At 37.3% G+C, this 288358-nt stretch overlaps 2 protein-coding genes across 2 annotated transcripts; both read right to left on the reverse strand.

Annotated features, from left to right (window-relative positions):
* Window positions 1-14316: 14316 nt before the first annotated feature.
* On the reverse strand, window positions 14317-223109 carry LOC132142365 (receptor tyrosine-protein kinase erbB-4-like). Its single transcript, XM_059552175.1, has 27 exons — window positions 222777-223109; window positions 107422-107573; window positions 80654-80840; window positions 64065-64199; window positions 63491-63556; window positions 61809-61927; window positions 61491-61632; window positions 61168-61281; window positions 56095-56221; window positions 54117-54190; window positions 53378-53468; window positions 45964-46163; window positions 43418-43550; window positions 42817-42910; window positions 41351-41505; window positions 40595-40639; window positions 40186-40318; window positions 38061-38183; window positions 37866-37964; window positions 37172-37357; window positions 28671-28826; window positions 28297-28372; window positions 26888-27034; window positions 25272-25369; window positions 24984-25154; window positions 18163-18463; window positions 14317-15446 (listed from the first exon to the last, which is right to left on the reverse strand). Exons 1-27 carry the CDS (start codon window positions 222874-222876, stop codon window positions 14620-14622), a joined length of 4251 nt encoding a protein of 1416 aa, XP_059408158.1. The 5' UTR covers window positions 222877-223109; the 3' UTR covers window positions 14317-14619.
* Window positions 223110-227738: 4629 nt separating this feature from the next.
* On the reverse strand, window positions 227739-242105 carry LOC132142369 (NEDD8-conjugating enzyme UBE2F-like). Its single transcript, XM_059552178.1, has 10 exons — window positions 241889-242105; window positions 238621-238770; window positions 237183-237212; window positions 230779-230844; window positions 229891-229958; window positions 229318-229388; window positions 229022-229079; window positions 228453-228485; window positions 228283-228345; window positions 227739-228043 (listed from the first exon to the last, which is right to left on the reverse strand). Exons 2-10 carry the CDS (start codon window positions 238736-238738, stop codon window positions 227993-227995), a joined length of 558 nt encoding a protein of 185 aa, XP_059408161.1. The 5' UTR covers window positions 238739-238770; window positions 241889-242105; the 3' UTR covers window positions 227739-227992.
* Between the last annotated feature and the right edge of the window lie 46253 nt (window positions 242106-288358).

Consider the following 288358-nt stretch of genomic DNA (forward strand, 5'->3'; position numbering starts at 1 on the left):
GCTTCTAATTAAAACATGACCGTCAAAGAGGTGCCAGCAATTGTTTACCGTTATTGAAATTAGCTGCCCCAGCCTTCCATGGGACTTCCTGTAAGAAGCATAATTATCCAACACAAGTACATTTTGAAGACACGATTCCAAAGCTATCAAGTTACACTGGCACAGTGAACACCCCAATCAAGTCGTCCCAAACAAACTTGCTGCTTTGCATTCCGATCAGCCTGTTCCTCAAAAGTCCCGTCAAAGTGAAAAGCCCCTCGTCCTCACATTTCAAGGCAACTTAGAAAGATGCGATATAATCAACCTTTCTTTCTTCTGTTCAGTATTCATCATGCCATTCTGAGTTTATAACCACTTCAACATTTTCAAAACCAACACAATTTAGTTATTTTTAAATCAGCTATATTTCTGTAAATCTATTAAAAATGATGAATAAACTCTTATAAATCAGAAGCAATTAACACATTTTGTTTTTGAAAGATCCCTGGATATTTTGCTCAGCCAACATGTAATAATAATAATAATAATAATAATAATAATAATAATAATAATAATAATAATAATAATGATAATAATGATAATAATAAAAACAAAATAAAAAACCCTGTTTAAAAGTTTGGGGTTGGTAAGATTTTTTTAATGTTTTTAAAATAATGATCTTATGCTCACCAGGGCTGTACTCATTTGATCAAGGTAATATCATGAAATAATATTACAAATTACAATAACTATTTTCTAGTTTAATATATTTTACAATTTAATTTACTCATATGCAAATTTTCTGCTTAAGAAACTTTTTTATTATTGTAAGTGCTGAAAACAGTTATGCTGTTTAATATTTTTTGTAGAGCCTTTTTTCAGGATTATTTGATTAATACAAAGGTCAAATGAACATAATTTCTTTCAATTTAAAATATTTTGTAACATTTACTCATTCTTTCTTTTGATCAATTTAATGCATCCTTAATAAAAGTATTAATTTCTATAAATAGACATATTTTGTAACATTATAAATGTTTTTACTGCCTCTTTTGATCAATTTAATATGTTCTTTCTTAATTTCCATAAAAAAAATTCTGACCACAAACTTTTTAATACTAAGTATATTTACAAGAATAGCAGTGAACAATTAAATGTAAGCCTGAATCTTTGAACTCTCCAAGTACCTCAAGATTTTGTTTCATAACTGATTGAAAAGCCAATTGTGCAATGCTTTTAATGTAGAAAACAGATAAGAAACTATATTTTTACAATGCTAACTTTTTAATGTTAAATTCAATTTGTCTATACATATAATAAATACATTATACAGTAGATATTCAACTATGGTTGCAGATGTACAGTCAGTTTGCCTATAGTAACAGCTGCTAATGAGGCATCTATGTTTATCAATCTATAGTTCTGGGTGGCCAATACCATGCATCTGCCATCTTGGAACGGCCAAGGTGTTGTCACTCATTGTAAAAATCAATGAGTTTTATAATATGTTACCACACTGTGCAGTCTCTGGTTGTAAAAACAAATTAATTCCTGAAGAAATAGGATAACCTTTCACGTGTGAGAATGTGTTGGTTTGAGTTTTATATGTATAAAATATTACAGTTTTAAAACTATATGGTAAAGTTTTAATGCTGAAGTCTATCACTGATTTAGATATTCATATTGTGTATAACTACTTTTTTAGACATAGCCAACTAGCTTTTGAGTGTTCACGAACTGGCTTTGACCATTCCAATATGGCCGATGACTTATGCATAGTGGCCCATAGAAACGCCACTATTGTGGATCTATATACTGCTTATCGTCTTATGGGACTTTTGCATCTGCCAAGTCCAAACATTTAGAAAGAAATCATGCACACTTGTATTACTGATTAGAGTTTTGAATCAAATCCCTAACCCTAAGTATAAGCAACATTTCGCCTTATAGCAAATACAGCTAATTAGCATTCGATTAACTGGATTGGCAGCAACAGATGCACTGAACATCAAATCAAGTACCGGAGGGTCAGCTGCCAGATTTCACTTCAGACTGAGACTCTAGTGAGATCACAGGAGACAGATCAGATGCCACATGTGGCATAAACCAGCATGTGAGGCAGCAGCCTGCCTTTCAAAACCATTAATCGCTTTAATATTTATTGTTCAACTGGATTTTTGTTAATTGACTGGGGCTTTGGAATCCGTGGAATCTGGGCAAATCAGAGCTGCCACAGCAGTGGTTGTGGCACAAAAGAGAATCTCATTATGTTCTTAATTAAGCTGAAATTCAAAAGCTGTGTGAGATAATGTTTTGGAAGTACAGAAAGAAAGAGCAATGTCTGTGTGAGAAAGAACATAAAAAAATGATAGCAAGGCCTCTATGAATGGCTGGATTTGAGAACAAATTCAGTTTGTTAATTTGTGCTAACCTTTTATGTATGAATATACATATTCATTTTGAAATATATCAAGTTGTTAAGGTCTATGTTCACATAAAGTCATGATGTTCTATATTTTAATAACATAATTATATAATTAAATCAAATATGTTGTAGTTGTTGAATTTAAAGACTAGCCATTGCAACTTTTTTCACCTGTCATTTCTATTCTTACAGTGTATATACATATCCCTGATTTTTCACACCAACAAAATATTTTATGCATCCTACTCCATGACAAACAGTTACATGGTAAGCTGTTTTATTATTTGCACTTGCCGTATTTTACCTGCTGATGGCGTTTCAATTTTGAGTTAAGAGCCACATTAGCCACATTTAAAATTATTACAATTTAAAAAACTGTTTTTATTTTCTTCTAAATTGTTTATGTGATGTCATAACAGTAAAGGCGGTCACAAAGGGTAACTATTGTCATTGACAGGTGACTGCACTGCCCCATGTGACTGTTTAGAATGGGAATTTTCTCATGATTTACAAGTAGTTGAAAGCATTAGAGATATTGTTAGTAATCAGCTGGACAAAATATATAACACTAGCCTAGTGGATTTTTGGATATTTTACTGCAAATATCTTACAAATTGTACCTTTAATACTTTTGTTGATACTTTTTATTTTTATTTTCAGGATTGATGAACAGAAAGTTTCAAAGAACAACATTTATTTGAAATAGAGATCTTTTGTAACATTGTTAATGTTGTAAAATGTATTAGGCAGTTTGATGTGTTTGGACGTTATTGTAAAAGAAATGGATTCTTAAGAAAGCAGCTGAATGCTGGTAACATTGTTAAGATTCTATTTCTCTGCAGATGGTGATGATCTGTCGTGTCAGCTCAGGTCACCAGAGGCTCTGAATAAAATGAACTGTTCTGTGGAGCTCAGGGTTTCTTTGCTGTGCACCTGATGGTGTCTATACATTGTCTATACATGCCAGTTCATCTTATCGCCAGAAATAATTGGTGACAAGAGCCATGGAGAAGTCTCTCTGTTCTTCTCTAGCCCTTCACCAGTCCCTGTTCCTCATGATTTATCAAGACTAGTTAATACAAGTAGCATTGATTGCATTGTGTTATATATCCCCATCATATAAATTTCTTTTATAAATTGAAATTGAAGTATTATAATGTCAAATTAACAAATAAAATGTTTAGGTTAACTGGCATTACATACTATTCACCTATCAGCATAGTGTTGAAGTGAGTGTCATTACTTATTTTATTTTCCATCTTCAAATCAGTTACTGCACCTGTAGATGTTGATCTATACATTAATCAGAAGACACAAATACTTGATTAGTGAAGACAGAATGAGAAGTACATTAAGTACTCTTGGAAACCACTTAGAACTGTGTCAAGTTTTAATGATCTGCCAGAGTGGATACATATATTTTTTTAATATTATAAAATAAAATTATATAATTATTAAACATATTATTAATGGTTAAATTATATTTATTATTATTATTATTATTATTATTATTATTATTATTATTATTATATTTGGAACTACAAAGATGAAGAATATATATTTAGATACACTTTTGGGTCTGAGTTTAATTCTTAGAAAGAACTGAGATCTTTACTGAGTGGTTCTGGTGTTGTTGTCAGGCACAAGACCTAGAATGTGTCTTTATATATTTTCTGATAAGAGTCACAGAGGAAGAGAGGAGTACTAGTATCTTGCTAGTACCCCCCCCCCCCACCACACACACACACAAACAAGCCCCTTTCACACTGCACGTCAAACCCGGCAAATTGCCGGAATATTGCCGGGTCGCCGTCTGTGTGAAAGTAAACACGTCCCGGGATTGATTCCGGGACTGATCCCTGGTCGGGGACCTAGTAACATTGCCGGGTTCAAGGGATGGGTGAATCGATCCTGAAGTATCGATATATCGATACTGATGCAAGTATCGAAAGTATTGATATTCAAATAAAAGTATAGATATTAAGGTGTTTTTTTTTATTTACCAGTGATTTTGTTTATTAAACAAAAAAATTATGAACTCAGTCGCACAAATTTAACAGGTTAGCAAATAATTGTGTGGAAGGGATTTTCCTGTTCATCTGAACAGACGCAAATGTTGCAAGGCAGAATCAATTACTGAGATCGTTCACTCACTTCTGACAGTGCATTTAAATAGAGCAGCGTTTCCCAAGAGTAGCCTATAATAAGAAAGTATATGTTTTTGGAAAAGGCAGCCCAGAACAATGCAGAAAAAAAGCTATATGTTTGAGTTATTTCACAATAAACTTATTGAAATTGTACTCTAGTTTGTGAAGTACATTTATTAAAATTTCAGTGTTAAAAGTTCATATTGCTCATGTTCTATTCTGTATTGTTAATAAAGATCATACACTCTCTGAATAAAAAGGTTGCATTTTATGCATGGAACAGCCTATTACTGGCAGTCCCTAATGACTGCCAATGAACATAGTTTAACTATAGTATTTGTTGATTTCCTTGGTTATCACTACAGTAAACATATTTTAACCATGTATAAACAAAAATATAACCTACTAATTTGCAGTTAAGGTGTATTGAATGTTAAAATGCATTTCAAATATAAAGTAGGTATTATTATCCATTGTACTCATAATAATTAAATAAATTTCATAATATAAATTTCATAAAGTTCAGTTTAGAAGTATTGTATCGATATCGACGATACTGGCCATTAAAATAATCGGTATCGTATCGAAAACAAAATATGTGGTATCGCCCTTCACTACTGGGTTCAGTACCGGAACAAGCGCTGTGTGAACAAAAGCCAGATCTAATGCCATGTCGTAGTGATGACGCACGTTATCGCGTGACTCTTTTACCAGGTGTTTTGAAGGAAGATCAACGTTCGTGATGAAAAAATATGTGCAAACTGTAATGAAGCAGAGTTAATTCCTCACTTTCTGCGCTGATGCTGAGATCGTTCGCCAGCTTAAGTGAAAGTATAACGTGCCTAGCGTTTTCGACTCGTATACTACACGTCACGTACTGAGGTCACATGTCGTTACGGGACCTTTACGGGTTGTGTGTGAAAGCACGCACATATTCCGGGTAATCACTGGCAGTGTGAAAGTGCAAAATCTAGTGACCCGGGAACAATTGCCGGGACACATTACCTGTGTATTTGCCGGAATCGCAGTGTGAAAAGGGCTACACACACACACAGAGAGAGAGAGAGAGAGAGAGAGAGAGAGATCTGATAAATTGGTATGGCTGGGTTTGGTAATGCCGTTGTGGCCATGTCACACCAGGGAGAAGCAGATTCACAGATTCACACACACACACACACACACACACACACACACACACACACACACACACACACACACACACACACACACACACACACACAAGAAAACAGCTTACTTCAAACAATTCATAGCCTGTTCTGCTAGAGTCTCTGTCTCTCATTAATAATACAGCTTCAGCACAGTTTCACCTTGCCAGGAGGAAAGTGTTTCATCATGGTGGGGGGTGCTAACGGAAGACACAGGGGAGCAGAACTGTGTTTGCATTTGAGCGTGTGTGAGGACACAGACAAGTTATCCAAAGCACTGGTCGACAGCTTGAATGTGACTTCATTATATCAGGTTTAGGTCTCTTATAGTATTTATGTAGTTACTGTAATTTAATTTGGCACTATCATATATTTTACATGGATCTTTTAGACAGCACCAGGGGCGTCGGACTGGGGGTTAAACCAGTACTGATTACCAGGGCCCCAAAGGAAGAGAGGGCCATTGAAAATCTGCAATATATATTTTCAGGGGGGGGGGCCCTATGCATACTGCCTATGCATAGGGCCCGGGATTTTGTGCAGCGCCCCTGGACAGCACTCACATTCTCTGATAAGCAGGCAATAATGGACAATTGTTCACCAAAAAACTAATATTCTGTAAACAATCTCTCATGTCATTCTTCTACCAAACGTTCCGTTTTTTTCTATGGAACACAAAAGAGAATTTTTTTTTTTTAAATGTTATGCTATTTTTCCAAGTCGTAACATTGAAGCTAAACAAAGACATTTGGGGAATATATATATATATATATATATATATATATATATATACATACAGTACATAACAAAAGTTTGGACACACCTTCTCATTCAAAGAGTTTTCTTTATTTTCATGACTATGAAAATTGTAGATTTACACTGAAGGCATCAAAACTATGAATTAACACATGTGGAATTATATATGGAATTATATACATAACAAAAAAGTGTGAAACAACTGAAAATATGTCATATTCTAGGTTCTTAAAAGTAGCCACCTTTTGCTTTGATTACTGCTTTGCACACTCTTGGCCTTTTTTTTGATGAGCTTCAAGAGGTAGTCACCTGAAATGGTCTTCCAACAGTCTTGAAGGAGTTCCCCGAGAGATGCTTAGCACTTGTTGGCCCTTTTGCCTTCTGTCTGCGGTCCAGCTCACCCCTAAACCATCTCGATTGGGTTCAGGTCCGGTGACTGTGGAGGCCAGGTCATCTGGCGCAGCACCCCATCACTCTCCTTCTTGGTGAAATAGTCCTTGATGCCTTCAGTGTGACTCTACAATTGTCATAGTCATGAAAATAAAGAAAACTCTTTGAATGAGAAGGTGTGTCCAAACTTTTGGTCTGTACTATATATATATATATATATATATATATTAGGGGTGTAACGGTTCACAAAATTCACGGTTCAGTTCGATACAATACACTGGTGTCACGGTTCGGTTCGGTACGGTTCGGTACGTTTTAGATACAGCAAAAAGAAAAAAATTGGCGGATAAATTTCCATGATTTTTAAAAAATGTTTTATTTATTAAAACTAACAAAGTATGTTTCTTTTTTTTTACATTGAACAATGATGGAGCTATTCTTTACCCATCTTCTATGGTGTTTTCTTAGCAGCATACTGTATAAAACAAAAACAGCTCCTTATAAAAAAAATGAAAATGTTATATTAGTTATGTACAAATACAAAGATTAAACTTTTTATATGGAACTCTATAACTCTTTATATTGAGTGTGTTTTTACTGAATTGGTTCTCTATAGGGCTTATGTTTTTTGGAACAAAGCAGGAATTACGGTCTGTCTGAAATGGGCTCGTGAAGGAATATTGTAACGGGGCTCAATTACATTAAGCATGTTCTTAAAACCTACGTTTTCCGCTACAGAGTAAGGCGCTCGCTCACTCAGTACGCGCTGAAGGCTCGTTGCAAAATGGCTAATGCGTTTAACAGACCAGAAATAGAAGATCCTCCAATAACCAACAGGTCTGGTGTTTGGGTGCACTTTGGATTCATTGTAAGCTATAATGGTGATGATAGAATGAATGGTAAATAGTAAGGTCTCATATCCGCGGCTATAACGTAAATGTAGCTTACCAATCACCGTGGTGATGTCTTTTGCCCTGTTTTTGTTATGTTTCTCCTTTTTTCCGTCTTTTCCCAGATACTGACACACTAAGGTGATGTCGGCGTAAATGAGTTGACATGTTTCAAGTATTCCCGCTGGTGTACCCTAGATGGGACATATCGTTGTTTTTTTTATCCACCACTCTCTTGCCATCACCATTATAGCTTACAGGGAATCCAAAGTGCACCCAAACACCAGACCTGTTGGTTATTGGAGGATCTTCTATTTCTGGTCTGTTAAACGCATTGGCCATTTGGCAATGAGCCTTCAGCGCGTACTGAGTGAGCGAGCGCCTGACTGAGTAGCCTAACATAAACATATAAGTTGGTGTTTTTTTCTTCTTCGGGGGTGTCAGGGGCGTTGCCTGTTACGTCGTTTGGGTTATTGGGCTACCTTGTTGAACGCATATCATTATATTTCACATTTTTTTTATTTTCCAAATATAATTAATTAGTCTAACGAACCGTTCGGTCCATAATGCGTACCGGGTACCGAACCGAAAGCCTCGTACCGAACGGTTCAATACGAATACGCGTATCGTTACACCCCTATATATATATATATATAGTCATGAAAATAAAGAAAACTCTTTGAATGAGAAGGTGTGTCCAAACTTTTGGTCTGTACTATATATATATATATGCACAATACAATCGCGGGGTCCAATGCAGCAGAGTATGGCGCGGGACAAACCTAGATAGGTGGGTAGAGACTCGTGTGTGTGGGATGCGGGAGAATAGTTAGGGTGCGCTCACACTGGGCAATCTTAACCGTGCCGGAGCACGTTTGACCCCCAAAGCCTAGTTCGTTTGATTAGTGTGATCGTTCCATTTAGCAGTCCCTGGCTCGGTTGGAAGAGGTGGGGAAGAGTGTGGTTCACTTATATATACATGTCAGTGAATGTGGGCACTAACCCGCCAGAGTGCAGATCTTCTTATACGTGCTGCATGATTGCGTGAATATTTATGAGCATCAAAAGTGATAGAGGTAAAGAAATATACTGTGAGAAGGATGCCTGTTACTGAGTCCCATACGACTCAAAATAATAAACCACATTAACCAAGTTAACAAAACGATTTACTCCACTGTGTTGAGCAAGCGCTTCTCTGCTGTCTTCACGCTGTCTTGATCGGTAGCACCCCCTCCTGTGACCCAAAAATTTTTGTATGTAAATTCAGAGCCAGTGAGCAACATACTTTCATAATAATAATGGTTGCACTTTATTTTACAGTACGAGTACTAACCATAATAATAATAATAATAATAATAAAAACTGTGTTAATGCGCAATAAAATAATTATCGGCGTTAATCAATTAATGCGTTAACGGTTATGTTGTCATAGGCGTTAACTTGCCTAGCCCTAACATATTATTTAATGCTGCATGTATCTAATGCACCTTAATTCCAGGTGTAAACAGGTCCTAAAACTTTACAGATCCAATGGATCCAGTTTAGTATTGTTCACACTGGTGCCCTGAGTTGTATTTAAACTGAAGCATCACATTTGGTGGGAATGGATTTTGAAGCGAAATAAAGCATTTAACTAGAGCAAAAATGTATTTTATTTTTGTGTTTATGCGTGTGTGTGTGTGTGTGTGTGTGTGTGTGTGTGTGCGTGTGTGTACGGCGCCCATGTCTAACTCTTTACACTCCTCCTTCACTAAAACACATTTCCGTCTGCTCTCCTCTCTAATCCAATTACTTACTATTGTGAGTGAACAGCACATCAAACTCCCTACTGAGGGCATAACACACAGTCATGATGGTTTCTCAAACCTCCTTTTGAAGAGCCAGTAAACCAAGGTCACACATCATCACCCCCATCTCCTCACACAGAGCTTTATGTGCCTTTAAACTCGGGGAAACTGCAGCAATATTTCTGCTGCCAAGTGAATGCTGTGTGCTCACTGCCATCTATATGAAGCACACTTTTACAGACACGCATACACACGTTCTGCTCCGAAGCCTAATGAAAGTGTGGGAATTTAACCTATTTATCATCTGAAATATACATAAAAATAAATAAATAAATAATTAAAATAAAAAATAAACATGACAATGCTTTTAACATAAGACACCTGATTTTGGTAGTAGAGCTCAAAAATGTCAATAAAATCTAAATATACATGCATATATATATATATATATATATAAACAATAAAAATAAAAAAAGTTCCAAGTTGCCTTGGAAGAGTTTAAGTAAAAATACTAAAATTGAAGCTTTAATAAAAATAAAGTTCAACAGAAATATTAAAAGAAAAAAAAAATAGAAATGACAAACGCACTAGAAACCTTGCACTACAAAATATGACTAAAACAAAAATAAATATAAAAATGAAAACTAAAATAATAACTCTTAAAAAATAAAATAATTATTATACTAATACTAACATTGCAAAATAAATAAATAAAAATTAAACAAACTATTGCCATGGTGCATGTACTGTAAATGAAACCATGATAATAGTGTAACTTTTTTTGTGTGTTTTAAGGACCAAATAAAATGTTTCTTGACTTGATCTGCCATCTTGGATGAAAATGTTCATAACGTTGCTGCAGTGCTCAATAAGTTACCATTGAAATTATCATTCAGAATTAGCGATCATAATTTTGATGCATCAGGAGCATGCATGTGATGCCTAATCATGCTGTCTAGGTAGGCCACACTCTAGGGTCTGGAAAAGCTATACAGTTCTGTGTTACTGTGTTTCTCATTCCACGGGAATTCCCTTTCTCCCTAATCACTTCACACAGCTGCCACTTTTAAACACATGCTCATTTATTACAGGTCACCAACATAAAATGAGACATTTAAAAGGACAAAGAAGCTCAGCCGGCATGGCGCATGAAGATCATCACAATGTTATGAGCGAGATAGGAAAGTCTCAATCCTGTCAAAAAAATGTACATTACTGGAACACAAGATGAGTTATGGAGTGCTCAGACCTTGAACCCTGCATATGCGCAATAATAATAACAGCGTTTCTCTTAGCAAGGAAATCATTGGAGCTATGATACTTTGATTGAAACTATGGATAGTATGGTGCATTTCTATGATGCTGGGATACATAGGACAAAGAGAAACATCCACAGGCATTTATACTCTGAGATAAATGGCCTGGGTTGTGGTAAACCTCCATGTGCTGATGGTTTGATTCATTTACTGCCTCTGCCTAGCTGGAATAAAGCTTCCGTGCACAGAGATCAGTGAGCTAAAATACTCTACCTCCTTCAAACTAGTTCTTTGTCTTTTGCAGAGTAGCTGAAGCAGCAAAAATACAAATCTTACTTGCTGGCAAAGAAAGGGAGGTTGGCGAGATCCAATAGCACCACATCACTTGTTTGTAAGAGCAAGTTCAGATGTGATGGATTATACCTGAAAAGTGTAGTGAACAAGCTTGTACCATACAACAACAAAAGACCCTTATCATCTCAGTCATCTCAGACTCTAGAAACGTAAGAACAAGTTCAAAATCTCCAACAAGACCTTTATTGTGTCATTCCATCAAATAGAGTTACAACAGGGATGAGATGCATCTTTTGGAATAGCCCCAAAACGAACAAAAGTACAAAGAAAGAATACAACAGAAAAGAAGAATAAAACAGAAAACCCCAACAAATGTAGATACATCTCCCATAGCTGTTCAGTCAGGAGCAAACCAGTCTCATAATTTTAGCATGGTACATATAGGACCAAACTTCTTATCTGCTATGACACTGACATGAGTAATGACAAATGTCCATTACAGTTTCTAAAACATATGCAGAGTTTCTCCCTGGCCACAATATGGTCACACTCTCACTGAGAGCAGGATACATTTCAGAAAAAAGTATTTTCTGTCACAATACACTGAAAAATTCTCCATTGGAGACTAGTAGTTTATTTGAGTTTGTATTGTGTCCTCCATCACCTGTAATATTGCCTTTCAACATATCAATATTGACATTAACCCTTGTGGATTGTTCAAATTCACTACCCTTTCGGTATGTTAAGGATGTAAACATCCACTCAATTAAACTGCTGTAAAAATGTATCAGATTCATTTTTTTTTTCAATTTTTTGCATAAATCTGTTAATCAACTTCAGTCCTGATCAAACCTACCAAATGTTTTTAAAAAATTCAAGATTTTAACTCTTTAATTGCCAAGTTCATAAATGAAAGCCTTTTTTTGCACAGGCCTATCTAAAGGTTTAATGGTCCCACCTAGTGATTAACTGTAAAAAATAACAAATGTTACCTCTTCCCAACAGGGAAAACCACAAACAATCAAGAATGCATGATTATATGGTGTCATGGCTTTGCAATCAAAAAATGTCATTATAATGGAAGTCAATGGGGCAAAAACAGCCACCAACAACAAATTAGGGAGAAAAAATTTAAATCTAATGCTGCACAAAAACTAACAATGCATCAAAGCCAATCTTGTTACTAAACTTTGACATGCCCAAGACTGTGATAAAAGGTAAAAAAATATCCAGTCCACAATCACTTATTATATTGAAAATATGTAATTTTGTGTGTTTTTTTCCCAAATCAGTGGATTTTTTTTAAACATTTGGTAGTTTTGATCAGGACTGAGGTTGATTAATAGATTTATGCAAAACAAATTAAAAAAAAAAAAAATTATCTGATACATTTTTACAGCAGTTTAATTTAGTGGATGTTTTCATCCACTAACATACCGAAAGGGTAGTGAATTTTAGTAGTGTACCATTGAGTTTTTGAAAAATTTCAAAGCATTTTCCCAAAATATGGGTCAAAATAAGATTTGTTACCAAAAATCATTCATTAGCTCAAACACAGAGAAAGTTGTGGCCAAAATAAGACTCAACTTTAGTGGACGAAAAAGTCCCCAACAACGCATAAGGGTTAAATTCATTACTAGATGAATTAAATACAACAATGTTCAATACATGGTTCCCGGCTCTGGGTGAGTCTATTTGAACATGGGTGGCTCAGTAGTTAATATTCAAATTGGTTTCACTTATATTTACAGCAGTTAAAGATTCCAGGTCACATCACACCACTGGCACATCCACCAATTCTTTTGTGCCACTGAGGAAGGCACTTATTTCCCGTTTGCTCAAGAAGTTGTATGGCTGCCCCGTGTGCTCTTTCTCTGCCTGTATCAGATTTTATAATTTCTATATACGAGTACAAAACTGGGGGAAACTGGTAAGTTTAAACAACGTGAAGAAGAACATGACTGAAAATAAATAGTAACCAACCAGAGTAGTCCATTAATAATTCCACTATTGTACAAGATGATATACCAATTTACAAACCACGTCATTGTCTCTTTCACATACAAGAGTTAATGTACCCCAATTTCCTTGGGGGCAGTCCTAGATTAATAATGCATGTCCATCAGCCAAATAAATGGAAGAGATTATAGTTTACAGCATCAACAGCAACAATACAGAATGGACATTAAATGGTCAAAAAGACAGTTGGTCTAAACTTACGACACCAGAAATAAACCATAATAAACTCAATTGCCTTTTACCAAAATAAATAAATAAATAAATAAAAGGTACAAGAGCAAGTGTTTTCCCCATTGCTTTCCCTCTCCTTTTAGTCAAGTTGGATACCAATTCCCACAATCTCACGATAAATGTCCTAACTGTAGGAGAAACAGGTGAGAAGTAAAGATTCCTTTTGCACAAAAATAAACATTCTTTCATCATTTACTTACCCTCATGCCCTTCCAAACCTTTTTAAATTACATATTAACATATTTTAAATGAAACCTGAGAGATTTTTGTCCCTCCGTTGAAAGTTATTTCCCTCAAAACTTAGAGATCGTAAAAAGAAATCCAAATGAATTGAGTGGTTTAAGCCAATTCTTCTGAAAAGACTTCATGACATGGTTTCATTTAGACTTTTATTCACATATAAACAGAGGTCAGTGCACATAAATACAACACATCAAAGGTGACAAATAGAAGCTCAACGAACCTCATTAGTCAAGCAAGCACATTTTATGATGTCTAAATGAACATTTTTAAATACAAGAGTTTTGGTGTACACTGGAAAAGTGAAATTAGTGTGTTTGTATTTTTATATTGGACTAATCGATCGTTTCCAGTTCTGGTATGGCTAAAAGCAAATAACACTCCCCAAAGATACAAAATAAACTATTTAGCCTAAATAGTACATCAAAGTGTCGATGTGCAGAATACATATTAGCTAGCTTTACTGACTGCAGAAATGTTTGTGGGTTTTATTATTTTTTTTCTGTGTTTCTGTGCATATTTTAAAGAGACATAACAATAAATGTCTTCTGAAGATATCTTTATTTATAGTAAGTAAACTAAATTAAAAAGACTAATAAAATTTATATGGTGTTTATAATAATCATTTTACTTGTTAGGAATGTAAATTGTTGTCTTTAGGAAAGTAAGAAAAAGTAATACATTTGGCTGTAACAAATGTAGTTTTTTTTTTTCGTCTGTGTAATGGAATTTCAGTGGAAGGAAAAAATCACTCAGGGTTCATTAAAATATCTTAATTTGAGTTTGAACATAAGTATGTTTGGAGCGATATGACAGAGAATAAATGATGACAGGATGTTCATTTTTGGTTAAATTATCATTTTAACTGGTGTTTATCTGGTTACATTCTGATTTATTGGAATAGAAAAGATGGAATAGATTTTGGAATAGTTAAGAGGCACTTTGGTTGATCAGTTTTCTTTAACATCCAATAAATTTCCATCCTTAATTCCTGATTTACTGTGCTGGTAGGAGAATCTGGCTCTCTAGAACTGCGTTGTTACACTACCGTATTCCTGTGCCGGTATGGTGGAGGCGGCAGAACTGTTCCTGGTCTCTTGTTAAACTCAGAAAGATACTCAGGGCTGTCAGCCACGGCGATGCGACTTCGAATGCTGTGCCTGTAGAGAGGTTTGCTTTTACACACTTGCGTTGGGTCTTGAGGGTTTGGCTGAGTCACATTGGGTGGTAGACTATGCTGCCAGTAGTCAGGATAATCAAAGTTCTTCTGTGACTTCCTGTCGACCATTACAGTCCCAGTATGACCTGCTTGAAGCATGTTTCCTGGATAGACAAGGTGGCCGGGAAGGCCGGATATACTTTTACTAGTGACTGTAGATTTTACTGCTTGAGCCAAATGGGTTGAAGAGCCAGACTGACTTGCAAGACAAGGTTGAATCTGTTGGCTGACAAGGGAGATCTGGGTTAACAAGGAGGGATTGCCAGACATGCTAGAGGAATTGGATTCGGCACCATGTGGCGACTGGGAATGCTGGCCATTTTGGCTCATCGATCTGGTTTGGGGGGGTTGAACAGGTGGAATAGCGAAATGAACATGTGTTCCCTGGCCATGGTGGTGGGCTTTCCCAGTTTGTGTTGAGAGGATAACATGGCTACTTGCGGTGTTGGCTGCTGTTGTCATCCGTAGTGGGTTTGTACCACTACTGTTATTGTATGTGTTTAGGTAAAGGGGTTCGTTGATATACTCATCTTCTCCCTTGGGTTTCCTATCAGGGGTGCTGTGGTAACCCGGGTTGTCCAGTGCATTAATATTTTCATTTTTCTGTTGGTTTACAAAAGGATTCTCCTCAACAGGACTAAGATGGTCTATAGACACAAAAGAAAATGAAAATAGAATGACAAAAGCTCTATACTGTATACAGAATAATTGTCACTAACCACAAAAAATGGTTACCAAAGTAGTAAGGGAGACTGGGGGGGGGGCTTTTTTTACATGTCATTACATTTACCTTCATAACTCACAGACTCCTTAAAATGCACTAGTCATCTTGTGATCCAAGAAAAAAATATGTTACCCTGGATCACAAAACCAGTCTTAAGTTGCTGGGGTATATTTTTAGCAATGGCAAAAAAAAAACAGAACAAAATCAAACAAACATTGTATGGGTCAAAATTATCAATTTTTCTTTTGTGCCAAAAATCATAAGGATATTAAGTAAAGATCATGTTCCATGAATATATTTTGTAAATGTCCTACCGTAAATAATTTTTGATTAGTAATATGCATTGTTAATTATTCATTTGGACAACTTCAAAGACCATTTTCTCAGTATTTATATTTTTTGGGGGGGTTTTTTGCACCCTCAGATTCCAGATTTTCAAATAGTTGTATCTCGGCCAAATATTGTCCTATCCTAACAAACCATACATCAATGGAAAGCTTATTTCAGAATTTCGAAAAATTTACAGTTAGGACTGGTGGTCCAGGGTCACATATAGGTGCACTAACTAATAACACAATTGATATATTTTCACTAATAAGGACAAGACTATAATATTAAATTAAATGCAAGAAGTCAGAGTGTTACAATTGTAACACTGAAAAATAAGACATATTAGCCCACTACATACTGCTGTAGTATCTATCTATAATTTCTAAGTTAAAGTTTACGTTTTTCCATCTAATGTTTATATTTTATGTCAGCGTTATTTAAATTAATCACATTTTTAAATAGTTTGTAAAAAATAACAATTTTAGGGATAACACATTACAAGTAACATTACAAGTAACTAGTAAAGTAATGCATTACTTTTTAATTTAAAGAACATATCAGAGTTACTTTTTCAAATGGTAGTTACTTTGTTTTCCCATTTATTGACTGACAGCTCCACTGTGCTCATGTCTTTGCTGCTGAACTTATATGGTCCAATTTATCCAATACTAACAATCAAAAATAATTTAGAAATGTCTGAAATGTTAAGCTTATCTTAAGTCAGTTTTGATTGTTACTATTGGTTGAATTGCATAACCAGTACTAACAATAAAAAATTACTTTATTAATTATTTATTTTTATTTTTTTATTGCTGAAGAGTATTGAACTTTCTTCTTCTGTGTCTTATTCTTTCCCCAACATTGCTAGCGATAGTGTTGACATGCACAAACACCTAAGATACAATATTTGATTGTATTTATCCAAATTGTGGGTCATAACTTATTCAACATAAATCATCTTCAACTGAGCACTCATGGATCAGTGCATTTACAAACATGATAATTCTTAGTTATATTAGACATATACAGAACTATCCAAGACATGCATTTTTGGAGAGAAGAAAGGAACATTATGGCCTACATTTGTAAACATCTCATGACCTACATTTTACATCACTAAAATTAATTAATAAACATTACTGTTCGCATATTAAATGAGAATACACATCTCTAGTATTTCAAGATGAGAACTTCAGTCTTAGTTTATTCTGAATAGTCTGATTACATGTGCACAGGATTATTCATGTGAACATCTTCAGAATAAAGGCCCAAAAAGAACATGAAACTTGATTGAAAATGATGTAAATATGGTCACCAAAAGTAGCAACACTACTCAGTTACAATTTTCAATAAGGTAGTAGCTGTTTTTAATACATTGTAGCATTACGAGTAAGATGTTTTTTTACTCAAATAGCAGTGCAGCATGATAGCAAGTTTTTGTCACATTATATTGAATAATAAGTGTTTCAAATCTGCAGTCTAAGGCATTAATAAAACTGTTAATAGAGTAACATTAATAAGTTTGTTAATAAATGTACTTCTTCAGACAGAGCATTTCAATTAAACTACATATTAAGCTAATAATAAATGTATACTTTTATTTAGCAAGGATGTATTAAATTGATCAAAATACTTATAGATTGTTGCAAAGATTTCTCTTAAGTAAATGCTGTTCTTTTCTACTTTCTATTCATCAAAGATCCTGAAGATATCATAGTTTTCACAAACATTAAGCAGCACAGTTTGATGTTTTCAAAATTGATAGAAATAATCTTGAGATTTCTGAACAATCATGTGAAAATGAAAACTGGAGTAAAGGCTGCTAAAAATTCAGCTTTACCACTACAGGATTAAATTACATTTAAAAACGTTTTTTTTTTCAATATTACTGTATTTTTAAATCAAATGAATGCAACTGGTGACGAAATTTTTTTTTTTTTTTTAAAACATTAAACACATTTTACTGACCTCAAACTTTTGAATAGTTATACACTGTAATTAAATAGCTTCAGCTATAGTTTTGCTACCACTGTTTGTGCTAGTAACATAAAGCCTCCTGGCAGTAGTTTAACTACTGATACTAGCATAAAAATCATAAAAAATTGTGAGTAGCCCACTTGTCGTTAACCACCCACAATTCATTGGCACTCTTTAGTTTAAGGCCTCTGAGGTGAAGGATGAGACCATTAACTGCTGACAAAATTTGTAATGGAGGAACTCAGAATCTCTAGATTTTTCAACCTACTCAACCCACCACACTGGGTTAATATTTTACTCCAGACACCCTCTTTTTTTTTCTTTTTTATTACCTGAGGATGACTTGTTCATAGGGCTCATGTACCCATCTCCATCAGTGGTCTTTGAATTCCTATCTCCGAGAAAGACAGTTGGGTCAGCGCTATAGCGTTGGCCATCACAGTCGTCTCCTGAGCCGGACACGGGCTGTTTCTTCAAACTCCCATTACACTGTTGTTCCTCAAGGGTGTCGAGACCCGTACCTTCTGTGCTTCCAGGGAGGAATACGCCACTCACTGATCCAGAAGTTTCACGGGAACAAGCCCCCATCCCGTCTTCTGGGCTAAAAACTCTCTCATGACACCTCAATTGTGTCTATATAGGGAAACAAAAAAGTTTGGATGGATCATCCATCTTAGGTGTCTAAATCCAAATCTTATAATGATACTGTTCAATTGCAAATAAAAAGGCAGTTGAAAATTGTAGGGAGTGTCACTGCTAGAAAACTAGATTTTGTACTAAAACCAGAATAGATAGGACAGGCTGTCTAAGTGCATGTGGAAATAAGTGTTTCAGGGGAAAACAATTGCAAAATTAGTTATCAGAATCAGAATCAGAATCAGAATGAGCTTTATTGCCAGGTATGTTACAACAAAAATACAAATAGGTGGGTAAGGATTGACAATATACAAATTGACAATGTATGGCAGGTATATTAAAATGAGCATTTATGTATGTACATGTATATTATGTGGAAAAATTTTAACTGTACGCTAAGTATGTGTGTTGGATAAATAAGTGTATGTGTATATAAATATAAATAAGTAGTGTAGTGTGTTCCATGTATGTACATGTATATTATGTGCAAAAGATTTACGTGTACGCTAAGTATGTGTGTTGGATAAAAAGTGTAGTGTATATAAATATAAATAGTGTAGTGTGTCCCACAGTTATTATCAGCTGTTCATAAGATGGATTGCCTGAGGGAAGAAACTGTTCCTGTGTCTGGTCGTTCTGGTGCTCAGTGCTCTGTAGCGTCGACCAGATGGCAACAGTTCAAAGAGGGAGTGTGCTGGATGTGAGGGGTCCAGAGTGATTTTAACAGCCCTTTTGCTCACTCTGGATAAGTACAGTTCTTGAATAGATGAGAGGGTTGTACCGATAATTCGCTCAGCAGTCCGGACTACCCTCTGTAGTCTTCTGAGGTCAGATTTAGAAGCTGAGCTGAACCAGACAGTTACTGAAGTGCAGAGGATTGATTCGATGATGGTGGAGTAGAACTGTTTCAGCAGATCCTGTGGCAGGTTAAACTTCCTCAGCTGGCGAAGGAAGTACAACCTCTGCTGGGCCTTTTTCACAATGGAGTCAATGTGAATGTCCCACTTCAGGTCCTGAGAGATAGTGGTGCCCAGGAACCTGAATGACTCCACTGCAGTCACAGTGCTGTTCATGATGGTGAGTGGGGGGAGTGCAGGGGGGTTTCTCCTGAAGTCCACGATCATCTCCACTGTTTTGAGCGTGTTAAGCTCCAGGTTGTTGAGACTGCACCAGACAGCCAGCTCTTTAACCTCCTGTCTGTAAGCAGACTCGTCACCGTCCTGAATGAGGCCGATGAGTGTGGTGTCATCTGCAAACTTCAAGAGCTTGACAGAGGGGTCCTTAGATGTGCAATCGTTAGTGTACAGGGAGAAGAGCAGTGGGGAGAGAACACAGCCCTGGGGAGCTCCGGTGCTGATTGTACGGGTGCTGGATGTGTATTTTCCTAGTCTCACTAGCTGCTGCCTGTCTGTCAGGAAGCTGTTGATCCACTGACAGACGGAGGTGGGCACGGAGAGCTGAGTTAGTTTGGGCAAGAGGAGGTTTGGGATGATCGTGTTGAAGGCAGAGCTGAAGTCCACAAACAGGATCCTCACATAGGTCCCCGGTCTGTCTAGGTGTTGCAGAACATAATGCCGTCCGATGTTTACTGCATCGTCCACAGACCTGTTTGCTCTGTAGGCTCTGTATTACTTCCAAAATAAGGGGTCATGGTTTGGCTGGTTAGTATGAGAGTAATGGAAGCCAAAATTATTTTCCCTGAATGATTAAGTAAACATTTTCTTCAAGGAATAGTTCAATTAAGATTTGCTGAAAATTTACTCACCCTCAGAGTTTGTTTCGTCAGATTTAGAGAAATTTAGCATAACATAATTTGCTCACTAATGGATCCTCTGCAGTCAATGGGTGCCATCAGAATAAGATTCCAAAATACTGACAAAAGCTTCACAATAATCTTGGACCAGCATGAACTTCAATTACAGTGAATTTCATGCTGGTCCAGGCTGGTTTGTGCTGGTCTAGCTGATGAACCACCATAGTCCTGCTGTTCTCAAGTCAAATCGAGCTGGTGAAGCAGCATAGTCTTGCAGGGCTGAGTGTGAGTCGGCCAGTTGTCTGTATATAAGCAGTGTCTTTAGGGACAAGCTTGCATAGTTCTATATTTAATGCATTGTTGATGTAAAAAAATGCAAACAAACACAAACATTTAGAGATATTAAAACAAAGAAAAATGGCAATTAACAGCATAATTACAAGTAGTTTGTTAAATAACAGGGGTCCCCTATCTATATCTGTCACGATCATTAGATGGAGTGCCCCATGAACTTCAGTAGAGGGCACTCCACTCAGGACCATTACTCCCATCAACCACCAGATGTCACTTGGACACTAGCACCTCTCATACTGTTGCACCACACCCGAACTACATTCCCCATGAGTCACTGCATCACAATCACCTTGCCACACCTGCACCTCATTCATCAGCCAATTTCCTTGCCACACCTGCACCTCATTAACACACACATAAAAGCAGCACAATCACTCTCACTGACTTCAAAGTCTTGTTTAGCCTGTCTAACATTTCCGTACGTTTCTCCCTGTGTTTGTTCTCCCTGTGTATGATCTTGGATTGTTTAAACTGACTCTGCTGCCTGCCCTGATGTCTGCTCGTTACCGTTTGTAATTCTGGATATCCCTAACATACCTGATGCCGTTCCTGATTTTTGCCTGTATGACCATTCTCTTAATAAAGTTTCTGCACATGGATCCGAACGCCTCTGACTCCCTGTTACAGAAGACTTCGCCATACCAGGATCCAGCAGCCCGGTACCCCCTTGTCACTGAGGTATCGGTTCCGGTTTCAATGTCAGCCTATCACCAATCCAGCCTAACCACAGATCCAGTAGACCAGCTGTTAAATCTAAGACAAGGAGATCGATCTATTGAGGACTATGTTCAACAGTTCTGTGAGTTGGTATATCGAGTTCCTCTAGACGATGAAGTCTTGTTTAAGGATTTATTCCATTTTGGACCCAATGAACCAGTAAAATCTTGGTTACCTAGAGGAGAGTCTAATGGCAGCTTAAGGGATATAATGGACTTTGCACTCTTGTTATGTGTTTCTCCTTTCACTGTGGGAGAGGCAGAGGACTTTAAAGCCCCAAAATCACTGCACAAGATGGCCACCAGCCCAGCGCCGCTGCACAAGATGGCCGCCAGCCCAGCGCCTGTGCACAAGATGGCCGCCAGCCCAGCGCCGCTGCACAAGATGGCCGCCAGCCCAGCCCTGCTGCACAAGATGGCCGCCAGCCCAGCCCTGCTGCACAAGATGGCCGCCAGCCCAGCCCTGCTGCACAAGATGGCAGGCTCAGTTGAATTTCCAGAGTCAAGTCTGGTCCCCGTCGACTTTCCAGAGTCAAGTGAAACAACAGTTAAACTTCATGATTCTAGCCAGGTCACCTTTGATCAGGTCCCTGTTGATTTCCCGTAGTCTAGTCAGGTCACCGGTGACTGTCCAGAGTCAGGTCAAGTCTCCACTGACCGTCCAGAACAAGGTCAAGTCACCACTAACACCCAAGAGTCAAGTAAAACAATAGTTAAACTTCATGAGTCTAGTCAGGTAACCGTTGATCAGGTCCCTGTTGATATCCTGGAGTCTAGTCAGGTCACCGCTGACTGTCCAGAGTCAGGTCAAATCACCATTAACACCCATGAGTCAAGTCAAGTCACTGTCGATCTTCAGGAACCAAGTCAAGTCACTGTCGATCTTCAGGAAACAAGTCAAGTCACTGTCGATCTTCAGGAACCAAGTCAAGTCACAGTCGATCTTCAGGAACCAAGTCAAGTCACTGTCGATCTTCAGGAACCAAGTCAAGTCACTTTCGATCTTCAGGAACCAAGTCAAGTCAGTGTCGATCTTCAGGAACCAAGTCAAGTCACTGTCGATCTTCAGGAACCAAGTCAAGTCACTGTCGATCTTCAGGAACCAAGTCAAGTCACTGTCGATCTTCAGGAACCAAGTCAAGTCACTGTCGATCTTCAGGAACCAAGTCAAGTCACTGTCGATCTTCAGGAACCAAGTCAAGTCACTGTCGATCTTCAGGAACCAAGTCAAGTCACTGTCGATCTTCAGGAACCAAGTCAAGTCACTGTCGATCTTCAGGAACCAAGTCAAGTCACTGTCCATCTTCAGGAACCAAGTCAAGTCACTGTCGATCTTCAGGAACCAAGTCAAGTCACTGTCCATCTTCAGGAACCAAGTCAAGTCACTGTCGATCTTCAGGAACCAAGTCAAGTCACAGTCGATCTTCAGGAACCAAGTCAAGTCACAGTCGATCTTCAGGAACCAAGTCAAGTCACAGTCGATCTTCAGGAACCAAGTCAAGTCACAGTCGATCTTCAGGAACCAAGTCAAGTCACAGTCGATCTTCAGGAACCAAGTCAAGTCACAGTCGATCTTCAGGAACCAAGTCAAGTCACAGTCGATCTTCAGGAACCAAGTCAAGTCACAGTCGATCTTCAGGAACCAAGTCAAGTCACAGTCGATCTTCAGGAACCAAGTCAAGTCACAGTCGATCTTCAGGAACCAAGTCAAGTCACAGTCGATCTTCAGGAACCAAGTCAAGTCACAGTCGATCTTCATGAGCACAGTCAAGTCACAGTCGATCTTCATGAGCACAGTCAAGTCACAGTCGATCTTCATGAGCACAGTCAAGTCACTGTCGATCTTCAGGAACCAAGTCAAGTCACAGTCGATCTTCAGGAACCAAGTCAAGTCACAGTCGATCTTCAGGAACCAAGTCAAGTCACAGTCGATCTTCAGGAACCAAGTCAAGTCACAGTCGATCTTCAGGAACCAAGTCAAGTCACAGTCGATCTTCAGGAACCAAGTCAAGTCACAGTCGATCTTCAGGAACCAAGTCAAGTCACAGTCGATCTTCAGGAACCAAGTCAAGTCACAGTCGATCTTCAGGAACCAAGTCAAGTCACAGTCGATCTTCAGGAACCAAGTCAAGTCACAGTCGATCTTCAGGAACCAAGTCAAGTCACAGTCGATCTTCAGGAACCAAGTCAAGTCACAGTCGATCTTCATGAGCACAGTCAAGTCACAGTCGATCTTCATGAGCACAGTCAAGTCACAGTCGATCTTCATGAGCACAGTCAAGTCACAGTCGATCTTCATGAGCACAGTCAAGTCACAGTCGATCTTCATGAACCCAGTCAAATCACCACGGATCTACCAGAGCCTCGTCACGTCTCAGCCGCTCTTCCAGTGCCCTGTCAAATCTCAGCCGAACTTCCAGAGCTCTCGTCCTATCCTGTCACGGCCATGGAGGCCGTCTATGAGTTCTCATTCGTTCCGGTCATGGCTACGGAGGCCACCCACCAACTCTCTGTCTGTCCTGTCGCAGCCACGGAGGTCCTCCATGAACTCAACGCATGCCCTGTCAGGACCACGGAGGCCAGCTACCATCTCATCACGGCCAGGGAGGCCGCTATTAACCTGTTTATGTTCTCTGTTTCAGTCCCACCTGACCAGACTTGCTCTCCTATGCCATCAACTCCACTGTGGTGGTCCTCTTCTCCGCCCTGGTGGGCTTCTGTCCCATCTTCTCGGCTGTGGTGGTCCTCTGCTCCACCCTGTTGGGCTTCTGTCCCGTCTGCTCGGCTGTGATGGTCCTCTGCTCCGCCCTGGTGGGCTTCTGTCTCATCTGCTCAGCTATGGTGGTCATCCGCTCCGCCCTGGTGGGCTTCTGTCCCGTCTTCTCAGCTGTGGTGGTCGTCTGCTCCACCCTGGTGGGTTTCTGTCCCCTCTTCTCAGCTGTGGTGGTCCTCCGCTCCGCCCTGGTGGGCTCCAGCTCCAGGAAGGGCCCCTGTTTCCCATGTTAGGCACAGGAAGGGCTCCAGTTCCGCCTGCTCTGCCCCGGTCCCTGACCACTGCACTTCCTCATGGACCTGGCCCTCCACCCCCCCCCCCCCCTCCCTGTTCCGCCTCCTCTCCTTTGGGGGGGTGGGGGGGCGGGGCTATGTAACAATCATTAGATGGAGTGCCCCATGAACTTTTGGGGAAAACGTTTTGGGGAAAACTCCTTTTTCTCCAAATACTGAAGCTTTTCAATAACGAAATGTAACTGTATGGCCATTGGTTTGTGCAGTGAATTAAAATACGAACCAATGGTTCAGCAGCAGAGCATAAAGAGCTTATTACTAAGAGGTAAGTTCTAAAATAGCAAAATTTCTAGCGACATCGTTGCAAATGTCATGTGGCCTATTTATATATATATATATTAGCATTATTATATTTTTTATTAAATAAATGCTGCCTTTGTGGACATAAAAAAAAGAAAAAAATAACATTTGTAATCATGATTTATTCCAAATTATTCAAAACTTTTGACTGGTTGTGTACGTCTAACAGAAGAAAGTAAAAACAAAAATATTAAAAGGCTTTACCTTTAAACATTTTTATTTATTTATTCACCTATTTATCTTTTACTTGCACTTCAATAAAGGTATACATTTTATCAGGTCATGAAAAAAAAAATTAATTGTAGACAAAGCAAAGAGCTATTCTTACCTTACTGGTATCCATTGGTGGTCTTGATGTGTATGAAGAGGTAGTGATATTAAAGGTCTGAGGAACCAAGTACTCCTCAGTGTCCATCAGGTCATCCAGCTCCTCCTCGTCCAGAATATTCTGGAAGAACTTACTGTGGCTGGGGCTGGACAGCTTCATGCGGTCATCCCCCTGAAAGCAGAAACGACACCATCACTCTCTGCAATCACCTTGAGTTTCATGGGTGGTGTAGGAAAAAAGTATTGATTTTCTAGGTGAGACACAATACAAAAATAGTTGTATTCTCACCTGTATGACGAGGTATCTCTGAGGGTCTCGTGCCATGCGGCTGAACTCTGCAGCAAGTTCTTTAAAACGAGGCCGACTATCAGCATCAATCATCCAGCCTAGAGGTGAAGACAGTAAGAAATGCCAGTAGTAACTACATTTATCAATTACACAGTTTTTACAGACACTGCAATGTAGTTACTCAAATTAAGTTTTATTTTGACTAACTGACAGATAGATTCCTTCATACGGAATCTCTCCAGGCTCTTCAGATTCCCAGCTCCATGTTAGTGCTTCTTCTCTTCAGTTCACCTCACTCATTTTTATAGGGTTGAGGTCAAGGAACTGGGATGGCCATGGCAGAAGCTTCATTTTATGCTCAGAGACACGTTTGTGTTGATTTTGATGTTTGTTTTGGATCATTTTCCCGATGGAAGATCCAACCATTGGCCCATTATAAGATATTTTAAAAGAGACAGTCAGGTTTAGATTTTTTTATCTGTTGGTATTTGATAAAATTCATGATACCATGTATCTGAACAAGATGTCCAGGATCTCCGGCAGAAAAATATGCCAATAAAAATACAGCCATATATTTCACCATGGGTATGGGGTACTTTTTAACCCTATTTGAAATTATCTGGTGGGTTTGCTGCCAAAAACCTCTTTATTTATTTTCGTCATCATACCATAGAAGCCAGTCCCATGTGAAAGGGAATATACTTCAGAAATATTTTACTCATTAGAATTTCTAGGTTTGCCAATGACTGTTGGTCTACATGCATAGGAGAAAAACATTAACGTTATAATTTGAGTTCCACTTTCAATTGTTTTACTTTCTGAATGAAAGATCAAAAGATAAATGATGCAGATTTACTTTCACAGCCACCTTTTCTCATATTTTCACAGCCACCTTTTCTCATATTTTCACAGCCAGCTTTATCAAGGGTGCTTATATTAGTGGAGGGCACTGTAGATAGATAGACAGACTCATTTGCATCTTATTGAGCTGTTTTCTTTCCACATTAACCCAAATTACTGAACTTCTTACAGTTCCATTATATCTCTGACAGGAAGTAACATGCCCTCACCTTGCAGCAGCCTGCTCCTTATTTCCTCCCAATTAATTTCCTTTCAGTTCTCACACTCAAACACATTATCCAAATGAGCAGCAATTACTCACACAATCACACCACATTTCATCTCCATCAATATTTCGCATTTCATTGTCCGTGGAGCTACAGATGTCACAGCGAGTAGAATCACAAACAACAGCTTACAGTCAAAATGTAATTAGAATTAATGGGTTCAGTCTGTGTCTCATTTTATCTCTTTGTGTTTATTTGATTGAACTGGCTGAGAAACCCCACCGCTCACCCAGCTGCTTTTTTCCACAGTCCACAAGACTGTCTGGCTAAATAATGGCGAGTGGATGGGCTAAAAACCATGTGACTGCATGTATCTTGCTAAATAAAATATCACGTTTTTAGTATAAAAATGATAAGTTATTGTAACTTACAGAGTATCTCAAATACTACACATCCATGATGTACCATCACTGAACTGTATGTGCGCTAGTACCTTTCTGTAGAATTTGAGCTACTGATAATATTCAGGATTCTACATATCTCATTTACATTTCACCATCACCATATAGACATCTATGGTGCAGATGGGTGGCTGGGGCAAACGTTCGCCCTTCTCCAAGATGTCTGGAATCTCACGTGTGGGAATCCCATCATAGGGCTTTCCTCCAAATGTCATCAGCTCCCAGATAGCCACCCCTGAATGACAATAGTCAACACACCACATTCGGTATACAGACAGATTTGAGTAAAATAAATAAATAAATAAATGAAAATAAAAATAAAAGGATATATATATATATATATATATATATTTTTTTTTTTTATTATTAAATTCAATTCAAGTTTATTTGTATAGCGCTTTTTACGATACAAATCATTACAAAGCAACTTTACAGAAAATTATGTTTCTACAATATTTAGTAGTAGCTTATAGGTGGTGGCTGTCAGTTTGTGTGCATATGACAGGATTTTTCAGAAAACACAGAAAATACAAGACATAGTCAGCCAGATGATGAACATTATTAACAGCAATTAATATATGATGCAATCACACTATATATATATATATATATATATATATATATATATATATATATATATAGTGTGATTGTATGTATTGTATATATATATATATATATATATATATATATATATATATATATATATATATATATATATATATATATATATATAAATGATAATAATATATAACAATTAATTAAATGATATTGCATTGTCAAATATGAAACAATGTAGAGAATATATTACAAATAAAATCTGTCATTTTAAAATTGTAACTGCATCAGAATACACAACTTAAATACACCATTAAATTAATATATTATATCATATACAGACACCAATACCAGTAGAATTTTAAAGTTTGTGGTCATTATATTTTTTTAATAGATGTTTTTTTTTTTTTATAGCATCAAGGCTGCATTTATTGATCAACAAATATTTTACAATTTAAAATAACTGTTATATGTTCAAAAGTAATTTATTCCTGTATTTCAAAGCTGAATTTTGAGCATCACCAGTCTTCAGTGTCATATGATTCTCCAGTAATCACTCTAATGTGCTGAATTCCTGCTCAAGAAACATTTCTACTTAATATCAGTGCTGGAAACAGTTGTGTTGTTTACTATTTAAGATCACTGTCATTTTTTATCAAATAATGCATTTCTGCTGATTAAAAGTATTAATTTCTTAAAAAAAAGAAGAAGAAAGAAAAGAAAAGAAAAACTTACTGAGCCCAAATATATTCTGTATTTAAAAATATTTATTCCCAGTTCAATTTAAAGCCTAAATATATATAAGTTGACTCTCCTATGCTAAGAGTAGCTTTGACTTACAAATAAGTCCTTATCATTGACTAGTAAAGGATTGCTTGAAAGTATACTATACTACTAACTGATTTAAGTAAAACTAGGACACTGTAAAAGTGTTTTACTCACCATAACTCCATACATCACTCTGATGTGTGAACTTCCTGTAATGAATGCACTCCAGGGCCATCCACTTGATGGGCATCTGCATAAGAGAGAATTCTCATCAGGATGTAATAATAAATGGAGTAATGCAATCATGTATAATTAAAACATACATTTGTGAAATTCAAATCAGAACAGTCCAATTTGAAATATGATAATAAATTAGAAATAAAATGAAGAAACTACCATTCTTTCTACCATTTTATTGATTTATTTATTTATTGCGTCCAACCCACATTAATTACAAAATCGCTTAAAATTAATTCAGTGAATCCATAACACATATTAAGTTTTATGAGTTTTTCACAACTAGTGTGTCTCAGCTTGTCACTACTGACCTTGCCTCCATCTGAATTATACTCCTTTTCATCAACATCCAGCAGTCGAGCAAGTCCAAAATCAGTGATCTTGATATGGTTTGGAGATTTTACCAGGACATTACGGGCCGCGAGGTCCCTGTGCACCAGCCGCCTCTCCTCCAGGTACATCATACCCTGCCAAATAGTAGATCTGAGTGCTTCAATCCAAAACCATTATGATTATCATAAATACAGATATGAATCACTGCATTCAGAACATGGGAAGTCTGTTAAAAATAAAAATAAAATGTAAAACTTAAGTTAATTTCATAAAATTATACATTTAGTGTACTGCCTTACACAAGTTGGAAACTGAGCTGGACAGATTGTGAAAAAAAAAACATATTATATATATATATATATATATATATATATATATATATATATATATATATATATATATATATATATATATATATATATATATAGCACTTCTATAGTCACTGCTCTGTTTCTCTAGGGTTCAGTCAATGTCTGGACTTGTGTAATAACCCATATCAAAAATATTGTTCACATCTTAACAAATATCTTTCCTTGTCTGTACCCAAATTGTGATGGTAATGTCTAAAAAACATCTCAAGAAACACTGATACCAACAAAACTGTGCCGTTATGAGAAGAAATGGACATGTTTGAAAACTCTGAAGAAAGTAATTTTCCCTGCAAGTTGTTTCTTTACTGTGAAAAAGATTAAAAAACATAGTGATATAAAATTGCCTTCATTTCAGTCTGATATTTTAAAACAAAGAAAAGGGCAAAAAGGCACCGCAAGGAACAACAAAAACAATTCAAGGGTGTACTTGAAGTCAAAGAAAAAAAAAGACTGGTTTGAATATTTCCAATGTTTTTATTAATAATTCAACATTCAACAGAATTCAACAGTGACCAAAACAGTAATAGTCTGAAAAATTAGAAACATATGCATAGCAATATGCAATTTTTTTTCCTAAGTGCTGCTCAAAATTAGTTAGACAGCAGCAACAACAACAAAAATAAATAAATAAGACTCAAGCACATTCTGTTAAAGTGCATTTTGTCCTGAAACTATTCAGCATTACAGAAAAATATGAGAATAAAACACAGAAGCAGTCGCCTGGCACTGAGAGACTGAATCATGGAGTGATCTATCACCAGCCACACACACATACACACCAATGCCACAATCTGCAATATACTGCAAACTTTTTCCAAGTTACACTTTTTATTACTGTATTTTATAATAAATGCATGTACTGTATTAGAGACTTTTTATTAATATCTGTATACAACCTAATAAGTCAACATAAAACATCAGGATATCTTCATACATGTCTGGATACATTTTCAAACTTGTTGCATGGTTTAATGTATCTAAACAACTTTGAAACTGAAAGCTGTAGGGCATTTATTTAGTAGATTAATCTGTTTTATTATAAAATATCTCTTTTTTTCAGGATATGTCCCTTTTTGTCACTCTTTTACAGATAGAACCATTTAAATTGGAGAACTTGGCTTTAGATGTCCCTATAACCATTTCTTACTGTTTATTCTCTAATTTGGCATGAATAATATGCACATTTTCAAGTCACTTAATGGTAATAATACATACCCATTCCACATCATAACTGTGTATTTCAGTAGCAGTGAAAGCCTCATAGGATAAATTACACAGCACTGTTCTAAATGAGTAGAATCTTTCCACAGTCTTTCAAACCATCCATTTATTTTTTCATTAACCATTAAACAGAAATGCATTCCCTCAGGCTTGTTCTGCTCATCTCCTACACCATGACCATTGCTGTAGTTCTGAAGGATCAAGCGTTTAAAGTCTTACACGGTCCATGGATTTCTAATTCTTTTAAACAGACACAGGACAGTATGAATACTACTTGGCTCAGGTATGCTAAGATTTGTAGCAATCAGCATTTCCCTTGATTGACTGTCCAATCCCAGAAGTAATCTGTTTTAAATATACTTTCATTTTACTGCACTGTAATTGAATTGGCGTAGCTCCAGGTTGGCTCTCTTAAAGTAACCAAATAAATACATACAATAAAAATGCTGTTTACTTGTTCTGTTTTGGCCGATTGGTCTGCTACCTGAAACACTTATTATCTATTATTGACATTTATTAATTTTCAGTAATGTTGCCTATTCATGAATTAATATGTAAACCTAATGAAATATGTCTGAGAAATAATTGTGTACATATTCAATAATAATTATGAATACAAATAATGAATACATGTAAATATAAAGTCAGATTGATTATACATATACTTACACATAATATTTGAATGTGTAATGCTTTTGAATAACAATCCAAAATGTTTCTAATAATAAAGTTATCCACACCAGTCAATTAATATCTTGAATCAAAAAGCAACGTGTTTGTCAGAAACAAATCCATCTAAAAGAGTTTAATTTTAACTGTAGCTTTTAGATAAAATATAAAGGCCAAAATAATAATGCTTCTAATAATGCTTCCTCCAGTGAAAGTCCTTATGTTGTTGTCCTCCCACATAAAAATCCACCAACACAATTGTTAAGAACTGTTTTGGACTATTGTTGCTTGTTGATTAATCTCTGCCTATTTCACTCCTGATTCAGAAAAGATGACTTTTTCAAGAGACCGCAGTATTGTGGATAGAGGACTGATATTTTAGCTGGAAGCAGATAATTGAAGTAAAAAATGTTTCAATGATGGTTTTGCTTCTTACAAACACACAGTTTTTCTCTTCACAGGTTGGACTGGTGGACTGGAGTCATGTGGATTACTGTGGATTACACCTGTCAAAACAGAGATCATTTGCATAAGTGCAGTAGAATTCTCAAGGTCTGAAAGGTAGAATTTGTCATGACATTCTGATGAAAGATTACACAGACCTTTTCTTCTGATGATGATCATGCACAGTAAAAGCTGAAATATATTAATACAGTAAACAGAGTCATGCTGAATCTACAGGGAGTGGTTTAACAATGTACAGTAGATTTCAATTTTAAATAAATACACTCAGATAACAGCATAGATACAATAAGTAATTTGCAGTTTTATTATTATTATTATTATTATTATTATTACTATTTGATATTATATTAATAACTGCTGTGGTTGCTGCCAAGCTTAAGGTCAAAGTTAGCGAGATCCAGCTAGTCTAACTACAACATTTGCCAACAAATCTACTTCCACTGAGATAAATAGGAATGCTAATGGATAGCTTTATCCAGTTAATATAGGCTTCCTTGAATGTTGCAGTGCATTTCTAGAAGCATCCAATGCTTTTAACAGCCTTGAGCTTTCTGTATATTCAGACCTTTAACTTCACTTTAAGAAAAAGACACACACACACAGAGAGAGAGACTGCAGAGATAGAACAGGCAGCAAAGAGCAGTCCTTTGTGTCCACTGTTTGAGAGCACCCAGATGAAAGTAGGAGTAACCTAATCAAAACACCGCCTGCATTTAGCATAACAAGCCATCTGCATGCCGATCCAGGGAGCGAGACTTAAAGCCGGCGTGAGGTGCATTCGGGGGCATTCATAGAGCATCTCCTCATCTCACTCTTTTATGCACCAGCCTTTATGTGTGCATTAATAAAGGTTAAAGTTTCAGTGGAATGGAAGGGTCCCTCAGTGCCCTATTACAACACATGCTCGCCTCTGGATAGGCAAATAACAACAATTACTCCTCACTTGATTATTTGGAACTAATTAAAGAGAGAGAGAGAGAGAGAGAGAGAGAGAAAACAAAGCACTATGGCAAAGGCATGCTTAATTCTGCAGACCATAATTCTGACAAGGGGGGTAAGAGGAAGTGGGCTGGAATGAGAGAGAAGCCCTCAACATCAACATGGGAATAGAAAGTTACAGAGGTGACTTGTACAAATCATACTGCAAGAACATACAGAAACCTATGATATATACTCAAATATGTCCAAATGTTACAATCAAATGCATGCATGCTATCATGATAATCAGTGTTGGGAAGGTTACTTTGGATATATAATAGGTTACAGATTACAAAGTACCCTATTTAAAATGTAATATGATTACATTAGCTTAAATGATTACATTTGATTACTTTTTGATCACTTTTCTAAATTTCTAATGAATGTTTTCAACTGCTAATCATTTTGAAACATTTAAAGCATGCAGGGTTAAACTTACAGTAGTGATACTGGCAGCTGAATTTTGTACATCGTGCATATTGCAAGTGTAGATTTAGAAGCTCTGGCTAAAAGAGTGTTACAATAGTCCAACTGTGAGATGACAAAGGAATTTATAAGCATTTCAGTGACTGTAAAACGTAATCTTTGCTTAGCTTTGACAGGAACCATTGGCATTTAATAATGTCATAAAAATGAAATTAACTAATTAATGAAAATAGTTCATATTAAAAAATAAAGCTTATGCATTAACCCAAATAGGAAATAAAACATTTATCAAATTAATGTTTTATTCTGTGTCCTAAACTCCTGCAACATTGGTTTATCATATTTTAGAGCAGTCAGTGTAATTTGGGAAAGAAATTAAATCAAATCTGTATGTGTGTGGAAATATTGAGATGTAACCCCCTTTGTAATTGTTAACATTTATTTTGTAATTAAATTATGTAATTCTGTTACATGTAACTAGTTACTCCCCAACACTGATTATAATGCAGCTTAAGATAGCGATGTGTAATATGGTTATTGTGCAAGCCTGTCACTGCATAAACTGGTTAAACAAGTTTTATTTTCTAAATTACTATTCTTCAAGAACAGGAAAAAGATGTGTACAAAATGAACTGATCAAAGGGGAAAAAAATCGATCATTTTTATTTTTTTAAATGACAAACCTCAAATTTAAAAAAGGTCTTAATTTAAAAAGAGCTTTTCAGTTGTTATGACGACATTTTTTTGCATTCATGTTCGCACATCTCAAAAATGCAATCACTTTGACATGACTTGAAAGCAACATCTCTCTATTTTGGGAAAATAATGAAACTCCAAAATGGAAATGCATTGCTTATTGACATTATAACACATTGCTACACTACTGACTGAATATAAATTATACAACAAAAAGAATAATGTTCCTGGTTACTTCCAATATATTAACACAAGAATAGAAATATAGAAACAATATAGAAACACAAAGTAAAGTGATATGTTGCCATTTGGTGGACACAGTGGTCAACCTCACAGGAAACGGAAAAGTCGGTGGTGGAACTGAGGTAACTTAAATGGGAATGCTGTGAAATAGAACAAGGACACACAGAATCCCCATGACTTTTCCATGACCTCTCCAGATAAATAAATAAATTATACACACACACACACACACACACACACACACCAATGAACTATTAACTTTACGACTACCTACTTAACCTGTAGGACCTTCTTTAGTTGGCCAAAAATACGCTATGCCACGAGGCATTGATTTGACAAGGTGGAGATAGGTCTCCTGGGGTATCTGGTCCCATAATGTTAACAGCAGGTCCTCCAGTTCCAGTAGATTGCAGGTTGGTGGTAAAGGGTGTCGCAATATACCGTAATGGACCATAACTGTGATATTCAAACAACAATTATCGATATCGTGTTAATTTAGTGTGACGATATACCGCAATATTTCAAATAAACAGTTCTCTTATGATAACGCCACATGTAAATACTCCAGCGCCAGTACCTGGTTGAGCTCCCAGGTGGCAGTATTGTGCCTTAACGCTGACAACTGTTATACAAGAAGAGAAGTGCTCGCAACTACTCAGAGGAGAGCCGTGTTCATCAGAGTAAGGTGACATTATTTTACTAGTCATAGAATGGGAAACGTTATATTAACCTGTAAACAGCGGTTTTCTGTGTTCATATATTTAAGTAAAGGGTGATAATAAAATAATTACAGCGTTTTCTTTACTCGTCTTGTTTTTTGTATTTGCAATCAGTACGGCCTGTGAGTAGTAACACTATTTCTTTTTTCAAATCTTTTAACAGTTACATGATTAAAACTGATCCTGAAAAACTGACCGTCCACATTGCTACAAAAAAAAGTAAAAAGTTAAGTTGGTCATGCACTTAATGCCTTATCTGCAGTCATTCTTCAAATAAGGTTCATTAGTTAACATTAGTTAATTACATTAATTCAAATATATAATTAACATTAATAGTAATGAACAATATTTCCACAGCATTTATTAATCTTAGTTCATGTTAATTTAAGCATTTACTAATGCATTATTAAAATCACAAGTTGTATTTGTAAACATTAATGCACTATAAACTGACATGAACAATGAATGACTATTTTGATTAACATGAACATAGATTAATAAATTGTGTAATAAATGTATTGTTAATTGTCCATTCATGTTAGTTAATACATTAATGTTAACAAATGACATCTTATTGTAAAGTGTTACCATTAATATTTATTCATCATACTTTTGAATTTGACAGTATTTTCTATCTTGTTATTTCATAGGAGCTTCAAAGAAGATGGAGTAAGCCAGAGTCTTCAGTATCAGTATCCTTATGTTCGCTGGGTGAAAAATAAAAACTTTAACAAAGTAAAAAATAATTTGACTGATATCTTTTCCCCCCAAGGTTTCTATAGATATCACGATATATTGATACTGTGAATTCTTATGGCCACAATAACCGTGATATGAAAAATCTAATATTGTGTCAGCCCTAGTGGTGGTGATATAGCCCAAACTTGCTTTTCCAAGTCAAAAAAAAAAATATATATATATATGATTGGCTAACTTTGGAGTTCAAGGCACTAACAGAAATGTGCCATCATCTTCCTAAAACCACTCCTTGACATTTTGGCAGTAGGCACAGTAGGCATGAATGTGTGCACTTGGTCCACAATGATGTTCAGATACCTGAATGCTGTCAGGGATTGTGCTATTGGGATAATAAGGACTGAATTGTAACACCACCGGCCTGTGTCTGCCCAACAGTGCACCCAGCATTTGTTAGTAAACAAAGATTTCATACCCGGCCGTAGTCGTGATGCACCAGGAATTTTGATTTGTTAGACCAGGCCCCTTTCTTTCAATCATCCAGGTTCCAATCTCAATTATCTTGGGCCCATTTCATGCATTATTGGTGATGGTGTGCAGTTAGCATGGGGACAAGGCTGGGTCATTGGGCATGCAGGCCCATATGCAGAAGGCTGTGATTAATTGTGTGCTCTGAAGCATTGTCCTGCTCACCACTGCTGTAGGTGCTGGTGATTTGTTGCAATGTGGCCCTGCAGTCACTGTGAACAATGCGTGATAGTCTCAGTTGCCATCAGGCGTCATTGAGCTGTGGACGACACACAGCTGGATGATGGTTTGTGGGACATGAACAACCCACAAGGCGACTCATTTCCGAGATAGAAGTTCTGAGGAGCTGTGCCATCAGAATTTGTCCATTTTGAAACACAGATAAATGGGCAGACACTCTACTTACAGAAAGACGGCCCTTGGGTGTTATATATACTGCTCTGTGAACTGCACCTGTGGCAATATTTGGTTGCCAGGTGTGCTCGCTCATTACTCTAGGCTGGGTAGTCGTAATGAAATGGCTACTTGGTGTGTTAATAAATATGAATATAAATATATTAAATTATATTTTAAGGATAATTTCATTCAGTGTTGCTTCAGTATTTGCAAAAAGAAAGAACAAAAAATAAATGTAGCTATAAAGTTTTCAATGGCTCAGTTAAAAAGACACAGATGGTTAGTTTTTCAATTCCAAGCTGAAATGAAGACTGATGGAAGCCTTTAAAATTCATGTTGCCTTTAATTACCCAGCCTGCCCTTTATTACAAGATTAAGAAGTACTCCAACAAAATAATTTGTATACTATGTTTTTTTTTGTAATTTATCAACATGATCTTAGCAAATAAAGGAAAATATATGCAGAAGTGTGTGTGTGTGTGTGTTTATACTATCCCCCATTGCTGCATAATGTGCGGTACAAATACAGTTAAATCATTCAAAGGTGGATGTTACCTAGAAAACACTGTGGTGTTTGAGCGATCTGACATGACAGCATGATTTTAGAAGATGGAATATACTGCATGAATCATATAAGTAATGGACAATCCACAACTAGTTGAGTAATAATCAATAGCTGTCACTTATGTTTATTGAGCAATTTGACCGTAAAAGGTAAAGCATATTATTATTTTCTTTAGTTGTGGCTTGTTAGAGCTAGCATTCTGCCTATTTTAAATCAGAAATAATCAGATAAACAGTTTTATTGCACAGCCAATCAGAATATTGGAGCTTGACAGGCATTGGTCTCTTTCCATTTATGATCTAGAAATCATCAGACAGAGTATTTTTTGTGCACCACATAATAAACGTTTTGAACAAAAGCGGAGTAGATAATAACAGCGGTTTCATGTCTTGGTAAACAATTACCTTCTGAAATACAGTACATGTAAAAAAAAAAAAAAAAAACTCCTACAGTATATACAGGGATGTTGTCTAACTGATACCACAAACACATTAAATTCTGCTTACCTTTGCGATCTGCACACACCAGTTGAGCAGCAGCTGGGAGCCAATGTTCTCCTGGTGTCCATGTACAAAGTCCAGCAGGCAGCCGTGGGGCATGAGCTGAGTTACCAGCTGAATAGTGGGACTCAAGCAGACCCCCAAAAGACGCACTAGATGAGGATGCTCCATGCTAGCCATGATCAGTGCTTCCTAGTGTCCAGAAACAGAAAAGATCAGGTCACTGAACCACACAAAGTAAATGTATCTCATGGGAGATAAAACATTATTTTATGTAAACATGCTAGACAGAAATCTATGCAGTTCATTGGCATATTCTCCCATATATCTCATGCATATGTGCACACTTTTAAAATGTAGTTTTAATTAAATATTTTTTTTTTACTTTTGAAACAAGTGTCAAGGACACTTCACTGGGAAAAATCATCTAAATACTCGTGGATGGATGGATTGATGGGTTAGAAATTAATTTGCATTTCAGTGAGTGAAATAACTATTCGAAAAACTGATTTGGCTATTGTTGAACAATTTTTTTTTTTTTTTTGAATAATGTGCACAATATTATGCTAAATTAAGACCAGGAATGTGTATTAAGAAAAGTAAATGGGATCAAGTTTGATTAATGTCAACCTTAATAGCTAAACTGACTTTTAAACAACCGTTTAAAGGGGTATTATTAAGATCAAGGTGCTTTACTTACATCCATAAACTCCACATTGGCTTTAGGTCCTGTACTTTCATTGAGTATCTTTATAGCCACTGGAATCTTCACAGTTTCCCCTTCTGGAACCCAGACTCCCTTATAAAGAAGACATTAGAATTAGCCAACAAACCCCTTAAATCATATAAAACAACAAATGCTGACAGGAAGACACAATAAACATAGAAGTGTTACCTTATAGACCATGCCAAAGGCTCCAGTTCCCAGAATCTTGACTCTCTTAAGTTCAGTTTCCTTCAATATATGCAGCTTAGCTTGGTTTGGTGCGGTACCACTGGGCGTCAATGGCTCCACCAACTGCTTAAACAACCAAGCCTTAGATCATTCACAACTTTTGAATGCTCAAATACACAGAGCTCCAAAACCAACTCTTAGAGGTTTCATTTAACCATGTTTTCAGAATTAAGTTTGTTTATGCAGTGAAGGGAACCAAGCTACTGAAGATAAGAGGGGTAGAGAAGAGGGAAAGGTTGAAAGGACGAACAGAGATATAATTGCTAAATACAAAGTGGCATACAAAGTTGTAGTTTCATTGGGGCTGGGTTGCATTAAAAAAAAAAAAAATAAAATAAAATAAATAAATAAAACCCTGTGTGTCTGAGTGTGTGTGTTTGTTTGCATGGAGTCTTGGACTTTTTTAATAGCTTGTGTTCCGCAATAAACTGGTTTCAGACCTGTCTAAGAAAAAGGCAGGTTTTTTTTTTTTTTTTCGAGCTTTAGGAAATTAAAATTACAATTATTATTAATGTAAACACAATGGTGTGGTGCAGTGGTGCTAGATCTGGCTGTAAACCAAAGGATTGCAGGTTTAAACACCATAAAGCTTGATCCATGAGCTATCATCATTGTGCCTCTGGTTAGGAAACTCAAAGTTAAAATAAATAAATAAAATAAATAAATAAATAACACTATTATTTACACATATTCTTACTGTTCCAAACTTGTTTGTCTTTATTTTGTGGAACCCAAATAAAGAAATTTAGCAGAATGTACAAAGTTCTCTTTTCCTACTTGACAGTTAGGCTGCTACATCGCAATAAAATAATATAATATATATATATATATATATATATGGAGCAATTATGGAGTTGAATGAATTATTATATATTATACTGGGAATTGTCCCAGTAATAAGTACCTTATACAGGCAGTCCTCTCAGCACTTTCAATCTTAGGTAATGGAAAATGCACTTTTATAGTGACATTTTAACAATCTGTATATGTGTAAATTTGGTTATCAATTATTCGGGGCTAACTGTTAATTTAAGTGACCAATCACAGCACAGAATGGAAGGCTGTCACTTTGTTTTATGGAAGTGCAGACTGAACACACACAATGTGGAGCTGTCCATCACTGTGGTGCTGGAATCCAGCATTCAGACTGCGCATTAGAGGGAGCTGTCCGGATATGTGGTGCTGAAAGAGAAACATCTGTCAAACATACAATAGATTATTTTTTTCTCACTGTAAAAGGACAATGTATGAGTGGTGTAATATTATTATAAAGCTTTTAGCTGAAGAAAAGGAATGTTTCAACAGAATTTCAACTCTTCCGTCCATTCAAGCTAAATAAATAAATGAAAATAAAAATAAAGCATAATGTAGGTCTATAGGGGAGAGGAATTTAGAAGAGTTTAAATTTAAATTTAGTAAAAATTTTATTATGTAACTTTTAACTCTTTAGTGCAAAACTGATCTGTAAAGTTAGCTATATTTCCAAAATAACATGTATTTTAACATTTTCAGAGATAACTGTCAAACATTCGACAGATGCATGTATATTAGAACACTGGGTGGTCTAGATCTCTCCTCATCTCTTTCCTTTTGGCAGAAACATACAACCTTCTACTTGAACAGAAGCCTCAGGTTTGCTAAAACGGATTTCAGGATTCTAGTGTGTGAGTGTCTCTGTCAGCTTTTGGATACAGGGCATCTTCTCAGGCTGACAGCTGTCTATAACACTGATGCTCCACCTGCAAATTATCCAAACCAGCATAGACAGGCCATGTTTTTTAATAGGCTGCACAGTCATTCAGGGCAACAGGACTATGCATTAACCCAACAAACCTGCCACGCATTTAAGGAAGGCCTTCCACTGAATACTTTATGGAGTGTGTGCTGGGGAATTTTTAAGCATGCAGCTCACCAAGAAAAAAAAAAAAGCTGTAGACAGGGAAGGATTTTGATGCAATGTGACAGATAGAAGAGACAGAAGATATTATGCATAATGTATGGAATGTTTCTGTTTTAGTCAGTGGTTACTGATTTAAGTAAACTTATGAGAACAGGCCTGTCTCACCTCTGTCTCCAGGAAACGACGTAAAGCTCTCTTTTTCTTAATGCTCTTTCTGCGGATGTAAACGGCCACACCCAGAGCTATGATGACCATCACAAAGAGACCCCCGATTAACCCAGCTGCAATCAGAGGAGTCCTGGAAGATCAAAATAAAATATCAAGTTTTACTGCTATGCATGCCTTATCCCTAAAAACAAGAAAAGAACACACAGCACCCCATACTTTTTATTTTATATTATTAGTTCAATATTGTATTTTATGTTAAATTATTTATGAATGTATTTTTATTGTTATATATATTTTTTTTTATTGTATTTAATTTTCCAAATAATCTTTTAGTGCATGAAATAATTTTATTTGGCTATTTTCTTAATTTTTTACTGAAATTGGCTGCATTTGTGAAAGCTTTTACCTGTCCAACATGCCAACACAATCTTGTACTCGGGGTCCACTACAACTGCAACATAGAATATCATATCATCAAGTTACAATCAACTTATTTCAGTTACACTGCAGCAGACTGGTAGATTAAAGCAATAAACACCATATATTTCTCATACTGTCTTAAATGATTAAACAAAATGCGTAGCCTTAATTGAAAAAAAAAAAACAAATAGGAGAAAAAAAGTGATTAACTTTTACGAATGTGACAATTTTAAAACTTTATTTTAGCCAAATTAATATGATACAATTAAACAATTATTATTACTTTTTTTAATAGCCTTAATTTCTTCTATGCAAAAGTGTTTGAGTGAATTTTCAACCAACAAGGGCACGAAAAGTGACTTACAAACTGAAAACTCAAGCTGCAAGTTACATGTTCAGCCAATTCATGTATCAAAGTAATTTCTGTCTTAAGTGTTAAAGATGATTGTGTCCAAAAAACTATTTAATCACTGTGTTGGGTCATCACTTGATGTCCAGCATTAAAATCTGGGTCCTGCAGAAAAAACAGTTTTGAACCACTGATCTAGGAAGTCAAGAACCTGTTCTCTCCACTCTCAAATCCCCCAGGCCCATTTGTCTAAGACTGAATGCGGTAACCACAAAGGCTTTACCCACATGGGTAGTTAGGTAAGTGCTCTGGGCATATTTTGTTTGATGCAGTTAAAGAAAGGAAAGAAGCTTACAAATAGATTTAAGAGCAAACACAAGCAAACAGTCATACCCCTGGGTGCAATTGGGGTGGCAGGGATGACACTCATTGTTGGTCTCAGCATATTTGAAGATGAAGCTGTTTGCTCCCTGCAGACCATCAGGGCATTTCTCTACACAGTTGGGTCCGTCTTTGAGATGCAAGCACTTCAGACAGTGATCTGGGCCCTTTAATGGCAGAAGAGAGGAAGACGAAAGATTAGGAAATGAAAAGTGTCTCAAGAGAATGACGTACTGTTTTACAAGTGGAAAGGAAACATTTAGTGAAACAGGCATGGGCATGTAGCTGTCTGCTACCTGGGTTAATGTTTATTGAATAGCTTCCAGTTCAGGTTGGGCTCGGGTTTACTATAAAGTAAAACTATGCAATGCTCTGCTTTCATTAACACACACACATAGATCACTCGAGATCAGAGATCGCACGCACAGAAACATTCAGGAGCAAATTATATTTCTCAGCAACAAGTGGTTAAAATCTGTGTTATTCAAGTAACTAAACCCACAGCTTCATTATTTGTACAGAGAGACGCTCAGATGCGAGGCAAGACAAGGCACGTTTATTTAAATAGCACAATTCGTACACAATGGTAATTCAAAATGCTTGACATAAAAGAAAGTAAAATAATCATAAAAAATATAAAAATAATACAAAAATAAAACAAGGAATTAATTAGGAATGAATTAGATTAGGTGCAGATAATTCGCATGTGTAACTTATATCTCTCTCTCTCTCTCTCTCTGTCTCTCTCTCTCTCTCTCTCTCTCTCTCTCTCTCTCTTGTTCTCAATAATTAATTTGAATAAATGTGATCTTACCACACTGCTTCATCTTTGTGTTTGATTTAAAGCGGTCAGTGAACATGTCTTATCACACACACACACACATTTTCTTAAAAGGTTCTGACCCCAAACTTCAGAATGGCTGTGCATTCAACTATAGCATTTTAACCACGCAACAAACAAAAATTGTCAAAAAAGTCCAATTGGTAAAGAAAGTAAAAGCACACCTATCTTAAAAAAAAAAAAAAAAAAAAAAACTTATTTTAAATATTATTCATATCCATAGCACAGATGTAGGACATTTTGGTCATGACGTGTGACTTGGTGTTAGGGGTTTGCCCAAATTTAAGTATAAATGTAAGTATAAAAAAGTTGTTTTTTGCAGCAATAATATGCATCTGCATGATACAGCATGGTTAGCCAAGGCTTGCATCATCTACTACAGTCTGATAATGTAACCATTTTGAATGAGGATACAGACAGGATTTTAATCAATAATGTTGAGACTGTAAGTAGATAGCTTAATTTGTTTCTAATCAATATCACTTCGTTTCACTTTATATTCAGTCTGGAGCTGTGATGAGATGAGAATGCAATCGACTTTTTTTTCTGTTGTTCCATGTCATAGGATATCAAGTTTTAATTAAAGCAAAATCAAAATCCAGTAACAAATAGTCTTAGATGGCTTTTAGGCTCGTACCGGGCCATGGCAGGTCAAACTTTTCTCTCCGGCTTTTTCACACTGGCTGTCACACTCAACACAAACCGAGCCATTGGCGTACTCTCGAACATCCCTAGAACAGATACTTTAGAGGTTATGCATAACAAAAATGCATAAACATTTTCTCATAAAATGTGCAATTTCTACAAGCTATATTTTCATCACAAAAAAAAGTATTTCTTAAATGCTCAACTAATTCTTGAATGACACAAAACACACACTATATTTGCAAACAAAAGACTAGCATTGGACATTTTGCCTGTTCTTTTTTAAAGCCTGTTTCCACATCTCCATGTTATTTTTTTTCAGCCTGCCTGATAAGTATGAGAGACGGACTATTCCTTTGAGTTATAAATGGCATTAAAAGCATTTTGATCCCTTGATCTTGATAGCCTGATCATGAAAGTCATACTGCAGAATATCTTTGCATCTGAACAAATCTGCATTTGAAAAACACATTCATATTAAGGCAACTGCAAGCTAAAGTGGTTTAAGAAATAGAAAAGCAATAACTTTGAAGAAAAACAAGCTATACAGATAAGCAGACACCACAACTGATCTGTTTGCACACATAACTCACCCATTATATAAGTTACAGGACTTGACACATGTCCTTCCTCGGCTAAAGTATTTGCATGAGAGACATTGGTCTGAACCGGGACCCCAGCATCCTGCCTCTGAACACAACGAATCACAAACCATCTGCTCGTTAGCTGAGAAAAAAAAAACAGAAAAACAAAACAGACGCATACAAAGAGAAAGAGAGAAAACACTGCAATTAGTTTCTTAATTTGGAACATTGACATCTCCATCCCACAAATATGCTAGTGTATTTATTGTATTCATGAAATATGCACGCATGTTTGTTTGGATCGGTGATAATTTGTGAATCTGGCATTAAAATCTGTTCATCAAATAACATTAATGTATTAACCAGCATTTATGAACAATGAGCAATGCATTTGTTACAGTATAGTTTAGTCTTTGATAACAGTAGGTAATACAACCAATTATGTTACCTATGGTCCAATGAAAAAATATTAACAGACAGAACAACTTTAGAATACAATAATGAGTGTCAAACTCACTCACCTCTGTACAGAAAATTTGCATATAATTGCAGTTACGGATTCCATTTAATTATTTTGTTTACTATTTTATTACTTGATGCATAAGATTGCACTGATTTTGTTTTTGCTTTAAGTTTAAGAATCTTTTTGTTGATATTGTGATAAGATTAGATTTTACTTGGAAATACAAAAGATTGCACTTAATTTTTTTAATTTATTTTTTTACTTGCACTTTATTGGTTTTTGAATGCAAGACAATCTGAGAGGCTTTTGAACAAGTGCACTACCTCAAGACATTTTTGTTTATGTAAAATAAACCTCATTGTCATGTTCTAGACTTGTTATATTTATCTTTAAATTAAATGTTATATTGTGGCAGTTTTTTTCTCTTCGGTATATTGAAAATTTGATCTAATATCAATATTTTTCAAGGTATCGTATCGAAGTTAGAAATTCCAGTATCATGACAACACTACACACAAACAATGCGTTATTGTTCAAAAGTTTGTGGGTCAAAGAAATTGATACATTTATACAGAAAATATGCATTAAATAGATTACTATTGTGATTAATTTGATTATATTTTAATCTATAATTTAATTTAATATATTTTTCCATATTTTAGCAATATGCACAAAATAGCTCAAACTAAATGATCAGTTTTTTAAACAATATGTATTCAGATTTAATGGAAGGTTTTTTTATTTTTATTTTTTTTTTCTTTTTTTTTTATTTCTTTTTTTTTTTTTTTTTGCAGTAAATGGGCCCAACTTAATTTGCAAAACTGAAGGGCAGTGTCATTGTACCTTAAACAGGACAGGTCTCAAATTATCCAACTACATAAAACAGTGATTCTTACTCAGTAGGGTTTGCAAACACATTTTCCTTCATATGAACACATTGCTTGTGTATGAAAACACTGTGGGCATCTGTCTGTACTGTTGGTCAGTTGTGTAGATCAGTCCACTTTGATCAGTGGTGTGGAAAAGAGTCTAATGAATTAGTCAGCTAACAGAGCCATTGATCCTAATGTTACAGACTTATTAGCACAATAATTACATCCAGCTTGGCAGTGTACGCTGGAAATGGCTCTCTGTCTGTTAAAATCTTCATTAGCCGCACAAGTTTAACTTTACAAGCAACATCTTACTTCAGTGGCATGTTTCTAGTTTTAGGATATCTTCAATGATAGGCTCAGTTTGTGGCATGGAGAACTGTCAAGTATTGAAATGCTATGGGTTTGTATAAGATAAAAAGTCCAATTCTGGGGCTACAGCAGTGAGAATATTGAATAGTTCAATACTGAATTTAATAATATTGAAGTTTTTTTTTATTTTTTTTTTATTTTTTTGAGAAACATTTTTTTTATGCCCATCAAGGCTGCATTCACAGTACTTGATGAAAATACAGTAAAAACAGTAAGATCATGAAATATTATTAAAATTTAAAAGAACTGTTTTCCATTTTAATCCATTCTGTGCCACATGATCCTTCAGAAATCATTCTGTGCTGATTTGCTGTTCAAGAGACATTTATTCTCATTACCAAAGTTGAAAACAGTTTTCTTTTCTTTTTTCTTCTTTTTTGAGGATTCTTTGATGAATAAAAAGTTCAAAAGAACATTTATTTGAAATTGAAATATTTCTATTGCTGTCTCTTCTGATCACTATATTGCATCATTGCTAAATAAAAATATAAATTTCTCAAAAATAAATAAATAAATAAATGTTCCATTATATCAATTACAAAATTCACTAAGACATATGATGCAATTAAATAGTAGCAACTAAATTGCAGATTTTGAGTCTCAATTTTCAGCCTAGTTAAAGTCTATTTAGAGACTCACAAGTCTGATGGAAGCTTTTCAAGCAAATGTATCACTATAGGATGCCAAGTTTTATTTATTTATTATTATTATTATTATTATTATTATTATTATTATTATTATTATTATTATTATTATTCTTGCTTCAAACATGACATTTTATTTAGAGGAAATCACAGTTACTGAACAGATTGAGGTGTAGATGAGAGCTGAAATTGAATGACACTCACTACACTCTCTGGGGTCCCTGTTGTTCTTGATCAGAGCTCTCTGGGTGCTGGTGTGGAACAGACTGGTCCAGTTCACTGTGTTGTAGAAGCAGAGCTGGCTGTTGTTGGTCATGTAGACGTTACCGGCACTGATCTCTCTCAAAGACTGGAACTTCAGCGCAGAGATCCAGCGCTGCTTTAGGATCAGCAAAGAAATACCACTGAGAAAACAAAGCCACAGACAGAAAATTTGGCTTCTTTTTTCTTCACATTAATGCATGATATAATTGATGACATCTCTGATATACGACAACAATGCTACAGGAACTATTTTAAGTGCCACATCCTGAGGGAGTGAACATTTTCAATTAGATCTAAAATGAAACAAGGGAATTCTTAGAAGTAGTTAATGAGGACATTTCTGAATATATATGTCGGGTCTCAGGGCTAATCACCTGCCCTTTGGGGTTGTTAATGTGTTTGTGTGTGTGTGTGTGTGTGTTTGGATGGTTTGACAGCTCACCGCGTCTGCCTGTTTGATTTGAGTTTTCCCCCGCCCTCCTTGTTTCTCCGTTGTTACCTTAATTGCTCGCCACCTGTTCTCAATGTTCTTCAAATTCTTTCCCTTTATAATTCCCTGTGTTTCTCTGTCTGTTGTCAGGCTGTTGTTACTCGTACCAATAGCTCCGATCTACTAGCTGGTCTGTGTACTCACCTTGTCGTGTCTTGTCCTCAGGCTCCAGTGTCTTTAGCTGTTTTCTCTGCCTCCTGTTCTCACAAACGCAGAGCTCCTAGAAGCTTCAGCTGTCATTCCTCCGGTCTCGGCTGTCATATAACTATACTGTGGAACGTTACTCATCTGCTTTGACTCATCTGCTTCGACTTCTCATCCCCTCACTACGAGCTAAACTGTGGAACGTTACTCATCTGCTCTGTCTCCTCTGCTTTAAAGGGTCATTCCACCCGTGGAGACATGAATGTGTATTGAAAGTGGGTCATATATGAAGTAGAATAGTATCATTTTTTTTATTTTGGTCCTTCTGGGCCTATAAAAGGCAGAAAATAACTTTTTAGAGCTTGTGGAATGTAGACAACAATCCCCATAGTGCATTGCAATGCTCAGCTCCGCAGGCCACTCCCACTACTCTGCCCATCAATGTGGATTATAGTTGAGCTCTCCTCTACGCTACCGATTGTAAATTATTTGGCACAATTTGTTGTGAAGAGTTATTTTGCGACCCAATTAATGTTTTTGTGACAAAATGGTGTGCACTTGCATAGTACCGGGATGTTGTTTAAGAACAAGGAAAAGTATTCACAGATTCCCGAAAGATACGGACTTGTGCAAAAAGTGGCTACGGGATAACGTTATCAATAACCCTAAGTTCGGTGAGGACACAACACTTGAAGCACTAAAAAATCAGACGGTGTGCAGTTTACATTTCAAGCCCGAAGATTATGCACCTAACCCCCTAGGATTGAAGAGACCCGCGCTTTTGAAAGACGCAATTCCTTCAGTATTTTCCTTGCCAGACGATGACGACGAAAAGCCAGGAACGTCGTGGAACCACCAGCACTAGCAGCACTAAATGCATTTGCCTGGAGGTAATGTTATTTCTGACTAGACTCTATTAGCAGCTAGTGGCTACTGAGAACACACACTGACATAGTCGTCTGCTGTAAAGAAACACATCTCCCATGATTTTTCTGTTTATGAACTAAATATCTTGTATGTTTTGCTCGCTTGCTGTTTTAATGTGTCTGCCTCAGTAACTAACGTTACACTTGTCAAGAAATGAGTAAGTAAAGTTAGTATGTAACGTAATAATGTAACGTTAGACACTTAGCTAAAAGTTATATATAAGTTTGCTATTATCGATGTAAATCAACCATGTTTTACTGTGTTAGTTTGACGCTTTCGTGTTTTTTTAGCTGCTCGTTGCTGTACTGTGGCTCATAAAGGTAGCCACGAACATCCGTTTCTAACATAACTTCGTCTAAATCAAAATCCTCCCAAATGCATCCGTCTGAAAAATCAGTATTTTCCTCCAAATTTCTCCCGGTGAAATCAAACGCACGGGCACTGATCTGTGATAGGTCTGTTAGCGCATTAGGTACAACCCCCTATGGGCAGACAACTTGTGCTTGAAGTCTTTACAGAAATCCACCCTTTTTACACTTACTCCTACAATGACGTCAAATGACGATTTTTGCGTCATTGTAGGAGGAAGTGAAAAAGGTAAATAGTGGATTTCTCTCGTCTCAGGGGAAAATGAGAGAATGTTGCACAACCATTCAATAGTATGACTGGTTTTCTAGCAATGGACCTCTTAATGCAAATGGGTGGAGTGACCCTTTAATAAAGCACTGTGTAAACCCGCAACTGAATCCAGCCTGTTTCTCCTGACAGAACAGTCTGATCAATTATGGATTCAGCGGGATCTGATCCACTTCGCTCGGCTCTCGTACAGCAGGGAGTTTTATTAGGGCAGCATGCCACCCAGCTCAACACCACCGCACAGGATGTTGACGCTCTTAGTGCCCGAGTCTCCGAACTCCTCACACGGGTGGATAGCCTTCAGCGAGAGGCAACGAGCCAGGGGTCCATTCTTCACACCGGTATGTCCCACAATTCCGAACCCAATGCCAACAATCCGCCGGTCTATGATGGCGATCCTAATGCCTGTCAAGCGTTTCTTTCCCAATGCTCGCTGGTGTTTTCTCTGCAGCCCCGGGGTTACGCAAATGAAGAGGCCAAAGTTGCTTACGTCCTTACACTTCTTTCAGGCCGTACCCGCGAATGGGGAATTGTCGTATGGAGATCGCGGGGGTCCCTGTTGTGCCACCTTCGCGGATTTTAGTCAAGAGATGGCCAAATTGTTCGATCGCTCAGCTCAGGGTGACGAGGCGGCGGCCCAATTATCGCGACTGTCGCAGGGGAGGAACTCTGTCACTGATTATGCCATCCAGTTCCAGACGTTAGCCGCGGCGTGTGGCTGGAATGAGAGTGCACTGCACGCACGTTTTCTTGAGGGGCTGGACTTCGCCATTGCTGATGAACTCGCGGCCATAGAACTCCCGCGGGAATTGGATAATCTTATTAATCTCCGTGTTGAGGGCCATCTCAGCCGCCGCCGCAAAAAAAAGGCAAACTCCCGCTCCGTGGCACCACCTGGAGTCCTCTTCACCCAGTTTAACCAGCCGTCAGCTCTCGGAGGAGGAGCCCATGCAGTTGGGTCGTCTCCGGCTTACACCACAACAGAAGCAGGAGCATCTGTCATCGGGGCCGTGCCTATACTGTGGCAAAGGAGGCCACTTAGCCCTTCAGTGCCCGTTAAAAGCCAGGGCCCACCAGTGAGGCGGAGAGACCTGGTGGGCACAGTTCGCAGTTCAAGCTCTCCAGCAGCACGCACTCAGCTGCCGTTCCAACTCTCTTTCCAGAGTCAATCACACGCTGGACTCGCCCTTGTGGATTCAGGAGCTGAGGGGAACTTCCTCGATGCTGCTTCTGCTCAACGTTGGAAAATACCGCTTATTCCTTTGGTTAGTCCCATATCAGCATGGTCATTAGTGGGCCGTCCCCTTACCACCATTACCCATGTCACACCCAAGATTAATCTTCACATTGCCGGCAACCATTGTGAGCTGATTGAACGGTTTATCATTGATTCCCCTAAGGCTCCTTTAATTCTGGGACATCCGTGGTTGCGTAAACACAATCCACACAATGACTGGGTTAGTAATTCAGTTTTAGCCTGGAGTCAGTATTTTCACGTGTCGTGTTTGGGTGCTGCTTTTCCTCCTGTCTCAGTGTCTTGTGTTTCACAGGAGGATTCCTCTGACCTGACTGGTGTACCGGCGGAGTACCATGATCTTCGGGGGGACTTCAGTAAGGCCTGGGGCACCTCGTTACCTCCGCATCGCCCCTACGACTGTGCCATTGATCTTCTCCCGGGCTCTTCTCCGCCTAAGGGTCGTTTATATTCCCTTTCAGGTCCTGAGAGAGAGGCCATGGACAAGTATATACGTGAGTCACTTCAGGCTGGGCTCATCCGCCATTCCTCCTCTCCCGCTGGTGCTGGTTTTTTCTCTGTTCAGAAGAAGGATGGCTCCCTGCACCCCTGTATTGATTACAGAGGTTTGAATGACATTACTTTTAAGAACAGGTACCCCTACCTTTAATGTCTTCTGCTTTTGAATTATTGCAGGGAGCTCGGGTCTTCACCAAGTTAGACCTGCGCAACGCCAACCACTTGGTGCGCATACAGGAGGGGGATGAGTGGAAGATGGCATTTAACATCCCTTCGGGACACTACGAGTACTTGGTACTTCCGTTTGGTCTTACCAATGCTCCAGCCATTTTCCAGGGACTCGTCAACAGCGTGTTGGGTGACATGATTAATCAATTTGTATTTGTGTATTTGGATATCTTGATTTTCTCCCCTTCTTTCGTGGGGTATCGAGCAGCGGGTTGAGGAGGCTGGTCGAGGGGTGCAGGTGCCGGGAGAGTGCCCTGCGGGCAGGTTGTCGGTGCCGGCTGCGCTGCGCTCTGAGGTCCTCGAGTGGGGTCACGCATCCAGGTTAGTCTGCCATCCAGGTATTCAGAGAACGTTGTCTGCCATCCGACAACGCTTCTGGTGGCCTACTATGGCCACAGATGTTAGACAGTTTGTGTTGGCCTGCCCCACATGTGCCCAATGTAAGCCTGTCAATCGCCCTCCTGATGGTCTACTTAATCCTCTCCCTATCCCTTCCCGCCCTTGGTCACACATCGCCCTTGATTTTGTCTCTGGGCTTCCCCCGTTGAAGGGTAACACTGTGATTCTCACGGTGGTGGATCGCTTTTCCAAAGCGGTTCATTTTATCCCCCTGCCCAAGCTGCCCTCCGCCCGGGAGACCACCCAACTGATGGTGGATCACGTCTTCCGTCTCCACGGGTTACCGGTGGAAGTGGTTTCAGATAGGGGTCCCCAGTTCGTCTCCCGGTTCTGGAGGGAATTTTGTAGACAGATCGGGGCCTCTGCAAGTCTGTCTTCAGGTTTTCATCTCCAAACCAATGGGCAGTGTGAGCGGGCCAACCAGGATCTAGGAAGAATGCTCCGCTGTCTAGCTTCCAACAATCCGAGTTCCTGGTGCCAGCAGCTCTCCTGGGCAGAATACGCTCATAACACCCTTCCTGTGGCCGTGTCAGGTATGTCTCCTTTTGAGTGTGCTGTTGGTTATAACCCACCTCTGTTCCCATCACAGGAACCCGACACAGTGGTTCCATCCGCCCTGGCTTTCGTACAGCACTGCCGTCACACCTGGTGAGTAATTTGGAGTAAGTCGGGAGTAATTTGGTCCAAACCTCTGGCCGTACCAAGACTCTCATCCTGCCTATGTGTGTGGTCAGCGGGTTTGGCTTTCTACCAAGGATCTGCCTCTCCGGGCGCCTTCTCGTAAGCTGGCACCCAGATTCATTGGGCCATTCCGCATCACCAAGGTGGTTAGTCCAGTGTCGATCAGGCTCAAGCTTCCTCCTACTCTTAGTCGGGTTCATCCGGTGTTTCATGTTTCCAGGGTCAAGCCGGTGTTCTCTTCCCCCCTTAATCCTGCTTGTAATCACCCCACCCCCCCACCCCTCGTCTTGTCAATGGATCCTTGATCCCGCCCTCCTTGTTTCTCCGTTGTTACCTTAACTGCTCGCCACCTGTTCTCAATGTTCTTCTAATTATTTGCCTTTGTAATTCCCTGTGTTTCTCTGTCTGTTGTTAGACTGTTGGTACTCGTACCAATAGCTCCGATCTACTAGCTGGTCTGTGTACTCACCTTGTCGTGTCTTGTCCTCAGGCTCCAGTGTCTTTAGCTGTTTTCTCTGCCTCCTGTTCCCACAAACGCAGAGCTCCTAGAAGCTTCCAGCTGTCATTCCTCCGGTCTCGGCTTTCATACGAACTATACTGTGGAACGTTACTCATCTGCTTCGACTTCTCATCCCCTCACTATGAGCTAAACTGTGGAACGTTACTCATCTGCTCTGTCTGCTCTGCTTTAATAAAGTACTGTGTAAACCCGCAACTGAATCCAGCCTGTTTCTCCTGACAATATATTTCTAAAAGATTATTTAAATAATTTAATTTAGAGTATGAGCAAATCTGTGGAAAGTTTCAGCCCAACACTGGACAGGGAAAAAGTACATTTAGGACAACAGCACATAATTGCGAACCTTCTGAAAGTGCAAAGGCCTTTTAGATTTCACTAAACTAGTCCAGCAGTGCATTTTGGACAACATTTTGTGAGTTGAGTGAGTAAAACAGACTTTACTCATGGGTAGCATCAATCCACCCGTATTTCAGCTACATAACTGTGATATAAAGTCATTTAATTTAGTCATTTAGCACAGGGTTTTGGTTGTCAATGTTCTAAAATAATTTTCTAAATTTCATTAAATAATAAATACTTAATATAATAATAATAATAATAATCCATTTGTTGTTGTTGATGATGTTGTTAATGAATTGCAAAATTATATACAGTGTATATATATATATATATATATATATATATATATATATATATATATATATATATATATATATATTTTACAAATCACAGAGAAATAATATGTAAACATTCATTAAACAATTTATATTTTAATTGGCTATTTTACATTAGCTATCAGTTATTTGGTGCAATCATAAGGCATGCATTGCAAGATTTTGCTGCACATGCTCTCAGGTTATAGCGCCTCTTTAGAGAGCATACAGATAACACATACACCATTATTGCCAATACAGTGATATTTTTTAACAATTTATTAACATTTTTTAATTAATGGCACAATGTGGCGATTAATTAATCGTATTAATCACATAATAACTGCACATCAAATTTGTCTGAGATATTACCCACAAAACTGATTTAAAACCATGACTGTGTTACATGAGAAAAGCGCGAAATAGATATTTTAAAAAATAGCTTTCAATTATAATTTTTTGTGGGGGGGGGGTGAACTATTCCTTCATTTTCACTCGTTGTGTGATCTTGCCAAACTATGACATATGATATAATCTTATGAATTTTATTATTAATATTATCCATATAAATGGATTCTATAGGCTACATCATGCCTTAAGTTGCTGGCCTGCATCATGTTCTTCACCACCTTGAAGTGGCGCTGCACAGACTGATCGGTGTATGGCATCATAGTTAGAGCAATAAAGAGCAGACGGCTCCGTATGCTTTCAAATCAATCACCGTACTTTGATCCCATACATGAGTGGTCTGCAGTGTAGCTTTAGGTCGAACACACCTTATGAAATATAAGATGATGACTGTGGGGCAGGGGCGGTGCAGGCACAGTAAGTGTGTTAATTTGAATAATTCCTATAAATAATTGATTAGATTAACTTGCTAAATCAGCGGCCCGACTTTTAACTAGAAATTTGTGCTGATTTACCTATAAAGAGACCGACCTCCAATGGTGGCAAGGTTTGAAAAAACACCAAGATCTGTCATGTTTTCTGGCCAAGACTGGATGTTCAAGAAACCTACAAAAACAGAGAAAAAATAATAATAAATGTGAATCATTAAAAAAAAAAAAAACCTTAGTATAAGACAGATTACAATGTTTGTTGCTATGACAGCAGACATTGACTTAGGATATTGCCACAGGTCCAGTGAGTACAGTACAATATTATTTACAGCCTGTCTGACAGTATAAAACAACCCCATTACAATGAAATGAAAGTATATTAAGGGAAATTATTGTGCTAATTAATAGAACGGTTGCCATTACCATCATTTCTTCAGAAGCACATTGTTTTAATTATCAGTTTGTTGGCTCGTATTGGCAGAAATGTGTCTAAACTGAGGGTACACCAATGGCGCACAAGAGAGCAGTTTCTGAGTTTCATTTTGAAAATGCTGCTTCACTCCATTAGCTATTTGGCACGATCATAAGAACAAGCTGAAAGTGACAAAGGGCTTTTAGCATGAGTCATAGTTCATTCCTTTGAGGCTTTATAAACAAATAAATATTGTGTGTACCGTGTAAAGATAAGATATTTGTGACAAAGAATTTTTCCCAACTCAAAGGGTATTGGTAATGTATGAAGAAATAGAGAAAGTTAATGGTTTCAAGCAAGGCTACACAGGCTTAATGGGTTGTTATGTGAGGAATGGTGACTGTTGCTCACCTGTAATTTCTCTGACAGTGCGGAATACATTTAACCGATCAGGGTCCAGAGCTTTTATACCATGAAACATGTCCCTGTTAAACATAAGACACAAAACAAGCCCAAAGAGAGGTTATGTATGTGTATGCGATCGTGCATATGTGGCCTAAGAGATTTTACACTCCTACATCAGTTTCAGAAACCTGCTCTTTTTACCGATTAAGGCTGCTTTAGAATCAAAGATCATGTTCACACATGTTCAAGACAAAGTGCTTGATTATAATTGTAGAAATTAGATTTTTATTTTGAGGTCATTCACTTTTTAAATGTGGTCCACATTTAATCCTAATGAGTAAAATGCCTTACCCTGGAATATTTATTTAGAACATATATAACATTACATATTATAATGTATACATTGTTATGTATTATATTATTGCTTTAAATATCATCTTAAACCATTTAAATACAAAATAAATTCCTTATACAGTAGAGATCAAAATTAGAGAACAATCTTTAAATGTTTTTTATAAATTTCAAAATCTGAAGGAATATCAGATGAAGGTATACCACTGTTTGACTAATATGTTTGACAATATATCCAAGGCATTTCAACAAAAACCTTTATAGGGATTCACACTGTACACAATGATCAAATTTTGAGAACAGTAACCACTGTAGCACGAAAGATCATCACAACTAAAATTTTGGAGGGATACAGCTGTCATAAATTAGTGGTCTACTCTTCTTCCACAGTTCAGTAACTATACTGTAGACCAGGACTCTGGGATGGCCATTTCATTATTTCAATGTTCACAGCTTCAAAGAACTGCTTTAACTCTTTTGCAGAGTGATGGGATTATTGTCTTGCATGACAATTGCAGACTGATTTGGAGATGCTTGCAGGGAAGGTACCAAATGTTGCTGAAAGAGGTTCTGATTTTGCATTCACCCTGCCATGTATCTGTATAAGAGGCCAAACTCCTGCTGCACAAAACATCCTCAAACCATGACACTTCAGCCCTCCACCTTTCACTGACTTCTTTAAGCACTTGGAATTCAGTCTTTCCCCAGTTTGATGCAAACAAAATATTTCCCATCAGACCCAAATAAATTAAACTCGCTCTATCATTAAAGTGAACTTTGGACCAGTTCTCCTCTCTCCAGTTCTCCCCTCCACAGAGTGCACTTTCAGTCTGACTTCTCTTAGATGTGAGAGACAGATTCTTACCTTGTTCAACATTGAACAGTTAAATAGGGTTTGTCATATAATTAAGGAAACTAGCATCAAGTGCTAGATTAACACTAAAAACCGTTGAGGTACAATTAAGGGACTCAAATAAAACTATTAAAAAAGGTTCAAACATTCACTGAATTTGAAGATCAAGATAAATTGTAATTAATTTGTCTTTTGAAAAACATGCAAGTATTTGGACATATTCATCCTGTTCCAATGTTTTCAACCCCTCTTAATGCATCGTGTTGTGGAGCATCACAGTGAATGTTTGAACCTTTTTTAATAGTTGTGTTTGAGTCTCTCAGTTGTCCTCAGTGTGAAAAGATGGATATCAAAATCAATCAGTCACTGGTGAGAAAAATTAAAAAACAGCCATGGATCATCCAGGTAACCACACACAGTTTTAAGAACCAAGGGTTCCCAATATTTTTGAATGGGGTTGTTTTAATAATTTCAGCATCTTTTTTCTTATTCTTTCTTGTGGACTAAATGTAAACATATTTTATATAAAATATCTTATTCAGGACAGTACTAAATAAAATATAATGTGCATTTTGTATGATCTCTCTTATTTTGTTACAATTATTCACATTTTCACAGATTGTGCAACGGTTTCCCAAAATTGTGCATGCCACTGTATTTAGGAAAAATGTACAATCTTTGAACCTTAGTGTGAAAAAGGCTCATTAAAAGTGCCAAGACAAAACTTTAAATCTGAAGGATGTATAAGCAATGCATACAGTAGATAAAGTCTGGACTCACCCTTTGATGCCTGTGATGAGGAAGATGAGGTTGCCATTGATCTTGGTGCAATTGACAAACTTATCAATGTTGCTGGAATCTACAGTTTGAGCCGTTTGAAGACTTCCGGTGCCTATACCATCACACACTGAACACCACAAACAACACATTTAACAACAATTTACCATTTACACAACACAACCAACTAAAATCTTGGTTTACTACTACGGTGAAAACCTTGAAGACCTCTGAAGGGTATTCTTCTCTACAGCCTTACTTAAACCCGAAACTGAAAAACATTTTCATTAATTGAAATAATGCTGAAATAAAATAAAACATTAATATTAGATGAAAAACTAATGGATATCAGAAATGCAACAAAAAAAGTAAATCGGAAGTACTAAAATTGAAATGACAATAAAGCTAAGTACACATAAAAACAATAAAACAAAAAAATGACAAAGATAAATTAAATAGAAAATAAAACAATGAAAATATAAAAATAAAATCTCATTCAGAATATAAAAAAATAATACAATATCATATAAATAATACTAAAATAACACTACTTCTCATGTTGCTAATAATAAAAATGGTTTTGGAAAAACCTCCAAAGACTCCAGAAATGTACATATATTGAACACATTTTCAAAGACATGCATTTCTCTATTGTAAAAAGAGTTGAAACATTGGATCGATCATATTTCACTGAAGAAAAAGAGATATTCAAACATCAACCCAGTCAATTTCCCCCTCACTGTGTGCCTAATTATGATGAAGTGTAAGTCATATTGAGATTGACTAATATGACCCAGTTTGGTGCTTGGGCCCATTATCACTTCTGCTTATTTTGTGGTCATCCCTCATTAATCTTTTCTCTATTGAAAACAACAAACTTTCATTACAGTCATTACAGAATAGACCAATAATCTTTTTACAGTGCACCTGCTTTTTAGACCATATAAAACTAGCAAGAATCTTCATGGCTGGTTAGTGCTGTTTTGGATGGACTGACTAGAATGGTATTTCTGGTTAATCAAGGTAGTCTTGTTCATTAAGATTATTAAGAAGCTTGGCTGAGACATCAGAGCACCAGCATCTGTTGCTGATTACTATCATCCAAAACGTAAAATATGCTGGTCCTTTCATTTCAGAGACTTTTTAATGGGAGGAAATTTAATGGGAGAAAGCATAATACTTATTTTGGAGAAAGTAGGAATAAAACTCTGGCCTTTAAGTTAAACTACTAATATTGATGAATAAACAGCATATTAGGCTGTCCAAAACTAGTTTTTGTTCATACAGCTAAGTTGGTATGAGCCACCACAGTCATTTAAACATAAGTGAAAATAGCATGGCATTTTTGGGTTGTGGAAACAACAATTACCATGCTGTATACACAATACTAACGTGAACTGTTATTGAAACATGTAAACATCTCCTGAACAGAATGAATATCATACCTTCAAGCAAATCCTTCCCGGCTAACCAGCTAACACGAAGTACCAGTTAAGTGATTTATTTGTACTTTACTTTTATTTCACACGTTGCATGCCCGTGGTTTCTATTGTGCTTTAGTGAAATGATATACCGCAAGCGCCACAGGATTTGTGTGTGCAATTGAAGAGTGCACGTCTGCACGCTATGAGCACAGTCGTCTGACAGGAAAGGATAGTTTGTTTTTCTGAGGTGTGAGACTATTTATTTCTTAACAAGTTGCGAAAATAACAATAGAATAATGACACTGACATTAAGCCTGACAACATCTCATCTGACTGCAGATACTGAATCGGGACAGTGCGTTTTTCTCTAGCATTCTTTAATTAAACTGCATCTGACAGAAGTGTCAACAGCTTTTACACACGTCTTTCAAAATAAAAAAAATAAAATAATAAAAAATTTAAAATTACATTTTTTTTTTTGTTAATGTTGTTTCTTTGACTGTACACTCCACCACCCACTTTTGGGTTGTGACCCACCAGTTGAGAAACACTGTGTCAGGACGCTGGTTTGATCATCAGGCCTTCTTTTGTGTTATGTCTTAAGTGGTTAATTCCACTCACTCTGTCTTCAAAACTGCACCTTATTCTAATTAGTGTTCCAGCTCTCCTCACACAAACCTGTCTCTCAATTTCGCATTGATTTTCTTCAATACTTATGCTTCTCTCTTTCTGTGCTTCTCTGTCAGTGTCTTGGCTTCCATCCATTTCACTACTGCCCTTAAAACTATTTTGCTCTAGTCGTGCCTAATTTTCATGCCCTGTTTGTTTATTTACTGAACGTAACCTACTGTCAACAGCCACCGGACATTCTTCAGTCACCCCTGAACCACGCATCAAGAATCCTCCCAATTACTCCAGTGAGCCTACGGAATGTCGATCATTTATTATCCAATGTGAGGTGATTTTCTCTCTGCAACCCCTCACTTATGCCTCAGATTCAGCCAAGGTGGCGTTTGTCATCTCCCTTCTTACTGGCCGGGCTCGGGAATGGGCCACTGCTGTATGGGCTGCTAAGACAGCATGTTGTATGGAGTTCGTCAGCTTTAAAGCAGAGTTTGTCAAGATATTCGACCGCTCAGCACTCGGTAAAGAGGCATCGCGGCTGTTGGCAGCAATTCATCAGGGGAGGCATTCGGTGGCGGACTTCGCTATCGAGTTTCGCACTATTGCTGCGTCTAGTAAGTGGAAGGATGCAGCACTGGCAGCCAGGTTCACGGAAGGCCTGGAAGATGAGATATGGGATGAGATGTATGCTCATGATCTTCCTGAACATCTAGACGAACTTGTTAACCTGGCTATCCATTTGGATAATCGACGGGATTTTCGTCGGAGAGCTCGGGCTTCTACATTCTTGCCTTTTGTAAACCCTTTGTCTGCCTTTTCGGGGTCTGATACCCCCGTTCCCTCATCTGCTCCGGAACCTATGCAGTTAGGCAGGTACCGGTTATCTGCAGAGGAGAAACAGGAACGTCTTTCCAAAGGATTATGCCTCTACTGCGGCCATCCTGGACATCTTGCTTCTTCCTGTCCGGCAAAAGCCAACGCTCGCTAGTAAGCAAGGCGAGCGCTACTTCCACCACCCCGTCTACTGGTTCACGCTCTATGACTCCAGTCTCAGTCACTTATGAAGGTGCAGTTCATCAACTCTCTGCTGTCATCGATTCAGGAGCCGAGGGGAATTTTATAGATTTTTCTTGGGCTTTGAAGAAGGGCATTTCTTTTCAATCTCTCTCTCCTGTCCTTACTGCTTATGCTTTGGATGGCCGCGAACTTACCACCATTTCTCAGGCCACAGTTCCATTACAATTAATCACGTCTGGTAATCATAGAGAGGTAATAGTATTCTTTGTCACTCGTGATTTTGTGGTCGCCTGCTCGGTCTGTGCCCAAAACAAGTCCTCCAGTTGTGTACCCATTGGTTTGCTCCAACCTCTTCCTGTCCCATCTCGCCCCTGGTCTCATATTGCGCTGGACTTTGTGTCTGGTTTACCGGAGTCCAGTGGCAATACGGTTGTTCTCACTATAGTGGACTGCTTTTCAAAGGTGGTTCACTTTATCCCTCTCCCTAAACTTCCTTCTGCCAGGGAGACTGCTCGGGCGGTCGTGGACCATGTCTTTCGGATCCATGGTCTTCCGGAGGACGTGGTTTCTGACCAGGGACCCCAGTTCGTCTCCCACTTCTGGAGGGAGTTCTGTCGACAGATTGGTGCTACCGCTAGCCTGTCGTCAGGATTCCACCCACAGACCAATGGCCAGACCGAGCGTGCGAACCAGGACCTTGGGAGGACCCTTCATTGTCTAGCTTCGCATAATCCCTCATCCTGGTGCCAGCAGCTTACGTGGATTGAGTATGCGCACAATACATTGCTGGTGTCGTCTACTGGATTATCTCCTTTTTTTTTGCTGTCTCGGATATCAACCCCCTCTGTTTCCTTCACAGAATTCCGAAGCTGCGGTTCTCTCAGTTCAGGCATTTATCAATCGATGCCGGCGAACCTGGAGGAGGGCCAGGGAAGTGCTTCTGAGAACTAGGGAATGCACCAAGAGATTGGCGGATCGTCGTCGGGCTGAGGCAGCCAGATACATCTGTGGGCAAAAGGTATTGGGCCATACCCCATTGTTAAGGTGGTCAGTCCGGTGGCGGTTCGGCTTCGGCTTCCGCATCCTTTTCGTTGAGTGTTTCACGTGTCTTGTGTCAAGCCTTTTATTTGTTCTTTCTCTTCATCATCTTCCCCTAAACCCCTACCCGCTCCCCCACTGATGGTTGAGGGTGCTCCCACTTTTACCGTAAGGAGGATTCTTGATTCCAGGCGGCGGGGCAGGGGATACCAGTATCTGGTTTATTGGGAGGGGAACGGTCCGGAGGAGAGATGTTGGGTCCCGACTCGGGACATTCTGGACCGCTCTCTTATTGAGGATTACATTCGATCTGCCCCTCACCCTGGTGGCATTCCTGGGGCGGGGGGTCCTGTCAGGACGCTGGTTTGATCACCAGGCCTTCTGTTGTGTTATGTCTTAAGTGGTTAATTCCACTCACTCTGCCTTCACAGCTGCACCTTATTCTAATTAGTGTTCCAGCTCTCCTCACACACACCTGTCTCTCAATTTCGCATTGATTTTCTTCAATACTTATGCTTCTCTCTTTCTGTGCTTCTCTGTCAGTGTGCCTTGGCTACCATCCGTTTCACTACTGCCCTTAAAACTATTTTGCTCTAGTTGTGCCTAGTTTTCATGCCCTGTTTGTTTATTTAATATTGTTTTTTCTTTTCGGTGTACCCAGTTCCCGTACGCCGTTCAGTTTTGGCTTCCTTACCTGGTTGCTGATGGTCAGCGTTTGTTTTGGACTATTGCCTTTGTTTTTGTTCAATAAATTTGGCAAACTGCGAATCTGCTCTTGGGTCCCTTTTTCTCCCAGCAACCCTAACACACTGATTTACACTAAAGATTTACTGTTACCTGTTCTGCACAAAAAGGGATATCACCAAGATGACTGCCAAGAGAACTGACTTGTCTTAAAAGGACTTGGATTTATGTATCATCATGACACTAAAGTCAATATGAGAACTAAAAAACCTCTGTGAATATCACTGACCTTTCGGGCAGATGTCAGTGCATGGGACGCACATCTTGATGTTGTTTTCCTCCACCTCCATCTTGTTGCTCGGACAGGCTCTGACACAAGAGCTGTGATCCACCACAAAGTTATCTGATTTCCAGACAGCAGAATATTAGAATATTAATAAGACAGCTGTGTAAAGATATAGTCTGAGGTGAAGATAGATATCCCAGATTACAAATGGAATTAGGCCAAACCATTTATTTATTTATTTATTGTAGCAAATGAAGAGTAGAGACCTTTAGAAAGTGTGTATTTGATTAATCAGTAATCCCATTCCTTTAAGAAACCTAACTTACGTGGGCATTTCTTGACACAGAAAGCTCCATAGGTGTATTTGGCGTTAGGATTGTGTTCGAGCTGGAAGGTTGTTGGATTGTAGACGAATGGCTGAGGACATTGTGTTACACAGGCCCCACTGTCATTAAAGTTGGTACAAGCCTGAGAATAAAAAACAGTCATGTAAGTATGTGGTTGAGCAATAATACATGCCTATAATGAACATCTGCAGAGCTTTCAGTGTGCAAAACATTCACTTTCAAATTATTTTAAAAGGGAGCAGGCATTTGTCAATACATTTATTACACTTTTAAACCATACAGGAAGAGCTGACATACAAAGCAGTCTGTATCTTTGGGTCCAAAACAGCCTCCTGCACATTCACGGTGACAGCAGTTACTGACGTACGGCCCAAAACAGCGTCCATCACACTGCTCTGCACACACAGTCTTTGTCACTGTATGATTGTGAATATAGATGGAGAAAGAAAGAATCAAAAATAGTTTTCTCACCATATATTTTCTAAACCAAGTGGCAATAAATATGTGCTATTTTGGGCCAAGTCATCATTTGTCTTCATTCTCAAGATGGCAATTCCAACATTTAGAGGGAATATACAAATGGCGTATAATAATATAAAAAATTACATAATCTGAATAGTATTTACTTTAAATTCACTCAAATATATATATATATATATATATATATATATATATATATATATATAACATATAATTCCTTGATTAAACTAACAAAATAATGATGTATTTTAATTCAAAATTCAATTAATTTGATCAAATAAAATTTTCAACAGTTATTCTGCACAATATTTGCTTAAAAATCACACTTAAATATTTTAAAACATAAAATGTGCACTATCCATTGCAAAATAAATATATAAATGAAATTCTTTGTAGAAGCTGGAACTGACTCAATTTGGCATGGCAGGCATGATTTTGGCCGATGCTGATAATCTCTGATAATCTGCTACTGATATACTGGCCACGCACATCATATTCTTAGCATAGATCTTGAAGATAATGTAATACTTGAGTTAGATTTTTGGTTGACATAAGGGCTCAGTACACTCAATACACTCTTTCTGACAGCTAAATTAGCTAAGTGAGGTAGTGAGCAAAACCAAAACAGACACTGTCAAATAACAAGTTTGTCACTCTGTTTTATCAGTCAGTAATCTCCATGACCTGAAATACTTTATGCCATCTACAGCAGTCTCAAATGTCTTATGGTGTTAAAGAGCATGGCTCTGACACCCTGAGCTCAAGAAGAGATTATGATCACTGTCTCTCTCTGTCCTTCTTTCTTTCAGTCTTTTATTTTGGTCTAATTACCAGCCACACTATGAACTGTATTACCAGCAGGTTACAGACAGTAGAGATACTCTGATAACCCTCCTACCAGTTAATTATCACAGCTACTGGCCTAGAGGCTCAAACTGACTATAACAGACAGCAGACGTTTGCTTTTTTTTTTAGAAAAGATGTACGAAATGAAAATGTATAACTTCAGAACCACACTGAGAAACAAAGAAACAGAAATAAAAAATAATAAAGGTTTGTTTACTCCTGCACATACTGGAGATGCAGACAATCAAATACGAAATTATGTCTGGACACAACAGTCAAAAAAGCAGACTGAATAACTAGCATTCAAAAGTGCTTCTTAATGCTCAAATATATTGATACTTTGATCTATCTTTCCTTGAGGAATTTTAAGTGTGGTCAACTTTTTATTCAAGACAGTTTTTCCAAAAGTGACTTACATTTGAGTCACAGAAAGCCATCATTGGCTCCAGAGGACTGTATATTTAGTATGCATAGCATTCATACTTATTATGATACTTTTAATTCTGTTTTCCCTAAGGAATTTTAAGAAGAGCATCTGAGATAAAGTAAGTATCCAGAGATTATTATAATCTTAAAAATGCTATAGTGTCACTGAATAGACAATAATAATGCTTTGGAATATTGTAGATGTAGATATATGAATTAAAACTCACAGCTTTGGCACTGGTCTTCCTGGTGACCCCAGCAACGTCCATTACAAGATCTGTGACACCGTCTGCCTGCGGAAAGAATCTAGAATAATCAACCATGACATTCAGTGCTCCATATAATGTCAATATAACTGACACTGTCCATTCAAATGTATAAACAACGATCATTTAGAAATAATTCAGACACTAGAAGTGAACTTGAATTCGTCTTTGACTTAGCTTGTAACATTCATACCACATCTCGTATTCTACTGGTAGTAAAATGTATCCACTCAGCCGTAGAATTGTACTACTGACAGGCGGTTTCTTTCTTTTCTTTTTGTGAACAGAATAGCTCCCTATTGTAGATGTAATAGCTTTTGAACTGAGTTTGAAGGACCTTTCTCAACATTCAAAAAATAAATAAATGGAACTTTGACAGTTACTATTACAATTCTATTTTTTTAGAGAGAGATAGAGAGAGAGAGAGAGAGAGAGAGAGAGAGAGAGAGAGAGACACAATGGCCACTTGCTCCATCTTTTGGATGTTTATACAGTATAATTAACATTTGACAAAGCTGCTCAATGAAGTACTCACATGAGTTGCCACTGTTGTTGGAAGGAACCACCAGAAGTTCAGAACGTGGGTTCTTGATGATGTCATTCCAGTGGATGGTGTCAGCATGGCACAAGAACTTGTTCTGATCCACATACACGCCTCCATTCAAGATTTCTGGTACAAAAAAAAAAAAAAAAAGATTTTCAGCTTGTTATAATAAGTATAGTAGCTGAAGATTGACACCCTAACACAGTGGCCACACCCTTTTTTCTTTCTTCTTTATTTATTTATTTAGTTATTCTTTTTTTAGTGAACTAATATGCATGGAAGGTGTGCTGTGCTATTTCCCCCCTCAAAATAAATGGCACCTGTTTTGATATTGTCTATAAATTATGACATTTATATATTTTTAATGTTCACTTTATTTTTGGGTCTAGCAGTAAGTAACAGTAAGACAGACTAGCCGGAAAATGATTAGGTACACAATAAAACAGTGTTTCTATTTGTTGGCTAAAACTAAAACTATTTAGGTCCCACTTTATATTAATGTCCCTAATACCTGTGTACTTACATAGTAACATAGATGTGTACATAGTATGTAACCAAAGTGTAAGTAAACATTGTTGCATAGTATCTACAGCTCTAATGTTTGTGTAACTACACATATGTAACAACCCACTCAATGGTGTGTGTAAGTACAAATGTGTAACAGGTCATTGGTAACAACACTTTTTGGTAATGGAAGAACAAATGTGTAACGAAAGTGTTACACTTTATGTTAGATTTATCATGTAATTACTCTGATGTTACACAGCAGCAGCCAGTAAGTTAGACTTTACATAGAAATTGTGGTTGGTGTCCAGAATGTTAACACTTTATATTAAGTGGACAGTTCCTGAGGAGTAACCATGTAAGTACACTGGTATTACAGTGGTGCACCAACTCCAACTCGAAAATCCAACTCTTCCCACTTTACATATCCCTAAACCTACCCATTTCCTCCCCTTGGATCAAATTGTTCCAATTACTCTTATACATATTGTTGTTACAAAATGTAGTCATATATGTCCAGTAACACATTTGTACTTAAACAAACCATCCTGAGGGTTGTTACATATGTGTAGTTACAGAAATATTACAGCTGTAGATACTATGTACTGTACCAATGTGTACTTACACTGTGGTAACATACTACATACACATTTAGTTACTATGTAAGTACACAGGTATTAGGGACACAATATAAAGTGTGACCACTATTTATTCATTAATTTATTTGAATTTAAATAAAAGCTGAAATAATAATAATAATAATAATAATAATAATAATAAAAACAATATGAACAAGATGAAAAACAAACTAAAACTATAGCACTGCCTTAATTAAACTGTTGTTAACCGAACTGTTAGCTAAAATACATTTTTAAAGATAAAGCTAAATAAAAATATTGATACATACAATAATATAATATATACAGTAAATAATCTGAAAATGATATAAACACGACCATATTTTCATCATACTGACAAAAGTACATTACAAAATGACTAAAACAAACTAAAAATGAAATAAAAAATAACTATACATTAATAAAAGCCAACTCAAACATTAATAAATAATATAATAGTATAAAAAAATAATACTAAATAACACTGGCACAAACACAACCATATTTTTATCATACTGTACTCCACTCCATGCATAAGCTGGCAAAGCTATTACAGTGGAAGCCATCCACACTGATACTTTCTGTGCATATCTTTCATTGATTTCAGCTTTTCTCCACAAGCAGCATACACTTATAATCTCAAAAGTTTATGTTATCCTGGAGAGATCTCTCAGATTTCCATGCACCATTCAGATGGGTGGAAAGTGTCACGCTGGTTGTGATAAGCATATGCGAGTCTGACGAGCAGATATAAGTGGCCAGATACTTCAGTTTATCAGTCTCATTCTCAGTGTGACTAAATACAATAACTAAGAATAAAAATGTGTTTTTATTTTCTATCTGTAAGTGACCATAATTGTCTTTCACCTTTAGCAAGATCAGCCTGCGGTCCATATCTGTCTCTCTGGTGCCAGGCTCCCTTCTAAGAGTGTGAAAAGGTGTATCAGACACCTTGCATGGTTGGCTGATCGTACTGTACTGAGCTTTCCAAACACAATGAATGAGTCTGGAAAGAAATCGGACCTGGTACACATCCAAGTTTTACACATCTCAGTTTGCTATGATATTACAGTCTCTTTTTGGCTTGAGCTACTTTTTTTCAATTCTAAGCGTATGGATTTTGTTTTGCACATTTTATGGTCTGAAAAAAATAATAATAATGATATAAAACAATGTTTAAAACTACTTAATATTTTAGGTTTAGTTACCTTCAAATTCAGTGCAGAGACCTCGTCTGTGTAAGCAAAAAGTTTGCCCAATCATTGCATTTGGTACCTTAGTGCAGCCAATAGCGAGTGTCTGGTACGTGTCAGATTGAAACAAAAGGTGTCAACCAGTATGGGAATAGAAATTCATGATGCGCATATGAGCTGTTTGCAAAGGTTGTTCGAAAACATGCTTTATTTTTGTTATTCCGCTAGTTGACACTAGTAGTGAAGAAACTGCCCACACTGTATGGGCCTTTTTGATGACTGATTATTCAGTTTAAGTGCCAGTAATACAGTGTTGCCAGATATTGCTAATATAAATAAATAAATAAACAAACCTAATTAAGTTAAAATCTTGTGTTTTGGATATAAGATATCAATATAGATATAGTTTCCTAAAGTGTCACATTAAGAGAAAAAACAAGTCCAAAGACACTTATAATAACTGGATCTGGCAACACATTGGAGGCTGTACCTGTGGTCGCCGTGATTTTGAAAATTGTGATCTTGAAAGAAAGAAAGAAAGAAAGAAAGAAAGAAAGAAAGAAAGAAAGAAAGAAAGAAAGAAAGAAAGAGGAAAAATTTTAACGGACAATTTACAATTTACACACTTTTAATTTGCTGACCTCATTGTTCATTCACAATATAGACAGAGTTAAAAAACCTAGGAATATAAATAGGAATATAAATAATAAATCCAGTTGCCTTTCTTTGGCTAAAAGAGCAAAAAATAATAATAATAATAATAATAAATGTCACAACACAAAACTCTAAAAGAAATCCCAGTGTTTTCCATTAGTTTCTTTTGACAGCAGTAGAGAGATTGTTTTGCATGACAAATGTGAGCATATCTGAGAGTGCATACTGTGTGGAGGAGGGCCTCCTCATGGATATTCGTAATTGTGTTAAAGCTTTCTGATTAAATTTCAGTCATCTTAAATTTTTTTGCTTCACAGTGAATCAGTGTGACAAATGTGATGGATCATCCCAATAATTGAAATAATATGCACGGGAAAAATAAATAAATAAATAATAGCTGTTAAAACCTTCTAAAGATTGCTTTGCTTTATGTTTGCTGTCTTTTCTACTGGCAGCTCAGTATCTCCGAGGGATTTTGCTGGCAAATGTAAAAAAAAAAAAAAATCACAGGCCATAAATCAAAAGATACGACAACATGTGGTGCTCATAATGGGAAATGAATCTACTGTAAATCCAAGTTTTGCAAATTGTGGTAATTCGATAAGATGAGCAGCGTTGGAATAGCACAAAAGTTTTGATTTTCATCTTTTTTTCTTCTTCTTCACCAAACAGATGATAAAAGGCATTTAATTATAGCATTTGCATTTTTTTTTATTTTTTAATCTGAAGAACATTCAGTTCTTAAAACTTCTGAAATCAAAAAATTAACTGTGGTTAATTAATTTAATACCTAAATGCCTCCAGTTTCTATTATAAAAAAAAAAATCAAGAAAAACAAAAAAAAACAGCTTTGTCATGGTTACAGAAAAAAAATACCAGAAATAGCTTATATTGGAGAGCCTTTGAATATTGTTTTGGACAACGGAGGTCCTTTGAGTCAAAAACACTGAGAACATTTACTACTGAGGGCTTGACTGACATACCGATATCATCAAGTCACTTTGCAACTCCTTATTACATTTCCCATAGAGCCTGAAATGGTTGCTGAAGAAAACAAGGTCCTATGAGAGAATGAGAGAATTGCAGAATCACACTATTTATATCAAATAAATCCCAATAATATTTCCAGTTCCAATTTCCCATCGCTTAGTGCCACTTCCACAAATATCCTCTTCAGACTAGCCCTCTGTCACTGCCTCTCTCCACCATTCAGCCACCCGTCCACATTCACAATGTGTCTCATTATTCAGCCACACAGGGAGGGGAGTTTGGCTGGTAGTGATAGCATAGTGTCCCAGAAATCACAGCCAGCAGCAGGGTCTCAAAAAGGGAAGATTGCAAGGTTGGTAGACCCATGATACTGCTGAAAACTCACAGGCCATTCTGCAAGACCAAGCTTGCAGGTGCACCTTACATTTCTCACCTATTCATTTTGAGTTTGGTGAAAGGTGGATTTGACCTCACGAGCAGGTACAGTACCTTTGAAATCGGGTCCCTTCATAAAGAGAAGACAAAGATCAACTGGGATATTGACATTGCAGCTCTCCAGCGAACTGCATTGTGCCGATAATGAATAAAGGACATGGGGTGGCTTGTTATATCCAATACACTGCATTCAGATTGACACAATGAATGCCATCTCGATTACAGAGACACTGAAGAGTTCAAAGCAAACTGACTTACACTTACACTGTCTCACAGTAACGAATAAGACATTTCTCAATGTCAAACCAGTAACACACAAACCCCTTTTGTAAAACAAACTGGCAACCTCTTGGAATACACAATTAGTTGTTGTCACTGTAGATTACGGTACATTAGGAAGCACTGCATTAGATATTTTCCTTTGTGAATTACTGCACAAACACACTAGGTTGCAGCATTATTGCACATAATCTTAGTTTATAGAAAGGGTTTATATATATAAGTAAAGTAGCAGAAAAGAATAAGATTTTTTATTTTTTTTATTCTGCAAGGACACATTAAACTGTGATGATAAATGTAATGGTATAAAGACATTTATAATGTACAAAATATTTATATTTAAAATATTATTTATAGAATATGAGGTTTATGCACCTGTTGCAACTTTTTTTCAGATTTTTATTATTATTATTATTGATTAAGAAGTTAAATAATATTATTCAGCAAGGATGCAGTAAATGGATTAGAAATGACTGTAAAGACATTTATAATGTAAATAAAAAGTGCATCATGAAAATGTTACTATTTCACAAAAATAAGCAGCACAAGTTTTACACATGCAATTATGAATGAAGGACTATTTTTGATTTCTAAGGAATCATGTGACACTGAAGACTGCAGTAATGATGCTGAAATTCAGCGTTATCATCACAGGAATAAATTACATAAAAAAGTATTCATATATTAATACTTCAAAATACAGCATTGGTGAGCATGAGAGGCTTCTTTTAAAAACACAAAATAACTCTGACACCAAATTCTTGAATAGTAGTGTAAAGTGTCAAATAAACTGAAACGGAAATTCAATTAAAATGTATGTCTGTCCAAAAATTGCAGTACATGTACAGATTATACACGGACTGAACATGAATGTCTGTTTTAGTTCTTAGTGGTGTCTCAAATACATATCTTGCAAAGATTTGAATCCAATAAATCCAGTTACTCATTGTCATCCTGGCATTTCACAAATACAACTCATAGTTTTCTCAAAGACTGGTGCATCACTATTCCTTGAAGGCTTTCAGACTGGAAATGCCAATCTTCATGCCAATCTACCTCTAGCCATTTCTGTGCAGTAAGTATTAGAAAGTCTGTTAATGAGCAATGGGTGGGCATTTAAAACTTTCTCATTATTAATTATATGCTAGTAGGAGGGATTATTTACAATCATTTATACAGAACAGAACAAAGAGGACCTTAACAAAACTCAAGCACCCAAATGACCCAAAAAATGACAATTACAATTACTTTTTCCCTTGATTAACACAAATTGTTGATGCCAAAACTGCCTAATAATAACAGACCTCAGACTATTTCATGAAGTTTCTTGCAATTATGTTTGACATTAAATGCTCTGACTGCACTCCATAGGGATGATGAGTTAAACAGTTAATGGTGGAGCTTTGCATTAGGCATAAAAGGAAGAAGGAGGGCTGCCGAGAGAAGGAACACCCAGAACGCAATTTGCCACCAGAATTGAGTCAGGAGATCTCTTTATATCCCCAATGCACAAAGTCCTCAGAGAGCTGTTTTAATCACATTCAGCTGCAATGAACGGGCTTTGTTTTTTGAGAGATTCAGAAGCAAACCAATTATTACCGACAAAGCGCACTTGCTGTACCAACTTTGTTCTTGACTGATGGTTGGAAATACCGAATTTGCTGACATAATTTCATATTCAAGAAGTAATGCTATTACAAAAGCTTTGGAAATAAAGTCAAAGTACTAATAACTATCATTATTTAGGGTGAGAGGTGACAGCTTTAGAAAGTTAATCTATGTTCATGCCTTATTTCAGCTAGGCACAGTATACCTATAGCATAACAGCAGCTAAAGAACCAAACAGAGAGGCTTTTTATTGTAGAATTTCTGATTTTTTTTTTTCTATTTTTGTTCCTTCAGAAAATAAGAAGTTTGTAAAAATTTAAATTTAGTGGTTTTTACATCACCAAGTGAATGTTTGAGGTTATAGACACTGAATTAAATAAAATTTAACCCTATTTTCCAAATGCATTTTTTTTACAGATCTTGGGCCCTATTTTAACGACCTAAACGCAAAGTGTAAAGCGCACGGCGCAGGTGCACTCAGGGCGTGTCCAAATCCACTTTTACTATTTTAATAACAGAAAAACGTTTGGCGTTTGGCAGGACCTCTTCAATCAATTAGTCCTCACTGCTTCAAGTTTGCATTCAGCTGCCTTCATCTGCCTCCAACAACTGATGTTGACAGTATACGCCAGAAAACCTCTGTCACTACTTCTGTTTTATTGCAACTTTCACTGAAATTTCCAAAATAAGGTGAATATGGTGCTCACAACTCACTTTGCACATCATACAGTCAACAACACCACTTAAGTGACCTTGAAGTCAAAAGAACAACTCAAAAAAATCTGGGCAGCTGCTTTTCAGTACAAATCATGTTCACAAAATCACTAAAATTCATCCGCAATACAGGGGCCGAGCTGGATGAAAAACATCCACACAATGAAGACCCAGCCTTGGGTTTACGGACAGAAGCTCAGAAGTAAGAAAGTGTTTACTAACTGAGCAGCCAAGGCTGTGTGAGGAGAGCAGAGGACTGGCCATGCTAGCCCAAGAGGCTCTGTGGGGGTGGGTGGCAAGCATGTTTCACATCAAGGCTATTGCATTAATAACCACCAGGGATGTGCACAAGCATACATATGAGGGAACAAAACAAGTATTGGGTTGAATGGAGATTTGTGTAACATAATAAATAATTGAAACAAGGTGGAATCATGGAGTCAAACCAAACTTAACCACCAAACCTTCAGAAAACAAGTTTGTAAATATTTAATAATTTTATATCACCAAGTAAATATAGCAACTTTCAAATGGCCAGTTATATACACTCTGATTAAATACTAAACAAAATAGTTGGTTTTCTATTTGAATAGACCCCTAATTTCAGATTTCTTTTGTTTGTTTGTTTTTTTCTAAAAGGGAAAATACACTCTTTTTTTCATACAACAGATACATTTTTAGAGGGGAAGGGGTGGGGTTTGTTATTCACTGTTTATACAAAATAATAAATCAATAACAAAGGTTTGGATCAACATGGTGTGAGTAAATGACAGAATTGATATTTAATTATAAATTAGAATGATATTCTGCATTTCATAACTATAGATTATTTTTTCATAACCTTTACACAGATCAAAATAATGAAAGAAACATATACATGCATGTGCACAACAGCTATTTTAATAATTGCTTTGTTAAAACAATCTTTAGACAAAACACATTTACAAACCAGAATTACTAGTATTACTAGTAAGAAGATAATGCATAGTTTGCATATTAAAGGACTAATGCATGTTTTCATGTCAATGTTTCATTATTAGAAAAAAATGTGGCTATTGAAAAGATTGAATTATTCATGATTATGCATTGAACACAGTGGAACAGTTGAATATATATATAAAAGGGCCCTTTTCAATACAAGATTAATCAATTGAGTAATAACTTTTAATTAGTATGCATACTGCATTAGTGTCTTTAGATGGAGTGCCCATGAGCTTCAGTAGAGGGCACTCCACTCAGGACCATTCCACCCATCAACCACCAGATGTCACTTGGACACTAGCACCTCTCATACTGTTGCACCACACCCGAACTACATTACCCATGAGTCACTGCATCACAATCACCCTGCCACACCTGCACCTCATTCATCAGCCAATTTCCTTGCCACACCTGCACCTCATTTACACACACACATAAAAGCAGCACACTCACTCTCACTCACTGCGAAGTCTTGTTTAGCCAGTCTGAAATTTCAGAGCGTTTTTCCCTGTGTTTGTTATTCCTGTGTTTTGACCTTTGGACTGTGTATTCCGAATCTGATTCTCCGCTGCCTGTCCCGATCTCTGCTTGTTTCTGGTTACGTTTCTGGTTATCCCTGACACAACTGACGCCATTCCTGATCTCTGCCTGTATGACCATTCTGTTTAATAAATGCTGCATATGGATCCGAACGCCTCCGACTCCTTGTTACAGAAGACTCCGCCATACCAGGATCCAGCAGCCCGGTATCCCCTTGTCACTGAGGTATCGGATCATGTTTCAATGTCAGCATATCACCAATCCAGCCTAACCACAGATCCAGTTGACCTGCTGTTAGATCTAAAGCAAGGAGATCGGTCTATTGAGGACTATGTTCAACAGTTCTGTGAATTGGTTTATCGAGTTCCTCTAGACGATGAAGTCTTGTTTAAGGATTTATTCCGTTTTGGACTCAATGAACCAGTAAAATCATGGTTACCTAGAGGGGAGCTTAATTGCAGCTTAAGGGACATAATGGACTTTGTACTCTTGTTATGTGGTTCTCCTTTCACTGTGGGAGAGGCAGAGGACTTTAAAGCCCCAAAACCACTGCACAAGATGGCCGCCAGCCCAGCGCCGCTGCACAAGATGGCCGCCTCAGTTGACCTTCCAAAGTCGAGTCAGGTGCTCATGGACCCTCCAGAGTCAGGGTTAGTCACCGTCAACCTTCCAGAGTCAGGGTTAGTCACCGTCGACCTTCCAGAGTCAGGGTTAGTCACCGTCGACCTTCCAGAGTCAGGGTTAGTCACCGTCGACCTTCCAGAGTCAGGGTTAGTCACCATCGACCTTCCAGAGTCAGGGCTAGTCACCATCGACCTTCCAGAGTCAGGGCTAGTCACCATCGACCTTCCAGAGTCAGGGCTAGTCACCATCGACCTTCCAGAGTCAGGGCTAGTCACCGTCGACCTTCCAGAGTCAGGGCTAGTCACTGTTGACCTTCCAGAGTCAGGACTAGTTACCATGGACTTTCCAGAGCCAAGGCTAGTCACCGTTGACCTTTCAGAGTCAAGTCAAGTCACTGGTGATCGTCAAGGACAGAGTCAAGTCACTGGTGATCGTCAAGGACAGAGTCAAGTCACTGGTGATCGTCAAGGACAGAGTCAAGTCACTGGTGGTCTTCAAGGACAGAGTCAAGTCACTGGTGGTCTTCAAGGACAGAGTCAAGTCACTGGTGGTCTTCAAGGACAGAGTCAAGTCACTGGTGGTCTTCAAGGACAGAGTCAAGTCACTGGTGGTCTTCAAGGACAGAGTCAAGTCACTGGTGGTCTTCAAGGACAGAGTCAAGTCACTGGTGGTCTTCAAGGACAGAGTCAAGTCACTGGTGGTCTTCAAGGACAGAGTCAAGTCACTGGTGGTCTTCAAGGACAGAGTCAAGTCACTGGTGATCTTCAAGGACAGAGTCAAGTCACTGGTGATCTTCAAGGACAGAGTCAAGTCACTGGTGATCTTCAAGGACAGAGTCAAGTCACTGGTGATCTTCAAGGACAGAGTCAAGTCACTGGTGATCTTCAAGGACAGAGTCAAGTCACTGGTGATCTTCAAGGACAGAGTCAAGTCACTGGTGATCTTCAAGGACAGAGTCAAGTCACTGGTGATCTTCAAGGACAGAGTCAAGTCACTGGTGATCTTCAAGGACAGAGTCAAGTCAAAGTTGATCTTCATGAACCCAATCAAATCACCACAGATCTACCAGAGCCTCGTCACATCTCAGCCGAACTCCCAGAGCCTCGTCACATCTCAGAGCTCTCGTCCTATCCTGTCACGACCAGGGAGGCCATCAATGAGCTCTCATTCATTCCGGTCAGGGCTACGGAGACCATCCACCAACTCTCTGTCTGTCCTGTCATGGCCACAGAGGTCCTCCATGAACTCACTGCCTGCCCTGTAATGGCCACGGAGGCCAGCTACCATCTCATCACGGCCACGGAGGCCGCTATTAACCTGTTAATGTTCTCTGTTTCAGTCCCACCTGACCAGACTTGCTCTCCTGTGCCATCGACTCCATTGTGATGGTCCTCTGCTCTGCCCTGGTGGGCTTCTGTCCCATCTGCTCGGCTGTGGTGGTCCTCTGCTCCGCCCTGGTGGGCTTCTGTCCCATCTGCTCAGCTGTGGTGGTCCTCTGCACCGCCCTGGTGGGCTTCTGTCCCGTCTTCTCAGCTGTGGTGGTCCTCTGCTCCACCCTGGTGGGCTTCTGTCCCATCTTCTCGGCTGTGGTGGGCTCCCTCAGATGGCAGCCTCAGTTGACCTTTCAAAGTCGAGTCAGGTGCTCATGGACCCTCCAGAGTCAGGGTTAGTCACCGTCGACCTTCCAGAGTCAGGGTTAGTCACCGTCGACCTTCCAGAGTCAGGGTTAGTCACCGTCGACCTTCCAGAGTCAGGGTTAGTCACCGTCGACCTTCCAGAGTCAGGGTTAGTCACCGTGGACCACCACAGTAATAATAATAATTTTGAAATTAAATTAATAAATGCTTTATAATAATTTTTCATTTGCAGTTCATGTTAACTAATGAATTAACTAATGTTAAATAATGGTGTAATGAATGAGGTGGATCAGACACATGTGTATTTGTTATATTTAACAAAGAGTGGAATACCCCTCCCCAACATGTTTTAGAGAAACCAGGCCTCTGGTTACCGTGGTAGCAAAGACACACATCAAGATAAGATTGTTTTACAACTCAAATGGATGAAGTTTTCACTCTAAATTCACCTTGAAACAGACAAATGTAAACCTGTACTGTACAGTACATCCTAATTTATCTCCCTCTAGATTTAACAACTTGAGAAATCCCCATCATCATAATAATTTTTCCTCTTTTAGTGTTTTGCTTATGTATTGAAACAAACTCTTTCAAATTAACGTTTTGGAATTGCATAATGGCTTTCAGCCTATAGTCTTTCCACTTCAAGATCCTCTGACTCAAACTGGTTCTTTTTTCATCAACCAACTTCAGCAAAGATCAACTTAAGCCTTCAGATTGCATCAGGACTCCCTTTCAGACAGACAAGACAAGCATGTATCAAACTTAGTCTTATTAATTGATACAATAAGTATAATTTGCACCTTTTTACAAAGGTGTGTTTGAACTAAGAAACTGATGTTTCCTTCAAGCTGTAGATCTGCTGAATATCAAATTGTACCATAGCTTCGTGTCTTTATTTCTTTTCTCTTTACTGCTTAAGCTTTAACCCCTCTTCCTATGCCGACTATATATGTGTGTGTGTGTTTGTTAGACTAGTTTAAGTGTTTATCTAGTTTAAGTTAACACTTAATTGTATACAGGGATAACAGGGTAATGGTTGCATTTCTGCTGTTCCATCAGCACTACTAAAAAGTGAATGTGCGTTTTCATTCAACACATCTCATTCACTCGTTCTGCCATGCACTTCTCATCTGTATTGGGCTTGTTCACATCAGTGTTGTGCATTGTACCCAGTTGATGGGAGAAGTATAATTCTTATAATTAAAAAAAAAAAAAAAAATTAATAATTTGTAATAAATAATTATTCACAATATTTTGAAGTGTCCACAATAAAAATAATGTGCGTGCATTATCGTTGTTTATCCTATTGCTGAATACCCACACAACTCTATTCTGCATAATTTCTTTGCACAGTGCACTCTGGGACTTCTTGGCATGTAAGTGGAGTGTGTGTGTAATTCAACAATGGAATCATTCGAGAATTTACAGTCTATGAACAACAGACTGCTTTCATGACTGTGTAATATAAGCAGCTGCTGGATATAGAGGTCATCTAAGAGTGCATAGACAAAGAAGAACAACATTTGATTGAAGGACCACAGAAAATAAGGTTACAGCCATTATTGTATCATAAGTTACTTATGAAAGCTATTGATCATGCAGCAGAGCCGTGTAGAGGAACCATGAGAGGGGAGCACATGGCCATAATCAAAGGAATCATTCAACATCAATGTGCTGAATATCTCAAGGGGCTGAAGAACAACTTTCATCTCTTAAAACTCATTTCTTAATACAGAAAATTGCAGAAATATGGCTACCACTACCTCAACAATCAGACTTTACCAGCAATGCTGGAGGAATAGCTATATTCAAAGCTAAAAAATATAATTTAAAGAATTTAGAGAGGAATTCAAGAGGCAACCATTACCTCAAATGTGCAGCTCTTCCCATCATTGGACACAGCCATTTTCTTGCTGACTATAGGGGTTATGATATACATCATTGTTTTTTATGAAGTGCTCTGTTGCAGTATCATAAATAGTGTGCAACGTCCTGCAACACTGGGCTGGTACATTCTGTTTGCAAGCTTTTGGGTGTAGAATGAAAGTTATTCTGATTGTAGTGCACATTTTCCACTGATAAACTGTGATTGTAAACAGTAGCTAACTCATTTAAACGAATGCTCCAGTTTGAACATGCATTAGGATCTATCGACAGCATAATTGGCATATAAAAAATAAACTAGTCTTTCAGATAGTAAAAGTAAGAAAAATAGTGTTTCCAATGATACACTCTAAGTCTGCGGAGGTTTCAAAGCAGAAATGTATGGCTTGTATTATTTATTCTGTAAAAAAAAAAATGAAAAAAGAGGGAACAAAACGTATCATTCTGTCAAGGTTTTAGTTGCTATTTTTCTAGGCACATTTGATTATGCATAATTGACATAAAATGTGAATATTTCTGTAAATTTCCTTTTCTGCATATCATTTGAAAGTCACAAGCCTCCCTGTTTTTCATTCAAAATATCTTTAATTGTGTTCTGAAGACGAACAAAGCTTTTATGGGTTTGGAACGACATGGGGGGAAAGTGATTTTCATTTTGGGAGGAGTATCCCTTTAAATAAAAGCTTTCTTTGACACCAGGCCAAGCGAACGCCAGATCCTGAATGTGCCTATCTGGAATTGATAAGATAAATGCCGCCTCCACAAAAGATTCGCTTATGTAGGGAAATATCATAAGTGGCGCTAAAATGGATAATACAAAGCAATAAACATGTTGTTAATGATAGAAAAATACTGTGCAGTGCCTGGTTGTGGAAGAACTAAATCATTGCATAACCTTCCTTCGGATTCAAATATTAGGAATGTGTAGTTGAACTTTATTTTTAATTAAGTTCCAGCTCACGTGAGTAAAACATTGAGTGTTTGTTCGCTTCATTTCACAGCAGATTCCTTTGTAAACAAGAAACAGGTCGACGCTGGATTTGCAGAAAGACTGAGATTAAAAAGCAATGCTGTGCCATCTATACTGGATCCAACAAGAATGGCGCAGCACACTAATGTGAGTAAAAAATATTTGTACTATGTTTTTACTATTGCTTTGTTAGAGATTGCTTGATCTGTCCTGACTATGTGTGCATCTAACCAAAGTTACGGAAGGCTCCAACTATGAAGTTAGTTTGTAGTTACTATTCAAACTGTTATCCAATCATGGCATTGGGCATTTACTTCCCAGTCTTCAGTGTGGCACGCGCGTAAAAATGGAGCAATCCTCGAGCCAGCCCTAAAACCAGGGTAGAAAATAGCCTATTACTTATTGATTTTTATGTTTTTGAATGTAAAAAAAGACACACAAATATCATAAGTGGAGCTCAGACAACAATATTTGTAAGGTATTTTCAGTGGTCAGAAGCCAAATATTGGTCACTTTGTTTACAGCAAATAGTTATTGTATTTAAAACGGAATGTCAGAAGAATAAGTAATGTGGAAACAAGAAATGCATCTTGTTTCCCTCTATCAAAACAATTGAATAGGATGTACTTCAAAATTCTTGAATCCTGAAGTACATGCCCTGTAACCTCATACCCAATTAATTCAAAGATGCAACCTGACACTTCATCACAATGATAAGAGAAATAATAAAAGGATACATATTTGAAGACGCTAAGAAAAGAAGACAAGATGACAGTGAGATACCCAGACTATCAATGCTCTATTTATTTATATACCAAGAAATTGTTTAACCAGCCATTAAAGTGCTAAAGCCATATTTGGGATTAATGATACATGATTACGCAATATATCTACTGGGCATGCTAGTGGTTTTCTTAACTTTCTTCCCATCACCTACTGTGACCCCGTAACACCTGCGGGACTCCTCTGGACTTCCATTGGCTGTCCATGAGTCATCAGAAGTCAGACAACCATTATCACGCCTCTGGCTGTTTGCCTCTGAGGTACCACCAACTTCTTCTATTTGTCTGTTGGTTGTTTGACTCCTTGAGCTGTTTCTTATTCTCTACATCTCTTTATGCATCCCACCAGGGATCTGAAAATATTGTTCTTAAATGAGTTTCTATATTGCGTGTTATAAGATATAAACAAAAGTCTTTCTATCAGGCAACCAAGCAAGGCTGAAGAAAACAAAAAAAAACAAAAAAACTTGATGTCATCTGTAAAACATGCTCAAATAAAACACAATACACTCATGAGATAAAATGGAGTCATATAATGAAGAGTGGATAATTTATATGAGAGACATCATCTGCATGATTATCACAGCCGCCACACTGCATAGCATGAAAGACATTATCAACGGCAATCTTATCAAACCTGTGTTCAAATACACCATTCCCTGCTATGCTAATTTAGTCTAAGACCACAACATACACATACACCAGTCCGACATTTAAACATTACAAACATAGACTCAGTCTACTAAGTCATTTAGATAAACTTACTGCACTAAAACTATCCAATCTACAGTATGAAAAATAATTAACAACTACTCTTCATTATCTTCTATCCACTAATTGCATATACACTACTGTTTAAATGTTTGGGTCAGTAAGTTTTTTTTTTTTTTTTTTTTTTTTGAAAGAAGTCTTTTATGCTCACCAAGGCTGTATTTATTTGTGAAAAAAAAAGAAGTAATATTAACCTGTTGAGCCGAATGTTCTGTGACGTCACTGTACTTGTCATATAATCACAACTATGCAGTGTTTTTAACCTCATACTGTTTATTTTAGGTTTCAGACATTTAAATAAACAAGTACTTGCAAAACAATACATTTAGAGTTCAGCCAAGATGTCTATGGAAGCAGCTATAACAATCCTTTAAAATATAATTTGCTGATATGTTTTATTAATATCAGATACACATACGTGTAGTGTAAGTAAACATAAAGTTAATTTTATTCTTCTCCCAGTTCACCAGCCACTTATTTGCATGTATTTCGGGAGAAATTGATGAATTCACATGTGATAAATCCTGAACTGCAGCGTGAATAAACCTGGCGGCGTCCATCTCACATTACAGATCACGATCAAGATAATTTAGAATGGTTTTTAAATGACAAAACACACTCATTCGCACATATTGCAAATTGGAATATCAGATAGTTGATGATATGGTAAGCAAGTTTATGAAAATTTTGAATTAAAAGGGAAAAACTAAATAAAAGGATCTATCATACTGTGTTATTGTGGCCGCGGTGTGTCACGTGACAAGCACATCGCCATGATGCATCGCCATGGAAACAATAAGGTAAAAAATTCTAAAATGAAGGTCGCCTAAAAAAAACCTCACTCTGGGGGGGACCGCTAGAATATTTTAAACTCAAAAGTGAAAGGGTTAAAAGAATAACTAATATTTAAAACAATATTTTCTATTTTAAATCTTTTAAAATGTATTTTAATACTTCATTTGGACTGAATGCATCCTTGCTGAATAAATGTATTCATTTTCAGAACAAAAGGAATAATGATAATAATAATTAATTGATCTTACAGATCTTTTATATGGTTGTGTATGTTGACTGTTGAATAAAAAAACACATGATCTAAAAAGCATCTATAAAGCATTTTAAGATGGAACTTTAAGTGAACAGAAGTTCAACTTTTAAAAACTTGCTTTATTTGAACAAATATTTTTTATTTTATTTTTTACTGCTAAACCATCTTAAATGCACATTTCAAACTGTTGTTTTGGGAAAATGCTGTCAGGGTAGAATCTTACAGAACTTTTGAAGAAATAGATGTACCTTTTCTGACAAATTTTGACATAAATACAAACAGCAAAAACTGAAACTTCAATACAGCTACAATATCAGAAAAATGTGTAAGATTTAGCGGAATATACCTGTCAGGTTCTTGAGGCCAAGTTGTCTAAGGCCAAACTGGCCATCTCGTCTGTAGTTGAGAAAGATGGCCAGAGCGTAGCGTCCTTCATACAGTTTAGTGCCACGGATGATCCGCAGGTTCTCCAGAGGAAGATAGTCGAACTGATTCAGAGCCACCAACACGTAACCCGTCACCTCACGGATGGACTGCAGAGATACAAATAAATAAAATACATTTTAAACTAAATAAATGCATAGTAGAGTTACATTTCTTAGATGAATGCCATGAGTCATTTTCTTTAGGCTATTCAAGGATGTAGTTTGGCCTTTAGTCAAGGCTTTACCAAAACGTCATCATCAAGTCTATTAGTCGATTCATCAGACAGCCTTGATATAATATGAAGAGATAATGGCCCAAGAGAGCGCTAGACCCTCCCTCTACACACCACATCAATCATTTTGACATCCAATCACTGTTTAATACTGCGTATCATTAGCAGGCACAGAGGACAGGTCTATTTCATGCAGAAGAAGTGAATGTCATATAGCTGTAGTGAACGGACACACACATACTGGAACTATAGTCATAGAAATCCATCTGAAGAGCTGACCAAGCACACACTGACAGCTGTCGCATACCTGCAATGCTAGAGATCGTTATTATATCAAATTTCAGACACTACTTCAAGGCCAACAGCAGGTGAAAATAATTGTTGAATTGTTGTATGAATTTTAATGTTTTAAATATGCATGCATACATACATAGAGAGAGAGATTCTACTGAGGATTTATACAATATATAATTCACCCGAAATTAAAAATTTACTTTTTACTTTACCTCAGGTCATCCAAGATAAAGATCAGGTTCTTCATCAGAACAGATTTGGAGAAATGTATCATTACATCACTTGCTCACCAATGGATCATCTGCAGTGAATGGGTTCCATCAGAATAAGAGTTCAAACAGCTGATAAACACCTCACAATAGTCTAAATGATTCTAGTTAAAAAATTAACATCTCATGAAGCAAAAATGTGTGTGTTCATAAGAAACAAATCCATAATTTTAAATGTAAAGTGTCACTTCAGGCCAAAATACAAGTCCATAATCCATAATAATGCTTCCTCCAACGAAACAGTCCATGCCCTGTTGCCTTCTCACATCAAAATGAATCAACAAATTTGTTTAGAACGGTTTTCACTTGTAAACAGTGCTTGATCTGTGCTTATTTCTCATTCAGACAAGATTTTTTTTTTTAACTGAAGAAAGCAATATAATGGATAGAAGACTGATATTGTAGACAAACGCGACCATAACACCATAATGATGGATTTATTGCAGCTTTTCTCTCTACAAGATGTTAATCGATGGACTGAAGTCATGTGGATTAGCCTGCTTGTGGATTATTATATATGTTTTTATCAGCTGTTTGGACTCTTCTGACGGCACCCATTGTCAGAAGAGGATCCATTGGTGAGCAAGTAATGCAAAGATACATTTCTCCAAATCTCAAACTCATCCACATCTCGGATGGTCTGACGGTAAGTACATTTTAAGCAAGAAAAGGTAAGTAAAGCACATGATATTAGATCAAATGACAGGACTTCACACTGAAAACAATACTTTATAAAATAGATATTTATATTTATATTCTGGGGTATAATGCCACAGTACCATGATGTGAAAAGCTTTAATACAATTAGAATTAATGGTTTGTCTGAATAAAAAAAAAAAAAACCTACAGGTATGAGCAGTATTAAAAGTGACACTAGTGACACATTAATAGTGACATTAGCAAACATCACTACTAAATCTGCGTTTGTTATTGTCATAAGCAGGTTCTGTTACCTAGCAACAAACAACAATCCTCCAAAACCTTACACAGGCCTCCAGGACATGGGGATAGTTTCTAATTTGGTTCTAATTTACCTTATTTAATTAAAGGATTACTTTGCTTTTCACATCCTTCTCAAATAACAGTACTTTGAAACTAATTTGTCTTCTTACCCTTTGGGTATTAAAACAATCACTGGACCAGTGCTTTAGCTGCCAAGAAATAATAAAAAGAAAAAAAACTGACTTTATTATTTATTATTATTATTATTATTTTCATTCCTAAAAACACAGTCTGATTCAACTGCAGTTACAGTTCCGCGCCGCAATTCATAATTGATTTAAGCCAATTTAGCAAGCAGTAAACAATAAATAATTTATTGCTAAATGAGGTTTAAGCTGCCTAATGCATAGTTTTTGGTCACGTGACTGGCTCGAAGGCCTGGCAGGCAAAACAGCCATAGAACTGCAGCACAAGCCTGTCAATTTTCTATCTGTTCCAATCCAAAAATATTTAGATCATCTCTCAAAAGAATAAAATAAAGACGTGAACAAAATGGACGTTTTGGCCATTAGAAGTCCATATGAATCACTCGCTGCAATATTTCAATCGCTAAAAACAGTGGGACATTCTAAAATGTTTAATGAGAAACACTTAAAGTGTCTTTAAAACAGTGATATTAAAAGATCAATTTTTAGTACACACCTTATTGATGATGTGTGTTTTATGCAGGCAAGCAAATGAACCCGGAATATGTACACAATGCACTAAATGGTTAAGTGTCTTCTTTATAATGGTTTTCTATGGGAAAACATTTAATATTACACTCATTACACACTGCGTTTATATTCTGGGTTCATCTGCTTGCCTGTACAAATATGCATCGTCGATAAGGTGTTTACTGAATTTGGCCTTTAAATATCACTGTCTAACTAGATTTCTTAATGCAAACCTCATAAAAATAACTGGTGGTCAGTGGAGGAAAGCCTTGTTTAGCCCTCCATGTGGCCATTCCTGTAAGGGTGTTCACATGAAAACTGTCAATATGCCTGTGAAGGTTTTGCTCTTTTAAACAGGAGTTTGACGTAACTTTGAATAATGTAGAATCACAGTGGGCCGCATGTTAACAAACACCGCTTTAACTAAATGTTATGCATAAACACAGTCGCTGTGAGTATTTTTAATACAGAAAATTATTTTCGGCAGGTTTACATTGCAGATCTACAGTACATGTTAGTTAAGGACAGAAAGCTTCAGACAATCACTAAACACTATCTTGTTTTCAAGATAGCAACAAAATGAAAATTTGCAGGTACCAAAGTAAGACTAAAATTTGCAATATGAGCTGTGGTAAATTTGTGTAAGGGAAGCACAACAGAGGCAAAAATAATAATAATAATAATTAATAATAATAATAATTAAAGTTACTCTAAGTTGGTGAAAATAAATAAATAAATAAACACAAATCCAAAGAAAGAATTAATATTGATATATGATATTTTGGTGTTACTTTTAAGTAAAAATATATTGTACAACATACATATTCTATCTGCATTAAAGGTTGTGCATTAAGGGTAACTTTAACATTAAGGGAAAGCTGTATCTTTAAGAGATCTGGACAGGCTATGAGATCAGGAAAAGTTTTTGCAATTCTAACTGTTCCCTTCACACACTAAAATGACTTTATTCTGTCTATGCACTTCCCAGGAGAAAAGTCAACAGAGTGCATGTAAAGGACACACAATGACCATATGAATGTTGATTTTCAAAGGAATAAACAGGCTGTCCAATTTCATGCATCACAAACCTTAAAGCTGTAAAAGAGCAAAAATAATTTTCAGTGTGGTCAAATAATTAAATTTAGGAATGGGTACACAAGTATTGAATCATTTCAAACAATTATATTCCTTTATTAAAAATTGGTTGATCAAAACATTGATAATTGTACAGTAATGTGAAATGCAGAATATGTAAAGGATGATGATTTTACCGCACAATGTGGAGGCAAAGAACCACCTGAAACTCGTCAGTTACAGCTCGTAAGATCTAGCATTTTGCCCACTTTAAATCAGACACAGAAATGAAGTAGTGTGGTAAGACTCCATTTATTTGAATGAATTACACCATTTATTTTAATTCATTATCGAGAGAGAGAGAGAGAGAGAGAGAGAGAGAGAGAGAGAGACAGAGAGATGAAAGTTGCGTGTGAAAATTACCTGCATCTGAGTAACTTGAGTTTAGTTACTAGTTTATATGCAGTATATATATTGTGACATGTGTCTAGGGTGACCACCTGCTAATAAGCCCAAGGGGGGACAAGGGGTACGTTTCTGAGGGACAATGTGGGACACCCCATGGGCAGACTCACTGATAGTGGTTTACCCATTTCTAGCACATACCACCTTACATGGTATATTAATAATGCCCTATTCCCCTAAACATGTGTAATTGCTGATGTATGCTCATGACAGAATTGACAGATGCACTTCCACTTACGATTTACTTTAGCTATTTTATTAATTTTTCATTACAATTTATTCACTTTAAATAAATTATAATATAAAATTATAGGATTAAAATGAATTGTAGTTGCTCAACACCACAGGAAAAGTAAAAAAAAAAAAGTCTGACATCACGACTCAAGGGAAGGGAATTCACTCATTCACTAATCCCTATATAGTGTATGGCAGTTGAGTTCACTATATCAGGAAGGAGTGAATAAATAAATAAGTGAACGGATTCGGACAGTGACGTATAACCTACACTGCGCGTGAGACTTGGAGCTGTTGCTAAAACATTGCCATGTGTACTTTTATATTACATCTACCTAATTTTAGAAAATAATACTAATAGCAATAATACTCAAAATTACTTTATATTGCAGTTATACATACCTCCCGCGTCAGCTTTGTGGTTTCATCGATATTATATAGTAATAATAATAATATATATATATATATATATATTGTAATGCTTTTATGTTCATAATCATTAATTGCTATTAAAATAACGTACTGAGAACAAAAATAAACACACATAAACGTTCATAATTATGTATTTATTACTTTTAGTATCTTGACACTTGCTCAAGCAGCGTTTTGAGCTCAGATAAGATGGTTGTTGAGCGTCCACAGGCGACTGTTAATTTTACATCGGAATACACTACCTGTTATTAACGGAAAAATGTCAATTATCCACCAAATTATAATTTTTGTAAGTTAACAACGATGCCACCTCAGTAAATTAGTCAAATAGTAAACTGAGTTATTGCCTACATAACATATTTTAATATAAATAATGTAGGAAAAACGTTAAAACAGAAATAATAAAGATGTAAACTTCATCTCTCATTCAAACTCGCTCGCTCCCGCTCTCGCAGTAGCATGCTGAACTGTCAAGTAATGTTCGTTTGGCTGCCTGGGGCTCGAGGATATAGAGCCATCAACTTTTTTTGAGCAAGCATTGATTTTGCGTGACACAGTCTCAATTTGCGGGACGCATGAATTGGGCTTCAAACGCTGTGCGCACGTGCTACGCGGGACGGGTGGTCACCCTACATGTGTCCCGATCTCTCGTCAGCGTCGGCCTGGAAACCGAGCAGTCACACCTGCACCTGCTGGTCACGGGCTGAGCGGCCACACCTGTGCCCCATCAAGCTCTGGTTACATAAACCCAGCAAACGAACGCAAATTATGGAACACATGGCCTACCGAATGTGAGCTCACCGCACTCCGTTTGGCCACTGCCCCGCGATCTCCGCTACCTGACCCCCGTGTCCAGGCAACGCAGTTGCTGCCCAAAATGACGGTGCACAGTGATGTAACGATGTATCTCCAGATGTTCGAGACCGTGGCCACATAGTAGGCGTGGGCCGAGGAGGAATGGGCACGAATCGTGCTGCTAACGGGAGAGGCACAACGAGCGTACTTCACGCTTCCCCTGGAACAAAGCGCTTCCTACGAGGAATTACGGAAGGAGATCCTGGGCCGGATGGGGCTATCACCAATCAGCGCCGCCCAACTCTTCAACGAGTGGACATTCGACCCGCGGCAGCCGGCCCTAGACCCTAAAACAGATGTTGCGCCAAGTGGCGGTCGAAGATAAGCGGGACTGGGACAAGATGGTACCCTACGCACTCTTCGGTGTCCGAGAGGTCCCTCAGGCCTCCACTGGCTTCACGCCGTTCGAGCTGCTCTTGGGCCAACAACCCAGCGGTCTGCTTGACATTGCCCGAGAGGCCTGGGAACAACAACCGGTCGTACACCGCACCACCATGGAGCACGTGCGCGAGATGCGGGAGTGGATCGACCGAGTCATGCCCATCGTCCGGGAGCACCTCGTCAAGGCACAACAGGCCCAGCAGCGACACTACAACCGGGCGGCCCAACCACGGGAGATCCAGCGAGGAGATCATGTACTGGTTCTGGTCCCCACAGCCACCTGCAAATTCTTGGCCAAAATCCATCCTTCTGGGAACTTAACTGCATCCTCGAGTCGTGTCCTCCTTCACCCCGCCACAATATAGATAGATTTAAAAAATATATATATTTTCTGCTTTCATGTCAATTTTAGATTTTTACATTTTAGCTATTTTTATTTTTTACATGTCTACTATATATACATATATATATATATATATATATATATATATATATATATATATATTTATTTATATATATTATTCCAGTTAACATTTATTTTAAATAACTTTTAATGTTCTTATTTCTAGTTTTTAACTATACTGTGTGTGACCTTGGCGCCGGTACAGGATGGCTGCCTCCGTGACGTGCTCTGCATATGTTTTTGTCTTTTTGTTAGTCTGTCCTGTCTTTAGTTATATTCCTGCAATCAGTTTCACCAGGGATGAACTGCTGAACATTCGGCAGAACGCACCACAAGATGTTTTTCCGGATTTCAATTATTCAGACGTTTTACTGAATATTGTTATCGGAGGAGCAGCGGCGCTGATCAAACGCTTCAGGACGCGCAGACGGGGAAAGCGTGTTGGCGCGCTCGTCAGACTCAGGAAGCGCGGATTTCGAACGCCGTTGCCTAGCATCCATCTAGCAAATCTACGCTCTCTACCCAACAAAACGGACGAACTCCTTCTGCTTTCTCGGACAAATAAGGATTTCTCACACTCTGCTGCTCTGTGTTTCACGGAAACCTGGCTGAATAACGCCAGACCGGACAGCGCGCTCCATCTGCCGGGCTTTCAGCTGTTTAGAGCGGATCGCGACGCAGAATCAACGGGGAAATCGCGCGGCGGCGGGACATGCTTTTACATCAATGAACGGTGGTGTACAGATGTAACTGTGTTAAAGAAGATGTGCTGTCCTGATCTAGAAATGCAGTTTGTCAACTGCAAGCAGTTCTATTCGCCGCGGGAGTTTCACTCGTTCATTCTGGTTAGTGTTTACATCCCTCCGCAAGCGCAAGTAAGTCTGGCTTTACAGAAACTCGCTGAGCAGATCACAGAGACAGAACAACAACACCCAGACTCTGTTTTAATCATTCTCGGGGACTTTAATAAAGCCAATCTCTCCCGTGAACTGCCAAAATACAGACAGCATGTTACTTGTCCCACAAGAGACAGTAATATATTGGATCACTGTTACACCTCAATAAAGGATGCATATCACTCTGTTCCACGAGCAGCTTTGGGACGTTCTGATCAGCTTCTGGTTCATCTTATACCGACCTACAGGCAGAAACTAAAATCAGCTAAACCTGTATTAAGGACTGTAAAAAGATGGAATAATGAAGCAGAGCAGGATTTACAATCTTGTTTTGACCTCACTGATTGGAGTGTTTTTGAAGCTGCTGCCACCGATCTGGATGAACTCACAGAGACCGTAACATCATATATCAGTTTCTGTGAGGATATGTGTATTCCTACCAAGACTCAACTAAATTACAACAATGACAAACCGTGGTTCACTGCAAAACTCAGACAGCTCCGTCAGGCCAAAGAAGACCATTGTCCCCCTTCCTGCTTACAGGAAGGGGGACAATGTCTTGTATAAACAGGCTAAATACACACTGGAAAAGGAGATCAGAGTGGCAAAGAGGAATTATTCTGAAAAAATAAGGACTCAGTTCACTTCGAACGATTCAGAATCAGTGTGGAAAAGTCTAAAGAAGATCACCAATTACAAGACACCACCCCCCAGCACTGTGGAAAATCAACGACTGGCAGACGATCTGAACGAGTTTTACTGCAGGTTTGAAAGAATACCCATCACCTGCCCTGAACACCTCTCCACACAACAGTTCACACCAATAACAACTCCTGCAACCAACCCTGAATGCCTCTCCAAACAACCGTTCACACCATTCACACCTCCTGCATCCACCCTCTCCCCCACACCTACAATACAGATCAGCGAGGATGCGGTGCGCCAGGTCTTCCGGAAGCAGAAAAGGAAAAAAGCACCAGGCCCAGATTGTGTTACACCAGCCTGTCTGAAATCCTGTGCTGACCAGCTGGCCCCCATCTTCACAAAGATCTTCAACAGATCGCTGGAGCTGTGCGAAGTTCCTTCATGCTTCAAACGCTCCACCATCATTCCCATCCCAAAGAAACCCAAAATTACAGGACTAAATGACTACAGGCCTGTGGCTTTAACATCCGTAGTCATGAAGTCATTTGAAAAACTGGTGCTGGCCCAACTGAAGGACATCACTGGACCCTTGCTAGATCCTCTTCAGTTTGCCTACAGAGCAAACAGGTCTGTGGACGATGCAGTAAACATTGGACTGCATTATGTTCTGCAACACCTAGACAGACCGGGGACCTATGTGAGGATCCTGTTTGTGGACTTCAGCTCGGCTTTTAACACGATCATGCCAAACCTCCTCCTGCCCAAACTAACTCAGCTCTCCGTGCCCACCCCCGTCTGTCAGTGGATCAACAGCTTCCTGACAGACAGGCAGCAGCTAGTGAGGCTGGAAAAATACACATCCAGCACCCGTACAATCAGCACCGGAGCTCCCCAGGGCTGCGTTCTCTCCCCACTGCTCTTCTCCCTGTACACTAATGATTGCACATCTAAGGACCCCTCTGTCAAGCTCCTGAAGTTTGCAGATGACACCACACTCATCGGCCTCATTCAGGACGGTGACGAGTCTGCTTACAGACAGGAGGTTAAAGAGCTGGCTGTCTGGTGCACTCTCAACAACCTGGAGCTTAACACGCTCAAAACAGTGGAGATGACTGTGGACTTCAGGAGAAACCCCCCTGCACTCCCCCCACTCACCATCATGAACAGCACTGTGACTGCAGTGGAGTCATTCAGGTTCCTGGGCACCACTATCTCTCAGGACCTGAAGTGGGACATTCACATTGACTCCATTGTGAAAAAGGCCCAGCAGAGGTTGTACTTCCTTCGCCAGCTGAGGAAGTTTAACCTGCCACAGGATCTGCTGAAACAGTTCTACTCCACCATCATCGAATCCATCCTCTGCACTTCAGTAACTGTCTGGTTCAGCTCAGCTTCTAAATCTGACCTCAGAAGACTACAGAGGGTAGTCCGGACTGCTGAGCGAATCATCGGTTCAACTCTCCCATCTATTCAAGAACTGTACTTATCCAGAGTGAGCAAAAGGGCTGTTAAAATCACTCTGGACCCCTCACATCCAGCACACTCCCTCTTTGAACTGTTGCCATCTGGTCGACGCTACAGAGCACTGAGCACCAAAACGACCAGACACAGGAATAGTTTCTTCCCTCAGGCAATCCATCTTATGAACAGCTGATACACACTGAACACACTGAACACACTACACTTTATATTTATATACACATACACTTAATTTATCTAACACACATACTTAGTATACACTTACATTTTGCACATATTATACATGTACATACATAACTGCATTGTAATATACCTGCCTACAATTGTCAATTTGTATATTGTTATTCCTTATCTACTTATTCGTATTTTTTGTATTTTTATATTCTTTCATTATGTGTTTTATGTTCTGTCGCTGTCATTCTGTTGTACTGCGGAGCTTCTGTCACGAAAACAAATTCCTCGTATGTGTAAACATACCTGGCAATAAAGCTCATTCTGATTCTGATTTTGATTCTGATTCTACTGTTACAACCCTGGGCTGCATTTCCCAAAAGCATTGTAAGCCTAGATATTAGAACCATTGGCAATAATTTAGCTAGTAACTCACAGTGCTTATCATATATATAAACTGTATACACACAAACACAAACATATATGACTATATATAACACTATATATGACTATATATATATATATATATATATATATATATATATATATATATATTTAGAAATGCCAAATTGTTGAACTATTTTAGTAATGATGAAAATTTCTAACAATGCTTTAGGGAAATGCACCCTTGATCTGCTATCCATTCACTAATACCTCTATACTTTGTCCACAAATAATTCATTTGTATCTAATTATTTTTTTCCCTAAGGAAATTATGGAGAATCATTAAAGAAAGGTTAACATTTAAATTTGAGAGCTACAAAAGAGCAAACTATTTTTACAGAAATTGTTAGTAAAACCTCTCCAGCAAACTATAAATATTTGGAGTTCTAATGATTTTATAATCTGCATTTTCAAATACTTGACTGTCTTTGTTAAAAGCATGATGAAAGTTAGCTGAGGTCTTTTGAGCGAGACAGCAGTGTAAACAGGAGAATATTCCAAACAAACAAGAAATTGGTAGGAGATCATATTTCGCAAGAGATATGCGACTGTGAATGAGGAGGGTAGTTGACAGAACCCTGCAGTGAGAAGTGGGATGAGTTTCAGGGTCACAATCATCCATTTTTAGATGACAGAATGTGGTGAAGGCGTCTTTACGTGCAGGCACAGTCTGTTCTGCATTCAAACTGAAAAAAAACATAATATAAATGTCATTGCTATTGTTAAATGCAATCTGTTTGTTCCACTCCATGTGGCAAGCTACATGACACTGCACATATTTGCCTGAAACTAGCTCTCACTGCCAAATATTAAAAATCCATAAAGGAAAACAATTTGGAGGACTAAATTAAGCAGCATTGAAGACTCATTTTAATAACAATTCATGCTGTAAGCAAAGTTTGGTCTTCCATAACTAAAGTAATGGTTCTTCCTTTAGTGCCTGCTGTCTCACACGATCATTGCCTTCATTCAAATAGCAATCATGACTTTTACAAATATCTTTACAAACAAAGGCAATCATTCAACCACTGGAGATGAAAACATATTGTAAATGATAAACCATAACTACATTTCTGAAAATAACTATGAATCTAAATGCATTAGACAGAAGTAGATTCATAGAAGAACATTTTTATTTTGTTTTTATTTTTTATTTTACTTTTTAAGCCAATAATTGGCTTTACTGCATTGGCTCTGTTCTAAAAATCAATCTGTAGACAATAAGTCTTTAGAAAAAGATTTTGTGTAATTGATTTAGAATTAATTACACTTCAGCTTTGTTTATGCCAAGGTCAATATTGTCTAATTTGACAGATTAAGACGCACAGTTCAATCGTCATTCATATGAATGCTCTGCATTCAATTATGGTAATTTCTATTATCAGAGCTTTTTGTTTAGCTTTAATAATTTCCAGGTCTCCATAATTGCTGAGGAATTCATTTCACCTCAGAGACCGTGTCTTGACATTGCTGGCTGTAATGAGACAACCATGGATAAACTGAACGGACACACTTCATAAGACTTTCGATGAAATAAAAACTAAAACTGAAAATAAGACTACACAGGGAAAATAAATATGGTTTTAGAGCAGAAAGTGCAATTAAAAATGTATAATTAATTATTAAGAAAGCAAGCAACACATTGAATTAAACTTCACATTTTTTTTCTAGTAAATATATATTATATATATATATATATATATATACATACTGTACACACACTGTCAGACTCTGTTCCAACTTTTGTGTGTTTTTCTCACAATGTGCTCCCTCCATGTCCATATTTGGTCCTTCCCGTTCTTGTCCTCATTTGTGTGTATTCTCTCCAGCCGTGTTTTGATAAATTTGTTCATTTGCTTCTAGTGTTCCATTTGGTGTCTGTGTTTTTAAAGTGAGTTCTGTCTCTAGGTCTTGTTAGCTGTTAAATGTCATTATGTTTTCCTTGTGTCTCCAGTCCTGTGATCTGCAGTGTGCTGTAAATAAAATGTCTAATGTTACGTATGTAACCCTGGTTCCTCGAAGGAATGAGACGCTGCGTCGAGAACGTTTGGGGAACGCGTCCAGCGTGACGTCTCTGAATAATGTGTATAATCAGTCCAAAGGAAGGGCGAGACATCATAGGCGGGTGACGTCAGAGACCAGGAAGCATAAAGCATGAGCGGCGAAGCCGGAAATCAGCCTCAAAGGATGAAGCAAGCACCAGCCAGAGATGCCGGAAGTGTTGCACTGCGACGCAGCGTCTCGTTCCTTCGAGGAACCAGGGTTACATACGTAACCTTAGATGTTCCTCTTCAGGAACTCGAGCGGCATCGAGAACGTTTGGGGAACAAGAATGCCCACGCCGCCAGACTTTCAAATCTCTGCCTAGTGTGGAAGAGCACAGCTAAAGCAAGATAAGGAGCCTGACAGACAACCCGTCCAATGGCCAAACTTCAGAAGGAGTGAGTCTTGACCCCCAGGAGAGGGGAGATCAGAGGACTCGAGGCTTAGGATAACATCCTGATCACCACTTAGCATAAGCTTCTTCTGGCCGGAGGCCTCAGCCTCAGCGCACCATGGAGGAAACATGTAACCAGAGGGTTTCTGCCCACTGACTGGCCACCGAGAGGGGCGCGATAGGCTACCATGGACGCCATGTAGACCTTCAGGGTGGAGTGGGTCAACCCTGCGTAGAGCCTGCAGGAATTCCAGCACTGTACCATACGGGCAGTTAACTGGGTCGAGCTGGCGGTCTCCGCACCAAGAAGTGAAAAGCTTCCACTTCAAGGCATACAGTTTCCTCATTGAGGGAGCTCTGGATTGGAGAACGGTCTTACAACCTCGGTTGAGAGACGGGAAGCTAAGAGTTGTACCTCCTCAGAGACCACACCTACAGCCTCTAAGCTCCATGCGGGGGCGCACCCTCCGCCTGCGAGAGGAGATCTCTCCTGGCGGGAACCTCCCATGGAGTGCCGTCAAAAAGAGAAATCAGGCCCAGGAGCCATTCCCGGCCTGATTCCCATACTAACAGCAGCCGGCTCCGTCCCGACTCACTCTCTCCAGAACTTCAGAGAGCAGAGCAATCGGGGGAAAAAAATGTACAGATGAAGCCTCGGCCACATCTGTACCATGGCGTCCAGCCCCAGTGGAGCTGGATGAGTCAGAGGAAGCCAGAGGGGACAGTGCGATGTGTCTCGAGTCGCAAACAGATCCACCCGAGTCTGGCCAAACTCTCCAACTCTGCTTCATCACCTCGGTGTGAAGCCGCCATTCCCCGGGCCTTGGCCCCTGCTTCAACAGGATGTCTGCTCCCATATTAAGATGCCCAGGAATGTGAACTGCTCTGAGCGAGAGGAATTCGTCCTGGGCCCACACAAGGATCTGGTACGCTAGTTGTATAAACGGCGTGAGTGCAGACCTCCTTGGTGGTTGATGTAAGAAACCACCGCTGTGTTGTCGGTGCGCACCAACACATGGCGACCTCTTAGGTCTGGGAGAAAATAACGAAGTGCACGAAGCACGGCCAGCATCTCCAGGCAGTTGATGTGCCATGTCAGATGGCGACCACTCCACAGACCGCTGGCAGGGTGGCCACTCATGACCGCACCCCAGCCGGTGAGGGACACGTCCGTCGCTAGCATCCCGTGGCAACAAGGTGCTCCCAGCACCGGGCCCTGAGACAAGAACCAAAGCTTCCTCCACATATCCAAGGCACGTAGGCAGCGCCGCGTGACCTTTAGCATGCGAAGTGGGTTTCCCCTCAGGGAGAACCCCTTGGTCTTGAGCCACCACTGTAGGAGTCTCATGTACAGCAGGTCAATAGTATTCACGTTGGACGCAGCTGCCATCAGACCCAGCAATCTCCGTTACTGCTTGACAGTGAGTGACCGGCCTTCTCTCACTCTCGCGACTGCAGTGAGGATCGACTCGATCCAAGCAGGTGACATACGTGCCTGCATCGTGGTCGAATCCCACACCATGCCCAGATAAGTGGTTCTCTGAACTGGAGAAAGCACACTTTTCTTGGCGTTAAGTCTTAACCCCAGCTCTTTCATGTGAGCGAGAACTACATCTCGGTGCAGAACCGTCATCTGCTCAGATTGAGCTGATATCAACCAATCGTCAATGTGGTTGAGTCGTGAAAGTGTGGGGTGAGAGTGCAAGGCCCGTGGAAGATCCGTATTGGTAGGCTTTTGCCCCCAAAAGCAAACCTCAGGAACTTCCGATGAAGAAGGATGGAGATAAGTGCATCTTTTGATAGATCGTGACACACCAGTCCTCGGACTTGGCCTGTGCAGGCATGCTAAACTTCAGTCCCCTGATTTAGAGGTTCAAAAAGCACAGATCTAGAAAAGGACACAACACCTCATCCTTCCTTGGAACAGTGAAGTACCGGCTGTAGGACCCAGACTCTGCAACCCAAGGAGGGACTACATCGATGGTCTCCGTCCTCAGAGAGAGTCTACTTCTGTTCCATTACCAGAGCCTGCTTGGGGCCCACCAGAACTGGATTCTGTGGCCTCTCACTACAGTGTGCAGGACCCACTGAGACAGCCAAACTAGCTGCTCTGGAAACCTCCCAGGAGGTCGCGAGCCTCTTAGCACCACTACGTTTCCGGGCGGTAACTGAGAGAAGCGCTCGCTGGAGACCGCTGTGCCCTGGAACACCGGCAGGGTTGGCAGATCGATCTCCTGAGGGCACTGAGGAGAGACAGACAGGAAGACTAGACCAGAGCCTGCTCGGGGCAGGACCCCGTGAAGTACACTTGGCAGGGGCTCCCACACCGCCATGTGACCTCCTAAGGGAACCAGTCTCGCGAGACTGGCCTCTGGTGTGCCTAGAGTCACTAGCTCGGTGTCCTGAAGCGGCGGACCGGCAGGGGACGACCATACTAGCTGCTCTAGAGACCTCCGTAGAGGTAGCGAGCCTCTCAGCACCGCTACGTTTCCGGGCGGTAACTGAGAGAAGCGCTCGCTGGAGACCGCTGCGCCCTGGAACACCGGCAGGGTTGGCAGATCGATCTCCTGAGGGCACTGAGGAGAGACAGGCACCGTGTAATGCAGTGTACACCACTCTTCCCCAGAGGGAGCAAAACGTCCTAGGCCTTACGCGTCAGGACGTTATGATGAAGGCTATCCAGCGAAAACAATGGTCCGTAGAACTGCTTTCCACTAGAAGCCTTCGGCCTGGGAGCGCCACTCTGACTCTAGCGTCTGCGGAGTACAAAAGTAACACCCCTTGGCAGGAGGGGCTGGAACATGGTTGGGACTGCTCTGCCCAGCAGCCCCTGACCGCCTCAACCTCCTCAGAGGAAGAGCAGTACACACGTGTTCTCACTTAAGAAATTACATCCCTAGAGCCCCTGCACATCTAACTTCACATAGTCCGATAAATATTAATATATAGTAGTCAACAACCAGACGAGTCAACACGGTCTGGTGTAGAAAAAAACTCACATAAAGATGAAACAATTTATTACACGCGTTGCCTCAGCAGCGTGCATGTCTTTTTTTTTTTTTTTTTTTTTATATATGCTACTCAGTCACACAGACAACATCAATCTCCTCAGAAAAAGATGAATGCTGCAGCGAGCTCTGCCTCCGAGGACGAAGAAACCACAGCACGGGCTTTCAAGCCTCGAGACCGAGCTCTAGATCTAGTGAACACGGGTGGAGATAGGACGAGCCGTGTTCGCCAGATAATGTGCGAATCCTGCGAACGCAGTCGCCGCCGTGCCCCAGCGCGACCGCAACCGCAAGATCGCATGCACGGATACACTCCTCAGAGCGTGCCCGGCGAGAGAGCATGCAGCAGCAGCAGCGAGCTGTCTCAGAGGGCGAAGAAACCGCAGCGCTGGTTTCCAAGCCTCGAGATGAGCTCTAGATCTAGTACACACGGGTGGAGATAGGACGAGCCGTCTCCAACCCGTTCACCAGATCATGTTCAATTCCCGCTACCGCAAGATTGCATGTACGGACACACTCCTCGGAGCGTGCCCGGCGAGAGCGGAGCGCTTAACAGCGAGAAAAGCACAATCAGCCCCCGAGAGCCGACTGCGCGAGCTCCACTCTTCATTAATGCTGCTTATTATAATATTAGGCATAATATGCGTGTGTAACTGGTGCTTGTGTGACTGGTGCTTGAACATCTGGCGAGCTCATCGACGCCTTTCCATATCAATCTCCTCTGAGAAAGACAGGCAGTGCATCGCGCCCTCTCATCGGGGAGAAAGTACCGCAAACGCGGGCTTCCGAACCCCCGAGAGCGGCGCCGGATCTGGTGGCTAAGAAAGAAGATAGGGGCTTGCTGCCCGTCTTACATTCCTTCCAGCAGATCCGAAAGCGAATCCCGCGAGCACAACCACCGCTCCGTTTTTTCCTCGACAAAAGCGGGGCTGGCACCGCGAGAACTGCCAGTGAAAGCTCTCTCCTCAAAGAGAGCCTTCTGAGAGTGAAGCAAAGGCTCACATCGCAGACGTCAACTCCCTCGAGAGCTGACACTGCGCGCTTCACTCTCAAGCAGACAACACACGAGCTGTGTGTGTCCCTACTTTTTTTTTTTTCCAGGGAAAACACACAGCCTGAACGCTGCCTGCTCTTGCCCAAAACTACTCTTGATTGAAGCTTTGACAATGGAGTTTATCAGTGGACAAACGACACTAAATAAGACTCACAAACAGATAGCGACTAACACACACACACAGAGCGCTTGCTGAAGACACAAGGCTGATTTCCGTGATTTCCGTGAACACCATTAAATATGTTGCCTTTGAAACTAACTGAAATAAGTGAAAAGTTAAAAAATAAATAACCAAAAAAATATACATTATTTTTTTTACAAGAAAATATTTTCAACTTCAAAATTATTTAATTTAATGTCACTTGTTATTTCATTAGCAATAGCAATCTAGCAAATGTTTTCTATGTCACTTTTTTTGTACAAAAATAAATTAAACCTAAATAAAAATATATATACGTATATATATATATATATATATATATATATATATATATATATATAGATATATATATATATATATATATATATATATATATATATATATATAATACATACTGTATAAAAAGAAGTAAAAAAAAAATACGAACACAAATACCAAAATTACTTAAACTTACATTTAAAATAAAAGCTCATGGGTACTCCAGATTAGGTTTGAGAACTAGTGATGTGCGGGTCGTCTCATAACTCGCGGGCCCTGCGGGTTGGGGCGGGTTAAGAAATTGGCACTTTATTGCGGGGCGGGTTGGGGCGGGTCACTAAAAACAACATTTTTAAAAATCCATTTATGTTGCATGGCACTTAGTGGTGGAAATTTTTATTCTTTTAAGAGATTCTTTGATTTTCAGTTCGTTCACCAAAATTATTCGTTCACTGATTCGTTCAGTGACCATTTCTTCATATTAAACAAATATGCCAGCAGTTGGCGAAAAAGAGTGTCTAATGTGCTATGTCTTAAGTCAACGAACGCATTTACTTGTGCCTGTACCTTAGTAATCCTGAGTGGATTGATAAGCTTGTCCAGGTGTATTTGATTAAGGTTGAATCTGAACTCTGCAGGTCTGTGGCTCTCTAGGACCGAACTTGCCTACCCCTGGTCTAAATAAATTGTTCAGATTAACAAAGCACAAGGTTTAATCAGGGATTATACGTGGAGTTATGTTCTGTATTCTAAATACAGTGTATGTGCACCTATAACTGCGCTTTGTATCTGCTGATTGCTGATCGAGATTTACATGCTTGACCGACTGACCCTGTATACTCTCATTCATTTCATTCACGAACGAGATGTATCAGTTCATTCAACTCGTTCATGAACGAGAAGATTGTATTCGTTCACTACATCCAACAAATCACATGCTCCGTCACACCATGAGTAACTCTTTCTGACAGGATGAAACAGTTCACAGAGCTATTGAGAACCACTGCATTATAAGATGATGCAGATAACACTAAAATGACACTGGTGGAACAATAGAAGAGAGGGGTGTGGTTTTCAGTGGTTCATTATCATTTAAAGAAACATGCACTGAAATAGATTGCTGTGAACATAGCTCTTTTTGAGAAAGTACAAAGAGTGTTGTTTTACATGACCACTGAGGAATTTTAACCAAAATATATTACGTACATTTCATGAAGACCCTAAAGAATCATACCAACTTGTGGAGAATGGGCATCCAATGTCCCCTTTAAAATCATATGCTTACCTTTTTGTTTCTCCAAATTCCAAAATATCTTTACCAGACTAAGAGGGGGAAAAATATATTCTTTGAATAATTTAGAAAGTTGTTTACTGATAGTATTGACAGAATTACTGTACCATCACAAAAAAAAGGTAACTGCTGTCCAGTGTAAAAGATGTGTAAAAGTACTGCAGAACACTGTGCTTTTCTCTCCTCTTGTTCACGAACTGACATTAGATGACTAAGTTGACTAAGAAACTAAGTTGAACATATGACCTCAGAGCCATGAAAATGGCCTTTATTTCATGGCATTTCAAGCATAAAGAAAAGTTAAAGTATGTAATTAGTAAACACTAATATGCTATGAACTTGTGATAGCAATTTTGAGAAGGTGAAGAGACACTTAATCTAACAGTGTAAAAAAGAAGAAGCTGTAATTACACTAATGTTAGTGAGGTCACGGCTGTGCTGATATGCTCTCCTCCGACAATGTTACAGTGACAGTGCAGTGGGATAATGAGACAGTGCTATTAGCCCACAGACACAATTACCATTTTCTCCAAAAGCCCTCTTGAACCCTTCCTCTTTCTCTTTGGGCGCATTATGTCAGCTGAAGTGATTTTAGAGTGTTAAGTGTTCGTGAGGAGGTAGTGAAATTCTACATCTGTAAATGAGAGGTTCAGAAGTCAAGTAGCATCATCTCTAGTAAAAATACATCCTGGTTCACTTACCTCTTGGAAAAGGACATGTCCATGCAGCAGCACACTTTTTAGTGGGTGAAAGAACAGCTATAGGGAGGGCACTCCACTCAGGACCATTCCACCCATCAACCACCAGATGTCACTTTGACACTAGCACCTCTCATACTGTTGCACCACACCTGAACTACATTCCCCATGAGTCACTGCATCACAATCACCTTGCCACACCTGCACCTCATTCATCAGCCAATTTCCTTGCCACACCTGCACCTCATTTACACACACATAAAAGCAGCACAATCACTCTCACTCACTGCGAAGTCTTGTTTAGCCTGTCTAACATTTCCATGCGTTTCTCCCTGTGTTTGTCATTCCCGTGTTTGATCTTTGGACTGATTACTCTGATTCTCTGCTGCCTGCCCCGATCTCTGCTTGTTTCTGGTTTCGACTCTGGTTATCCCTGAGACACCTGACGCCATGCCTGATTTCTGCCTGTTTGACCATTCTTTAATAAAGCGCCGCATTTGGATCCGAATGTCTCTGGCTCATCATTACACATACATATATATATATTGGGATTTCGAAACAATATGCTTCCATACTATTATGCTATTCATGCTGTACATGTAAATTGTGCACAATAATTGATTGTAAAACATGCAGCAAATAAATAGATGCCATTTGTCATGCATTATATATTGTAGGCTTCTACCATTCAAAAGTTTGATTCTATAAACAGTATATATTTTTTTTAATGGTTTTCTAATGTAATGTATATATATATATATTTTTTTATTATTATTATTATTATTTCTGTGAAGACAACATTGAATTTTCAGCTTCATTACTCCAGTCTTCAGTTGGTACTGCCTTTTGTGTAAAGTTTTTTTTTTCCTTCAGGATTCTTTGATTAATAGAAAGTTCCAAGGACAAGCATTTGAAATATAATTATTTTAGAAACATTATGTCTTTACTTTTGATATATTTAAACTGTCCATGCTGAATACAAGTATTAATTTCTTTCAAAAAAAAAAAAAAAACATTTCAACAATGGTGTACAAACACACTATGTACCACAATGTCATTCATTCTACTTTTAACCTCCAAGCCCACTCCCATTGAGACATAAACATGAAAGCAATATTAACTATGATATTTTTTCAACTTCTTGAATCATTGTTGCTTGACTCCTAAAAGGCATTTTATACAAAATTCACTATGACAACTGGGAGCAACATGTAACAAGATAATGTGATAACAAAGCATGTAAAAAGCTCGACAAACAAAAGGTTAACATTCGGTAACTTACATTTTAGACAAAATATTCCCAGTCAATTGTGTATTTTTGTAACAATAATTTCAAAAGTCAAAGCTTGCTGTGTCTCCATACACAGGCTATTAGCATAATGGCATTACTGAATGAATCAGTGTTGTGAACAACTTGGTTTTAATGAATCGTTAAGTAAATTATTTATTCAATTAAGTTGAAATATTACTATAGTGCTTTTCTATTGTGCTCAGCATGATAGCAAGTTCTAACATCAAAACAACAATACAACAATTCAGTCAACAATAAATGCTCAACTTACATTTCCGACATATAGATGTTGTAGCCCTACATTTTTGTTCAGCCTACAGTGGAAGTCGTGAAATTTGTCAAGTATGGTAACCCATACACAGAATTTAACCCATCCAAGTGCACACACAGAGCAGGGAACACACACCCCCAGAAAAGTGGGCAGCTATTTTTTCGAGTGCTCAGGGAGCAAATTGGGGGTTCAGTGCCTTGCTCAAGGGCACTTCAGCCATGGGTGAAGTGTTCAGCCATGAGTGTTTTATTAAAATAATAGCATAGACTTATTAAACTAATTCACTAAATGGAAACATGAGGAAACAACTTTAGGAAGATTGTAGCTTGTAAGAAAAAAAAGCTAATTTAAATACAGTATAATGTGTATGTGGTAATTCTAGCAGACCATCGTAGGTAGATTTTTGCATTGGATGTTTATCCTATAAAGTCTACTTATCATAAGTAAAAAAGTCTAAGGCCCCTGGATAATCAACTTTGCTTAAAAACCTACACAGTCGAATTCATGCCTTCTGTCGTCTTATTGATAGTTCATACTTTTTTAAAAAGCAATTTAATATAATTCAAAAATGTCTACCTTCAGGTTGTGGACGTCTTTTTGCAGTGAATTTTTTTTTTTTTACAATAGAAACATGAATTATTTTGTTATTAATATTTAAATATGAACATTTACTGGATTGAAGCAGATTAGGTTTACTTGAATATCCTTACATTTTTTTTTTTTTTTTTTTAGAGAGAAATCATGTTAAACTCTAAGCATCAAATAGGATACAACAGGCTTTTGAGGACCATTTATCTGTTTATTTTACCTCTAATTCATTGTATTGTTTTGCATTATATCATTTTACAAAAGACTCATTTATTTACATTACTAACCAAATTTCATCACTTTTTTGGACTGAAGGAGTTCATGAGGAGGAGACGTCTCCCCAGTCTACGTATATGAACTGGGTACAAACACATTTAGTCTCGACACTTTTGGACATATAAAATGTCTAAATGTCATTGGTTGTGTCAGCATAAAATAGTATGGTATAAATCCACTGTTCAGGGCATCATCATTTCTGGAGTTTTGTGGGAAAAGCCTTGAATATTACTTTTCTAGGTCAAAACCATGACAGCTTTTCCTATAATAGATCATTTTTGTCAAGTTTTCTTGCCGAAGGGGAAACTAGCTAGAAATAAAGAGTGCTCTGTAACACAGATGGATTCATTTGTGTACGGTGTCTGTTTACATGGTTCAAACTGCCCACTACTCCAGTCTGTGTCGCTTTTTGCCTGTGTTGAGTCAGTTATTTGCTGATTGTGCTGTCACTGTGAGTAACTGTAATGCTCTCCTGTGCTTATCACCGAAAATGCATAGCATTCAAAGCCATTTACTTGAATATGCATTCAATATGCATACAACAAATGGAACAAATGTGCAGCACCTGAAATATATACTATATAAAATGCGTAAATAAAATGTAGCATGCATTATTTGTGTTTCTTATAACTGATATATTGGAAATAAGTGGTTTATTTTATATATATATATATATATATATATATATATATATATATATATATATATATATATATATATATATACAGAGAGTTTTTAATCATACAGTACATATATGTATGTTTGTATATGTATGTAAGCATACTTGCATTTACTTATTTATGTATTTGTGTGTGTGTGTGTGTTTGTGTGTGTATGTGTGTGTGTGTGCACATGGGATAAGTGTAGAATGTTTATTTTATAATAGTTTAGAAATTCCCATTGACATCGTATTTTAGGAAAAACAATCAAATATATTAAGCAATGTTTTAATGTGTTAATCTGGTGTGAATAATCACTTTTTTTTTAAATAAACCTCTAAAATTATTAATGCATATAACACACCAGACTGACTTTTTATCTGACAATTAAGACATTTATTCTTGCAATTCTGAGTTTGTCTTAAAATTCAGTCTTTTATCTTCGCCTTTTTTCTTCTTTCAGAATTGCAAGATATAAAGTTAGAACTGTTAAACGTAAAGTCAGAATTGTGAGGCAATCTTCAGAATTGCAAGACAGAACCTTACAAGGGGGGAAAAAGTCTGGATTGTTTCAATCTGGATTGTTTCAAAAAGTTTCAATTGCCTTTTTTATGTACTGAAAAAAAAATTGTGGAGTGGATCCCTCTTAAACTTGTGTTTTCTTCCCCAAGTTTTCTTCTTCTCTGCTGGTCAGATAATATGGTAGAGATACCCCTAGAGAGTGTGTTTTTCAACTTAGAGATTGAAATGTAAGAAGGATTTTAATGAGAAGGGAAAAAATGACCTGAGAGATGTTCTACCACTGTATAGATCTGTCTCTCCACATGAACTGCATCTATGGACTGTGGTGGCAGGGTAACAAATGCAAAGAGGCAATTGTCTATGGCAGTTCCTGATATTAACACAAGCTGGCAGCTCAGACATTGAGCCACTTTGGTTTTCCCACTAAGCAGGCATGGAGGGAGCCAGCAGCCTGATTGATCAGACCTTAATGAAGACTCAGTCAAACCCTGTAACATCATTAGCTGCTGTTGGAACGCTCAGGCCTTGACCAGGATAAAAACTGACAGTGGACCGTAGGTGTACTTGACAGGCCAAAGTGACACTATCTGCCGATACACACCCTGATCCTGGATGCTGGTAGATTGATGGGAAAACATCAGGGCTACAGGTAAACAAGAGACCTTTTAAAAATGGCTTTGTTCCTCAGTTGTTTTCGTGCACAATACATGGATTTCTCGGCGACGTCATCACTGCTTGCGCACGCAACCAAGAGGCAAAAGACCCGCACTCTTCGTACCGGAGTAAATGGTTTAGGTGGTGGTGTTGTCGCTAGTCAAAATGCCAAGGAGTTGTGGCGTTGTCAATTGTACCAACCGAGCCACAGTGCTAACATGATAATTCATACATGCATCACAGTATGTCCGGATTTTGATTCGTAAACAGTTGGACGTTTTACATAATGTTATATTAATAATATATTAATATGAAACACAAACAAACAGATCCAACTCTGAAATTGCAATTTATTATTGAGTCAACAAGAAATTACAAACAATGCGAAATCTACGTTAATTACAATGTTCTTTTACTGAACTCGGCATAACAGCATAGCGGTTTTCTGCCTCCTGGATGCGCGCGCATCCGGTATTGTTTGTATACAAGAAACCTGTGTATATAGGGGATGACAAAAAAAAGCGGAAGCGTCACGACAAAATACAAACGAGGTGCATTTAAGCATGTTAATAACTGAATGAAAAATTCTGTTGCACTCACAATATTTGTGTACAGTAACTTGGACCACCATTTCAAGTGGACTTTGGTGTAGTTCTTAATCTTAATTAAGCACTAATCAAGCAAATAATTGAGCACCATATCAGCATCTTAGCATTTTTATTTTAGCATTTAGCTTTTCACCATATAAATAACTTATTTGTTTAATTGTAAATAATTTGTTATTTGTATAATTTGTTTTATAATATATTCACACAGAAAAAAAAGTTTTAAATTTTTTTCAAGTTTGATCATTAATAGATAAATGCAGCCTTGGAGAGCTTAATTCAAAATCATTAACAAATCTGTTTCAAACTTTTCACTGGTAGTGTGTGTGTGTGTGTGTGTGTGTGTGTGTGTGTGTGTGTGTGTGTGTGTGTGTGTGTGTGTGTGTGTGTGTGTGTGTGTATATATAGCTGAATTTTCAGCATCATTACTCCAGGCTTCAGTGTCGCATGTGACATCCAGTCTATCACATGATCATTTAGAAATCATTCTAATATTCTGATTTATTATGAGTGTTGGAAACAGTTCTGTTGTCTAATATATTTGATGAATAAAAGGTTAAAAAGAACTGCATTAATTCAAAATAAAAATAAAAAATTCTAATAATATATATTCTAATAATATATTTTCTTTACTATCACTTTTTATCAATTTAAAGCATCCTTGCTGAATAAAAGTATTGATTTTATTTAAAAAGAAGAAAGGAAAAAAAAAATTACTGACCCCAAATTACTGACCAGTAGTGTATATTGTTATTACAAAATATTTATATTTTAAAAACATAGCTTTTTTTTTTTTTTTTTTTTACTTTTTATTCATCAAAGTATCCTAAAAAAGTATCACATGTTATGAGCAGGAGAACTGTTTCCAACTTTGATAATGAATCATCATATTAGAATAATGTCTAAAGGATCATGTGATAATGATCCTAAAAATTCAGCTTTGCATCACAGAAATAAATGATAATTTAAAGTACAATAAATTTAAAAACAATTATTTTAAATTGTAATAATATATCACAAAATTACAGTTTTTTTCTGTATTTTTGATCAAATAAATTATAATAATAATAATAATAATTATTATTATTATTATTATTATTATTATTTTTGTGAAAATAATCAACTAAAAGAAAATTCTGACATTTCAATAATTGGTTCGGCAGTCTCCAGCACCTCCTAAGCGAGCCATTAGAGCCATTATGAGGCAACTTTCATGAAAAACCATTAATTTATTAAGACTCAGAAGCCAGTTGATTTCTCTGAGAATAAGTAATACACCTGGTTTTAGGATGAAAAAAATAACCCCCCCCCCCCCCCCCCCCCCCTATACAGCCTTTTTGCTCCATTTCTGCAGCTATACAAGGTTTGGAACCAAAGTAACATCCATTAATGCAAATGAAAAAGAGCTATTTAACCATCAGTGTTGCCAGTAATTGCAGAGCACATACATAAGACTGCTAAAAGCTCCAACTGCCTTTGAAATCCAGAAATACACGATGGCTTGCTCTCCAATGTCATGTCACTGGAGTGTTCATATTGACAGTAAATAGTCTTTTGCTATTTTTATATTTATGTGGTATTCTGTTAGTCACACGTAATAAAATGCCATCTAAATTCAAATATAAATGATTGATTGACTGTCTGACTGACTGACTGACAATGTTATAAGAGATTTCAATTTCAAATAGTTTTTATTTTTCACAAAAATATTAAGCAGCACAACAGTTTACAACATTGATAACAAAAATAAATGGTTCTTGAGCAGCAAATCAGCATATTAGACACTGAAGATTGAAGTAATGATGCTGAAAATTTAGCTTTTCATCACAGGAATAAACAATCTTATCAAAAAATAATAATTAAATAGAAAACAGTTTTATTTGTTTTTTTAAGCTGTTTTTTTTTTTTTTTTTTTACATGTTTTAATAAAATTTATACGGTGGCCGAGACAGCTCAACACGCTGCAACTTAAGAAAACACATGCAAATTGAAAAAACATCAGCAAGTGAAGAAAACATCTTCATCAGTTTGACAACACAAGTGTTGCAAATCACCACAACACATGCATATAGCGAAACGCGCTGCAAATCATCACAACACTTGCATACAACGAAACGCGCTGCAAATACTTCACAACACATGCATACAACGAAACGCGCTGCAAATACTTCACAACACATATAAATTAAGAAACGCTCCAAATCCTCACAGCACATACACATTAAGAAACAATTAATGAAGCATTGCAAATTTATTTTCATTAACCTTGAAGTTATATTTAGTTGAGAATATTAAAGTTAGCCATCTAAAGTAACGTTTTACATTTACATTTTACATTAGGCTAATAATATCCAAAAGATAAAGGAATCATGGTGTTTAAAAAACACAATGAAAAAAAAAAAACTCACCTTTCAGTTCACCAACAACTCCACTGACCAGTAGCCACTGCACAATAAACAAATCCAAGCCGGGTCCGACACTTTTTGAAGTCTCCTTGAAACATTTCCATTGTGTTCAGCGCTATTTGCAGCGCGTTTTTTAATTGCATGTGTTCTGAGGATTTGCAGTGTGTTTCGTTTATGCATGTGTTTGTGTTGTGATGATTTGCAGTGCGTTTCGTTTATGCATGTGTTGTGATGATTTGCAGCGCGTTTTGTTATATGCAGGTTTTGTGATGATTTGCAGTTCGTTTCGTTATAAGCAGGTGTTGTGATGATTGCAGCTCGTTTCGTTATATGCAGGTGTTGTGATGATTTGCAGCTCGTTTCGCTATATGCATGTGTTGTGAAGGATTTGCAGCGCGTTTCGTTATATGCATGTGTTGTGATGATTTGCAACACTTGTGTTGTCAAACTGATGAAGATGTTTTCTTCATTTGCTGATGTTTTTTCAATTTGCATGTGTTTTCTTAAGTTGCAGCGTGTTGAGCTGAATCGGCCACCGTAGATTTCACAATATTGCTGTTTTAAGTTGTGAGTACTCACCCTGAGGAAAGAAAGGTTGCGATTTCTTTCAATACTGGTTATCTCCAGATTACCCATGACCATCTCACAGTTCTCGTAGAAATTGCGAAGAGTTTTGTACTGCTGGTCCAAATCCGACAGCGTGCTGAGCTTGTTATCAGTGCCAAGACACACTATAGAGGAGATAAAAGAAAGATTGATCAGACCACTAAAACGGTTTTGCACCAGCAGTTCATTGAGTATATATACACAACTTGCAATATCTTACCAATTGAGATCGCTTTGAGATCCATGATTTTGAGATCCACCCCCAAAACCCCCAACCCCCCCACCCACACCTAAAAACAAACAAACAAACAAACAAAACTGTGGATCTTCCCAGTAACACACAAAATTAAGAATCAAGTCTATGTAAACTTTGAAGCTGGGTAATTAATACCAGGTACCAGGTATAAATTCTACGGACCCACTTTATATTAAGTGGCCTTAACTACTATGTACTTACATTTTAATTAATAATTTAGTACAATGTACTTATTATGTACATACATGTTTTTACATTGTACTTATATTTAAAAAAACTACTACATGTAATTACATCTGTATTTAATTTCTGTAATTACATTTATAATTACACTGTTGACCCATACTTTACACCTTAACCCACCCTTAAACTTACCCATACCTCCAACCCTCTCCCTAACCTTACCCCTATCCCACCTCAATAGCAGCAAAAGTGTTTTACAATACAATATGAACACAATAAGTACATTGTACTTATTTTTTTATGTAAGTACATAGTAGTTAAGGCCACCTAATATAAAGTGGGACCAATTCTACTATTATTTTCTATTGGACAACATATAAACATCTTAAATGTGAAATATCTTATTCAGGTCAGTATTGAATAAAACAAAAATAACATGTATTTTGTATGATCCCTCTTTTTTTTTTGGTAATATTATTATATCATATATACTGTATGAACAAGTTGTGAAGCTGGTTTCATCAATATATCATTATAATCTGTTGCTGAAACCGTCCAGCTCGGCTCTTGCCTCTATATGAAGACAAATGAGAGCTGGAGAGGACAATTCCCTAACATCGTCTATTAGATCACAGACCTGTGGAACCATGACCACAAACAGGGATTTGCTGAACAGGCTTAGAAAATAACAGAAACTCCAGTCGATAGCGCAGAGTTATAATGTGGGAGGCCACCGGGGCTGATGGTGATCGTGTTGCTTTTCGAAGTGGAGGCAGGAGTAATAAGCAGTTATTGAACCCCGGAGGGTGACTGTTTCTCTACATTACAGCAAGCTATATTACGGCCCACCGCCTGCCGAGCGGACCACTCCATATTATTGTTTTGGACAAATTGCACCCTTCCCCTTTAAATTCATTCACTGTCACAGTTAGGTAGTCTCAGATGACACAGCAGTGCCATAGTGTATACAGAGCGAAGATTTAGACCTCTGCTGGACAGATGGAGAATAAATTCCCTTGAATATACCACATACAGTATCTATGGGTGAGCAAACAGCTGGTAAGGAAAGCAGTGAGCTGTCCGATAACATGTTTCTCACAGATAGAAGTCTACTTGTTTTCTCTCTCTCAGTGACATTGCTTAAACATGGAGACTGGGGCTATAAAAAAAAATTAAATAAAAAAATTAAAAAAACAGTGTCCCACTTTCACATTTCACCGGGGTTTAACACACAGAACACAAATGGCATGTAGTAAGATTAAAGGTCAAAAATCCATGGGTAAACTTCGCTTAGTTAAAAGCTTTTAAAAATGGAAGTCCAGTTTTGCCTCAGGGTAAAAATAAATAAATAAAGGTAACTGTGGGATTTTTTTTTTATCTTTTCATTTTTATTCTGAAAACTGACTTCAGTTTTTAAAAACGTGCAAGCTGATGGTTGGCATGATTTCAATTAGATTTGTGCACCAGTGTTAATATCATTAACAAAAACTAAAACTGTTAAAAAGAATTTACAAAAAAAAAAAAATCATCAATTGAAAAGCTGGATTGAAATCAATTGAAGCAATTGAAAAACAAAAAATCCAAAATGTTTAAGAAATGTTGCCATGTCAACTAGCTCAAATAAAATAAGTTATCATAACATGACTGAAATGAAATGAATTAAAGATAACTAGAAAAGTTTAAAATATAAATAATAATAATAATAATAATAATAATAATAATAATGACAAAATAATACAGTAGCACATACAGTAAAATTATTCAAACTTAAACTAAAATGAAAATTGAAAATATACATTTTTTTAATTAATTAATTGATATTAATAAATACTATAATAATGAATAATAATAAATAATTCTAAAATAACATGTAACTCACTTATATCAGAGAGAGTCAATTTATCATTTATTTTATTTAAGTTGCAGTTCCTAAAATTACCAGATAACTAGTGTGTTGTATTTACTCACCAAAGCCAACGTTTACACATATTTGGCAGTTGCCGAGAAATGTTACATTATGAAGCATGTTACAGAATTCGCTCTGTAAGGCTTCAGCAATCTTTGCCTTCAACTTTTAGTACTTTGAGCTTTTACTTTACTACGGCTTAGAGGCAAACGTGTTTCAAATTAAACATTCAATATAAGGGTGACTGATGTACTCAAAATCTAAGAATGATAAATGAGAATGTGTCCTTTTGCTCCCTGCTCACACTGACCCAATAATCCATGATCATTTATGATGCTAGAGGATTCATTTCCATACTTCAACAGCATTTGTAGACAAAATCTGAGGATATGGGATCCAGGCAGGATCAATGGAGTGAAAGATCACCACATTAACACCCATCCCGCTATTCCACACACTTATCATTTTTGACCGTGTAAACCAAAGCTCATAGGGATGTGCAACAAATTCGTTCATCACATTCACCTTAATGAATCTCCTCAGTCCAACTATGATTATAAGGGAACAGACTGTTTTCCCGAATGTTTGCAATCACTTAATAGCTCAGAGATTGGCCAATGAAATTGCAGCAGTCCCTCATCCATCATTAGCTGACGGGGTCAGAGTAAGCCACCCTCTCCTCATGCTAAAACCTCCAGTGTGCCCTGAATCATCATTCTCTATCACAAACCTTAATAAATGCCATTGATTAAACCAATATCAAGTGACACCAACCCCATTTGGCTATAAGGACATCCGTGATGATCTTCGACACAGCTTTCTCTTCTCGGTGAGAAAATTATATAGTATAATTCTTAGGATTTCAGTTAAAGGACATCTAGGTAATGTATTTTATTGCCCTGTCATTGCCTAAAATGCAAATCACAACAAAAACTGAGATCCAAATTTGATCCTTTAAGAATGACCTGAACAAAGTTTGCTGCCTTTTTAACGACATAAACCTTAGTTCGCATAATCTGAATCAATAATAATTTGCTTAAACTGCAAAAAAAAAAAGAAAAAAAAGGTGTAAATAGCAGAAATATGACATGAAGTGGACATTACATGATGCAGTCAGCCAATAAATAATCAGGTGACTATAAATTAGATTCATGCTGTAATCCATATTCTTATTAAGAGTCACAGTTGCTGAATGTATTATAGTAAAAGTCATATCTCAGGTGGACGGCTATTGTAGGAGGTCACTGAAGCATGCAAACCATGTTGGGAGTGGAATTATGCTCCCAATCCATCAAACTTGAGATCTACTGATGGCATTTTGCTGCTGGGATGAAGTATATGAAGCAACAAATCTACAAAGAAGCGTTGGGTGGTATGGCAGTGTTGTGCACATGACAAGGAACATTCGGTTGAGTAATGTGATGGAAATTGATGTTTGTAGTAGACATAATCATGCATCTGCATTCCAGGCTTCCGAATGTAATGTGTTCCCATTGCAGTTAGGCTGTTCATATCAAAATTGACCGTAATATCCCCAGCGTTGAGCCGGCAGTTTGATTGTTTCCTCTTGGAAATGAACTCTGTCAAGTGCAATAACATGAATCAGCGTATGAAGCACAGAAAGAAGACACGTACCCGGCTCTCATATTTGAGAATTGTAGATACAATTGCAGCCTTGAGTTTTTAGAACAATATAAGTATAAATTCAAAGTATCTTATCAAGACCTTCACTGGATTAATTCTGTTGAAGAAATATGCTTTTCATTTTTTGGTGGAGCCAATTAAATTCATTGGTTTAAATTGGTTTTTGTGTGTTACAACAGAACTTTGAAACTATTAAAATTCAGGTCATTATAAAATCCAAAAATGGTGGAAATCACATGAGATGTTTTTTGAAAATGCAGGCTTTCAATGTCCAGAAACAGACATGATCGCATGACAAAATCAGGATAATGGGTAAAAATCAGTAATGATACAATGTTCTGCTTTCTATTCAGTTTCTTTCAGATATTTTGACAAGTCCACTTGAATGTGAAATGAAAAGTGTGATTTCTATTTGATCTGACTCAAATGCCTTGTTATTCATCCAATCAAAAGTAATTCAGGCTGATTTAGACATTAAAAAATAACTTTGACTGGAATAAAACCGCTTAATTCAGAAAGAATGAATTTTAATGGTCTATTATTTGGTCCAGTTTAATGTAGTCAGGTTGATTTAGTCAGATTAAATTCGATTATTAGATGATTAATAGTTTGATAGTCATATTTAATAATATGTCTTAAATAAATTTAGATCATTAAGATAATTTTTTTGTTTAACATTTTTTATGTGGAATCAATTAAATGTTTGAGTTTAATGGATTTTTGGGTGTTTACATGAAAACATTGATACATTAAAATTCAGGTCATCATAAAAATCCAAAAATGCAAGAAAACATTTTTTTATTATTATTGTATAATTTTGATATCCAAACATAAATAGACATCTAAAAAACTTTTCATTTCTAATTTTAATAATAATCAATCAAACCTGTGATCAAATTTGTTAAACTACATGACAGAGTAGCTGAGGCTATTGAAGAACAAAATAATACACATACAATGATGTAAGGTGCTCAGAGCTCTACTGATTGAAGACCGATATTATAAATTGCAAGGAAACTAAAAATCTAATTGACACTGAGTACCATATAGTCCTATTGAGCTGATAATAGTGGCTCTCAAAGCATGAGGGACAATCACATGACTATGGGTTCATAGCTGCACACCAAGTGTAATTTTCTGAAAGTATAATTGTAAATCATGAATTTTAATAATGTGATCAAGTATAATCAGACAACTTGCATACTTCACAATGTGTGAAATTAAGTTCAGATACTAGCAAGCCCTATACATGTTGCCTAGTGTCAAACTGCTATTTGATCATGAAAAAAAAGTGACAAAAAATGGTTATTATTCACAGGCAATTTGGGTTGAATATGATCAATATGGACTGAAAGAACAAACTGGGTCATCTATGTTTTAAATCATACATATCAAGATAATCAAACACTCATTGCTCTTCTCCAAAAATGTACACAAAATGATGGCTTAAAAAATTTAACTTAATGGCTCTTTTAAATTACAGACCTCTAGGTCACCCTGAAAGTATTGACTAAATATCAGTGTATCACATCTAATAATAATTCATTGGAGAAATGAAAACAATTGAGAGATTACCTTTAAACACTTTTCATGTATGTGTCCATTGTATTCAAATGCATATGCACAAGTTCTAACTGCTGTGTAATTAAAATAAATGAACTACTACTTTAAGATGCAAGCTGTGGCAGGAAGTACAACAAATATTCCATAGTCTTTCTAACTAATATTTTGAAAGTCCATCTCCTGTTGTCCTCTCACATCAAAATTCACCAACATATGTGTTTGCTTTAGACTGTTTTTGCTATAAATCTTGCTTGATCTGTGCATATTTCTCTCCTGACTCAGACGAGGGGACTTTTTCACTGGAGAAAGCAATATTAGGGAGAGTGGACTTGTTTAGCTGGAAGCAACACTTTGGAGTTAAAAACGTCTTGGTGGATGTGTTTCTCACAAACATGCAGCTTTTCAATTCACCGGATGGACTCGTTAATTGATGGACTGGAGTTGTGTGGATTACTTGTGGATTATTGTGATGTTTTAATCAGCTGTTTGGACTCTCACTCTGCCAGCACCCATTCACTGCAGAAGATCCATTTGTGAGCAAGTGATAGGGTGAACTGCTCCTTTAAATTACCCTGTAGGACAAACTGAACTCTACCACATGCCATATTCAGGAATTCAAGTCGTGTCTTGAATATCTAAAACCTTAATGCATTTATTAGCATGTACCATTATTGAGTAGATAATGCATGATCCAAAAGTGTGAATTATTTAGTATCAGAGGTGAAAGTTAACCATCTACAGAGGGTAAATCCTTACTTAGAATGTTAAATGTACATATGTAATGAGTTCAATTCCTGTTGTTCACATATGAGCTCCTTTTCACGAGCCAGGCCTGTAGAAGTTCCATTCAAGGGACAAGGTTACATCATAGCTGGCACATTTGCTTGCAGTAATGTATGTTAAAGTCACCTTAGTTTAACCAAACGGTCTGGTTTTAGTGGATGAAGCCATCTGGACATGAGCAGATTTTGTGTCAGCATGCTGACTGAGTTACTTCCTTCGGCTCTGGTTCTTTTCCGTAAGGATGTATTTTACTAATATATCTTCTATCTTGAAATATATCTTATTTTACCTATTGTTTTTGGATTCTGATCTCTTATAATCTAATATTTGATAGTGGATTCAGGCTATTGCAAAACCTAAAGTTAAAGAGGAAATTGTTGCAATGAGTTTTGCAATAAGAGCAGGAATCACATTTAAAGCAGTGGTGTGGCACAAATACATCAGTTTAGAAGTGTAATATTCCTTGGTTGCATTATTGCAATTACAATAATGCAGCCATCTGAATATCTTCCTCCAGTATATGCACATGACACCCAAATGTCCTTCTTTAATATATGACTTTCAATAGCAATACACAGTAGCACTAATGACACATGAAACAACACAAACATGTCACACTGTTCTTCTTCACCCACAGCATGCCACAGGAACCTTACTGTTGTTTTTTTCTCTATATCTGCTTGCAAAAGCCAACCGACCAATCTATGATATAGGGGTGGGAGAAAGGTTATGTAATTGCTGTGGAGGCCAGTAATTACAGCACTCTTTAAAAAAATAAATAAATAGATTTATCTCTATGAAACTAGTGTTCTGGGTTGTTGCTAAGTCATTATTTAGTACTAGGTAAGTCAAAAGAGCACACATATCTATTTAGTCTCCAAACACTGATAGATATGACTTGGGACACTCCTTTAATGGTATTTCTATGGCCATTAAATTTCATTTTTAAAATGATGGTAGAAAATAGTAGATGATAATATTTGGCAACAAAATTAGCAATGAGTGTTGTTAATTATTCTGTTTAACAGATGAATAATCATCAATATGTCAGTGGATCAGAATCTATTAGACACTGCATGTTGTGTACATCGGTTTATACTTGACTCTTTGACACATAACTTACACATCAGAGAACTCATTAATAGTCAACTGTTAATCGTCAACACTCTTCACACTTGGATGTTTTTAGGACTGGGCAAGTATCTACAGATTGCTGAACATGATGAAATGTGAATCACAAACCCCTTTCACACATACAGTTTTTATGGTAAATTACCATTAGGAGATCATGCGTGAGCAGGACCTTTTCCGGTAAAAATACCGGTAAATTCGTTCCAGCAATTTACGGTATGAGAAGTTATAACATTACCAGTCAACTACTGGTAGTGTGCTGTGTGTTAACACGTATGAGCACGTACAAGTTTTGAACGCGCTGATGTGAGACATCTACTGTGGGCCAATCATAACATTCTGATGCATTTACTCTGCACTGTTTACGGACGTCAAAGAAAGATGTCTCTAGGGCAAAAGCAGCTGCATGAATGTGAATGTTTGACACAAAAATGAAAACATGAACAAAAACACTGACCGAGTATACCTCTCCATGCTTACAAACATGGCGCAGCCTTTAAGAGGTCATTTCCAGTTAATGATGTCACATAATTAACCAGTATTTTGAAATTGATGTGTGAATGGTGCTTCACCAGGAAAAAAACACAGAACGTTGTTGATTGTGTGAACAGTACATTTTTGTATTTACCTGTAAAGTTGTATTGGTAATGTTATGGCAATTTACTGGTATTACTGTGTGAAAGGTGCTACAGATGACAGTAAAGCAGGGTGACCATACATCCAATTTTCCCCTAAAATGTTCAAATGTCCAGGTTTTGGCTTTGTTTTCCTATTGTCATGCTTTCCACAGTCCTCATGAATTATAAGTGAGTTTATGTGCATAGCTTTGACTTTCTCAATAGATCCCACCTTCCCACATGCTGCGATTGGTCAACTGTGTACAATGCCTATATGATACTGGTCAAACTGTTTTTTAAGTCATTACCTTCAGCAAGTATGGAAACAATGGCAAAGCATGGATCATGGAAAACAAAAACAAAACCTAGACATTTTAGAAATCCCAGCCAGGAAGACAGGACAAACAGGAGGATATCAAACAGGAATGTGTGGTCATTTACACTAATCAGATTAAGGTATGAATGAATATTAGGCTAATTTTGATAAAATTGATTGCACTCCCTTTCATTTGGCTGACATGCCAGTTTGCACTCACTTTAGCATGAAATGAAAATTTTGATCACATGATCAAAAAATGTTCTCCTTCTTGTCAAATAATCACACAAATCTTTTCGTTACACGACAGCTCATAGTAACTACATTCGTCCAAATGCTTCAAAAAGTACCATAAACGCACTATAAATAGTACACAACTTATGTGCTATACTTTAGCAATATTGCTTTTACATAAGAGCTTGATAAATAATGTGTATTTATTTTTTTATTTGCCAACAAAAATAGTTTCAATCTAATTCAATAAAGCACTTGTTTCGTTCCTGAATGAATCAGGACCTTTGAACTAGATTATAGTCATAAACATGTAAACAGTCATAAAGACAGAACAGTCATAAATACAGTCAATTATTTTGTTCCTGAATTAGTAAGTGTTTGTCCTTTGTTTTGTTCTTTGAATCAGTGTTTTTGGAACAAATCAGTTGAATGAATAAATGATTAATTCGCTCATTTATTCATATAAACAGTCACTTGTCGGGTTTAAAAGTAAATGCAGAAGGAGTCACTTACAAATGATGAATGATAGTAGTCCTAAACCTGCTTTCCTTCCTACTGCATATCAGCATGTATGAGATGTCAAGGATGAATTGTTTGTCTCTTTGTCAGCTGTATTCAGCACTACATGTAACACATATAGCAGACAGCTGTATTAGTGGGTGGGATTCTTTATAGACTCCACCATTAAACCTAAACAATCACTTGGACTGGGACCACTTCATACGCCTGACTGTGCCAGCAATTCACAGCTGCTTTCTTCTTTACATGTACACCACATCCTCGCATCATGTGCATAAAGCACCATCTTTACACCTCACAAATTACTTTGACATTTGAAAAATGCTTGCAGAGTTTAGAGTCATAACATTTACGAGAGGTTATGCAGTAAATGAGCCCTACCTGGTCTGAATTAAAAAAATTGCACACTGCTGTCATTCCATGTAGGCAAGTTTATTCAGTAATAATACAATTAAATAAAGAAACAAAACAAAAATATAATATATAGGTAGAGGATTCCAATGTGGTTTCTATGGTGATATAAGTAAATATAGTATGATATTTGCCTTCTGAGTGGTTGCCAGGGCATTTTTATGTGGTTGCTAAGGTGTTCTCATTGGTTTCTGGGACAAGTTACCCCTTACCCCAAGTATGATCAATAGTAAGTCTAGCAACAATATTAAGTCTTACTGACTTCAAATAAAACCAGCTAATTTAGTTGTTACTTTATGAAATGCTTTTTATGTTACCTGAGAAAACTGTTTGTAATACAGTGAAATATTACAGTCATCAAACACCCCATCAAGGATCTGACTGCAGAGCATGTCCTAATTACTGGATCTGCTACTGACTCATTCACTCTTGGGTTCCTCTGTTCTTTTAGGCTAACCAATAACTGACAGGAACTTTGTCAATAAAGCACAATGAAGGCATTGTGGGACAACATCACACTAATACTGTCACACAGAGAAAAGAGAGAGGGAAACTGTTTAATGGCTACCCCCTCCAAATCTGACCAACCCTTTAACGGGCTTCAAACCTCTGTGGACCAAAAAAAGGCCGGATAAAGAAAGGTTGTGACAGATATAAGGGCAAGAATGAGGGAAAATGTATAAACTGATGAAAAATGAAAAGAAATAGACCTAACTGCACAGTTTGGTAAAGGTTTTCTCAGGCTGGTAACATTGAAGGGACTGGATGGAGCTGATGCAGTGTGCATAATCACATGACAGGAAATTTGAAAAAAAAAAAAACAGATATATAGATAGATATAATATTTAAGACATGTCAGAAAAAGTGCTTTCCAGTAATAAAAGCGTGAACAACAACTTCCAAATCATTAACAGACAAAAGAGGTTTCAGTTTCACAATGTTTTATAATTGAAGAAACTTTTAATGGATGGATGGATGGATGGATGGGTGTGTGCACTGTAAAAAATAAACTGTTGCGAACACTTAAAAAAAGTTTTAAAAAGCAACTTGATGCAGTACTTGCAGTACAGACTTTTGAGTATTCTAAACAAAACATTTTTAGTTCTGCTCAAAAAAAGATACTTTGTTGAGCCAATGTAAATTTGTTTTTCTTATTCTACTAATAGAAAAAATATTGTCACAGCAGCTGAGACAACAATTACTGTCACTCAGGTAATTATTCCTGGAACAACAACAAAGAATGTTTATAAAGTCACCACAATATCAAATTTATGTTTGCTTACAAATGACAAACGTAAAACGATAAGTTAATCTAATAAGCAGACAAAATTGTTTTTGTTTGTAAAACAACTTACAAGACTAAGATATACAGGAAATGGACACGTTGGGGAAATTCATATATCAGCGAAAAATGTGTGGTTACAGCAACACCAAAACACTCGATCCATTCTTTTTGGAACTATGTTAATTGGCCCATTGGTGTTTCATCACTAAAGTTTATTCTAGTAAGTTTGTAAAGAGTAAGCAACATTACCAGTTTCCCGCTAAAGTTTTTTTCCCTTGACAGTCTATTAATTTCTTGTGTCATTATAACATCAGGAAACTGGCTTGTTAGAGTCTCAATTTTTCCACTTTAAAGATTTACCTTAAGTGTTACGAATAAAACCAGCTTATTTCAATTATGTTTTCCAGGTAAAGTCAGCAAGAAAGAATAATTGCACTGGGTGTTGTGGCTCCCAGAGATGGATTACAAGCTAAAGGCAGAGCTGTCAGATGTTCCATATGGGATTTGGGAGGAAAGCGGGTGCCTCTGGGTAAGTGTGTGCTTGTTTATGTGTGGTGAAGTGGTGGTAGCAGAGTTAGTTTCAGCTGGTTAAAAAAATTTTTTTTAGGTTTAATTTTTTTTTTTTTGGGCTTTGCACCCATCTCTGGGATAAAGTTGTGGACAAGCACAATTCAGGAGATGGATACCAAAAAATAAATAAATAAATAATAATTAGGGATGCACCATTACCGATACTGGTATTGGTATCGGGCCCGATACTGAGCTCTTGAACTCGTACTCGTTAAAATGCCTTTACCACACAGCATGTGATAAGTGCCATATTCAGACAAAAAAACACAGACAACAGACAGCAGAATGGAGTTATTAGAGATTAAGGTTGTCTACGTAGGATATCTATGCAATGTGACTATACATTGCATAGTGCATTCGTTATCATAGTGTTCATCTTCAGTTCTCTCTTCACAGCAGTTCAGTCAGTGTACTGTTTGAGTAAATGAATTACTCCGGGATATTGGTTTGTTTTAACTCAGAGGGAGTGTCAGCCACATTAAAAAAGTTAACAGCTTAAGTCATTTGTGGATCAATGCTTATTGGAGATGCGAACTGTTTCAAACGATTCAGTTCGATTTGGTGAACTGGTTCGAGAAGATCCAGTTACATTGAGTGATTCGTTCATAAACCGGATATCACTAAACTGAAGTGTTTTGATCTCTCTCTCACAACAGACAATGCTGAATAAAGTCGTAGTTTTTGCTATTTTTGGACCAGAATGTATTTTCGATGCTTCAAAAAAATCTAACTGACCCTCTGATGTCACATGGACTACTTTGAAGATGTTTTATTACCTTTCTAACCATGGACAGTATACCGTACACACGTTTTCAATGGAGGGACAGAAAGCTCTCTGACTAAATCTAAAATATCTTAAACTGTGTTCCGAAGATGAACGGAGGTCTTACGGGTTTGGAACGACATGAGAGTCATTAATTACATAATTTTTATTTTTGGGTGAACTATCGCTTTAAGACTGTAATTAAAGCAAAATGTGGTTCAACAAAATGCTAACACAAGGGGGTGAACCTTTTTTCCAACTCAGTGATTCTTTTTTTTCCTTTCTTTTTTTCTTGAGATGTTCCTGTTATATATTTCACTTGGATGTTATAAGCTGCACTGAGTCAATACAGCTGGATTAAAAATAAACTGTGTCTGTCTTCATTTCAGGCTGCAAAGCAACAAAATGTGATTATTTTAAAGGGGGGATGATTCTTTACTATACCCATGGTATACAGATATACAGGTGCATCTCAATAAATTAGAATATCATGGAAAAGTTAATTTATTTTAGTAATTCAACTAAAATTGTGAAACTCGTGTAATAAATAAATTCAATTCACACAGACTGAAGTAGTTTAAGTCTTTGGTTATTTTAATTGTTATTATGGAATTTGTGTCAAGGAATTAGGCTACAGTTGTTATTCCTCTTGTTAAGCCACTCCTAAGGTGTTTTACCTGGGCTAAGGAGAAGAAGAACTGGACTGTTGCCCAGTGGTCCAGAGTACTCTTTTCAGATGGGAGCAAGTTTTTTGTATTTTATTTAGAAACCAAGATCCTAGAGTCTGGATGAAGGGTGGAGAAGCTCATAGCCCAAGTTGCTTGAAGTCCAGTGTTAAGTTTCAACAGATTTGGGGTGCAATGTCATCTGCTGGTATTGGTCCATTGTGGTTTTTGAAAACCAAAGTCACTGCACTTTTTGTTTACCAAGAAATTTAGAAGCACTTCATGCTTCCTTCTTCTGACCAGCTTTTTGAAGATGCTGATTTATTTTAATTTCCATAAATTTGTACTGTATTATTTGTGTGGTATGGACCAGTGCCCATTGCCCTAGATTCAAATATTGTTTTGTCTTTTTAAACTGTAAAACTACTAAAGGTTTTTTTTTTTTCTTTTTCTTGACCAGTATAACCATACAGCACTCAAAGCTATAAGACATGGACTAAAAGTCCCAGAAAACTCTCCAATTCTAATTTCATGGAGCCTTTAAAGGTCATGTTCAGAATAAAGATGTCTAAGATGCTTTGTAATTTGGGTTTGAGAAGGTCTAGTAAGAAAACATGTTGTGATAGATTCTGCATATATTATCTATAGCAAAAACATGCAAAAAATAAACACCTCAAACTCAACCAAAAGCCACAGTGTTTATCAGAGTGAAAAGATTATGTATTAATTGATTTATTTATTTATTTTTGTCCTGTGTAATGGCAACTGTTCCAGATGTGGTGCTGACAGATGTTTGCTTGCATTAAACTATCATAAGAATTATTTCTGCACTCCCTCTCCAGACGTTGCTATGTGTTTGAGTGTTGCCCTCCACACCATATGTGAGTAATTTCATTGCACATCTGTAATCTTATTTCATAATAGCATATGTCAAGGTTCGATGGCATCATATCACTAGAATCCTATAGCTTCTCACAAACACATTGAGTATACAGGGATCATGCATTGTATCTCAAAGAATCATACAGAAAAGCCACCATCCCATCTAAAACTTTCCACATTCTGAATAAATTACACATCATCATAAAACACATTACTATTCAATTCTGATGAAACTTTCTCTGTCTCTCTATACTTTATGCTTCAGGGAACTGGATGTATATCGCTAATGGTTATTCTGAGAGCCATCATGTTATGTTGGGTGGAGAATGGACGTGATGCCTGAAGGGTGAGCTCAGATGAGTTATTCTTGTGCCAGTTCAATTTTGGGAGATGAAGAGCATAATTTTGTTCATTGGCACATTTTTTTTTCAATCTAATATTTGTCCAAACACATTTGCCAAGATGAAAAAATGAATCTTTGTTTAGCCAAATTTGAGCTAAAGAGGCAAAATTTGTGATGCAATTGCTGTCATATTTAATTAGCAATTTTCTGGAATGAAAACGCTTGGGGATTTCAATTTAAATAGATAGGAGCTGTACTTGCATGTCTAAAAAAATGGCTGCCTCAGGCTGTTATAAAGATGAGATCTCAAAGACTACAATTTAAACAGGCCCCACATTTTCCCTTTATTGAACTTTCCAGGATGCTAAATCAGGCTGATTTCCATGCTGGACCATCTGAAAACATTATACAGAATATGGAACTTCATTTACAGGCAAAAGTTTCTTATTCTACTTTCTGCAGTAAAAAACAAAGCATATTTTTTTGATTGCACATTTCTGAATTATTATTTTTTTTCATGATCAATTCAGTAAACTAAAACAACCAATCATCTCACACACTGTGAATGTCCAAGCAACAATTTAAACAGCAGTTTAATCCTGTTGTGTTTTACACTTTGTCATTCTAAATTTGTCTGTGCTTCCCTAGAAAGATTTGCTATCCAAAAACATCCCTCATCTCTCAGATAAATGGCAGCAATGATGAATATAGAAGGGTAATCATTTATTTGAGATAACAGAAGCGTAGTGACCAGTCTTTGCCACCCACAGTCTGATTCAATGACATCTCATCATTCTTCTTGTCTTCTATAGCCATAATCCTCCTGTTCACAGTAATGAAGGGCCAACCGAGTGAAAAACCACTTCACACTTCTGGGTCATTCCTACAGTTTGGTGGATTTTATGTCTCCATGAAACAATACTATGCACATTTCATGCCAAATGGTTTCCCATGCATATATGTACCCCACTGACACACATTAATAATAATAAAGCACTTTGAAGCACTCAAAAGACAAATTACCATTTCCTCAATAATGTTTTCTCAAATTCACTTTGAAATAAATGTTCCATACATAATTCTAAATGAGCAAATTGATGTATTAGTATATACATATAGTTATTGAAATTTGTGACCGGTGTTTTGTTTTGCTCTCTCCACTTCGCTTCTTTGTTCAACACTTCTCAGCGGAACTTGTGCTACACCTACATCCTGCGTCATCATCTTGAACGCCACTCTGGTCCCCCTTTGAGGCCTGAGAATGAGTAAATCAATGGGTTATTTTCATCTTTAAGATGAACTATCCCTTCAAGGGGGACAACTTTCCCCATCTTACACTATCTATTAAAATTATTTCTGAATGTTAATTTTCTGCAAGCATTTTGTTCTTTCCTAGCAAGTAATAGGCGTCATTAGCGTAAAAATGTCATGTAACAGGGTTGACAAACTTGTCTATTAGCTTTTCTAATAGACATACATGTCATACATCTGACAAGACAAAAACAAAAATTGGAAGAATTTTGCAAACCTGCTCAGTCCAAAATCCACCAAACTGTAAAAATGACTCTTCTGTTTAAGCATGCTGGTCCTTTTATAGTTATTTCTGAGGCAAAAGTATTTTGACTACAAGTTCTAGTCAAACTAGGTTCTTCCAGCCAGGATCTCCTCTTGCAAGCCACACAGTGCCTAAAGCATCAATTACAACTATATTTTCACTTGAGAAGAAGTGGTGTAGAAATAGTATGGAAAACCTGCCACTATCCCATGTGTGCATTTCCTGAAAAGTCTGTATAAACAAAAGAGAGCCGTAAGGGAGATATGCATTGAGAAACACAGATAAGTGCTGATAGAGAAGGCCTTGATGTGGCGGTGTTGAAGGTGAGGCTGGGTACTCTGAGCGCTGCTCCATTCATTTTGCCCCCACAGCAGACAGGCTGCAGAAATGACTCTCCAGAGAACACGGCTCTGCGTTTGACCTGGGATACACATCTACATCACATCTACCAGAGCTCTACGGCACTCCACCGGGAACAACCTTGTTTGTGTGTTTGACAAGAAAGGGAAATCTTCGAAAACGGAAATAAAGTTGTTGCTGTTGCAGTTGTTCTTGTTTGGCTCGTTCGGAGTAACAACAGCAAAAGACTAATGAACCTTGGCTGAAGATCAACTCATCCAAATATTGTTAATATGAATGTTTCAGCAGAGTAAATCATTAAATAGGTTTGGGGCTGGGGTTATGTCAAGATAAGACTGTTGTTAGTGTACTATTCGATGCTCCATGGGTGAAATGTATATTTGTCAGGTGTCATGATGCAAGAACTGATATAAAAATAAAATGTGTACCTTGCATGCAATATAAGTCACTTTGGATCTGCCAAGCATCTGCCAAAAGCATAAAGTCAATATGTAAATGCAACCAAGAATCAAGACCAGTCATAATGCAGTATGCAAATATTACAATAATGGCATCAGTGGCTAAAAATGCTGACTTTTTATTTTCTTTCTTTCTTAATTAAATCTATTAATATGAAGTTAATTAAAAGGGAGATTAAATACAATACATAAATAAAAAATGTTGATGAAACTTTTAAATATAAATAAAAGTTAGACATATTAAAAAAAATAGACACTAAAAACACAAAACAAGTTGAGGTGCTTATATTCAGACTTTCATTCCATATATTCAGACATTCGTTTTATATATTCAGACTTTCATTCCATATATTCAGACTTTCATTCCATATATTCAGACTTTCTTTCCATATATTCATACTTTTATAATTCATACTTGCCATAATATATATATATATATATATATATATATATGTATATATATATAAAGGGAAAAACACTAATTTATAATGTAATAATATATAAATAATACTAAAATAACATTGAAAATAAGATAGCCCATTAGAGGTGTGAAAATGTCATCACATGCAATCAAAAACCACAAACAAAACTGAAATTCTCACAGACTTAATTTCCCATTTAATTCATCAGACTCTGTTTGATCTGATTTTTCAAATGTTCCTACTTTCAAGAAGGAAGAAATGCTTTTTTGATAGCTGCGACAAAGACTATTATTTGAAAAACGAGGCTTAAAAATGTGAAGTTTTGTAGAATGGCTAAAAAACAGCTAGTAGATGTTGACACAGCACCCCTCCCCTTATATATAAAGAAATCCCTGACAGAATACTCAACAAACAAGATCAAGGCCAGGTCCCAGTACTTAGGAACTATTTGATGTGCCCTTTCTTTTCAGTGAGGAGGAGCAAACATCAAAAAGGACCTGTGAGGTCTGCAAATGTGAGACATTACCTTGAAACCGTCTCCAAATACAGCATCCTTAAGTAATCTGTTTAATGGAATAAAAATGGCTAATTGACTACTCGAAGGTAGTAATTTCCCATCTGAGAGCTGTTCTGTGCATGTGGGGGTAAGGCAAATAATTAGCAAAGGTCAAAAAAGTTCAGAAAACAGTCACAAATATGTGGAATACGTGTGGTGTTTTTGTTGTTGTCCTTATTAAAGAGGCATCTTTGCATATGTGTCATGGTATCTAAGGGAGAACTCAAAAGCAGAAATTAGTGTTCAGGGGTTTATAAACAACACAGCAGACAAGACAGGAGAGGGTGAGGAAGGGGTTGAAAACAGTCCAAACAATAGGCAGGTGAGTAGCACAAAAACTGGCAGACTGAGGTAATGGCCACAGAGACCAGCCTGAGATGACAGTTGGCCAGAGAGCAGTAACGACAGGACAGAGCAAGATCAGAGGATAGCAGCGATAGCATGACAGTAACACACAGTGGTGAGATGACAGTGCACACATGTGGTCACACAGGCACTACACCGGTCCAGCTACTGTAAGCGGCCAGGGAAGCTCAGCCTGCAGGACAGGACGAGACAAGACAGATGGAAGGACTAATATAAAGGAAAACTATAACTAGAGAAATATCTGATAAAGTAAAAGCTAACAAATAGGGGAACAGAGAGGTAAACAAGACAAGACTAGGATTAACAAATAGTGATGTCCGGTTTTTGAAAAAAAAAATTATTTTGAGCCGGTTCTCAGGAAGTAACCAGTCGAGGTGGTTTATAAATCAAACTGAATCAAACTTTAGTTTCAAGCTGATGACGCAGGAAGCACAATTTAAAAAGAACCAATTGAGCCGGTTCAACCAACTGTCAAAGTTTGCCAAGGATTACAGAGGATTTAATAAGAACCGAATGAGCCATGGCGAAGTTTGCCGAGGATTACCGAAGATTCTGATGAGTGAGCTGACGATACTGTGCAAGCCCAAGGCATGTCCTAGAAATATGCTATTATTTTACATTTTATTAAAACCTGCAAAAACCTTTCTGTCAAGTGATGTAAATCAATTTTACAATAGTTTATTGTGCATGCATTATATTTAAAGTTGCTTAAGCGAAATCAGGGACTTTGTCTGCAATGTCTGTAATGTGTGCTGTAGGTGTGAAACGTCTAGGTATCTTATCCAAGTTGTAGGCTAGTCAATATTGGTTAGTCAGTCATATCTGACATAAAGGATCTGCAAATGAAACTGACCACAAACATCATTAAATTAAATGAATTATGGCAATAATCAGCAATATGCATTCACACAAATAACTTTATTTTTTTAATGTTTCAAAATTAAATTAAGCAGATGTTGCAACACTAACAGAGAAGCCACACACAATGATTAAGGTTAACAAACTAGCAAAAAAAAAAAATGAGGGAAAGAGAGCACAATATAAATGCAACAAACAACATAAGAGACAGGTGATGACTAAAGGAGTGGTAACTGGTAAAAAGATGGCGGGAACCGAGGAGCACATGGTCAACACAAACAAAGACAGTGCCATGTGCTCAAGCACAACACAAACAAAGAGACACTGAACAATAACAAGACAGACAAGACCCTGACAATATGCTTTTGACAGGACACTTTCCTCTTTATTAACTGCATCACAACAACCCAATTTCTATTACCCAATATTGCATTACTATTACCCATAAGTAAAATAACATTGCTGACTTCTTCATATAAATTTTAAATGCTGTCTCAGTCATATTTGTTTGGATCCTTTCTGTGTATTTCCTCAGTTTGTGACAAATACGATGATGGTTATTATTCTTTTTATGTTGTACACCCTCCATTATTATAATTAAGATGCATAATTATTTTTAGATGAAGAATAAGAAGAATTGGCATTGCATTTCAAAATCTTTATTAGTAGTAGTAGTATTTCATGAATAAGAATAAGATGATGATGATGATGATGATGATTAAATGTAGAACTGGACTGGACTAACACACCTACAATCATAAGAAGTAGTATAATTACTGTTGCTAGTCTTCAGCAATAGCCTCAAGTTTTTCATCAATGTCTTCCAAAGGTTTGTTAAGGCCATGAAATTGGTGTGTAATTTTGACCTTTATGACCTTTAATCTGGTTTTGTTTTGGATCCATGTTGGTTTTAGTGACAAACTTGGCCAGTTAAAGTTCCATATGCTGTATGTGGCAGCCACAGTTGAGAGGCTGGCAAATCGAGACTGGCACCAACACCAGGCCAAGATACTGAACATACCTGTCAACACAGATTAGGATTAACAGACAGATTCATCTTGGATTCACCCCACCAGGCTGCCTACCAGCCAGTATGAATGAATGGAGGATGAACCCAGCAGTGTGTCAAATTTCATAGCTGTGGAAAAAGTAATGTATTGCATCATAATATTCAAAACTAAAATCTGGTGTTTCACTAAAAGGCAGCTTTGAGATCTGCCATTTAAAAAATAAAATAAAATAAATAAATAATAAAAAATAATAATAATATAAAAAAGCTGACGTCATTAAATTGATCAAAGGTGAAAGTAAGGGCAAAACAGATTAAAAACAAAAAGCGGTTATTAAAAAAAAAAAAAAAAAAACACACACACATATATATATATATATATATATATATATATATATATATATATATATATATATATATATATATATATATATTGTAGTTTTAATCAAATAAATGCAGATGTAGAATCAAACCCATGCAGGCAGCATCATGAAGCACAGCCCATCAACCTATGAAGTTCTATCTAGTACATATATAGAATGTGAACAGAAATGCCACACAAGAAGGTGAGTCATGCATTTTGTTGCCAGAAACTGTCAAAAGATTTTCTGGTGTCCTTCTCCCTTATGCCCCTAGATGCATCCATGCATTAATGATTTAAATTAGGACACATGTCATGCATTGTGTCATCCCATTTCACACCATTTTACTTTCCTCTACTGATTCCATTATTAACTGAACTAATGGAAGTTCGGGCCAAAGCCAAGACTAAAACAATGACATTGAATTCTGATAAAGCTAATACTCAATGTCATACAAACCCACAAGAGCCATCATGCAAGTTCTAATAAAAAAAATATAAATATCTCAGGCTGAGTGAAACTTAAAAAAAAACAAAATTAATTAGACATTAAATGAGATATAAAATCACAATTATGATACAAATTAAGTTACAAATTCAATCTATAAAGTCACAATTGCATGAAAATGGTCACACTTACTCATGTTTATTGTTACCCTGAGGTAGAAACAGGTTTCCACAGTACATAACATAATTGACACTGAAAACCTTGAGGGAAATATAATTTGCATGTGGGTGTAAATGTGTAATTTGTAGGTATGTAAAGATGTTTATGTGTGGGTATACTTAGAGATGGTAATTTAGCCTATTAGCATGAATAGCCTCCTGTTGGTGTTTATTATTTTTTTTATTAGCTCAGTGAATATATTATGACACTGAATACACTGTTTTTTATTCATTCTGTATTTCACACCTCTTGTGATTAAATGGTTAATTAACAACTGATCAAAAGTGCGTACAGGCAGAGTATGCATGCCATATAGTGTCAGAAAGATAATGCAACCATCTATCACATCTCTGCCTGATGCAGCTATCCAACCCCGATCCATTCACTCATGCTAATGTAACACTTTCATTACACTTTCATTTTAGGGTATTTAAGTACATTTTTCTTTGCATGCCTATATCCAAGGGTATTGGTGCTCAAGCCCCAGTAAAATACCACTGTGCCCCAGTAATATATTACTGATAAATCCTTGTGTCAGTGATATTTATGTTTACTGACCTGAGAAAATATTTTACTTTGATAATATTTAAGCAATCAATTAATGTGTTATTTTTTAGCTGTTTAGAATCAGAACTAGTGATGTCAGATTCATGAATTAAAAAGTTTTTAAATTGCTCAAACATGTTCGCAAAAATGTCTGAAATTACTTGTGATTCAGCATAATTCATTGGGACAGTTCACTGATGCACTGAATAATTTGCAGTTGTTTCTCACACAACAATAGTATCAGGATAGTTTATAAGACGAAAAACAAAAAGAGCACTGGATAAGGTGGATATTTACCTACAATCCATATAGGAAACAAATTGGAAATGTCTTCTATTGTTTGCAACAACAAAGCAGCTCTTTATTGCGTATGAAGCTAAGACATCTAACACTAGCTTTCTCTATTCTGAATCAGAATTCTAACTTGATTCTCCGAACAGAGAATAAAGTGCAGCCAAAGTCATCTCAGCAGCATAATGAGCCTTACATCCAGACAGAGGTGGAAAGAGTACAAAAATATTCTACTCAAGTAAAAGTACCATTACATTAATGAAATTTTACTTAAGTACAAGTAAAAGTACCAGTCTAAAAAATCCACTCAAGTAAAAGTAAAAAGTAGCTCATTTAAAATTTACTCAGAGTAAAAATTACTTAGTTACATTTTAACCAGTGGGAGGGAGTCAAAAATGGGACAGACCAAGGGTGTCAAACTCAGTTCCTGGAGGGCCACAGTCCTGCACAGTTTAGATTTAACCCTAATTAAACACACCTGATCCAGCTAATCTAATCATTTAGGTTTATTTGAAAACTACATGATATGTGTGCTGGAGCAGGGTTAGGGCTATGGCCCTCCAGGAACTGAGTTTGACACCCCTGGGATAGGTCTATTAATCTCAAACTAGTTGTTTTTAATTAAAGGAATCAGTTATTTAGAATAATAAAACATTTGGGCTGTTATCTGGCAAATCAGTATCAACAAACTCATCTTTTCAATACAGAGGAAATGCAAAAGCTTCATCGGACGTGGCATTTAGATGTATTACACTGTTTAGTGCAGGACAAGAATGCATTTAACCTGCAGTTACAAATGCATGAATAATGTTTTGATATGCCAGACATAAAATGTTGAATACTCATTTGAAATTATAAAAACTTAATTATAAAAAAAAAAAAAAATCAAAAGATACTTTAAATGTGAAATTAAAATGGCCAGTATGTGTCAGCAAGTCACTGTTAATAAGTGAGTCATTGCGATTGAACCAAATCATTTAAACGGTTGATTCATTCAGAAACGAAACACTGTCATGTTGCTCAGAGATGCAAAATTTTGCTTTGGTGGCTGTGTTTGGAATAAATTTTTGTTGTAGAAATAGAGCAAAAACAATGGCAATATGGTGTCTAAAACGCAAGTCTCTTAGTTTACTGTCCTGTTGTAAAAAAAAAAAAAAAATATATATATATATATATATATATATATATATATATATATATCAGTGGCGGCTGCTGGTCTTTCAAAGAGGGGAAGCTCATTTTCGGCCTACATTATAACCCTCTGATGGTCTTCATTTGTAGTGACACTCGGGGTCTTTTTGACCCCAGACAATAACATTTCATTTTGTAATAGTAAAATATTTAAATTTTTTACAAATATAATTTTACTCTGTTCATTTATGTTTTTACTAAACTTTGTACAGTTTTTGGAGGATTTAAATCTTTTACATTTCTATAAATAAATAAATATTTATTTAAATAGGCTTTTTTTTTTTTTACAAAAAAAGAAAAAAGCATTTCAGGTAAAATTCACTTCATAAAAGACCCAGATTTCTAACTTTCATACATGGGGATACCATGGATAATTTTATAAGGTTTAATGTAAGATTTTTGCCCATTTTTGGGGAAATTCAGTTTAAAAATTGTAATAAATCACTTTAACCACTAGATGGCTATAGTGTGTGTGTGTGTGTGTGTGTGTGTGTGTGCGCGCACATTTTCAATCTGTCTTAGTTACCAATTTAATTTTGTGGTGGTTCTGCATTTTACAAATATCAAGAAATATTGCCGCAGTTTGTCTTTCGAATACACTTGAGAAATCCGCGATCATGGGACTGAGCGTGAAACAGCTTCGCCAACTTCTTATGGTGCAGACCGCTGTCAGTCAAAAGGAGATCGACAGATCCTCCAATCATCACGCGGAAGCCCAGTCTTCATTCACCTCCAGAGACGCTGAGCGTCCGTGGGCGGGACATAATCGCAGCATTTATCCAATGACCGTCTAGCTTCGGAGCACTGAAAAAAACTGTTCAAAGCAGCCCCATCGAAGTCAATGGACGCTCGGCTTCAACAGGGAAATGCACTGTGACGCTACGGGAATGTATGAGAAGAAAATCGAGTCAGCCGACATGTAGCTGATTAACACAATACATAATACACTATAGTACATATTTGACCGTTGGGTTTTTTTTTACATTAGAGGGGAAGCTGAGCTTCCCTTGCAGTCTTAAAGAAATCCCCACTGATCTATATATATATATATATATATATATATATATATATATATATGTGTGTGTGTGTGTGTGTGTGATTATGATTTTTAGAGGAAAAGACAGTATTCTTTGTGTGATTTTGATTCTAAATGATTTTGATTGATTTCATTCTAAATGCATTTCAACAGACTGAATCACACAGTGAAAGAACACTCTAAATGCGCGCGTACATCATTAAAACAACAATTATGATATTATCGCAGACAATATATATCGCACACTCCGCACCAGTCTTTTTGGCTAATTTGTGCAAAACCTCTTGCTAAAATGTCAAAGCATCATTTTAACCACCAATGCAATGACGCAATTATTTAGCTCACCTCTATATGCTTACGTGGGGTTGATGTCTTGTCGAGATTTTATAAACTGCTAGTTTGGTCTCCCTAGGCAAGCACAGCATACACAGCATAATAGAGCATACATATGGCCAGGGGTTCACTTCATTTCCTTGAGTTCAACTTCAGAATATGACGGGGTTTCGTTTTCAGCGGTGTCTGCACCACTAACGCCTGTTTTGTCTGTCTGCATCTTTCTTGTGATTTTAGCGCCAGTTTGCCATACCTTCCAGGGAGCGATTTTTTTTTTTACTCAGTAATTAATGTGTTTTAAAATGTAGCGAAGTACAATACTTCAAACAAAATATACTTAAGTAAAAGTAAAATTACAGATTAAAAAAAATACTTAAAAAAGTAGAAGTACACAAAAAAGCTACTCAATTACAGTAACGCGAGTAAATGTAATTCGTTACTTTCCACCTCTGCATCCAGACACAGTGATAGCATGTAGCAGCAGCACAGCAGGACAACCCTGCGATGGACAACATCATCAGCCCATAATTTGTAAAGCATTAACTCAGATTGTATGGTGTTGAACTGATCTCTCTATTTCTGTAATTTGCTGGCACAGTCTAGCCAGTTGACAATTACAAACCACTTTACATGATTAAATAAGAGCTTTTTAGTATCACTAAATGCTCCCTAAAATGTAAACAGTCAGTAGTTTGATGGGCTCATACCTTTTTTTTTTTTTTAATTAACAAATGCTTTTCAGTTCATGCACAGTTGTGAACAATGAATTTCTGTTTAATATTACTAAAAAGAGCTAGATGTTGTTAGAGGTTTTAGGATTTCGAATAGCATATAGCGGTGTTATTTTATCATTTTAACATGCAAAGATTGCCGGTGACCTCAGATTATTGTTGTTTCACATTCACGGCACATTAAAATATCACACTCTTACTTAATCTAGAAAAACTTTGTATCATTACATAGTACTCCAGCTTCAAGATTTGACCACTGTTTATGAAAACTCAGCTGCAGTGACAGTAATTTCATAATGTATGGCAGGTGTGCAAAATAATCAATAGGTAAAGTATGATATTTTGAATCAAAGAAAAACACACATTCTTATTCAGTCAGGTCTGCTGTGGTTTATTTGTGTTCACACACAGCGGTTTAAAGTAAGTTCTGAGTAAAAGCATACTATTACTATAATAAATGTAGCTTGATGCTAGCTCTAATGTACCTATTGAACAGGTGCAATTGTATTGATGTATTCTGCAAAATAATTAATGTGAGGTCGCAAGAAAATGTTTTGTTTTGTTTTCTAGAAAGACTTTTGATAATAGGTGAGTGAATGTATATTGGGATCGAAGCCATGTGGATTGGTAAGCCATGTAATGCCGGAATGAAGGCTAATAATGGTTGAATAAAAAACAAAAGACCAATGATAAAAGAAAAATGAGGATTACATCTTATACCTTGTAGACGTGTGAAAGGGTTGTCGAGTGAGGACAATAAAAACACGTATGAGGCAGTTTTCCGGGCCATACATCAGACAATAGCATGCAGGGAAGCTTACAGGGGGGCCCTATTTTTTTTATAAGCCTTCTTTAAACTCAAAATTAAACTTAGAAAATGTTTCATAAAATGTGATGGTTAAAAGATAACATCCTCAAAATTTGAAATGAAGCATGAGCATACTTGATGCTTCAGCTTCATAATTTCTAAAAACACTAATCATAGCCACATAATTTTTTATAGATTACAAAAAAAAAAAAAAAATTCTTGCTTTTATGTTTGAGATTATATATCTTCATATTCATAACAGCCTGAGTAATTCTGAGTCTTGAACAGTAAACCTTTGAGTACCATCTTTCTAAATATATGTTGGTTATGTATCTAGTCAGAAAGAAACGTGAGCAGCAACCGTTTATTTTGGGTCATATATGTCCCCATGCCAAAATGGGGTTAATATTTATTTATTATTTCATATTTATATATTATTACAATATTTATTAATAATTTGAATTATTTTATAAACATATTCTCAGTTTTCTAAATTTTGTCATTTATTTTTTTATTATTATTACTCATTTTAAAATATTCTAAATTGTTTTAATTTATTTTTATTTCAGTTTTAGTACTTCAACTTCAAGCTTATTTCAGTTAGTTCCGAATGTGATATTTATTATTATTTAGATTTTATTTTTCTTCATTTAACATTTATATTTTATTTTATTTCAGCTTTTATTTCAATAAACAATAACAACACTTTTATATTTAGTTTTAGTTTTATATTTAGTATTTTTAGTTTCATACACTTTATATAAATTTTGTTTATTTTTAATATAAATTCTGTATAAATAACTTAATTGAAAGTGTGTAAAAAAATCATTTACCCATTATTGTAATATTTTAATAGTGAATTGCAATTAGGCTTGATTTGTCAATTAATTTGCATACTGACTTGCGATTGTTCTTCATTCTTGCAGCTCATTGTTGAATGCCATAGCAAACCGTAACTGTTTCATTCATTCATTAATTAATTTACTCACACACTCTTTTGATTTTTAAAAATAAAAAATAAGTCTAAGCATGTCCATGCTTCAAGCTTCAAGCCAAAATGAAAGCAAAGCCCCTGCTTGGAAACTTTCCTCACACCAAGATTGTGCATAAAGACTTATACACCAGGGAATCAGCATAGTTCAGCATATTATCCCAAAACATAGCGATTTGTGGACCAATCAAGCAAAAGAACACAGCAAGAAGGTGTAAACTTCTCATAATCTCACTAAAATGAATCTAATCTGAGACCTCCCTTGATGTTTACCAAGGGATAAACAGGTGCAAGTATTCAGTCACCTGGTGGATGACATATATCACCCAACAGTCCTTGAAAAATCCTTATCTGACCAACCTTCCAGCTCCAGTAGAGCCAACAACAGGAAACCAAGATTTCCCATCTGTACGCCTGAGTAGATTCTAAGTAGATTCATAATAAATCAATCATGGTGATCAGCAGTGATGACAAAAAAATTCTTACACATTTTAAAATGGATTGCTTTAAAATTTGACTGCTGGTACTGGTTGTTCAATCTTCCAATAATCAACCACATATCAACACCTTAGCAAATCTTTGCATTCCCTTTTTAACCACCAACAGCAATCTAGATTTTTGTACAGTCTCACATGTACTTCAGCAAGTGTAAAAATCACAAGCCAAGCTCACTGGAAAGACATCTTATTATATTACTGTTTCCTTATAGACTCAAGAATACATCAATTCCAAACACAAAAGACGCTCTGATTTGAATTGACAACATTTATTTTACCAACCAAACATGTTAGAAGTACACACACAAAACAATAAATGAAATAAAATACATTTTAAAAAATCTGCTAATTTTTCTCCCAAAGACGAACCCCGGCTGGCTGGCAATCGGTCCCTTTCTCTGTGCCAAGGCTGTTCTATACTCGACGCAAGTTCCACAAGTTCGCTTGGGTGAGTGCAGAAACATCATTGCAGTGTTGCCAGATGTTTGCTTCGCATGGTGGAGTGCACAGCATTTTTGGTAACTTTCGGCATAGCTCCGCATCCGAACATGCACGGGTCCAGGGCGATTCTAGACGAACATGCACGTCTGTGCCAGCATTTGTGTGAAACAGAAGCAGTTTGATGTGAAGTTCAAACTCCATCAGGTGCTTTTTGTTGGAAAATGTTTGCATAGAAAAAATTGCATAGTTTCTCCAAGGTTTCTTATTTGAAGTAGCTATGTTTTATTTTTATTTATTGAATTCATTTAGATATTAATTATACACTATTTGCTTACAGTTGTCTTGTGTTTGATGCAAAATACAGCCAGTAGTTTTAGATTGTTTTAAGTTTGTACATAAAGAAACGATTAATACATCAACTCATTCATCACAAGACTTGTACTGGCAAATGACTTCTTCTCACAGATGAATCCTGACGGTTTTTGAGGACAATTACTCCCGTCGCTCCCCTGACGTTTCAAAGAATAGTACAATGGTGAACATAACAAGTATAAAAGCCTCATCCATTTGGGAAGGTGCGCTCGCAGTCAGCGGAGCCAGGTGAAAGTATAAATCCCACTTAACTTTGTTTGTTGTCGTCTTCTAAATAATGCCACGAGTGGGGCTTAAGTAAGTGACATTGCCTGCGTCTATCACATCATGCATTCCTTGAAATGAGACACAGGAAACAGAAATATTGCAAAATAATAATAACGTGACTAAACGACACAAACTAACGTTATAACATTTAGTTTTGTCTCATTTTGGTCAAAGAAAATGAAGAGACATTTTAGTATAGTTTTTATTTTGTAAACCACATTTAGTATCGTTTTATTCGTTAATAATATTGCATTATACATTTCATTATAGTCATCATCACATGACCAGCATTTACGTTACATCTCGTCTCCTTTTCATCACGTGATAAAGTTTTGTTGACGACAATATTTAGTCATAATTTTCATTGACGAATGCAACCCTAGGTACACCTGTTCAATTGCTTGGTAACACAAATTGCTAATCAGCCAATTACATAGCAGCAACTCAATGCATTTAGGCATCTAGATGTGTTGAAGACAACTTGCTGAAGTTCAAACCGAGCATCAGAATGGGGAAGAAAGGAGATTTAAGTGACTTTGAATGTGGAATAGTTGTTGGTGCCATATGGGCTAGTCTGAAAATTTAAAAAACAACTGATTTAGTGGGATTTTCATGCACAGCCATCTCTAGAGTTTACAAAGAGAAAAAGAGAAAATATCCAGTGAGCGGCAGTTCTGTGGACAAAAATGCCTTGTCAATGTCAGAGGTAAGAAGAGAATGGGCAGACTGGTTAGAGATGATAGAAAGACAACAGTAACTCAAATAAACACTCGTTACAACCAAGGTATGCAGAATACCATCTCTGAACGCACAACACGTCGAACCCTGAAGCAGATGGGCTACAACAGCAGAAGACCACACCGGGTGCTGCTCCTGCCAGCTAAGAACAGGAAACGGAGGCTAAAATTGACACAGGCTCATCAAAATTGGACAATAGAAGATTGGAAAAATGCTACCTGGTCTGATGATTCTCGATGTCTGCTGTGACATTCATATGGTAGGGTCGGAATTTGGCATAAAGAACATGAAAGCATGGATCCATCCTGCCTTGTTTCAACAGTTCAGGCTGGCGGGGGGTGGGGGTGGGGGGGGGGGGTGTAATGGTGTGGGGGACACTTTGGGCCCCTTAGTACCAACTGAGCATCGTTTAAATGTCACAACCTACATGAGTATTGTTGCTGACCATATCCATCCCTTTACAACTACAGTGTACCCATCTTCTGATGGCTACTTCCAGCAGGATAATGCACCCTGTCACAAAGCTCAAATCATCTCAGACTGGTTTCTTGACAACGAGTTCACTTTACACAAATTGCCTCCACGGTCACCAGATCTCAATCCAATAGAGCAGCTTTGGGATTTGGTGGAATGGGAGATTTGCATCATGGATGTAAAGCCAACAAATCTGCAGCAACTGCGTGATGCTAGCATGTCAATATGGACCAAAATCTCTGAGGAATGTTTACAACACCTTGTTGAATCTATGTATGGTCAAACCCGGTAATAGCGAGATGTACCTAATACATTTTTGTATATATTTTATTCTAGTTTTTTATCTATTTAAAATACTTTAAATTACAACTGTAAATCACTGTAATTATAACTGTAAATATATTAACAATCCTCATATTTAAAATACAATATCAAGTTTACATCAACCAAAGCTACAATTCATCAAATTGATTGAACCTTCCACACTAAAATGTATAAGTAAAATGAAACTGTAATGTACAAGCATTTGACTCTGATCATCAGTGATGATTATTTTAATACTTCTGCACTGCATCCATCATAATAAAGTATCCAAATATATATGGTAATATACAGTATACATCGCATTATAGGTCAGGCTTAAAATGCAACACTCAGTTTTACACAATATATAAAGGTGGTTACTGCTACGTCTCTCTATCCACCAAGGGGTCCACTAAAAGCTTGAAAGAGGTGATGTCACCTGTAGTATAATCATTACTAACCCTTAACCTGTAAGTGTAACGGAGGCCAGCGAGTAGTGCTGTGCAGGTAAACCTCACTCCCCGATCTCAAGAGACACACTAGCGACAGACGCTAGTGGCTGTAGCCAGTTAGTCTCCTTGTTAGTGCGTCCGCCTCCCATGCCGGAGACCCAGGTTCGAGCCCCACTCGTCGCGAGTGCGAGGAGCATCAGAGAGGACCCGGGAGACAGGGGTTACATTGGTGCCGTGACCCGGATGGGAGTGAGGTTTAGGGGGGTGAGTGTAACGGAGGCCAGCAAGTAGTGCTGTGCAGGTAAACCTCACTCCCCGATCTCAAGAGACGCACTAGCGACAGACACTAGTGGCTGTAGCCAGTTAGTCTCCTTGTTAGTGCGTCTGCCTCCCATGTCGGAGACCCAGGTTCGAGCCCCACTCATCGCGAGTGCGAGGAGCATCAGAGAGGACCCGGGAGACAGGGGTTACATAAGGAACATTAATCTGGGTTGGAAATGGCCCTCTTTCCCACAAGTTCAAACTGAGCATCAGAATGGGGAAGAAAGGAGATTTAAGTGACTTTGAATGTGGAATAGTTGTTGGTGCCATATGGGCTAGTCTGAATATTTAAAAAACAACTGATTTATTTCCCACAAGGCAGTCAAAGTCATGTCTGAGCTGTACCTAATCTATGGATCATTATATTGTATGACTTCAGATTCCGGAAACATTTATCCATATTGTTAATAACTGAAATGTAGTGATGCAATATTGCTTCAAGACAACTGACTTTAGCTTTAGGAGAAATAATGCTATATCTGTCAAAGCTAAATGTTTAGCCCCATAAAGGATGCATTACTTAAAGTGAGAGGAGACAATGTTGTTATAGTCTTCTGACAAACCTCAAAACATGGAGATCTAATATGTGCCAACTCTGTGGGGCTTGTGCTGTCCAACCATCTGTGGGCGCACTACATGCCCAAATTGTATCCCAGCCTGCCAGAGCCTGTTACCCAGCTCCATGCTGTCTGCTCACTAATGTGGACAGAGTCTAGGAAATCCCTGCCCAATGTGTGACTGGATCACTGATGCAGCCCGATTAATCACATGTGTGTAAAAAAATAGCACACAGCTAAATTGCTCATCAACAATGCTGCCTTTATGGCATGCATTGGGGATGCTACTTCATGTAAAAATCATAAGATATCACCATTAGATTGACTCAAATGGCAGATTTTTCCTTGATTGTTTGTTTGTTCTTAATCCAGAGTGACTTGTGTTGCATTTTAAATATAAATTTACCATGTGCAATCCCTGGAAAGTGAACTTGTGACCTTGGAGTAGCAAGCGCCACCATGCTCCACTGCTCAAGCTACAGAAAGTCCACAGTCTATTTCTCCAAGGTCAGACAGCATAATATATATATATATATATATATATATATATATATATATATATATATATATATATATATATATATATATATATACTGTATGTATGTTTGTACAGTTGGGGACATAGTAACATTGCCGCATTCAGTCCCGGAACAAGCTCTGTGTTAACAAAAGCCAGAACAAATGCTGTGTAGTGATGACGCACGTTACAGTGCAACTGTTTTACAAGGTGTTTTGAAGGCAGATCCACGTTCACGACCAAAAAATATGTGCAAACTGTAATGAAGCAGAGATCAGGTAGTTCCTCATTATCCACGCTGAAGCTGAGATCATTCGTCAATTTAAGGAACTTTAACATGCCTAGCGTTTTCAACTGGTACATTGTACATCACATCTACCTCACACGTGTGGCATATCAAGATTCTGATTAGACAGCATGATTATTGAACAGGTGTGCCTTAGGCTGGCCACAATAAAAGGCCACTCTAAAATGTGCAATGTGCAATTTGCAAATTTTATCACACAGCACAATGCCACAGATGTTGCAATTTTGAGGGAGCATGCAATTGGCATGCTGAGTGCAGGAATGTCCACTAGAGCTGTTGCCAGAGAATTGAATGTTCATTTTGCTACCATAAGCCATCTCCAAAGGCATTTCAAAGAATTTGGCAGTACATCCAACCGACCTCACAACCACAGACCACGTGTAACCACACCTCCCCAGGACCTCCACATCCAATATCTTAACCTCCAAGACCAGCTGAGACCAGCCACCTGGACAGCTGCTGAAACAATTGATTTGCATAACCAAAGAATTTCTGCACAAACTGTCAGAAACCGTCTCAGGGAAGCTCACCTGGATGCTCATCGTACTCATCAGGGTCCCCACCTGACTGCAGTTCGTTGTCATAACCGACTTGGGCAAATGCTCACATTCGATGGCGCCTGGCACTTTGGAGAGGTGTTCTCTTCACGGATGAATCCCGGGTTTCACTGTACTGGGCAGATGGCATACAGCGTGTATGGCATCGTGTGGGTGAGCGGTTTGCTGATGTCAACGTTGTGGATCAAGTGGCCTATGGTAGTGGTGGGGTTATGGTATGGGCAGGTGTATGTTATGGACAATGAACACAGGTGCATTTTATTGATGGCATTTTGAATGCACAGAGTTACCGTGAAGAGATTCAGAGGCCCATTGTTGCAGCATGATAATGCACGGTCCCATGTTGCAAGGATCTGTTCAAAATTCCTGGAAGCTGAAAACATCCCAGTTCTTGCATGGCCAGCATACTCAACAGAAATGTCAACCTCAGGATCGGCGTATACGACAGCATGTTCCTGTTCTTGCCAATATCCAGCAACTTTGCACAGCCATTGAAGAGGAGTGGATCAACATTCCACAGGCCACAATCAACAACCTGATCAACTCTATACTAAGGAGATGTGTTGCACTGCATAAGGCAAATGGTGGTCACACCATATACATACTGGTTTTCGGGCCCCCTAATAAATTAAAACATTTTAGAGTGTCCTTTTATTGTGGCCACCCTATGGCACTCCTGTGCAACAATCATGCTGTCTAATCAGCATCTTGATATGCCATACATATTAGGTGGATGGTTATTTCGACTAAGGAGAAGTGCTCACTAACACAGATTTAGACAGATTTGTGAACAATATTTGAGAGAAATATGCCTTTTGTGTACATAGAAAAAGTGTTAGATCATGAAAAATGAAAACAAAAGTGTTGCGTTTACAATTTTGTATATTATTTATATATATATTAGTGCTGGGCAATGATAAAAAAATTTGAAACGCGATTACTTGCATTATTGTCTGTGATTAATCGCAATTAATTGCATTGTTATGCACAAAACTAATAATGCATTCAAAAGTTCCACTACTGTGTACTTTTTTCCCATTTAAAAGTAAGCCTACTGCTATATGAACAAAAGTGTAATAAAATTTGGTTTCCAACTTATAAAGTCATGATTACGAGCTTGTTGAAATGCGTGCTTTACATTGCACAATTTATCTTCCACCATTTGGTTGCAAGGATACTTGTTAACAATAAAAAATAATGGTAGCATTGTCATTTAGTTATTTATACACATCTTTCGAATGCTGAGCAATACAGAATATTTACATTTGCAAGACGGAAATATTAACAGGAATATCACACACTTAACTTTAGATGAAATGCAGCATGATCCCAATTTTACCTGACCAATTAGAGACAATAGCCCACTAAGCCCCACCCGCTACAAATTTACATCTGATTCAATGCAATCACATTTCATATGCACACACAGAAGGAGAGCAATAAAAAGAGAGCATACCATGATGCATACAGATGATGCACAATAAACCCTTTTTCTTCCCCCTCAGCAGCACAAAAGCCTGGTGACATGGGACGGATGACCCAAAACAGTGAGTAAACTCTATAGTGTGAAATCCATGAAGTACTTAGAGGACATGCTTCATTATGGAGAACTAGAGAGGTAAGATCACAATCTCACTGCAGCTGGCTTCTTTTATATTTTTTTTAAATATATCAAACAGAAAAAAATAAATTGTGAATAATTAGTAAATATGATGAAGAAATATAATAAAGATGAATAAAACAACAATATAAATACATAATAAATATTGCATATATCTGCAATACCTAGTATAGTTCAACAAACTTAAAGTAACAGATTTCAATAAAAGTAAAAATATTTCATTAAAAAATGAAAGATTCATCATGAACGAATAGAATAATGGATTATGGAAAATAAGCACAAAAAATGTCAGATTTTAAAATTATTATATGATATATTAAGGACATAGCATACAATAAACCAGGGGTTCTTAACCTTTTTGATGTCGGGGCCCAAATTTTACAGTACAAAGTGGCCCAGGGCCCAATCAATTATTAGCACTGTATTGGTTTATTGATTTGTATTCAATAACTAAATGAAATCCACTTGCAGTTTAACCGTTTATTATTCATGTGTATATAAACCTGCACATAAAACAAGATGTCAAACAAACAACAATTCAAGGAACAAATCTATCTGCATCAAGAACAAAATTAAAAGGCTCAAGTCAGGCATATTAACACAAAAAATCTGTAAGATTTGACAGATTTTACTTAATAACATTTATATAAAATAAAAACAATAAAATGTTTTGCTAAAATAAATTCAAAATAATATTTTATAATATATAATATTTAATATTGAAATTAAATAAGTTGTAAATGAAAAAAAAAATAAAGTGCAAATGAAAAAATATAGGCGCACTGACAGACCTCAGCCGCATGCAGTGTGAACGCTGGAATCCTTTAACATGGGTGCGTAAAACAAAACATGCCACGCATTCGCACTTCAGATGGAGTATGTGTGAAACAGCCGTAATTCAGCGCGTTCAGCACAGCAAAAATAGACTCTGTACAGGCGGATCAGAAGCCACCAGTGTTCTTAGGTAGGATTCGCGAGACCACGTGATTTGCCTGTCCAACACTACAGCCTATGGTCCTACAATGTTTTTTATGTATTTCTGTGTGATCTAACATGGTTGGCTAAATGTTAATGTTTTGTCCGGTTTAATTATGTTTATTCCAGTCACGCAACTCCTGCAGTTAAACTCCACACCACTTCCTTTTTTTTTTTTTAATTGTCCTTGCAGTGTTTCCCACAGAATTAGATTCTATTTGCGGTGGTGTGGTGTTTGGGGACTGGGGACCGGGGACCGGTGACCGGGGGGGGGATTAAGTAAAATATATATATATTTTATATATATATCATAAATATATCATATATTTTTAGTGACAAGTACACATTTCCATTGCCAACACTTAGTATCAGATACCTTAAAGGAATAATTTGGTTATATTTGGAGATATTTGGAAGAATGACAGAATCAAACAGATCTCGGTCCCCATTGACTTCCATAGTAGGAAAAAATATATACTATGGTAGTCAATGGGGACCGAGATCTGTTTGGTTACAAACATTCTTCCAAATATCTTCCTTTGTGTTCAGCAGAACAAAGAAACTCATACAGGTTTGGAACAACTTGAGGGTGAATAAACGATGATAGAATTTTCATTTTTGGGTGAACTATCCCTTTAAAGACATTGCTATTGCTACACACACACACACACACACTCAAACTCACAAACTCACTGACACACTCAAACACAGGCTCACACACTCAAACATTCAAAAAGACTCACACACAAACACAGACTCAGACACACACAGGCTCACACACACACCAAACTGGACCTGGACGTGGACACACACAGACACAGACACTGACACACACACACACACACACCCACACACACACAAACATGGAGATTGAGGTGGACAAAAACCAACCCACACCAACCTGAACCTGGAGATAATAATAATATAATGTCTAGTCTGGTGGCTGTGATATATATAAACCTACCAACATCCGTTGCCATGATTTTTGGAAGGACTGATCGCGAGAGGAAAAGAATGACGTTTTAGTCGCATAACATCGGTTAATGGAAACGCCGTCATTTCGCAATAGTTGTTTATCGATATTTAGAAAAAAAACACAAAAGTTTTGCGCGAATCTGTAATGGAAACGCGACAGCTCTTAACATTAGACTAACCAACTTCTCAGAGTTATGTTGAGCAACAGTGTTCATTACTAACCATTCAACTCCGGATTGACCGGAATCTTCGCTGGGGGAAATAAGCATTAAGCACCGGTGATCCGTCCTCTAACTAACGCATGCTCATGTTTTGATTCAGATAGTGGCTAGTCGTGCGTGCCTCCGTTGTCAGTTTGTGAGAGGGAGGGAGCAAGCAGCGCGCAGCTCTACAATAAAATACAATTGTACCCATATTAAATAGTTTAAAAATCTGAATCAATCCGTGGCGGTCAGCGTTGATATTGTGGCGGGCCGCCACAAATTAATGAATGTATGGGAAACCCTGCCTTGTAAAAGGGATCTATGGTGTCATATAATAATGTGAGGTTTTTCAACTTTAAGGATGAACCTCTTGTCATCTATTTCTGGCCACATGGATATAGCGTGAAATACGATTGGGAGTCTGCACAGGGTGTTTATTTTGAAATGCAGATTTTTTTTTTTTTTACCTCTATTTTGAATTTGCTGTGCGGTTTGGACGTGGGGTGCATCAGAAATAGACTATCTTTAGCGAAGCGGCGCAGAGAGCTGTACAGTGGAAATCAGGGGTGAAACAGGAGTAACTTTTGCTTCAGGCTACGGTTGACTGAGTGTCTTCTTCTGCTTATTAGCGTTTGTTAAACAACTGAACGCACTGTCCCACTAGTGGTGGGATGGTGTATTGTAACTGTCTCATGGATAACAGTGGTCATTCTGGTGTCTTCAATTGATAACTTGTTTGGTCCCGCGGCCCTCACGGCCCAGGCCCACAGGTGAAAAATGTAAAGTTTTTTGCGGCCCTCCAGGTGGCGCTCACGGCCCAAGCGTGGGCCGCGGCCCTATGGTTAAGAATAGGTGCTATAAACAGTATTAAGGATTTGCATTAACAGTACACATTAAAATGTATAATTATCAAGGCTTCCAATTTAACATGTTAGATGAAATTTAATTATTTTTATTTATTTATGTATTTATTCATTTGAATTTGAATAGATATATAGAGTATAAAGGCGTAGTCAAAGTTCACAGGTCACTAAATGTTCAAAACAATTCATTCAATGTACAGTAGATTAGACTGCATCAAAAAACACAAGAAACAAGACCTATGAATTCTCTAGTGCCGTTAAAATAATATTGCTGACTAAAAGAGCATTAGCTTTTAAGACATCATCAGCATTTGGGCTGAAGACAAGGTGGGCCTGATACACTTGTGCCTGTGGGTTACAAAAAGAGCACAGTTCTTTTTCATTATCTGACTGGCCTCCTCACAGGCACAAACACAGCGGGAAATAAACATATAAACACCCACTCAAATCATATTAAACTCAGTAACACTGGTGGCTGCATATTATAAAATACCTTCCAGTGCTTAAACACTATAAAAAATGTATTTCTTGAGGTTTCTGGTGTGATGTTACAGATTCATAGTTTAAACTAAAAAAATAAATAAAAAGAAATTTGAGAGGAAAGCCTTATGAGATTAATAATTTTCTTCACATTATTCCTAAAATCAACAGATAAAAAAAAAAGAACATTTCAACATTTTCTTTATCAGGAATGAACATAGGTTTAAAATATTTTTAAAAAAGAATTATAGAATCAACAAACAAAGCTATTGCCTTTATGATCTCCATAGAAACCTCAAGAAAAAAATATATATAATCACCTGAGTCATAAATGTCATGTCTCTAATTTCTTCACAGAGCCACAGGAAAATCATGCCATGACAACACTAATTAACGGCTGACACCACAAGAATTCTGAGTCCCAAACCTTTAAATAATATATAAATAAAACAAAATAAAATAAAAACCACCTCTCTGCTCTTTTCTGGTTGAATGAGCTACCAAACTACAATAAAATAATAAAATAAAATGGTGTTGATTATGCAAATGTAGGAGTAGCCTAATCAGTAATCAGTAATTTGATTACATTTTCAGAGTAACTTGACCAACACTGATGTTAACTGATTTTAAAGCTGTAATTTGCCTTGCTATGAGTTAATATTTTTTTATATCTTTATTTCCCATCTCTGGATATTTACATTTTAACATGAGTTCAACCATCATTTGGTCACGGGATACCAAAGCAGACTGTGCAGTATCTGCAGTGTCAAAGCCTGAATGCAGTAACTTCACTTACTGTGGTCTGCCATGGTATTCGCTTGGATTTTGTAGTTACTGCAATTTTGACACACTTGTTTCTCTGAAACAGGACAAAATTGGACAAGGAGACTTTGTCACAAGACAGATGTCACAAAGCCCAATTTAGGACTTAACTCAATTTTGAACAGATGTGTAGTTACTGCGCTTTGGCTTTGCACGGCAGTGTAGTGGAGAGCTAATTTCCACAGAAATAGCACCTTAGTATTTCAGTCTAAAAGTCAAGACAATGATATGGAAGAGACTGTGCACTATTAATTAAACCTCCATTCGATAGCACCAGTTTAAATCCACATCACAAGAGGAAAAAAACAGCAATTATGGAACTTAATGCATCTCTCCCCCTCAGGGACCAAAGGAAGCTCACTTGATGTCCTGTTGACATTTACATGGCATATCACCACAGGTATTTCAAACAGATATGTGAAGATGAGGAGCTTTATGTTATTGAACACTGATGAAAAGCATATTGAGTAGAGAGGAATTCAAAATGTCCTAAATACATGCTTTAAGCCTATGTATAATAATGATTAGGTATATAAGAAAATTTTAAATTTAAAGAAATATATCTATCTATCTATCTATCTATCTATCTATCTATCTATCTATCTATCTATCTATCTATCTAATAAATATAATATCAATAAAGATACAATATCAGACACTCACATTTCAAAGGAACAAATTCATGACATTTAGCATCAAATTTGACTGTATGTGCAGCAACACTTTAACCTTTTACTTTCTTTAGCTTTCAGTGTTTTCTGTAATTGTGCATTTGCACAAGGTTTTGTGTTGACTATATTGACCCAGGTCAACTTACTCTTTCAGTTCTCTGAAATTTTCCCTTATGTCTGACACATTCCCTCAATATCTTGAGCAGTTCAGAATAGTAAAGAGAACCACTGTCTAAGATGTCTGCAAATATGCTCTTAATTTAAAGCAACCTCTTCCATTAACATCATCACCCGGTAAGAACTCCTCCATTTCCTGTCTATTCAGATGATTTCATAATTATTTGTTTAATCCAGTGAGAGAGAGAGAGAGATGAGGTTACAGTGTTTCAGTCTGTAATTAATTCAGATTGGACTCTGGGGAAACAGAGGTCAGTTTTAAACACCTCTCTAGTGGAGAAGCCAGACTTGTTTGAGATGAATAGTTCTCCCGCGGTCAGTCACAGCATAAATATTGACTAAAGGGTAGCAATCTGGCCACTCAGATAGCTGGTGCTTAACCTAGACAGCAGAATCGATGGAAAAAGTGGGTGAACTTTGTTTAAGCTAAAATAAAATAGCTGGTCACATAAGCAGTCTCATTTAGACTTGAGAATATATCACCATACTACAGGTGGGATATCAGTAAATCAGTAGATCTTAGAGAGTTTTATTTTTAATTTGTCCTTTTATGTTGTACTTTTTTCTTTGCTTAATGTTCATTTTATCATATATATATATATATATATATATATATATATATATATATATATATATATATATATATATATATATGTTTATTTACCTTTAAAAAAACGTATTATGTTTAAACCATTTCTTTAGTCTATTTAAAATTCTTTATAATTATCATTGGGATAAATAAATAAATCAATAATTAATTAAATCTATTTAAAGTAATTACCATTATCATTAGTAAATAAATAAATAATATGAAAAGAAAAATATATTTTTCCTTTATTATATCTATTTAAAGTAATTAGCATTATCATTGCTAAATAAATAAATACAAATTAAAATATAAAAAGCTAAAATAATTTAAATTAAACATAAAACACATGCAAATGTTTTCTTCCTTAAAAGCACCTGAATACCTCCCAAATTAATGAGTGGCTGAATGAATGAACGAACGAACGAACGAACGAATGAATAAATACAAATGCAAAACCCACCTTCTGAACACCTGATGAAACCTCCCTAACAAACAAATGAAACAAATAAATACAAAACGAGCATTACACAAAACTAGTATATACAAAAACCTTAACACCTGACGAAAACTCCTTTATTCTCATGTTTTTTTTTTTTTTACATATCGTTTGAAAGGCTAATCTCTTTGGAACATAATTAAGATATTTTCCATTGATTTGCAACCAAATCCCTACATAGCTGCTAGCACAGGTGTATTTAGCTTAATACATAGCCATGGGCTTTGTTTACATCTGTTTCAATTTCCAACTGAAATCTAAACATATGATCATTAAAAACATCCCAAGGGGCCAATATTGGAGCAGCTCTCAAAAAAATCCTATATGGTTTGGGAGTTCCTTGGATAATGCAAGACTTTGACTTACTTTTTTTCCCTGATGGTTGTTTGCAACATCTCACAAATACAGACGCACACAGATAAACAAATGACACACAAGGGCAACATGACTTGCAGACCAAGACTAATTAACTCCCTTTCCCAAACAAATTACTGCTTATGAATTGGTACATCTGGGATCTGGCTCGAAAGCATAAAGGGGACAACCACAGCGAAGAGTGATGCGAAAGACGGCCAGGGAATTATGGATGCAAATGGGAGTGATGCACAGCTGCCAAGACGCACCTACAGAAATAAATGTGGCATTCATGAGCCAAACCAACTGTACTCAAGCCAAGAGCTGGCCGGCATTCACAGAAATCGCCTTTAGCCAACGATCAGAGATCATGTTCATTTTCTAGCATGTGATGTTTGGGATTGTAGCTTCCAAACAAGAAAATCATCTGCAACACAATTCATTTCCATATTGTATTTCAGATGGAAATAGAACAGAAACAGATTTTTTTTTTTATCGCTTACATATACACATACAATTCCAGTCAGTTGGTTAGAGAAAAGCTGCTGAAAAAAAGTAAGAAAAAAGGACATAAAAATGAAAAGTATAAAATAATAGTATTAAAGTTAAAGAATTTTAAAATTTGTATTAAATTAGACACCTAATTACTAAAATCACTTCAAGTCACGAAAGATCAGACCATTTTAGTTTAGTCTAAATTAGAGTATGAAAAATATTTATTTGAAAAAACCAATCAACTGTCCACCAGTGATTTTTTTAAAGGTATGTATATAGAAATATTGAAAATAAAAAAGCACAACAAAATTACTAAAACTTAAACTAAGGTTCATTTTTTATCAAATTGAAATACAACCCGAATTCCGGAAAAGTTGGGACGTTTTTTTTATTTTAATAAAATGAAAACTAAAAGACTTTCAAATCACATGAGCCAATATTTTATTCACAATAGAACATAGATAACATAGCAAATGTTTAAACTGAGAAAGTTTACAATTTTATGCACAAAATGAGCTCATTTCAATTTTGATTTCTGCTACAGGTCTCAAAATAGTTGGGACGGGGCATGTTTACCATGGTGTAGCATCTCCTTTTCTTTTCAAAACAGTTTGAAGACGTCTGGGCATTGAGGCTATGAGTTGCTGGAGTTTTGCTGTTGGAATTTGGTCCCATTCTTGCCTTATATAGATTTCCAGCTGCTGAAGAGTTCGTGGTCGTCTTTGACGTATTTTTCATTTAATGATGCGCCAAATGTTCTCTATAGGTGAAAGATCTGGACTGCAGGCAGGCCAAGTTAGCACCCGGACTCTTCTACGACGAAGCCATGCTGTTGTTATAGCTGCAGTATGTGGTTTTGCATTGTCCTGCTGAAATAAACAAGGCCTTCCCTGAAATAGACGTTGTTTGGAGGGAGGCATATGTTGCTCTAAAACCTTTATATACCTTTCAGCATTCACAGAGCCTTCCAAAACATGCAAGCTGCCCATACCGTATGCACTTATGCACCCCCATACCATCAGAGATGCTGGCTTTTGAACTGAATGCTGATAACATGCTGGAAGGTCTCCCTCCTCTTTAGCCCGGAGGACACGGCGTCCGTGATTTCCAACAAGAATGTCAAATTTGGACTCGTCTGACCATAAAACACTATTCCACTTTGAAATAGTCCATTTTAAATGAGCCTTGGCCCACAGGACACGACGGCGCTTCTGGAACATGTTCACATATGGCTTCCTTTTTGCATGATAGAGCTTTAGTTGGCATCTGCTGATGGCACGGCGGATTGTGTTTACCGACAGTGGTTTCTGAAAGTATTCCTGGGCCCATTTAGTAATGTCATTGACACAATCATGCCGATGAGTGATGCAGTGTCGTCTGAGAGCCCGAAGACCATGGGCATCCAATAAAGGTCTCCGGCCTTGTCCCTTACGCACAGAGATTTCTCCAGTTTCTCTGAATCTCTTGATGATGTTATGCACTGTAGATGATGAGATTTGCAAAGCCTTTGCAATTTGACGTTGAGGAACATTGTTTTTAAAGTTTTCCACAATTTTTTTACGCAGTCTTTCACAGATTGGAGAGCCTCTGCTCATCTTTACTTCTGAGAGATTCTGCTTCTCTAAGACAAAGCTTTTATAGCTAATCATGTTACAGACCTGATATCAATTAACTTAATTAATCACTAGATGTTCTCCCAGCTGAATCTTTTCAAAACTGCTTGCTTTTTTAGCCATTTGTTGCCCCCGTGCCAGCTGTTTTGAGACCTGTAGCAGGCATTAAATTTTAAATGAGCTAATTAAGTGGATAAAAGTGTAAAATTTCTCAGTTTAAACATTTGCTATGTTATCTATGTTCTATTGTGAATAAAATATTGGCTCATGTGATTTGAATTTCCTTTAGTTTTCATTTTATTAAAATTTAAAAAACGTCCCAAATTTTCCGGAATTCGGGTTGTATAATGAAAAACATTTATTTGGAATGACCAATTAACTGTCCATCACTGTTGTTATTTTTAACAGTATTAAAAATATTTCCAGTACCTGAAATAAAGCTGAATTAAGTAAATAAAAAAAGAATAAATAAATACACACATGCAAGCATGCATAAATTAATAAATATTAACTATAATAACAATAACTTTTCAACTGACTGAAATAAGTTGAAGTTGAAGTACTAAAATGACTACAAAAAAATAAAAAAAATAATTATAAATATTTACAACTAATACAAAAAAGCACATAAAATTACTAAAGCTTAAACTAAAACGTAAAATGAAAATCTGAAATTAAAAGCTCATTCAAAATATTAATACATCCTATAATTATATATTAAAAACAATAATATTAAAATAACACTGTAGTGGCCGATAAAAGCAGTAATGTGTATGAAGAAAGTTAATAAAAGCATTTAAAAAGAAGTCAAATAAATCCTAAAATTCAATATGCTAAAATACATTAAAATGTTGCAAGAAATATCTGCAGATTTTCATCCTAATATTCATAATGGAACATTTTAGAAACACATTTTAGATTTAGAAATTAAGTAAACATTTATGCAAACACACACATCAAAATGGCAACATGATAAAGTATATGCTAGCTGGTTAACATGTGCCAAAGGCCAGTCAACACAAAAAAGTGAGTAGATTAGGCCCTGATTGAGCCGCAACTTTCTGCCATTTTCTGCTCAGTGTGCGTGTGCATTAGGAGCGAGGATATGAGAGCGAAACCAAAGTGTCGTCTCGCCATGAAGCCAGATGTATTTGCATCTTAAAACACAATAGTGACGGTGCATGCATAATGGCACTGAGCAGATGGAGATGAGCTTGTGTGCTTTGAGAGATCATTTTTTCTAAAACACAGAGAAAATGTCAGGTCGAAATGAATAAACAGAGACACTGCGGCGAAACCGTACGGAGCAACACAGATCTAGACTTTGATCTTGGCTGTGATACTTTGTTAACGCTGCTACACAATGGCCACACACAAAATTACAACCTGTACAAAGAACAAAATGGTTCAAACACCCCTCAAGAGAAATGCATAACAGGAAGAATAACGTTAGGTTTATAGGATTAGCGCTGTGTGGTGCAAAATCGACAGCATTTTGGCTAAGCTAAAGTCTCGGTTTAAACTTGCTAGCCCTATTAACACCCTTGAGACCTCATCATCCAGTTAAGCTCCACCAGTGAGGATCTGTTTCTGTCCTCCAAACTGCTCCCTTAGGGGCATCAGCTGGTCTCTGAGAGCCACTTCCCTCCTCCCAGCGGAGCGCAGACTGGCGTGATTACTAAGAAGATCTGGAGAAATGCCCTCTAAGCATAATTACTGTGGATCTCAGTGGATAGCCTTATCACTGAATTAGTCGTAATTATGAGAACTGTGATAAGCCAGAACTGCGGGGAAGACGAATAAAAGAAATGTGAGCTGAGTTATCCATGTGTGTAGCTAAGGGCTGTTATTAACATAATGGACATGTTCAGTTGAGAACGAAGTTTAAGCTGGGTGTTTTAAGAGTTCACCAATGGATCCTGTATTATGGGGTGATGCCATTCAGATAGAGCTCTGGGAAAATGGTTAGAAGAGCACTTGATATGGTATCACTTTTCCGAATGCAGTAGGGAGGACTATATGTTTATCACTCTGAAATGAGTGCACTCTAAAAACACTTTAAGGAGAACTGGCCCCCCAACTGAGCCTGGTTTCTACCAAGGTTTTTTTTTTTTCTCTCTCTGTATTTCTGTCACCGATGGAGTTTTAGTTCCTTGCAACTGTTGCCTTTGGCTTGCTTAGTTGGGGACACAATTTCTGGCAACATTGTCTGGCAACCTTTTCTTCAGTGGAAACTTGTGGAACAGTGGAAACTTGTGGAATTGCTCCTCGGCTCTGATACCATGATGGTGTAGTGCACAATATCTGTTTTGTTTTTTTTTAACTCGTGCATTAAATGTAAAGTACTTAAGATGAAACACAGACGGTAGATGTGGTAAACCATGTGGAAAAAAAAAGTGGGCTATGCAGAGACTCATTTACAGTTGAGTTACTCTCCATTTGCTTGAATTTTGAACAGTTAGCATAGACAAAAACAGACTGCATGCATTTTACGTATCAGGGATAATTGTTATATGGGAATAGAAAATTAACGAGCCATAGAGAATCATTAGCCATTAACTAGGTAATTATACAGTGTGCCATAGATTTCCTTTCAAGACTTAAATGCTTTAATTACAATAAAGCTTCTGAGATCTCAATGGGTTGTATTGAGTTTAGCTTTGCACTGGTCTCTAACATATTTACCTCTAAGATAAAGACCTAATTAAAGTCCTAACATGAATAATTAAAATAATATGTATATTCATTTTCTACACATGCATCCTGCAAGAAACACTTCATTCTATCACAAACAGAAAAACAAACAATTAAAAAAAAAGTTTTCTGTCCATTTGTCAGTAAAACTTTTATAATGTCATCAGAGCTTTCCACATATACTTTTGTCTCTTTTAGTTTCTAGTCCAGTTGGCATAATTCTCCACAAGGCCCCCAAATTTCTGAATTATTAATTCAGTCCTCATCAGTCATTTTTGCAGAGCTGAAATCTTTATGTATTAAGAAAAATGAAATAGAATAATTTATTCAAGGCTGAAACCAATCTATTTCAGGAATGGCCTATACTGGAAGTTAGATAAGACATATAGGACTAAATGAAATGGTCTGAAAAGGTTTATCATTTAGTCATATTTTTATTTATGGCTAAATTTATTTTTATTATAACTTAGCTATATATATATATATATATATGTATATATATGTATATATATAGTTGTACGGCTTTCAAAGTCTACCTTACAGTTTGTGTTCATGTAAGCTTTGTTTGCCATTCACAAGTGGGAATTGCTAATGAAGCTTTTATCAAAAAAACTCCTGGTTTTCCTCTGACATTTATCTTACAGAATCCAGTTTCCCCATTCATGATGGGCATTCTGGTAACACCATGTACAAGTCAAGAATATGCAAATACATATCCATGATTATCAATCAAAAAAGGAACTAGAAAGCACACATGATGACCTTTTGTCTTTAGTTAATTTTTATAGAGCTCTCTAAAATAAATAAGAGAATATCTAAACATCATTAATGCAAGATAAATGTACTTAAGATGAAAACTTCTGCACAATCATAATACTTGAATTGCATTGTCAGTGTTGACAGAAAAAAAAAAAAAGGCATTGGAAATGTTAGGACATGCTGTGAGATTCCACACTTTGATTCCACCTTCATTGGCCTTTCTCAGTATTATTATAGATAAAGTGTTTAATACCAACATGAACTCTGAGTGCCGGTTCCATTTCTTTCACTATTATTTGCTGTCAAAGGCCAATAGGTCAGCCATTTTTATTTATTTATTTATTTATTTATATTTTGGAGTATATACAAACACTACCATTCAAAAGTGCTTAAAATCTGCATTTATTTGATGAAAAATACACTAAAATATACAATATTGTTTTTATTTACAATTTAAAATAACTAAAAGTTTTCTTTTTATTTTACAACATACTTTTTTTCCTGTGATGCAAAGCTGAATTTTCAGCATCATTATTCCAGTCGTCAGTGTCACGTAAGCCTCCAGAAATCATTTGAATATGCTGATTTGTTTTATTTTGTCAAGTTGAATTTGAAGTTGGCTCATAAAACTGGTTCTGACACTTCTGCATAAAGGTAAACCATCCAAAGCAGCACTCTTTCTTCCTAATAAAATCTCCAGCCAACGTTTGAAGGAGATCTCTTTTTCCTAAAGCCAATGTAGTATCCTCTTAGAAACTCCACAGACACCCATCAGCAAAGCCTAAGGAACGAAAACAATTAGCATCGATTATTAGTGTACTAAATCACATTTCAACATGCTTTCCATTGGTGTGATGGACTGAGGCTGAATTACCAGAGGCTGTAGTTGAACGCCCACCTATAAAAGAATTTACTACAGAGCGACAGTGCCAGGCAGCCACCCAGTGTGTAAATAAATCTCTGGGAATGGCCGTCATTTTTTAGCCCTACTAAAGCCCTGGAGGGCACATCACTCTGGGGGTTTGGCCCTCTTCAATACTTAAGCAGCTTAAAATAGTTCATTACAGAACACTGATCTGTCAATAATATCCAGTCAAGTCAATGAAGCTTGCAATACTGCTAACAGTCAGTCCTTTGAATGGATCTGAATTTCAACAATAAAGAACCTGCAAATCCGTTTGATTACTTTCTTGGCCTTGACAATGGGAGACACATTACTGCCAGAAATCAGTGTCAATGGCCCCTCAAAACCTCATCATGTTGACTATGCAGTCATACAAAAGCTGCCAAGTGAGCCTCTTTTACATTAAAAAAAGAATGGTGCTGTGTTTTATTAAACAGATAAGCAGAGGTGCAAAATGAAATTTACTCAACAAAAGTCTGTTTTCTGAATTTAAGAGACTGAGAGCTTTTTCCTGACAATACACTACCCGTGTGCCAGTGACAAAAAAAAAAATAATAGCATCTTGGCAAAGATAACCCATATTTTGAACAAGTTTGAAAATGAAAAACATATTCTTGTTTGTCTAGGTGGATACTAGGTTTCCTTTCATAACAGCGCAGTATCAGTACACAATAAGATTGACTTTAAGCTTGTTGCAGAAGAAAAAAAAAAAGTTATTAAAGTCCTTTGGTATTTAACAAAACAGTTAAGTTAAAATATATATATAAATTAAAGTTATTTAATAAAAAAAAATATTTAAGTTTGTGTGTATTTTTTTTTTCTACACCATTTTGTAACCCACATAAGTATTTTACTCTTAGCTGATGTAGATTGAAATGCTGCCACCGCAATCATCAAAAATAAGGGTTATTAACAATATAAAAAATAAGCAAAACCTATATATATATATATGAATATTAATACACTTAAATGTATGAATCTCATTCAGTTTTTAAGCAGTTTACATTTATTCCAGAGTCAGGGCAGTAATAATTTAAACACTATATATATATATATATATATATATATATTTATATATATTTATTTATTTATTTATTTATTTATATATATATATAAGTGTGTGTGTGTGTGTGTGTGTGTGTGTGTGTGTGTGTGTGTGTGTGTGTGTGTGTGTGTGTGTGTGTGAACTTACATTCATGTATTATTTTTATTAGTTAACTTTTAACTATTTTTGAATTATCCGGTTCATCAGTCATCGAGGCTCTGTAAATATTGGTCACAGACACTGAGATTTACTTTAAATTTCACCAAGCTGAATACTTGTTTTCAGGCCACTTCAAGTCTTATTTTGACTTAACAAAGTGGTTATATATCTGTTTGAGATGTTTACTTACTTTTCTTAATTAGTCTTCCCATTAACACCATTATAATTTTTATTCAGACAGCATTGCAAATGCGCATGAACAAAAGAAGTGGGATTTATCACATGAACCAATCACATATAACCTTAATGAATAATGACATAGGTAGCATATGTAAATACGACACATATTGACAGGCACAAAAAAGGCCTTCCTGTGATGCCAGAAGATCGTTAAGATCTCTATCAATTCATTGCAGTTATGAAGAGAGGTAACAGACTCCTTTTTGTAGTTCAGCCTAAACCTGACAGCAGATAAACAAAAGCTGGCATTGTTCTCTGGAGGTTCCCCTGTCACCACCTCTGTCATCCATTCTCAGGCCCCGATCCAGAAGACAACAACCTTTTAAAGATAGCACCGTCACAAGTGATTTGTGCACACCAACAAGAGTGATGTCCTCTAAAACAGTGGTTTTCAAATTGGGGTCTCCAGAATCTTGGGGGTCAGTGATACAAACCCAGGGCGCCCTCAAAATAATCTGCTATACCGTGTTTTCCAGACTGCAACTTGCGTTTTAAATTTTTTGGAACATGCAATGATTTATATTCCAAAGTAACTTATATAATGCATTAATTTCAAATAGGCAAAGCATAAACACGGGCACTTCAAGGTTTACATAGCTAAATATATTTCCCTTGTCTGTTTGACAAGTAGACAGTAGACTTGTTTCCATTTCCCTTCAAACTAAGCAAATTAAAATAGAGAATTTAAAATATGGCTAATGGAAACATGTCAATTTCACAAACCCACCCATATATAGCTGTAATAATGTTCTTTCGTGGGAAGAACGAGGCGGGAACCGGCAGACAATCAAAATGAATTTAATTACAAAATAAACACGAAACAGCGCGGCAGCCCCTCACGGACCACTGCTGTGCACAAACAAAATCAAAACACAAAATAAAACCCAGGCCCAGTCCTCTCTCGTCCTTTACTGTCGTCGCTCCTATTTTATATCCTTCCATCCCCTCCGTGGGACTTGAGACCGGTGAGTGTCGCAGGTGTCGCTGATTTGCAATCACTCCACCGGCCTCGCTCCGTTCCCACGGCTCTCGGCCCTGCCCAACCCGCCACAATAGCAAAAAAGTTTTTATGCTCGCATGAGGTGATTTTTCAGGCAATGCGAAAAATTATTATTATTATTTTTTTTTCACATTGCATACGTAAAGAGTCATATATTCATTCCTCAATGTATTATAACCTGCAAGAAACACTTCATATATGGCTGCTTTCATGTATACTTTCCCTGCCATTAATGCTTAGACTATTTACACTGCACACATTTGCAGGAGCTGATAGCGGCCACTCTAGTTAACACTTGTGTTACCAGTTGCACTACAGCATGTCCCAGAAGCTGCTCTCCGCGCTGCTTCTGTCAAGATACACGTATATGCCTCCTTTGATTAAATATAATGGTTAGTGTAGCCAAAATCCCATCAAAATCTCATGACATCGCAAGAGGAAAAAATTAAGTTTTAGTCCCATTACATCATTTAACTGAAATGCCGTCATTTCATTTCGCAAATTTGTAATGGCAACGCACCTAGTATCCCAGAGTTTTTCTTCATTTTAGGAAGTGGTTCACATAGGCCAAGACGTCAAAGGCATTTTGTTTGATAGTGTGTTTGATTAATTCACTACACAAAATGTATCTTGCAAAATGAAATGCATGCAAATACTAACCAAATAATACACACATTCTTTCTATGAGGGTTGCTCTTCACTAAATAAAATTATTTAATAAATACCCGTTTACAAAAAGCACTCATCCGTGCATACACAGGACAAAGTTTGTTTCACAGAATATCTGAGGGAGCGCAGAGCCATTATCACTTCACACACACACACACATCAAAAGGTCAGTTTGTTTGTGGTTGTGTGTGTACATATGTGGCTGGAAGCCACATGCCTGAACTTGCGTTTGACTCAGGCCATATTTCCCTGCTGCGCTTTATTTAGCTACAGGTGAATAGATTTATGGCTACACTGCAATGTTACACTCGCCTATTTAAGTTCCTTATGGTCTGGTTTGAAAGCTGTTGAATAGCAAAGCAGTGAGAAGATAAACCTTTACATATTGAAGACCTGCCTACAAAACTGTACTACTTTGAACTTCACATACCCATACCATGGAATCAATATTAATGACAGTGACTTGATATATTTATTACATTTTCTTGTGTCTGCGATATCTATCTATCTATCTATCTATCTATCTATCTATCTATCTATCTATCTATCTATCTATCTATCTATCTATCTATCTATCTATCTATCATCCATCCTTGATTCTGTCTACTCATTTATCATCCAGCCATCAATTTATTGCTCTATCATCTATAATCCATCCATCCATCATGTCTACTAATTTATCAATCGATCCATCCGTCCATCCATCAATTTATAATTCCATCCATTTATTTTACCATTCATCCGTCCAATCCAAAAATGTTTTCAGTACTTTAAAACAAGACATTGTCAAACCATCATTCAGAGTGTGTCTTGACTTTTCCAGTTAAAATAAAATACTAATAATTAATTCAAATTTTAATAAATTTTAATTTTGCAACTGCTTGCTACTTCAGTTCCCCCGCTTGATAGCGGAATCTGATTCAAGCTGAGAATTGATTCGGAATTTATAAATAATTCTTGTGCACAACCTTTTGTACACAATATCTTGTGACTGACTTGTTTTTTTCTCAATCTGGCCTTTGTAACTGAAGGAGACCATCACTTTGAGTTTCATTAATCAGTATAATCACTGTCTGTCACTCATCGTATAGATTACAAGCCCACACATTGTATCTGTAGCACTCACAAGTTGAGATGTCAATGCCATGTGCGGTTTCCTCCGGTCAACCATTCGAAGCTGATCATTAAGCAGGATTAGTCTCTCTTTTCTCAGTGGAGTCAACAGTCACACACATGACCTTCAACTGAGTGGTTTTAATGGTTGTTGTGCCTTTTCCTGAGCTGCAGTTCGAAAATGTTGATCTGCTCACCTGAACACCTTTGACTTGAGGGAGGAACAGATACTCCAGAGGCTGTTGTGGTGTGTGTGATGAGCATCCATCTAACAAAGTCAGCTAAATTAAGATCTGGAATTCACTTCAGATAAGAGTGATGATTCACAATATTCTAATAGCTTCCGACTAATAGCTTCAAAAACATCCAAAATAATTATATAATCAAAACTGTTGGTAATTGTCAGAGAGATTCTTGGCATTTTATGGGCCACTTGATTAAATAACCTTTTCACAAATGGCTCTGACAATTACCAATAACTGAGATAATTATAACAATTTATGTAATTTTCAAATTTATATATGTAAAAAAGCAAAGATTTAAAGTTTAATTAATTCAGAGGGGGGAAAAATATTTGATTGCATTTTAATGTTTACATTTCATTTTACAAAAGTTAAAAAAGATAGAAAAATAGGTATGCTCAATTATAGTATTTCCTTGTTTATTTTGATATACATTTTACCCTGTTTACACTGTGTTGTCCAAAAATCCATTATTGTGAATGGTGAACTTTGCTGATAAACTGTGACAGAACTGTGTTCTGTGGTGCTGAGGGTAAATACATCAAACCCTGCTCTACAGACCTCATTCTTCTACTACAAAGATGGATAAGTCACACATGGTTCCTAATACCTATGGCAACAATCCTTTACCGCAGTCATGCAACAAAACTCTTGTATATGTTGCAAAATTACAGAAATGTGTAACTGTGTCATTTCTCCGATTCCAACTACAATTATAAGTAATAGACTGATTCCTCGTCAGCATGGCAACAATTGCATCTCCATATATCATAAAAATTATTATGTAAACTGACAAAGCCTACAGTATTTCTGACAGTGTAACCACTATTAAACTAATTATTTCACTTTAATGTGTTAATATTCAGTTAAGTTAATCTTAATTTCTGAAGGATCACGTGACACTGAAGTCTGGAATGATGGCTGCTGAAACTTAAGGTTTATTATAACAGAAATACATTTCATTTTAAAATATATTGAAACCGAAAACAGTTATCTAAAATTGTATTTACTGTATTTACTGCAGCCTAGGTAAGCATAGGAAATTTATTTCAAAAACAATATACCAACCCCAAACTTTGTACAGTAGTATATTTATAGCAATAATTATAATATCTTAAATTCAATCATACTAAAATCTAACACATTCAAAGCCATTGAAAAATAGCTGTAAATGCAATACAGCCAACCCAACTTTTGAATTTATGGACATGTTGATACTAAAAGGGACAGTTCACCCAAAATTGAAAATTCTGTCATTATGTTTTTTTTGTTTGTTTGTTTTAATTGCTAACATCCTTTTGTCCAATCTGTAGTTACATTTTTAAAACTCTACAGACAATTTGCACAACTTCGGTCTGTTGTGACCATACTATTAACATATTTTTTGTTGTTTTCACACAATATTCAGTCAATTAACATTTCTAAAATGCTTACATTTTCTTTCACACAAGATTACCCAAAACCAAAATCATGGATCTATCTTAATATATATATATATATATTCCAAGAATAGAAGTCCAACTTTTGAGATAAAAAGGTCACAATTACAATTTTTACTTTTTTATTCTGTGTTGGATACAAGCTTGCATAGCAACTAAAGGCCATGAACAGTATGTTGGAATTTCTGTTGATCACTGGCATAAGCTACCATGGGGCACCATCCACATCCAACCCCCACCCGATGGAGAGCAATTTCAATCAAGGTTCAGATTGAATTTCTGCATAGGGGACCCTATTTTATTTTTTTTCTATTGTACAATCTATAAAATAATGACCCATTAAATTTAAGACAGTATTTTGCCAAGAATGAACACATTCAACACTTAAAAATGTAAAATGAAATGGTAACTAAATTACAAAAAAACAATGCTTATATTGTCTATATGCAGATAGAACTGAAACATGAGAAGTAATGCAGTTACTAACAAACATTTACCATACTTAGAGTATTTTTTCTATACTCTTAACACAGAAACACACCGGCATCACACAATAAGCCAAATAGTTAATTTACTGGCAAAAACCACATTTTGTTAAATAAATACAAACTCTTCATTTTAAAATGCTGAATACCTTCTCCTAAATATACTAACTCTACTAACTCTATTGAAACACATCAAACCTGGTTCAAAATCGAGTCATTCAGTCAAAAAAATTGCCCTACTTTTCTATTCAACATAACAGTCAATCACAGCACAGTGACTGTCAAAATACTAATAGTGGATGGCTTTACACAAACTGTAATTACTGACCCTCACATCGTTCCAAACTCCTAAGACCTTCATTCATCTTCGGAACACAAATTAAGATAATTTTGATGAAATCCGAGAGCTTTCTGACCGTGCATAGACAACAACACAACTGAAATGTTTTAGGCCCAAAAAGGTAATAAGGACATAGATAAAATAAACATTTCCATTTTTGGGTGAACTATCCCTTTAAAATGGAAGTCTATGAAGTCAACTTACAATGATTGGCACCCACACCACTGGCAATTGTTAAATAACGTTTTCCTAATAAAAGGCCTTAAAATGTCTTAAAATGTTACTTAAAAAAAAAACTTCATCTTGGTTCACCTCTGACCACTGGGCATCATGTACTGACAAATAGACAATTTTAGGAAAAGAGTCTGACTCTGTGTGTACAAGAGAAAGCACTGAGTGAGGATGAAAGTACAAGAAGCCAAGAAAGGCAAGAAAAACAGAAAGGAATTCAATAGAGAAAAAAATAAGAGGAGTACAGAAATACAACAAAAGACTGATTCTGGTCGATATCAAGCTATATATACATATATATTTGGAGTCCTGATGCACTTTAAGGTAAAGTTTCTGGTTTAGCCGCTCCATTTTTCAAACCAATGAGTAGCCTACATTAGTTGGCATGGCCAGGTTAAGATCAGACACAGATACTCTCAAATCTTTGCTGCATCTCAAAGGAGCACTGAAACAGCCGAATCAAAAGAACCATCAGTATAGAAGTCTGGGAGAACAGGATCAAACATGCTCACACTGAACAAATGGAGGAGGCTGTTGGCAGTTTGACCAGACTGAAAGGTGCACTTCGCCCGCTTCAAGTCACAAACACACACTTACACAACTCTCAAGGCATCATTAAAAGCAAGTATTTTTCTGAATCCATGAGCACAGTGTATTTGGGGAATTTCAGTGAGTCTGGCAGAGTTTTTTTATTTACAGAGTCTTTTAAAACTGCTTTCCTTCCTCTGTTATTTCTTTCTTTCTTTTCTTTTTTTGTCCATCATCCTTTTGCTATCCTTTTTTTACCAGATTATCTGACCATTCTCAGAGTTTGTGCTATTACTGTATGTACACAGGACAGAGTCTATCTGAAATGGCCCTTTTGAAAACGTGATCCAGAAGTTTATATCTAAGATGTCAGTATTTTTTGGAACACCACAAAAATAAAATGAATAAATAAATAAAAGTTTGTGTCATATGACTTTTCTCACACAGCATGAAGAGATCCGAATAGGAATGCATTCGATTTAAATTTAAAGGTTTGCAACAGGTTAGGTTTGGTGTGGTTTCATTTTGATTCTGGAAGTATCTTTCACATCCAGTTTCTCCATAGACATTTTAAAGAGAGGTATTTTAAATTGTAATAATATTTTAGTGCAAGGGGGCGAGGGGGGCTTAAGCCCGATGTTTTGTCAAAAGCCACTGATCTTTTTGAAGATGGAAGATATTTCACTTCCCAAATAAAATATGTTTAATAACTTTTAATTTGTTTTCCAAGTACTAGAAATCCATCTATCCTTGTTGAAAAGCAGTCTGCGCTACTGGATTTGTAGACTATCACTTGTCTCAAGATGTTCATTCCAATAAACGCTGCTATGAAGCCTTGTTTTATGTTTCTGAAAAAAAATAGCTAGATCGCAATCTCCAATCAATCACTCATGCAATCTTATTCCTAAATGACAATAAAACCACTAGACTATTAAAGGTGTCATAGAATGCATTGATACAATATTTTAAATTGTTCTATGATGTCCCCAGAGTATGTATGCGAAGTATTATCTCAAAATACCACATAGAGTGTTAGTGTTATTTGTATGCACCAAGGGTCTAAGAGTAATGCAATTTAAATTCTCTGTATGTATGTACTGTACATGTGGAAGAATTGACAATAAAGCAGACTTGACTTGGTTTTTTCATCTTTAATCTTTAATGTCCCTTTTAAATGAAAATAAGGTGATGCTCCCACCTCCCTTCCAGTGTTGCCAAATCCATGGTGTTCTTGCAAAATTGGGCTACTTTAACACTGTTGACATAGGTTGCTTTTCATTCTCACCAGAGGGTTTTGTTGCGAACCTGGCTACCCTGCTCCCTTCTCAGAAGAGTGCAGAGCTTCAAGAGCTCATGCCCGCGGGTATACTGGTGTTACTTTTATCGTGTTTGCTGACCTCACACATTCCCATTCACGATCATCCTGGTAGCATGTGAAGGCAGAATTAGTAAAAACAGGCAGAGACAATGGTAGCTTTAGCAACATTACCCTTACAGAGAGCCAAGAAGCTTGTTTGTAAAACAAAATATGTTGCATTATGCTTAGTTTGTCTGGAGTCTGAATGTTTGCACACAAAGCGTTGGTATCGATCCTTATTTCAGAGGCAATCTTTGCACAACTCCAGCGATGAACTGACCCTTGTTTGTGAGGCAGTCGAGTCCAGTATAAAATTTTATCACAAAGTATATGACTTTCCCATTTTTTTTTCAGGACATTTCCTTCGAAAATTAAATTTAACTACCGTGTCCTCAGTGGTCTGTGGAGACTCCTATGTTCACTGGTGCATCCAACACACAGCACTTTTAATGGCTCTTTGACGCTGACATTGTATCTCCAGCAGCTACAGCAAGAGGACAGTAATGGCGGTCTACAGCTTCTCTCTCAGGGCTGTGTATATGCTTATAGGGCAGAGCATCACAAATGGGTGGGATTTCACCGGCTATGTCATCATAGTCTGGAACTGCTTGTGTAGAGAGCCTGGTTATGACTTTTTGGAATTTTTAAAACTGAGTGAGTGGATTTTTACCATTATAGGCTGGTTGTTTTCACAACTGTGTCCTTATAAAAGTGATTTTAGCAATGTATGGCACCTTTAAACCTTTGATAAGGCAGTCACGCCACTGATGACTTACAGCTCAGCTCATCAACTGCTTTCACAGAACGACAGAGCGAAGCCTCATTCCCCTGGTACTGAGAGGCCATATAAAGGGCATATCAGTTAACCCGTCCACTGGATTGTTTAAGAGTACATCTAAAAATCCCAGTGAGTATAGTTTGGGGCATGGAGGTGAACCAGGAGGATGGGGGATATGACACATGACAGCAGAAGAGAGAGAAGGGGTGAAACAGCAACTGTATGACAGACAGCACTAAATTACTGTCTTGATGGGCTACGCAGAGCAGTGGAGCAGTTTGTGTGGTGGACAGATGACATGGTGCACATAATGAAGAAAACCCATCTCATCACAGCCGGAGATTGCTAAAAAGGCATTGTTTTAGAAACAGACAGAGCAAATGGCTTAGACAGGAACTGGCCTTTTACAATACTACAAACCTCAACAAATGATGCTGCTCTTTTTAAGGTGAAGGATGTAATTTCTGTGCCACTACCAGCATGAAATAAAAATGCAAAAAAATAAAAATAAAATTGTAGCTTTTCAGATTTTTTTTTATTTTTTATTATTATTATCTTTTAAGAAAATAAGAGATGGATTCATCCATGCAAAACTTAGTCGCCAAAATAGTGTTGTGGGTGGTCACCAGGGTGTTTCCAATGTATTGGCTAATGTATAACAGTTTTAGTATTGGTAACATACTAATATTATTCATATACCTCAGAAAATAATTTATTATAATATGCTCAAATGCTTTACATTGTGTCCAAATATTTTATTTTCATTAATTCCAAGTTTTGACTATGCATTGACATACATTGACAACAATTGGTGGTGAAACAATTTTCGCTAATTTCTATTAAATTCCACAACTAATTACAAAGTAATGGCAAGTGACACTGCATTAAAGCATGACATTTTCAAATAGAAAGAATGAATGAGTATTTTCTTGCAAAACAAACTCCAATAACCTTTTTTACAGCAGTTTTGATTATTTTTGCCATGTTGGTAAATCATACTGTTATACAAACTCTAAATAACATTTAGTCATCAACACACACTTATATAAAGACTTGTATAAAGATCTATAAAGAATTCTTAAACTAACTTGCACCTTCCTTATACCCCTCAAACTCATGATAATGATGTCATTAAAGGTGATACAAGAGAACAATGCATGACAGTTACAGCACTGAATTGCTATGTATTGCAACTAAATAAAAAGATAATAATATGCATCAAATAAAAATTGCATGGATCAAATAACTAATTAAAGACAAATAAAAGCTGGTAAGTAATAATATTTATGTTATGCAATTGTTTGCAGAGCAGTTTAACAGAGCTTCAAATGAGCTTCAAACATTGAGGCAAAAATAATGCAAACCTTAAAGATGAAATTGAATTGAATTGTGATATGACTTTTAAACAAGCATGGACATTGTTTAGCACATTAACTGTTATTTCACTTTGCAGGATTGTTGAGGAGGACAATAATTATTTAAGGCACACTTTACCTTTGAACAGATAGTCCTGCACTAAAACAGCCATGATGATTTTTTTTTTCTAAAACTCAGTTCACTTTTATATCCTACTGCGCCTAGAAACCCATTAGTTACAGTTCCATCCCAGCAGAATACCAATGTCCAGGCATTTACGCCAATGGTCCAAGCTCTCATGGGATGTCGCACGTTACTGGCACCATCCACAATTCACTAGCATACAAACACGGTGCGTCAGTGACCAGCAGCCCCTTGGTCTTTCCCACACATTGCTCAGCTCTCCAGCATGGCATTAGAGCTCAGAGGCATGAAATTAAACACAAGATGCTGCAGTTTTGATTCCAGGCCAAGTCTGAACGGTAATATAAAACTACAAAAAGCCTTTAGGCTCATCGTGAAATTAACTGGAATTTCTTATTGTACAAGGACCGGATAAACACCTATCATGTCATGATCACACTATCCAAATTACTTGAATATTGGTAGATTGCTTTATTCAGCCAACTAATTTGAATCGTTTTGAATCCATTGACACACACATATACATATTCTGATTTGTTCATTGAATTGGTCAGTGACTCTTTGTGCAGGATATATCAATATACCATTAGGTGGCGAAAATTAGTGTTATAAGTGAATCACTGAACAATTTAATCAAACGATTCATTAAACAAGACAAAATAAGTCTTAGTATTTTAGCAAAACCATGGTTAATTTGTGCTTACCATGGTTAATCTATAGTAACCTTTTTTGGGGGGGGGGGGGGGGGGGTTAATTTTCATAAGGGACAGATTGATTCCCAAATGAAACAACACAAAATTCTAAACACATCATATTCCTAAGACCTATATCATACAGACTGGCATGAAACATGCTAATATTGCATATTTAAGATTATTTTCAAAGTTCCACAATGACGTTTTAGATGATATTTAAACTAAATGAGAGAAATGCAATTCTAATACAAGGCTAATGCTGCTTTCAAGTCCACTGTGGCAACATGGAAAGACTTAAATTACATTATGAGTCATGTTCTGACACATTTCAAAATGCAGGGGCAAAAAAGTATGAAAAACGAACTAGCATATAATAGTTTAGCCATGCTTGAGGCTGACAGAGCCTGTTTAAAAGGATTAGGAGTAATTAAAATGTTTCATTTATTCCTAAAAACAACTAAATTTGCATTTCAAAATATCAAACAAAACTGGTGGGAATGTATTCATGCAACAAAGTGTAGCACAAGCTATATAAAAAAAAAGAAACTGTGCAACAGATTTCACTCCAAAACATTCGCTCCTTTTCTTTCCCCACAGACTAAACACACAAACCAACCAGCACACAACAGCACAGCAGTGATGAAGCTCATTTCCTTGTCAAACTCGCTCCATTCAGGTCTGTCATTAGCAAAGCTATTTAATCCTTGTGATGTCTGGTTCTACAAGTCTGCAGCTATTTGACTTCATTATTGGATGGCTGCTAGCGTTGAGGACACTTAACCCCTATTACAGCTTCACCTCCTGAGCCTGAACGAAGAGATAATTAATCTATCTACACAGAGGAGGCTATTGCAGGAGCTATTTAAACAAATATTGAAATGTTTAACCGAAAAATTATATATTAGTTTTGCCCACTTTACATGCATTAAACTAATTTCACCAACCCAGACTCACTGGAAAAACATGCTTGTAATGACATTTCCGTAAAATGATATTATGGCAATTCTTGTACATTTTTTCAACACTTTCAAATTGAAATGTCCAGTGAGTGGCCCTAAAAGCATGTTCAGTTTAATCTGAATGAGATTAATGTGAGTCTGACAAAGTTTTATTACGTCGGTTGTTTTACGTATCACAGCAGTTTGGAAATGTCCAGCAAGTGACACTAATGGCCTGTTACATTTGAAAATAACATACCACTTACACGAAGCCTAACAGATACTGTTAACAAAAGCTAATGTGAGATAAAAAAATTACACATTTGCTGAAGAATCAATGTTACTATTTTAGAATTGCTTCTACAAGCCTTTCAGCTGTTTAATCAAGTGTCATGACTCTTAATGTTGCAAGTGCAATGGTGGACCTGGTGAGCTACAAAGTAAGTTTACTATATTATAAAAGCCATACATATGGAGCTGTTTAGTATTGTGCAAGGAACCATGCAAAAGTACATATTTATTAACCGATAATCTGCCCCGTAATTTGCATCAAAAGGAATAAAATTGTTGGTGTTTTTCTGCCATTAGAGTTCATTTCAGCTGACAACTGCAGTGAATTGTATGTATAGGCATGTTGTTGAATTTGCAAAAATGTAGCAAGTTAGCATGATTTCCAATGAGCCTGGGTTGCATTTTACCAACCTAATGTTGAAGATTTCATTAGTCTTCTTTCAAAAATCGATATTAAAAACAGTTTTTTCCTCAGTCATTTAAATGAAAAATCCCAAACATACACCTCTCTAATAAACAAAGTTTACAAATTGCAAGCTTTTTCAATGTTTCAATATTCCTAGAACTAATAAAATGCTTTGCCCATAAAGAATCTCTGAGATAAAAGGTATTTTATAAAAGGGTTTTTTTTTTTTTTTTAGATTGCACTGGAAACTTTAGATGGTTCCCCATATTAACATGTCCCTTAGAGCTGGGAATAAACACAAACATGGTTAGCAGGAGTTGTAAGCATGTCACAAGATGGCTTACCAAGGTTACTGTTATAGTGAGATAAAAATGGCAAGTTACCATGAACTACAGTTAACCAAGACTAATATATTCACCTCATCATAAAGTGCCCCTGACAAGGCAGCTGACACTTGGATAACAGGGGACGAAATGTTGTTGTTATTAGTTTCATATCTTAAAACGGTGCATAACAGAACACCTCCTCTAACATTAAGCACTTTAAGTTACAGGCACTCTGATACAATATTCAATTAATTTGCTTCTATGTATAAACAAGTCCATAATAAGAGGTTGAGGATGAGAAAAGTAACTGCTAAGGCACATGAGAAAAACGAATGTCGATGCTTCTTCTGAAAAGTCTTCTCAACACATAAACAGTTTCTGCATCAACATGAAGTGCTAGTGATTTACTCATTTCATGCCATGATATCAAGTTGAGTGCAATTTTTGCTGCAAGTATTACTGGTATGTTAGAGGATAATTTATTGGGGAATGATGTATATTCATGGCCTGCTGTGAAGCACATCAAACATTCCTGGCCTCTCAGTGTTATTGCTTTGACAATCATACCTCATCTTCACACAGGCTATTTATTGAGCACTATTGTGCTAGATGTAAATATCCTCTCTCAATAGCATATCAAATATCTTGTTTGTGTTGAGGTGTTGTTGCGGTTGTCATGGAACAATAAGTTGCTCTTGTGCACTAGGGGTACATGGGAAAGCCAGGCTGCATTAGCAATGAATGCTGTTTTCGTCCATGAAAACCCCAGCGCATAGCAACACCATTTGATAAAAGCATATAAAGCTGTTTAAGACATCACAAGACTCGCTCTCATGTTGCATTCAGGACTTACCTCATTTATCAAATATAAATAACATGAAAATAGCCTTGTTTCTTAAAATCATATACTTGCCAGGATCAACTTACTTCTATTGTGCTAGTTTGTGGTTCATTAGAACGCAGCAGGAGGTTAAGTTAGTCAATATCCTCAGCAAACAATCTCTGCTGAGTAGTTGGTGGGCAATTTAGAAACTTCAACCATGAAAAGAAGCAATTTTTGCTCATTAATTAGGCAAGAATAATGAGAGAATCTTTGAGACATAGCTTTTAAAAATAAAAAGAAGATTTTGTGTGCTATTGTCATAAAGCTCTGTTTATCAAACATCATTTACTGGTGTAATAAAAATCTATTTTAATAGTGAGCTATCCACATAAAAACACATTTCCAAAGATAAAGCCATTCCAAACTATGCAGCATAGTCCCAGAATTCATTGTGGGTCTGAAAAAATGCATCTAAGAAGGCAGGCAAAACAAAAATCTATAAAATCTAAATATATTTCATATAGTAAAAGTATATTTTAAAATGTATGCAAATGAATAAAAAAAAAAAAAAAATATATATATATATATATATATATATATATATATATATATATATATATATATGTATTTATTTATTTTTTTCATAGAGAAAAAAGTAAGAACTGTGATAAAACAAACATTGTCATTACTTTTTTGTGCTTAAAATTGGTGTCTATACATTAAATAGTTTATGCTTAATATCATAATCTTTTATAAAATATCTTTAAAAATATTTGATTTGAATATTTTTTTTTAATTGTTTTAAATCAATGAAATTAAGCATAAAATACTATAAGCATAAAATACAATACATATATTGCCATATTAATTATTCGATTAATCAAAAGTGACAAATAAATTGGTATAACATAATTCTGTTTCAAATTAATGCTGTTCTTTTGTACTCTTAAGAATCCTGAAATATTTATTTAACAGCAAATCAGCATTATATATATATATATATATATATATATATATATATATATATATATATATATATATATATATATATATATATATATATATATGACACCACATAACTCATTAATCAATCATGAGTCTCTCAGATTATAACATAAATTGGGAAAATCCAGTCCTAACGATACATGTGGCTGTAGCATCTTATTCAGACTGGCACATAGCAATGGATCAGTGTGTTTAAACCCCTGGAAGAAAGTCTACATTATTTTTAGCAGTATGTGAAGGTCCAGGTGTAACACAGAGGCAACACCACAATATCAAGACGGTTGTCTTGGTCACGACCTCTGTCTCACTTGTCATGTTCACCAAAGAGAAAGATACACAGCTCGCAAGAAAGTGCCTGGAACAATGTTTCTGTAGACAATATAGATTAAATAAACCTTAAAAGTCAAGTATATAAGATCTGTGCCACTAGCATAACCAAACCAATATCTAATATAATCGGTAAAACCTATGTGTTAGCATTTTGTTATTAATTTCAATGGCAGTAGTTTGGTTGGTGTGTGACACACTGAAAGTACTTGTCCTGCTTGTTGCTATTTGTGTTAATAGGCATTGTATTTGGTTTCCAAAATGTGATATTTCATCAAGCCTACCAGCCCCTATAGCAGTCACATAAACATCTTCACAAACGCATCTTTTCATCTGCCTCCCAGCAAACCACCGAGCTTTTCATGACACTACAAAGACAACATCCGTTTTTATTTCACTTCTGGCATGCATTCATGCTGAATTTGACAATTTATAAGATGCCTTGGTGAGAGAGCATCTGCCAGCAGCACATTTATAAACAAACACAAAGGCAATACAGAGTCAAATAAAAATGGAAATATGTTTTATTCACTAAACAAAATCTCAGACTCTTTAAAGCAAGATTAGACTGTCAGATCAAATGCATCACCCCCTATGCACCATATTTCCTATCAGCTACATTATAAAAAGTGTTTCATGGACATCTTGTAGGCAGGTAATTGTTGTGACCTCTTTTTATAGCCTGCTGACCTGGAAAAAACCTCCGGATGTTGTTCAACTACTGTACGGAAACCAGCAGAGACATCTGATGTCTAATATCATAGGAGGAAAACCATTTGAAGTCAAACTGAAAACATTATTTTTAGTTATTTTTTTATTTATTTTAGTTTTAGTTATTTTAGTGCATCAAGTTGATCTAAACGAAAATGAGAAATAAGTAAACATGAGTAAAGACATAACATAATAAGTACGCTTTTTAAAGTTTCTTTTATTTCAAGTATCGATTTATTTGTTTGTTTATTTTCAGTGTAGATGCCACTGATTTACACTGATTTATGATTATGAGGACACAATAATAATAATGATAATTTTTTGCACAGATAATTAATAGATATATAATATTTAAAATATATAACTGCACTATTTCATTAAAAATATATGAATTATGTTTTGATTAGGTGGCTTTAAAGTGGCTGAGAAAAGTTTTGCTTTCTTTTACATAAAAAATAAATAAATCTCCAGGAAGAAATAAAAATGGTTTTATAGCGTAGAATGAGAATGAGAATGCTATCAATATTCTTTATAAAATGATGTACTGTGGTACTGGTGCTTTAAAAAACTGAAGAAAAAAAAAAACTCCCAAAACAAATCGATGATCTGAAGAACCTTCACCTTCATACTCTCCAAACAACATGCAGGCAGCTCAAGTGCTTCTTTCACTCTTGTCCATGTTACTGATCCATTAAAGAAAACATGGTTCAAAGCTGGATAAGTTCCATAAAAAAGTCTCCACTACGCAAACCTTTCAAAACAACAAAAAAACTAGATAAATTCTATTATGATCAACAAAACTTTCTGCACTATACAGCGACTCCAACCAAAACCATTGTTCTTGACCTTCTAAAATACAAAAATCATCTATGAAAGACCCCTTACTACATATCCACATGTTACTGACTGTTCTACCTTCATCGTACCTCAAATCTCTCCTTTTTGAGTCCAGATGAGCTGAAGATCTAGAGCAGTGGGACTTCAAATGCTAAGGAGTTTCATACAGGCCCCTAAAGTGTTTATTTGGCACACAGATCAATTTTTATACTCTGCTAAAGGTGCAAAAAGGTCTAACCATCAATAACTTTTAGTATGGCAATATTGGAAATAAAGGTTCTTTACTGGAATCTATGGCCCCACAAAGAACATTTAACATCCATGGAACCTCTGGATTTCATGTTGGTTCTTTAGATTTTGTAAATGTTAAATAAAAAAATGGTTCTTTAAAGAACTGTTCACTGAAAGGTTCTTCAGGGAACCAAAAATGGTTATTCTGTGCCTGTAAAAACCCCAAAAGTGGTTCTTCTATGACATAAAATTTCCCTTTTAGAACATTTATTGTTTAGAATGGTTAGAATTCATTTAGAATTCATCCATTTTTGGTACTGTAAGTTGAGAGCCCTGATCTGAAGCTTCTCTAAACTCTCTTGATTCTACAAAGTTATGTACAGTGAAAGGCAAATCCCAGGGGGAATGTCAGACTTCAGGAAGTACGCCTAGTCATAACTTACTCCAATTACTCATTATAGCTTTTGCTAATGTTAGCACTCTATCTCTTTGGAGGAGTCAGAAGAGACTTGGCACTATTTAAAGAGGATGTTCAGATAGCAAAAGTCAAAAAATCTTTACAAATATAATTGTAAATCACAATCTCAAAACGTACTGCTGAATATGTTTGACTTTAGACTGCAAAAAGCACTAACTGCATGAACACGTACAAACACAAAAGCAAGCCAATCTTAATTTGAAACATTTCTTTATCAACTTATTAACTTTATCAACTTATTCTTTACCCTATAAGGTATTTACTCAATGATGGAGCACATCTGTTTATTCAGGGGTAAGCTATCTTAGCGTGCCGCATGACTAATATCAGATTATGAATATGATTCACTCTGGGGAAATGGGAATGGCTACAAAAGGCACGCTGAATATGTAACAGCCAGATCAAATTATCAGATACATTTTGTGAAAAGACAGGTACTATTCCCAGATATTATGACTAAGAGAGAATATCTCATTCAGACCTCACCAGGAAACATTCAGAGAGTAAGAACATTCAGAGATGGCAAATAAAAGGTACTTGGAGAATTGAGCCAAAACAGCTTCAGACAGATTGAAATTATACAATGTGATGTTACCGCTATCAGCACAGATTTTAATTTAATCGCTATAAAAATGTATGCGATCCACACATAAATTATATAATAAAGGTTTTTCTTACGAACATTATTTTTCCTCACCTCTTTTCTCAATCATTTCCCACTCTCTTCTCCACATAGTTTACTTTACACTGAATAAAAAGCAGCAAAAACCAATTGTTGTATGAAATAAGTCAAAGTAAATAGACAACAAATGAAAGATAATGATAAGAAAGACTATTCACCACTTCAGAGTATAGTCCACCCACATCTGCTCAACTTTGTGCATCGTCTTCAAAGCTGTATAATATTTTAAAGCTTTTATATTATTTTCTTCCTCTGTAGGCAAGGCGAGGTGGACCTGGGGATCAATTCTAAGGCAACATGGGGTGTGTGATGGACATTTGTGGAGTCCTAACCCAACAGCACATGGGAGGTAATTCTGTTACTCAGAAGAAAGACTCAAAGGTCACTGACTGATCAATACTAAATGCTAACATCTTATACTTAAGCACCTAGAGAAAACCCAGCTATTGCAGTTTGTTTTGTACCATTTTTGTATATGTACAGGCTTAAGAGAAAAAATAATAAAGTTAAAGTTTTAATGCACCCGTGTGGATAATGTTAGTTCAGACTGGTGTGCTGACCACAGTAAACTGTCCATGAACAATCTCTTATATCAAAATACCATGGTATTAACATGCTTTTTACTCTTCTGACATGAGGGCTGTTCCAAAAACTACACAGAATAATTATGCATATGCCTTCTTTTGACCAAATTTGAAGAAAACATGGTTCATGGAACCATTTCCAGAATGTATTGCGAAGTGCGCACACACATACACACTATTTTTTCTGTTTGTGTTATGCGATTTTATGCTTATTATAATGTCACATTCAATTTAGCAAAATGCCATTGTCAATACATCAACTGCTAAGTTGCTTAGCTTGCTAAGTTTTGGAACAAGGCTAGCGTGGTTAATACAGTACTGCTAAATAGCCATCTTGCTGAAATAATTAACTTTATACTGTAATTACTAACTAGATCATCACAGAAATGAATCCCTACAAAGGAGTTGAATTTAATAAGGAAAGTTGAGGATGTTTACCAAGTTTCCTTAAAACTGCCAGTATTAATTTTAATTCAACAAATTCCCCATGTGAAATGGAACAAACACTTGGTGGACTGCAGCTCTAACTTATTGAATGAATCCACCTTTAATAAAAAAAGCAGAGCTTCCAAAATTCTCTCAACGCTCCAGGAAATGAGAGCAAACAAGGCAAGGCAAGTTTATTTATGTAGCACATTTCGTACACAATGGTAATTCAAAGTGCTTAACATAAAAGAAAGAAAAATAGTCATGAAGAAAAGTAATACAAAAATAAAAACAAGCGATTTTAAAACTTTGGAAATGTTATGGTCTATAGCAGGGCTATTCAATTGGCGGCCCGCGGGCCACATGCGGCCCGCCAATCATCTCCATGCGGCCCGACGGCACCAACCTCCCTCCTCCTCTTTTCGCTCCGATTGACCTGAGAAACGTTTTACGTGTGAATATTTCAGCAGTTATTATATGTGTCCCGAATTTATGTCGACTGAACCAGCGATAGGCTACCAATCCTTCGTGAATGAATCATTCTTTTGGTTCGATTCTTTCTAAACGCGCTTGCATAACGGTCTAAAACTATTCGGATTCATTCGGACCGCTCCGTAACTGAATCATCTGAAGCGGTTTCTCGTTCAGTACAGTTACAACAAATAGCGATGTTTTCAGTTGTTTCACTAGTTGTTTAAACACGGCCCAGCGCGGAGTTGCGTTTACTCCCGGTCCCGGACACACTAATATTAAACAGCGTTGCGACAACCAGTGGAAGCGTTTCAGTTCGACAGAAACATTTCTGTTACAAACCACAAATCACTCGATGATTTAATTAGTATTAAATCGGATGAAACAGCCTCAACATTCCCAACAAGACTGATGAGGAAAGCAGGAGAAACATTGTGGCATGACCGAAATTAGAAGACTTTAAATCCCCTAATCACCCTTACAAACATTTACCACATTTACTGTAGTAATTTACCATGGTTGGGCAGAAATGTGCAATATTTATATTGAATACTATGTAGTAATAAATAAATATAGTAAATATATACTATAATATTATATAGTTTAATAGTAAATATAGTGATTTATATTGCATTAGTTTTATTAGGTGGGTAGAGAAATATATATTTAATGCTTGTTATGAAATTATATCAGTTTCTTTGTAAAGGTGCGTATAGTTTTTAACTTGTGTTTAGGCATTTTTTATACAGTGGGAGCCTGTGGTTAACAAGTCTCACTGTCAGAATATTTTCATTTAAGCATAACAATTATAAATAAAATAATTATTATTTCTCACCAACAGCTATAAGTTTGTATAAATAATTTATTTGTTCCAAGGAAAATAGTTGTACACAGCTGTAAATTATCAAGTTTTTATTTATTATGGTTTTATATATTTGCATACTGTTGGGTACCACATTTCCAAGTAAATACCACACTTCTTTAGGGTTACTTTAGCTTATTTATTGAAACTGTTATGTTTCAATAAATAAGATAAACCCCCAAACCAACCCACCGGCCCACCTCAACTTTTCGATTTGATAATGCGGCCCTCGAATGAAACTAATTGAATAGCCCTGGTCTACAGTGTTTCCCACTAGGTGGCATTGTTCTGGGTTATGGAGTGAGCAACAGGAACAGGTGTGGTGGGTTACCGGTGATTGCGCTTACATCTAGAGACAGCGAGTACAAAAGGGGTGAGGAAGTTGGACTCGAGGCTTCCTCTTCAGTTCCAGATTGTTTTATTTTCTTATTTCTTTGAGTTGTAGTATTATTATTTTGATTTGTGTCTTCATTAAATCTTTATTTGTTAAATTGAGTTCCATGTGTGGCCTCCCCTTTGTTATGTTGCTCCACCTTGAGCCAGGTGGACGTACCATAATGGGGGCTCGTCTATTAAACTGAGAGAGGCTTAGTTGATAAATTTAAGCGTGGCGAAACGGTTATGTGAGAGAAAATTTGATGAGGTTGATTATTTGGTAAAGTAATAATTTGATTCAAATTATTTTGTGGGGGAAAAAACATGATGGAACAGTTTTGATTGTTTTGATTATTTGGTAGATATTTGCTGGGGCTGAAGAGGAAGACACGGTTGGGCAGTCGAAGGATCGGAACGTTGACCGGTTGTTTACTTCGGTGTATGAGAGGTAAGGCAGATGTGAACTATAATTGCCAGGAGGTATTAATGAGACTGGTTAGACCAGCATAGCCACGTGAACTCCCGTGTTAGGAGGAAGAGCGGTGACGCTGTTTGTTATTTTATTTTTTTATTTTAGTTTGTTGTTTTTGGTACGTCGGACGTGGGGAGACTGATTAGCCGTTGAGTTGCATGTGGACGTACTGAAGACTAGGGTTGAGTTTATTTAGATTATTTCTTAGTTAGATACGGGACGGCTATTAATTCTTCTGTTATTGTGGTGCTATCTGCCTTGCGCTGGTCATTGAGTTTCGTTTTTTTTTTCTCTTCTCTCTCACCTGTCATTTAGGAAATTGAGGGAAAAAAAAAAAGGGGGGAAATGGTAGAGATGAAATTTGGATAAAATGGATCAACTACAAGATTTTTTGGCTGCTCCTACGGTGGAGAAATTGGATGGTCTTACAAGAGATCAATTAGAGAAAGCAGTTGAACATTTTAATTTCGAAGTGGCAGTAACGAAGGGTACGAAAGTAAAAAAATTTCGGGATATGGTAAAAGAGAAATTAGTTGAGAGGATGATTTTGACTGCAGATGTACCATCAGAAGAAGTGGTTTCACCAGACGGTACGTCCACGCCGTTTGTTATGGGAGTACAGAGTGGGTTTACGTTTGAGCAGCAGTTGGAAATTTTGAACATGCAGAGTAGGGAACGTGATCTAGACAGACAACATGAATTAGAAAAAATTAGACTTGAGGAATGAGAGCGTGAAAGGAACTTTGAGAAATTTAAGTATGAGCAACAGGTTCAGGAGGTTAAATTAGCTCAGGAAGCCGAACGCTTGAGGTTGGTTACTGAGGGGAAGATGGGTATGAGTGGTGACTCCTCAAGTGATCAGCTAGTCTCAAATAGGGCATTAAATATTGCGGGTATGACTAAGTTGCTGCCTAGATTTAATGAGAAAAATCTTGACGTTTTTTTTTTCTCTGTTTGAAAGTGTTGCTGAGGATAGAGTTTGGAATGATGCCGAACGAACTCTTTTGCTTCAAAGTGTTTTTGAGGGTAGGGCTCAAGAAGCGTATATTTCACTCTCTGCAACTGGTCGGAAAGATTATAAGATTGTGAAAGACGCAGTTTTAAAAGCTTACGAACTGGTCCCTGAGGCTTATCGTCGGCGCTTTAGGGGATGGAAAAAGGCAGAAAGGCAAACTCATGTTGAAGTGGTGCGAGAGCTTATGACCCACTTTAATCGCTGGTGTGATTCTTTGGGAATCGATTCTTTTGAAAGTCTTTGTGACTTGATAATTTTGGAGCAGTTCAAGAATATTATTCCTGAGCGGATAGTGACATACATAAATGAACAAAAGGTGAAAACTGCGGCTGAAGCTGCAGTTTTAGCAGACGAATTTATGTTGATTCACAAAAATTCTGTTTTTTTTCTAAGAGATCATGTTGAAAATCTAGACAGACCGATGGTGTTAAAGGCAGAGTATAGACCAAATAGAAAGATCGACCCAAATTCCACTCGCAGGTATTGCCTGGAAAAAGGTCACTGGAAAAAGGAATGCCCGGTGTTGAAAGGTAAATATAAGGCCGGTACAAAAGCTGTTGGGCTTGCGTCAGCATTTATTTCTAACGAAACCTCATGGGGAATTCCTGTTGGAGGAAAAAATCAAAACGCAAATAAGAACGGAGAGCCACAGGCAGATTATGGTCCTTTTATTACAACGGGGCATGTTTCTCTAGTTGACTGTTCAGGTAAAGTACCTCTAAGGATCCTGCGCGACACTGGGTCTTCTGAATCTTTTATTTTAGATTCAAAGTTAAAATTTTCTTCAGAATCTAGTACAGGGGACAGTGTTCTGATCCAAGGAATTGGGTTAGAAATATTCTCTGCTCCTTTACACAGGATTCAGTTAAATTCGGAATTAGTGCGTGGGGAAGTTGAAATTGCATTGCGACCGTCGTTACCCGTGGAAGGTGTAGATGTAATTTTAGGAAATAATTTGGCTGGAGATCATGTGTGGGGTGGGGTGGTACCTCCTGTGGTGAAAACTAATCCAACTTTATCTGCAGAAGCAGATCGGAGTGTCCAAGATTTTCCAAATGTTTTTGTTTCCTGTGCTGTAACTCGAGCCATGAGTACTGTAAAAAACGTTTCCCAGAGTAACGATGAAATAGATAATTCTTCCTTTGGTCATTTGGTCAACTTGTCTTTGTTGCCTTCATCGATTTCCCGTAATGAGTTAATTTTGGCTCAGGGTAAAGACGCTGGGTTGACAACGCTGTTTGCGTCTGTTAAATCAAATACAGAAATTGAGAGCATGGCTTCTGGTTATTACCTGAGTAATGGGGTTTAAGTTCGTAAGTGGACGCCGTGTACTGATCGTGCGGTAGGGGAGCCCATATTTCAGATTGTTATTCCAGAAGGGTTGCGTGATTTGGTGCTGAAAACGGCTCACGGGGATATAGCTGGTCATTTAGGGGTCAAGAAAACCTACCACAGCGTAATGCGCTATTTTTTTCTGGCCTCGATTGAAAAAAGAGGTGGCGAGTTTTATTAAGACGTGCCACACTTGTCAAATGGTTGGAAAACCGAATGAGGTATTGGCTCCGGCGCCGTTGTTTCCAATTCCTGCGGTGAGCAATCCTTTTGAGTATCTTACTATTGACTGTGTTGGGCCCTTAAAACCGTCCAAAGCAGGATCTAACTACTTATTAACTGTCATGTGTCAGACAACGCGTTATCCCGCTGCTTATCCCCTGCGAACAATTACTACGAGGTCTGTGGTAAAAGCTCTGTCACAGTTTATTTCAGTTTCTGGTATTCCCAAAGTCATTCAAACTGACAGGGGAACCAACTTTACTTCTCGAATGTTTGAGCAGATTTTGCAACAGCTGCGTGTGAAACATCATAAAAGTAGTGTGCAACATCCTGAAAGCCAGGGAGCGCTTGAGCGTTTTCATCAAACGTTAAAACAACTATTGAGAGCGTATTGTAATGAACTGAATAAAGACTGGGAGGAGGGACTTCCTTGGTAGATGTTAGCCGCACATGAAGTGGTTCAGGAGAGTCTTGGGTTTAGCCCAAACGACTTGGTTTTTGGTCACAAGGTAAGAGGCCCGTTGGCCCTTCTGGTGGATAACGTGACGGAACCTAAATTGCCAGTAAATCTTTTGGATTATGTGAATGGTTTTCGATGTCGATTGTATCTGGCAGGAAAACTGGCCGGAGAAAATCTAGCTAAAGCACAGTTGAAAATGAAGACATGGTTTGATCGTAGGTCAGAGCGTCGCGAGTTCAGTCCTGGAGATCAAGTTTTAATGTTGCTTCCTGTTACTGGGTCGGCTTTCTTGGCAAGATTTACAGGGCCTTATAGCATACTGAAACGGGTATCAGACCAAAATTATATTGTTTCGACGCCGGATCGGAGAAAAGCTACCCAACTGTGTCATGTGAATCTGTTAAAACCGTATTTCTGCCGGGTACGTGATAACGCTGTCCCTGGTGCTGAAGTAAAGTCTGTGGCGGTAGCTACAGAGGTGAGTGATTCCTCAAGTGCGAAGTTAAATGACATTGAAGGTGAGAGTCTTATGTCTGATTGTATTGTTCAACCCCGGCTTCGAAATTCTGAAGAACTGGCGAAGTTGGATGTTATGTTGGAACATTTGCCTGAAGGAAGTCGAGATCAACTGATCAGTTTGATTACGGAGTTTTTGTCACTTTTCTCCGATACGCCTTCATGTACTGATTTGATAACTCATGATATTGATGTTGGAGATTCTTTACCCATTAGACAGAGATATTATCGTGTTTGTCCTACAAAACAGAAACATTTGGAAGAGGAGGTCAAGTACTTAATGAATGCTGGGCTTGCGAAATCATCTTACTCTAGTTGGGCGTCGCCATGTATTCTGGTCGCAAAACCAGACAAGACGTATCGATTTTGTACTGACTATAGAAAGTTAAATGGTGTTACGAAGCTCGACTCTTTTCCACTTCCGCGGATGGAAGATTGTATTGATTCCATGGGGTCAGCTAGATTTGTAACCAAACTTGATCTTTTGAAGGGGTATTATCAAGTTCCTTTGACTCCTCGTGCGCAAGAAGTTTCTGCTTTTATTACACCTGCAGGGTTATATTCATATAATGTAATGAGTTTCGGTCTTCGAAATGCCCCGGCTACCTTTCAGCGCCTTATGAACCGAGTGGTTTCAGAGCTGGAAGGATGTGCAGTATACTTGGATGACGTAGTGGTATATAGTCAAACGTGGGAGGAACAGTTATGTCGGTTGCGCTCTTTGTTTGCTCGTCTCTTAGAAGCAAAGTTAACGATAAATTTAGCGAAGTGTGAGTTCGGTAAAGCCACGGTAACTTATCTCGGGAAAGTGGTGGGACAGGGAGAGGTGCGTCCGGTACGGGAAAAGGTGCGAGCGATCGATCATTTCCCCGCTCCTACTACTAAAAAGGAGCTGATGAGATTTTTGGGGATGATTGGATATTATCGCAGTTTTTGCGTAAACTTCTCGACTGTAGTTGCCCCACTTACGGAGCTGTTGAAGAAGAAAAATAAGTTTGAATGGTCTTCACGTTGCCAGGGTGCGTTTGTAAATGCGAAACTTCTGCTGAGTACTGCTCCTGTGTTAGTTGAGCCTCGATGGGATCGAGCGTTTCAGCTCCAGGTTGACGCAAGTCACGTAGGGGCAGGAGCAATCTTGTTGCAAAAGGACGATAATGGGGTTGATAAGTCAGTTAGTTACTTTTCTAAGAAGTTTAACTCGTATTAATCTAATTATTCCACAATAGAAAAAGAGACCTTGGCTTTGGTGTGGGCATTGCAATACTTTGATGTGTATGTGGGTGGTGGTTCGATGCCGGTGGTTGTTTTTTCAGATCACAATCCACTCACATTTTTTAAATCGTTGCGAACACCTAACCAAAGGCTTATTCGTTGGGCTATATTGTTGCAGCCTTCTAGTTTGGATATTCGCCATATTCGAGGGAGAGATAATGTTATGGCGGATGCTTTGTCCCGTTCTCTGGTGGATGAGTAAAATCAAATGTTTTATTTGCCCATTGCCTTCGTTTGATCCGTTTAGTGTTCTCAAGACGTCTGAGAATACTGAAAGATGGAGTTTGGGTAGGTGATGAGAAGAAATGGGGTAAGTGACATTTGTGTGAGTTATACATTTATTTATTTTTTATTTATATAAAAAAAAATTTTTTTTTTTTATTGTGTAAAGTTGGAGTTTTTTGTGTGTTTGCAGAGTTCCCATTCAGGGGCCTCTGTTTTAAGAGGGGAGGTGTTATGGTCTATAGTGTTTTCCCACTAGGTGGCGTTGTTCTGGGTTATGGAGTGAGCAACGGGAACAGGTGTGGTGGGTTACCGGTGATTGCGCTTACATCTAGAGACAGCGAGTACAAAAGGGGTGAGGAAGTTGGACTCGAGACTTCCTCTTCAGTTCCAGATTGTTTTATTTTCTTATTTCTTTGAGTTGTAGTATTATTATTTCGATTTGTGTCTTCATTAAATCTTTATTTGTTAAATTGAGTTCCATGTGTGGCCTCCCCTTTGTTATGTTGCTTCACCTTGAGCCAGGTGGACGTAACAGGAAATTATTTTAAAATTGACTTATTTAAAATGAATGTAAAACAGTTAAAAAATAGAAAATGATTTTACATAAAATACAGTGAATACATAAAATATAGTGCAATCGGTTCGGACATCGCACAGTGCATATTCAATAAATGCACAGCTAAACAGATGGGTTTTGAGTCTAGATTTAAATGTGACTAGTGTTTTAGCACATCTGATCTCTTCTGGAAGCTGATTCCAACTGTGGCAGCATAGTAACTAAAGGCGGACTCCCCTTGTTTTGTGTGAACTCTTGGTATTTCTAACTGACTCGATCCTAATGATCTGAGTGCTCTGTTAGGTTTATATTCAGTGAACATATCTGCAATATATTCTGGTCCTAGGTCATTGAGTAATTTATAGACGAGTAAAAGTACTTTAAAATCAATCCTAAATGTAACTGGAAGCCAGTGTAAGGACCTGAGGAGTGGTGTGATATGCTCAGATTTTCTGGTTCTAGTCAGAATCCTGGCAGCAGCTTTCTGGATGACCTGCAGCTGTCTATTTGTCTTTTTGGGAAGGTCGGTGAGGAGCCCATTACAACAGTCCACCCTGCTGGTGATAAAGGCATGAACAAGTTTCTCCAAGTCTTGACTGGAAACAAAACATCTAATTCTTGCAATGTTTTTTTAGATGATAGTTTGCTGGTTTAGTTACTGCTTTGACATTACTACTGAAACTAAGGTCTGTCTCCAGAATCCCACCAAGATTCCTGACTTGTATATAGTTGTTTGACCCCTAGAGTCAAGGTATGCATTCACCTTGAAAACTTCATCTTTGTTTCCAAATGCAATAACTTCAGTTCATTGTTTAAATGAAGGAAGTTCTGGCACATCCAACTATTAATTTCACCAATACATCGGCAGAGGGAGTCAATGGGGCTGTAGTCATTTGGAGATAAGGCTAGGTAAATCTGGGTATCATCAGCATAGCTGTGATAGGCAATTTGGTTCTTTCTCATTATTTGACTTAGTGGGAGCATACACAGGCTAAACAAGAGCGGTGCAAGAATTGACCCTTGTGGGACTCCGCATGTCATGGATGTCCACTTAGACTTATGCTCTCCTAGACTCACATAATAGCCTCTCCCTTCTAAGTATGACCTAAACCATTTGAGTACCATCCCAGAAAGCCCGACCCAGTTTTCCAGTCTCTCTAGTAGTATGTTATGATCGACAGTGTCAAACGCAGCACTGAGATCTAACAATACCAGCACCGATATTTGAGTAGAATTGAGTAGAACTGAGTCAGAATTTAAGCGAATATCATTTATAATCTTAATGAGTGCTGTCTCTGTGCTGTGATGTGGTCGGAAACCAGATTGAAAATTGTCCAGGTATCCATTTGAGTTTAAGTATTTATTCAGTTGACCAAAAATTACATTTTCTATAATTTTGCCTATAAAAGGAATATTAGATATTGTTCTATAATTGCTCAAAATGCTGTTATCAAGATTGCCCTTTTTCAGGAGGGGCTCAACAACTGCAGTTTTCAGAGAGTTTGGAAATGTCCCAGAAAGAAGTGAGGCATTCACCACTTCTAAGAGATCTGCTTCTAAACAATTAAGCACACTTTTGAAAAAATATGTGGGAAGTGTGTCAAGATAGCAGGTTGACGATATTAGGTGATGCACTATTTCTTCCAAAATTTTGCTATCAATTGCTTTAAAAGTAGACATACTATCTTTTTGATATTGTGGCCAAATCTGTTTGACCCCTGCAATGGTATTGTTCTTGCAAAGTTAAAATACTTTGATGGGATAATCAAACAACATTCTATGTTTTTCCAAGTCATCAGGAGGTCAGAACGCTCTAGTAATAATAAATAATAATTCCTTACATTTATATAGTGCTTTTCTAAACACTCAAAGTTCTTTACATAAGTGAATGAACAGTCACCCAGATATATCCATCTCTTTAATACCTCAGAATGGAGAAATGGAAATATGACCTACTGTACTTTCTCTTCTGTTAAATGCAAAAAAAAAAAAAAAAAAAAGAATGGCATAAGGGTAAGTGTCACACACCACTGAAGCACAGGAGACAAGACGAGAGTTCACTGAATTTAAATGAAGAGGAAATACTCAGGGAAAACCCAGAGCAGAGGTGAAATTACGTGAACGCCCAGCATCCGAGAGACTTCACTTCCAAAACACAAGTCCTGGTGTACTTCAGGGAGGAAGAGATTCGTTGACCACTGACCAACGGCTGAGGAGGACGAAGATGACGATGAAGGTGATCTGCGGACTGGAGGATGGGAGTCGGGTGAGTCTTACAAAAATAAGTGATAGACGAGACCAGACGGTTAGGTGTCTGTGAGTGCGGGTTTATATGCCGGTCTTGATTGGTCAGCGGCAGGTGCAATAATTTAATACTCAGGTGAGTAGGAATGGGAAGGTTGAGCTGTAGGGTCTGACGCTGCTTGGTTGGCTGGATCCGTGACAGTACCCCCTCCTCCACGGGCAGCTCCTGAAGCCCGATGATGGTGGCGACAAGGATGGCCTCTCCCTCTGGGTGCTGATCGGGGTGATTGATATGGAACTGCTGGAGTACGGTAGGGTCTAGAACATCCTCATGCGGAATCCAGGACCTTTCTCCAGGACCGAAACATTCCCAGTCAATGAGATATTCCAGTTGGCCTCCTCGTCGCCGTGAATCCAGGATGGCATGTACAATGTAGATGGGGTCTTCCTCCAGTTCGATTGGAGGAGGAGGTACTTCAGCAATGTCAGACCCTGTGGGAGAAAGGAGAAGAGAAGGTCGGTGAGGTTTTAACAGAGATACATGGAAGGTAGGAGAAATTCTGCAGTTTGGGGGTAATTTTAGACGATAAGTGACAGGATTAATCTGCCTTAAAATCGTGAATGGCCCTATGTATTTGGGACTCAGCTTGCGGGAGGGCAGCCGGAGGATATATATCCCTAGTAGAGAGCCAGACCTTCTGACCAGGGAGGTAAGTAGGGGTTATTGCTCTGTGAACGTCTGCCTGGTTCTTGTGCCTCCTAACTGCCCCTTGCAGATGGACATGTGCAGAGTCCCAAACCCTCTTGCTTTCCCGAAACCAATAGTTGACTGCTGGGACCTCAGAGGGCTCTCCTGACCAGGGGAACAGAGGTGGCTGGAAGCCAAGCACACATTGGAATGGTGTTAGGCCTGTGGTGGACTGGCGGAGAGAGTTTTGAGCATACTCGGCCCAGGGAAGATATCGCTCCAAGTATGCTGGTGGCCATGGCAGTACGATCTCAGGAAGCGTCCGATCTCCTGTATCTTTCTTTCCGTCTGACCATTCGATTGTGTATGGTAGCCAGATGTGAGGTTTATGGATACACCTAGGAGACGGAAGAAGGCCTTCCAAACTCTGGAAATAAACTGAGGTCCTCGGTCCGAGATTATGTCTTCGGGTAGCCCATAGTTCCGGAATACCTGTTTGAATAGGGCCTCAGCAGTCTCCATGGTTGATGGCAGTCCTTTTAGTGGAATAAGGCGACAGGCTTTTGAGAAACAATCTACCACCACAAGAACGCAAGTGTAGGAGTTAGAGTTGGGCAGATCTGAAATGAAATCCACTCCTATGTGTGACCAGGGTCGGCGAGGAATAGGCAGTGGAAGTAACCTCTCCTCGGGAAGATGGTGTGGTACGCTGGAGATGGCACAGGTGGAACATCCTTGAACAAAGTGTTTGATTTCTCCGGACATGCCAGGCCACCAATATCAGTTGCGGATGAGCGAGAGGGTTCGTTGGCTGCCGGGATGTCCTGACCCTAAGGAGGAGTGTACCGAGTTCATGAGGGGTAGTCGTAGAGCTGATGGGACATAGGTTAGCCCCTCGGGAATTCCCAGTGGAGCAGGTTCAGTAAGAGTTGCTTGGGCAATCTGACCATTTAGAGCCCAATGGATGGGACTGACAATGATGGCTGGAGGGAGTATGGATTCTGGTGGCAGGGTAGCTTGGTCTGGGGAATGAAAATGCGGGAAAGGGCGTCGGCCCTTTGGTTCTTTGTTCCTGGACGATACGTCACTGTGAATCTAAACCGGGTGAAGAATAATGCCCATCTGGCTTGACGAGGGTTTAGGCGTTTAGCTTCCCGGAGGTACTCTAAGTTGCGATGGTCAGTGATAACTTCAAACGGATGATTGGCTCCCTCCAGCCAGTGACGCCATTCTTCCAATGCAAGTTTGATGGCTAGCAGCTCCCGATTGCTAATATCATAATTCTGCTCTGTCGGGGATAACTTAGGGTGGACTAAAGTGGGAGCTGTAGTGAAGGCTAATTTTAACTGGCAGAATGCCTGTGAGGCTGCTGGAGACCATGATAGATGCTTGGGTGTCTTCCGTAGGAAGGAAGTGAGGGGGGCTGCGAAGGTACTAAAGTTACTGATGAAGGGGCGATAAAAATTTGCAAAACCCAGGAATCGTTGGAGTTCCTTGATAGAAGTGGGAATGGGCCACTGCCGGACAGCTTCCACCTTCTTCAGATCCATTTGTACACCCTTGGCATCAATGATGTAGCCCAAGAACTGAATAGAGGAGCGGTGAAATTCACATTTTTCGAGTTTGAGGTACAGTTGATTTTCCCTCAGTCTTTAGAGAACCTGTGTCATGTGAAGATGATGATCGGCCTCGTTTTGTGAGTATATTAGGATGTCATCGATGTAAATGATCACAAACCGATATAGGTAGTCCCGGAACACCTCATTCATGAAGGCCTGGAATACAGAGGGTGAGTTGGCTAGCCTGTATGACATGACCCGGTATTCATAGTGCCCTGATGGTGTGATGAAGGCATTCTTCCATTCATCCCCCCTCCGTATCCAGATGAGGTTGTACGCACTGCGCAGGTCTAACTTGGTGGAGATGGTAGCCCCTCTCAACATCTCGAGTGTCGCTGGTACTAGGGAAAGGGGATATTTGTACAGTATGGTCTGCTTGTTAAGGGCCCGATAATCAATGCATGGTCTTAAGCCTCCGTCTTTCTTGGCTACAAAGAAGATACTGGAAGCGGCAGGGGATGTAAAAGGGCAGATGTAACCCTGACGAAGAGCCTCTTCTATATACTCTTCCATGGCCTTCTGTTCTGGGATGGATAGGGGATACACTCTTCCCTTTGGTAGGGTCGCACCAGGCAGCAGTTCAATGGCACAGTCCCATGGTCTGTGTGGTGGCAAACGGGTGTCTAGTTGTTTACTAAAGACATCTTGGAACGTCCTATACTCTTTTGGGGCTGCTATATCATCCTGGAGTCCGGGACTCTCGATGGTCGTGGCCTGGAGGTGAAACTGGGTTGATTTAGTCACAAAGGAGGGTTGGGTAGGTAGTTGTAGACAACTTTTAAAGCAGGAAGTGCTCCAAGAGAGGATGTCACCAGTAGTCCAGGAAAGGTGAGGTTTATGCTGCTTAAGCCAAGGGCGTCCCAGGATGATATCAGCAGTTGATCCCTCCAGCACCAGTAAGGAGATTCTTTCACAATGGGTTATTCCAATGCGTAGGGTAAGGGATGGTGTACGGTGAGAAATAATACCTTTTCCGGGAGGTTTCCCCAGGATGGAGTGTACATTCATCAAGGGATTTGCGGGATGTGGAACTGGTTGACGAGGTTTCTGGAAATGAAGTTTCCCGCGGAGTCCGAGTCAATGAGGGCCTTCGCTGAAATGGAATTTATGGCAGAGATCACCGATACAGGAAAGTACACTAATGGTGTAACTTCTGCAGCCGTCTTTGACGTTCAGCAGGTGAGAGATGGAAGGAGTCAACCTGCATTGGTTCGATGGCTGACGCTGGAGGATATGGCACTGGGGAAGATAGGGCTACTGCGGTGGTGGCAGATGAAGTAGGGGGCACAGGTGATTCCAGGTCACAGGCTGCTAGCCTCTGGGCTACACGGATAGATCGCTGGATCAGATTCTCCAACCCAAAGCTATCATCATAGATGGCAAGATGTAATCGGAGAGATGGGGATAATCCCTGTCTATAAACTGTGATGAGAGCAGCCTCATTCCATCCACTCGCAACAGCTAAGGTGCGGAACTTTACTGCATACTCTGCCACAGAGGATCTTCCCTGTCTTAGGTGACATAACTGGTACAGAAAGGGAGTTTGCAGATTGATCAAATCCCTCTTTAAAATGTGCTAAGAAAGCTTCCAGGGTACAAGTTGCAGGTCCAGCTTGTTCCCAGATGGTTTTAGCGCACAGAAGAGCACGACCAGAGAGCAGGGAGATAATAAATGCGATCTTGGCTCTATCTGTGGGGAAGCGCTGAGGTTGCATCTCAAACAATAGGGTGCATTGAAGTAGAAAGCCGCTGCAATTCTCCGTCGCGCCACTGAACGGCGCTGGTAAGGCCATGGGACCGGCCAGCAGTTCAGGTGAGGAAGGAGCTGATTTATGAGTTCGGCAAAAGGATCGATTTGTGATGTGGTCGAAGAACCGGGGTCCATATCCATCATAAATAGGTCTGGTCTTCTTTCACACACCACTGAAGCACAGGAGACAAGACGAGAGTTCACTGAATTTTAATGAAGAGGAAATACTCAGGGAAAACCCCGCAGAGGTGAAATTACGTGAACGCCCAGCGTCCGAGAGACTTCACTTCCAAAACACAAGTCCTGGCGTACATCAGGTAGGAAGAGAATCGTTGACCACTGACCTACGGTCGAGGAGGACAAAGATGACGATGAAGGTTATCTGCGGACTGGAGGATGGGAGTCGGGTGAGTCTTACACAAATACGTGATAAATGAGACCAGACGGTTAGGTGTCTGTGAGTGCGGGTTTATATGCCGGTCTTGATTGGTCAGCGGCAGGTGCAATGATTTAATACTCAGGTGAGCAGGAACGGGAAGGTTGAGCTGTATGGTCTGACGCTGCTTGGTTGGCTGGATCCGTGACAGAAAGTGAATATGACAAACCAATAGTTATTTATTTATTTATTTATTTATTTGTCTGTTTATTTATTTATTTATTTATTTATTATGGGATAAACTAATCCTTTTAATGATGGTCTTATTTTTTTAATCACCACATATTTCTAAATATAAATTGAGGCAATAACATATAAAATCAGTTATACTTTCATAAATTAAGATTTATTTATACTGGACAAAATATGGACAATTTCAAATTACCTATATAATAAAAAAGTAATATTGTGACATAGTATAAACTACAGATAAAAAGTTTGAAATAATTAAGGTCTTATGCAAACCAAGGATACATTCATTTGATCCACAATGCAATAAAAACAATGTTGTGAAATATTATTTCTAAATATTCTAAATGAATATTATTTATATTTTAAATATTATTTATTTCTGTGATGCAAAGCTGAATTTTCAGCAACATTAATACAGTCTTTAGTGTATCATGATCCTTCAGAAATCCTTTAGACATGCTTATTTGGAAACATTTCTTATTATTACGAATGTGCGTAGATATTTTTGAGAAAACTGTGCTATACTATTTTCATGACACTTTAATGAATAGAAATTTCAAAAGAACAGCATTCATTTGAAATCTTTGTAAAATTATACAGGACTTTACTGTTACTTGAGGACATGCATCTAAAAATGCATTTAATTACTGACCCCAAGGTTTTGAATGGTATAGTGTATCTTTATTAGTTTGCTATTATTTTCTCAAATGGCTTAATATAAGCCTAAAACACACATGTAATTTGGTACTAAAAGTGACTAGCTAGATTCTAGATAGATTGCAGTATGGTATGAGGTAGAAGTGAGTCGCTCGGCTCTGAAAAAAAAAATGCACCAATGATTGTATAATTGTCCTAATAACTGTATAGTTAAAATTCATGGTTATTCGTGGTTAAAACACTGTTCAACTGCTCCCGATGAAGAACACCATCTGGCTAGCGGCATACAGCTAATTCGAGCTCGGGACCCCTGCTTTAGGCAGTCTTGCGTATTGCAACTGACACCAAATCCATAATTTCTAACGTAAGCATTTTAGCTAAATGTTGGCATGTCAGAGCTGTAGGATGGATATCAACGCTGGAGGGGAAGCATCTGTATCGTAACAAATTTACCGGGTGTTATGAAATTGTTGAGTCACAGAATGCAACATGATTAAAAGAGAATTAAAACGATTGCTGGGATTATTGCAGGCTGATTTGCCTAACTATGTGTGCTGTGTATCATGTTTCAAAAACGAGTCTTGGTTCAATAAGCAAACATAATTTTCAAAGCAGCTGGCAAAACTTCCTAAAAGGCAAATGAAAATATTGGAGGATATGGGATGTGTGAGACATTAGCCTGTTGTTGCTGTTGTCTAACCGGAGCAGAAAAAAAAACTGTCAGTCACAGCTGACAATATTAAATTTGGCATCATTCTGAAGGAAGCAACAAACTTTCATAGCTCCCTAAGAGATGTGATTAGCAGAGAAAAACCTGCATAATTCACTCAAGCTCCACTCTTTCTATTTTCCTCAGGGTCAGCGATCGCAGAAGAATCATTGGAAGTCTGGATAACAGTTCAACAACACCTGTGGAATCATTTAGTCACCCTCATATGCCATTCAATCAGTAGCGTAACCAGAAAAGAGACTCTGGGTGTGCATATGAAAATCTGGGTGTGCCACATTTATTGTCAGATTACTGTGCAAAATTATTGGATAGTATTTTTGTCGCACTGCTTCCGTCCAACCATACTCCTAGTGGTAATTTGCAGGTAGTGTCAAAATGTAGTTAATTGTTAAATGTAATAATTTTCTTCCAAATACAATAATTTTGAACTTCTGGTACGATACTTGGACATTTCCAATCTGGCAACACTGTCTGTTGATGTTGGGCCCGGGGAGGGAGAAACATCTTCATCAGGTGTTACGTTAGGCCTTGTGTCCGGCTGTCCATCAAGCCAAGGTTTCTTGCTAAAAAAAATTAAGAAAGGAGCTCTGCGACATATTGCTAGCTAGCAATGTGCAATCAAAAATTATCATAGACTGCTGGGGTCACAGTCAGCTGCTGTTTGCTGATTGGTTGGCAGTCCAAATATCGGCAGCAGTGCCGGTTTCTCCATTAGGGCGATTGGGCGACGCACCACCAAAGTGCGAAAGGGAGGGATTTTTTTTCTTTCACATTCAACCACAGTGTCATGCTAGCTTTCACTATTCTAGACTGTATGTTCTGCCTCTAAATAGTCCAATCAGCGTTGAGTCGCATTTTGTGTAGTACCGCCCCTTTTTGGGTGATTTCTGTCAAACTAGGAACCCCCCGGAGTGCTCTCATAGACTTCCATTCAAAGATAATTTTTTTCAAACTGCAGGCACTGCAATGCAATCTCAATGAGTTCCGGGAGGGCTAGCCCTAACGTGCTTTCGTCATCGTGCGTAACCTTAACTTGTGCAACAACTGGTGGGAACAGTGACATCCAATAATATTTAAAAAACTATTTTTAATTTTAACAACGAGAAAAAATGAAAAACTTCTTTAATATCTTTATCAAATGTGAAAAAAAAAAAAACTCAGAGAGACGGCTATGCAAATTTAGTTATCAGCTGAACTTGATCGATATCACGGCAAATGTTACCTCAGCGCATTAATTTTATCGTGTCATTGAAAGAAAGACCATTCATTCATCGTAGCAATAAGGATAAATTGGCAATTGAAGAATTAGGACCACCAAAACCAAATTTAAACATCAAACAAGAATCTACAAAGGGAGGGAAGTTGTATAAACGAAGATTTTCAAGAATTTGGTATGAGCGGAGAAAAAGGCTAGCGAAGTAGCTGACGCTTTATTTTGCTCATTTACCGCTGCATTTTGTTCCATCGCGAGAGCGTAACGGACATCGCATGGACAACTACAGGCATCACCGAAATGCATCATCTCTCGGATAAGGTGAAAAAACACGAAAGAGCAAAGATGCATATGGATAGTAGGGAGCAGTGTAATGTAAGGGAGAAATGTAATATAAGTGAGCAGTGTAATACAAATGAGCAGTGTTCTATAAGTGAGTTGCGTAAACAGTGATTTATGTGACTTCAATTATTTCTTATTAAACTGAAATCGAAGTAAAACGTTTTTTTGGAAAAACCACATCCTGGCGTCAGTCTTCACTTGCTGCTGAATTGTTAACACGCATATAGAAACATAAGGAGAGCAAGAGATTGATTCTCAATGTCAGTTTCTTTTTAATTAATACTATAGTAGTTCAGTTCCCTTTAATAGCCGTTAATTTATCAATTGAATGGGTGACTTATCCTCATTAATCATGCAAACATTTGCCCCCCCTGAGAGCATTGGCAGGAGCCGCCACTGATCGGCAGATATATTTTAACAAAAATAATTTAAAATGTAAATTACATTTCTAACATGTTAACATTATTGCACCATATATTGGATTCTTATTTCTGTGCCCCTGAGAGTATGATTTAAAATGTTCAGTGGCATCACAGAACTGCCAGATTCAAACAGCTTTCGCGCGTTGGCTGGCACTGAGCCAGAGACGGACGCGCTCAGCGCTTGTCATATATCACAATTAATATGCAATGTTTTCAACCACATAATGTTTATTTTAGGTTTCATACATTTAAATATACATAATCACTAGTAAAACAATACATTGGTAGTTTGTAAAATACACACTGATGTCTATGGAAGCAGCAAAAACTATCTAATCAAATGTAATTTGCCGACGTGTTTTATTCATATATCAGACACACATAGCAGAACAATAAAGTTTACTCTATTCTTTGTCCAGTTCAACAGCCACTTACTTTCATGTATTTCGGGAGAAACTGGGGAATTCAAGTGCTGTACGTTAAATCCGGCTGACAGGACTCTGAACTGCAGCGCTCATCTCGTTATAGATCAAGATAATTTTTAAAGGTTTTTAAACGAAAAATCGGAATATCAGATGGTAAGCAAGTTTGTGTATATATTTTATATATTGACAATCATGACGTGTCGCCATGGAAACAAGGGGTCGGTTAAAATCACTGATCTATAATATAGATCAGTGGTTAAAATATTTGTAATTTACGCGTGAAAGGGTTGATTTAAAAATATATATATTTTCTAAGTAAACAACAAAAGCCCAAGTTTAGTAAACATTTTTTTATTGAGACTATAAAAAATAATTCTGCATCTATTTTTAGGTGTGCCAGCTGCCACTGTGGGTGGCACAGGCACACCCTGGCACACCCGTGGCTACGCCACTGCATTCAATTAAGCTCTCATTTCGCATACCTTGCTGAATAAAACCATTTATTTATGTAAAAAAAAAATTGTTACTGAACCCAAACTTTTGAACGGTAGTGTGACTAAACCTTTTCATGACTTAACATTGCTTTGTGTACTTTGTAAATGGAAATATACAAGAGAAGCTCAAGAAAAACTTCAAGAGACTCACAAAGAATAAGATACTAAAAGCATAAATAAAGCAAGTTGAGGCAAAGCAGAAAAACAAGCATCAGAAAAACATGAGTTCTCTTCAACCAGAGCCTCATGGTCGTTTGATGTTCATCACAAATGTCTCAAATGGTGCGACAACACAGAGGCAGTCCTAGCCGTGGTGTAGCAGATGCAAAACACAAACTGAGAGAATGTTTTATTGATGGATGGATGAAGTGACAGGACACAGTAGGTGTAAACACACATACAGTCCCGTTCTCTTCCATCTCTGGCTTTGACACATAAAGCATGTCAGATGACAGAGATAGTGTGTCGATGTGTTGCAATGAACCCACTGAGCCTCCATTATTGCGCCCATAAATCTTGAGCCAGATTCGCAAACACACTGTGGCGAGGACATTTGTGTGTTCACTTTTATTGTGCAGCTTTCTTTCCATGTGGAGCTCAGGTGTTTAATACAGCCTCAAAATACCAGGAAAACACTGTACACTATTTCTCAGAACATATGAGACCTTCCGACATTTTGTTGAGTGCTTCATTTGTACCCACATTCAACATTTGGCTCCCTAAACTTCACATCACAATATTGAAAGGTCATTTGAGGTGCAAAAGCCACTTCCGCATTGGTGCCCTATAGCTCCATTTATCTTAAATGGGATAAAAGAACCTCCTAGGGAAATGTTGAAGAGATTTATGAGACTCCGAGCAGCCAACCCCATGGTTAATGACCAATTCAGCATCTGGCGGGCTGAACGCCAGCATAGCACAATAAAAAAAAAAAAAAAAAAAAAAAATTTTGCTCTCTAGTTTTAAAAAAATGCATCCAAGCCTCATTGGAAAAATTGCCTGTACCTGCATTTCTGCAAAACACCAAAACCGTACCTATACTCTACATACATTTCTCTCCAGTTTCCAGCTCAAATGAAGACTAGTGGCAAAACGCCAACAACCTTTATTCATCTTCTCACAGAATATGATTACAGGACAGATTTGATTAATAAAGACTTATTTTTGTGTTTTTCCTTGCACAACACTGTTATGACCTCAAAACATTTTACCACAGTGCATTATTTGAAAACGAATACTGTTCAAAATAATAGCAGTACAATGTGACTAACCAGAATAATCCAGGTTTTAAGTATATTTTTTATTGCTACGTGGCAAACAATTTACCAGTAGGAGCAGTAGATTCTCAGAAAACAAACAAGACCCAGCATTCATGATATGCATGCTCTTAAGGCTGTGCAATTGGGCAACTAGTTGAAAGGGGTGTGTTCAAAAAAATAGCAGTGTCTGCCGTTGACTGTACAAACTCAAAATTATTTTGTACAAACGTTTTTGTTTCTAGGATTTAGCAATCCTGTGAATCACTAAACTAATATTTAGTTGTATGACCACAGATTTTTAAAACTGCTTCACATCTGTGTGGCATGGAGTCAACCAACTTGTGGCACCTCTCAGCTGTTATTCCACTCCATGATTCTTTAACAACATTCAACCATTCAATTACATTTCTTGGATTTGCTTCAGAAACTGCATTTTTGATATCACCCCACAAGTTCTCGATTTGATTAAGGTCCAGGGATTGGGCTGGCCACTCCATAACATTAGTTTTGTTGGTTTGGAACCAAGACTGCTCGTTTACTAGTGTGTTTGGGGTCATTGTCTTGTTGAAACAACCATTTCAAGGGCATGTCCTCTTCAGCATAAGGCAACATGACCTCTTCAAGTATTTTGACATATGCAAACTGATCCATGATCCCTGGTATGCGATAAATAGGCCCAACACCATAGTAGGAGAAACGTGCCCATATCATGATGCTTGCACCACCATGCTTCACTGTCTTCACTGTGTACTGTGGCTTGAATTCAGAGTTTGGGGGTCGTCTCACAAACTGTCTGTGGCCCTTGGACCCAAAAAGAACAATTTTACTTTCATCAGTCCACAAAATGTTCCTCCATTTCCAGAGGTGGGTAGTAATGAGTTACATTTACTTCGTTACATTTACTTGAGTAATTATTTGGGGTAACTAATACTTTTCGGAGTATATTTAAAGATGGGTACTTTATACTCTTACTTGAGTAAATTTTTGGGGAAAAATCTGTACTTTTACTCCGTTACTGTGGGCGACGCTCCTCTCGTTACTTTATGCAATAAATGTTATAAATGCTTCAGTTTATTCCAAACGCGCCGTCTACTTTTCTCTGGGCAATGAGCGATGCCCAGTCGCGAATGATTCATTCTTTTGAGTCAATTCTGTTCAAAGGCTTGATCAAACCAATTGGCAAACGAGTGAATTGGTTCATGAATCAGTTTGAATGAGTTGTTCAGTTCCCTGCCGCACGCGCTGAGCATCAGCGGTTCACTCAGAGTTGTAACGTGTCTGGAACTGCACTGAATTGAAAGCAAATCTGCAAAGGCTATTATTTGCTAGCGATGGAGATCCTTATAAGATGAACACCGCGTGTGCTGTCTACTGTTTAACAGGTAATAACTTGGGCTACATTCGATTACAGTACACGATAGCACTGTGACATTAATTTGTTGTACATGTGTGGCTTATAACAGAGGGGAGTCAAGTTGAATGCAGCTTCTAAAAGAGAAAAAATAGCCGATGAAGATTTTATTAATTTTAATACAATCACACCGGTGCAAGTACGTTCAGCAAGTCATAGCAACAGCTGCTGAATTCAGATCTGTGATCGCTGGCTGGCGGTGAGCCAGAGATAGATGCGTTTTTACAGCGATGCGCATTATAACCAATCACACATGATTCTTTTGAGCTTATTAAAGCATTGGCCAATCAGAGGTGTTCAGATGAGTCATCGCTAAAATGCCAGTGCTTCCTTCACTCGCTCACTGACTGAATACCTCTTTCTTAATTAAGATATTGATTTCACAGTGTTAACAGTTTCAGTGATTTTAATGGGAGTTTCTGAGAGTGATTGAAATCTAGACTGTCAGTGAAAAGGATCTTTGATAATGTAAATGTTATTTGCTCTCTTTCTGAACAATGAAAGATTAGTAGAAATATTTATATCAAATTAACTTTCAATGTTAAATTCACATTTAATATAAAGTCAGTCGTATTAAAAATATGTTATGGCATGACACCTATATCTGTCACTTAAGTAAACAGACAGGGTTTTATAATAAATTACATAAATTGGAGTAAAGGCTGATGAAATATATACATTTATACACGCACACATACATAACATACATTTTATCTATATATCTAAATAAAAATAGGCTCAGTATATATGACCCAAAGTAACTAGTAACTAACTACTTGAGTAGATTTTTTATCCGATACTCTTTTACTCTTACTCAAGTAACTATTCAAGACTAGTACTTTTACTTGAGTAAATATTTCTAGAAGTACTTTTAGTTTTACTTGAGTACAGTTTTTGGGTACTCTACCCACCTCTGTCCATTTCTCTTTAGGCCAGTTGATGTGTTATTTGGCAAATTGTAACCTTTTCTGCACATGCATGTTTTTTTTTTTTTTAACAGAGGGACTTTGCGGGGGATTCTTGAAAATAGATTAGCTTCACATAGACGTCTTCTAACTGTCACAGTACTTACAGGTAACTCCAGACTAGGGCTGGGCGATATGGAGCAAAAAATATATCTTGATATATATATCTTGATATATATATAAAAAAATATATCTTGATATATTTTGCTATATCTCGATATACGATATATATCTCGATATCTTTACAGGAAAAATAACCCCCCCGAAAACTACTGCAAAAACAAATATGACAAATATTACATGTTTAGGGCCCTATGAGACGTTTTATTTTTTTCTTCACCATATGTTTTATTGTTACCTAATTCTGTGTTTTAGCATGTATAATTATTTAAATGCATAAAAACAACTTAATTAGTTAAAAAATATATTTAAATAGCCTTATGTGAAATGTTTTTTCCCTTCAGAAATTCTGTGTATTTAAATTTTTCTGGTTATCAAATGCAGACATAAACCATTCATTTAATTTATCTTATAATTATTTAAAATTAAGCAAACTTTATTTTTTTTTGGTAAACAAAGGGGATTTACTATTAAAAAGAAAATATGGAAGAAATGTTGTGTGATTATTCCTTAAAAAAATATGTTCTTTTCATTTTAATAGTAGTAGTAGTGGGCTATGTACATTCTTCTGAACAACAGTAATAGATTTCTGGCAAATACTTTTATTTTGACGGGTTTACCGTTACAGTTCTGTGTATGTGATACTACAGTCTATGATGTGATATATGACTTTAGTTTTACTCAAATCAAATAGTCAAAAGCTCATGAAGTGACTCTCAGAGCAGTCCTGGAGATGTTCCTCATGTGTTTACATCCTTATTTAGTGAGATGACAGACGCTGAAAACACCCTCGAGCGTCACGCGCGCTTCTGTGTGTGTGATAAACAGAAGACGCGCTTTCATTAACACAGACACGTAGAACATGCAGGATTCATATTTAAATAGACTTTTCCGGCTTAATATTTGCCAGATATAAGTCCATATCGCAATTTGATGTAAGGGCAATGACCTACTTTTGATTAATTAATTCAAAATTTGACAAATTCCATTACATTCCACGTTAAACTTTAAATTCCGTTTTTATGACTGGGATTCTGCGATTCCGTCCGTGTTTTCTGCATCGCGGAAATCATAGGGCTCTACAGTAGACATCTGCCTGCTGTTCGCCCGACGTCTTAAAACCGAAGTATCTCTCTCCATATTATGGAGCCAGTTGTCCTTCTTTTTTTGACTTTTTTTTTTGACTAGTTTTATACTACTAGTTCTTTTGCTCTCCATTTAAAGGCATTGGAGATCATTTTAGCTGAACAGCCTATAATTTTTCACCTCTTTATAGGTTTTCCCCTCTCCAATAAACTTTTTAATAAAAGTACGCTGTTCTTCTTTACAATGTCTTGAACGACCCATTTTCCTCAGGCTTTCAAATGCATGTTCAACAAGTGCTGGCTTCATCCTTAAATAGGGGCCACCTGATTCACACCTGCTTTTTCACAAAATTGATGACCTCAGTTATTGAATGCCACACTGCTATTTTTTGAACACACCCTTTTCAAATAATTGCCCAATTGCACAGCCGTAAGAGCGTGCATATCATGAATGCTGGGTCTTGTTTGTTTTCTGATAATCTACTGCTCCTACTGGTAACTTGTTTGCCACGTAGCAATAAAAAATATGCTAAAAAACCTGGATTATTCTGGTTAGTCACATTATACTGCTATTATTTTGAACAATACTGTACATCTAACATTTGCCTCGCATAACTAGCTACGTATGTATGGCTTTTCTAATATAGTAAACTTGTCACGAGTCATTCCACAAAATAGCTGAAAGACGCACAAGCAATCTAAAATGGCATGGTTACTTTAGCTTACATCTAACATTTGCTTTTGTTAACACTATCGGATTGGTTGATGTTAGGATTTAGCATAGGCAGTATAATATTTTCAAGCGAGATTTAACCTTTAGCGCCACTCACCGGACATTTTGAGTGACGCTTTTAAAACGTTGCCAGATTTTAGATTAAACTGAATGCATTTTAAGCACGACTGACTGGACATTTTTACTTTGAAAATGTCACAAAATATACAAGAAGCAACATATTATCATGTCGCCAAAGGCACATTTTTCCAGTGAGCCTGGGTTGATTAAATGACAGCGGGTGCTGGATTATAAGCCTGAGATTTAACCTACATAGCCACACTGCTCATAAAAAGGTGCGATACAGAGGCAAGAGTATAAAATGCCAATAATAAGAGCTAATGCTAAACTCTACATGACCCCAATGTTATTTGAACCCGCAATAAAATCAATCTTTTATACAAATATTGGGTAAATCTAATGAAGAAGCATACAGGTCATGAATACGGTTTCAAAAGGCATGGGTGAGAAAAGATGCTGCTGAAAAAAGGCTTACATTTCTTTATGTTAACTGATTTCTTATTCCTCCTTATTTGATTTGAGGTTAAAAACAGCCGATATGTTTTTGCGTGAGATTCCCCCAATTTCACCCATTCACCCAATACTTCATTCTGCTCCCGTTAGCAATGTGTGATGCTAGAGAGAGTGTTCTGATTAGCTGCCCTTTTTAAAGTGCAGTGCAGCCCCATGAGGATGCTAGACAAACAGTGCGGGTGAAATTGAAACGGCACCATTTTCCTCAATAGACAGCACGGTGGTGAAATGACATGATAAAGGGGCATTGGACGACTCTTGTGACTGTTTGGCAGAAACAGATAGCATGCTAACAATGTTGATTTCCTGTCCCTCTCTGCAGCACTATGTCAGCACATTTGTTGGTCCTGCCTCTAATTAAAACGTAGCCGCCAGTAAATACCTAGTGCTTGTTTACCCCTATTGAAATTAGTAGTCCTGCCGCCCCAGGGACCATACGTCATGGACACAATTAGCCAACACATGTCCAATTAGGAGCCTGTTTAACGCTAACTGATACACTGGCTCCAAGAACAAGTATCCTAGTGTGACACTAGACAATAAAAGGACACTAGAAAACAGCGTCTGCTCATAGTGTGCTGGAGTTAAAATCAGCATCAGAATATTTGAATGAAATAGAAACATTGTGCATGTCTTCAGCATGTGTTTTTGAAGTTGTATTGTATGGCAAATCCTCCATAGCACAGCTCTGCTGGCATTAATAAGTTCACTGCCGGAAGCGGCACATAAAAATAGAGCACGATGCTTTCTGTATGATCCATTCTTGCCTAAAATTCTCTGTGATGTATATACATACATACTGCTGTGATATTGCAGTAAGACACAAAGAAGCATAACATGATATTCAGCTTTCCAAGAAGTACACATTATCAGATAAATATTTGTGCTTTCTGCTTATGCAGTTCTGGCACCTAAGGTTGATGCTTTCGAGGGTTTTGAAATGCATCAAAAATCTATGGATGCTTAGCAACTGCAAACAAAGCTTTTTTTTTTAATTTACAATTTTTTAACATGTATTGTAAAGAAGCTTACATTTAACCAATCAACAGGTTTTTACTATAACATTTATACAGGTTTTATTTCTGTAAAAATTACGAAAGAAAAAATTACAGTACAGCTTTGTGTGAGTAACAGGCTGACGTTTTAGTCTTTATTTCACATTTCATAGCCATGGCTGATGTGTTAATGCATAGTTCTTGTGAGTAGAATCTATTTAGTGAATCATTTGATTCATTTCACAAAACCATTCTGAATGGTTTGTATATGAATCAGACTGATTCACTTCTTCTGTCAAGTTGCACTGGACAGTTTGTACATTTTAGTTTGTTCATCAAACAAAGCTATTGACTTTTGTATGAACCACTAATAATACTCCTAATAATAACTACTAATAATTTTTTTAACGCTTTTATAAAACCCTACATGAACTTATTGCGTGGAAAAGTACAAGTAGTACAAATCTCCTTCTATGTTCACCACAAAAAAATTATTCATTTGTGTTTGCAACTACATGTGTAAGTAAACTTTCCTTTAAAGGCAGGGCCAGTTATTTGGTTCAAAATAATATTGTTATGCTGGTTGAAAGTCTCTTCACATGATGATAGCAATCATTAAGTTACATTAGTGGTCAAACTGTATTATATGTATTTATATCATCTGTGAAAGGTGTAGTAGCATAAAATGTTGCAATCATATCCTTCGGTCCGAGGGCTATGATAGGCTGTCCTGCCAGTCAACACATGTATTTGCATACCTCTGTGCACCCTGTTCGTACAGACATGATACATCATCAGCACGTTTCATTACGCTATTGCAGACTGAGTGAGAATGGAAGGCATTATTATTGTAATATTATGCACTTTGTACTGTAAAGTTTTCTTAGTTGGGGACACCCCTAATATATATATATATATATTTAAAAAAATAAAATAAAAATAAAACGAAATTATATATATATATATATATATATATATATATATATATATATATATATATATATATATATATATATATATATATATATAATTTCGTTTTATTTATTTATTTTATTTTTTTTTTATTAAGGCTGCCTTAACCAATCTGGCTAAGCACAGAAACCTCCTCTGGTTTAGTAGTAAGTAGGGAAAAATCACAAAAGCCTCTAATCTTCCCCCTGCACATCAGTACACAATCAATAACTCCCCTCTGGACACACAAACTTCCAATTAAACAGAATGGAGGTAAAATCAGCTGGGGCTTGACTCTTACTAGCTGATTTTAGAACCCTGACCAGGTAGCACAGAACTACTATATAGTAAGAGAAGGCCTCCAGGGTCAAAACTTTAAGAATACACAGAACGGATGATAGGGCACAAAGCAAGCTGGACGTTCACTCTGTAGCTTTGCTAAGTCTCATTTGTTTTAGCAGATTAGTTTGCTTGGATGGTTTGCTTCAATTCATTCAGTGAAGAAAAAGGATTTAGATTCAGTTGAATCATGACTCATAAGAGTTCCTAGAAGACCCTGAGCGACACTTTAAGTGTTCTTTTTTGTTTATAATTATAGCACATTTCCCCAGATTCAAAGCCCCAGACAATGTACTTCTGTACTATCAAGTGATTCATAAGAATCAAATATTTTGAATTAATTGCACATCAGTTTGGATAAATTTGTAGGTTTAAGAAACAGTCGAGCTACAGAGAAGGACAGCAGAGAAGGACAGCAGCTTGTGAGTGTTTTGCCTTGTTTTCTCATCAGACTAGTGTGTGATCGTCATTGCTAGGAAAGTTTTTGGTTTAAATTGTGTGTGTCTTACCCTGGTTAATACGTGCTGAAAGTGGCGCTTGGTTTTGCGTTTGCCTATCGCGGGACTGCCTGGTTTCGATCTGCTAAATAGTGAGGCGTGGCCAGTTGACTTCAATCACAGGTAATCAGGCTAATACAAAAGCGCTAAGTTTCACCGCGGCAGCAGTCGCGGCAGCCCTCGTGTGAAGTGAAGTGAAGTGAAGTGACATTCAGCCAAGTATGGTGACCCATACTCGGAATTTGTGCTCTGCGTTTAACCCATCCGAAGTGCACACACACAGAGCAGTGAACACACACACACACTGTGAGCACACACCCGGAGCAGTGGGCAGCCATTTATGCTGCGGCGCCCGGGGAGCAGTTGGGGGTTTGATGCCTTGCTCAAGGGAACCTAAGTCATGTTATTGAAGGTGGAGAGAGAACTGTACATGCACTCCCCCCACCCACAATTCCTGCCGGCCCGGGACTCGAACTCACAACCTTTCGATTGGGAGTCCGATTCTCTAACCATTAGGCCACGACTTCCCTTTTGAAGTGAGCCCTCCTCGTGTCAAGACGGACGAGTGTAAAGACAATCGACTCTACCTGCGCGACTCCACCGAGCAAGGACACTGACAGGGCACTTGAGTATTGCTTTTCTCCTCTTTCTTTACTTTTTGTATACCTTGTTCTCAAATATCTTACACTTGTAGTCACTATGTGCTTTCAGATCTCTACTATCACTACTAACATTCGGAGAGCACGCTATGGACGTCGCAGGAAGGCCTGTCTGACAAACCTACGGCCTGTCCCTCTGACCTCTACTACTACGCTCTCTATTCCAGTTGGTCTCTGGAACTGCCAGTCTGCAGTTAACAAAGCAGAATTCATTTCTTCTCTTGCTACTCATTCCAGTCTCAACCTCATGGCACTGACAGAGACTTGGATCAAACCTGAAGACACTGCCACCCCTGCAGCCCTCTCCACTAATTTCACTTGTTCCCACACTCCTCGTACCACTGGGAGGGGTGGAGGGACAGGTCTCCTTATATCAAAAGAATGGAAATTTGATCTTCAGCCATCACCTACAGGTACTGGTTCATTTGAATCACATGCCATTACTGTAACCCACCCTGTTAAAATCCACTTCGTGGTCATTTATCGTCCCCCAGGTTCAATGGGAAACTTCTTGGAGGAGTTGGATGTGCTTTTATCAAACTTTCCTGAAGATGGTACTCCTCTGGTACTGCTTGGTGACTTCAACGTCCACCTAGATAAACCCCAAGCTGCTGACTTCAAAACTCTGCTCGCTTCATTTGATCTCAAGCTAGTGTCTACTACAGCAACTCACAAATCAGGCAACCAACTGGACCTCATCTACACGCGCTGTTGTTCTGTGGACAATTCTTCAGTTGCTCCACTGCACACCTCAGACCACTTCCTCATTACTGCTAACCTAGCACTTACTCCTGAAGTGCCTCACACTCCAACGCAGGTCACCTTTCGACGGAACCTACACTCACTCTCTCCATCTCGCCTATCTTCTGTGGTTTCATCCTCGCTTCCTCCACTCTCTCAATTCTCTGCTCTGGACACCAACAGCGCTACGGACACTCTTTGCTCCACTTTAACATCTTGCTTGGACAACTTTTGCCCACTGTTCTCTAGACCAGCACGCACTGCCCCATCTGCCCCCTGGCTGTCTGAGGTTCTCCGTGAACATCGCTCTAAACTCAGGGCTGCAGAGAGGAAATGGCAGAAATCAAGAAACTCTACAGACCTCAGTGTGTATCAGTCTTATCACTGCTACGCTTATGACCCCCAACTCTACCTCTCATTCCAACCAGATGACCCGACGGTAGCTGCTCGCATTTCAGCCTGTCTGAGTGACATCTCTAGCTGGATGTATGACCATCACCTTCAGCTTAACCTTACGAAGACAGAACTCCTGGTGATTCCAGCTAACCCATTGCTTCATCACAACTCTATACAGCTGGGCTCATCAACCATTACTCCTTTGAGGACAGCTAGAAACCTAGGAGTTGTGATGGATCATCAGTTAAGCTTCACAGACCACATTGCTACAACTACCCGGTCCTGCAGGTTTGCCTTATACAACATTAGGAAGATTAGACCCTTCCTGTCAGAGCAAGCAACCCAACTTCTTGTCCAAGCTCTTGTTCTCTCCAGACTGGACTATTGTAATGCTCTCCTGGCGGGCCTTCCTGCATGTACTGTCAAGCCTCTGCAATTGATCCAGAATGCAGCAGCGAGGGTTGTCTTCAATGAGCCAAAAAAAGCTCACGTTACTCCGCTCCTCATCAGGTTACACTGGCTACCAGTAGCTGCTCGCATCAAATTCAAGGTACTGATGCTAGCCTACAAGACGACCACTGGCACGGCACCAACTTACCTAAACTCATTGGTTAAATCTTATGTGCCCTCCAAAAGTTTGCGCTCTGCAAGTGATCGACGCCTTGTGGTACCATCCCAAAGAAGTTCAAAATCACTCTCACGGACCTTTTCCTGGACTGTGCCCAGCTGGTGGAATAACCTCCCAATCTCAATTCGTACAGCTGAGTCTTTACTCATTTTCAAGAAACAGCTAAAGATTCATCTTTTTTCGCCTGCACTTAACCAACTAACACTAGCACTTTTCCTTTTCTTGTCTTTTAATAAAAAAAAAAACTACCTATGCGTTCTATACTAGACTAACTGAGACTTGTCATGGCACTTGTATACTGTTGTTGTTCTCTTGTTGACCTGACTGCTTCTATTGTTCTCATTTGTAAGTCGCTTTGGATAAAAGCTTCTGCTAAATGATTAAATGTAAATGTAATGTAAATGTAAATTAACAATTTGTTAGTGAATGACAAATTAGATATGTTCAAAACAGGAAAATGCATTTACTGTATACTGTGTGGTATTTACTATGTGCCATTTACTATGCCGTTAAAACATGTGAAACAGTATGTTGTTTGATAAACATTCTTTAATAGGAGGAAACTACAATTGAGCCGATTACAAAGCACACGGTATTGTACAATTTAGCCATCAACTCCAACTAAATTAAAAAACTTTTTGTGTAAATCTTAAAATCTGTTAAAACAAATGAAATAAAATGTATGTTCTATGGAACAACATAGTAATCAAGTCTAACTCAAACATTACACATTTTTTTGCATAGATCTCAAAACCTGTTGAAAAATAAAATTAAATACTCACCATTTTGTGCTCTCTACAGCTTTTAATATTAATATATGAACACATAAAATAAGAGCTGCATGCGTTGAAATAAAATGCTAAGAATCTGTTACCATACCTTTGCCAGTACATTTCAACAATGTAATTTTTTACAAAATAAAACATTTAAGTTAAGCTCAATTCAAATGACAATGCATTATTCTGAAAGATTCACTCTATAAAATGAGCAAATGATGTCTGAACACAGTGCATAAAAGCAAAGGTCATCCACTTTTTTTTTTCTTTTTTCTTAAGGCGTTCAAGCACATAGCACTGAAACCCTACTGTAACTGTTAGAATGGCCAAGGATCAACAACCTCCACGTAAAACTGATCGGACAGACCAAACCATAAGTTTGAATATAGAATATTGACAAAATATAACAACATCACCAATGCTCTTCCCAATCGGTCTGATGGGGGTGCTACAGTAAAAGTACAAAATTACTCATAACTACTAAACCGTTAGTCGCAGCCTCAAGTGCCTTACTGTATATCACTTGAATCCTTTGCTCACGACAGACAAAACTATCAGATTTGATCGTCACTAAATTTTGGGGTATTTTGGATTTTTTGTAAAACCTACTTTTGTGAACTAGTCCTAGGTGTTTCACCCCGATCAGAAACCAAACCAAAACATGACTGCCATTGGCCAATGAAATTTGAGCACCTATTAGACCAGGTTAATGGAGGTCGATCAGAAAGAAACTAAGTGGGCCTGACTCATGGCCCTAAATGTCTGTGATAAATTTGAAAGAATTTAGCCACTCTGGACTCTCTAGGTCAAAAATGATCAAAAAGTAATAAATGTTGAACTGTACACTTTGAGCAGCTATAAAATGGTTGTTTAGAAAAGGGGCATGTCCAAATATACCCAAAAGCCTATAAAACCTAAACGAAATCTTAAAACTTCAGAAAACTAGTTTGTGTCAACTTGTTTGTCTCATGCTGTGCAAAAATCAGAGGACTTTTGAAGGACTTGGTGTTTCACGCTGGGCAGCGAATTAAAAATAAAGATCGATGCAGCTTCAGTTTAAGACATTTACACAGGAACTAGACTCTGACAGAACTGATTGAACTGCATGAACATTCAAAATGCAATCATAAATATTTAAAATATGCTGCAACTGTGCATGTTTAAAGGTTTCGGTACAGCAAAACAAAACATTACCTATACTGAAAAAAAAACACATCATGAAATGACAACAAAAGTCAAATACACCAACAAGCAGTATTCACTTCCCACTTATACAGAACTCATCATAATTCTTAGGCAATATAAAATCACAGAGCAGAAAACTCATAAGAAAACATAAAATAAAAAATGTTTTCTTGTTATGAGCATTATTACATATACTCACCAAAAAGTAAGCTAAAGTAAGAATTTGTAAATATTATTAAAATGTAAAATAACTGTTTTCTTTTTGAATATATTTTAACATGTAATTTAAAATATCTAAATATAAAATATCTGAATAAGGTCTGAATATTCAGCTTCATATTATTATCAATGTTGAAAACTGTAATTATTTTGTGGAATTGAAATTATTTGATGAATATATATATATATATATATATGAAAAGATACTGAACAATACCAACAATATCTAGCTGTTGCAGTAAGAAACATCACTACGGCAATGTTTCCCTGTGAGATTGTGCTAATATAATTTAGAGAAATATTCTTCAAGGTGTTTGTCTTACCTCTAATGTAGAAATAGTTTGTATTCTTAATGTGCACTATATGTGTGTGTAGTGCATTACAGAATGTTGATTTCTTAAGGGAAAAAAAAAACAAAGGGAAAAAGTGGCCCTGAAAGAATTTTGCTAATTAGTTAGGTGAATTACCCGAGAACAGCACAGAACAATAAGTAGATTGTTTCATTTAGCATGATGGTTCTCGCTGGTGGCAACACGCTGGTTCATTATACAGTAGTATTAACAATATGAGGGCTTATCTGACAGATTGCTCAAGTTGACTGGCCAGTTTTATGCTGCCTTATGAAAGCCACAATGCCCAGCTGTGTTCACCCTGGCATACAACACATCTCTGTCGCAAGGGGTTCAGGCCATGCACATGAAACCTGCACTGATAAGGAAACAAACAGTTTGCAAGCACATCAAACATGAGTTGTTTCTTATTTGAGAGCACATGCACAAACACAGGATTTCTTTGAATTATTCTTTGAGGAATGCCATTAAATTATCTGTAGGTTTGTAGTTGCTGCTGTATCAGACTTGATTTGACAGTTTCTTATGTACTTCACACACACACGTTTGTTTTTGTGAAAAGTGGGGACATCCCATAGGCGTAATAGTTTTTATACTGTACAAACTGTATATTCTATCGCCCTACACCAACCCTACACCTAACCCTAGCCTCACAGGAAACTTTGTGCTATTTCAGATTTTCAGTACACTCCATTCTGTGTGATTTATATGCATTTTGAAAATTGGGGACACAGGGTAATTTCCTGAAAAGTCACCTTCTCCTCCTCCACCTATTATGTCATAGCCTTGTCATTATACAGTTTGTGTCCTGATATGTCACAAAAATGCACACACGTATACTTACGTAGCTAAATGTACTTATAACATTGACTTCTATTGTTTTTATATAAAGTTAACTTTCCATAGAGTAACCCCAATGCTAACCAGAAACTTTAACAATATTAATAGAATTAAAATGCCCTTATATTATTTTTTTATTTATAAGTTTTTTATTATAAGTTTTGTTTTTTGTTTTTTTAGTAGAAGAAAATTTCTGTGACCTGGACATGCTTTTCATGTGATTTAGGCTCAACTGCAAGGAAAAACGAGAGTGGCTTGTATAATTACAATCTAATTAAACTATTAATATTAATGGGATTAAAGACCTTAAGCGTTAGAGGTTGTCTGGTGTGATGGGGCATTAAACTATTTCATGACCTTCCTCCGTCAAGCTAAGCTGCTCCGTTCATTCGAGTGTCTTGAGGAAGACCACCTCCATGAAAGTGTCTGGAGTGCTTGTGATTCATTTGATCCTGTCCAACTAGACCTAATAAATGACCTACAGAAGCTCTTGAACAGAACCATTACTGTGAATATCCCAGCAAGGGTTTAAATCTTAGGCCTCTTTAAAAGAAGAAAGCAGGCTTAGTACTGTGGAAATAGAAGAAAAGCATCAAAAAGGTACACTGACACCCTCTGTAATGTATCTGCTATTCATATTGTATGCATAAGCAATAAGGTACAAGAGTGGCTGTGTTGCGAATAAGGATTATTCACAACTTATTGTGACTTATTCACAATGCAGGAAGTTTTTTTTTTTTTTTTTTGTATTGATATGTTATTTTATATAAATTCACAGCAAACATGAACAGCAAGAGAATGCTCCTAGCTGTAACATGCCTCATCTTATAGAGCTCAAAATAAAAAGAGGGAATAGGAAATTTTATCATCCGCTGTATCATTTATTTTTTAACACCATACATGATATTTTTTCTAAGCATGTGAAAATGTCTGTTTTCCATCTTTTAGTTTAAACCAGACCAATTCATGGCACAGCACAAGTCTGCAATGGACATATAGAGTTTCTCTGACAGCAGGAAGGACATGGCCTCAAAATTAAAGAAAACGAAACCATTTTAGACTCTATTCTGTACCATATACAAGCTAAGTGCCACAAAAAGTGTCATAAGTAACTCTAGCATGATTTTTCCTTGTAAATTATGGCCTTTTTGGAGGATTCATTGCTTATCTGTAGATCTTCAGGCACTAAATTTAACTGCATTTTAATGAAAAATCATTATAAGCTTTTCAAGAGGAAACAAACACTCAAACTCCTCTCATAATCACACACATTAAATCAAATCCCTCTCTTCTTACTTTAATAACTCATGCAGGGATAAAAAAAAAACTATCCCTCGGGGCGAGGTGAAACGATGGCAGATCAGTTACAAAGGAGAAACGGAGGGAAAGAGAGCTCTAAGACTAATTTTAGTTGTCAATTTCAGGAGACGAGGAATATGGGGTCTGATTGGTGGAGCTGACAGAGCAATGGTTGGTTCCTCTCGAGTACAGCACCAGCATCGCAAATTTCCCAAGCCCTAGTCAGGCCAATTAATCACTTTGTCTCTGAGGACATTCTGTGTGTGTGTGTGTGTGTGTGTGTGTGTGTGCATCAGTGAATAAGTGCTAAAAAAGAAAGAGCTTGAATAGTTTAGAAACCCTATTTTTGAATGAATCATAAGTAGTTTTTTTTTAAGAAAAAAAAGGTGTATTTCCCCCATGCAAACTTTGGTGACATGCTAGTAGAGTGTTGTTTCGATTGGTTGCTTGGTTGATCAAAAGTATACAGTAAACACTTTTAAATGGTTACAAACAGTTCTATTTAAAATAAATAATGTTCTTTTGAATTTTACATTGATCAAATAGTTCTGAAAAAACATATCCACAAAATTAGTATTCTTATTTTTAAATGTTTTCAGCATTGATAATAATAAGAATCATCTCTTATCAAATCAGCCTATTAGAATGATTTCTGAAGGATCATGTGACACACAAGACTGAAGAAGTAATAATGCTGAAAATTCAGCTTTGCATCACAGGAATAAATTAAATTTTAGAATACATTAAAATAGAATTGCAATATTATTTCACATTTTAAATGTTTTTACTTTATTTTCAACCAAAGATATACAGCCTTGGGGAGCCAAGAGACTATGAACATTTATAAAAAATAAAAAATAAAAAAAAAACCTTTATAAAACTAACTACTTAAACTGTAGTGTATATCTGTAGAAAAAACAGTGCCAGATTGGAACAGAAAGTATGAACAGTATGAACAGTCTCATTTTCAAGCGGTGGACGTATGCAAAAACCAAGGAAATTTTATCCTGCGATCGGAGAATTCAAATGTAGGACTTCAAATAGAAGCTGGACTGATTTCACTTTATTCTCACCATGAATATAGCCTTAGAAGCTGGTATGGCATTTAAAAGAAAAGAAAGAAAGTAAGACAAATAGAAGCTGGATTTTGATCAGGTCTTACAACTTAGAAGTCCAGCCTTATTTGACTTTCTTTCAACTTGACACTTGTGCAGCTGGAGGGCAAGCAACCTCCTATGCGTAGGATTCACCTTTGAAGAAAAGGGCTGCAGATCAATATTGGTTGCACAATTGTGAAAATAAATGATCAGATCAATGATGAGCCAGTAGCTGAATCATTAAGATATTCACACAAAGTTTAAGAAAGCATTTGGACAAATCCAATTATTTGTCCTCACATTAACCTTCAACTTCATTTTAGCCTTAGTGGTTTATTTCAGTTTTATCTTAGGCTGGTGGGCAACCATGGAGACCATTCTGCAGTCTATTAATATAACATGCAATAGCACGGCTGTTTTTATTCTCACCCGCACACACGATTTCTCGGAACAGGAACGACAGGAATTATATGTAGCATTTGGACTGCAGGAATACTATATTAGAAATAGTATTATTATTAAGCTTCCACATGCCTGACCTGAGACAATGTCCTTTAAGGCTAGTCATTTCACTCAGCGGCCATGTTTGAAACTCCTCTCGGGCATGAAAGTACAGCTCCTTTCTCTTAATCACAATATGCTAATTTTTTGAGAAGGACCTGTATATATATATATATATATATATATATATATATATATATATATATATATATATATATACAGGTCCTTCTCAAAAAATTAGCATATTGTGATTAAGTTCATTCTTTTCCATAATGTAATGATAGAAATTAAACTTTCATATATTTTAGATTCATTGCACACCAACTGAAATATTTCAGGTCTTTTATTGTTTTAATACTGATGATTTTGGCATACAGCTCATGAAAACCCAAAATTCCTATCTCAAAAAATTTGCATATCATGAAAAGGTTCTCTAAGCGAGCTATTAACCTAATCATCTGAATCAACTAATTAACTCTAAACACCTGCAAAAGATTCCTGAGGCTTTTAAAAACTCCCAGCCTGGTTCATTACTCAAAACCGCAATCATGGGTAAGACTGCCGACCTGACTGCTGTCCAGAAGGCCATCATTGACACCCTCAAGCGAGAGGGTAAGACACAGAAAGAAATTTCTGAACGAATAGGCTGTTCCCAGAGTGCTGTATCAAGGCACCTCAGTGGGAAGTCTGTGGGAATGAAAAAGTGTGGCAAAAAACGCTGCACAACAAGAAGAAGTGACCGGACCCTGAGGAAGATTGTGGAGAAGGACCGATTCCAGACCTTGGGGGACCTGCGGAAGCAGTGGACTGAGTCTGGAGTAGAAACATCCAGAGCCACCGTGCACAGGCGTGTGCAGGAAATGGGCTACAGAGAAGCAGCACTGGACTGTTGCTCAGTGGTCCAAAGTACTTTTTTTGGATGAAAGCAAATTTTGCATGTCATTCGGAAATCAAGTCTGGAGGAAGACTGGGGAGAAGGAAATGCCAAAATGCCTGAAGTCCAGTGTCGAGTACCAACAGTCAGTGATGGTCTGGGGTGCCATGTCAGCTGCTGGTGTTGGTCCACTGTGTTTTATAAAGGGCAGGGTCAATGCAGCTAGCTATCAGGAGATTTTGGAGCACTTCATGCTTCCATCTGCTGAAAAGCTTTATGGAGATGAAGATTTCGTTTTTCAGCACGACCTGGCATCTGCTCACAGTGCCAAAACCACTGGTAAATGGTTTACTGACCATGGTATTACTGTGCTCAATTGGCCTGCCATCTCTCCTGACCTGAACCCTAAAGAGAATCTGTGGGATATTGTGAAGAGAAAGTTGAGAGACGCAAGACCCAACACTCTGGATGAGCTTAAAGCCGCTATCGAAGCATCCTGGGCCTCCATAACACCTCAGCAGTGCCACAGGCTGATTGCCTCCATGCCACGCCGCATTGAAGCAGTCATTTCTGCAAAAGGATTCCCGACCAAGTATTGAGTGCATAACTGAACATAATTATTTGAAGGTTGACTTTTTTTGTATTAAAAACACTTTTCTTTTATTGGTCGGATGAAATATGCTAAATTTTTGAGATAGGAATTTTGGGTTTTCATGAGCTGTATGCCAAAATCATCAGTATTAAAACAATAAAAGACCTGAAATATTTCAGTTGGTGTGCAATGAATATAAAATATATGAAATTTAAATTTTTATTATTACATTATGGAAAACAATGAACTTTATCAAAATATGCTAATTTTTTGAGAAGGACCTGTATATATATATATATATATATATATATATATATTCAGAATAGACCAGCCAATGCGCACACATAGTCCTAATTGTGAGTCGCAGAACGCTGACTGTTTCTATAGCAACTAGGACTTCTAACTGCAGCCGTCACAATGACTTTAATGATTAGCGATTGTCTCTTGTACTCAGAAGGCGAGGCTTCCTTCGATAGAGTGGCCATATTGAGCAATGCATTTTTCCCCATTCTTCTTGGGTATTCTACAGTCTCTGCCCAAGCAGCGGGAGCGTTCACTTCTATAGAGCCTACAGCATGGGATTCCTGTCTGAATATCAAAGTGTACTTTACTATAGCTGACTGAACACGACATGGCAGATTTTACATTTAAATGTAACCATTTAGCATAAGCTTTTATTCCAAATGTTTAAAAATTAGGACAAGCATAAGCAACTGCTCAAATGTCAAAGATAATCCAAGTAGAGCTTGATTTTTATCAAAGCGCAACAGTAAATCAAAAATCCATTTATTTTCTTCACATAGTAATAGATTTTAAGGAATAAAGTATAAACCTATCAATGCAGATCTACAATGAACTTCAGGGTTAAGTGATGGTATATCCACTGAACAAAATTATAAATGCAGCACTTTTGCCCCCATTATTCATGAGCTGAACTCAAAGATCTAAGACTTTTTCTATGTACAGAAAAGGCCTATTTCTCTCAAATATTGTTCACAAATCTGTCTAAATCTATGTTAGTGAGCACTTCTTTGCCGAGATAATCCATGCAATCACAAGTGTGGCATATCAAGATGCTAATTAGACAGCATTATTATTGCACAGGTGTGCCTTAGGCTGACCACAATAAAAGGCCACTCTTTTCCCACCTGCGAGGTGGGTGGATTATCTCGGCAAAGGAGAAGTGATCAGAAACATAGATTTAGACAGATTTGTGAAGAATATTTGAGAGAAATAGGCCTTTTGTGTACATAGAAAAAGACTTAGATCCTTGAGTTCAGCTCCTGAAAAATGGGGGCGAAAAAAAACAAAAGTGTTGCGTTTATCATTTCGTTCAGTGTACATCAATTATATACATACATCTACATTGTGTGTGTATGTTTAATCGTATTAACAATCTACACTAGAACCATGAATCCACCAATCAGAGAAGTCACTTACCATGGAAATGGTACATATATTTTTACATTCTAAAATTCTACCAATTGTAATGGGATGAGTAGTTTGTTCCTACTTGGTTAGTTTAGTAAAAGGCTTAGAATTATTTACCAAAGAATTTTTTTTATCACAATTTTTTAAATATCTATGGAGAAAAATACTTCCTAAAACAAGGCAGTTAAAAAAGTGGGTGATCACTGGTGTGCTATATTCTAGAATGCAAGATTTTAGTGATAATCTATATCTTTCTGTCCATTTTAGTTGCTGACATTTCCAGCAGAAGAAAAAGAATGTAACAAGTTTCTAGCCCTGAAAATAAGTTGAGACTAACTGAACAGAAGACTATAAACAATTCTCAGTGTCCCTGAGTGAGATGCAAAGAGCACTGTCACCCAGCTGAGACTTGATGATGGGTTTCAGCCAACACAGAGAATGCATTTATGGACAGATGCTATAATAAAAGGTTTTCTATTGTGAGTCTGCCAAAAGTTTGAGGCAGCCAGAAGGGTGTCTTTATTTAGGATCTTTGCCTGGGGAATCCATGAGCTCAGACAACCTGCAAAGCCACAACACAGCTGCGACAAACCTTTGATTCCTTCAGCACTGTGTGTGTGTGTGTGTGTGTGTGTGTGTGTGTGTGTGTGTGTGTGTTTGAGAGAGAGAGAGAGAGAGAGAGAGAGAGAAAGTTCAGTGGAATATACATCACCTAGCCAGTCTCACAATAGAAACGCCACTCTAGCGCTGCTTTCTCATTGCACGACTAAAACATCTCACGGCAGCAGTTTTTAACCTCATTTTGAAGGATTCCAGGAGCCACAGTTAATGTTAGATTTGATCACAAATTTGCAGAACACAAAAGCTAGAACAGCACAAACAAACATTGAGATGACTTTTTAACATAAATTTAACATGCTAACTGCCAACATACATAATGCAACACATCGGCTATAAGCAACACAACAGAAGTTAACTCCAATTTTTTTTTTTAAATAAACATTACTTTTATTTAATGTGTTCAAAATCATGGCTCACTGCAAACAGCTTTTCTGGGAATAAAGTAGTACTTTTATTTAGCAAGGATGCATTAAATTGATCAAAGGTGACAGTAAAAACTTTTACAATGTTTCAAAAAAGTTTGTATTTCTTTATTTAAATGCTGCTTTTTTGAACTTGAAATCCTGAAAAATAATATCACAGTTTCCACAAAAACCATGTTTTCCATGTCCAGAAAATCAGATTAGAATGATTTCTGAAGGTTCCTGTAATACTGAAAACTGTAGTAACGATGGTGAAATTTCAGCTTTGCATCACAGACAAAAATGACATTTTTAAATATATTCTGTATTTTTTATAAATGGAACACCGCTATTTTCATTTGTGTACTAATATTTCACAATATAAAAATGTTTACTCTGTTTTTGGTCAAATAAATGCATTGGTGAATTAAGAGATTTCTTTTAAAAACATTACAAGAATCTTTCCAACCCCAAAGTTTTGAACAGTAGTGTAACATGTATCTTACATTATCACTATTAATCATTTTAAAATAAAATCCACTTAAAGTCATGCATAGTATAACAGGCTCTTAGAAAACTTTTAATTGATGATTTAAGCCTAATAATTATCTGTGGAACACAATCAGAAACAATGATAACTCATTGTGAACGCCTGTATATCAAATTAAAATTACAGACATCTGCCTTTGTCGTGCTTTATTGTTCTCGGCTAAGATGCTGTCGCTTTAAATTACAGTCATGCTCATCTTAACTTAGAGTGCTATGTTTTTCTGCTGGAACAAATGATGGATCAGTGGAGAAGTACGTCAACCCCCCACCTGGAACATAAAACTCAGACGTAATGTCTCGGTTTTGAAGAAAGACAGAGCCAAGGTCAGGGTAACAGCAACTTCATCTAGGTGGCAGACCAACAAAAGACATAAAGATTTAACAAAAAATTTAACCAACCCAGTCAACTGGGGCATGCAATATTGTTTGCGCTCACCTTACAGTACCATATTTTTCTCCACACTACTGATGTGGCTCTCATGATTCAGACATATGCTCATGAATTGGTGATGCCTTCCTTAGCTTTACTCATTAGTGATTTGAATACTAATAAACCCTACAACCTAATCATTTTATTTTATTGTATTTTTGGACCAAAATTTATTTTCGATGTTTCAACAAATTCTAACTGACCCTCTGATGTCACACGGCTACTTTGATGATGTTTTTATTACCTTTCTGGACATGGATAGTATACCATACACACACTTTCATTGGAGGGACAGAAAGCTCTTGGACTAAATCTAAAATATTTTAAACTGTGTTCCGAAGATGAACGGAGGTCTTACGGGTTTGGAACGACATGAGGGTGAGTTATTAATGACATAATTTTCATTTTTGCATGAACTATCCCTTTAACATAGTGACCATCTTTAATCATTTTTGGGTTTTTTTTATAAATGTTGTTCTTTTGAATTTTCTATTCATTAAAACATCTTGAAAAGAAAAAAATAACATGGTTTCCACAAAATTGACTTTAATTTCTTAAGCAGCAAATCAGCATATTACAATGATTTCTGAAGGATCATGTGACACTGAAGACTGGAGTAATGATGCTGAAAATTCAGCTTTGCATCACAGAAACAAATTACATTTTAAAATTGGAAACATTTATTTAGAATTTTAACAATTGGTGAGCATAAGAGACAATAATAATAATCATAATAATACCAACCCAAAATGTTTGAACAGTAAGAATTGAAAAAAGAAAAACCCAAATCTCTCACTTCATCTCAGTAACCACCTACAGTATGCTTACAACTTCTTACAGCACCCTAGCAACCTCATAGCAACACTCTGGCAACCAGGGCCGTGAAGAGACCTTTGGAGGGGCAGGTGCTCAAAGTATAAAAGGGGCACATGGAACAAGGCTTTAAATAGCGTGGTTCAAAATAGCAATACAGCAATATATTGTGATGCATTCCTTGCTGATTCGCGTACCAATATGGATGATTATGTATTGATACGGCAGCAAATGCTGTGATGCAGTTTTGAAAAAGAAACAGATTAGAAGAGACAATTTTAAGTTTAAAAGTAAAAAAAAAAAAAAAAAATTATTTCCACCTAATAATAACTGGGGGATTAGAAACTGAAATGTCTTAAATTGTCCCAACCTGATGGCTTTTTCTTCCCTGTTCTACAGAATGATTAAGACCAGCTGTTATAGTAAAATCTATAGAAAATGCTCGTGCCTCTAAATTTTTCTTTTTCTCACCAGCCTCTGTCTCCTGGCTTGCTGTTACCTGCTCTCTTTCTGTCACTTGTGCCTCTACATTTCCCTCTTTTTCTTCCTCTATCTCCATCTCCTCATCTGGTCTATTACTTTCCACTCTCTGTCCATCTAGGAACAAGGCACAATCTACTATTTCAGCATTAATCTATTATTTTAACCATCACTACTACTCTTGCACCTAATTAATAAGTCCACCTTAAATATTGATACAAAACATTAAACAACTGATACACTGGAATATAGTGATTAATATTATTATTACTGTTGTAGTTGTTGTTGTCTTAAATTGAACACCTTTGCAATGTTACCAAATGACAGGCTACATGTGTTATTCATCTCCTTGACACTGCACTTTGATGGCAGGTCAGTTATATTATTCATTTAATACTGACATTGATATTTTTAAATTTATTTCCAGAGAGATATTGAGTTTACAGGCTAAAGTGGTCTTGCTGTTGTAAACACTGTTGCTGTTGTAGAAAAAAAAAATGTGTCACATTTAAAATATATTTATATTTTAATTCATTTCTGATTTTTTTTTTTTTTTCATAATGATAATTCAGAGAATGAGAAAATCTGAATAAGCCTTACCAGTTTTGTGATAATTATTTTTAAGGCACTCTACGCGTTAAACATTAAATAAATACTGTAATTTAATAATAGTTTAGTCAAATAATATAAAAAAGACCAGACCCCTCGATCAGGGGCGTCGTGCAATCATGATTTTTGTAGGGGCACAATTGGGTGGGGGGGGGGGGGGGTTTGTATAAGTCATGCGATGAAAGCACTGTATAACTGATATAGGCTTATGTTTTATTTATTTTTCCTTTTTATTCAAAACAATTCCAAACATGCTTAATATATCAGGAAATATCTTGATTCACCTTTGAGATTCACCAAATATCTTTGAGACACCTTTATAGATTGTTATTTGATCAATATATGGAAAAGTAGTGTAATCTATTAACTACAAATAAAACCCCGACTTTTTACTTAAGTGCCATATCATGCCATAACATATTTTTAATACGAATATATTTGCATTTAATGTAAATTTTAATAACAATATTGTAAGTTACTTATTTTAACACTTTCATTTTTAAGAGAGTAAAGAACATTTACATTATCAAGGAACATTTTCATTCAGTCTAGACAGAGTTCAGGCACTCTCAAAAACTCCCAATAAAATCACTGAAGCACTTTACATTACATTATGCACATCTGCAATTTTTGTTGTTTCTGATGAGAGAATTCGCCAAATAATTCAGTCAGCGAGCAAGTGAACTATTCTGCACGTCTCCGATTGGCCATTGCATTCATAAGCGCAACAGAACCGTTTCTGATTGGTTATCATCAAGTGTTGTACGAACGCGTCTGTCTCTGGCTCAGCGCCAGCCAACGAACGCAGATTTGAATTTAGCAGCTGATGCTGTGCACTGAACGATCTGATCACACAGTTGTGATTATATCAAATAGTTAAAAATATTATTTGGCTATTTTTTTTTTTTTTCGTTCGTTTCGTTCACTTGGCTCAGAAATCTTTGAATGGGCATGACGCCTCTGCCCTCAATACCTGTGAAACGTTTCTCCCTCAAACAGCATTCTAACGTTACTTCTACACATAGACAGTACAAGAAATTGACATAGCGACCCCATTGGATTCAACGGAGAAAAATGAAGTCAATTAGAAGCACGCACTTCCTGGGGGTCGGGCGTACTGCGCAGACTCAAACTGAGCTTGATGACGTAGATGTCACGTGAGCAACCTGTAAGTCTTCTAATCGCTGTGCCAAGAGAAATGTGAATCACCCACCAAATCTAGCAGAGAAGGCGATCGTGAACAGGAGCAAATTTTGGCAAGTATTCTGATTAATTATCTCCCTTGCCTTTATGTCTCCACTTTCCCCCGATTGCCTCATTGACAGTAAAAGATTGCCTGCAAGCATCTCCTCCTGTCCATACGGTAATTTCTCTACTGTGCGACAGAGAGTCGCTGGTTATGACGCAATCATTAGCCTATTTTTTACAAAAACTGCTTCTACGGGAACCTAACGTAAGATAAAAGGTAATGGAGCCTTTTATACATTTTCGTATTTCTTTAGAAATAATTAATGGACAAATGGAGTCTTTAAACGCCTCAGATGTAAAGTTATTTGCTGTCAAAGTGACGCCAAAATGAATGGGAGTCAATGGAATGCTAACAGCAGGTGGGGGTCCGCTAGCCAATGGCGGCGCCCAGGGGTGCTTCAAAAAAAATATGAAACCCTGCCCCCCTGCTACTACACTACAGGCTACACACCGCAATATAAACAACATATCTGCATGTTCTCACATCACGTCGCTCTTGTAAAATAATAATAAGTAAAGAAATATCAAAATCACTTCGCTGAGAATACCACTTACCAGCTTCCGTGGTGTTGAAAATATCCTCTAGCAATTAAAAAATGCGCGTGTGGCATGACGAATCGTCCCGGTCGGATGAGGAGGTCAACGTCGTCAGGTGAAAGGTCATCATGTGGGTCATCTTATTGACGGCTAAATTATTATTCAGAAATTTTACTAATATTTAGATTGGGCATGGACAGGCATTCACAAAAGGGTACGTTATGACAAAAAAATAATAATAATTAGAGGAAATTTTGCTTTCACAAAAGGGCACCCAACGGCCCCCCCTCTGCACGTGCCTGCTGGCAACCACCAACAACACCCTATCATGGTGACACAAGCTCAAATTTTCCTCAGAGAACATAAAAGTTATAGGTTCGTTGATACAATAAGAACAGTTTGAAGCAAAGTTTCATCATGCATCTCACTATAAGTCTTTTGAGTTATTTATTTGCAAAAAACGTCAGTTATTGCAGAGGCATTACACCGCAGGGTCAACAGGACACACTTTATCTCAGTTTAGAAATTTCCAAGGGTCTTTCTATTGCCTGATGATCGGGAAAAAAAATGATGAACCTGCTTATTGGTCTTAAACAACAATATAAACCAACAATCATGTGCTCGCAGCTAAAGCTCAATAAGAAATGCATGGCTACATCACACACAGGATGAGGAAAAGACTAGTATTATAGCTGACTGTGAGGGCACAGAGCCATGTGGTGCAGAGAAGATAGTGAAAGAGAAACCGATAGGGAGGGTGAAAGCTAGTCTGAAAGACTTGTAGAGTGAGGAGGGGGTATTGGCAGCCCTGTCCTACAGAAAGAGGCCCACGGGCATTTGTTTTCTGAGAGGAATTACAAGTGGAAGAGAAACAAACCCTACAGCCACTGAAAAGAAAATCCTCTCACCTTTTTTCCCCCATTCTGCCATTTTTTAAAAAAAAAAGCCGGAGTCTGTGGATTACAACAGGCTTTATTTGTTTACTTCGTACCAAGAATCTGGAAATTGAAGATGTCATTCTCTCTAAAGCGCCAGGGTCAATAAGAAGATGCTGAAAAAGAAGTCAAGCGTTTGCATTGGTGGAGAGTCTGAGCTCTGCATGGGCTCAATTAAATAGAGAAAGGAGTTTTTGCACACATGGGTCAAGGGCCAAAACATCACCAGAGTCAAATATTGATGAAAAGAGAAACAAACCATTTAAATGCAAATACAGAAAACAGTGACTCTTCTTGTTTTTCATGAGAGAAAGTTTATGTTTATCAGTTCCAAACATTCTCCCAAATATCTCCACCAAAGAAAATTTTAAAAAGTAACAAAGGTTTTGAACAACATAAGGGAGAGTGAACTCTGTTTTTTTGTTTGTTTGTTTATTTTTTTGCGGGGGGGGGGGGGGGGGGGGTTGAAGTATCCCTTCCAATAGGAATGTTCCTACATTAAGAGTAGCAGTGTTGATACCCATGACCAAAATACCAGATGTGTGAATAATAACTGTATTAATAAAGAAAATGATTCAGTCAAAGATAGAAAGGGATCCATGTGATCCTATTAGAGGCTGTTACAAATAATAATTGTCTTAACATTGGAATATTCCACCAAGAAAGAAACTTTTTGCTGTTCTGAATAAAGTTCAAGACTAGACATCAGAGCGAGGACGACATTAATTAACAGGAAATCTTCTCACTCCCTCAGCTCGCATGAACTCTCCAACCAATCTTAATATCGGTTGAAGATGATTAACAATTGGATCATATTCTCAGGCCTACCAGCAGTAATTTTCTATCAAACTTAAATGTCAGATGGAAGCCTGGGTCAAATGCGGTGCCATATGGTTCTTGACAGAGGTGTGAGCTGACGCATATATGAGAGGCATTTAAAGGACATGCTTTAAAATGATTTTCCACCAAACCAGGGCTATGAAACCATGACAAATTAATGTAGAACAAATTTGCATATGCTCCTTTTTGAAATGAGCTCAAACCACAGCAGAGTGTTAATAAAAAGATGTTGCACTACAGTCAGCATAGCTCAAATTATTTAGAACAACACTTAAATGAGCTTATAAATATTCAATGTACTGATATTTTGCAGGTGCAGTACCCTTGAGCAGAGGCAGCCGACATACAACCTAACATCATTTTCATTAATTCATTATTAATCGAGCAATACAATCTGGGTGTATGTTGGGGGGGTGTGGTCAGACTTGCAGAAAATAAATTGACAATTTTATAATAAATAATTAGATAATTAGAACTGATTAGAACTAATTATATAATATATAATTATTAAAATAAATTAAATACACAAAATATTAAGAAGATACTTATTGTAGTATCAATAATAAAGATATGATAAATATGTGTGTGTTGTTTAAAAAAATAATCTAAACGTGAAGAGTTCATATCAATACATAATGAGTTCATTCTTAAAGGTTCAGAGCGCTTCCGCAGTCATTACACATCACGAAGAAAGATGCGTAAAAACGCACGGCTCCGAGCTTCAGCTGTCCTGCTGTTTCTCGGTTGACTGCCACCATCGTGTGGAGAGGGAACGAAATAACTCAAACTGCTCATTCACACTTAAAAAACACAAAAATCAGTCAAGAAACAAGATCATTTCAAAAGAGAAGGACTGAAACATATCCGTATTCAGGCACGTAACGGTGTGCGCAAGCGCCTAATAGCGCTGCAAGCAGTGATTTATCTTTAGGCTAGTGGATTTATGATATTAGTCTTTACTATTGATACATCTCTGACGAATGCTTTGACCTTTTTTGATTTATAAGGATCCTTAAACACACATATAAAACTGAATTACATCATGAAATGCGCCAGGATGTTTTATGGGTACTTGGACTTTAGCACAGAAGTATTTGCGCTGCCTGAGTGAGAATAAAGGATCATTGCGACTTTACCGATTTAATATATTTATATATATTGAATATATATATATATATATATATATATATATATATATATATATATATATATATATATATATATATATATATATATATATATATATATTGAATGCACTGACGTGCCCGTGCATCAAATTAAATGCTATACTAGAACATAAAGTTATCCAACAAGTCTTACGATACGAAGGATGGATAAGCACTTTTACGCACGGGAGTTGGAAGCTCACCTGACTGCGAGGTGCACAGAGGAACAATCACAGCAGTAAGGATGAGGACGATGATGATGTCAGATCGCATTTTGATCATAAGAAGAGGCTGCATATCCATTTCTTCACATGTCCACTCCAAAGTCCAGTTGGTGAGCTATCAAATGTATTTCAGTCTGTGCGTCTTTGCGCAGATGTTCACATAGAGCGCATTGCCTGAAGTTGCGCCTTTGTCTGCAAGTATAACTGGATCACTTGATTAGATTATAAAACAGAGGAGGTAAAAGTGAATTATTCCTTGACTAAATGTGACTGGGACTGGCATCACTCTGCGCTGATTCCCGGACCGAGTTACGGTCTCCGTGCCCGGGCGCGCGCCTTGAGCGCCTGAACACCGCCCACTTAAGCACTGATTGGACAGAAGAGTGAATTAATCAAGGTGAAGCACGCCCCCAAACACAGAACTGTTATTATGTGGGGATTTAATTCTTATACTAGAGACAACAATACACAAAAATTACTCAATTCTTTACTTAGTGGTAGAATTCTTCTTTAATATACTTTACAAATGGATATACACCTCTAACGAGAAAAAGAAATCAAATGAAATAAAGTAAATCCTCACTAATTGAACAGGCTTTATGGCTGAGCAGTTCAGTAGCCCAGTGCATGCTACCAAATCAGACATGTATTAAAATCCCAGTCTCCCACGCTCAAACACACACACTTGCACACAAACACAGTACAAGCATACAGGTATTCTTGTGTACATGCACGCATCAGTAAAGCTGAACGTTTATACACTGGCAAAAATGCATTCAAAAGAAAGAGTGAATCTCACAAAACCAGTCCAGAACATGTCCAGGTTATATTTGACCCCAAAATTAAAAGTAATAAGAAATAATATTTTGCTTTTTATTATTATATTATTATTATATGATAATTAAGCATAATTTCCACAAAATTCTCACTTCCCTAATGCAGAAAAATATTATATAATGTTTAAAATTGAGGAAAACATGCTTAGTTTATTGTAAAAAAAAAAAAAAAAAAAAGGAAAAAAAAAAGTTATGTTTTAACTCAAAATCTTTATCAGTACTATAGTAACTTCAATCTCAATATATGCAAAACAGAATTTCTAGTTTTAACCCTTTGATTTTGGGGTAAAATGTTGGGAAGCTCATTTCTGCCACTGGACTATAATAATAGTATAAGGTTTAAACTCAATTCTGAGAATTATGAGATTTAAACACAATTTAACCACGAGAACAAAATTCTGAATTGTGGGACTAAAAATTGAACTGCAAGATATAAACCTGGAATTGCGAGAAATAGTTAGAATTCTGACCAAAAAGAATTAAGTTATAAACTCGAAATTAATAAAGTAAGTCAGTTTATATCTCGTAATTCAGACTTTTCCACCTCAGAATTCTGACTTTCCCTCAATTCTAAGTTCTTTTTTTTTTTTTTTGCAGCTAAAAGGTCACAATTACATTTTGTCTTTTTTTTATGTGGCGGAAATTAGCTTCCATAAAAATGTGACCTAGACAATTGTGAGATTCACATATAAACATCTCACAGATTTGAACTGAAACGGCTTCATAACTCATTGAGAGGCACACACAGATATTCTGATATTTGCACGTGTGCACATCTGATACGGAGTAGTCTGATAACTGCAGTGACTTTACATGAAGGGATAACTTTATAAGACAGAGGAGGTAAAAGTGAATTATTCCTTGACTAAATGTGACTGGGACTTGCATCACTCTGCGCTGAATTCCGGACCGAGTTACGGTCTCCGTGCCCGGGCGCGCGCCTTGAGCGCCTGAACACCGCCCACTTAAGCACTGATTGGACAGAAGAGTGAATTAATCAAGGTGAAGCACGCCCCCAAACACAGAACTGTTATTATGTGGGGATTTAATTCTTATACTACAGAATCCAGTAAGTAATTAATATTTAATTTAATTTAAGTTTTATACAATTTTGCAATTTTCTTTTTTTTTCTTTTTTTTTTTTATCAAATACCATCAGCTTTGCAGACCTTAATCCTTTTTAAAAGATAGTTATTGAATATGTAAAATGGCAATAACTGGTATTATACGAAGAACAATGTGGCCTATATATCATGGTAGAAGAATATGTTAATCATTCAGTGGTAACACTTTATCATAATTTGTAAGGATTGAGGTTTATCGTATCCATTCCAGCTTTAGAAAATAGAGGTTTCTAATATATATTTTAACATATGCAAGTATTCCTTCAATATGCTTCTCTACACACCTGCAACCTAGACAAAATATGCAGAACCATTTTTTGAAACAATAGCGCCATCTGGTGCAAATTTAAAACCTGTTCAAAACCTGTCTGGGATAGGATGCTTTTCTGCAGTAGGGTGAATTCTGGATTGCAATATACCTGGAATCAGCCTATACTGTACCTACAGTGCAAAGTATGCTCATTTTTGTATCCATTGAACACCAAAATGTGCAATATTCCACCAAGAAGGATATAGTGTATACAGGATTGATGATGTGATTAACATTACATTTCACGTTTCCAGTGTTAGTAAAGCAGACACAATAAAATATATATATATATATATATATATATATATTTTTGCATCTCATTATTTGAATATTATTAATTGACTGAAGTGTTAGTTTTTTCCACAAAACTAGACTGTGAAATATTAAATAGAAGATTTTAAAATATAATATATAGAACATATACAAATATATTATTTATTATTATTGTTTCTGCAATGAGTATATATACAATACTACCGATTATAAAATATTATTCTATATGTAGTTCTATAAACTATTTTGTAAAAACAGTAAGTCATATTCAGTGTATACTGCACAGCATGAACAATGCAGTGCAGTGGTATTCAAACACGAGCCTGAAAACTCAAATACAGATGACTTTTAAAATCTAAATAGATTTTAAAACACTAGGTAACATAAACTTGCTGACTTTGTAAATAGTTAAAAAGAAAAACTGACTTCCAAGTCCCTCCAAACACAACAAACTAAATAAACAAATAAAAAATTGATGCTAGGTGATGCATGATAAATGAAAACAACATGTTCTTAAATCATCCGACTGGATGAGACCAAAGTCTGAAGCTAAGAAATCGGGAGTCTGTGCCCATCATTTTCTGTGAAATCTGTCAACTTTGATCTGCAGACTGACTTTCAGCATCCAATGTCAACTCCTCCAGACTGCAAATCCAGACAAAAATCATGTGGTGCTCCAATTCTATATACCCTTTTCCAATCAGGAAAATGCCTAGCATTTCTGTGCAAATTCACATTATACAAGGCTTAAAAATTATTTCTAGGTAAGCAGCTCACTAGATTGAAACAAAGCCAATGATAATTTATGCACAAAGCTCTTAAAAAAACAAACAAAAAAAGCAAACTGTAAAGGTTTACACACAAATTACTCAAATTCTTTACTTAGTGGTAGAATTCTTCTTTAATATACTTTACAAATGGATATACACCTCTAACGAGAAAAAGAAATCAAATGAAATAAAGTAAATCCTCACTAATTGAACAGGCTTTATGGCTGAGCAGTTCAGTAGCCCAGTGCATGCTACCAAATCAGACATGTATTAAAATCCCAGTCTCCCACGCTCAAACACACACACACACACACACACACACACACACACTTGCACACAAACACAGTACAAGCATACAGGTATTCTTGTGTACATGCACACATCAGTAAAGCTGAACGTGTATACACTGACAAAAATGCATTCAAAAGAAAGAGTGAATCTCACAAAACCAGTCCAGAACATGTCCAGGTTATATTTGACCCCAAAATTAAAAGTAATAAGAAATAATATTTAGCATTTTATTATTATATTATTATTATTATTATATGATAATTAAGCATAATTTCCACAAAATTCTCACTGCCATAATGCAGAAAAATATTATATAATGTTTAAAATTGAGGAAAACATGCTTAGTTTTATTGTAAAAAAAAAAAAAAAAAAAATCTTTATCAGTACTATAGTAACTTCAATCTCAATACATGCAAAACAGAATTTCTAGTTTTTACCCTTTGATTTTGGGGTAAAATGTTGGGCAGCTCATTTCTGCCACCGGACTATAATAATAGTATAAGGTTTAAACTCAATTCTGAGAATTATGAGATTTAAACACAATTTAAACAAGAGAACAAAAATCTGAATAGTGAGACTAAAAAATGAAAATTGAACTGCAAGATATAATCTTGGAATTGCGAGAAATAGTTAGAATTCTGACAAAAAAAGAATTGAGTTATAAACTCGAAATTAAGAAAGTCAGTTAGTTTATATCTCGTAATTCAGACTTTTCCACCTCAGAATTCATATTTTTTTTTGCAGATAAAAGGTCACAATTACATTTTGTCTTTTTTTTTTTATGTGGCGGAAATGAGCTGCCATAAAAATGGGACCTAGACAATTGTGAGATTCACATATAAACATCTCACAGATTTGAACTGAAACGGCTTCATAACTCATTGAGAGGCACACACAGATATTCTGATATTTGCACGTGTGCACATCTGATACGGAGTAGTCTGATAACTGCAGTGACTTTACATGAAGGGAGGTGCTGAGTTGCAAGTAATGGCTTTAAAGAATCCGCTCGGAAATCCACCGACGTATTCTGCGAGGCATCAGTGCTAAATGTTTTTGCGATTCCTCTTAAGTGGACTCCTCCCCCAGAACTAATGGACCAATGGAACTTTGGGATTTCTATGACATCACTCATGAACATATTAATCTCAGTGTTTGTAGGTTGTCAAGTTTTGAGAAGAAGCAGGCTGCAGAAGTTGGCTTACAACGTATGTCCAGTTAAATGTGGCAAAACACAGAGGCACTAGCATAGGAGGTGACATCAAGAGAGGTTATACCTCCTCATTTTCATGATCACCATCTTTGCACTTCTTTTTTTTCTTTTCTTTTTTTGTGGGGGGGGGGAGTCAAAGCAAACTTGACTGAGAAGAACCTGCATGAATGTCCCCTCCGAAAAAAAAAAAAAAAGATCCATCGAAAATTGACATTAAGGCCCACATCTCCCCCTCCCAAATCTTGATCAGGGACTCGTTGCGTCATTCATCATTAACTTTCTTCTTTCCCCAAGTATGTTTTAATAGTTTGAGATTCAGTCTGGAGTGACGTATAGCTGCAAAAGTCACATGCATGTGAGGGTGGCACGACAGAAACATCATCTTGCATAGTTTTTGATGAAGTCCTGAACTTTGTTCCTGAAATCCTCCTAAAACAGGAAGCATTAAGGAAATTGATGGGTTTGGGTAAAACATGAACCCACAAATGCTCTGCCCATAGGGCTAGGTGATATATTAAACATTTATGATATATTCTCTACTATTTTTGTTGCCAATATACATCATATCAGGATGACTTTATTTCGTTTTTTTTCTTTAACCATTACGTTTCCAAAAGACTGTGCTGATAGACTTTGTAACCGTGTTTAGGAGTGTGCTGATTCTTTACCTTGTCCCGTAAATGATGTTCAGCTGCATCTATATTCAGTGGGTCATCAAAGTTAAGAAGATCCTGTGAGAGAAACAAATGTCTATTGGCATTGACACTCAAAGATGAAATTCTAAAGCATAAAACCCTGATGATCAAACACTGTTCCTGAAGACAGCGTGTGTACTTACAGTGAAGAGTGAATTCAGTCCCCACACTACATCCTAGAGACAAAAAATTGGTGGAAAAACACAGACAAGCCACCATGTAATTAGGATATCTTATCTAGCTGCTAATTAGCATGCATATTACTAGAATATTAGCCATTTATTAGTACTAATTAAGCACATATTAATGCCTTATTCTACATCCCTAATCCTACCCAATACCTAAACTTAACAACTACCTTACCAACTAATAATAAGCAGGTATCTGGCAACTCATGTGTGCCCATGTGTGCCCATGTGCTCTCTGAGGAGGGGTGGAAGGAGAAACAATGCTCTCCTTTTTTTATTTATATTTTGACTGCAGTACACATTTCAGTATTCAATATTACATACTGCACCTTTAACATGAGCACAGTGTTTTTAGAATGCAGTGTCATATGCAAGACGTGAGCTCCATTAATTTAAATTTAATTGAAAGAAAGAAAAAGAAAAAAAGAAAGACAGACAGAAAGAAAGAAAGAAAGAAAGACAGAGGCAGCATTTCAATACATGTCTGTGAATTTCCTAAGATGAATTATAAAAACACGAATTACCTTTAGTGTACGAGTGGGTGCCCATCCAGTACCATCAATCGAATGCTCACGCAATAAACTTGCAACAAAAAGCAGAGATTTTAACATGTATACAATATCCACCAGTGGTGGATGAGGAGATACCCCCTGACAATGTAAAGCGCTTTGAGTGCTTAGAAAAGCGCTATATAAATGTAAGGAATTATTATTATTATTATTATTATTATATAATTTGAAGATCACAAATACAGCTGTAAAAAGAATCAAAACAATCTGGAGTCTGTAGCTTTAAGATGGTGACAAAAACAGACACATACCTCAGACAGATCTCCCCAGTTTCTGCAATGTTTGGGTGCCATATTCTAGTTAAGCACTTGACTTTGGGAGGCTGTGGGAAACAGAACATGTTTTGTTGTTACAAATGTTTGTTTGTTACAAATAAAATTAAAATGAACAATACTAAAAGCACCATGAAAAGTACAAAAGTAGTAGTCTATAAGATCAACTGTGCATTTAATTTAAATTGCTATATAATTTACTTCTAGTCACTTAACTCAGATATATAATCACTATGTAATGCCTTTGCCTTAGTAATATTTCATGGTTTTCTCTAAACTTAGATACCAGGATTGAGGGTCCATGTCTGAATCTATTCCCGGCCTTTGCTGGGATATAACCAGTGCTGTGAGGTCAAGGATGGGTTTTTATATATGTGTGCATTTGTGTGTGCATGCTCAGGCAGCTGTTTTATTGAATTCAGACACTGCAGAGCATCAGTAATGCCAGCAAACATCTATTTAACAAATGGACTAATAAAATCATTGTAGCACGAAGAGTGAATAAGTGTGGCATTTCCCCCAATTACTTCATGATATGTCAGAGGCACTTACCACCATATTATAGGCTTCAGGAACTTCAATCTCAAACTGAAACTTTCCACCAAGGTAATAGCCTTCATCTGACAGAAATGTAAAGTTATATATTCACTTGAAAAAAAAAAAAAAAACTTGCAATGTAAAAAAGAGGAGCAAAGGCCTATACACACAAAGAGCAACATAAAAAAATATATACATACTGTACATATATGTGTATGTGTATGTGTCTGTCTGTATATATATATATATATATATATATATATATATATATATATATATATATATATATATGAAAATTTTAAATGATTTTAGATTTTTTTCCTCTGCTGGTTCAAGACAAATTACTCAAAATATAAGATTAATATATAAAGTATCTTATTGTTTCACGAGGTTATGTGAATGTGAAATGGTCCATAGGCATATAATGTTTTATTTTAAATACCTGTAAACTGTGTGAATAGGTCTTAAAGAGACAGTTCACCCAAAAAGGAAAATTACCCCATAATTTATTCACCCTCAAGCCATCCAAGGTTTATATCACTTTCTTATTTCAGACGAATACAATTGGAGGTATATTAAAAATGCCCTGGCTCTTCTAAGCTTTATAATGGCAGTGAATGGTGGTCTAGATTTTGAAGCCAAAAACGTGCATCCATCCATCCATCATAAAAAGTACTCCAGACAGCTCCATTTTTGTAAAATAAATATACATGTTTAAAACCTTATACTGTTGTACACTTTCACAAGAGAGTGGTGCTTTTTTTAATACAATTCCGATCGTATATTCGTCAGAAAGAAGAAAGTGGGGTGAGGGTGTGTAAATCATGGGGTAATTTTCATTTTTGGGTGAACTATCCCTTTAATATCGGGCATGAATAGGTGATGAAAAGAGATCAGAATTACCTGGTGAAATGGCCAACTGGAAGTGACAGAGTTTGTTTTCATCAGGAAACGTAACTTTACAGGTATCTGCAGAAAGAATAATAATAATGTTTATTATAGTTCTTAAATCACAAAAAATAGAATTTAACATATGCATAACAGCTGACACATACAAACAGGTTTGTAGATGTATGAAAGCAAGAGCATTAGGGATGCACCAAAATTTAAAACCATGGCAATTCTGATAAACCAATAATATTTTCATGTTACGGCCGATATTCAATCTCTATAATATTTAGTCAAATGAAACACTAAAAATTAAATCAAATAATTTTAAAAGTTATACACATACATACTAACACACACGCATATATAAATATATATATATATATATATATATATTTCATTTTGATGTTATAAGTACAGTCGTGGCCAAAAGTTTTGAGAATTACATAAATATTAGTTTTCAAAAAGTTTGCTGCTAAACTGCTTTTAGATCTTTGTTTCAGTTGTTTCTGTGATGTACTGAAATATAATTACAAGCACTTCATACGTTTCAAAGGCTTTTATTGACAATTACATGACATTTATGCAAAGAGTCAGTATTTGCAGTGTTGGCCCTTCTTTTTCAGGACCTCTGCAATTCGACTGGGCATGCTCTCAAAGTGGCTTCTTTGCTCCCCTTCTTGACACCAGGCCATCTTCCAAAAGTCTTGGCCTCACTGTGCGTGCAGATGCACTCACACCTGCCTGCTGCCATTCCTGAGCAAGCTCTGCACTGGTGGCACTCCGATCCCGCAGCTGAATCCTCTTTAGGAGATGATCCTGGCGCTTGCTGGACTTTCTTGGACGCCCTGAAGCCTTCTTTACAAGAATTGAACCTCTTTCCTTGAAGTTCTTGATGATCCTATAAATTGTTGATTTAGGTGCAATCTTAGTAGCCACAATATCCTTGCCTGTGAAGCCATTTTTATGCAACGCAATGATGGCTGCACGCGTTTCTTTGCCGGTCACCGTGGTTAACAATGGAAGAACAATGATTTCAAGCATCACCCTCCTTTTAACATGTCAAGTCTGCCATTCTAACCCAATCAGCCTGACATAATGATCTCCAGCCTTGTGCTCGTCAACATTCTCACCTGAGTTAACAAGACGATTATTGAAATGATCTTAGCAGGTCCTTTAATGACAGCAATGAAATGCAGTGGAAAGGTTTTGTTGGGATTAAGTTAATTTTCATGGCAAAGAAGGACTAAGCAATTCATCGGATCACTCTTCATAACATTCTGGAGTATATGCAAATTGCTATTATTAAAACTTAAGCAGCAACTTTTCCAATTTCCAATATTTATGTAATTCTCAAAACTTTTGGCCACGACTGTAAATTCAGCTGGATAAAAGGTATAAAAGGAAAAACTGTGTCCATCTTCATTTCAGACTGAAAAGCAAAAAAATTTGATTATTTTAAGGGAGGGAGATTCTTTTCTATACCCACTGCATATGCTTATTTGTTACCCTGTAAAAATATTTTGCACCACATGTGGACCTGTCTGACTTGAGTGGAACGACTTTATGCCATGGCTAAAGTGAAAATCTTACATTTGATTTTTGAATGCACCCATATATATATATATATATATATATATATATATATATATATATATATATATATATATATATATATATATATATATATATATTTTTTTTTTTTTTTTAAATAAAATCAATACTTTTATTCAGCAAGGATGTGTTAAATTGATAAAAAGTGATAGTAAAGAAAATATATTATTAGAATTGTTGTATTTATTTTGAATAAATGCAGTTCTTTTTAACCTTTTATTCATCAAATATATTAGACAGCAGAACTGTTTCCAACATTCATAATAAATCAGAATATTAGAATGATTTCTAAATAATCATGTTATAGACTGGATGTTACATGTGACACTGAAGGCTGGAGTAATGATGCTTAAAATTCAGCTTTGCATCACAGGAATAAATTATTTTTTTAAAGTATATTCAAATAGAAAACTATTGTTTTAAGTTATTTCACAATATTACAGTTTTTTCTGTATTTTTGATCAAATAAATGCACGCTTGATGTGCAGAATAAACGTTAATGTTTCCAAACTTTTGGTCTGTACTGTATATATATACGTATATATATGTATATATATACATATTTGTGTGTGTGTGTGTGTGTGTGTGTGTGTGTGTGTGTGTATGTATATATATGTCACAGTTCAGTATGTACCTTGGTTCGGAGGTCACGGTTTGATATGATTTTGATACAACAGGAAAAAAAAAACTACTATGCTAGGTTTCTAGACAGTAGTACAAATTACAATTCCACCAAGATATTATATATATGTAATCTGCAGTACATAAATACATAAAATAAATTATTGAAATATATTAGATTTATTTTAAAGATAAACAAGGGGGGAAAAAAGTGTGTCACGTATCGTAGCCTATATGCTGAGTTACTGTGCTGTTCACATATATTTATGTGCAATAAGGGATTTTCATGTGCAATAGAATTTATTATTACTATTATTATTATTATTATTATTATTTATTATTACAAGATTAGTGTGCAATATATACTATATAACTAATGTAATGTACACAACTGGACTTTGTCATTGGTTCACAGAAAGGAAACTCAAATGGCAGAAAGTGACATCCTATTGGTTTTCTTTATTAAAAAAATAAAATACAAAGTTTTGTTTTCATTGTGAGTGTACACAAATAAAAGCAGACCTTTATACAGTGATGCATTATTAATAAGACAATAAGTGTTTAAAGTTGATTCTGCTGGTATAAGGAATTGATCCCGCCGGCGAGCGCAAATGTATACGTACACACACACACACACACACACACACACACAAACAAAACACATCAGTTCCAGCATTGCTAACTTGACAGCGCAGTTGGTTCTTTATCAAAATAAAATACAGTGAACCAAACATCAGCGCACCCATCTCTGTGTCACCGTTGGAATGCGATATATATACAGTACAGACCAAAAGTTAGGACACACCTTCTCATTCAAAGTTTTCTTTATTTTCATGACTATGAAAATTGTAGAGTCACACTGAAGGCATCAAAACTATGAATTAACACATGTGGAATTATATATGGAATTATATACAATAAAAAAAAGTGTGAAACAACTGAAAATATGTCATATTCTAGGTTCTTCAAATTAGCCACCTTTTGCTTTGATTACTGCTTTGCACACTCTTGGCATTCTCTTGATGAGCTTCAAGAGGTAGTCACCTGAAATGATTTTCACTTCACAGGTGTGCCCTGTCAGGTTTAATAAGTGTTTCTTGCCTTATAAATGGGGTTGGGACCATCAGTTGTGTTGTGCAGAAGTCAGGTGGATACACAGCTGATAGTCCTACTGAATAGACTGTTAGAATTTGTATTATGGCAAGAAAAAAGCAGCTAAGTACAGGAAAACGAGTGGCCATCATTACTTTAAGAAATGAAGGTCAGTCAGTCTGAAAAATTGGGAAAACTTTGAAAGTGTCCCCAAGTGCAGTCGCAAAAACCATCAAGCGCTACAAAGAAACTGGCTCACATGCGGACCGCCCCAGGAAAGGAAGACCAAGAGTCACCTCTGCTGCGGAGGATAAGTTCATCCGAGTCACCAGCCTCAGAAATCAGATTAGAGACCAGGTCAATGGCACACGGAGTTCTAGCAGCAGACACATCTCTAGAACAACTGTTAAGAGGAGACCGTGTGAATCAGGCCTTCATGGTAGAATATCTGCTAGGAAACCACTGCTAAAGAAAGGCAACAAGCAGAAGAGACTTGTTTGGGCTAAAGAACACAAGGAATGGACATTAGACCAGTGGAAATCTGTTCTTTGGTCTGATGAGTCCAAATTTGAGATCTTTGGTTCCAACCACTGTGTCTTTGTGCGACGCAGAAAAGGTGAACGGATGGACTCTACATGCCTGGTTCCCACCGTGAAGCATGGAGGAGGAGGTGTGATGGTGTGGGGGTGCTTTGCTGGTGACACTGTTGGGGATTTATTCAAAATTGAAGGCATACAGAACCAGCATGGCTACCACAGCATCTTGCAGCGGCATGCTATTCCATCCGGTTTGCGTTTAGTTGGACCATCATTTATTTTTCAACAGGACAATGACCCCAAACACACCTCCAGGCTGTGTAAGGGCTATTTGACCAAGAAGGAGAGTGATGGGGTGCTGCGCCAGATGACCTGGCCTCCACAGTCCCCGGACCTGAACCCAATCGAGATGGTTTAGGGGTGAGCTGGACCGCAGACAGAAGGCAAAAGGACCAACAAGTGCTAAGCATCTCTCTGGGAACTTCTTCAAGACTGTTGGAAGACCATTTCAGGTGACTACCTCTTGAAGCTCATCAAGAGAATGCCAAGAGTGTGCAAAGCAGTAATCAAAGCAAAAGGTGGCTACTTTGAAGAACCTAGAATATGACATATTTTCAGTTGTTTCACACTTTTTTTGTTATGTATAATTCCATATATAATTCCACGTGTGTTAATTCATAGTTTTGATGCCTTCAGTGTGAATCTACAATTTTCATAGTCATGAAAATAAAGAAAACTCTTTGAATGAGAAGGTGTGTCCAAACTTTTGGTCTGTACTGTATATATATAAAAACACATTTAATGGTCCTATTATGGTTTTTCACTTTTTGAATTTTAGTCAGTGTATAGTGTGAATGTTTGTGCATAAAAAAGAAAGTTACAAATTTCAAAGTCCACTCCAAAGGGAGATATTTAGTTTAAAAAAAAAAATCCCTTTTCAAGACCTACACTGAATGGCTTGTTTGGACTACAGCGTTGTTTTCCGGGATTTTATGATGTCATAAAGCGGCACAATAGAATATCATTAAAATAATCCCAGAGGGTCGAGTTGTGGTGCATCAGACGAGACAACGACGGAGAACTAGCCCTGCTGTAGCGTCAAGTTTCGCAAGTTATTACACATGCACCTGAATAATTATGTATGTATTATTAAAATGTTATTTTTATATATATATATATATATATATATATATATATATATATATATATATATATATATATAATAAAATGCTGACAGTACAATCTAGAACAATGATGTTATCTGCAGAGTTTACACTTCAATTATGAGACTACAGTGTTTCCCATACATTTAGTGCGGGGAATTCAAATTATAATGCTATAATTAAAGAACAATAAACATAATAAGTATACACTTATCTATACACAGTACATGCAGTTATTTTTAAGCAGTTGTTGACATCCTTGAGCGCGATCCTCTTGCTCAATATGGTCTGAATCCGGCACAAATTGACATGACAATATTGACCCCATCCTTAACTATACCGGAACAGCCGGAACTTGCTGCGTTGGCAAGGGGCGGGGCAGTACTGAAACACCATCTAAGCCAGCGGTCCCCAACCTTTTTAGCGCCAAGGGCCGGTTTAATATCAGACAATATTATCACGGACCGGGCTTTAAGGTCTGATGGATAAAAACAACAAAATAAACGATACTACTGGCATAAAAACTATGGTATATTGTAAATATAGTAATAAACATGAATCCACTGTGTATTCTTATGCAACTTTATTAGCAGCGTCCTCATAACATCACGCCAACAATATAACATGAATAACATCCTCTCTGCCCCTAACGCTCACTGACTCTGTGACGTTTAAACATCCCTTAAAAATATAAGATACCGCAAAAATCCACCGCGCCCGGCTCTACTGGTCCAATCAGCGCAGGGTTGTGCCAGTGTTGTTTTGTGTCGAAAATGTGAAAAATATATATAATGAGCGAGTACATCATGAATCTATTTTCCCAAACCGTGTTTTTGTCTTTTCCTGAATCACTACGGTACCCTTATAATAAGTGTTTATATTCTGACTATTTTAGTCTGGTTGGGGTCGGCAACGCTGCAGAGTAGCACAGTACCTGCGTGACTCGCCATAGATGTAAACAGAGAGAAGTAGCTCCGGCTACAATGTTCTTCCGCCAGACGCGAGCACCAAAAGTTACCGACTGCAGCTTTAATGTAAGTTATTTATTCTTTCTTGTGCGGCCTGGTACCAAATGACGCACGGACCGGTACCGGTCTGCGGCCTGGGGTTGGGGACCACTGGTCTAAGCTATTCGCCAATCACATTACAACGCACTGGGACAGCTAACCAATCACATCACATTTAGTTTTTCATCAAACCCGGAAATAATCGAGCCGTTTGTGCAAAGCTGGGGAGAAAGGTATTGTAATAATGTAAATTATGTAAAAGATAATGGGTTTTTAGAACCACGAAGCATGAGAAGATGATCTAGTACACCCCCCAAAATCAAGACTTTGTAAAAGAGCATAATAGGACGCCTTTAAAGTGCAAAGAATGACCTGAACATACTCACTTGGAAGGTTGGCCTCAAGTTCTGCAACCTCTGTAAACACAAATCACAAATCAAAGCATAACATTAGTGTTCACTGTTCAGTACTGATGGGCAACAAAGTTTTATATTTTTTCAAAATATATATATATTTTTTTCAGATTATGAAAACTTAAATAGAAGGAGCTTTTTTACAGGTCTTTTGCATTAGACCATCTACAAATGTTAAATCTACACATAAAATATCAAGGTTACCATTGCATCTATCTGAAGAAAAAAATTCAGTGAGTGATCTGTAGTTGATTTATAGTTATTTTCAAAGCTATCAATGTATTCTCATCATAAAATAACTTCATTATTCTTTATTTAATTCGAACAAGTAAGTTTTTATTTAAAAACTAACCAAAATCCAAAATTATTTGTTCATAATCGCTGCACAGGAGAGACTTGGTGTTGTTTCCAAACAACAGGAAATATATCAGTGTCAGCATCAGCAATCGACAAAAAACCAATATCGTGCTTCCCTACTATTAATATTCTAAATATTATTTTATTCATCTCTGAATTTTTTTTTATTTTTTATTGGAATTATGGACTGTGAAACACAGATACAAGACATAGTTGTATCTAGCTATATAAGGCCACATGCTTTCTCACGGTACCATCTCTAAATGTTAAGATGGAGTGGATCCAATGGCACGACTGATTAAAATAGCCTGAGTGTGTGACTGTGGGTGGGAACTGCTTTTTAAGCTGCTGGTAATGGCATACAGACTCCTCCTTTCAGTCTGTTATAAATAGAGTCTACTGCTCTCCTGATCTGGCTTGCATCACATCACCTTACACCAGTTAACTGGCACCGCAACTCCCTGCAGACAGACACCGCACAACACAACTTCACTCATCACGCTCTCTGAAATCAGACCTGCTCTAGTCTTTCAAAAGAGTTTTGCAGTGTGTTATTCATGATCCAATTAAAATGTGTTAAATCATGATAGACAGACAAATAGATAAACAGAACGGACAGATGAAAGGTCGATAGATAGATATCAAACAGTTGATGGTCTCCACTGACTTGATGGTTTCCACTGATTTTCATAGCATGGAGAAAAAAATATATATATATATTATGGAAGTCAATTGGGGATCATGAACTGTTAGGTTAGACAGATTCTTCAAAACATCTTTTTTTGTGTTCAACAGAAGAAATTCATACAGGTTTGGAACAACTTGAGGGTGAGTAAATGATGACAGAATTTTCATTTTTGGGTGAACAATCCCTTTAATGTTTTGATATAAAGTTTTGTGGATAAAGTCATGTCACACAAACAGTTCATGCCTAATTTATCCGTGACCGTATCAGAACAGGCCTAAAAAATTGGTTGTGAACCACTGAGTGCAAACCGCTGCTCTAGTGTATGATCCCAGCAGGCAGGGGGAGTGTTTTGTCAGTGATTGGTACCTTTGATGAGCAGTCGATCTCTGATGGATACTCTATGAGCGGCATCATTGGAGCCTGCAAGGGTCTGGCCGGCCCTCATGCCCTCCTCCCTTTTCAGCTTACTGGCTAACGTCAGCATACCAGCAGACCAACATACACACTCTCACACACCTTTGAGGAACACAAACACACACAATGATGGTGAACATCAGGGGCGGATTGGCCATCGGGAGCACCGGGACATTTCCCGGTGGCCTGACAGTCATTCTGGCCTGCCGGATGCCGCTGTGCAGTCGATCAGGCTGACGTGCAATAGGCTGGTATGCAACTGCGAATTAATTGACGGTTTTATGAATCTACGAATCAGGCGATCGCTAAGTGAAAATAACACCACCACATGACCAAACATCAGCGAAGCACTGCCTAATTGGCTATATCCAGAGGCAGGCTTTATCTTAGAAAATCGGATGGGACGGTTCACTGAAAAAACGTTCAGTTCTCCACACACTGTTCGGCACGCGCTGGGACCGCTGTTCAACTTAAATCTGACAAAGCATCTGTAATATGGTTTACTATAAATAACACGCAAAACAAACAGGGTTCAAATAATATGTTTCTGTTGATGCATGCGCATTCTGGATTCCCAGACATTACAACAACAGCGATGATGAAAAAAAAATAAATAAAAAATACTCACTCAAAAATTCACTCTTGTTCAATACTAATTCGAACACTGTATCCGTGCATTCTCTCAGAGTGACAGTCTTTATATTAATCGAACAGCAACAACAAAGAAATCACTCACTGCTCTTGATTAAAAAGCTTTTTTTTACTTTAATAAAGAATAATCTTTAATTTATAGTCCAAAATGCAATGTTTTACATTTGATTACTTTATTTAATTTCTGTACCTAAAAACTAATGCAAGACCTACCTAAAAGACCTGGAAGACCTGGAAGTCAGTTTATTTAATTTGTATCTTTACTTTATCTTTATCTTTACTTGTATCTAATCATCTTTATTGTATTTATTTGTGCTGTTGCTTGTAGTTTGAATATTCTTAATAATATGAGAAATATATATATTTTTTTGAAAGTATAGTTTTTCCATAAACATAGCAAATACAACTGTACCGAAACCGTGACTCTAAAACCGTGAAACAAACCGAACTGTGAAAAAGTTGAACAGTTCCACCCTAATATTATTAACATAATCATTTGGCAGACGGACGCTTTCATTCAAAGCGACTTACAATAGATAAAATCTATTAAAAAAAAATAAATAAATAAATAAATGTGTATATAATGTATATATATATATATATGTTACAAATGTATATAATGATAGATGTTTTAAAAGAGCATCTTAATGACAAACTAGCGCACTGTTTTACATATGGGGATACAGTATTTTTTTTAAATTGATTTTCCATTTCTAGCCTACAATATGTAGCCTAGTGTACAATGCTTATTTATTTTGAAGGTGACGAAGGAAGCAACAGTAGCATTAGTGCTGCTAGTGCTCCTGCTGTTGAACAAGAGAGGGTGGACAGCTCAGCTTTTGAGTCAGAGTAGGAACCTTCAGGTAAAGTTTAAGCTATAAGCAAAACTAAACATGCTGGCTATACTCTTAGAAAATATGTGCTTTTATGATTTATAAGGTCATCAGTAGTAGGACTGTGATCACGGGGACATACAATTGATGGCTGGATAATTAATATAAATTATTGAAAGTGCTTATTTCATATTGCAGAGAAACTCAATGTGCAGAGTGAGAGAAAGGTGGATTAAGGGAAAGATGATAGAGACAGTGAATGCCTTGATACTTCTGGATACTTCATTTGATTATTTTGCCCGTCCACAGTCTAAGGATTTTGATTTATTTTTTAAGTATAACCCAATTCAAACCACTGAAAGAGCCAAAGAGTTTAGCAGTCTGGTGGACACATGAATTGGGTGGTGACTGCAGCAACAGAGGTGGCCTGGGGTGGAGTCAAATTCCCGGCCTGATTTACTGTCCCAGTCCGCCACTGGTGAACATCATTTTTATATACAAAAAAAAGAAAAAGAAATAAACACAAAAATACTAAAACATTAACTTAAATTGAAGTGAAATTAGAAAATAATAAAAACTAGCTAGAGACCCCAAATCTGGATATATTTCTGCAAAATATGTGCTTTTACTACTATTTTACTTTACAAAAACAAATCAGGTACTAAATTATTAAAGAGAGTAATTTTTTAATTATTTAAATAAAAAAAAAAAATAATAATAAAAAAAAAGGTTCCTCAAACCCAATAGCTATGTACACTACAGTAATGTTGTTGTATCACAAAGTAGGCATGACATTTTCAGAATATTTTTCATTTATTTTTCTGTTTGGGGTCCGTTTTGAAAACGGCAAGAGTAAAATGTAGAAAAATAAATTTTAACAGACCACAGAGAAATAATAACAGGAGTGCTGCACGGCTGAAGTGCACACATTAATCTTAATTTATTCAAGTTTACTTGTTGTTTTCTAAAACAAGCAGCTACTGTATTGGTAATGAATTATAAATGTGCACGCAAAGATCATGCAAACTTATGTCATCAGTTTACTTCCTTGTTTACTTCCTTGATCAAGAACAGATTGCTTTTAAACCAATCGCAAACCATTCTGGAGTTGACATGAAGCACACAACAGTTATTTTATACTGACTCATATTATACATTCATACAAAAGTATACTTTACCGTGGTATCACCAAGTTTTGGTTTCATAGTAAGAGCATATCACTAATATGTACTACAAACATAAACATTTTGTGGACGTGTAAAATGGTAATAACATGTTTTCTAAGCATGTCCTTTTACACTTCTTGGAATACCATGTAAATACCATGGTATAGGAACAGGGTAATCTGTCAGTACAACTGTATAAATATACCATGGTATTACCATCTGTTACTTTACCCTGCTACAGCTGCAGCACTTTCTGTGCGGGATTAGTAAAACTCTTAACCAATTTCTATATTGTAAAGACTACAATGACCTTTTTCAGACGCAGATGTTATGAAATAAGACCATACAAACTTTAATAATCATCAGTCACCGGCTTGGTTTGAGCCGTTACTGTGCTAACATGTTCATTAGAAGCGACACGTTGATTCCTATCACACAGTGCGCTATTTATACTAGAACTGAAATTATTATATTGTTTTATGCTGAAATATAGAGGTTAAAGGATCTTTACATTTATAACACAACTCTTAAAATGTAAAATAGCTCGGCTGTGATCAATTTTACACTTACCTGCCGCTGTCAAGAGTCACTGAACTGCCCCGTTTACACCATAATCAGGACACTCAAACTGAATTTCACACCGTTTCCCCCCAAAATACTTCAAATAAAATACATTAAATGACGTTAAAAGAAACAGAATTGAGTAGAATGCTGCGCAAATTAGTTCCGCTGAGTTGAATGATTTCCGCTGCCTGAGCGGTTTAGAAGCCGGAAGTTGTTTTGTTCGATTAATAAGAAGTCCGTGTGGAATCCAACGCCACAAATACAAATTCCGCCGAACACTGTAGCTCATTCTTTTAGTCGTGCTCATAGAAACATTAAACTCATGACATCATAAATCCAAGTTTAATGTTATTGTTGTTTATTATTGTTGTTCAAAAGGATGAGAACAGAAATAGCCTACAACACAAATGCTTTCTTGTTTTTTAGAAATACTGAGAAACGATTTAAACAGACAGGGGTCCAAGGGTCTGAAAAATCAATTTTGGAAGCTAATAAATAAAATATTTCATTAACACTTTTACATCTGTGTCATTTGAAGAGGCCCCCATTGCTTCCAACAACCTGAAAAAGTTGAATACAAATTAAATAATGTTTAAAAAATTACAATCATTAAGATGTTATTATATAGGGCCTATTAAACTTTCTGAAATACTTGAAAAAATGGTATATCTATTTATGAATGTAAATTTAATTAAACGAATTACACGCAAGCAAATCCATTGACTATTGCTTCTTTGAGAGCATGATTTTCCATAAAGGTGACTTATGAGCTGAGATTGTCTGTTTTACCTGTCTGTGATGGTCTGAGACAGTCTCTGGGCCTCAACGGGATCCTTCTCCAAGAAACTTTTTTTTAACCAAGTCAATAAACCTTGACAGTGGCGTAATCATCCAACACTTCAGACATTTGTGCCTGTGAAAACAAATACAGACAGAATTAGTGCTCTGCATTTATCCCATCCAAAATGCACACACACACAGCAGTGAACATACACACATCCTGAACACACACCCGGAGCAGTGTGCAGCCAGTTTTTGCAGCGGCACCCCTAGTCTTTTAAGTATTATAGCATTTAATTTATTTATATTATATTTTTCCTCATTTTGTTAAGATAGATATTTAAAAGTGGTATTTTACAATCATTAATTTCTTTATTTGCAGACTTTTTGACAGGATTGTTTTGACACACACACACACACACACACATATATATAAAATCCACCTACAACACTTTATCATTGTATGTGACCGAGTCATGGATCTTCTTGTAGACTAGGAGGGAACTGGATTGTACATAAGCTTTCCAAAAAGGCTGTAGGGCTGCATAGAACTGTGAATCAAGAATCATAATTTCCACTGAAGATTTCTAGTGCTAGAATACCATTCAATCACACTGGTTGTCTCATCAAGTATATATAATGCAGGTTTCCTGAACAACAATTTATTCAACATTTTGCTGGTTTATTTAACTTCTTGACCGATTTCACTGAGTTTGGAGGTGCTTTCTCCATATTCCAGCTCAAAATCCATGGAGTAGCTGAAAAGAGCGAGGCACCCTCCTGGGCTCAGAATCTCATCTGCCTCCTGCAGGAAGTACGGATGGTCAAACCAATGAGCGGCTGACATTGATAGAACCAAGCTGGCTACATCATGCTCTGCAGGGCAACTCCTCTGCAGAGCTCACTCTAATGGAGCGAGATAAACAGAGTTATACACTGAGTATAAATTGTAGTGAGAATAAAAATAAGATAAGAAAAATATGAGAAAATTCTTTAAACAAAAATGTTTTTTAAAAGTGATATAAATATAAGATATAAAAAATAATAAACAGACAGACAGACAGACAGACAGACAGACAGACAGACAGACAGACAGATAGATAGATAGATAGATAGATAGATAGATAGATAGATAGATAGATAGATAGATAGATAGATAGATAGATATACTGTATATATTTTACATATATTGTTCAGGATTAAACCTCACAAAAGTGTGTCCAGGTCACATTCAAACCAACATGAAAAAAAAATGCACAAGAGAAACTTTTTCAGACCATTAAGATTTTTATGACAATTCATTTTACTTCATTAATATTATTGTTATTATTTCTGAAAGCTGTGTGTTTAATTGAAACAAAGACATAAAGTAAGTATAATAAATTAATTAAGTAACATTGACTTTTAATAATATTAATAATAATAATTCATTACATTTATATAGCGCTTTTCTAGCCACTCAAAGCACTTTTACATAGACAGGGGGTATCTCCTCATCCACCACCAGTGTGCAGCATCCACCTGGATGATGCGATGGCAGCCATAGTGCGCCAAAACGCCCACCACACACCAGCTTACTGGTGGAGAGGAGACAGAGTGATGAAGCCAATCAGCGGATATGGGGATTGTTAGGAGGCCATGATGGTCAGAGGCTAATGGGCGAATTTAGGGGGGATTTTTAATGACCACAGAGAGTCAGGACCTCGGTTTAACGTCTCATCCGAAGGACGGATTTTAAAAATTAAAAAGAGTTATATATAGTGTGAGTATTATTGGAAAATAAATAAAATAACAAAAATATAAAAGATCTTTTTTTTATCTTATTGACATATTGTAATAAGATAAAAGATTTGATAAAAACATAACTGTATAAAATATTACATACTAAACATTGTCCTGTAATGTGAAATACCCCCAGCATAATTGTTCAAGTGTCTATTTTAGTAAATGGCAATCTTTGTTTTGTTTTTTTGTTGTTGTTTTTTTTATCTATATATTTCTGAAAGTGTAGGCCGTTCTTACAGAAGCTGTATCTACATGGGATGGTGACTAGATCAGTGAACATTGAAGCTCCTCAGACCGAGGGCCTCCAGGGGTCGCAAAATCTGAAAAGAACAAAAATAAATAACTCACCTTCAGTTATGGACTGAAAATTTTAATTAAGCTATGCACTGTTTACATGCAAGGAAAAGTATTTGATTAAATAATAATAATAATAATAATTCATAAAATATTAAATAAATAAAAAACACCTGCAAGGTCAAGCCTAATGTTTAATTGTTAATATAAACGTGTGTGATTTTCACACATAATTAAAATATTTTTTTTTCTTCCCCATACCTAAAGTCATTTAGTATTTCACAACATGTGCTTTACAACCAAACTAATGGCATTCAGTATAATTTCATACGGTTTCAGTGTAGTCCAAATTAGTTTTAGTAGCAAATACAGTATAAATACACCTCCTAAACCAAAACGCTAACATTAGAAATATGTTGAGAAAATATTTTTGATATTTTACATACATGTGATTGAATATCAGGTGTGCTCATAGGCCTTTGTCTCTTTCTCAGGGTCTCTAAATATTCTGATTACCAGATAAAGAGTTGAAGCATTCTAGCTTTTTGTTCATAACGTTTCACTTTTCTGCAGTGATAATTTTCACTTCACTTGAATTTCTCTTTTATTTATCTGGTAATAACTCCACCTACAGTACATATACCTGAAATTTGACCAGGCAAGAAAAGAACGCTTGTATCAGCCGTCCACACTTCTGCTAATGCAAGGATTTTGTGTATGTAATTTTTTCCATAACAAGCCACGCCCCTCCATAAGCCCCTCCCCCATAACAATATAAAGGTAAATCAGTAGCAAAACTCGAGAGGTTGAAGATATGAATGTGAGAACTTGTCATATTAATATTTGTATTTGTAAGTTAAAATTTACACTCACAGCTCTGATGTGAAAAGTTGAATCTTTCAATTTGCACACACAGACAATGATCAAAACACCCGTGTTTTGAATTGGAAGTTGTAGATTAATAGTCACAAATGTGTAGAATGACATTCACACAAAGAAAATTACATACACACATTTTTACGACATATTTACTTTTGCACTTTACTTCAGTTTCGCTGCACAACGTCAAGTCGGCACTTACAACCTCTCAGATCTGGAAGTACAAGTTCAAATCCTAGCTCTGACTTTTGCTACTCTTTTTGCGGTATTCTGTTGCAAAATCTCACTTGTGCACTTGTATATGCAGATGTGAGAGAGCAGAGCTGGGGGCGGGGCTTTGGTGCGAATGAAGACATTTTATAGGTCGATGCCCGACCAATGAACAATGCCGTTTTCACTGAATATCCTTAGCTTTGACAGGATTTTAAGACACTGCATTCATTTTGCCATTCAGGTATTATCTAGTAGACAAATAATGCAACATATTTTATATGTATATCCCACTGCATATCACTCTACCAGAGTTGCAATATAATGCTGTTTTTATTATTTTTATGGGTTAAATTCCCAATTTGCTTGTCAGTAATGAACCTTTTTAAATGCAACATTATTATTATTATTTTTAATAAAAATCGAGTGTTTAATAATGTCTAAATGTAAATTAAACAGCAAAACCTAAAAAATAAGCACTTATGACCAGAAATACTGTTTTGAGCAACTAGTAGAGCTAAATACATGTATTTATTAAACATCAACAAGGCCATCTAGTGTTTAAGCAATGGAATTGCATATGAATATTATCTTTCTGGCCACTACTTGGACCAAATGCCTCTAATTTAAAGCGTGCCTCTTTGCACGGGAATTTAAACCTAAATACTACAGTTATTGTAGTATAAATAATAACCATATTAGAAAATGTTATATTTCAAATGGTCATTCATGGATGATAATTATTGCGCATATTATTTAGTACCATGATCTCTTCAAATTAACTAAACAGGACTGAGTTAACATGTAGTACAGTTATTTTATTGGTTAAAAGTTACACTTAATTGTTTAGTCACATTTAACTGCCAAGGAGGAGTATGAGAACATAATGCTGTTCCATTTTCCAGTATAAAATGCTATTGTAACGCATAGTCATTAGTCAACGTAGTTATCCATGCATAATCAATGCACTTTAAGTGTTACAAATTACTAGAAATCGCTGCAAATATAATGAAACTGCTGTCTATCCCAATTAATACATTCAAGCATATTGACAAAATGTTTAGTTTAGTACTATTGATAGCTCCATGAACCACGTGACCGCGTGCCGGTGAGATCAAAGCATGCTCTGGTTCAGCGAGTTTACTTTGCAATATGCAGTGGGATATACATATAAAATATGTTGCATTATTTGCATTATATTATACATTCGATTATTATACACTCGATTTTTATTAAAAAAATAATAATAATAATGTTGCATTTAAAAAGGTTCATTACTGACAAGCAAATTGGGAATTTAACCCAATGAAGAAGTTAAAATTATTTTTACAAAACATAAAAATAATAAAAACAGCATTATATTGCAACTCTGGTAGAGTGATATGCAGTGGGATATACATATAAAATATGTTGCATTATTTGTCTACTAGATAATACCTGAATGGCAAAATGAATGCAGTGTCTTAAAATCCTGTCAAAGCTAAGGATATTCAGTGAAAACAGTTGGCGTTGTTCATTGGTCGGGCATCGACCAATAAAATGTCTTCATTCGCACCAAAGCCCCGCGCCCAGCTCTGCTCTCTCACATCTGCATATACAAGTGCACAAGTGAGATTTTGCAACAGAATACCGCAAAAAGAGTAGCAAAAGTCAGAGCTAGGATTTGAACTTGTACTTCCAGATCTGAGAGGTTGTAAGTGCCGACTTGACGTTGTGCAGCGAAACTGAAGTAAAGTGCAAAAGTAAATATGTCGTAAAAATGTGTGTATGTAATTTTCTTTGTGTGAATGTCATTCTACACATTTGTGACTATTAATCTACAACTTCCAATTCAAAGCACGGGTGTTTTGATCATTGTCTGTGTGTGCAAATTGAAAGATTCAACTTTTCACATCAGAGCTGTGAGTGTAAATTTTAACTTACAAATACAAATATTAATATGACAAGTTCTCACATTCATATCTTCAACCTCTCGAGTTTAGCTACTGATTTACCTTCATATAACAAAGCCACGCCCCCAGAATCTCACCCTAAGCTCAACTCAAAAGTTGGCAGCACTGCAGTGCAGTACCTGAAATTTGAACTTGTCGGCGTTTGTCTCACATGAAGCCAGGGCCGGCCCGCGGCATAGGCGGTATAGGCAAATGCTAAGGGCACCACTCATCCATAGGGGCGCCAGAATGAGTGAACGAGTGAATTTTTTTTTTTTTTTTTTTTTACATATTTTTTTTTATAATAGGCTACTATTTAAAAACCATTAATTCGAAATACTACCAAATAAAGCAAAAAAAAAAAAAAAAAGTCCGGCTCTTCAATCTTCCCCCGCCCATCGAGTGCTTGAAGTGCGTCAGAAACAGAGCGCGCGCGATCAGTTGTTGGTAATTTGTTGTGTAGCGTGCCCGACGCCGCATCCAATGTAGACAGCACTGCTTTTGTTAACACACAGCTCGTAGAAATGGGCCTGGCAGCTCGCGCCAGTTCTAGACACGGTGAAAGTTTCCTGATTGTGACGGTAGGCCGAATCTACATGACACATTATAAATGAGCATAGTCTGCGATAGATACAGTGCCAAAAAGAAGAAAAGAGGATAAAGACAGAGGTAAAGAGATGTAGTGAAAGAACAATTTATTGCATAGGAGTAAGATACTATAATTTCATGGCAGTTATTTTTACCTTAAACTTAATGTTAGCAGTTGTTCTGAGTTCTGAGTCCCCAGACTGTGATTTTGTACAATCATGTCAGTTTTAAGACGCATTTTTTATTATCACTTTTTTATTAATGTTTTACTCTACAGTTGTGCAGTTTTGGGGGGATACAGTACAGGTCAAAAGTTTGGAAACATTACTATTTTTAATGTTTTTGAAATAAGTTTCTTCTGCTCATCAAGCCTGCATTTATTTGATCAAAAATACAGAAAAAATGTAATATTGTGATATATTATTACAATTTAAAATAATTTGTTTTCAATTTATTATACTTTAAATTATCATTTATTTCTGTGATGCAAAGCTGAATTTTCAGCATCATTACTCCATTCTTCAGTGTCACATGTGACATCCGGTCTATCACATGATCCTTTAGAAATCATTCTAATATGATGATTTATTATGAGTGTTGGAAACAGTTCTGCTGTAATGTGTGTGTGTGTGTGTGTGTGTGTATATATATATATATATATATATATATATATATATATATATATATATATATGCTAAATCATGAACACAATGACAGGGTGAAATGGGCTGTGATGCATGGGGCGCCAGGTAAAATCTTGCCTAGGGCAGCAAATTGGTCAGGGCCGGCCCTGCATGAAGCCTACATACAACTTTAACATACATGACTGTTTATTGTCATAGTGTTTAGAACTTAAGACTTACCTAAACGTTGCTTTTGATTCCACATCGGAGCTTACATACAATGTACAGCAGGGCTATTCAAATCTTGCCCTGGAGGGCCAGTGCACTGCAGAGTTTAGCTCCAACCCTAATCAAACACACCCTAGCCTGTTAATCAATGTCTTGTTTGGGATCATTAGAAAATCACAGGTAGGTGGGTTTGATCAGGGTTGGCGCTAAACTCTGCATTAGCTACACTGGCATTCCAGGGCAAGATTTGAATAACCCTGATGTACAGTGACATAAACGAGCTCAGGGTTACAGAATCAGTTTAGAATTTGCGTTTTGTGCAAAAGTTTATTCTTGAAACCGTGATAACAGAGTAAATAACAGAGTAAAGTAAACAGAAATCGACTCCAAACCTTCGATGAGTAAAATTTACTGCAGGAAAAAAGTAAGACAGGTAGCATCTGCCTCTCCTCAAGAATATGCAATGAGCAGCAGGGGGCGCTATCAGACAGCAGACCATGTTCATCTACTGGCGCTATGGCAGTGCACTAATTAATCCATTTTCATGCATTAGGATATATACACAGTCTGACATTACAAATTATTATCACTTTTTATTGTTATTAACCATAACCAAGAAAATATTTTTATGCTTGGTGTTTTACTTCAACCATCCTTGTATATGACGGCACAATACTATACAGGTCCTTCTCAAAAAATTAGCATATTGTGATAAAGTTCATTATTTTCCATAATGTAATGATAAAAATTTAACTTTCATATATTTTAGATTTATTGCACACCAACTGAAATATTTCAGGTCTTTTATTGTTTTAATACTGATGATTTTGGCATACAGCTCATGAAAACCCAAAATTCCTGTCTCAAAAAATTAGCATATCATGAAAAGGTTCTCTAAACAAGCTATTAACCTAATCATCTGAATCAACTAATTAACTCTAAACACCTGCAAAAGATTCCTGAGGCTTTTAAAAACTCCCAGCCTGGTTCATTACTCAAAACCGCAATCATGGGTAAGACTGCTGTCCAGAAGGCCATCATTGACACCCTCAAGCAAGAGGGTAAGACACAGAAAGAAATTTCTGAACGAACAGGTTGTTCCCAGAGTGCTGTATCAAGGCACCTCAGTGGGAAGTCTGTGGGAAGGAAAAAGTGTGGCAAAAAACGCTGCACAACGAGAAGAGGTGACCGGACCCTGAGGAAGATTGTGGAGAAGGACCGATTCCAGACCTTGGGGGACCTGCGGAAGCAGTGGACTGAGTCTGGAGTAGAAACATCCAGAGCCACCGTGCACAGGCGTGTGCAGGAAATGGGCTACAGGTGCCGCATTCCCCAGGTCAAGCCACTTTTGAACCAGAAACAGCGGCAGAAGCGCCTGACCTGGGCTACAGAGAAGCAGCACTGGACTTTTTGACAAATTTTGCATGTCATTCGGAAATCAAGGTGCCAGCGTCTGGAGGAAGACTGGGGAGAAGGAAATGCCAAAATGCCTGAAGTCCAGTGTCAAGTACCCACAGTCAGTGATGGTCTGGGGTGCCATGTCAGCTGCTAGTGTTGGTCCACTGTGTTTTATCAAGGGCAGGGTCAATGCAGCTAGCTACCAGGAGATTTTGGAGCACTTCATGCTTCCATCTGCTGAAAAGCTTTATGGAGATGAAGATTTCGTTTTTCAGCACGACCTGGCACCTGCTCACAGTGCCAAAACCACTGGTAAATGGTTTACTGACCATGGTATTACTGTGCTCAATTGGCCTGCCATCTCTCCTGACCTGAACCCTAAAGAGAATCTGTGGGATATTGTGAAGAGAAAGTTGAGAGACGCAAGACCCAACACTCTGGATGAGCTTAAGGCCGCTATCGAAGCATCCTGGGCCTCCATAACACCTCAGCAGTGCCACAGGCTGATTGCCTCCATGCCACGCCGCATTGAAGCAGTCATTTCTGCAAAAGGATTCCCGACCAAGTATTGAGTGCATAACTGAACATAATTATTTGAAGGTTGACTTTTTTTGTATTAAAAACACTTTTCTTTTATTGGTCGGATGAAATATGCTAATTTTTTGAGACAGGCATTTTGGGTTTTCATGAGCTGTATGCCAGAATCATCAGTATTAAAACAATAAAAGACCTGAAATATGAATGAATCTTAAATATATGAAAGTTAAATTTTTATCATTACATTATGGAAAATAATGAACTTTATCACAATATGCTAATTTTTTGAGAAGGACAGTGAAAAGTGAAAAAGTGACGTGACATTCAGCCAAGTATGGTGACCCATACTCAGAATTTGTGCTCTGCATTTAACCCATCCGAAGTGCACACACACAGAGCAGTGAACACACACACACACTGTGAACACACACCCGGAGCATTGGGCAGCCATTTATACTGCGGCGCCCGGGGAGCAGTTGGGGGTTCGATGCCTTGCTCAAGGGCACCTAAGTCGTGGTATTGAAGGTGGAGAGAGAACTGTACATGCACTCCCCCCACCCACAATTCCTGCCGGCCCGGGACTCGAACTCACAACCTTTCGATTGGGAGTCCGACTCTCTAACCATTAGGCCACGACTTCCCCAAACCTGTATATCAACCTGAGAAAACATTGTGTTTTTGTTAGTTTATTATAACTAAACATTAGGCTACTACACATCATTTGTTGCAATATAATTCTTTTGACATTTCTTCTCTGATTTCATACAGGATAACTATATCCTTCTAAAGAGACTAAAGAAAAAAAATCCTCACCAAATCGTGAGGGTCACAAACAATCTGTTCAGTGCAACAACATTTGTACTAGATTAAATTTCACGCACGCTGATTGGCTGAATAATAATATCAGCCCCGCCTACTTACTAAGCCTCTGATCAGGGCCGGCCCTGACCAATTTGCTGCCCTAGGCAAGATTTTACCTGGCGCCCCATGCATCACAGCCCATTTCACCCTGTCATTGTGTTCATGATTTAGCATATATATATATATATATATATATATATATATACACACACACACACACACACACACACACACACACACATTACAGCAGAACTGTTTCCAACACTCATAATAAATCATCATATTAGAATGATTTCTAAAGGATCATGTGATAGACCGGATGTCACATGTGACACTGAAGAATGGAGTGATGATGCTGAAAATTCAGCTTTGCATCACAGAAATAAATGATAATTTAAAGTATAATAAATTGAAAACAAATTATTTTAAATTGTAATAATATATCTCAATATTACATTTTTTTCTGTATTTTTGATCAAATAAATGCAGGCTTGATGAGCAGAAGAAACTTCTTTCAAAAACATTAAAAACAGTAATGTTTCCAAACATTTGACCTGTACTGTATCCCCCCAAAACTGCACAACTGTAGAGTAAAACATTAATAAAAAAGTGATAATAAAAAAATGCGTCTTAAAACTGACATGATTGTACAAAATCACAGTCTGGGGACTCTGAACTCAGAACAACTGCTAACATTAAGTTTAAGGTAAAATTAACTGCCATGAAATTATAGTATCTTACTCCTATGCAATAAATTGTTCATTCAATACATCTCTTTACCTCTGTCTTTATCCTCTTCTCTTCTTTTTGGCACTGTATCTATCGCAGACTATGCTCATTTATAATGTGTCATGTAAATTCGGCCTTCCGTCACAATCAGGAAACTTTCACCGTGTCTAGAACTGGCGCGAGCTGCCAGGCCCGTTTCTACGAGCTGTGTGTTAACAAAAGCAGTGCTGTCTACATTGGATGCGGCGTCGGGCACGCTACACAACAAATTACCAACAACTGATCGCGCGCGCTCTGTTTCTGACGCACTTCAAGCACTCGATGGGCGGGGGAAGATTGAAGAGCCGGACTTTTTTTTTTTTTTTGCTTTATTTGGTAGTATTTCGAATTAATGGTTTTTAAATAGTAGCCTATTATAAAAAAAAAAAAAGTTCACTCGTTCACTCATTCTGGCGCCCCTATGGATGAGTGGCGCCCTTAGCATTTGCCTATACCGCCTATGCCGCGGGCCGGCCCTGCCTCTGATGACTTGTGTTTGGCTGTTGAATCACCTGTGCTCTTGACGTGACTGCTGCTAGACCGTCAATAAGTCACAAAGCTGGTCATCAGGCAGCCAATTCCCTAAGCCACATGGTTTAAGGGTTTTAATTATTTATTGGCCACACCTCTGGTACATACACGAATCAATCAGACCAGCATGTGTTTGGATGGGTTTATAGGTGTCAGGGCAGAGAGGCCTGGACCCGTGGACCTTTGCACCGCGCAGCCCTGTAGATCAGTCACTGCTGATCACATCAGTCTTTGCGTCCAGTGCTTCACCTGTCAATGATAAACACACACAGAGCATACACAAAAAGAAAATTCACTTTATTCTTTTTGGCATGAAACACCGTTGTAAATGAGTTCTAATTTAGCGAATCAGTTCATTCAAACGGTTCGTTTCAGCGAATCAAAGTGATTCATTTGACTGTCGCTCAAGATTCTAAAAGCACGACTCACACAGAAGTATGTTAGCTTATTTGCGCCACAGAATAGAAATCGTGACACATATGAATGATTTTTTAGCAGCTAAAGATCTGCTATTGTTAATCAAAAGTTCATTCCATTAAGGCAATTTCTGTCTAATTTTCATTCTTGTCAAAATTAAATATGGAAATGTTTATATTAATATATGTTTATTTCAACCACAAAAAAAAAACTATAACACGTTAGATTTAAGTGCACCTTCCATGTTCTGTTTTGTAGAAAACTGAACATTTATTCAAACTCAATTTAACCTAAAAAAAATTACATAGACTGTCATTTTTGTATGGTTTTATTTAGAACATCACTTATCAGTTACAGTTATTATTCAGTTATAATTATTGAAAAAAATCACAATAATGTACACAAGTACATTGCCTACAGTGTTAACATTTATTCTTATGGTAATGTGACATTAACAAACTTTATAATCAAGGAGACAATAGATTTACCTTCAGATGTCTGCGCCATTAAGTCGGATATGTATTATTCATGTATACTGTAGGTTTAAACATAATTTCATCACAGCTTTTACGAACTTGCCCATTAAGGTTATCTGCAAGAGAAAACATAAAATAATGCGGTGCTTTTGTAGCTGTAAAGCTTTTGCATTACATGTGTAGGCTGTGTTTCATTCCAGTTTTTGTCTACACTGTAAGCGAGTGGTGTGACGTTACAAACACACTCACACACTTTATTATATACTTTTATTAAACCCTTTTACTCATAAACGTAGGCTCACAGGTCTTCAAATAACAAAGCATTATTCTGCACTGTAAGTTTTAGACATGCGTGAGTCACCAGATCTTGTGTAAAGATGCCAGATTCTTTCACACTGAAATCCAAAAGTAGTTCAACAACAATTTTACTAATAAACTTTTCTTGTAAAGAGAAAAGGAAATCATGAGACTTGTTGAGGAGAAGCGTGCTATTACTTATCTAAAAAATCTGAATTATGATTTTCAACTGGCAGACATTCAAATAGGTAAAATACTAAACTATAGATGTATATCATCCACTGTGAATGCAATAGCAAGCACCAAGCAAAACACCATACCAACTTCACAGCAACAACTTTTATAAAAGTCATCTTACAATGATCTAGTAAACATCCAGAACCACATAACAACATGTTAAAAACACACAGGGGTGCGATTCCCAAAATCATTGTTAGCCAACATTCTAGTATCTAGCATAAAGATACCTTGGAAGATGATCAAAAGATGATGAAAATGTTTGGTTACACATTTTTCAAAACATCTTCTTTTGTGTTCAGCAGAAGAAAGAAACGCATGCAGGTTTGGAACAATGCGAAGGTACGTAAATGATGACAGAATTTTTGTTTTTGGCTGAACTATCCCTTTAAAAAGACCATGCACTTGAGCAAAATAAGCAAGCTAACATGTAGTACAATCTACATACATCTTTTAGTTTGTTAAGAGAATTAAAGCACTGTTTATTTGGTTATATTCTGAACCTTATCCTTAATAGAGAGAAGTGCATTGTTATTAAAAATCTAAATGCACTGTAAAACATGAGAACAGCTCACAATTAGATGATAACCTTGTTTGGTGTTTTTTTTTTCAGTATCCATCTACAAAATCCATTAGATGTTTTCTAGAGAGAGATGGGCATTCTATGATGTGTATGTGTTGGGCAGTTTAACATTGTAATAACCGACTATAATTACAGGTGCTAGATTATTAAACAAATTACTCATCATCTCTTTAAAAGCAATTGATTAAAGCAAAATGTGATTAAAATTTGTTTGGGTTAAAAATATAAATCCTGAATCAGCCATTTGCAGGTAAATGAGGATAACGATTAGAGTGCAGATGTGGTTGCTTTGATTAATGTGGGTTTGTCAATGCCCGTCTCTCTGCTGTCATCTAAACAATTATGCTCTGACTTAAGCAATGCTTCAAATTCCTCCTGATTCTCATTTGCCGTCACCTCAAAGCCCAGTGTCTGACCGACCCCTAAATCTGACCTTGTTAGTATGATTTACTCTAGAGACGTACGTGTGCGCGTGTTTTGTGTGCGTCTTTGGCTAAAGAATATAGTAGTGTGCTGCAACATTTAAGCCCTCGTTTAATTACTGCCCAACACCCCATAATGACAATTAGATGAGATTCATTGGCAAAGGCATATATCAAAGTCATTAAGGAATGGGGGAAAGAGAGATATTTGTGCATCTTTCCTTGATTGGGAAGCCTGAATGTCTTTTCAATCATTTTGAGACTTTGTTGACAGAACAAATTTAGGAGACTTTTAAACTGATGGCCACTACTAAGGACAATGACATTAAATAGCAATTATATGCAAAGCTGGTTTAAAATAAAAAATGCACATTATTTAATTTTAACAACTGGCAGTCTGGAAGAACGTCACAATACAATGACAATGGTGCCTGTACCATTACAATACAAGTGGTAATGTAGAAGTCCACGCGATTAATAAAAATGAATCAACAGTAAATTCAGTATATGGCATGAAAAATAACGAATACACACAAACACAACACATTTTTAGGACAATACAATGACAAAAATCATGCAATATTAAATTAACATAGAATGTAACATACAACACCCTAATGTGGGGAAAAGTGGGGACATCCCATAGGCGTAATGGTTTTTATACTGTACAAACTGTATATTCTATCTAACCCTAACACTCACAGGAAACTTTGTGGATTTTTACTTTCTCAAAAAAACTCATTCTGTATGATTTATAAGTGTTTTGAAAAATGTGGACATGGTTTATGTCCTCATAAGTCACCCTCTCCTTGTAATACCTGTGTCATACCCATGTCATTATACAGAGTTGTGTCCTGATATGTCACAAAAACAAGAGCACACACACACACACACACACATATGTTAATTATTCGTATATATTGTTCATGAATTTATTCATTTTTAAAATTAAAGTAAAAGTATATGCACTTCTGAATACAATATATTTTCAAATTCTATGGCATTTCCTACTTTTCACAAAATAGTAAGCATGTACCAACTGCATTATGGATACATTTTCAAGTCTCTTTACTATTTGCAAGCATTGTGTTATTAAAAAAAATTAAAAATCCTTTTGCTTATATTGATCAATTTAGTTTCGTGCATTTAATCCCTAAGAGGCAGCCTTGTGTGAAATAAGATAAATTGATCTTGCATTGATTTGAACTCATTCTTTTTAGTTCATTCTGGTCATGGTTGGAGGGGGCGGGTCTTTCCCTTCAGCAGAAGCAGGTGCCTAATAAATCAGTCCTAATGTTTAATGCATTCACAACCACGGTGATGGTAACGAGGTTAAACATATATTTTTCAAAAGCACTGACCTGTGCCTGTGCTCTTTTGTGATCACTTCCTTAATGAAAACCTTTGATCACTGCTGTTGTCATGCTGCAAATGGAAAAGCAAATGGATTTGTTGAGCAAGAGATACATTTTGGGTTAGTTTTGAAACCTAGAATAACACTCACCTCCTTGAATACTTACCACCTCCGGGCTCTGCATTAAGAACGACTGTAGATGTAGTCACAATGTCCTTGACATGCTTCTTGAAGTGACGTGGTCAAATTCCTTTTTAAATTCCTGCTTTTGGAATTTAATTAAAATAGCATTACTAATTTTATTGATTCTTTTTTTTTTATACTCTTCCAACATACGTCACACCTATTGATGTATCACTGCCTCAATCAATATTTAATGATATTTAATGAGCTCCTAACCAGAGAATTGTCTCCCTTCAAAATTTGTCATGAATTATGCTCAGGTTTCCCAAGAAGAATTTTGCTTTTATAGTATGAGCTTTGTTTCAGATGTTTTTCCTAATATTACAAGAACATTGGAGTTCATAGTGAGATTTCTGCGTGCAAGCGTTGTTTGAGACATTGCTGAAACTCTATGGAATTACATTTGTTTCAATAATAATGAACGGAACTTTTTAAAACTGAACTTTTTCAGAAACTATCAAAAATATGCCATTACAAAAGAAGAAAAACACAATGAAAATGAAAAAAAAAATGTACTCAGTGTCACGTTCGGTGTTATGGAAAACACAGGAGAGAGAACCAATTGCGAGTACGTCTTTAATAAAGGGAAATCCAACGAGAATACACAGTCCAGGCAGGGTCAAAACCGGTAAATCCAAACATAACATAAACAACAAGGCAAGGCAAGGCAAGGCAAGGCATTGACGGACATGAATTAACATTTAACATTAAACAAGGACTCCGTGACTAAGACTCAGACAGACCAGGTATAAATACACAAAAGGATGATGGGGGAACAATCAATTAACTAAACAAGGAGGAAGGTGACCAAATAAGGAGACAGGAAGTGATAAATGATAAACACTGTGGGAACTGAGGACACCTAGTGGAAACCCAGGGAACACAACCCAGACACTGTGACAGTACCCCCTTACTAAGGAGCGGCTCCCAGACACTCCAAGACAGACACAAAACAGAGACCAGGAGGGAGGCGGACAGGTGGAGGCTCAGGGGGAGGGACGGAGGGCCAGACTAACAGAAAGGAACAGGGACCGACATTAACACAAAAACAAAAGGAGAAAAAAAAAAAAAAACAACATGAAGCCCCCCAGGGCGGAGCAGAAGACCACCACACCCTTGTGGTCAAGGCCAGAGTCCTCCAGGGCGGAGCGGAAGACCACCACAACCGTGTAGTCAGGGCAAACGCCCCCCAGGGCGGAACGGAAGACCACCACGTCCGTGTGGTCAGAGCGGAAGCCCCCCAGGGCGGAGCGGAAGACCACCACACCCTTGTGGTCAAGGCCAGAGTCCTCCAGGGTGGAGCAGATGACAACCACGCCCCTGTGGTCGATGCCGGAGTCCAACAGGGCGGAGCAGCAGACCACCCAGTGACTTGACTTAACTCTGAAAGTTCAACGGTGACTGGCCCTGACTCTGGAGAGGTCACTGGCACCTGACTCGACTCTGGAGAGTTCACTGGCCCCTGACTCGCCTCTGGAGGGTCAACTGGAACCTGACTCGACTCTGGACTGCCTGTGGAGACTTGAGACGCCTCGGCTTCGGGCACCGCCTCTGGACCGGACTCGGGCACTGCCTCGGTCACGGCCTCGGGAGCGGCCTCGGGCACCGCATCGGGAGCGGCCTCGGACACCACATCGGGAATGGCCTCCACTTCGGCATCGGGCACCGCCTCGGCCTCCGGAACAGCATCGGGCACCGCCTCGGCATCGGACACCGCCTCGGCCTCCGGAACAGCATCGGGCACCGCCTCGGCCTCCGGAACCGCATCGGGCACCGCCTCGGCCTCCGGAACCGCATCGGGCACCGCCTCGGCCTCCGGAACAGCATCGGGCCCCGCCTCGGCCTCCGGAACAGCATCGGGCCCCGCCTCGGCCTCCGGAACAGCATCGGGTCCCGCCTCGGCATCGGGCACCGCCTCGGCCTCCGGAACAGCATCGGGCACCGCCTCGGCCTCCGGAACAGCATCGGGCATCGCCTCGGCATCGGGCACCGCCTCGGCCTCCGGAACAGCATCGGGCACCGCCTCGGCATCGGGCACCGCCTCGGCCTCCGGAACAGCATCGGGCACCGCCTCGGCATCGGGCACCGCCTCGGCCTCCGGAACAGCATCGGGCACCGCCTCGGCATCGGGCACCGCCTCGGCCTCCGGAACAGCATCGGGCACCGCAAAATAATTGTCTGGAGACTCAGGCGTTGAGTCGGCCATCTTGTGATGTGGCGCTGGGCTGGCGGCCATCTTGTGCTGTGGGGCTGGGCTGGCGGCCATCTTGTGCTGTGGCGCTGGGCTGGCGGCCATCTTGTGCTGTGGCTCTGGGCTGGCGGCCATCTTGTGCTGTGGCTCTGGGCTGGCGGCCATCTTGTGCTGTGGCTCTGGGCTGGCGGCCATCTTGTGCTGTGGCTCTGGGCTGGCGGCCATCTTGTGCTGTGGCTCTGGGCTGGCGGCCATCTTGTGCTGTGGCGCTGGCTCAGCAGCCATGACGTCAACCGTCTTGGGAATCTCTAGGATCTTGGACAGCGTAGCGAAATAGTCCAAGAATGAGTCAGCGGCCCTCTTGGGCGTTGGCGCTGAGCTGGCGGCCATCTTGCACCGTGGCGCTGGACTCGTGATCGCCTTGGGTTGTGGTGCTGTGTTGGCGTCCATCCTGCCCCGTGGCGCTGGACTAGCGGCCATCATGGGCAGTGACGCCACTGTGGCGGACGTGCGCTTCCTCTCTCCTCTCCGTCCGCCATGGTGAGACGGTGGCTCTAATCCATCCCACACGAGCCCCGGGTCGAAGGGCGGCCCTGGTTGAGAGTGGTGCTGAGTATCCTCTCGACCACTCCCTCCTCGGCGACCTCCTCTGGTTCCCCGGAAAACCACCAGGCGAGTTCCTTCAAATCCACTCCTCTCCCGCACTGTGGCCGGGGAGGAGACATAAGCCGACATACCGCTGGCTCTTGTAGTGACGGAGTCCTTCTGTCACGTTCGGTGTTATGGAAAACACAGGAGAGAGAACCAATTGCGAGTCCAACGAGAATACACAGTCCAGGCAGGGTCAAAACCGGTAAATCCAAACATAACATAAACAACAAGGCAAGGCAAGGCAAGGCAAGGCATTGACGGACATGAATTAACATTTAACATTAAACAAGGACTCCGTGACTAAGACTCAGACAGACCAGGTATAAATACACAAAAGGATGATGGGGAAACAGGAGACAGGTGGGGAACAATCAATTAACTAAACAAGGAGGAAGGTGACCAAATAAGGAGACAGGAAGTGATAAATGATAAACACTGTGGGAACTGAGGACACCTAGTGGAAACCCAGGGAACACAACCCAGACACTGTGACACTCAGTCGCACAAATTTAACAGGCTCTTCAAATATTCTTCATTCTTTGTTAATGTTTTTCAAAGATTTGTTTACGCTAATCGTGGATTCTGAATTCATTGCCACAGATTTCGCTTATGCTTCGCAGTTTTTCGTTTGGTGTTTTGACACAAACCTCTCGTGGGGGCGGGGTTAACAGTGATCTACTCTGATTGGATAGTGAGCTTTTGATGGACAGGTGCTCTCTGACCGGCATGTACCAGACCAGATTTAATCACCGCGAGAGCTTTCCAATATGTGCGCCACTGAGTGACGTCTGTACTTCCCGGTCAGAGAGCACCTATAAGTTTTAATATTGTAAGCCACATTTGAATGCTTTTTATTTTAAAGGAGAAGCATCTGAGAAGCAGACGATCTCAGAAAGGAGACACATGTGACAATGGGGATTTTTTTGCTTGGGGAACATCTGAGAAGCAGAAAATCTCTATAAGGAGTCACATTTGAGATTATGGGGGTCTTTTGTATTGGAGATACATCTGAGAAACAATAGATATCAGTGAAAGTCTCCACTAAATCTCATTGGTATCTCAAATGCACATTTTGTATAGCTCCTTTATTTAAACACCTGGTTTGAATCATCAACTCATTATCAAATAAACGCATTTATTGAATTACGGCCTGTCAGATAAGAGAGACATTAAACATGCAGCGCTGAAAAGAAAACTACTGGCGTAGAATATTAAAAAATACCTCCTTTTTTGATTTCCTATGGGTGTTCCCTGCCTTTGCTTTCTTCAAACTCTTTAATAAGCATCTTGGTAAATCCCCGGTGGAGGTGGAGGCCTCCTCCAGTTGAATCTCTAATAGCCTGTTATTTTTGTCAAATCAGGAGTGCATGTTGATCTAAGAGCAGAATTCTGTTCAATCTAGGAGTGTGATCTTGTGAAGGGGTTTGGAATTTGCAGTCTGGTCCTGGATCAGTGATGATGGAACGTGTGGGGTACAGATAGTTGATGGCAGACAGCTAGAATGCCATTAGTTGTGACCCAACTGCTGGCAGCTCATCAAACCATCCGCCGGGGCACCAGGGTGGAGGGGTTGCCATGACGACCGCTCCTCTGTTACATAACCTGAGACTGGAGGAAAATGGAGACCCAGAGTGAATGGATGTTTCAGGCTTACAGTGTGGTTAGAGTTTGCCTCAGGGAGTTATTGCTGTACAGGAAGAGATGTGATGACTTCTATTTACAAAAGACACTGAACATGAGAGCATAAATAGAGCACAAGTCCAAAAGCATTTCTGCTATAATAAAGTTAGGTTAGTAACTTGACTAATTATAAGATTATGGATTATTGGATTATTGGAACAGTTGAATTTAAGGCAGATGTAGAAGATTAAAAGCTAATATTTAGTTGCGGATCCCTTGCATGCAATCAGAGCAGTGAGTCTGCAACCCATAGACATCACCAGACTCTTGGTCTTATGCTTTGAGATGCTTTTCCCCAGCTTTTAATGCAGCCAATTTCTATTGTTTCTTGTTTTGGGGCATTTCTGTCTTTAGTCACCTCTTCAGATTTTGAAATTAACGTTCAATTGGATTTTAATCTGGTGATTGATTTGGGCAATCTAAGACTTTACATTTCCTTGGCCTGATAAAGTCCTTGAATGAACTGGCAGGGTGTTTTGGGTCATTGTCCTAAATCCAATATGAAGTGCTTTCTAATGAGTTTGGTGGCATTTTCTTGAATATTGGTAGCCAAGATGATTTTGTACCCTTCCAAATTAATTCTGCTACGGCCATCATACATTAATTCGTCATTAAAAGGAAGAGGTCCTGTTCTAGAGACAGCCATGTATGCCCATGTCATGACACCACCTCCACCAAGCTTTACAGATGAGGTTGTATGCTTAGAATCATTTGCAGTTCCCTTTTTTCTTCACACTTTTGATTTACATAAGGGAAGTCGTGGCCTAATGGTTAGAGAGTCGGACTCCCAATCGAAAGGTTGTGAGTTCGATTCCCGGGCCGGCAGGAATTGTGGGTGGGGGGAGTGCATGTACAGTTCTCTCTCCACCCTCAATACCATGAATTAGGTGCCCTTGAGCAAGGCATTGAACCCCCAACTGCTCCCTGGGCGCCGCAGCATAAATGGCTGCCCACTGCTCCGGGTGTGTGCTCACAGTGTGTGTGTGTGTGTTCACTGCTCTGTGTGTGTGCATTTCGGATGGGTTAAATGCAGAGCACAAATTCTGAGTATGGGTCACCATACTTGGCTGAATGTCACTTCACTTCACTACAATCACTTAGATAAAGGTTAATCTTTGTCTCATCGGCCCATCAACTCACATTTGTGAAGAATCTTGCCTTTCTATTTTTGGTGCTGATCAGAGGTTTGCATCTTGCTGTGTAGCTTCTGTAATTCTGTGTCAAATTCTCCTGTGGACTGCAGATTGACAGAGCATCACCCCAGCTTCTGGAGTTTGTTGGTGATTTTACAGACATGTATTTTAGGGTTCATTTTCACAGCTTTTATGATTTGTTTGTCATCAACTACTGTTGTTTTTCTCAGCCGATCGCCGATCAGGTTGTGGTTGATTGCTGATGTCGCCGATAGTTTCCAAACTCTTGATTTCTCCTTGCCCTTTGTTTTCCTATAGTTCTAATTGACTTCTTCTTTTCTTTTAGCATCCAAATTGCTTGCTTTTCTTTCAGAGTCGGCTTCCTCATTTTCATCCTGGTTTGTGTGTGTCATCATCGAATGCAAGACTTAGAATGCAGAAGCAATGGATATAACTGATGAGACACATTCCTTGCTTTTAATATCTGAAGAAATTAATGCAACAGGACACAGCTGAACACTTAGAAAGACCTGTGAGGCAGCTGTTCCAATACTTATGCTCACATCAGATAGGGAGATGAAACTCTAAAAGTGCTAACCTTAGCTGGTAAAACAGCTTTGTGTTGAATCACCCAATAATAAAATGTGATCTTCTGTAGTTTTGTCTCATTCATCTTTTAATCATATTTACAGATTTCTTGATTCCACAGCAAACAGAACAATTTTGTCTTTACTGTTCCAATACTTATGGAGGGCACTTTGTATATATATATATATATATATATATATATATATATATATATATATTAGGGGTGTAACGGTACGCAAAAATCACGGTTCGGTACGTACCTCGGTTTTAAAGTCACGGTTCGGTTCATTTTCAGTACAGTAAGGGAAAGAAAAGCAAACATTAAACTGCAGGTTGTTTATTACTATAAACTTTTTTTTATATATATAAATTTTCTAAAGTGTAAAGTTGCAGCATCAACAGTTTCAGTTTTTAGACCTGCTCAGATTTCGTTATTGCGTTGGACCGATCAGTCTGTTTAAATGCCGACGGGAGCTGCGTTTGAATTACAATCGTTTTTTTCCTAGTTGTAGTGATGTTCACACTCGCGTGATGCCTGTTGAAAACCTTAGGCCGGTGACACACTGGTATATTGCACCTGTCAAACATAGTCTATTTTGCCGTCAATACTGTTGATGGTGTCCTTTATCAGTAGGCTTTATATTTATGCTCAACATGAAGTATAGATATTGTTGTCGTGAAGACAAGATCCTGTTCTGTCGGCGGCCTCGCTCTATGTCACCTACAGTAGCAGCAGCGCGCCAGCGCCGCGTCAGGCATGATTCTGGTGTGTAAAGACACAGAAAACGCGAAGCAGCAGTCACGCAACTGACACGCAGCAGAAACGCACGCTCACGCCACGCAGCCAGTGTGTCACCGGCCTTAGAATCAGCTGCAGGGCGGGATTTGCGCTGAACGCGGAGACTTCCGCCACTTAATATGTTCGTTTGGAAACACGAAAATGTACCTATGTTCCGCATACAAAATATTGCATTCGGTCATTTGGAAAGCCCTGTATCGAAACGGTATGAACACACGTACCGTTACACCCCTAATATATATATATATATATATATATATATATATATATATATATATATATATATACAGTACAGACCAAAAGTTTGGACACACCTTCTCATTCAAAGAGTTTTCTTTATTTTCATTACTATTAAAATTGTAGATTCACACTGAAGGCATCAAAACTATGAATTAACACATGTGGAATTATATATAGAATTATATACATAACAAAAAAAGTGTGAAACAACTGAAAATATGTCATATTCTAGGTTCTTCAAAGTAGCCACCTTTTGCTTTGATTACTGCTTTGCACACTCTTGGCATTCTCTTGATGAGCTTCAAGAGGTAGTCACCTGAAATGGTCTTCCAACAGTCTTGAAGGAGTTCCCCGAGAGATGCTTAGCACTTGTTGGCCCTTTTGCCTTTTGTCTGCGGTCCAGCTCACCCCTAAACCACCTCGATTGGGTTCAGGTCCGGTGACTGTGGAGGCCAGGTCATCTGGCGCAGCACCCCATCACTCTCCTTCTTGGTCAAATAGCCCTTGATGTCTTCAGTGTGACTCTACAATTTTCATAGTCATGAAAATAAAGAAAACTCTTTGAATGAGAAGGTGTGTCCAAACTTTTGGTCTGTACTGTATATATATATATATATATATATATATATATATACACATATATATATACACCGGCGGCGCCAGGGGGGGTCTTGGGGGGTCTCAAGACCCTGCCAAAAAATGCCTTGACCCCCGATTTGACCCCCCATCCTCTTCCAGATTAAAATATATATATATCTGGGATAAAGATAAAAAATGTTTCTCTTCAAACTATGCAGAACAATAATAAATAATTATTATTTCGACATTTATTCGTACACTGAGCCGAGAACCGTTTCTGTCAGACGCGTCTGAGTTGAGAACCGAGGAGCTGATGACACTGCGCATGTGTGATTCAGTGTGAAGCAGACCGACACACAGAGCGTCTGAACCAAACTGATTCTTTTGGTGATTGATTCTGAACTGATTCTGTGCTAATGTTATGAGAGCTGGTAAACCGAAGACTTGAATGAAGGGCAGTCATTGCCAATGACATTAAATCGAGCGGAAAAGAACAGGTGAACTGTTATTTTTTCAACTGGTTTATTTGATCGAACTGTCCGAAAGAACCAGTTCTCTTGAGCACCTGCTCCTTTGACCCTTAAGTGCCCTTTTGTCAAAGCAAAATTTCGTCAATTTTTTTTTGTAATAACATTCCCTTTTGTGAATGCCTGCCCACGCACAATCATAATATTAGTACAATTTATTAATAATAATTTAGCCATAAATAAAATGACCAACATGATGACTTTTCACCTGACGACGACGACCTCATCCGACTGGGACAATTCCTCACGTCGCACGCGCATTTTTTAATTGCTAGAGGATATTTTCAATACCGTGGCAGCTGGTAAGTGGTGTTTCATTCTCAGCAAAGTGATTTTGATGTTTATTTACTTATTATTTTACAAGGACGATGTGATGATGTGAGAACATGCAGATACAATAGCAACAGTGTTTACAACAGCAAGACCACTTTAGCCTGTAAACTCAATATCTCTCTGGAAATAAATGTAAAAATATAAATGTAAAAAAAAATGCATAATATACCTGAAATCAAAGTGCAGTGTGAAGAATATGAATAACAAATGTAGCCTGTCATTTGTTTACATTGCAAAGGTGTTACATTTTAGACAACTACAACAGTAATAATAATATTAATCACTATATTCCAGTGTATCAGCTGTTTAATGTTTTGTATCAATATTTAAGGTGGACTTATTGATTAGGTGCAAGAGTAGTAGTGATGGTAAAAATAAAAGATTAATGCTGAAATAGTAAATTGAGCCTTGTTCCTAGATGGACAGAAAGTGGAAAGTAATAGATCAAATGAGGAGATGAAGATAGAGGAAGAAAAAGAGGGAAATGTAAATGCACAAGTGACAGAAAGAGAGCAGGGAACAGCAAGCCAGGAGACAGATACTGGTGAGAAAGAGGAAAATGTAGAGGCCCAGAAAATGTAGAGGAATCAGAGGGAGTGTCAGCCACATTAAAAAAGTTAACCGCTTAAGTAATTTGTGGATTAATACTTATTGGAGACGCGTACCGTTTCAAACGATTCAGTTCGATTTGGTGAACTGGTTCAAGAAGATCCGGTTACATCGAATGATTCGTTCGCAAACCGGATATCACTAAACTGCAGTGTTTTGAAATCTCACACAACAGACACGGAAGAGAAGAAAATGCTGAATAGTCATAGTTTTTGCCAAAATGTATTTTTGATGCTTCAAAAAATTCTAACTGACCCTCTGATGTCACATGGACTACTTTGAAGATGTTTTTCTTACCTTTCTGGACATGGACATTATACCGTACACACAGTTTCAATGTAGGGACTGAAAGCTCTCGGACTAAATCTAAAATATCTTAAACTGTGTTCCTAAGATAAACGGAGGTCTTACGGGTTTGGAACAACATGAGGGTGAGTTATTAATGACATAATTAAAAATTTTGGGTGAACCAACCCTTTAAAGTTTGAGCATATTGTTTGCAAACTGCAACTGATTAATTAAAAACAAAGTAGTTGATATGCTGTGTTGTTTTTGTTGTTTAGTAGCAGTAATATACAGTTATTAGCCGTGTCCACTGTATTTTTTGTTGGTTTTCATGAGACCCCCCTTGAAATGACCAGGACCCCCCATTGCCCACCTACCCCCCCCAATCAAAATTGTCTGGAGCTGCCACTGTATATATATACTGTACACACACACACACCTTGATATCAGCTCAGGTAGGCAGTCATCAACCACTTGGAAAGGAACCAATGTGTGGAAAGGAACAGCCTGGGCATTCTGCAAGACATCTCCTATAGGATTCAACAGAAGAAGAAAAAAATAAAGTAAGCTGGCAGTGGCAAGATCAGTCATTTTTGAGGGAAGTATCTCTTTCAGATTGTCTTGTGAGACATCCACAGCTTTTGCACTTTGGTGAAGGCTTTCTGTTAAAGCAACTGTTGCTTTGAAATCTGCTTACGAGCACTCTCTTTATTTCCATTAGCAATACAAAAGCTTTTCAGAAAACTGTGACAGATGCACACTCATCAATTAAAGCTCTGCCCGCTCAGCATTTGCTACATCCAGTCTAGACTCACTCAAGACATATTCCTCCGATGCTTTTACAGCCATTCTTCAGGATTAACTGATACAGGCCCCATTGGCCGACTCTCCTCTCTTCCACATTCTGACCGTGCTCCAGTTTTCCCAGAGATTATTCAAGTCACACGCAACCTGTCCATTTCCAGGGCATCTGTCATGAAGTAAGATGCACCCATGGTCATTGGGAGATTGATGGGTGGTCCGAGACCTCAGGGGCCTGAATTAATTTTTAATGGCTGCCACATTGCATCCACCCACCAGCACTTAAAAAAAAAAGATGGCTCAGCCCTTTTCTCAGTGCAACAAAGGCCAGGATGCTGCAGGTGCTTAGCACGTGTTGATGAGTGGGTGTTTGCTTATTTTCTAGGGCACATTTGCCTTTGTGGAGGGTGGTTAGGGCTGGGAAGACGTTTTTCCTTTGTTTAAACTCTCCATGTATAAACTCCCATTCACTATGGATGCACAGTCTAGTATTTATTATATATTGATTACATTTGCATTTGAATGAAAAAAAAGATCCTAAGATGACTATAATAACCAGCACTTTTACAAAGAACTGTCAAGGCTTATCATTCAAAATAAATTATGCCTGAATACTTCTGAAAGGTTTTTACATTGCTTGATGGATGTTTGATTTTATAGTACTACCAATAACTGGTGTAATTACAGTATTTAACTGCCTAGCTACACTCTAGTTACCATCATAATACTTTAGCAACTACTCAACAACCACCAGCCACCATAGAAACCACCCAGAAACACCCTAGCAAGTACACGTTACAAAACGTATACTACAAAACACTTGAATACAAAGAAACCACACATACCATCTTAGAAATGCCCTAGCAACAAGTAAGAACCACCAGCAACCACCCAAAATACCACCTACTTTAGCAACACTCTAAAAAACAACACAGAACACAAAAGAAGCTGCATAGCAAGACACTAAAAAACATTCAGAATTCCCATTTAACTACTTAGAAACCACACAGAACACCAAAGCTGAAATGAAGGCATCTCCCCTAGAACCCACTTAACAACAATTAAAAACACAGTTGCAATCATGCAGAACACCCTAGAAGCCACATAGGAACATTCTAAAATACATTCAGAATTCTGAAACCTTGCCTAGCAACCACATAGAACACCATAGAAGCTGTACAGCAATACATTAAAAACTTCCAGAATTATTAACCATCACCAGAAACACCCAAAACAGCCTATAAGCCACATAAAAACACATTTAAAAACAAAACAAAAACAAAAAACACACATAGCAATGCCCTAACAACCACACAGACTGCACAAATATCCACACATCACTACAATTGCAACTCACAACATCCTAGCAACTGCAAATCAAGCCCTGGGAACCAAATCAGCACTCTCGGAAAATGTAAAAATCTATATGTCTCCATTTATTTTCACTTCAATAACAACAGCTAATATGGTACATTTTTGCAAGCATCCTATTCATCCTTTCCTTTATATTGTTTTTTTTTACGTTTAAAATGCATCCAAAAAAAAAAAATCCAACTAAATCCAAGAAAAAAATTAAAAACATATGAGCCCTCTATAGTTCTGTGAAGTGAATTTATATCAGCGTTTTCTTTTTTCTTTAAAAGAAGAGAATGCTAGTGCTGGACGGTTGAAATACAATGTATGGCGAAATATTTGAAATTGGGCAGAGAGGCTATTAAGGCTCTGCTGACAAGCTTCTTTTACGACTCTGCTATCAAACCATCTGCTATTTTCCAGTCAATTAAACCATTATAGGATTTGAGATCAATTAATCTCATCCAGTAAAAGCTTTATATCCTTGTTTGCTTTCTTATAGCCCAATATTTCTGTGCACTATGTCACAACGAGGCTAAAAAGTTAATGGTCTGTTGCTTTTCTTTTCATTATTTGCTTTGTATTTAGCTTGCGCCAGGATTTGTGGGAGTTTTTTCCCGACACATCACACTTAAAAACAAACAACAACAAAGCCAAACTGACCTAAATAACTGAATCTAAATAGAGTTTATGATCTCCATCAAACATGTTCACACAGGACGCACAGATAGCAATATCAACATTCAGTACTGATTTAAAATGTCAACACTTGCATAAATATTTGTGTCACATAAAAAAAAAGAAAAAGAAAAAACATGACAGAATAACAACAAAGCATTATGTTTATGCATGATTTTATAGGTACTCTCAAGGGAAATTCAGTTCATGCCGGAAGCTTCTTTGGAACATGGTAACTGGTCTAAGCTTATTAGCTGACGGACCCACCTGGATCAGCAACATTTCATGGGTTTTCAAAAGTGTTCATGCTTGTTTTTGGAACATGGTTGCTAGTCAACCAACCAATGACCAGCTTAGACCAGCTAATGAATAAGAATGCCATTTATGTCACACACACACACACACACACACACACATATATATATATATATATATATATATATATATATATATATATATATATATATATATATAAATTTAGCAGATACCAGTAGGTAGACAGAAAGATTTTATTTATAAAATTAATATACTATAAATGAGACTATATGTTTTCCTATTTATATGATACATTTGTGTAGACTGAAATGGACTGAGATTAAAGTCATTATTAGACATCTGAAGATGATTTCTATTCAATAGGTCAGATGGGTGGATCCTTCTCCACACTGACTGTCCGTCATGATGCATTTCGTCCCCTTGGAATTACACGTTTCTATCTGCATTCCAAGTAGTTTTGAGATATTGAGCTTTAAAGTTTTTGCATTCCATTTGACTGTGTAGATAGAACCTTATTGTTTTTTAAATAAAAATCCCATAATGTATACAACATAAAAAAAAAATCTATCACATAATGTAAATAAGTTGTCACAGAATAACAATATGGAAATAACTCAATTTTGACAAAAATGTCAGATAGAACCTTATAATTCCAAGGGGACGATTTGTCCTTAAGCACAAATAATACTGAAGGTCTACAGATTTCCATCGGCAACTTTTCACTCTATAGGCCAGGAAAGATTCTAAATTCTCAAACCTTCGAAAACATTCGAAAACAGTTTGCACTACAAACCAGTGTATTCATAATTTGGAAAATACATTAACATAGTATGGTTAGAGTTTGCACTATCAACTTGCAAAATTAGCTGTTTTGTACAGCCAAAAAGCCTTTAAATGAATGACACCGGAAGCCAGTCCCATAATAATTTACCAATGGCCACATGATATTATATATATATATATATATCTCATACACTGTATCCAAGTGTACTGAATTTATATGATACATTTGTGTAGACTGAAATGGACTGAGATTAAATTCATTATTCACTGAAAACCAGTGTGACCAGACTCAGTGAGAGATCTGAATGAGCCTGAATAGTGACCGAATCATTCAGGCTAGTTTTTTTTTCTCTCAATCATTTGATTCATTGAAAGGATCCTACTCAAGAAAATGTATTATTCATAGTCTCTGATGAACATGGCAAGGAGAGGCAGAGTATGACTACTACATTCATTTACCAAGTTGCTTCACCTTTGCGAAATGTAATGCACAATGAAACATACAGTATCATTTACAGTAAACCACAATTATTCACTCACTCATATCTGCCTCTATCTTCCTCCAGGAGTTTAATGCAGTTATTGCTCACGTCATCTCTGTCCAGTGTCAACAACGTCCCTCCTATCTCTCTCTTTCCACTGCTTCAGAGAACCCTTCCCTGACCCTGCCTGTAATTGAATTAAAACCACATTAAACAGAATGAATAGGCTGGGATTTAATTAGCCGCTGACGAAGGCCACAGGGTTCCTGATACACGTGTTCTCTGTTTAACTCCTGCGCTTCATGCTTCAGAAGAGCTGCATGGACAGACCATGAGGAGCTCCCTCTGCTCCCGTTTAATCAATGCTTTATGCAATCAAGGCCAAGTCTGACTTTTGCTATTGCATGCAAATACTGCCTTGAAAACACCTCACTATTCATCCTGTTCAGCTGAGATGCTGATGAAGTTTAAAGGTGCACCAAGATATTTTTCAGTTTGACAGAAAATCAAAAGAGGCACAATTTACTTTCTCAATACATGTTCCTGGTCTTACAATAATTTTTTTTATTATAATATTTTTTATTATATATATTATTTTTAATTTTTAATGTTCTTAAAAGTATATTCTGTTTTTTGAGTCTGAATTTAAAGTAAGTCACAGTTTGAGTTGCAATTTAAAGAGTCACAGTTTAAAGTAACTGTTTTGTAATTTCTTGTATTTTAAAATATTTATTCCTGAAATAATCATTCATTATTTTGATATAAAGCTGAATTTTCAGCATCATTACTTGAGTCACAACTAAGATCCTTCAGAAATCATTCTAATATGCTGATTTGCAATTATTAGCAATTATTGTTGCTCACTTATTAATCATAGTTCTTATTAGTATCAATGTTTGTTCTGCTTAATAATTTTTATGGAAACTGTGTTATATTTTTTTCAGGATTCTTTGATAGATATAAAGTTCATTGAACAGCATCTTTTTTAAATTAAGTTTATGTTTTGTTTTTTTAATTTTTTTACATGAGAGTCAACTGTCATTTTTAATTTTTTCACAGTATTACTCACATAAACTCAACAGTGTAGAAGCTTATTTCTGGCATTGGATAAAATTAATTGAAGTAATTGAGACTTTTTATTTCACAATTTTGTTTTTGTAAGATTGTAAAAAAAAAAAAAAAAGAAAAAAGGAGGGAATCTTCCAAAAATAGTACAAGTCCCCTGCAATCCACTTCAAATTCACATTTAGGTCCATTTTGGAACTGTTTGTGCTAAATGCATAAATAATCACAGAGAAGAAGTGTGATGCTATTTTATTTATTTATTTTTTAGAATCAGACTTGTGTTTTGGTCCTGAAAGATGGTGGCAACCACCATAGCAACCACCTAGAATATCTAGGAACCTCACAGCAAAACACTAAAAGAAGAACAACAACACAACAATGAATTTCACAATTAATCCGCTTGTTAAGTCTGACGTCACGTGTCTCCGCTTCCATGTGCAAAATCTCTATCAGATACCATGAAAAAACAACAAAAGGTGCTAATATACACTCACAATGTGATATAATACTGCCAAAAAATAATAATCCTAACCTTTATCTTCATACCAAAATAACAGATAGACAGACAATGAAAATATAAATATAAATAAAAAATATATACAATTTATTTGTGTTTGGGATGCTGTGAACATGGAGACTGTACTGTAAACCGTTAAAAAATGTGTAAAATGTTTGAAAACGTTTAGCTTAAATGTTTAATATGAATAAACAGTGCTCATAAACGGCTGCTGAGGTAGCATTCTCTCAGCGAGTTGAGGCTTGGACACGGAAAAAGCACTTCTTACTTCACCACTTAACAACCGAATAATAAAACCTAGTATTGTTTTAATACATTTTTTTTAATTATATATATATATATATATATATATATATATATATATATATATATATATATATATATATATATATATATATATATATATATATATATATATATATATATATATATATATATATATAATCAGTTTAACACGTTCAGTTACTTTTTTAGGGAAAGAAACAAAAAAAAAATATGTTTATGAGTCCATTTGTGTTATTGAAGTGTGGAACCTACTATTAATGCTAAATGAAATGCATTATGAATTAAAAAAAGAGATAATTTCTGGTTTAGTTTTGAGTCTTACTGATGATCCTATGTGTACCTTTATATCAGCAAATGTCAAATCTTACATCACAGCATATAAAATATGCAGAAGGGTTCCATAAAAGAAAGCAGGAGGCTTTGTAAAACAAACCTCCATTATCTGATTAAATAACCTTATATAACTGAGAGTTTAAAAAGGAAGATTCCTTTAAGCACATAATCATTGCAATGAATAGCAGCTGACTGCATAAAGAAAGCACATAGATCGATTCTGGCATCAGATTAGTTTCTATTCAATGAGTAGACCAGTGAGATCCGAAGAGCATGTGTCTTAATATTTCAGTAGTCATATTATATTCTAGCAGAAGTGCTTTGAAACGTGTTATGAAAAGGGAGGGAAAATAGTTCATTCCACTTTAATCAGTCTTCATATTCATTTTTGGCCTTGGCTACTCTATGTAATAAGCCAATAACAGAGATTTAAATTCCCAAACGAGACTATGAGCTGTTGAAAGAGACTGTTGGAGGGGGAATGACAGCACCAGTGTCAATTTAACCTGTTGACCTAATGTTCATTCACAAAACACAGCTCTTCAGTATTCAGCAAAAGGAGATTTGCAGAACTAAAAGGAAACAGAATTGAAGTACCCTTTTCTTTTTACTAACTACATCCATTTACATTTTAGTAGGAGTCTGCGTTTTAAAAAGAGGGCGGAGTCAAAAGTGCCTTTGTGAACTCTGTAACTTGCTTGTGTTTTCATTGAAGGATGTATTTTAAAGGAAGGCATGCCAAGCTAAGAGACTTAAACTTTATTAATTATTAATGTGATTATTGGCACAATGGCAATAATATGGGTGGAAATAAAGAGCTAAAGTTAGTCATTGCCTTACTGAGAGCAATGTTGCCACACAGACACACACTAAACACTAACAGTCTTTCCTTTCACTCAAAAAATGCAAAGCATGTGGGAACTAGAAATCCACTGTTGTCAAAAATAAAGGATTAAGATAACTTACATTTTACAAATTTATAAAGATTAGGTTGTAGCAAACTGTTCAAAAATCGAATTGTGTAAATACTTTGAACATACACAATGTTGATTGTTCAAACCTTTTCATTGAAGGCTCATATTGTTTACCCACTATATCACAATACAGTTTAGGGCTTGCAATCAGAAGGTTACAGGTTTAACACTTTTAAGAAGTAAACTATGACCCATCACTGTTGTGGTCTTGAGTAAGACACTTAACCCCAGGTTGTTCCGAGGGGATTGTCCATGTAACATGAGTGCCTTAAGTAGCTCTGGACAAAACCAAGGCTAAATGACTTGCTACTTACTTGTGACTCTCTATCTAGCTCTGAATGCCTGGAAGTGTGTAGATAAGTTGATCTAATCAATAAATAACATTGAACAGATTCTGCAAACCTAGATGATTATCCTTGATGAGTCAGCTTGAAATTAAAACTAATCCTATCTATTTTATTTTTTCATTTGATCTTCCTTCAACTATTAATCTGTGCATATGTTTGATTGTTTAAACAAATTGTCTTGTTTTTTGTTGAAACTACAGATCTCTGGTGATTTATGCTGGTCATGCCTGCAAGCAGTGTCATTACTGTTATATATTTGTTGTGTGGGCTTCCCTGTTTTTATAGAACTGTTTTCAAAACTTTATAGACCATCATACAGTAGTTATCATGCTTTGGTGTTCAATTCTCTGACAAATGAGCTTTGATTCAGAGGAAACACTATTAAACAATAATCAATCAAAATGCAATAAAAACACTTCCTATTTGTTGAAGCAGGTGCATTTAGAGCAAAGACACAGAGCCTTAGGGGTCCTTTTCGGATGAGGTTGTCCACCACTGGCCTTGAGAGTGAAACCAGATCTCATCTCTTTCAGCCCACCCAGAATCCTCCTCTGCGCACTCAGCACAATCCCGTGCTGCTGAATTACCATCTGAGGAAGCAAAGGCCTGTGCTCTAATGAAGAGAGACAGTTACTGTTATAGCATAGTATAAACCCCAGTGAAACACTCACCTCCCTGGAGAGAGCAGCTAGCACTTTCAGAGCAGGAGAAATGATCTTTGAGTCACGGTCACCCATTTTTCTTCCCCTATGATAAGAAAAAAGAGAGAAATGGTGAGAAAACGAAAACCTCGCTGCCCTCTAGATCCCTTTATGGAGAGCGGCAAGCCAAAATCTAGGGTGGCTTCATTGATTTCCAGCCTGCTGTATTATTAGCTGTTGCGGCAAAGGTGATGTGTGAGGTTCGAGCTAATATCCTGTATACCCAGTGGTTGGGGAAAGGGGGAAAGGCTTAGACAGCCCTGCGCTCTCAATGATAACCACTGGCTTTGGTGTGCAGCAGCCGTATTGGATTGCAAACCTTTTCAGCAGCGTCCTTCTCTCAGGGGAAGTGTTGTGAGGCGTGAGCCTGCCATGCTGGCTAAATAAGATAAGGGAGTCATTGTATGCGGCCATCAACAGTCGCTTGCTATCAAATATTCATGGGTGACTGCCAATTCTTAAGTAAAGAGGCCAATTTGTTCTGGAAGACGTGCATTAAGATACGTCGAGGCGATAGAGGCCGCACCCTCGGGATCACCCTGATACAAGGTTCCCGGGCTATTCCCGCGGACTTATTTGCATTGCAGCCCATTCCGGTCAAAAGCTGAATAGGCATGCTTCATGCTAATAGAGGCCGCCGGAATGGACAGATTTTCCATTAAGTCTGAAGATAGGTGATGGAGTGAAAAGAAACAAAGCACATGGCAGATAATCCACAAATAAGACGAACCTGAATGGAGGTTGTAGCTTGCGTAGGAAACCAATCTATTGAAACAAGGGCTGAAAGAACTTTCGGCATGCTCAATAGAAGATTTTCAGAGGCCTATTCAGTAGCACTGCCAGGAAATTTATGCTTGGACAAGGATGGTAATGCTAGCAGCTCAACAACATACAAGTGACTAGCGACAGGAATATACTTGGCAGAAAAAGACATTTATCAGATTGAAAATGGGAGCGAAGAGACCACCTCAAGAAAATCGCCTCTGAAGTTATAATTCCATTTGACTCTTCGAGCTTCGGCCCATAAAACTAGCGTCCCTGAACCAACAGTGTTATTTCGAAACTAATCACCTCATGTCTTTACGAGATTATGGCCTTGGTCGGTGCACCGCAAATGCCTCTGTGGGTGCAAAGCTGACAAACTGTTGCAGTGTAGTGTTTTTTTTTTTTTTTTTTTTTTTTTAATACAGGCGGGAAATATGGCAAGATTCATTTGATTCTCGAACTCCCTGTACTGCTGCACCCTGGGGGTTAGAATCAAAAGATGAGCCGAGATAGCTGACTGAAACAAATCAGAAACAAAAAAAATAGCTATAAAACACTGGGCTATAAAACTGCCCATCAGTTTGTGAATGGGTCCCTGTGGGGCAGTTCAGCCAGTGACAGTGGTGGGCTCCAAGTTGGAAGCCGAGCGGGTGGCAAGGAAATTAGGTCAGTGCCAGCAAAACGTAACGGGAATTGGAGGAGACAAAGGAGCATCCAACGACCACAGGCTGGCTGCTAGTAAACTGGCCAAGAGAAACTCTAGGGAATTAATCATGGCACGTCCAGAATATTGAGTGTGACATTCCGCATTTACCTCCAGCAACATGGAGAGGGAGAGGAAGATCACACAGATAATGGAGCAGGAAAAGAGAAGGCTGTAAAAGCCAAAATGCATTCAGAAGAGACGGATACGGGTAAGACGACGCCGTCTGGATAATGAGACCTCTGCAGATGTGAATGTCAAGTGCCTTGATTCAGTAGGAATCCAGCTTTATGTTGTGGCTGATCACTGTGGCAGGTTGAATCTGCGATTTGTCTGGGGCAAATTGGAAGCGGGAAACAAATTAATCTGTGATATTTATTAATTCAAAAATTATAAGGGAATCTGCATTGTTGAAGTGTAAAAGAGAAAACATTTGCACATCTAGCAAAAACAATCAAGCAAATTATGATCCGCTCAAATCAAACTCAAGAAAATGTGCACAAAGTAGTTAAGCGTGCAGTAAACACTGGCAATGTTTAATTCATATCCTTTAACATGCTTGTTGTTTACTCGTCAGTTAATTAAATCCTGCTGACATGCTGGTTTGTAAAATAGCTATGCATCATTTTCTGCAAAGGTATTATCACCAAGTTAAAGTCTTCTAATTTGCATACATGTTGAAATTATAATGAATTTTAAATTGGTTATGAAAGAGTTTGAAGTGTTGTCTCCAAGGGAAGAGAGCAGAAATTTCAACATTTTGTGTATTCATAATTCTTAAGTTGATTTGATAGCTTTGCAATCTTATCAAAAAATTTCTAATTTCTCTGTTTATTTTAGCATGAAACAAGAACATTACCAAGAACCAAAGGCATGAGTTTGGGGTGTGGTGAACTGTATCACTGCCCAATGGTAGATATGTTAAGAAAATTTTTCAATTCTGCTTGTTGACACTAGTTGCACATTAAAGCAATACTTCACCTTCAAATGAAACTGCCTTAAAGAAATCCCTCAAGACAGACATAAGCACCACCCTGTTGTCAACAAGAAGGCTCTACAGATTGCATGTCATGGATGATTAAAATTCTTGCTCCAGCAGCACCCGTGCTTGTTGACAGAAACCGAAATGATGATGATAATATCAGTACAATGTCTTCATTATTCACATATTCATCCCAAACAACAAATACAAGCACATTAGCTCTGGGGGCTTTATTATCATGTGTGCACATCACCCAAGCAACTGGCTTGCATATATGACCCGATCACACATGACATGATCTGTATTCAGTCATGTGATACTCTCTCTCACCTCTGCTTTGGTGTGTTTGTGTGTGCAATTATGACATCTGTTAAACTACTGAGTCACCTGGTCCCCAAGGAAAGTCCCTTTCACACTGTACACACTTACGAAGCACTCACCAAAAAAAAAAAAAAAAAAACACATACAGACACTTCAGAGACATTTCTCCAAGGAGGCAAAGGAGCCAGTGTCTCCTCAAAATAATGCATAGAACGGAAAAAAAGGCAAAAAAATTATATTATGAAATATAAGATATAAGTAACACTGTCAAACCACAGTGAGCTTCAGAGGGAGACACTCTTCTCCTAAATCATGGCGAGATATGGGTGGGATAATAGTCACATGATACAGTAATTAGGGCTTCTATGACGTAAGGATTGGTGGGCCAACCCTGTCAGTGCAATAATGCCCCACTATTATGTTTGCAAATGGCCCAAAAACTGACCGGAATGAATGTTGGTGGAAGTCAAAGTTCTGAAATAATGGGCTTTTTCTAAAATAAGAAACTCAACTACATGGATGTCGTTGTTTTTGATTGTTCCCAAATTGCAATTTGAAATAACTCAAAAAGGTTGTGACCATTCAGCTCAGAAGAATCAGCCCCTGAAAATTCAAATTAAAGTGTATTTCCATGTCTGCAATAGTCATTGTTATTTAGGTGTTTAGTTTAGTGGTGATTTGTTGATTAATGTTGAAAATGTAACTATTAATGTAGCTATTGACTATTATAAATAGCCAAAAATAAATACAAAAAGGGGAAATTACTAACACCTTACAGAAATGTTATGTACATAAATATTATTTGAAAAGGAATATAAGACTTATTAACTTATAAACTTTTTTATTAAATAAATAAAAAAAACATTAAAATGTGTAAAATATATTATCTTCTATTAATTATTTTATATAATATTATTTAAATTGTATTAATTAAAATAAAATACTAAATTTAAAAGAGTGAAAGTAATATTTTAAGAAAGTGATTTGAATTTCCAAAAATGATTAGTGTTGATGTCATTTTCACTGCTAACAGCAACTTTGCCCCTCATAATGTTTTCTTACAAGTTAGTACACTTTTTAACAAGTACTCAAGTGTAATTTCCAATTAAGCTGTATTTCTTTTTTCTTGTATTTTTTTTTTTTTTAATTATGCAAATATTTTTAACATATGCTGTAAAGAAAGACAAAAAGAGCCATTTTAAGAGCCAACACGATCATTTGAGATTTGGAAATGACACTGAACTCATGAAAATGTAAAAAGTGTATTTTAAGAGTTTATTTTTGAGGTCAAAAGTGCCCATAGTTGAAGTAAATACCTTTGAACATGAATATCAAATGCAGCTGGAACACCAATTTACATCTGACTGAAAAATACTCATCCCCACTGCACGCCACCTCTGCCCTCTCGCTGCACATTCTGAACCCGTCATAGCACAGACATGGCAATCCAAAGGAGAGAGAGTAAGCCCTGCGTCTGTCACCCTAATGAGTTCCCACAGGCCTTTAATATGCCGCACATACAGATGACACTTGCTGCATGAGTGGGCGGCTCGCATAAAGTGAGACAGATCCGTCTGTTATCGAAAAAGACAAAGAGAATAACACCATCAGCATCAAAACAATCACTAAATCAAAAGCAAATTTTTTGATTTGAAGTTTGTTTGAATATGTGCAGAGATGTGACATCCCGTGGTGAACCTCAGCAGTTGTCATTACATAGTCTTATTAATTACGAAGATCTTTTAAGTCTGACGCTTTATTTTTTGGCATGTTTTTAGCTCCTAAGCAGCTGATGAAGCTTGTATTCAATGTGTCTGTCTCTCTCTCCCCATTATCTGACTCTCTCTGCACATCTCACTTAAATATTCCAGCCTCAGTGCTGCCACTATGTCCTCAACCCTGGTTGAACACTTTTATTATTTGAAAAATCACAGAAAAGAAAGCTTATTTCCACCAGAATAAAATTATAAAAAGGTTTTTTTTTTTTTTTTTTTTTTTTCACAATTACAAGATTTAAACTCAAAATTCTGAAGAAAAAAAAATCTGCATTGCAAGATATAAACTCACAATTCTGAAATTTCATCGCAATTTTGTGTTCAATTTTGAGTTCAATCTCTCAATTTGGGCTTTTTTGTTTTCTTCAAATAGCTAGTTATTAATTGTGAGATGTAAACTCATCTTTCTGAGAAAAAAAAGGCTGAATTGTGAGTTAAAACTTGCAACTTTTTTTTTAAGAATTCTCCCATGAATTATAAATTGCATGTAAACTCAAAATTCTGAGAACTAAATATTTCACAGTTGCAAGATATAACTTTGCAATTCACATTTTGTCCCTCAAAATTGCGAATTTATATCTCATAGCAAGCCATAGACTCACAAGTCAGATTTCTTTTCACTGAATTGCTAATTTATTTCCTTGTCCAAATACCCACACTTGTGTTCTTGGCCACTTGAGAGCATGTTCAAGCGATAGGAAGTAAGTGTGCAAGACTGTCCCAGGTCTTAAAAACACCAAAGTGCAGTGCCTTTAATACACACTATATCCACACTATCTTAGGCTTAGTGTATCCCATCATGTATTATGTTCTGGAAATGAATCGTGAGACTTTTTGCCGAGATCTTCTGAGAGGTTGCGGATACCTTTCCAATATAAGTTAAATATTAATAAAAATTAGGAATTACATATAATTTGGTAGTAAAACAAAAGTTGCACATTTTATTGGTGCAATTGTGTAGTGGTGATATTTATTTTTGTACAACATTTGCAACTGCTTTTTATCACTTAATTAAAGCACCAAAAAATTAAATTATGTTTTCTGTTATAGAGACTACTGAACAGACATGTAGAAGCTGATTTTAATATGCAAAGCATTGAAAAAAAGAAAAAAAAAAAGAAAGAAACTCTGTAAACACTTGCATCTTTACAACACTATAAGCCTAAGAGTATCCCATCAGGTAATGAAAAGTTTTATACACACTTGAACACTACAGTATAAGCAGTCAAGTGGTCAAGTTCAAAGACAACATGTTTGGACAGGCCATATATCTCACACTTACAAGTTAAAAGTCCAATTTGTGAGATAAAAAGTCGCAATGACCTTTTTTATATATTGTTCTTCTGTGGCGGAAATTAGCTTCCATACATTTTCTCTCCTACACAAAAATAAATAGATGAGGCGTTTCTTGCAAACTTATAGGTGCTATAAGTGATTTTTTTTTTTTTTAATCTTAAAATTATTTTACTGTGCCATTTCTGTCTGCCTCTCTCTGGCCTCATTGTCAGACTACATGACCATCTGTCCTAAAGCCAAGGTTGCACGTCTCATTCCCACAATTCAGCTATAAACACAGAGGCAGGAAATAAAGAGAACGGGAAGAGAGACATAAACCGGAAATCGTTACAATTCACGGAGTGTACGGGCAGTTATGACAGAAGCCGCATGCCATTCAAAACACAGAGAAGAACATGGATAAATCTGCCAAAAGCTATGAGGAAAATAAACAAAAGGTGAGGCAAAAATAGGCTGGAAGACAGGTTTAGCGAGTCAAGGCCGCGCTGGGATTTACAACTGAGCAAGAGAATGACTAAAATGCCTCTTGACGGTCAACCCAACGAGAGAAGTGCGACTCACTCAATTACACTGTCACACCGGATCGAAACTGGACATGTTTATCACAGAAGCAGACATAAAAACAGAATGAAAAACGGCATGAAGGGAAATATATAGTTGACGATTGTAGTGCAAATGGCATCAGCACCTCGGGGACATTGTCCTTTTAATATGCTTTAGGTTCGATTTCCTTCTCCTGGCTGGTTTTGTGGAATGTGGAGGCTGTTCTGAAGGCCTTTTGTGTTAAATTTGAGAGATTGTTAAATTCATATCAGAATTTCATCTTTCTCATAAATATTTTAGCTGCCTACACAGACGGCATCCAAACTGTCAAGGAACCAAGCGATTGATTTGAAACACTATAGGCAGCAACTCCAGAAATACACAATGAAAGACTCAACTTAAACAAAAAATATCTAATGAACACACTCTACCATTCAAAATTTTGGGGTTCATTTTACTGTTATTCAGCAAATCTGCATTTAGTTGATTAAATGTGGCTGTAAAACATTTATAACTTAACAAAATAATTCTATTTAAAATAAATGATGTTCTTTTAAAATTTCTATCAAATAATCCTAAAAAGAGTATCGCAGTTTCCAAAAAAATATTAAGCATCAATGTTTTGAACATTGCTAATAATAAGAAATGCTTCATGAGCACCAATCAGCATGTTAGAATGATTGCTGAATGAACATGTTAAAAGAATGAAGTAATGGCTGCTAAAAATTCAGCTTTACAGCTTGAAAACAATTATGTAAAATGATAAGAATATTTCAAAACATTACCTTTTTTTTTCATGTGTTTTGATCACACTCTAAAAATGGCTGGGTTAAAAATAACCCAATTGGCAACCCAGCGCTTGGTAAATATTGGACAGAACACGTGCTGGGTTAAAGTAACCCAGCATGCTGGTTTACACATTTTAACCCAGCATTCTGGGTTATTGAGAAAACCCAAGATATAGTCATTTTTACCATTTGTGTGTTTGCATTTTTGTGGTTCTGGGTTATTCTTGCTGGGTTATTCTCATAATTTCCCTTTTGCTTAAAGCAATCATGGATTAATAAATAATGAAGAATACAGGTTATTTAGACTGTTAAAAAATATTTGTAATGCATCTGACATTCACAAATTTGTATCAATGACAAACAACATGCAATTTTTTTTTGTTTCCAGCAAATGCAAAAATGTCGTTACAAACCCGTAAGACCTTCGTTCATCTTCAGAACACAAGTTAAGATATTTTCAATGAAATACGAGAGCTTTCAGACCAGGGTGAATAATTAATGACAATTTTCATTTTTAGGTGAACTATTGTCAAAAACTTAGAAAGCTTTGAAGCAAAGATCTACACCTGAGAGCAGTGTACTCTGCTATAGAGCCTGTCTATGGAAGGAAAATTTTCAAAAGGAACTGCAAATTATATTTTTAATTACATTTTCCACATGTGACAAATTGTGACATAATCCAAACACAATTGCAAATCTTGAACAAAAACAATGTTTCAAAACACTGAACAAAAATTACTGTTTCTGTTTTAATGAATGCACAGTGCCTGCCAATTTCAAATGTAAAAGCAAAGTCCATTTGCAGCTGTATTTTCCATGTATTATGAGTAATAAGCCTGTCATTTAAAAAAAATACAGCATATAGCAGCTTTACAGTATTAAATAGGACAATAGTGTGTAATAATGCAAAGGGACAACAGTAAACACTCAGTTTTCAGTTAAAGTCAGTTCATCATTGATTCAGTGATGTATCGTCCCTCTGTGCGACAGCGGCAAGGAACCAAAACTCCATTGGTGACAGAATGGAGAAAAAACCTTGGGAGAAACCAGGCTCAGTTGGGGGGCCAGTTCTCCTCTGACCAGACGAAACCAGTAGTTCAATTCCAGTCTGCAGCAAAGTCAGATTGTGCAGAAGAATCATCTGTTTCCTGTGGCCTTGTCCTAGTGGTCGTCTGAGATAAGGTCTTTACAGGGGATCTGTATTTCGGGCTCTAGTTGTCCTGGTCTCCACTGTCTTCCAGGGATGTAGAGGTCCTTTCTAGGTGCTGATCCACTATCTGGTCTGGATACGTACTGGATCCGGGTGACTGCAGTGACCCTCTGATCTGGATACAGACGGGATCTGGTGGTTACGGTGACCTCAGAAAATAAGAGAGAAACAGACTAATGTTAGCATAGATGCATCATAAGAACAAGTACATGAGGTGTTATTAATTACCATGTCTGTTTTTTCACTGTGTCGCACATGTAACCTGCCAAAACTCAAATGTAATCGCAATTACTTTAGCATCTGAATTTCCAATGTCTCACATGGAAAGCTGTCAATTTTTGTCAGAGGTGGGACCATACTATGGAGAGTGTTTGTATTGGGAGGAGACGTCACTCAAAGAAAATTGTGCCAAATGCTTTGAACAATGGAGGTAAAGGCACTACTAAAGGCAGCTGCCACTCCGAGAGATGCGTGTTAAAGAACAGACAGTGCAACCCGGATCTCCCTATATTCTTGATATCTTACACAATAAATAATTGTCATTTTTACCCCAAATGCAGCTACTATCCCCTGCTAACAGTTAGAGCCACATGGTACTATTGGTCATTTACCAAATGCTTTTCACCTGAGGAATAAAATATAGGGTAAGATGCAAATAGGTAAATAAGAGTAGAACTGCAATGTTGTTTTGCTGACGTGCATCAGAGTGCAAACAGTGAGAGATTTGGGGTAAAAACTACAAAATATCTCCCGATACAAACACGCCCCATAGTATAGTCCCACCCTTGACACAAATTGACAGCTTTCTGTGTAAGGCATCTGAAATTCAAATGCTTTTCATTGCGTTTAGACTATGTCACAATGTATGCGTCCACATGTGGAAAAATTCAATTAAATATACAATTTGCAATTCCTTTTGAAAATTGTCCAGAATATCCTTACCTGTCCATTGATTATGATCAATGCCTGAGAGATCTGCTGGCATTTTTAAATCTCCATAACAATTGGATGGGGTTTTGTGGACTGTGCTGGTTAAGGAATTCAATGTTTGTTCCAACCTATAAAATAAAGTAAACAAAATACAGATTGTTTTAATAACAGTGATTCAGTTCAATTAACTATTAACTGTGTGAAGTTAATCATGAAATTCACCCCATCATGATTATTTGTTAAATTCATCTAGGAGTAGGTATGGAAGTAAAATAATGACTTATGTCTTTGAAACAAAAAAGCATGCCGAATAGCACTATCTGAAAAAATAATGCATTGAATTAACAGTTCTTGCATTTTAATGCCTTGTATTTCCAGGGCTTGCATCTTTAGGTCCTGAAATGTAATATAGTTGTTCGTTTAAGCTGTGAATATTTCAATTAAAAATATTTCACACACTTTTTCATAATAAAAAAATCAATAATTCATATTCACGTTCCAGAATTCACTTCCAAAATATTAAATCGGTTAAAAAATACGATGTATAATATTCAACAGGCAAATTTCGGTCCATTTTTTTTCACTTTCCAAATTCGCTTCCACAAATTCAGTGGTTAAAATTCGGCAGATAATTCGCCCTTTCACATCCGGGAGCTGCAGGAATAGCAGTAGAGCACAGAGGCATGATCTCTATCTACTGTCAGTTGCTCACCAACAGGTGGTGCAAGCGGCTGTTAAATAAGGCCAAAGCAACAGGTGGATTAAGTAATACAGTTACAAAAACTGATCTGCAGAAATTAAGCAAGCGCTAAGTAGAAGTTTTGATTATCGGGGCATGTGGAAAAGCTGATTGTGCGTATGTTTATTTCAACCTCTTTTCTGTTACCAAGTAAGCAGCATTCAAATGAGATTATTATGGTGTTTTACCCAACGCTGAATTACAGAACTAACATTACATCTAAGGAAGACATATATTGCTTTCGGTTGTTTAGTTTGCCTAACTTTGTGTCATGGCTTGTGAGTCGCTGTGCTGTAATACTGGGGATCCCCTCACGTCACACTCCAGGATTCCCCAATGACGAGTAATGCTTCTCAGTCAAATAATACTGTGATATAAGACCTCAGATCTCAGAAGACATTTTATTGATGATTATGCAAACTATATAGACAGTTAAGCAGATGTAAAATATGAACGAACGCTCAAGGTTTCACGTGGTTTCCCTCAGAAATCTGTTAAAGAAAAGAAAACAGTGACAGCGATTTAAAGACAAACTCACATCTTACTGATGATGCAAACTATATACAGACAGATGTGGATATGAACGCAAGTTACGGAACAAGAAAAAGTGCATGTTATATATATAAAATAATTTAATTTATTTAAAAAATAATTAATGAATGAATAAGGGGCCATTCACATATATCGCGCCTAATAACGCGTGGAAAAGGCTATGTGCGCCGCTTTCTCCTTTTTTCCAAAGTGCTCGGGCAGAAGCGCTCCTGAGGCTAAGAAACAATGACGCGCTCTCTCCATGAAGACGCGGAAATTTCAGCAAAGGATAAATGGATTTGCAGCATAAAAAAAATCGCTTTCAGTAGCTCTGCTACTAAATTTATTTCAAAATGGCAATCCATTCAAAGGAGATTATAATGGTGTTTTACCCAACGCTGAATTACAGAACTAACATTACATCTAAGGAAGACACATATTGCTTTCGGTTGTTTAGTTTGCCTAACTTTGTGTCATGGCTTGTGCGTCGCTGTGCTGTAATACTGGGGATCCCCTCACGTCACACTCCAGGATTCCCCAATGACGAGTAACGCTTCTCAGTCAATTAATACTGTGATATAAGACCTCAGATCTCAGAATAGATTTTATTGAGGATTATGCAAACTATATACAGGCAAGCAAATGGGATCAAAAAGAATCCAATGCGCTGCATTTTCTTTATAATTGATTTCCATTACCACTGGTCTATAAAGTCGACAGTCACACAAAGATATCAATACCATGATTAGTTTTAACAATATGCAACCAATTTATATTAACATAAAAAAATGAGTTAAAAACAATCTAGGTATATTCTGAAAATGTAAACTGAAGAAATTATTGACGTGCTACCGCACCCAAGGGACCGTCTGACAATTCCACTGACTGGGTTAAAAGGTCCAATGTGTTTTAATTAAAATTCTAAATAACAGTCAAATTCTTAATCTTGTATTTCTCATAGTGATTTTCTACAGGTGAGATTTTGCCAATACCTCCCTTCATATATTTACAGTATACAATCATTTACATATTAAAGATCCCTGGAAAGGGTTTTCATGTTCCAACAGTTGTAGTACATTGCTAGATACAAGACTGACTTACTAGGGATGGGTGTTTTCCACAAATATCACATTCGACTATTTGAGCTCACAAAAAAAGAATACTCGAATATTCGTTTATTTAAATTAAGTTTAATGAGTCAGACATTTTTCAGCAACATTTGTTTTCGTCATTTTGAACAAGCTTACACACAATAAGCTTGAACATTACACATCGTGTTTTGTAGCTGAAAACCTTTAACAATGCGTGCAAACAAATAAAAGTACAGATTAAAAGCAAAAAAATAATAATAAGTGAACAAAGAAAAAACGTAAAGCAGCCTGCAGCAATAAGGCTATTGTACACTTAACTTTTAAACTGTCAGCAAATCTTTTTTTCTTTTTTTCTATTCTTTCAAATGTTCTTGTTAAGAAATACGGGCATGTAAACATGATTGGGGGAAAGTCGGCTCCTAAGTCTGTTAACAATAAGGCCAGCCGCGGAGAAAACGCGCTCTGACGGCACAGACGTTGTCGGGACTCACAAATAACGGTGTGCTAAGCGAATAAGTTTTGTGAAGCGCTTCGTGTTTTCGTTTCACCACTGAATGGGATCCTCATCTGGTGGAATACATGGAATACATGGCTCCAGCAAGAACTGTTACCACTCGTCTCGGCTGGACTCTCTGTAATCATCGCTGAAGTACTGGCTCAGCCTTTTCCAGCCTTTTCCTACGAGTTGTTATTGCATCCTCTTCATCGTTGGTGATGGCGGCTGCATCCGCACCACTTGCATCAAGGAAAATGTTCTGATAATGTTCAAATAAAGTTTTTTTTCTTAATTCTCTCATGTTTTCATCGAGAAACCTGAGATGTTTGTACCGAGGGTCTAGGGCAGACGCGAGAAGAGGAGTTTTCACTGTATTCTCCAAGTTAGCGGTGTTTATTCGTTGCATGAGAGATGCTGCAACAATGTTCTTGAATTCGGTCACTTTCTGTGATTCTCCACGGAATATTTGAAGTACTGTAGAAGACCGCAGTTCTTAGGGGGCGTTCACTTATCGCGTCTTTTGCATGCTCAAGTTCGTTATTTCCAATGTAGGCGCGCGGTATGCGCGCTCATAATGGAAGCGACGCGGTCGCGATGCGCACGCGGTGCGACGCGCCCGTTTTTTCCAGGCGCGTCCGAACAGCATCGAGTTAAATACATCTCAACTTTCAGAATGCCGCAAGCGCACCGCAGGTCATGTGACAAGAACTAAAC

This window comes from Carassius carassius, chromosome 6 (genome assembly GCF_963082965.1).
Source record: "Carassius carassius chromosome 6, fCarCar2.1, whole genome shotgun sequence".
Lineage (NCBI taxonomy): Eukaryota > Metazoa > Chordata > Actinopteri > Cypriniformes > Cyprinidae > Carassius > Carassius carassius.

Bases quoted from the DNA above. Each gene is read 5' to 3' on its own strand.
- LOC132142365 (XM_059552175.1), bottom strand. From the start codon at position 222,876: ATGGATATGCAGCCTCTTCTTATGATCAAAATGCGATCTGACATCATC. The intron at 61,928-63,490 runs GTGAGTTTTAAT...ACAATCATACAG, and splicing joins GGAAGACCAGTGCCAAAGCT to TGACAAAGACTGTGTGTGCA. The intron at 61,282-61,490 runs GTAAGTTAGGTT...TCTGGAAATCAG, and splicing joins CTGTGTCAAGAAATGCCCAC to ATAACTTTGTGGTGGATCAC.
- LOC132142369 (XM_059552178.1), bottom strand. From the start codon at position 238,738: ATGCTGACGTTAGCCAGTAAGCTGAAAAGGGAGGAGGGCATGAGGGCC. The intron at 229,959-230,778 runs GTAATTCTGATC...CATTTCTGTCAG, and splicing joins CCAGTTGGCCATTTCACCAG to ATGAAGGCTATTACCTTGGT. The intron at 229,389-229,890 runs GTAAGTGCCTCT...TGTTTCCCACAG, and splicing joins CTGAAGCCTATAATATGGTG to CCTCCCAAAGTCAAGTGCTT.